At 39.8% G+C, this 288,358-nt stretch overlaps 5 protein-coding genes across 13 annotated transcripts; 2 read left to right on the top strand and 3 right to left on the bottom strand.

Moving 5' to 3' along the window:
• Positions 1-19,237: 19,237 nt before the first annotated feature.
• On the bottom strand, positions 19,238-60,829 carry LOC128524085 (R3H domain-containing protein 1-like). 8 transcript variants are annotated; one of them, XM_053496401.1, is made up of 27 exons: positions 60,692-60,829; positions 42,048-42,241; positions 41,116-41,247; positions 37,887-37,922; positions 37,361-37,453; positions 35,839-35,974; positions 35,632-35,710; positions 35,432-35,491; positions 35,162-35,302; positions 34,840-34,948; positions 34,624-34,716; positions 34,460-34,488; positions 34,179-34,232; positions 33,869-34,092; positions 32,696-32,956; positions 31,299-31,477; positions 30,326-30,427; positions 29,026-29,286; positions 27,470-27,596; positions 24,379-24,533; positions 24,121-24,248; positions 23,029-23,132; positions 20,890-21,062; positions 20,610-20,754; positions 20,370-20,467; positions 20,211-20,282; positions 19,238-19,392 (listed from the first exon to the last, which is right to left on the bottom strand). In XM_053496401.1, exons 2-27 carry the CDS (start codon positions 42,165-42,167, stop codon positions 19,390-19,392), a joined length of 3,114 nt encoding a protein of 1,037 aa, XP_053352376.1. In that variant the 5' UTR covers positions 42,168-42,241; positions 60,692-60,829; the 3' UTR covers positions 19,238-19,389. The 8 variants fall into 8 exon arrangements, with proteins under 8 accessions (XP_053352376.1, XP_053352375.1, XP_053352377.1 ...); XM_053496400.1 differs by lacking the exon at positions 60,692-60,829 and adding an exon at positions 45,619-45,893; XM_053496402.1 differs by lacking the exon at positions 60,692-60,829 and adding an exon at positions 45,619-45,893 and having other exon boundaries at positions 35,162-35,299.
• A 95,261-nt stretch (positions 60,830-156,090) lies between these two features.
• Positions 156,091-230,162, bottom strand: rab3gap1 (RAB3 GTPase activating protein subunit 1). The gene is made up of 24 exons (XM_053496336.1): positions 230,074-230,162; positions 229,914-229,969; positions 224,041-224,116; positions 222,211-222,343; positions 221,930-222,008; positions 220,251-220,370; positions 209,416-209,581; positions 209,006-209,105; positions 204,417-204,498; positions 204,088-204,156; positions 199,641-199,714; positions 198,622-198,714; positions 197,623-197,792; positions 195,773-195,880; positions 194,266-194,438; positions 190,879-190,933; positions 187,875-188,168; positions 179,404-179,541; positions 168,242-168,469; positions 166,976-167,072; positions 166,745-166,848; positions 166,536-166,651; positions 163,867-163,969; positions 156,091-157,413 (listed from the first exon to the last, which is right to left on the bottom strand). Exons 1-24 carry the CDS (start codon positions 230,089-230,091, stop codon positions 157,171-157,173), a joined length of 2,895 nt encoding a protein of 964 aa, XP_053352311.1. The 5' UTR covers positions 230,092-230,162; the 3' UTR covers positions 156,091-157,170.
• Positions 230,163-231,261: 1,099 nt separating this feature from the next.
• ubxn4 (UBX domain protein 4) lies at positions 231,262-241,497 on the top strand. Its single transcript, XM_053497430.1, has 13 exons — positions 231,262-231,428; positions 233,719-233,821; positions 233,924-233,952; positions 234,268-234,386; positions 235,643-235,784; positions 235,956-236,088; positions 237,711-237,765; positions 237,885-238,049; positions 238,418-238,545; positions 239,103-239,205; positions 240,247-240,378; positions 240,493-240,707; positions 240,792-241,497. The coding sequence occupies exons 1-13, from the start codon at positions 231,347-231,349 to the stop codon at positions 240,928-240,930; spliced, it is 1,545 nt and encodes a 514-aa protein (XP_053353405.1). The 5' UTR covers positions 231,262-231,346; the 3' UTR covers positions 240,931-241,497.
• A 3,967-nt stretch (positions 241,498-245,464) lies between these two features.
• On the bottom strand, positions 245,465-264,666 carry parp14rs3 (poly(ADP-ribose) polymerase family member 14-related sequence 3). Of its 2 annotated transcripts, none has more exons than XM_053496281.1 (26): positions 264,396-264,666; positions 262,712-262,887; positions 262,378-262,399; positions 262,110-262,268; positions 261,772-262,008; positions 259,279-259,515; positions 257,034-259,102; positions 256,836-256,932; positions 256,627-256,731; positions 256,226-256,288; positions 254,676-254,852; positions 254,376-254,542; positions 254,226-254,256; positions 254,008-254,112; positions 253,322-253,384; positions 252,960-253,136; positions 252,702-252,874; positions 249,954-250,044; positions 249,756-249,863; positions 249,584-249,646; positions 249,303-249,479; positions 247,488-247,670; positions 246,747-247,373; positions 246,471-246,622; positions 246,203-246,377; positions 245,465-246,118 (listed from the first exon to the last, which is right to left on the bottom strand). In XM_053496281.1, exons 1-26 carry the CDS (start codon positions 264,565-264,567, stop codon positions 245,823-245,825), a joined length of 6,102 nt encoding a protein of 2,033 aa, XP_053352256.1. In that variant the 5' UTR covers positions 264,568-264,666; the 3' UTR covers positions 245,465-245,822. The 2 variants fall into 2 exon arrangements, with proteins under 2 accessions (XP_053352256.1, XP_053352257.1); XM_053496282.1 differs by having other exon boundaries at positions 262,378-262,396.
• A 50-nt stretch (positions 264,667-264,716) lies between these two features.
• Positions 264,717-272,073, top strand: nmi (N-myc (and STAT) interactor). The gene is made up of 9 exons (XM_053496283.1): positions 264,717-264,875; positions 266,719-266,766; positions 268,214-268,372; positions 268,932-269,048; positions 269,270-269,450; positions 270,174-270,280; positions 270,387-270,573; positions 271,224-271,327; positions 271,539-272,073. The coding sequence occupies exons 1-9, from the start codon at positions 264,849-264,851 to the stop codon at positions 271,743-271,745; spliced, it is 1,137 nt and encodes a 378-aa protein (XP_053352258.1). The 5' UTR covers positions 264,717-264,848; the 3' UTR covers positions 271,746-272,073.
• The last annotated feature ends 16,285 nt before the right edge of the window (positions 272,074-288,358 follow it).

Below are 288,358 nucleotides of genomic sequence, written 5' to 3'. Positions count from 1 at the left end.
AAAGTTGAACTAGTGCTGCGAAACAGAAGGTTCGTCATAGTAATTATAGAACTTACTGCATACTCCATTTGAACACAGCATAGTCTCAGGAGGAGAAATAATCAGGCCAAACCTAATGGACTTGTTGAGTAACCTATGAATGAGTCTGAATAAGCCTTTCACTACAAAACCTCAAGGCCCTTTGAGACAAAATGGGTTTTGAAGAGAACCGGAGTTTTCTTTTCATCTGAATCGTAGCCTTTTGTCACATTTACAGTACAGTCAGGTGCAAGACCTGTTACAGAACCGGAAAGCCCTGACCAATCTCATCAAGGATAGAACATAATCCAATATTATGACTCATGACGTGTGCCTTTTATTTTTCAATAGCTCATAATGGAGGTCTGAACTTAAGTTGACTCATTTCTGTTTTTGACCCGGTCTGATCAGCTGTTACACTCTCACCATAATTTACTATTGTTTCATTGACAAACAATAAATATGATTTTTTTTTTTTTTTTTTTTTTTTTTGTCACTTTATATCTTAAAAAAAGTTCAGGCAGGAAATCTTCCATGAATGCGTCTCCCAACCATGCGGCTCCAAATGAGCCTTTTTAAATGCTGAGACAAACGAGAATCAGCTGTACACACTAACGAGCTACAATCAAGAGAGAGAGAGAGAGAGAAAGAGAGACTTTTTATATATATATATATTCATGCACACACTCTTAACTCATTTATTCACTCCTGTCCTGTTACCACTGTGTATAAAAGTTGGTTTACCCTAGAGCTCAGCTTTCAAGATTATTCACTATTCACAAAATTGTGGTTGTTCTGTGAGTTACTGAAGCCGTTCTCTCAGCTTGAACCACTCTGGCTATTCCCCACTGACCTCTCTCTCATCAACAAAACATGTCTGTCTATCTGAAGCTCACTAGATGTTTTTTTTTCTCTTTATTGCACCATTCTGATTAACTCTAGTGACTGAAGTGTGTGAAAATCGCAGGGGATCAGCAGTTACAGAAATACAGAAACGAGTCCACCAACAATCATTACAGATCACTTTTTTTCCCCATAATGGTAGTTAAGGTAAAATTTTATTTGAAACTGGTAGCCTGTACCTCCATGATTTTTATATATATATATATATATATACATATATATATATATTTTATTTGTGAGTTGCACGAGCACCACATTGGGGGGTATTTTGGTCCATCCATGCACCATCAGATATTCCCATCCTGGAGATATATCAGTCATGTCTGTGGTAGTTACTTAAGGGGTTGGGTTGTCATTAACACAACAGGCAATTTAGGAATGCCAATTAACCTAATCGCCATGTCTTTGGACTGTGAGGAAACTGGAGTACCGAGAGAAAACCCGCCAACACAGGGAGGACATGCCAACTCCATGCACACAGACCCCGAGGCAGGAATCGAACCCTGACCCTGGAGGTGCAGGACTACAGTGCTAACCACTAAACCACCGTGCTGCTGTTTAGATCATTAGAATGTAAGGCTGTTGTTTTTTTTTATCCTTCTGAGAAATCTCAGTACATCCTGCAAAGCTGTTGTTGATCCAGACTCCATCCTGTAAGGTTGAGTCACAAATATACTCTGAATAGGACAGCAGTCAGACACATGGCCCCTATAAACACACATAAGGAGGAACACAAGAATGAACATGGAAAGCAAACACACGTTTATAAATTGACGGCGACCCGAGCTCAGGAAAATACTAAAATATTAATTTATATTGAAACGCCTTCAATATACTGCACAGTTTATGTTTCTTCATTATCTTTAAACAAAAGTTAAAAAGGTTTATGTTGAAGTATTAGTAGTAGAAATAAAGTGTCCATCTATTTGTGCCATTTGACATCTGGATTATTCTTAATAGATTATAGACGCACTGAGATCCAGGGACAGGGACAATCCAATCATTTTGATTGAACTTCCATAATTCTTATGATTGTGTTGACAATGACAATTGTTAAAAGCGCTATACAAATAAAACTTAATTGAAGATCCTCTGATTCTACAATCCTCTGATTCTCTGAGATCCCTATTAGACATCTGGAGACTGATAGGATCAAAGTAACATTTTTCCAAGTCGCCTCTGCTCCATGGTTTCCATTGAATTATCATCGGAGAAATTGTAAAAAATAAACGTCATTTCATCAGGCAAAGAGCATTTAAAAGTGGACGCAGAGGAGCAGGGCTCACATAACCAAAAGAGAAGTATAATAGTACAATACCGCACGCATCTTTTCACTTTTTCTATCCGGAGCAAATGTCTTTGTGCGATGCTGTGTGTTGAACCTCACAGTGAGAACCCCATGCTTGTGTTGCTGCAGGTTAGACAGAGCAGGGTTTGGACTGATGCCAGGGTCTCTGTGTGACAAGCCAGCCAACCGCAGCTGAAGAAGACTGTTTTGGGAAAAAGGAAGGTGAATTTTATTTGCCCTTTCTCTAAGTTAAGTGAACTTTTCCCTCGCTGTTGCCCAGAGCTGTGTTTAAGTGAGGTATTTTTGGTAATATTGACAGTTCTTCACTGTGTATCTGCAGGGAAAAGATTTAGCAACTAGTCAGCCCACTGGAAATGTCTGTTATTCACACATCCACATTTGTGCTGTTTGGATACTGATGCTGTTTTCTAATAGAGTTCTTTAAACAGGAAAAGGTTCGACAAAAGAAAAATAGCCAACGGTTATCTTTCGGGGCTTTTACGAGGATACACACTCATACGCAATCGTTTCACATGCATACAAAGGTAGTTGGGAGAAAATGTGATGTGCTCATATGTATAAAGACGGTGGAGTTTCAAGAACTTATGTTTGTGCCGACCGTGACATTCTGACCTGATATCAATGTTTAAAATTATAATTTGGTTGATATCGATGATTTATTTTGTTTTTATAGCTCTTGTGTATTTCATACTGGTCCGCACACAAGCCTGGCACAGGTTTTACGCCAGATGCCCTTCCTGACGCAACCCTCCCATTTAATCCAGGCTTGGGGTGGCACTGCATCCACTGGCTGGGGTTTGGGCACTGGCTGGGAATCGATGCCAGGTGAGAAACCTACCATGGAGCCACCAGTGCCCAGTAATGTGAATATATGGTAATGCCAAATAATTCCACAAGGTGTCATTGTTATGGTAAACTAGATTTGAATAAGATGAATGCTCCGGTGCTGTTCTTTTTAACCTCCACACCAAACTCTGCAATGAACAGTGTTGGGAATGATTGCTGTGTTCTATATTACAGTCATGTAAGGTTGGAGATCTCGTCACATGGATGCCCCGTGTGTCTGTTTGGGATGCGTCTGGTGTCTGGGGACGGTTTCACTCTACCATGAAGATTCTGAAGGTTCTGGCCTCGACTGATGTTAACAGCTGTTTCTCTGAGGACTTGACTTGGCTGCAGTCGCTCGATAGTTCAGGACTGGAATTTCCTACGAGTCTACCTGAGTCTCCAATAACTACCTGGACTCCATATTAACATCAATTAACATTAACTGTTATGCTGAACTGCCTGCCAACTAACACACAGTACGAATGCAGATCAATTCCTGCTCTCTGTTTCACCCAGATGAGGATGGGTTCCCTGTTGAGTCTGGTTCCTCTCAAGGTTTCTTCCTCTTACCATCTCAGGGAGTTTTTCCTTGCCACTGTCGCCCTCGGAAACTATACCCACCAGAAACTATCTGACCATTTTGATTTATACGCATTCAAATTCCATACAAACTTATGGATATAATTCTTTTGATTGTGTAAAGCTGCTTTGCGATAATGACAATTGTTAAAAGCACTATACAAATAAAATTAAATTGAATTGAATTGAATGTATGACATACAGCTAAAACATGATTATTTGGGATAAAAACTGTCTCACCTGCAGTAGGTAAAAAAGTGAATTTTCGGATAGGATCATAAAACACTATTTTGTATAATACTTAATGCTGCTTATCTTCCGATCCATGCCTACAAACCCATTTTCTAAATACAATTTCATGCCCTTTTATGTAGTGTCCGTAACCGTTTTGAATTCAAATCTTTCAATGATCTTAAGTGTCATTCAGAGGAAACTTGGCCAATTTAGACTCCGTCCACACGAAGCCGGTGCGTTCCCTATCCGATCATTTTTTTTCGTGAACACGACGTAGTCTCAAGAAATATCTGCGTACACACGAAACCACTGAAAACGGTGTAGTATATATGCCAGACCAGTATGGGGCGCTGTAATTCTGCCATAGAGATACACTATACATGGACAAGAAGACTTTGAGCATGCGCATAACCTTGCGCGCTGTATACGAACCAAGATGGTGTTGTCCAATCATTATCGCTTGTTGCTCATAACAGTTGCATAGAAGCAATAGATTTTGCTGTAATAAAGCTAGCAGGCTTTGTAGCAACACGAACACAATCATGTAGTCCGCCATTATTGTTGTTGCTGTTACGTGTGACGCAGCCGACACGTGATGTGATGACATCATCGTTTCACAAAATATACGGATTGGCCGTACACACGAAGAAGCAAGGGTGTCGTTTTCAGATTTATCCACTTTGGGACCCGGTTTAAAAAAATAGCGGTTTCAGTCTCCTAAAACGCCGGATCCGTGTGGACGAAACGCCAATACGATAAAAAAAAGGATTCGTATACAGCGAAACGCGCCTCCGTGTGGACAGGCCCTTAGATTCGACATGAAAAGACATAAACCTGAAAAAGAGTACTATTCTAAAATGCTAAATTGTTCAGATATTAAAACATGAATTTGACATGGTTACAGACACTACAGATGTCTTTTTTGTTGCTTTTTAAGCTTTTAACAAAAAACTATTTAAACAACATTTTTTTGCAGGTCATATGCTTCCACAGTAGAAGCCTATAATTTAAAATCATTACTGTTTGAAGCGAGACAGTATAATGCTAAAAAATTATAAAATTTTGGGAACCTCTTCAAAATGGCAAGTTATCAACTTGAAGTTTTTAGAGAAGCAAGATTGGTCCCTTCCATGATAAAAGTGTAGTGTGGAAATCTATACACGATTTATCAGCTCTTTGTGCTAATTGGCTATCCTAGGGCTATTAGAATACAATACAGGCTCCCAGCTCTTCCTTAGTCCCTGTCAAACCAAACCAAATGTTATAATATTGTGGCAAATGGGGCTGTGTTGGGTGGCATTACAAAGCCAGCTGTTAGATTTTTCCCGAAGCTGCAGCTGGGTGACTGTTGTGTATGTAACAAGCGCAAAACTGATGTGACGCAACACAAAAACATCAGCCACCGCCATCTGTGAATGCCAACTTATTTGCCAATAAGCCAATGGCAGTTAATGATACAGATGTACAGCAGATAAATGACTGCGATATTAGTATTCAAATCAGAGCTCTTACTCACTCACTCACTATACAGGCTTGTATGAGGAGGATCCTGAGGACTTAGTGTACTGAAGGACCTGAAGGAAACCCACAAGAGAACATGCAAACACCACACACACAGACCTGAGATGGAAATCGAACCCTCGGCCCTGGAAATGCGAGGCCACAGTGATGACGCCCCCTTCCTGCCCAATGCTGAACTCTTTGGAACGAAATACATAGTATAAATAGAAGTCTTTGGCAATAATTCAGCTTACAATGTTTAAAAAAAGAAAAGATGTGTTTATTATCCCAAGAACACTATACCCAGTGTGAAGCATGGTGGTGGGTGCATCATATTATATAGCTGCTTCTCTACAACAGTGTTACACATCATCACCTTTGTCATCATTACAGAAGAAAACATAATTGTATTGATGCACCAGGATTAGAGAAGAAATGAATCTCAGTCAATAATCTGGGGGGAGAAGATGGACATTTCAACAGGACAATGATAACAAACATACAGCCTCAGTGACTTCATGACTTGTCTCTAAAACAGAAGGTGAAGATGGCATGGCCTTGGCAATCTTCTGAATCCCACTGAAAATGTATTGGGACACTGAAATTGCCAATACATCATCAGGACTCTTATAACATCTGAGAATTGTTGACAGTTTGTTAAGAAGAAAGGACCAGGACTGCTGCAGAAAAGTGAAGTACTTCTAACTGGATGCATCTGAGCAAATACTTTGTTTATGCTTAAGAATAAAAAACTTATTCTTTTGTCAAAAATCAATAAACATTATGCACTGGAAGTAAATTAAATAAGAACAATTTGAATAGCTGTTTTCCTTACTGTAGATGCCATTTGTTCTATATTGAATCTGACATCTTTTATTGGATCATAATATGACAAAATCCTCAATTTCTGCTGGCTGGGTGGCAGTATTTTTTTTAAAACACTTTTTAAATATCAAACAAGCATCAGCTGTGCATCTTAACAAGCTCCAATCACTCAGCACTGTCGCCTAGCACCTGTGCGGTCCGGGTTCGATTCCCACCTGGGGGTCGGTGTGTGTGGAGTCAGCATGTTCTCCCTGTGCTTGGTGGGTTTCCTCCCACAGTTCAAAGACATGCAGATTGGGCAGTGGCGTTCCCAAATTGCCTGTAGTGTGTGGGGTAGAAAAAGGTGACAGTCCCTTGATGATGAAAATTAAACACTGGGACCACACATACACATGTTGGTATTGATACATGGTTCAAGATTGAGTCTCTACAGAAAAACGATTGACCAGTTAGTCTGCTCAGCGCAAATGTTTATTTGTTGTTATTGATTTAAATATTGATGCCTATTGGTGCAATTTTGGAATTTGGAATTAGCCTAATCTCCATATCTTTGGACTGTGGGAGGAAACCGGAGAACCCAGAGGAAACCCACCATGCACAGGGAGAACATGCAAACTCCATGCACACAGAGCCAAGGCGGGAATTGAACCCGGACCATGGAGGTGCAAGGAGACATCATTACCACTAAGCATGATATGATGAAGTAAAGATAGGGCTGATTTCTATCTAGCCAAAACTGTAAATTCATGCGGCTCCTCACTTGCAACGATGGAACGACTTGGAAGCAGCTACTAAGAAAATCAAATGTTTTGATAACCTTATCAAATGTATATTTCTTTGCTAAAAGTGCTTCTGTGACTGGGTTTGTAAGTGGATTTTAGCACTTGCATCTAACGAATTATTGTCCCGTTTTTGCTATCCAGAAATGCGCAACCATGGCGGAAAGAGGTAATGACATCACATGCAAAAGGTCAACATGTTTTGGTCTTTTCTCCACAAGCAAAGTGTTTTTACCGTGTTTCGAAATTTGTGGTTTAAGTGTTGAGAAAACAGTAGGAGCATTCACTTGATGCACCATATCCCCTGTGTTTGACGTTAATGGTGGGTCGTTCATGAACGATTCGTTCTTTTAACGTGACTCAGAAGAACGAGTAGTCTCAGAGAGTGATTCGTTCATTTTCTACTGGGCTACTCATCGCCCGTAACGTAACATAGGTTATGTACAGGAAACAGAAACGAGCGATTCTTTCTCAATGACTCTTCTACTCCGAGTCGGTCGTTCTTTTGTCACGTGACTCCCAAAGACGCTATGCAGTGCAGTACATAGGAAACAGAATTGAACGATTATCTTCAATGAGTCTTCAAGTCCCGAGTCGTTCGTTCCTTTGCCACGTGGCTTCCATAGTAGACGCTATGCGGTGCAATAGATTCAAAAGAACGAACGACTCAGACTGGAAGATATGAGAGGTGAGCTACTCATTCTGTTTATTATAATATGTCCTTGGTTGCATTGTAATATTTTTATTACTGGATCTATAGCCAAAATTTGTGTATGTAGACACATTGGTGGTCTTTTTATTGAAAACGCAACATTTTACTTTATTTCTGATCAAAAGAACGAAATGAACTAAATGACTCATTCATTTTAATGAACGAGATTCAAAGAACCGAGTCACTAAAATGATCCAAACGTCCCATCATTTGATGTCTTCAGTGTAATGAATGCAGACATTGTAGACTCTTCTCCCTAAAACTTCTCATTCAATCCAAAAACATTGTTCAATCCAAGTGCACAAAAGGATAGATAGCAAAACTGTCCTCTCTGTCCTAGTATGTGTCATACTGTCCTACTTGTCTTTATGTGGGTGGATGTGTGTAATACTGTATCACTGATGAGTCCTTGTGATATAAAGCCCTCCCTCGTTGCTGTGATATGGACAGACTTTAGCTCAGCTCTAACATCATGACTAGCTGTCAGGACGGTCAAGACTGACTCTGGGGTGCACACCTGACCGGTAATTTCCATCTAACTTCTGAAGGATGTTTAATGTAACAGATGTTTTGATCCACATCTGAGAGGCTCATTTTAATTAGCCTGGATAATATTTTCACCGCGGATGAACCTGCAGAAAAGTGGCTTGCTTGTGGTATCACAGGTCACATTTCCTTTTGGATTATTCTGTTTTTAATTGCTCTCACCTAGAAAAGTATGGTCTAGGTGGTCACTAAATTGTGAATCTGCTTTTTAGAGATGTTTTAATTTAAGCTGAAAATCTAAGCAGTTCAAGATACAGATCTCTGGCTCGCTGACAGTACTGGGATTTGACCTGGCGACATTCAGGTCACTGGCACCGAAACATTCACAGCTGAGCCACCGCTGAGACTCCACTGTCCCTGCTTCGAGACAAATTGTGAATAATGGGCCGGGACGAGAACAGAAGCAGGGCTTTCGGCAAAAAAAGGGGGCAGAGCAGTCCCATGAGGCCGTGTGAAACAAAAGCATTTGTCACAGGGTGACAGCTGGGGAGAATAGGTTGCACACTGTACTGCTTCAAGTTTCGATCAAATTTCTCAAACCCCAGTGAAATACAGCAAGTTGAAACTCTAGTCGTAGACAGGATGCAATAGTGCTGCAGTAATGAATGCGGATTTGTCAATAACAATAAACAAAAGTGAGGTTTAATTACAGGAAAGATGTTCTGTGTTCGGATAAAGCTGCAACAAATCAAATCAACTCAGTGGACATATAGTTTCGCCTGTCTTTACCTTCAAACGGTTAAAACTACTGAGTTATAATTTTGTTAGCCGTCCTATGAATAGTCCATCCATCCATCGAGGAACCTCTGTAGTCCAATTAGGGACCGTAGAGCCCATGGTGGTTTACCATTGTATTGTATTTGTTCCCATTTTTACAACCATGATAGCCCCTTCAGTGAACACTCACACACACACATACACACACAACAGGCAATTTGGGACCGCCAGTTAGGAGGGAACCCACCAAGCACAGGAAGAACATGCACACAGACCCCAAGGCGGGAATCGAACCCAGACCCTGGAGGTGTGAGGATAAGCGACTGTGTCAACACGAATAGTGATACTGTTAATTTTATGATGATAAAGTGAGACCTACTTAAATTGCAATCTTTCTGCATCATCATATATTGGAATCAAATCCTAGTCTTAAAAAAACAAAAAACTACTTTCATGAACTGCATCTTTGTGTCACATACATATCAAGTCCAGTAAAGCTGTTTCCAAAACTGCTGATTTGTTTTTTATTGATGTAAATATCTCACATTGAACTAATGTCATTCCAAAGATCAGGGTATCGATCCCCAGCTGTCTGGACCTCCTATGTATAATGAAATTATTAGCGACTTTAACTAGATCACACGTATGGAAATGGCACAGAGATCTTTAAGAATAAAATAAAGATGTGCTCAGGTGTTTGGTCCTAACTGAGTGCAATAATGCAGCACCAATGCTTTAACATCTGGGGAAGTCATAGCGGTGTACAGTATCTCATCAGGTTCTACATCACCATACTTGCTATGTACAGTACTCTAATGTTCAAAAATATGACGCGAATCAATACCGTATAATATATACTATACTAGCATTTAGTGCAATATTTACATTTTATTAACTAATAGTTGTGTGTTTAAGTAGACATATGGTTTATTTTATATAAATTGGTTTGTGAGATTCAAAGATGAGATTCGAACCCCAACCCTGGAGGTGTAAGGTGACAATGCTACCTGATGCCACGATGCCACCTGATTAGAATAATACAATATGAAATATATTTTTTTTTAACTGTATTTTAATTTGACCATGGTCAGTATTCTTTAGTAGCTATGCTCCAGTGTGGCTACCACTATAAAAGCAGATCTTTTGACAGGTTTGTGTTCTGGAACACACACACAGGTGCGAGTCTACATCACGCCAGGAGGAAAAAAAAAAAAAGACATGAGATTCTCAGGGAAGCAACTGTTACTGCTCATCAAGTTGGCAAGGGTTGCAAGGCCATCTCCAAACAACATGAAATTCCCCATTCTCAAGTGAGAAGGATTGTTTACAAATGGAGCGCCTTCAAGACACTCGTCAGCCTTCTGAGGCTTTCAAGCGAATTCAGTCCAAGATCAAAGCGCTATAAAGGAAATCCTATGTCCTGTGATTCTCAGGCTTCTGTACCCACATTAAAGGGTTTTATGTTTACAATAAAAAAAAGGACTTTACACTTTCATGGCTTTCATGAAGGAGTGGGGGAAAATTATTTTAAAAAGAATACGGCTCACGAGTTTGGTTTGCAAAACTACATCTAAGCAAAAAGTTTCTGAAGAATAGCCTTTGGACTGATCTTTGAGAATTATGTGCATCGCAAAGTTTGGCAAAACCCGAAAATGTATTATGACACGAATCTTATTATATTGTAAATGAGAAGCATGGAGGTGGAGGAGTCATGATTTGGGTTTTTGATTATTGCAACTCGCCAGCAAATTGATATTTGAATGGCTGACAATAAATAAATAAATAAATAAATAAATATATTAATTAATTAATTAATTAATTAATGAAAGTCCAGAGATATTAACCCCACTGGAATGCTGTGGCAGGTTCTTAAGAGAGCCATACACCTCAAATACCAATATTTGTATTATATTCTACAATTATATTGTTAAACAAACAAAAAAAAAGTGTGAGAATTAATTTAATAATGATCTAATAGGCTAATAAACACTTACAGAACGTTTACTTTAAACGATGATCAAACATGTTACTGAATTATAGGGTGCACTTATTTTTGCTTCACTTTTCATTAAAATCTGTCGTGTTTTTGTTCTAACCTGAGGTTATTGAGGAGCAGTTGGTGAGGATCACGCAGATATTATTAAGCCTTAATAAATAAAAACCAGGAGTGGAAGAAGGGTGTACTTTCTTTTTCACAATGACTGTACATTCATATCTTACACTTTTCTCAAAGTGTTTCCAACCGCATTTATAAATCAAAGCACTGAAATTAGCATGTTTTGTGAGAAGAAAGCATTAAAGAAATTTTCAGCATTTAAAAGATTTTTAAAGAAGTAAAGCAGTCAAGCTGTTTAAATTAATAAATAAGGGAACGTTTGATTAGTGAACAATTATGTCAATTAAACGTCTTAATTAATCTTTAATGTGTTATTCAAAGCAGATCAAATAATGATTAAATATACAGTATTACTGTTTTTCTTTGTTATATAGAAAATAGATTCATAATTCTTGCAGATGAGGTTCAAATAAAGCCTAAGAAAGTAATAAAGAAAGTGTTTCTTCCCCACCAGTGTAAAATAATAAAATATAAATAATTTAAATTAAATAATCAGGATTCATTAATTCATAGGGTTAACAGTTAAGGCTGTAGGGTACTGGGTTTCTGATCGGAAGGTCGGGGGTTCGAGCCCCGGCATCGCCAGGTTGCTTCTGTTGAGGCCTCGAGCATGACCCTTAACCCTACCTACTCCGGGGCGCTGTATCCCGGCTGACCCCGGCTTCTTAACTGGGATATGCACAAGTTACAACTTCCCTTAAAGGATTAATAAAGTCCTTTTTCATGTGCTTACTATGTTGAATAATATATTGTGATTATGATATTCTCTCTAAAGCCAAAAAGAGTCCGGTGTTACAAATGCACCAGAAAAGCAAAAGTACCATGTCCAAGTACGTGGACATATATCTATCCAATAACATATCATATAACCATCCAAAATACTTTCCTGATAATAAATGAAATGAAATGATGTAAAACAAATTAAAGAAATGGGAAAAAAAAATGCAAAGTGCCTAAAGATATCATTTCAAAATTGCTTGTTTACGTAAAACCTCAGCCCCAACCTCTTTTCCCCTCTCGTCTGTACTGATACTAATCACCGTCCGGATCATCTGTCATCATCTGCTCCTGGTTCTCACTGGTTTTTTTTTTTTGGTTTTTTAAATGCTGGAATGATTCATAGGTCACTGTGTGGTTTAACAAACCAAAGGAACATCCCTCTGAACCTGCTCGGGTACAGGGACTGGACTGAAAATAATGAGACACCAAAAAGTCCTTTAGGAACCTGGAGTCCTTCAGGAGACCGCATTACAAATACCAAAAAAAGTACAGCTCATGACTTTTACAGAGTACTGTACCATTGAGTGTGGCCTGCAAATGGCTAAGTACTTTATAAAGATCATTCGATGTCTGTTATGTACATGCACAGAGTGAATTCATCTTTACAAAGGTGGAAATCAGCATCTGCACACTTGCGTTTGCATGATTGCAACGTTCTAATAATTCACCTATAGGGAGCACAATTTGATATAATCAGAATCAAAAGGAGTCCCGGATCAAAATGCAAGCAGGAGTCTGAATGCGTGGGTGTGTGAAAGTGTAGCGTACATGCTCAGAACATCTTGGTGGTACGTCTCGACAGGTAGGACAATTTGCCACAACACTTGCCTTAAGGCTGTTTTATATTTGACATGTTGCCTCGATCCGAATGGTTATACTTGTCACAACACACATACACACTACGGATGGCATAAGAGAGCGGCTATCTGATCGGCTGGTCAAATTTTGAAGAGAACCCAAGGGACATAGATGTATAGCAAATTAAAGACTCTATAATGGCAATGAGTGACATTTACAGGAAAGTTATCTGTCTTTTTTTCATGTCGTGGTCAAACACACTGTCTCTTAAACAAGTACAAGTGGAAATGCTGGAATACACTGTCGTGAATCTGGCAGCAATGTTTATATTAATCAGACAGAAACACAAGTTTATAAGAAACCAGTCTCAGTAAAACCGTCTGTCTGTCTGTCTGTCTGTCTGTCTAAGACTTCAGACAGAATTTAATGAAACTTTTGCAGTTTTTCGAGATCTGCCTGAAGTTTAAGCTGCACCATAAATGAAATCAAAATGTTGAGTTAAAGCGGTGTTATGAACAGTTATGTCACAGATTTAATAATCTTCTTCTACAAAATAAGCTACTAATAAGCTACAGTATTTGCTCAATGTAAACAAACACCTGCAACAATAGATATTCATTAGAAAAGCTAAACTGAATCGTTTTACTGATTACTTCATATTTTCACTGTTATAAGTGAATGATTAACACTTCATCTTTATCGGATCAACTTTTTCCATTTCTCATCTGTGATTCACTCTCCTGATTTAATTTCTTTACATTGATTAATAAGTTAGACAGACATGTGCTGTACGTGGGCTGAAATAATAATATCACTGATTGTTAAAGCTGATCAGATTATTTTTAGCTTTAACCTTTTACAAACTCTTTTGCCGTTAACGACGCATACTTACGCTAGGTATTAATATATTTACATCATACTGTATATGTATTAGATATGTACATTACTAATACATAAGTTATATACCTTATATATCTTATACGTTCCTTTATATTTGTTTAAGTGTGACAATGAATAAAGTTTCTTTTGTTTACTAACAATGCTTTGCAAGTATTCTTACATACACTACAAATACTGTAAGGCCATTAAGGTTGTACACACCTCAGCATCACACATTTGTCCTTGTCCGTTTCCACTGTTATAATAGGCGCCACTCTTCTTGGAAGTCTTTCCACTAGTTTGTTCAGCTACGAGAGCACTAGTGAGGTCAGGGTGCTGGTGCTGGGTCTGGAGGCCTGGGGTGCAGTTGGTGTTCCAGTTCACCCCAAAGCTGTTCAGAAGGGGTTGAGGTCAGGGATCCGTACAGGGCACTCCAGTTCTCCCGCTCCAGCCTCGGCACACCATGTCTTCATAGCGCTCGGTAAAAAAAGGGGAAGTGTTTAGGAACACTTCTTACCACTTTTATTCTAAGTAACACCAGCATCAAGAGCTGTAGTTAAAGATAGTGTTCAGCAAACATTGTAGTTTATCTTCCCTAAGGACAATACTACAGTAATAAACCTTGGATATATTTTAGAGCAGTCATCATGCAGTTTGTATAACAGTATAGATTTGCTTTCCCTTGAAAATAACGCAGCATACAGCCATTATTGTCAAAATAGCTGGCAACAAAAGTAAGTACACCCTAAGTGATAACAGCTGTACATCTTTAACCATGATTGCAAAGTCACATGACCTACTCATCATGTTCATGACTCCAGACCTGAACCCTATTGAGCACCTGTGGGACTGTGCTGTCCTCAAGCAGAAGGTGGAGAAGCGCCGTGTGTCTGAGATCCAGCAGCTCCGTGATATCATTATAGAGGAGTGGAAGAGGATCCCAGGAATAACATGTGCAGCTCCTGTCACTTTGGATAGGGTTTTGACATGTTCACTTAGGTTGGACTCATTTTCGTTGCCACGATAAAGTACTGTACTGTACTTTATCCTGTATTCAGGGTCACGGGACCTGGAACCTAAGGGCACGAGGCATGGTACACCCTAGACAGGGTGCCAATCCATTGCAGGGCACAATCACACACTATGGGCAATTTGGGAACGCCAATTAGTCTAACCTGCATAGCTTTGGACTGTGGGAGGAAACCAGAGTACCCGGAGGAAACCCACCCAGCACGGGGAGAACATGCAAACTCCATGCACACAGAGACGGGAATCGAACCCGGACCCTGGAGGTGCAAGGCGACAGTGCTAACCTTTACACAACCTTTAGCCTGATCTCACTCTTTACATTCTGTAAATTTTCAAAAAAAATTTTTTTTTTCAATTTTAATTGTCAATTTACGTTCAAGTTTAGAATTAATTTTATTGCAAATTCTAATTGTATATTTTTAGTGTACATTTTGTGCTTTGTATTTAATGTCCAATTCTAATGTCTGTATTCTCTTTTCAGACATTCACACGAGCTTTCCTCTTCATGTCGTACGGTGTACAGATGTGTATGTGACAAATAAATCATTTGTATTTCATTGTGAATATACTGTACACCCATCAGCCATAACATTATAACCGCCGACAGATAAAGTGAATAACAGTGATTACTTCATTCCAACGGAGGGATTTATTAGGCAGCAAGTGAACCATTTTGTGACTGAAGTTGATGTGTTGAAAGCAGAAAAGAGAGGGCAAGCATAAGGATTTGAGCCACTCAGAGAACGGCCAAACAGCGACGACTAGACGACTGGGTCTGAGCGAGTCAGATGCTGCAGCGGTCCCCAGTCCCCAGTGGTCCAAGGAAGGAAAACCAGCGAAGCGACGACAGGGTCATGGACGGCCAAAGCTCATTGATGTGCTGTACTTATTTTAGGCAGGCGGTCGTACTGTTATGGCTGACCAGTGTATATACATTTATCATCATTATATGACATAAGATAATCATTATATACCTTAGAGTATTATTTAAAAGAACTGTCTCTATTTTGCTACTTTGTTTCTTTTCGACATACAGTACAAAGTGAAAAGCAAAAATGTCAACATTTACGATGAACATTTTTATAATACTGACTATCATTATTAATATTATTATTATTATTATTATTATATGTGTGATAAAAAGGCATTTGCCTTAAGAGCAAAGAACAAAATCTTACAGCGCCCTTGAGTGTCTTTCCGTCCTTCTTGTTGATTCACAGCTTAAGGTTTTAACCTTTGTTTAATCCGACTTTACAGTATCTGTATAGAAATGCTTGCATTTACAGTATTTATCCCGGCATAACCGTGTGTGTGTAAAGCGAAATCAAGTTAAACACGACCCCTCTGACATGCTTACATTAAAAGTGAATAAAACCTATTATTGTATGATGGAGCACAGGCGTGAGCTTTTGATACAGATTAGACGTGACACTCTAGAAAAAGCAGAGCATCATCTTGAGCGTACCCACAGTGTTATAAAATACAATAAAGCTGTTCTTTTCCCTCCGGCTATAGTTGTACCGTCTTTTATAGATTAGTAGTATGGATTATATTACACCCATAAAAAATAATCTCAGGCACATAATTGGACCCGACTCGGCACTAAATTTAATTCATGCATGCGAAAGGTATAAAATATGTATTGCTGATGAAAGCACTCCAGTGACAGGTTGGTACCTTTAGGTTTGACGGAGTACCAGCTGGGGGCAGTGTAACTCTGTGAGCGCAGGATGGAGACAGCAGGACACAACAATGAGCTCCTGAGCTAAATTAAATTACACAATGATTCATGAGCTTTAGAGGACCGTAGAGGCAGATCATCCTTCAGAGAACACTATATATATTTATTTATTCGTTCATTCTTTTTTTTTTTTTTTTTTAAATATATATTTTCTAATAATTGACAACACACCATGTAGGACACCCTGGCAAGGGAAACAATTAATAGGTCCCTAAATCTGGATAAATATGTACTCGAGTCCAAAAACACTCCAATAATAAAATCACTCAATTAGTGGGAATCTTCTCAAAGCTATTAGAGATGCATTTCAATATTATTTCTAGCAGACGTCATGCTGCTGTGGTTATATCTGTGGATGTCATGTTTTATAGTTGCTTCAGTAGGATGTCAAAAAGAAGTGTGCAAATTTTAATAATGTAATGTGTGCTATATATAAATGGCAAAACAGATAAAGGGTCAGTGAGGATGCAGTTTGAGCTTGAAGTCAAAGTTTAAAAAAAAATAAAAAAACCCTGATGTATGTAAGGTTATTTTGCATTGTTCATAGAGGAAGCCTTATTAATCTGCCTCATAAAACTGCGAGGGTGTTACCATGGGTCAATAGATACTACCGCCAAATAATAGTCATCCATTAAAGCAGAGTTATATGGCACCCGTAGGGTTTAATTGGAAATTCATGGAGACGCTGACAGTAGCAATATGACAGCTGAGGGTGAAGAGTTGACACGGAGGCCTAATTTAATTCCGAGTCGATCTGTAACTGCAGCACTTTAAGCAGAGGCGAGTGTGGAAACGTCTGCCGAGAAAATGTCTTTCGGGAAAATAAGTGTAAGGGAAAATGACAACATTTGTCTCCCTAGGCTTTCTACACACTCTGCTTGACTGGATTGTACATCATCTCATATTTGACTGAGTAACCATAAGTATCTGGAAAAGCATTACCGCGCTTCAAGAAAGCAATAAAAACAATTACTATCGCCTAAGCAGAGGAATTTGAAGCTCGGTAAACAGGCAGGTAATATTGAGCGGACTATTTCACCAGGCACACCGTCCTGCAGCTGCTGTTTGACTTAATTACACATTAATAAGCTCAATGACATTGTGATGAAGATCTCTGAAATAAAAAATGGAAAAAAAAAAAAAAAAAAAAAAGGCATCCTGGCACGGGTGCACTCCCTCTGGCTGATATGAAATGCAACCAGGTGGGCAGGATTCGTCTTGCGCTAAATTGCTTCGACGTTATTAAGGAAAGGTGGCATGAAAAACAGCGAGGAGGGGGTGGAGGGGGGTAGAAAGAGGAAAATCTAGATAAACTGTAGGGCAGTTTGGAAAGATGAGGTTGGAAGAAGGTTAATGTAGCAGACAAATGGGCCAATAAAGAGAATATTGAGATGAATAGCAGCCGGCAGAGGAGCAGATGACAAGCCCAGGGAGCCGTGCTAACAAAGCCACGAACTGATAAATGTGGCCTAATAGACACAGCAACCTGCTCCGTCGAGAGATTAGATCTTTAAGAAATACATTATGAATGTAACAGCCAATGAATCAGAGGGGGGAAATAAATAAATAAAAAGAAGAACTCATTCATTTTCCTCTGGCATAAAAGACGTCATTTGGTGTAAACATTTATTGTTTTTTTTTTTTCAAACTGAAATAAAAATGACAACAGTAAACATTAAACAGCTTTTCAGAATCCAGACATTTTTCTCTGAGAAATAAAAGGAAAAAAATATATTTATTTATATATATTTTATTTATTTATATATATTTATAGCGAATTGTATAAATGTGCAAATTGTGTTTTTTTTTGTATTATTTTTTTTTCCAGTGACCCAAGTATATATAATAATTTTTTTCTTTAAAAGATTTTCAAAAACCAGAAGTTCTGACAAGGTTTACCTCGGCCCACCCAAAAAAAAAACAAAAAAAACAATCGTTTCTGCATGAGGATTATTAAAATAGCAGTGAGGGGTGAATGATTTGCTGTGGCATCTTAAATAAAGTTAAAATCAGAGGGATCTCCAAAAAAACCAAAATCATTTATTTATTTAAAAAAAAAAAAAAAAAACAACATTCAGAGAAAGGGGGAAAAACAATTGAATTATTTAGCTACTATATAAATTATTTACAAAACAATGCGTGGGTCGTCATTTTACACTAGACACCGAGACGTCTTCGTTTTTCTTGGTCGGAGAAACGCGAAGACGGCCTCTGATTGAAAGGCACGACATGAGACCCACTGCGTAGCACACAGGTGACTCCATGATTTGACCACACAGAGAGGGGGGTAGGTGGGATTTAGGGTGGGGGGGGATGATGGCTGCAGCAAACGAAGAGGCGACAAGAGGGCCTCAGACAGGGGTAAAATGTGATCTGGAGTGGGGGGAGGGGGGGGGCATTGTTCGACAAATAAAATGTAAAAAAAAAAAAAAAAAGGGAGAGAGAAATTTTAAAAAATTGTAAAAAGAGACAAACAAGGACAAGTTGCCCTTTGATATGTTCCAGTCAATTAAATATAGAGGAGACGCTTTGTGTTTGAACCGTCACGGTAGTTTGTCTAAACTTAAGTTCCCCCCCAAAAACCTTAAAACATCACTAAGACAACACTTTCACCCCCTACAAGTGTCTTTAACTCGAGTGTGGAGAGAAGAGGGAGGAAAAAGCACAGCCTTAAATAAGAGGAAGAAAAAAGAAAAAATTCTAAACATAACCGGGCAACTCAGAGTCAGAAAAGAGAAGGATGATGGAGGGGTGCTGGTGCTTTAGGGGTCATGGTAGGGGTCAGTTACAAGTTAACACTCTCACTGAGAGTTGGCCCGCTTCACTTCAGGCTGGGCCGCTCGCTGTGGTTTCTGCTGAAGGCTGTAATGAAGGTGCCAGGCAGGCACTGTGGCATGTCATTTGCCCCCTGTGACGCCGTGCCTGGTGGGGACCGTGGACAGGATGGTGTAGGTGGGACGGGCTGGCTGAGAGGACGAGAAAGAAGCAAGGGGTGGGCGGCGTACTTTTGGGAGGGGCCCCCCTGCACAGTTTCCCCTGCAGGTGGTCAGCCTGTGCATGGCTGAAACCCTCAGGCAGCTCCGTCACCACCTGGACTCACTGAAAGAGAGAGAGAGAGAGAGAGAGAGAGATAGAGAGAGAGAGAGAGAGAGAGAGAGTTCAGCTTGATGAATTACTCATCATTAACTCAGTTCAGTTACCCAAGTATCCATCACTAAAACACCTTATTCTCATGCCATCCCCAAATAATTTACCATCAACACCAAACTCAAGTAGTAAAGCCTGATTCAACCGCTGTAAAAAAAAAAATAAACTTTTTTTTTTTTGTTTGTTTGTAGTTCAGAGCTTTTTGAATGTATTAATACTCTGGTGCTTTTGTAGCTTTGACGTCACCTTTAAGCAATCAGAATCAATCATGAGCAAGCCTGCAAAGTTTTGGTTTGTTCGTATGAAAAACAAAATAAATATATATGTTTTGACGTCTTTATCTTCTTACAAAGATAATTTAATCTGAAAAAATGTTCTCGGGCTGTGACATGTCAGTAGGTTAACTCGGGAATAGCAAAGCTATCTAATTTAATCTAATTTATTAACCCAGACATGATGTGGGTTCATGTGGCGCAGCAGCAAGACGTTTAGCAGATTTTGCTGTTTCTTGGATCTACCATTGATACCCGGTGTGCTTAAGGACACACAGATTAGTGTCTGAAGTCCTGCAGCCAGGGGCTTTTAATTATAACCCGAGACCTTTCGGTTAGATATACAGAGAATACACATATTCTATTTTTAAATTAGGTCTAAAGCTTTGGGAGGCAAAACCGGCTAAAACGGGACAGAGATATTTGATATTTAGGCCAATGTCACTGCTCCTGTCCTCTTTCTGCTTGCCCGTCCTCCCCTTATGCGCTTACACCTACACTGAGATCTGTAGAGAGCGCCTTCCTGGGCCCCTTCCTGCCCCGACCGCCGTGCCGGATTCCCATCGGGCCCTGAGTGAAAGAAAAAAGCAATGAGGACATGGACGCAAGTGAGTGTCTTTCTGTAAGTTGGTGTTGTGCGAGTTGAGGTGCGAGTACCTGGTGACTGGTAACCATTGAGGGGGCGTGGAGCAAAGGAGGACGAATCTGAGGGCTGTACTGAAGAGGCTGACCAAGGAGAGGGTAACGTGCGTCTCCTATACACCACAGAATCGACAAATAATAAATAAATTTTTTTTGTTTTGTTTCTTTGGTCAAATGTAGCATTAAAAAGATGTTTAGCTATTTTTATCACGTCCTAATAGCACATCTTGTCCTATGCGAGCAGCCGGGACTCACCTTGCCCGGGGACAGTGGATCTGGAGAACTGAGGCATGATGGGATGAGAGTTGAGACCGGGCCGGATGCTCTTGATGTTGGTCAGGTGGGAGGGAGCGGGTGACTGTGCGGGGGACGTGGACGGGCTGCCGAGCTGAGTGCTGCTCTGGGAGGCACAAAAGCATGCGCGGTTAAGAGTTGTGCTGGTCATGTTTTACGAAAATGCTGTTAACAAATACATTTAAAAAATCCCTGCGACTTAATCACCAGACACACACAAAACAGTGGATTTCAGATTTACTTGGGAACAGTCCAGAGTGCAGACGTCAGTGGATTTCTGGCTGCGTTGATGATCCAGGCTGTGGTACTTGTTGTGTTTCCACTGCGGAGGCGAGTGCGGCCGCGGCTGCTGGCCTGGAGGTAACGTGAGCTGCATCATCACCATGCCACTACCCGGGGGTGGAGGAGGGACGCCTGTACACAACCCACACACACACCCTATTCAACAACATGACTTAATAAACAAGACAAAGTGGATCTATTTATTACCAAAGGATTACTATTTGCTACGATGTAACAGATTCAGACAATCACATTTCCTCGTTCTCTCTCTCTTTCATGAATTGCAATAAATCTTCTCTCATTCCATCAGACTGTTTAACCTGTAACTGAAGGCAACCTGTTAAACGGTAAAAATTGAACAAGCGCCTAAAGTTTGAAAAACGGCGAAACCCATTAAAATATTTCCCTCAACAATTTCCTCTAATGAAAGGTTGGAGAATCTTAGAGAAAAAGGCTTGACCCCATTTAGAAAAGGCTTTTCACTGGGTAATTATTCTCTCTTTCTCTCTCCATTTTTTTCCCCCTCACTTGGCTCAAAGTAACCTATTTAATATCCTCTTCAGATTGAGATCAAAACAAGGTTGGATTCAATTAATGTGTGTTTGCCTTCTACCATCACACCCTTATTAATTTCGCTTCACATGAAATTGACTTGCGTGTGGTTTTTCTCCCTCCCCCCCCCTTTTCAACTGAATTACCAATTTCAGTCGTTAAAGACATCGCGCTTCACTCACAGACAGAACGTATAGTCATAAACTGCAGATAAGTCTAATTACATGCTGAAGGAAAACCAGGAAAGCAAAATAACGAGATAATGACTAGACAAGCTCATTATGGTCTCCTATTCAAAGGGGGGGGGAAAGAAACAAAAAAACAAAAAAAAGGAGGACTCCTAGAATCATTTGATCAAGAAATGCACACCAAAAAAAAAAAAAAGACGTTGAAATATTTAGGATTTGCCCTGACTGAGATTTACAAAGGGCATGTTCTTTCCACTTGGTAATCCCTCCATGAAATTAAACCATTTCGGCCAGTGGTTACTAAAAGGGGGCGGCGGGGAATCTAATTCCAGCGTTTGAAAAGCAGCTTTCCTCCCATCTTCCCATTTAATTAGTTGTAACGGGGCAGAAGAAGAGAAGCTCGATGGAGAGACAGAAGAGAAAGATCACGGGGGCACGGCGAGAGAAGCAATTTGCGTTAACGGCGTGCACATAAAGCGGCAAATTAGAATTAGAGGCCCCATGAAGGCCCTTGCCTAATTTTTTTTTTTTCTTTTTTAAGATTGCCATAACTGGGAACAAAGCGGCACAGGAATTACTTTTTAATTACCACCCCCGTATCTGTTCAATAATTGGATCGTTAGGGCTGGAGAACATAATTTCAATTATCACCTTAAAAGCTTGACGTGGAAATGAACCATGGGCGGGGCAGACTGACAAAGTCGGATTTGCCTCCGTCTTCACGCGACTTCCTTTCTTTCCGTCGCGGCTGAATTATACGGTCGCGGTCTCGACAATGAGAAAAAAGGACTACTTGGCTTTGAGCGGCTTCTCTATTGAATTCCGGGAACCTGCTCGAATCTGAGCGGGTAACTTCTCGAGTTGTGACCTTTTTGTTTTTGGAGACGCACCGTTTAATTTTGTAAGATCTGATGGCGTTGTGGGCGCGTGTGCACGTTATGACGCGGATTAGCGGTGGGGTGGGGGTGCGGCGGGAGCGATAAAAGGGTGGCACAGGGGATATTGATTTAATAGGGGCACGTGCGGGAGAGATTTTCGCAGCAGATTTTGTTGTAATTCTTGTCTCCGTAATATGAAACGTGACAGGGAAATGGGTTAGGTGACAGGAAAAATTTATAATATTTGACGGTATGTTTTAGGATGGACGTTATGTGTAAGGAATCACTGATTGTGTATCATCATCGGTGTGGGCGCGGAGCGTCAGGGAAGCCTATAGATTAAATCTTATCTAAAAATGGAGATTCTCGCGCATGAAATATTCATTGGATTCATTGGAAAAAATAAAAATAAAAAAAATCAAGGTGGCGGAGTGAAGGATGTTGACCGAGCGAGTTATAGGTCATCCTGGCCTTAAGTACCTGAGCACTGCTGGGCGGGAATCTGTTGGGAACTGCAGGGGGAGGACGTGCGAGGGAACGGCATCTGCTCCGTGCCTGGAGGGGGTAGGAATCCCACTGTGGAGCTGCAGAAACACACACACAAAATCTGATAAACAGGTCTCATCCACCAAGACTATAATAAAATTCCTCCAAATTGGGGCTACAGTTGACTTAATACAGCACAAATTTCAGCTGATTGCTTCGAAATTGGAGGGAAATTACTAATATAGGGCACTAAAGCACACGAGGGACCGGCACGGCTCCACATGCCAGCGCAAGTTAAAATATACCCTTCTCTGCAAAGCTACTGGGACGTGCCTCCACAGAAAAGAAACAAAAAAAAAAAAAAAAATAATAATAATTTCTGCCAATGTAATTTTCACAATAGCAAAATAGATGTGGCACCACAGACATTCATCATCCATCGGGCCAATTTTCCAGGGCGCTGTTCCCGTTCTCCTCTGCTCTAATAAGGATGTAAAGTGCTGGTCTAATGAGGATATAAGCAGCACGGAGAGTGATGTGCCAGTCAGAGTGAACACAGGCAGCTGCGAGAGTGAGCGCACGCCCTGAGGAATAAGACCAACTGCAGCACAGGCTGCGTCTTATGAAGGATGGTGGATGTGTACGTGTAAAAGTGAACGAGAGAGAGAGAGAGAGAGAGAGAGGGATCCTTTTGGGACCTGCTGTGTTATATTAAGAGTGGTCGGCTATCTGGGCGCATAAATCAGCGTCTAACATGGCCTAGTTATATTAAGAAAGGAAAAAAAAAAGAAAAAAGAAAGAAGTCACCTTTTCTTCTTTGCTGTGCCGATTGATTGATCCCGTGAGGTCTGACCTCTTTAGCGCAGGTGTGTTAAAAAATCATGTAGGAATTGTTCCTTTTTTTTTTTTTTTTCCAACAATGTGTTGGACTGGATTTATGACATCAGAGGCTAGTTAAAATATCTAACGCAAGCCCCCCCCCCAAAAAAAAAGAACCTACAGACAGATTTATGCGATACAGTTTATATTGACTTAAATACACGAGTGCCATTATTCATCCTTGCATTCCATTCCAGACAACATTACCTCATGGCGTTCTGTTGATTTGGTGGTATAACACTGTAGTAGACCTGAATGCTGGACGCATGGCTCGACTGGCTGGGAAGAATGACTGGCTGCTGATATGTCTGCTGGGATCCTTGAGGCATGGATACCTGACCAAAAATAAAAAAGGGCAAAGATTTCTTACTCGAGTAAAACCGTAAACTTGTCTCTGTACGCAAAGTGCAACCTGTTGAGAAACGCAGGTCTTTTCAAGGGCGAAGGTGCCGTGAAGAGTCTCACCTGATAAGGTGGCACTGAGGGATACTGGACCATCATGCCTTGCATTTGATTTCCCATATTGCTATGTTGGCCACTGACCAGGGTTTGACTCGGCGGCTGCTGCTGCACCACGCTCTGGTAGCTCGGCTGCTGATTTGGCATCACAGTTTGGTAACCTAACAAATAAAATAAATAAATAAATAAATAAAAAAGACGAAAGATCGTACAAGATCCTTATTGCTTGGTTCTGTGTGTTCACTCTACGCTTTCCTGATAATTGTGATGTTACATGGTGCGAATATCTTTTGTTGAGACTGCAATCTTGCAACATTTTTGCATAATCGAAACCTAAATTGACCTGAGGCACCGTGTTCATCCTCACCTTGCATTTCTTAGACTGTTAAAAAAAAAGAAAAAAAAAAAAAGAAAAAATCATTACATTGAAAAATGGGCTAAGCAACATAATCAGATAAAGAAGAAAAGAAAAAAAAACAATTCTGTATTCAGCACATCCGAGAAAGCAGAGCATAAAACGAGCCGATGTAAAGAGCGAAACTGGGACGACGCAGAAATGATTGCTAGGATGAAATTACGTTATATAACCCAAGGCTAAGGAGGAAGAAGTTTCTCAGGAACGTCGCGCCGAGCCTTCCTTACCGTCATGCCGATATTGGAATTAATTATTTAGAGCCAGAGAATGTCAATTAAATCAAATCCACCTAATTACTCCCTTGTTAGCTGGAGTACTTTACGATCACCCGGTGGCAGCACCTGCGAGTCTTTTGCCGTTTAATAGCTTTTCATTACGTTCGAGTAGGTCTACAAATACGCTATAATAAAAACGCCTTTCGATATGGCTGCTCAGCGCCTTTACTTGTTACATCTTTTAAAGATAACTGAGAACACGTTTGCAGAAACGGCGAGACGTGATAAAAGGGTCCGACGTGGTTTTATTTCTGACACCCGTTAGAGAGAAGTCTAATTTGCATCGGTGTCAAGGTTATTGGGAAGAGGAAGAGGAGAAAAGGAGGAGGGGAGCGTACGACCAGACGACGCTATTGAAAAAGCCCTCGTCGGAGGAGGCGCCCGGTGGGAAGGCTCAACGGGAGGCCTGTGTGGGAGTTGAAGGAGGTGGAGAGGCGAGCGGGGATGGGGTGGGGGAGAGACAATTTTCAATTTCTCCTGGCTTTTGGCCAAAGCGACAGCAATCAATTTAGCCCTGATGAGAGAGAGAGAAAGAAAAAAAAAAAAAAAAAAGAAGTGGGACAAAAGGAATGGATGGCCCACGGCGAGGAGCCGAAGAGAAGCCGGCTATTTTTGGTTCGATTCACTCACCTCCACTTAGGAAGCCAGCGTGGAGGGAAATGTATTATTAAACATTCTCTGTGCTGGCTGACTGAGCAAAGAAGCGGAAAAAGAAAAAGCGATAGCGAGAGAAAAGGGGGAAACAAGTTATTTCGTTAAACTCCCCTCTTTCAAAGGCGTTCTTACTAACACGCCGCTTGCTTGGGGTGGAAAGGGAAAAAAATAAAAAATAAATAAAATGCACGGCCAGGTGCTTATGATTAAGATGTAAGACTCTGGGGGAAAATAGAAAAGAAAAGGAAAAACAAAAAAAACAAAAAAAAACTTGTCTTTCTTCTTTCGAGGGCAGATGTTTTGTTTCCTCTGGCGCTCTTATTTTTCATTCCCCCCCACCTTTTTACTGACTGTGAAGTTGATCCTGCTCATCCATCACTACTGATCTGATCATGTGTTTCGTTTCGTGCATCAAGGCAAAAAGGGGATAGAAGAAAAAAAAAATTATGTTCCCCTATGTCTACACTAAACTAGGTTAGAAAACATTATTTTCTTTTTCGTATTTTATTCAGGAATGCGGGCACCCGAGAGATTATTTTTAGTCGCGCTTCCCGAGGATCCGTTTACTACTGTAAGGTTTCGCCTCTTCTCGAACTGGGTTTAGATTTGCAATTTCAATTCGCACCCACTGTTAGTGAAGTACTAGGAAACATAGAGAAGAAAGATATTTAGGTTCCGGTGTAGAAGCACATTTCCACATTGTGCTGTTTTGGAATGATAACGTAATGAAGTCTCCTGCTGAAGGCACCTCCTGAACTCCTGATCGCTCTCTACAGGATGAGACGAGATGAGACGAATGCTTTGAGGAGGAGTGAGGGGCTGGAAAAGAGACCGGTTCACTGTGAGAATCTTAGCGCCTCTCAGACAGTGTCCCGGCCCCGCATTCAGCCGCTCTGAGTCAGAGCTGACGGCCCGGTCACGTTAGCCGAAGGGAAGAAAAAAATTAATAAAAAAAAAAAAAGAAGTACACGCCGTATTTGTGTTTGGCACGCCGAGACCTTTGAACCCATGAGGACTATTCTATATCCAAACCTCCAAGCAATTCGTTTTTTTTTTTTAAGGACCGTGCCTTCTCTCCATGTTCTGACTGCACCATGAAACAGCTTTTAAGCCTTGTTAACGAGGACGGTTCAAGGTGCCAAGAGGCAAACTCATGCCTTAAAGAATCTAATGTCTCCTAAGGTTCTCAAAGGATCGAGCTCAAAGCTATAAAACACATTTTCGCTGCTGCTTTTTTTCCAGCACTTTTTACACTTCAGTTGAACAAAACATCCATCAAAGCTTGCGGGGTAACAAAGAGAAGCAAATTTACATGACAGCGAGAGGGAGGGGAAGAGAGGAAGAGAGACCAAGAGAGACAGACAACACCAATTGTGCATTTGATTGGAAATGCTTATTGTATCTGTTTATTAAAAAAAAAAAAAAAAAAAAAAAAAAAAAAAGGAGAGAGAGAGCGCGCGCATGACAACGCGAGTACTAAAGCACCGGGCTCTGTGTAATTAGCTTTCAGCGCCGCTCCTCTGCCCCTGGGGTGCTTCCTCATTTCCAATCATTCGTATGAAAACTACAACCGCTAGGAAACAAAAACAATAAAAGTACTGGGGGGAAAAAGAAAAAAGAGTGGCATGATGCAACAAAATCAGGGGAGAAATTTAAGCTCGCATTTAAAGTGCTGAAAGAAACACATTTTTTTTGATTGGGTTAATCCTAGTCGTCTCAGCGGTTTGACTAACGGGGCCTTTGGGTGGGTTACCTGGCTGTTGGGTAGGAGCGGGAGGGGGCATCGGCTGGCTCTGGGGGCTGCTGTACTGCACCGTGCCAACTGACCGATACTGCTGGCTGGACAGAGGGTACTGGCCTGGTGCGCAGTAACACGGCATCTGCAACAACAACAAAAAAAATTTATAAATCATAGCATAATCCAGAAACGCTGGAGTTGAAATGCAATCATCCGATAAATGCTTAACTGGCCATTAAAGGAGTTTATATCTCTGAAAGTTGAGGATGAACTCAGTCGCGATCAATAACGGTTCCTCTTTAGACTCCACCTTCTGCTCCTCTCTCTCACACACGATCTCAACTCACCTCAAAGATAAAATGCTTTCCAAAACCAAAACTCTCGCCTCGTTTAAATAAAACCTATTAAATTACGTATTAATTAACGTACTTACTGTAAGGATAAATATACACTTAAGCATTTTTTTTTATTATTATTGTGATCTAATGAAACATCTGAACATGTACAAAATCCTAAGGAAAGACGATACAGGGTGTCCCAAAAGAATTTACTCATTTGAAACATGAATATGAGTAACTACACGTCCTAGGCATTTCAACGAAATTGAATAGGCTTCATGTTAAAAAAATAAAAGATTTATTTATCAAAATTCCAACAACACACTCAGACAAAGATTTTTATAACCGATTTCACATAGCTTCACAAATGTTGAATAGGCGCACCGCTCCTGCAGAACACGCTGTAGTGTAACTATCTCCAGCGTATCAATGATTTTTTTGCTCGAGTTCCTCTAGGCTTGTAAGAAGAGAGGGGATAAAGACCAGTTCTTTCACATACAGAAGCTCTATAGAGGGGAATTTTTTTATTTTTATAAATGAATTCACAAGGTGTCGAGTTAGGTGAACATGTTAGCCGTTTCAACAGCATGCTGTCCACATCACTGGCACATCCAATCCATCGCTGTCATTAAACTTCCTTCCTAAACATCCTTGTTTTTATGTTCATTTGAGCTGGAATGGGCGATGTTGTTAGACTAAAAAATTATTTGAGACACCCTGCATTATATATATTTTAAACGTGCTTTTTTATTTTAAAGCACGTTTAATGAAAGCTCATGAAAGCAAAAAAATTTTGCAAATATTTTATGTCGAAGCTGCTCTCCGCTCACGAAGCACGACAGGCCTTCTAGGATCTCAAATGGGATCTCTGCACCATCCATAATTCATGTTTATCCTTGCAGTACTGTATTATTTCACCCATATTTATTCTGTACATACCATATTGTACAGAAACCCATATTTACAAATGTACTGTAAAGCTTCATCTGCTACACATGTCTTCTTCACTGCACATTTGTTGCAGAGTTATACTGTTAGTTACAATAAATACACCTTATTAGTTACTTATCTTTTGCACATTAATCACCATATCCTCATTTAACACATTGTTATTTATTGTAAATAGGCTTGTCTAGTTAGATGCTAACTGCACCTCATTGGGTGTGTACTTGTACTCCAATCTATCTTAATCACTCTAAAGACACTTTTCTATAAGCATAACCTTGAGTGTACCTGCTGCATAGTCTGCTGCATGTAGCCCTGCTGCTGCATCACCGGCTGGTTTACCGGCACCGGGCCTGGCGCGGGAGCCGAGTAGGCTTGGGTTGGCATGCTCTGCCCTGGCGTGGGCACCATGTAGCCGGCCTGCTGAGGAGGAGGAGGAGCCTGGAGCACCATGGAGGACGGATACATGGCAGTGTGCGCATCACGGGCCTCGCCTGACGCCTGTCGCGCCAGGCTCATGTGGCCGAATTGGGTGCTCAGGTTATCTTGCTAGCACACGCGCACACAAACAGGAAAAAAAAGGGGTCAACATTTTTTTTACTTTTATCCCGCCGTATGTGTATCCACTACTTTCTTTTTCTTCCTCGTTCTACAAACAAGCCACTGGATCAGTAAAGTGACTAAGAGAAATATTTTGTCCAGTCATGAGGTGCGAACAAAAAGCGGGCTTCCCTAATGGGATTTAAACAGGGGTTTAATCGCCAATCCATACCAATTTGTTTTCTTTTTGCCAATTAGACGTACACAGGGGCTGTGCTGCGTTTCTATTCGGGTAAAATTTGCTTCGACATCTGTTCCCTGGATTAATTATTCAAAGCACGCCTTTCTCCCTTTTTAATTAGTAATTCAGGGATACTTACTCTTCGAGGGAGGCCAAAAAAAAAAGTTTAAAACGGAAAAAAAACAAAAAAAAAAACAAGATAGGCTGTCACTGAACGGTACAGAAATGAAATTTACTGAACTGTGCAAGAGAATCTCCTTGTGCTGATGTGAAGCCGATGTGTAAACAATGACTAGAGAATATCAACTTCAGAAGATCGGATTAATCTACAACGGGCACAAGAGCAATGAGAGTCATTAGGGGCGGTGGCGTTCTGCCATCCGTTCTACAGGAGAGCTTCTCTATAATTTATTAAGCAGAACGATTCATCAAGAAAGCCGGCTTTAAATTATTACGTTATACTCAAATTCACGACAAAGGAATTCATCATAAAGAAAAAGACGACGACCCCCCCAAAAAAACTTCCTGAATATGTATGTATATATTATACAGCTTAATATGATCTGATGAGGATGGGAAAAAAGTTGTAGATACACATGTTGAAATAGTACACCAGAAACAAACGTGTGAAGTCTTTACTTAGCAAAAAAAAACCCAAACAAATAATAAATAGCATGTGCAATAAAACAAACAAAAGAATAATAATAATTAAAAAAAAAAGTGGGAAGGTTCTGTGTAACAATGCAGAAGATACTACATGACCTCGTTAGGGGAAAAAATGAGAAGGAGAAAAAGAAAGAGTGGTACCACAGTGTACTGTTGGTTAGGGGAGACGGACAGGAGCTGTGGTGGGTAAGACACCGTCGAGTACTGCACAGGCTGAGCAGAGGGCTGGACAGGCCAGAGGGGCTGAGGAAGCAACAGACGATGAGAAGACGAGGGTTTAATCAAAGACGGAGAGAAAAGATGTAAAGATGTCAGAGGAGAAAAATAGCACAGGCGGCTGGATATTCACAAAAAAAAGAAAGAAAGGATTTTAACCTGCAGGGCGTTTAAGTTTAGTGGCTTAGTAGAGGGAATAAAGGGAAAGAAAATCAACACAGAGTAAAGAAGTTAATTGAGCCAATTAGGCGGCTCAATAGGACGACGACGATAAATGTACAGTGATGGGGTTAATTAGAGGTGTGTGTGTGTGTGCGCGTGTTATCTGGGAATCTGACTTGGAGATCAATTTCATTTCAGAGCTCGGCACTCTAAAGATCGATGGGAGAGCTCTGATAGGGGTCGAATTAATTTTACATCTCAGCAATTGATGAGCCTCGAGTTCCCTTCGTCCTCTACCTCGAAGGTCACCCTGGCATTGGGCTTGACGACAGGCATCCGACGTCTGAGCCCATCTAATTTACTAAAATGACCCGTGTGACCTCTGAAGGCTGCTGTTTGGAAACTGAAGTGAGCCGTGGCAGTCGTTGGCCCTGACGGTGACGTGACTGCAGGTTTAATCTCTCCCTAATAGCCAGTAAAATACCCGGGCCAAGCAATTAACGGCTCATCCAGCTGTACGACTTACTGGGTAATCGGTACGTTTTGTCGGCACCGCCCATCATATCTGATTGATGTACCGAAAAAAAGTGTGCACTATCGGTTTACTCTGCTTTTTTTTGCACCAGACAGTAAAAAGATAAGAAAAAAATCCTGCTTAGCTTGTGGGAAGTAAAGAAGGAGCAATGAAACTATTAACTATGCATTTATTAGTCTGAGAGAGACGTCACGATCGTACCTGGGACATGACGTGATTGGTGGTTTGATGTTGGTGGGGGCCGGAAGGTAGGGATGGAGGAGGGGGAGGAGGAGGCGGAGGAGGAGGCGGAGCCAAAGGCTGCTGCGGCCTGGAAGCCTGAGGAGCCACGCCAGGGCTGTAGACCATGGCGCTGCCTTCCTGGTTCACAAAAGGCTGACCTGCAAACATAGGAGGAGAGATTTCTCTCAATCTGGCGTATACATCATATTAAGACTTATGACTGCAATTATCTAACCATTTACATTATATATCCACGCACTTTCTTTTTCCTTACACCTCAATCTCAATACATTTCTGTGTAAAGGATAAATTGTATTGCTTCTAGGATGGACAGCAGATCTTGGATTATAAACTAGCACTTCACATCATAGTGTAAAAAATATGAAAAAATTTATAATGTGTGTAAACATAAAGCTTTTTTTTTTAACAGGTAAACCAGGAAACTATTTTGAACTGAAGTGAAGAGTTGCCGCTTAGGCTTCACTTATTTTATTTCTCGAGATCCAAAATGTCGTTCGATTTCAAATTAAAGTGTGCAGATTTGACTATTTTTTAAACGTTTAATACAGGAACACTTGCATACTTTTTTTTCTTTTTTTTTTTCAGCATTTCAAACCCTCAACCCTTTGAAGTTATCTGGGTCTCCGTGGGCTTTGAATGTTTGCATCGGGATCAATTCTGAAACTCTCGCAGTAAAGGAAAAAAAATTTTCCCGTCTGCCGATTGCTACTTAAAGGGGCAATAAGCAATTACACACCTGGGCTGCTTGTCAAAAAATTTATATATATTAGTGGTGGCGGCGTACAGTCTTGTCGGTCGCATGCATATTTAAAGACGAAATAAGAGTGAGCAGAGCGGACAGGGAATATTTTATGCAGCCGAGTTAACGGGATCCATCACCTCGGCTCGTTTTCAATAACGCACGGAATGGCTTCATTATCCGTTTCGCTGTAACACTTTGGAGGATTTGTTCTGACCAGAGATGTGTCTGGCGGTGGGTTCGGAGGGATTTTAATGGCGTATGAGCTGCCTCATTAGGCAGAGATTCTTAGCAATTTGGGGATGTGCCTTTCATCAGCACTGAATTTACTTACCAAAGGACAAGCGCAAAAAAAAAAAAAAAAAAACTAATAAGAGAATTTTTTTTTTGTGTGTGCAAAAAGTAAAGCATGACTCTACATTTATACCTTCCCTTTAAATCATCCAAATACAGATGGTTAAGACAGTATGTGTGTAAGTAGGGTTAGTTTAGGATACAGACAGACAGACAGACAGACAGACAGACAGACAGACCGACCTTCCTCCTTTAATTGAAACCTCACAAGTAGAGAGAGAGAAATAAACCTTTTTTCACCGATGCCCATGTGAGTACCAACCTGTGTGCGGGTTGAGCAGAATGCTCCCCGGCGGTATTCCCGCCGCTTCCAGGGGAAGCAAATAGTAGCTAGAGTTAGCTGCGGTTGCTGGCGCCACGCTCCTGCCACCCTCACAGGACACACTGCTACTAGTGCTGACGGAAGGATAGACCAAGGGCGCGGGGTGGCCCGTCTGGATTAGGGACGAGGCCGCGGGAGGGGGAGGCAGAGAGCGAGAGAGCGAGCCCGTGGATGAACCTACGCTACTAGAAGAGTCAGAACCTAGGGTAGAAGAAGGGAAGGAGGGAGGAAGGGAAGGAGGTAGCAATGACAGGAAGCCTTAAGCGACAGGTACAGCAGAAATACACCGTGCCAATCATGCTGGAGTTAGAAATAAATTAGAGGCCTTAAGCTTGTGGAATTCACCCGGGAGTTTTGGGTATATTGGACGTCTATTTTTAAGATCCAGTTTGCAAACTATAGATTCCCTATAGATAGTAGGAGCGGTATAATATTCCAAACATGTACGATACGTTTTCTATACTAATTACCTCAGAGACCAGAGCAATGTTAAAAAGGGGGAATTTTTTTAAAAATATTTTAATAGCAGTGAATGACAAGCTAATTAATTTTCTCGGGTCAATTCAGTTTTTAAAATGCTTTATTTTGATAATCTGTCTTAACTCGGGTACAGGATACAGTTACAGAGGGTTCAAATGAACCCGTGTACGCGTTTTTATCTTCTAACGCTTGAGCTCGTTCTGAAACACAGAACAATACGAGCTGAAATTAAACTCGCCGTTGAATTCCTACGGGTAAAAAACAGGCCGACATCCAATACATGAACTCGAGCAACGTGGAGTGAAGAAAAGGTTTTTAAAAGAGAGAATACAGAGTTAGTTGGAGAAAATGCTAATGAAACGCATGCATTAAAACTTTTTACGGCTTTCGCTAAAGACATTTTAATGTGTCTCGTGAGAGGCATGCTGTGAGAATAACGACAGGGAACGAAAGGGGTTGCCCGGTAAACAATTTAGAAAACATATTAAGTAAAAACCTTTGGAAATAATGAAGAGCCATTTTGGATATTTTTGCACATGCCCTTAAGACCAACAAGCTGATCGCAGGAAACTATTTTAAGAGCTTGCTGTGTTTTTGTCGGACCGTGATTGGTGTCGATGGGGCGTCGCTCACCCGTTTTAGAGAGGCGCGAGGCGCTCTTGCCGCTGCTGGAGCTGTCTCCGCGGATGAGCAGCGAGATGCCGCTGAAGCTGCTCGCCTTGGTCATGGCCGGCTTCAGGTTGCGGTTCGAGCTGTCCGAGTCGGTGCTGCTCCACGGCCGGGGCTCCGACGACCGAGCCTCGGTCTCCGAGCTGCTCTGGCGGCTGGTCCCGTTCCCCGAGCGGCCATGTTTCAGCCTGGGACAAAGACGATAACGGAGGGTCTTAAACCAGAGTGGCAAAGTGATGGCGGTATGTTTCGTCGTTAATAACGAACCGGATACCTGAAAATCTGCCGCCTCTGCTGAGTGGTGCTGCAAGCGTCGTCCTCGTGGATCCTGCCAAAGTTAGAAAGCTAGCCTTAATTTCCCCTGAGGCCGGGTCTTAAACAGATCTCAGAGACTTTACGTTAGCAGCTGACGTTTGTGTATGTGGAGCAGAACACATGCACTGGCCACCTGCGCAGCTCTCACAAATCTAGCATCAACGTTATCCCAAAAATAAATAAATAATATATATATTTTTTAATAAATCCATCATCTTGACTATCCATAAACACACTTACCTTTTATCAAGCGGGAAGGTATCCAAACCCTGCAACACAAATCCGCAGTGGTTTTAACGTTCCTATGCATCACCCCAAACTTCTCAAGACAGGTTTATGTTAAGAAGAAAATAAATAAATAAATAAAAAATTGACTGGAATAGGAAAGAAATGATGAATCTCACGTCAGCAAATATTCTCTCTCGTGCTCGTTGGTACTCCTCTTCGCGCTCTTCTATTGATTTACTCCTCCTGTCATCCTTTAACCTCATTCGCATCTGAAAAAAACACAAGCACCTGCTTTTTGATTGTTTATTTATTAATGTATTGAAAAAGAACTGTCATTATTTAATAACCATCACACAAAGATTTCAACAATTCTTTTTTTTCAATGAGCTTACCAAGTTGTCATCTTTGTCCATGCTGGAGTTGTCCCTTTTTAAAATGTAACGTTTCTGGAAATCGTCCGTCTTGTCGTCTTTGATGTGTTCAGAGAACTTCTGATCCGGTCTTAATCAGCAAAAAAAACAAAAACAAATAAAGAAAGAAAGAAGCGCCGGAGCGTTATTCAGATGTATATTCGATATCAGCATCCCCTCAGGCTAAAAATAATCAAATTGCACACCGTTCGATTGTTTCCCTAAAAATGCAATAAAAATAAATAAATAAATACAAATCCAGCATCCGATGTTTGGATCGGAGATGAACAACTCTCACACTCACATTCTTGTATTGCTAGTTTTGTTGATGATCACGCATTTCCCCGTTTGGTCGACGTTGTGGTCTAAGCCGAAGTAAGCAGCTACTCGGTGCAGGAGCATTCTGTGGTACGAGGTCATGGGGGGAAACTTTCTTCTCTGGCTACTAGAACGGAATAAATAATAAAGATTCCCTATAACCATCATTAGGTGTTCAATTTATCTATTCCCTCCCTTTAAAAAAAAAAACAGTCACTTGCAAAACAATGGCTGCCCAAGGGTGCCATTAACTCACTCGTTGTTACTGATGAAGTCGAGGATGTCCTGTTCCAGCTTCAGCAGCATCATTCTGTCCCTGGATTACACAAATTTCAAAGTTACTACTATAACAGGTTTTTTTTGCCCTCAAGAGGTGAATAAAATGACGCCTGAATTCCTTACAGAGACACACACAAAAAAAAAAGGTTCACTGCAGAAAATCAAGGATTTACAAACCTGGGGTTGTTTTTCAGTGTGTTAACCAAGAACTCATGCAGATCAATGCCAGTGGAGTCTGTGTATTCTTGACTGGAATCTTTAAAAAAGAGAGTGCACAGGTCTGAGAGACAGGTCTTGTGCACTTTCACAATATCAAAAGATTGATCATCGCAAACAAAATGTAAAAAAATAAATAAATTATAATTTAAACATATGCATGCACACCTCTCGACAGCATTTTGCGTTGCATGTTCTCCAATTTTTCCAACTTGTCCAGATTTTTCTCTCGTTCATCCTCGTTTTTACTGGCTGGAGTGTCGTCTCTGTCGAATGACCGAGAGAGCTTGATCTGAATCTCATCCTGTAAAATGAAAAAAAAAATAAATAAAAAAAAAAAAAAAAAAAAAAAATATATATATATATATATATATATATATATATATTATAATAATAATAACTGGGATAGGATAAACTCGCAGGTTTTACTTTTGACGATCAAGCAAAAAATAATAATGTTCGTCCATGACGCATCGGGTCATCTAGGATACTTTTGCAAACATCACCATAATTCAAGCCAAAAAAAAAAAAAGAAAAAAAAAAAAAAACCACTTCAGCAATTTCGCTGTGCCTTTCGACCACCAAAGGAAAACCGGACATTTACAAGCCGATATCTTTACGCGCTGTTTGTTTAAATACACCATGTTGAAATTCAAGCCTCAAAAACTGATTACATTTTACTCATTGATTTATTTATTATTTTTGCGACTTGCAAAAAAAAGAAAAAAAAAAAAACCCTGACAAAGCCCAGGCACCCTGACGAGAGGCTTTTGGTTCGAGTCTTTTCTTCTTCCTCAGGCTCACTGCCTTCGCCTCCTTTGGAGTGGCTTGGGCTAACACCCTCCCAGGCACAAACACACACACATCGCTTCCCCCTCTCTCTACCACTTCCCTTCCCAATTTCCTTTGATTAACAGCACGGCAAATAAAGGAGTCCATTTCGCTTTTCAAAACCCAGCACAAAAGTAAAAACAAAAGAGGGCAGACGCGCGACGTGACGCCCAGAGAGGCGTGGAGGGGTTTCTAAGGCGCTTTCTTTAACAGGGAAACGGGAGACCGGGAGTGTTTTCGCGCTGAGAATAGGAAAGAGTTGAGAGTTTTGGCCTCATGGAATTGAAATAATAAAAAAAAAAGCCTAGAGAAACTATAGCTAAAACTAACACAGCTTCAAGGAAACCCACTGCTTTAAAGTCAGCCTCGGTGATTAATTATTGAGCGCGCCCCTCAGATGTAAAGTGAGGAGCTTGCTTTTTTTTTTTTTAACTGCCTTTAAGAATTTTATGGAAATCCTTGAATTTTGTCATTTTATGCATTTTGAAAAGCTTAGCTGTAAAAACCAAAATCTTTAAGAAAAAAAAAAAAAAAAAACCACACACACCGCTTTAGTAAATAACAGATTGACAGCATAACATTCTGCTTGGGTGAAATGTGTTTAAAAATCATGATAAATTGTTCTGTTAAAATCGCATTTGATCCATAAGCATTTCCAAATACACAGGGTGAGGAGAGGGGGAACAAAAAAAAAAAAAAAAAAAATTTGTTTGTTCCCACCAAATAAATCTTAAGTGGTTTCAGGAGAAAAAGAAGAAGAAAAAAAAAAAAAGAATTACAAAATAAGACGAGCATGCACTCGGTGAGATGAGCCTGTAAAAGTGCGAGAGGCGTTTCCGCAGCCCTATAAAAGGTTTACCTGATGTTCTGGAGGCAGTTCAGAGGTAATTGGGGGAGGAGAGGGTTCTTCACAAATGGCCAGGCTCCGAACTAACTTTAACTTTGCATTAGACTGGGGGAGAGTAGTGAGGGTTAGAGAGAGAGAGAGAGAGAGATAGACAGGTCAGGATGTACACAAAACCACTGCAGGTTTCATTTCCACAAACGGATGCAGATGAACTCCTGGGAAATAAACTACAGGATGTGTTATTACTTCTTTTTTTTTTTAGTAGGATGGAATGAAAAAAAAAAACAAGACTGGTGTGATTTTCAGTTCTCAAGGACGACACCTTGTCCGGGCACACACAGTTTAAGTAGTGGCTCCTGAGCCTTTGAAAATCATGCAGGTATTCATGCAGGTGATCTTGCTTTTTACACACGTTCACAGAAAGGATTAAAAAAAAAAACGAGCGGTGCTTCACGATGCACAGGAAAAAAATGCAAAAAAATTACATTTAATGATGCGGACTCATTTACAGCAAAACGCATGCCTCTTGCCACTGTACCTTGGGCCGTTTTGCGTTCTGTCCAGGTATTTGCCGCTGTACGGTAGGCAATGAGACAGACAGACAAACAAACAAATAAATAAATGGGGCACATGAATAGTGCTGCTGAACCGTCCCCATCTGTCACATCATCATACTGAATGAGATGCTACACAGAGACAAATTCAAGGCTGTACGTTACATCCTGCTCAAAACCATTCTTTACTAAAAACTTACATTTTTAGAAATAAATGGTTTGAAGGTTCCCTTTTATTAAAAGTTTAGTAACACAACGTGAAAACCGGTGCACACGTTATGGATGAAAGTTTGTGTACACCAAAAGCAGCTGGTTGGACATGCCTTCCAGATCCTATCTGCCTTTAGGTGTATTAATAACCTCAGCTAAATTTTTTGGCTTGTTTTACTTCAGCTAAAAGCACGTTAGCGAGGTCGGGTACGTATTCCTGAGTTGGATCGGTGCTCCAGTTCATCCCGGAGGTGTTGGTGGAACCAGGGCACTTGGAGTTCTTTCAGAGCATGATTTGTGTGTGCCGTTATGTTGGAACAGGTTTGAGCCTTATTTCACAAAGTGACTGTATTAAACCTGTAAGACTACCGCGCACAAAAATATGTTTTAGACAAATCGCATGCTTCTAGCTATGTGGACACCATATGGTTTTAGGGAAGGAAGGACATAGGGGTAGTGCGATTAATCACAATTGAAAGAATGTTTAAACTCTATTATTATTACTGTTATTATAAATAAATCAATATTTATTTTTTTTTAATTGGGCTTTCTGGGACAGTCTTTCCTAATTAAAGATTCCACCACCTTGTTGCGTCTGTTAGACGGGCCAAAGTCATGTGACTACACACGCAAAAGTATGGTTTAAAAAAAAAAAAAAAAAAAAAAAAAGGATCAGAATTCAAAATTAATAAATAAATAAATTGACATGAGCATTATTATATTGACTACATTTACATTTTGACATTTGGCAGGCGCCCCCTTATCCAAAGTGGGTGAGGGTTAAAGGCCTTGCTCAAGGACCCAAGATTTGTAACTTGGTAGTTGTGGCATTTTGAACTGTAGTCCAATGCCTTAAACATGGGCCAACCCTGACACGATTAGAGGCTCTGGAGGTTAGATTTGATTAATTTTTTATTTAATTGCCCAGCTACACTAAATATGGGTGTGACGATCAGGTGTGAACAAAGTTCCGGGATAAGAAGTGTCTCATCTCAAGTGCAGAACCTTTTTAGATTTTGGGAGTCTCGATCACGTTAATATTAAATGTATTTCAGGTACAATTTCACAGAGTCATATTACAACAGGTTTCGTATCTCAGCGATGGAAACTTAGGAACTGACCCACGAGTACGTTGTGGTGACGCACCAGGGCACAAACTGCTTACTACACTGGTACTTCTGCCGTGTTCACTCATACACACACGACTATAAAAAATGAAGTAACTATCCAGAACTGAATAAATCAAATATTTTGGCCTGAGTCGACCAATTAGGGTAATTTATACATAAATATATAAGTTTATATAATATATAACAAACTGTACACCACCACTGTGAAACCCGCAGGTCATAAACATTTTACTCAGCCACCTTTGAATTCGTCTGCATTCAAGCACTTTCGCTTGAACGTGAAACCCAAATACATACGAATAACTGAAGAAAAAAAAAACAAGGGAATGAAAAAGAGGGAGGGTGTTACTTCTCTATATAAAGAACAGTTATTTGCACAAATGTGTGTGAAATACAAAAGACTCGTTCTTCAAAATTCCACCTGGAGATGTGTGAGAAAATGTGTGTGAATTGTTTAAACTCCCATGTGGAGCTGAGAGAGACGGCGGCTCACGCTGCCTGTCCTCTGTTCTGCTTCTCCTCCATCGCGCCGTTGTTCAGACAGCGGCCCTACGAAATTATGACGGATGCTTATGCGGCTTTAATTGGGTATCGGACGTCTCCTGGTCCCTGGCGCTGGCGTCGAGCCACGTGAAGAACTCGGGTGAAAAATCGCCATGGGAACACAGATGTTGTGCGAATCTGCCGAGAGTGAGTGGGGGCGGGGCGGCATCGGAAAAAAAAAAAAAAAAAAAAAAAAGTGTGCATGCTGCAAGAAAAAAGGAGCAGGTAGTGCTGCTTTGTGCACACCGAGGGAGCAAAGACTTGTAAGAGAGGGGGAAAAAAAAAGCAAAGGGAGAAAGGAGGGTGGGAGAGAAAGAGACAGATGGCCATAAAGCCACTTGCTGTGATTTCCCCCTCCCCAGCTCTGAGGGTAAGACAGAGGAAGCGTGAGGATAAGCTCGAACTGGCTGGTCAGACGCTCCTTTGCTTCTGATGCTGCTTGAATTCTGGGCGAGTGTCTCTGTTCGAGGGAGACGATTTGGGCGGCGGAATGAAAAGAGGACAACATGAGCAAAATGTCAGCACACAAAAAAAAAAAAAAAAAGAGAGAAAATATAAATATATCAAGCTGTCAGTCAGCTGACAGATAAATTTATAAATATATAATGAAAATAAAAGACAGTTGTGTAACCTTCAAAAGTGTGAACCCTTCAAACCCGCACTGGGCTGAGGTGGATCCATTTCAGCTGGTTCTCATAACACAATTACATTACGATTGATTGCCCCCACCCCCTCGTGCACCCGGGCTTGTATCAGAACAATCGTTTGCACCGATTTCGTTTCTCTGACCTCTCTACTTCAGAAGATTCGTTCCATACGAAGCTCCAGGCGCGATTCCTTTGTTCGAGGTACGGCGATAATCATGACGGTCGATACGTGATTGATCATGGGGTGAAAAGAACCTGAGAATATTGCTTGAGTTTTTTTTCTCTCTCTCTCTGTACAGCAGAATCAAATTGTGGAGTGTGTGTGCAATCGCTCAACGGGAATTCAATAAGGTGTCTTATCGGGGGGTGGTACAGAAGGCTGGTACCGGCTGCGAAGAACGTGATCTCGTGTACGGTTTGATGTCGTGTAATTATTCACGCTCGGGCCAGTGTGCAAAAGGCAGCTCGACTCCTCATGGGATTATAAGCACATCAGTAATGTTTAAGTTTAAACAGGAAGGAGAAAATAGGAAAAAAAAAGAAAAAAAAAGCGCTTTGTATTAATTCGACATTGCTTATCCTTTGGATCTATCCCATTCCTAACCGTTATATCTGAAACGTTCTGCGCTGCAGGAAATGAAAGTCACCTCTTTGACAGCGGTGGACTTTTATTACGACTTTACCTGAGTTTCGCTCTTATCCTCGCAGCAGTTCTCGTCCCCGTCGGGCTCCACGGGCTCTCTGCTCGGGCCGTCGCCCCCTGGCGCGGAGCCGGTTTCCTTCACCTCCAGACCTCTCATGGCTTCGTTCGTCTCCTTTACAGTGACAGGATCAGACATCCTCATTAGAGAAGGCTACGTGGAGCGTTTACCGGGAGCTTGGGACCTGCGGGATATTAGATATTAGATGTCTGGACGTCAGACTGATTTAAGACTGATCGCGGCTTTCAACATGGGAAATGGTTTTAAAATCTGAAAAAAAGAAAGAAAAGAAAATCTGCTTTCGTTAAAGCCTCCAACTGCGCAAACGACGTGGAATAAACATCTGAAAGCGCAAAACTGTAACAACGTTAAATCGCGTTGTTTCTAGAACTCTAACGAGGAGAAAACTCTGCCTCAAAAGGTAAGCATTTTTTTAATACACTCGTCAGTGTGTCGCCGAAAGCGAAACTTCCAAGAGCAGTGACCTCTACGACAAGGGCAATTGCAGGGTTTACACGACCCCTAGGTCACCTTCATTTATTACCCCATAAATCACCTCCCGCCACTTCAGGCAGAGAAAAAAAAAAAAAAAGAAAAAAAGAATAAAAAAAAAAACTAATTTGTATTCTGTCAATCTCAGACTTCCATTAGCACATTTGAGGCGTGTGAGGTTCAAACCCACGTGACGCGCCGCGTCCCACTGAGACTTTTGGAGCACTGACAGATCGCGCAGATGGTCTTCGAAGCCACGAGCTGTTTTCTGTTCGCTCTACCTTTGCAAAAATTAAATAACTAAATAAATAAATAAAATTATAAATTCCGCTCTACTGCTCCCTGTCCTGTCCGCACGCCTGACCTGAGATTCACAATGCTTGATTGCATTAATTTATGAATTTATTAATTATTATTTTTACCCAATGTTCTGGTGCGTGCTGGGCCTGTGGTGGCGCCGCCCTGGCGTCCCTTTCAGTGGCGCTGTGGACCAGGTCGTCGCTTGTGCTGAGCGTACTGGAAGCCCTGAGGAAGAGGCCCATGTCCCTGTCACCAGCACTGGCTCCAGATCAGAACAGCGCTGGCCGCAGACAAGGCGCTCATGCCCTTCAGGAACCTGCAGACCAAGAAGAAAAAAAAAAAAAAAAAAAAAGGAGACAAAACATAAGCCGGGGATTGCTCTGGATTCTAAAGTCAGATGGACCTCATTTCCTTTATAGAGACCACACTGTGTAAAGCTAAAAACTGAAAAGATGTCTCTGCCCCCAAAGGCCGGACTCCAGCAGGTGGCCAGGCGCGTATCCGCTTTCTTTCATAACCCGCTGAGATACCGGACGGCGAGACACTACGTGATGATTTCTATAACAATTATCGGTAAACATTGCGGCGTGGTCTGTGGACATGCGGGTTGGGGGGGGCGCGGCTATCGTTTGAAATCGCTGTACTTTATTCCTGAGGAGACCAGAGATCAAAAGGGACGTGTTTGGAATCGGAGGGCACGGCATCGGCGAGGCCCGAGCGCTACGGCGTCGCGCATTTATCACGCTAATGTGGCTTAGGCGTCTGCTCCTGCATTATTTAAGAGGCTGATGGACCTGGCTGATTGGGATTCATGAGATCTGGAGCCTGAGGGTGGGAGAGCCAGCGTGTGCTCGAAAGGAGCGGAGGGGAGGGGGTTTGATTTTGTCATTGCAAAAAGGACAGGTGCAAAAAATAAATAAATAAAATAAGAGAGCATGGCCACCCACTCACACATCTTTATGCACACAACTCCCTGGGAAAACGAGGATAATAAAAAAATGGAGAAAAATAAATAAATAGAAAAAAAAAAAAAATAAATCACCGGGCGCAAGATAGCCGTCAAACCCGGAGCTCTGCAGAGTGCTCTCCACCCCTCCTGAGTTCTTTTCTTTTCCTCCCTTTTTCCTTACTTTTTTCTCAAAGACATGTCCATCTGGACACACGAAAAAACCAGAGAGTGACAGCTCGCTCGCTCGGCTCTCGGAACTCGTTTTCAAGGATGCAGATGAGAGAAGTGAGAGAGAGAGAGAGAGAGAGAGAGAAAGAAACAACTGCTGCAAAACCATGCAGGTCAACATAGGGAAAGGGGGGGGCTGCCGCCGACATCTCCCTGAGAGCCAGGCTGCATATTTTCACTCTGTACTTCCCTTTCAAAAAAAAAAAAAAAAAAAAAAAAAAAGAATCCATTTAACGTATTCATGCTGTGAATGTGAGTCGAGCAAAGGTGTTCAGGCACAGAGTTTAGCACGTAACCTGGATTTCTTGACTCTAACCTCAGAGAGCACTCCCAGGCTTATAAAGACTAGGAAAAAAGAAAAAGAAAAAAAGATAAAAAAAAAAGGAAGGAAGGGCGGTTTTGCAGATATAACAAAAAAGTGTCGAAGTACAGAAATAATCCTTCACCTTGAATGGAAAAGGAAGCACCAATCAAATTGATATAAATTTACAAATAAAACACTAATTTTAATAAACAATTTAATAACGTCCAAGAGGAGATCGATACTAACGTAATTAAGATTAAGTGTTTGTCTGAAAATCATCATGAGGACAATCATATTTAGTGTTAAAAAAATGGATAGCCTTTTAAGAAAGAAGGTAAGGAAAAGGATTTTTAGTTTTTTTTTTTTTTTAAATCAAAGTATATAATGTTTTGTAAAAGCTGGAGGAACAACCGCAGAGCCGTGTCCAAATCGAGAGCTAATTGGCCGCCGCGTGTCATTCGAATCGACACGCCGGTTGCGTCTGAAAACAGACTTGTAGCTCATTTAGGTGCTTGTAAAAAAAAAAAAAAAAAAAAGGGGAAAGAAAGGAAGAAAGAAGCACGCCGTTTCGAGTGGTGAAATGGAGATGAACCGAAATCGGTGTCTATGACTGACTATGAGAGAGAATGCGAATGTGAGACAGAGAGAGAGAGAGAGAGAGAGAGAGAGAATCTGTGCGTGTGTCTGTGTGCGAGAGAGAGAGAAAAAAAAAAAAAAAAAAGAGTGCACGTGTGTATGCTTGACTGCTTGTGAATTCCGTCTGCTTTACGAGGGTTGAATCAATCTTTGGTGATGTGAATGAAACGGAGACGGTGTTGCGGCGACCTGCCGTATGTAAAGCGAGACGAGTGTTAGCCTGTTACCGCGGCACCTGACTATTGTCGTCTTGCGGCGGTTTTGAGTGAGCGCTATTCGAGCACTCTTACAAAAGTGAAGAACAGAATGGAGTAAATTATAAACAGGAAACTCCTAAGCAGAAAAAAGAAAAGAAAAAAAAGATCTTCCTTTTTTTTTTTTTGTTTAACACATTTACATGTCATGGCTGTAGGAGCCACAATCCTAAGATCGCTCCTGGGCTTCACCAACATAAACCCTTGTCTGATTATTATTTTCGCAGACAATTATATTTCTCGTGAGTGGCAGCAGAGCTAGGCAAAAAAAGGGGAAGAAAAATAGCAAAAAAGGAAACTGCTCGAGAGTGTTGTCGTAGATTAGTTTCTGAAGTGCGACAATAACGCGGTTTGAGAGTCGAAGGTGAGAAACGGCGTGCGTTTAAGAGCACGGGTTGTAAAGAAATGAGAATGACAGATTTCAGAGATTTAATTTTTTTTTTTTTAGGAAAGACTGTAGGTCTGCATTTAAATAAATAAATAAAAATCAGTACTGAAGATGTCACTTGCTGCCACCTTCTGTGAGAAAACGCTGCCATCTGTTTCCTGACTTACTGAGGGGCGAAGCGCAAAGAGGACGCTTTTTTACCCAAACACTAATTTAATGAAATTGCTTAAAGGTAGAAACCTCTCAGAGTACCATCATTCCCTCCTTCATTATTTGCACGCACACACACTCCAAAATTGAAATTCATTCATTCATTCATCTTTGAAACCAAGGACCATTGTCGTTAGTCAGCTCATGAACACACACTGATCATCGTACTGCTCGCTCAGATCATTTCAACAATTTAAAAAAAGAAAAAAAAAAAAAAATACTGATAATTCACAAGAGCTTGTGCGCCCTGGACTGAAAATCACGCTGTGGATGTACACCCTGCTATGAAAGCCACCAACTCCGCGCTACCTCTCCAGTGTAAACGTCTTGAACCGTTTCACACACACATCAAATGTACAACTATTGCAGCAGCATGGCACGGCGTGCCGAATGCTCAAATAACAGTGTTTTAAAAAAATGAATAAAGGATCTCGACATGGGAGAAAATAAAGCGCTGTGAAACATGTAAGCTGCAGAGACGAAAAGACAATGAAAGTCCAAACAACAAATTATTCTAGCAAAAAAAAAAAAAAAAAAAAGCAAAAAATGTTTGCTCTAAAAACATGCCGCGTTAAACAGGCGTTAATTCTCATTGCAGACATCGCAGACATAACATCATGGAGCAAGTGAATAAGTTCGTTTTGACTTTGTCTCCAGCATTACCTGCAGTCTCCAGCACCCGTACGATATGGATGCACACGCGTGCGTGCGCGTACACACTCACCTGCCACATCGTAGCCTCCATTATTTCCACTGGTCAGAGGTTTAGTTTCCATAGTACCACAGGATGCATTGGCTGTGCCGGCTGCCGCGTCGAGCGAGCTCCCCAAAAGCAGCCCCCCTTTCGCTCGCACGCAAGCTCGGTCGGTCTCCCTCTCTGTCTTCTACTTGCTTGCACTCAACTCTCGCGCTTTCTCTTGCTATCTCTCTCTTTCTCTCTCGGTCTCTGTCTCTCTTTGCGGCGCTAGCTCCGTCTGTGCCTAAGTGCAGGAGCCCATGGTTGAGCCTCTCGCCCCGGAGCCTCGGAGACAGCGGCAAATCAACGGCCGGACGGCGTGATGTCAGCAACGCGCTCAGCCAGTCAGAGCGCATGGCTCGGCTCGGAGGCACGTCACTGGCTAAATTGAGCTCTTCATTAGCGAAACAGCCGCAGCCTCGGGGTGTCGGGAGGAGCAGTGGGTGGTTTACTCTCCCACCAACCCCCACCTACCCCCCTCTTTTTTTTTGGAAGACAGAGAGAGAGGGGGGAATAAAAAAAAAAAAAACCCTCACCATATCCTGACTTGGTGTGTGTGTATGCGTATGTGTCAGAAAAAGTGCACCTCAGCAGAGGTTGGGTCATACACCATCATACAGACGGGAGGGGTAGGATTGAGGGGGGTGAGAGGAGGAAAAAAAACAAAAAAAAAACTGTGAATTACGGTGTTCAGAAATCTGGAAGGGGGGAGGGGGGGGGGGGGCGTCGAGTGGTCCACTCAGCGCGTGAATAAAATAAGTTCATTAAAAAAAAAAAAAAATCTAATAATGATGAAGTTGCTCTCATTCTGGAAATCAGGTGCAGCCTGAAGGTCTACACTGAACCATTCAAAAATACAATTTTACTTCTTATTCTTTTTAGCAAAATAAAATGCAAAGAAAAAAAGAGAAGAAAGAAAAATCCTGGATTGAGGGCGTTAATGAGCGACCGAAGCCACAGCAACCATTCAGAAATAAAAAACTCCAGGCTCTTATTCGTTGTCGTGAACATGGCGATAAAGCAAAAATCAGCCCAGTCCTGGTCCTGATGCAACTTACTCATGTTTTCCCCTCTGACTGGTACCATTGAGCAACATACAGCTCGCACGCCAACGCCCCCCCCCCCTTCTCCGACTGAAGCCGTTTCGACTGTAAACAAGCGCGACACGCGAGCGAGCGGCCTCCCTGCATTCCTCTCACTTCTTTGATGTACGGCGCGTTTTTCTCCACGGGAGGTCAGGACAGCGGGTCCTGAGATGGCTACGGAGGTGCGCCTGGGAGACAAACGCGCGTTCCTTTGGCTGCACCTCCGCTGATGACATCCGTCCGCAATAAACCCTTGGAGCCCTGACACGGAGGAACGGGGGGGGAAAAAAATGAAAAGAAAAAGCGGCAGTGTTCATTAAATTTGTTTACGTTATCCTGCGATGGTGCCACAAACTCAGCAGAGATTCCGTCTGTCAATAACGGATTCGCTGGTAATAACGAGATGATGAGAAAGTTCTGGGACTTGATTGAATGACAGGGGAAAGAAACGACAGCAGGGAGGGGGAGAGGTGGTATAAGATGCATTTGTTCTGCCCCTCTTCCATGTAATTTTATTGGTGAATTAGTCCCGGCAGGCCTGAGCCGCTGATTAATTCTACTTGTTCGCTTTGCTCAAGCTTGGGATTTAATCACATGATGCCGCTCAGGTAACGCCCCCACGACCCCCTAAAAAAAAAAAAATTACAGTATTCCTAATCTTTAAGGGAAAGAGATACAAGCTGGACCTATAAGAGTTCGGGTAAAGAGAGAGAGAGAGAGAGAGAGAGAGAGAGCGCAGACTGACAGGCACGCACAGAGGCATGAACGATACACGGGTGGTCAAGAGACGTCAACGCATCAGCACACTGCCGACAACTGTTGTGTAACCTTCTTGAAAAAAAATTAAACAAAACAGATGAAAAGGAAAGAACGAATCGGGGAGTCTCATGAGGACAGTCGTGGTCTGTGTCAGCATGGTTTCACACTCACGTTAGGTTACTCGCAAGCAAGGTGCTGAAGAAAAAAAAAACTGATTTAAGACGCTTAGGAAACGATCACGTGTAGACCTTTTTCTATTTATGACGTAGGTTGCGTCACGTCAACAAATCCTCCACAGAACTCCGCGTAGTAAATTCCATCACCGTATTGATTGTGGTACGGATCGGTTATAGAGGCTACAGATCACGGAATCGAAGTATGTTTTTACAAAGAAAACATGCTCGTCACCTAGGATACGTCCTCGCACCTCCATGGTAAAGGGATCGAATCCCTCACACGGTCTGTGTTTGTGTGTGCGAGGGGGCTAGTTTGCATGTCCGCCTTGTGCTTAGCGGGTTTCGTCCTATAGTCCAGTAACAGGTGGTGACTGGCGTTTCCAAGTGTATGACTTGGAGTGAGCCACAAGTCAGGACGGTGCATCATGGGTCAATGGATGTTTTTCTCTACTCGACATTTACAACATCAATAATCGTTTAAATCAGAACGAGGCAGAATAAACAGAACGCTTAAAGTACAGTTGTGTAAAAAGTCTAGACATAAGACCTGACACCACTTACAATATGTACCTGATGTCTGCGTAACCAGCAGGTTTTATTCTTATTGCAATACGCTTAAATAACATACACCTTTGTTATTCAAGGGGAAAAAAAAAAAAATGAATAAATAAATAAACAAACAAACATTCGCCCTTGCTGTGACCCTGTCTGTGTCGCTTGCAAAATCCAATCTGGTCGTCTCCCGGTTACAGTGATAATACCACACAAATCATACAAACATGTCAAGAAGAAGTGGTCAAAAACACAACGTGAATATACAAAGTGTAAAAATAAAAAAACAACAGAAAAGCCTTCTCCAGTCTCTGAAACATGGACAGATCCATCACTATTTATCTCAAAGCTCTGACGTCCTGCCCAGGATTCTGTTTAGCTTTATATCTACTCGAGCTGCCTACAAAGTAGAAGCTGATCTAATGTGAGAACGTTAAAGTAGTTCGGAAACAAAAGGAGGCGTGTGTATGACTTCTTGAGAAGTTTGGACAAGTGAAAAGTTAGTTTTTTTATTTCTTTTCACACGACACAAGGAAGATGTATTACTCTAGATCAGGGTGGCATCTCTGGATATCCGGTTATATGTTTTAGTGAGAGGTTATTGCACAGAGGAAGGACGAGAGAGATGTAACAGTTATTGCTGAGCACTAGAGACGGGACTCACCACAGATGATCCGATGCAATCTTGTCACCTATACCTAAGTTTCTTTTCAGATTATATCTGTTTTGCAATATTACATGGATCATGATTTTGTAAAAAAAAAATATATATATATATTTTTTTAAGATTTACATTTTTCTAAACAAACAATGCAAATAATTAGCTCATACCACACAGGACTGGAAACCAGTTCCATCACAAACCCAGCTGCATGAAGGCACAGTGTGACGAGGATAAACAAGTAGAACTGGTCATCATTAACTTCTAATGATAAACAGGTTATTGATTGATAACATGTTCAACTATCATTTAATTAAATTTAAATCGGTGGCGTGCCCAGGCTGAATGTTGGCTTGGCATTTAGAGCTTATAACATCAAGCAGACTTGGTCCAAGTCCTGATCAAATGATGCACGTTTTTCTTCAGTTTCCTTTAAAAGGTCCTTTATATTACTACAGGTAGTCCCCGACTTATGAACGATAGCATGTTCATAAGTCGGGTTTGTTCTCAAGTCTGACAAAGTGAGGCTGGTATGCATTTGACACGAATATACAATGTTAAGCATACCAACCCAGTTAACCACAGGTAATCTCTGTAGTTATCTCTGTTTTCTTTCGCCACACTGCCATCATGTGGCCAAAAAACATAATCAAGCCTAACAAAATAATTCTCACAGTAAAATCTAACAGTGTTGTCTCTGCGCCTTTAAATTGCGAGGGGAATCCCGGATCCCATTTCGTCTCAGACTTGTTTTCCACTGTATTGGACTGTGAACTTTGTTTTGTTAAGGATCTTCCAAAATGAAGATTATTCACCATCAGGACAGATTCACAGGACATTTTCTATCATGCTCCGTAAAAAAAAAAATATTGGAATTGAATCACTTCAGGCTGGTAATGTGAACCTAGCCTTTATCTCCATACAGTACTCGTACTAAATCACAACAACGCCACGATCTGGATGTGGAACATTGGCCTCGTCACTCACTGGACCACTGGATTGCACAGAATTTCTGAATTATGATATCTACATTTATTTTGGCAGAATTATGATAATGTAATAAACAGAATTATGATAATTTGATGTAAATTATGTTTTCACAGCTGCAGTTTACTGTCTTTACAACTTTCTACGATTGGCATGAGGGTTACCTTTTGCATCTCAAATTAAATGCCCTAACCGTATGGTATATAATAACGAATTTCTGAATAATGAAGAAGTTATGATGTAAAAGAAAACCTGTTAGTGCTAGCTACTTCTCGGTTCCAGTCTGGAGTAGGCACGAGTTTGCGATTTTGAGACATGACATTTAGTTCGTTTCTTCGGTTGAGGACACGGTGTCACATGGTACCACGCCGCCTCTGCTATTTACACTGGTATTACACCAGATGGAAGTATTGCATAAATTTCAGAGAATATGCATAAATGGCATGCCGGCAGACTGCGGAGAATACCTCGCAAAGAGCTTGTGAATCACAGGTACAGTATCGTCTTAATATTTAGATGCTGCGTTTCTTTCTTTTTTTTTCAGTTTAATTGGTTCAACAGGAACAAGAGCGTTAAAATCTCTCTTAGAAAGAAAATAAGGGAATCCCAGAGACCATACGATATACCCAGGTGCCAATCCATACAATTCAATTTGTATTGCGATTCTTTTACTATCAGGATTTTATATTCGTCCACCTTAGTGCTAGGCGATATGACGATATATATCGTGGGGACGATAGAAAAGGGTCTATCGTCCTATTTCTCTTCTATCGTTTCTAATCTAACTTTATCAATTACTAAAGAAAATATTGCATTAAATAGGCTATGACAAATGTATGATAATGTCTTGTCGCTAAGCAATTCATACTCTACCCTTGTGATAAGTGATAATCAAGAATAAAAATGAACTTTTTTGCAAAGAAACTCTGTCTTGTGGTTTTGCAACTAGTGAAGGCAGCATGAGTTGAGTTTCCCCATCGGTGGCCAGGCTCGCCAAGAAGTACTAATGCATTCCCGCTACTAGTTCTTTATCTGAAAGGGCCTTCAGTGCGAGTGGGAACATCACCACATGTAAGAGGTCCTGTCTTAAGCCAAACATAGTTGACCAACTTGTCTTCTTTGCACTCAACCTATAAATTTGACAGACATTTTTTCTACTTTTACAAAGTAGCCTTTTATGTTTGCACTTTTATTCATGGCTAATGCCTTAAACAGTGTTATGTTCTACTCTGAAATTTACTTTTGATACTTTATTTTGGTTTGCAAACTTTGCACTACAAGGTTGAAAAATGTTGTGTTTATTTTTTATAATTCAGTGCTTTTGTGTTCAGAAACTTGAAATGGTTGTGCACTTTAAATTTTTTTTAAAATAAATTTTATTTTGATAATACTATTTAAATAACTATGATGTGGATAAAAAAAAATGTGAAGGCTACTGTAGCTCTACCTCCACCACATCTGTTGTCAGTTGATACATTTATATTGCTAAACTAAAATGTATTTTTCTCATTTGTGACAGTTCAGTTAAATGTCACTTCAAAATAAAGTTGCAAAAAAAGTATGCAATGATATTTTTGTCAAACTTTCAGAGAATAACTAAAAACTTTCTTTATTGTGGGTGGTATATCGTGGTATATATTATTATCGTGATATAAAATAATCCATATCGTGATATATGATTTTTCCATATCGCCCAGCACTACGCCACCTGTAAGACTTTAGAGAAACTGATAATGTCTTAAGTGAATTTTATTCACTTAAATGCAACCTTGGAGAAATTTTAATAAAAAAAAAAAAAAATTATATATATATAATGATTTTGGAGTTAGGGTCGATTTTCCAGTAATCGCTACACTAAATTTTGCTCTAAGTTGAAGTATTAAAAACTATCCAAAGAGACAGTGTTACTTGTGTTGCTGATTGTTGTGTTGTGTTCTTGTTTGTATGATGTACAAGGCAATAAGCTTTTTATTTTTACCCCATGAAGAGGCTCCGCTTTACACTCCGCAAGGTGTGATATATTAAAGGAATTTAAAAAGTATGAATTGATTCATTGCGGTTTATCGAGTTGACTGAAAAAAATATCAATTTCACTGAATAATCACAAGTTTGTTTAAAAAAAAAAACAACAACTGATTTTTCAAGAGTCTAACAAAAACTACTTGTCTCCGATCCCCCCCCCCCCCCCCAAGACCGAATAACTGACAAATGCAGTTTCGATTATCGCATTGTGTTTTGTTGAGTTCTCACACCAAACATTGTGTTCAATCAGTGCATCCTCTGCAATCTGAAACATTTTTAATCAAATCATGGCGAGTCGTACGAGTCGTCTTTAGCCTTGCATTCCTAATAGAGATGTTGAAGGATGTGGGGGTGGGAGGGGACAGGGGGGTCGATTCAGTTATAAACTGTTATTCTTTTCTGTTGAAATTGCTGTTTGATTTTTTATTTATTTAAATGTTTGCATTTGAAGTGGTAACATGTTGCCTTTGCTCTATATTCGTACAGGTGGAGCTCTGTAAGCTATTCACACAGCAGAGCATGCTATGCGCTAGAAGTAAATAATTTGCCACGTTCGCTTTGGAGTTCTAACAAAATCTGAATAACATTTATCAAATCGGGATTTTAGCAAAATCGTGATACTTACCAAACAATAATACAAATCCAGTTGCCACAATTTAAACGTTCACGTTACACTCTAAATTATTCCGCTTTAATTTAAATAAAACCATCGTCTTAGAATTTTTTACTGGACGAAAGGAGGTGGTAAAGCTGAGGGCTGCCACTAGGGTTCCTTGTATATGCTCAGTTTCCAAGTGCACTTCACTCTGAGTGTGTTCGCTTTTAACAAGGTTACAACATCCAGAGCTGATCTTTTTGCACGACGCCTTACTGAGCAACTTTCGTACAGCACAAAGAAGAATAAAGGTCAATGCAGTGTCTCGTATTGTTACAACATTCCAGAACACACAAGACGTGTTCGCTCTATCTGCAGCAGTAGAGGGGGGGGAAGAGAGAGAGAAAGGTGGAGCAGAAAAAAAAACCTGCAGCTCGCCTAATAAAACCACCATGACCTGTTAACCCGCCTCCAAAGAACATGACGATAGTTTTCCTCCAATATTAAATCAGCCACTAACCCCCTAAAAAAAAAAAAAAGTTGCCCGAACCCAAAAAAAGCCCTCACATTCTTTGTCTTTTGCCCCCCTCCCAGAGAAGGTTCCCTAGAAAGGATAAGCAGCAGCACGGTCCCTGCGCTTGACAGGAGCTGCATTCTGCAAACCGTCAAGCCACTTTCTCTGCTAAGCCGTAACAAAGGAAATCAATGAGGTCCCGTCACTCACGTCACTCCGACACTAAAGCTGCAGATTGGAGGGGAGGAGGGGTGAGAAAAACAAAAATCATCCGTCAAATAATTATAGCTTGTCCTGCAATTTCACAGTACAGTTGTCTTTTTCTTTAGGAGGCGACAGAAAGGGAGGGAAGAAGAAGAAGGAAAAAAAAAATCCCTTGCCCGGCATTCAGTCAGGAAACACCTGGCACAAAGCTTGTGAGACAACACTTCCAAGTACTCGACCGATTCATTTACATAATAAAGAAAGCGTAATGCCAGTGCTTACTAATTAAGCCTCGCGATGCGATTTTTCTTCGAGAAAGCAAAAAATAAATAAAAAAATTTTAGGAAGTGGGATGGGGAGAGAATGGTGGAGGATGTAAGTGACAAATGCGTTTATTTACATTTTTCCCTAAGGACGCGCCGATTCCTACACAGGCTGGGAAAGAAAAATCCTAATGAGGTCCCTTGGGGAGGGGGGGGGAGAGAGAGAGAGAAAGACGGAGAAAGAGAGAGAGTGTGTGAGAGAGAAGAGGAGGCTTCTTCAATGTGCGGTGAGGAACGTGACAGAGCTCCTGTGGACACTGTTCCATCCTCATTAGAGCAGGGGAAGGATGCTGTTCCACAGAGCCAGGATCTGGTTCAAGATGTCACCGCACTGCAAAACCGTTACTCTTCATTGTGTGACACTCCTGTGGTGGTGAAGGACAGGCAGGAATGCGAGAGAGAGAGACAGAGAGAAGGAAAACGAAATCGCTGGCAATGCGACTGGTTAATGCATGCTGCTGGACGTTTTTTTTTCCCTTTTTCCATTTTTCCCCTCGTTCATTTGCAGCATAAGCTGGTTCAACAGATGCGTCGTGATCAAAATCAGACTTCGAACTCCTCAGTGTCCGAGAAGCACCGACTCACAGATGTTAAAAAGTAAGACAGATATCAAATCAATGTGTACAGCAATAAATAAATAATTCATACAAAAAAAAGAATAAATAAGTAATAAAAAAAAAAAAATCACATCTGTGGTTTAACCCGGTGTTTTTTTTTTTAGCACTATTTATCAGATAAGACAAGTTGTTAAACAGTATATATCTCACCGAATAATAAATCATTTTGTCTTTTGCGTATGGAAATCACAATACAAGGCAATTACAGCGAACGAGTGGGGTCAACCCCCTCCCCCCCCACTTCTAATGGTCTGAATTGACCACTGAGCCGTTTCATCAAAGCACGTGATAAAGACGTGACATTTTCCATATCGAGCGCAAGTCAGGCCTGAACGTCCACTCGTCTAAAGAGCCGCGAAAATTTCTACGTTTTCCACACAGCAAGCCGTCCTAATGGGTCGCTTTGGCATCCGGCAGACGGTGGTGTGGTCGTGGCTGCTTCTCTGCGGATGCCGGAGACCTGAGGGCAACTACGTCCTGAGCTTATTATGTGCTCAGGCATTCATCGAGCCCTTTTTTCTCCCCCCCGCCACCTGAAAGAAAAATAAATAAGCCACCACCGACTCTGTGAACAAACATGAACGAACGACGCGCTGGCTCTGGGTTCATCTTAAGGAACTGAACGAGATTGAGACTTTGGGCGTTAGTCAGATAACCCCGGCCCCCCCGGCCCACCTCAATGCTGCGTGTAAAATACCCACCCACCCCCACCCTTCAAGTGACTGACCTTTCCTTGGTGGGATATGAAAAGCTCAGTGTTTTCACTCATGGAGAGAAAGGGCAACGGTGTTTGAAGTGCGTTATTGAACCATGCTCGCTTTCACCTCCATATGTAAATCTGTACACGAGCGAGCGCACATACGCGCTTTAGAGAGATCTCTCGCAGTAAAACAGGAGTTCATCACAAATTCTTCAGCTGCACACAGATACCTAAAACGCTGCGTAACGTATGTAAATGAAGCACAGGAAGGTTTACCGCGGAGTGCGTGTACAGTACGTGTGTGAAACGGATCTGAGATTCTTGCCTGCGCTTATTCTAATCAGGTCAACTCTCGTTCATAGCTGTCGACCTCTACCTTGACTTGACACAAGACCCCCTGCCACTCTCCAGGGCTGCGCTGAGACATCAGACTGCCGAGCGAATCCAGAACGCAGGCAAGGATTCGGATTAGCTCGCCAGGGGTCTCGGCTCGTGTTGCTAAACTCTCTCGCGCGCAGACACACACATACACACACACACAACTTCACTCGTGGTTAGAAGCTGCTTTCTTTCAGTGCTGGGAGGAAAATCTGATCGACACCGTGACCCGCCATCCTAGAGACGCAGGAGATGGATGGGACTCAGGCGGTAATGCTTTTAAACCTGCGGTGCGATCCGAGTAGTTTGTGGATGGACAAAGTGTTAAAGGAAAAGCTGGACAAATCTGGGGTGTCAGATATTTTTATAGAGACAGATGAAGCATGGGTAAAGCGTTCGGTCGGGATGAAGAAGAAGAGGAAGCAGATGAATTCTTCGGTTCACGAAGAGAGGTCGAGAAAGGTTAGAAGCTAAAGAACAAAGTAAGACAGGATGTTGGAATTGCGTCCTACTGTCCTGGCCAGGTGTGAAAGAATCAAGAAGATAATAGAGACTGCGCAGACAGATGCGCAGGTCCGTGATTGAACCTTCACAAGCTTTATGGAAGGCCTATGATGAAGCAGCATCGAGCTATGCTCCTCCCACATGTGTTAATTGCTCATGTGCACGAGTGCAACATGTACACCGCGACTCGGCCGGAACCGCCTCGACAGCGCACTGCTAAAATTATCTGAAACGAACGTGAAAACATGTGGCGCTGTTTTACCACGAGGTCTCCTGGGGCTTGTTACTCTCAGGTGAGAACTTCCTAAGGGGATGACGTACACCTACTCTTCACCAGAGCTCATACATCACCCCGGCGCTATGAATATTCCCTGTGACAGATACAGGCCAGAAACACGCAAAGCCTGCAGAATATCGTGCGGTTAAAATGCGATCGCAATAAAACCTGACTTGTTTTTTTTCCTCTCTCTCATTGGGTCAGCACAGCTTAGTTAACTTTCTCTTTACTACAAAAACTGTGTTTTGTACTTAGAAGGACTTTCACAAGTTGTTTAATCTGGTGTCGATTGTAGCGGGAATCTTGGTTTAACACCCAGCATTGGTGGAGCGTCTTGCAAATTAGCTTAAAGCCCTCGAGTAGACGGATGTCGTGAGGCATTAGTGTTTACTTCCTTGGCGCGAGAGGCGAAAGAGAGTAACGTAACAGCTCGAGTACACAAACTGCTCTCATCATTAAGGGGACTTGACAGTAATAGCAGCTCAGCGCTCAAGTAGGCCTAATCCTCAACAAGTGGCAGGGAAAAACACTGCACTTCTTTTACGTCCTCGCCCAAACAGTACAAAGAGTAGCGTCCCTGCGATGGCCGGAAATAAGTCGTACTCTTCACTCGAGATAAATATATCTCTAACTGAACAAAGGGACATTTATAACTGATACAGCACCAGAGCAGTATATTCACTCCGTCCTGCAGTGGCTCTCTGCTTGGAGACAGACATTATGATTAAGCCAGTGTCAATCCTCATCACAATTACTCAATTAATTCATTACGAACAGCGTTTCCCACAGTATACTTTGGTAGTAGCCAGCTGAACGGGCCGGCGTTATCTGCCAACACTAAAGTGCTCCATTAAATACAATAAACAAATAACCTTTAACACAATATTTTGATTTATATGACATTTCTATTAATTTCACATTTCAGAGATCCAACCTACCAACCCTTCACTCCATACACTTGTATTTGAGTTAGATGAAGTAAAAAAATTTTTTTTAAACTAAACACTCTTTAGTGCACAAACATGGCACTGTTTCCCAGAGCATATATCCCTAAATTTTAATTACTATGTTTTAATAAATATGCTATATATATATATATAAGGGTCAGGATTGTGCAATATAGAGTGATATATCCTTTCTTCCAGTACAGCCTAGGCAATATAATGAATTGATTTTTTTATTTTTATTTTAACTGTACAACCATAAATAAGCAAAAAATAAAAACAGGTCTCACAGGTAAAGAAGTGCACAGAGATCAAACAAATATGTACGGGACATATCTTGCGTTAGCGGAATAAACAGGTCCAGGAGTGAAATCATGGGAAGGAACCACCGGCTACTAGTTAATCGATCGTTCTCCAGGACAGTTTTTTATCAAAATGGTGAGCAAACATACTTGAGCGGCCATCAATGTATTTGGGCGGCCGGCCTAAGCACATCAGCAAGAAAATGGCTGTCAATACCCTTGACTTCACATAAAGATCAAATAATATTTTATGATAAATTAACGCAGAAAACAATAAAAATTTAAAAAGGTTCACTTACTGTTTCTTGCCACTGTATACTCTGTGTGTGGGAAAACACTAAAAAGACAATCGAATCTCCTACAGACGATCGGTCATTATTTTACCAGCAGCGTTTTTTTTCTGCACTTGACATGATTTGTCATGTCGTGCTGCTTTTCAGTTCAACATGGTTGTAGAGAACTTGGCAAACTAGTAAATGGTCTGACAATCTTCTTAATAATATATCACAGCTTTTGCAAGTAACAACGCTTCTGCAAATACTCCTGTTTTCTAAGGCTACATTTACACTGCAGGTCTCGATGCCCAATTCTGATTTGTTGCCTATATCTGATTTTTTTGACCGTCTGTTTACACTTGCCATACCATTTGAAACAACCTTAAAAGGAGGTTCTTGCGCTACACACTAGCCAAGATAGATGGTGGTGAAGTAAGCTTGACGATCTGCGATATATGCGCAGTTCGCGAAATGTCACCATGGTTTTAAAATAAAGGAGAAAAAAAAAACGGCATAATTGCAGCCTGCTGCTTCATTCACCAAACACTGATTTCTTAACGTTATTTAGCCCAAATAAGCATTAAAAAGGAGGGGGGGCTGGGTGCTTTTTCTTTTCCATGTCACCTGCGATGGTATAATTCCACACGCGCTTTCACCGGAAAATAACATTACGTCATTAAACCGTGAAGAAGTCGCAATTTTAATGATGTACAGAACACAATGCCTCAGGAAATCCGATCTGTCTGTTTACACGACAATCACATTAGCACATATCTGATTTATTTCCACATAAGAAGGAGGCCGGAAACTGATCTCGACATATCGGGATGCATGCGTTTTTTTTCCTGTTTACACAGACAGAGAACATATACGATATGTGTCACATATGAGCATAAAATCGGAATTGGGTCACATTTACCTGACGGTGTAAACGTAGCTTAAGACTATTACTACTTCTTCTTTTGAGTTTATAAGCACTCGGTGCAATACCGCCACCTGCTGGACTTTAGCGTGGACAAGAAAAGAGATAAACATCTTAGTGCGGGTTACACGTCATTTTAGTTTTTAATAAATAATTTAAGGATATTTTTAATCCTTTAAAAACTGTAAAAAAAATATATATATATATATAGCTAGGTAGATACCGCTGCCTTCACACACACTCACACCATATCCCTAACATATAGTGTGATGTTTCTCTTGGAAATGTGTATATAAAAAGCACTCTGAGCCTGAGACATCACATCTGCAACACTGGACCCATCCACGTGATGACTGACAGACAGAGAAAGGGGAACATCTCTCAGAAAATCAATCGTAGTGACAGCACTAACGTATCGTGCCAGCATCAAACACAGAGATAAGCAGATAAGGTGATGAGTTCTGTGTTACATTCGCACAGATCAGATTACTTTCCTGGTCTGGTGTTGAGTTTTCTACACAGCAGCTCTAACAGTTCCCGCGTTAGCAAGTAAATTCTTATTGTTTCAGCGCATACAGATTTTAATTGCAAAATATTCAAATATATCCACTCTTTAAACAAATAGACCTAAAATGCAGGTTAAAATTAAGATGTGTGCTGCGATTCCTGTAAGTCACACTCGCATCTAATCCAGAAGCACACTGCGAGTTGTGCAGGCAGCGGCATAACCATGAGCAATGAAGAGTGAAAAAAAACAAAAATAAATAAATAATAAAATCACCAGTAGAAGTAATGATGACATTCATCTGATATTGGGCCTTAAAATTTAAGACACAACCTGCTTGAACACCTTTCCATGTTAGTGGTGATGCCATAAAATATGTTTTTAAAAACTTAAAATAATACGTCAATATTATGATAAATTAACACTTTACATTATTATATTTGATATATGATCGCCTCGGCCTGCCCCACGGACCAACCACCGATCGCCTCGGCCTGCCCCACGGACCAACCACCGATCGCCTCGGCCTGCCCCACGGACCAACCACCGATCGCCTCGGCCTGCCCCACGGACCAAATCACCGATCGCCTCGGCCTGCCCCACGGACCAAATCACTGATCGCCTCGGCCTGCCCCACGGACCAAATCACTGATCGCCTCGGCCTGCCCCACGGACCAACTCACTGATCGCCTCGGCCTGCCCCACGGACCAACTCACTGATCGCCTCGGCCTGCCCCACGGACCAAATCACTGATCGCCTCGGCCTGCCCCACGGACCAACTCACTGATCGCCTCGGCCTGCCCCACGGACCAATCACTTAATAAATTTTTACTTTGACCAGTGTATTTTGGAAAGATAAACATATTTAATTTAAAAATTTTTTATAGTTTGATCATTTTATTATTTGGCCATTAAAATATTTATGTATTAATTGTGATTCTTTGAAGGAAGTTTTAATATTAATAATAATGATCGTAATGATAAACAACCTTGTGATGATTAGAGATATCTGATTATACTGTATAATTAATTAAGAAGCCAAATTTCTATAATGACTTCACTGTAACACAAAATAGACTGAGTCTTAAAAATCTTTAAATGATTATTTATTTAACGTTCCGTTTGTTCTTAATATCTAAACAAATTGAAATTAAGACACTAGAGAATTAATAATAATAATAATAATTATTATTATTATTATTATTAGCAAACGACCTATCAAGTCTGACAAACGTTGGCAAATGTCTTTAAATCTAAGTTTAACATGAGAGAGAATGTTCCAGAAGTGAGTGTGGTTAAGGGTTTTATTTCAGTATTAAAATCCGGTGTGTCGAGTTGAAAGCGAATTATGATAAATGACATCAAGTGGTGTTTACAAGCTCAGGCCTGCTAGAGATGAACCTAGCAGCCTTAGCATGCTAGCAAGGAACGGACTCGATGCTAGCAGCCGGTACCAGTCAGCTAACTGAACCAGGTTACGCTAACCGGTTTAAACAGGCATGAATCAATTAACGCCGCTCGAGCGCGCTGGTAACATTAACGGAGCCGTTGAGGGCCTGAGGGTCTGACCGTTTCTCCGGCTCGAGCGTCATTTCATTCAACACATGAACGCACGCGCCCCTAAGACAGTGTTAGCATTAGCCGGTGTTTGGCTAACTAGGCTAACAGTAAAGTCCAGCCCCTGCAACTGTCTGACTTCACACACATATATACACACACATCGAGAGAGAAAAAAATATTCCCCAAATCCATTCTTACCTGTTCCTTAACCGTGAATAAATTCTGATTTTCTTCGGTTTCTTGTCAAAGCTCTATATTTACTGTACGCTCATTTAGCATGGATCAATAACCTGCCCAAGCCAAAGACACACACAGTCCTCGGGTAGCTAGTTATTCTTTTCGCACCCACATTCCGACACGTCCCACCTTCCTTCCTTTGATTGGCTTGTCGAGTTGATTCCTGCCCTCCGATTGGTCAGTCCTATTAACGTGTACCTGAAGCTTACCAATACTAGGTCGAGAGGCGGAACTCGTTCCAATACAGGTGAGGAAAAGGTAGATTGAGAGAAAAAAGTTGATTGACAGTTCGTCTCGACAAATCACAGCTGGGAGCTCAGTGACGCATACGCCCATTGGTTTTTAACTGTACTATGCAAAAAAAAAAAAAAATCATTATTGTTATTTTTCTTTAATTTTTTATTTCTTTAATTTTATTTTTTTCCTTGTCTAATCTTATTTTTTCCTTTCTTCCTGATAAATTAATCAAAGCCACTGTATAACCGAGACAAAGTAATTTCCCTCTGGGATTAATAACGTTCTTTGATTCTTTTAAATCTAGGAACCTCTGTAATCCATCTAGGGACTGTAGATGCTAATTTTGATTACTATTGAATTCATTCCCATTTTATGACCATGGTAGAAATCATTCACACACTCCAGGCAATTTGGAAACTTTGCAACAATTATCCTAACCTGGGAGAAAACCCACCAAGCACGGGAAGAGCATGCGAACTCCATGCACACAGACCCTGAGGCAGAAATCAAACCCAGATCCTGGACATGCAGGGCGACATCGACATGTGATGAGGATTGAGTTCTTTAGGTCAAGACTTAGTTTGCGAAGGCTCATAAAGACTAGAGCAATTAAAAAAAAAAAAGATAATAATGTTGTCTGATGAGGTCGGATTGAACCAACTGATTGGGATGGGCGCATAAGGGTATGAAGGCATGCACGTGAAGAGATGCACTCATTATGCATAGTGCACACTGCACAAGCATCTGGACGCAGTGCTATGATCTGGGTTTGCTTCAGTAGCTCAGGTCTAGACTCAGCAGCATTATGTGGCAATAAGATAAAGTCAGCTGACACCCTGAATGTACTGAATGATACATATACATGATACTATATATATATATATATATATATATATATATATATATTTTTTTTTTTTTTGCCTGCATTGCAGACATACCTATTATAGATTAAAAGATACTGATCGGATTATCAGGTATATGATTTCTATACAGTATGTCATTTTGGCTTTATTGTAATTTAAAACCAAACTTTAAATGAGCGCTGCATATTTAGGTATATTACTCAAACTTGAAAATTGTGTAATATGATCTTTCATTATCCAAATGATCATTCCAAAACTACAAATGCGTGAAAAATAAAACCTAAAGTAACCTGGCCAACTTTTTCAACCTGCGAGAGGCTATGATTCCCAACCCATGTTCTACATGTACATTAATAGCTCAAATGCGAGCTTCTACAATGAAGCTTATTCCCATGGTGCATTGCTCATGTTTATGGGTAACAATTATAACAACAGATTTTTCTAGATGCCTCTGATCCTCAGAGTGTGTAGCTGTGCCTGTGTTGTTGGTGTGCTTCAGAGCATCCACCAGTCTTTGAGGCCAGATTTTGACATGCAGTTAGCACTCAGATCTGCTTTCCTTCGCACATCTGAAAAGTTTCTGATCTAAAGAAGAAAACAGAGCGAGAAAAGAGGATTGTGCGGAGGAAATGAAACGTTTCCATTTCTGTCTGAGTCGGCTTTAGACGCAAATGTGCGGCGGCCTGGGTAAACCCTTCACCTGGTGAAATTTCAGCTTTCTTAAATAGTTCCTGAACTGACTATATACTTACTTTTCTGAACTGAAATCCTTATTTCTTTTTATGATTTTGCAGTTCAATCAGAGCAACGTGATGGCGTAGCGGTTAGCACTGTGACCTCGCACCTCTAGGGCCGAGTCCCAGATTTGTATGAGTGGAGTTTGCATGTTCTCCGGTTTCTATCCCACAGTCCAAAGACATGCAGAGTAGGCTAATTGGTCGTTTCCAAATTGGCTGATCTATTATTTTTAATTTTATTTAAAAATCACTAGTCACTCAAGAGAGGTTAATATGGTTACCATATGTGAACACCTTGCCATCACACCTATACTGTATTTGCTTCTTCCCCAAAATGTAACTGTATATAATGTCTTTGCTTGCTGTAGGATTACAATTTCTCTTCACTGTAACTGAGAATCCCAAACCTGTTCCAGTGCCCCAAAGCAATTTCCGTAAAGGAATATAAAGGTGAGATAAAAACTATCAACACTATGATTATATTAAAACTTCTGTTGGCCGTTGGTCTCATCAGTCTTCCCAGTCACTGCTGTGCAGGTGTGAACGTGTTACATTAGTTCATTTGTAACACGTGTAAAATGCTGAGGCCTTAATTTCGGATTAAACACAGACGACTGCTATCCAAGGGCGTCGTGTTCTTGCATGACGAGGCGCGTCCACACACTTCTGCCCACACGGTTGACACGGTTTTGAGGTGTTAAAGCCTTCTACTGAAAGGAAGACAGCGGTGCATCCACAGCTTAGCCTAAAACATTTTTAATGAGAGAATATGAAAGCTTGTTGACAAACAGACAAAGTGTATTGAAAAGTAGGGAGATTATACCGAAAAATGATGTATTTGTGGATGGAGTTGAATGGGATGAGGTATATATATAAAAACATTTGAATGAAGCAAGCATAATAAAGAAGGCTGTACAGTATGTTGTACGTGAAGGACGGTTCTGGTTGAGGTGGTTCAGAGCCGATTGCAGTTTTTCCTCCCAGCATTCAGCGGAAATACCTACTTGTGTAAGAGCTGCATCTGTCTGTGGGAACTTTACACACAATCATTAGCAAACACCACTTGCACATTACAGGAACTCAGCTAATAGTTATTGCTACACCCGCCGTACAGTCATCACCTCGCTTCTAACCATTTCCACATGTTTGCGTCATTAAAGGAGTTCCTGGGAGGCCAGCATTTTAGACATCAAGCAGAAAGATCATAGCTCCGATGTACTGAGAAAACTCTTTACCTTAATGGTCTCCAAGCACTAGAGAAACACTGTGTAATAAGTGCATTAGTGTAACAGAGAATTATATTGAGAAATAAAAGCAGTTTTTAATTTCATAAATGAGATTGTATTCTGCACATTTAAAAGTCCCTGTTTGAATCGAATGTCCCTCAATTGTGAAGCCACATTGATATACACCAAGAGAAACCATCATACCACTACACAAATGTCCCAACCAGTTTAAACATACACACCTGGCAGCCCTGTGAACGAATATCTTAAAAAGTTACCAAAAAAAATATCCTAAAAGATACTAAAATGTAAATATATATTTTTTGGACATTTAGGCCATTCAGGATTTTTAAACTAGGCCACTCGTACAGATATACTGTATTATATTCTTTAAGTTTATCTGAATGCAGACATACCTAAAGACACAGAATCTCTTAGACAGGCTTGAGGTCATAGTGGTTAGCATTAAATTCCCGCCTCGGGGTCTGCGTGCATGGAGAGATGCTTGGTGCGTTCCCTTTTTTTTTTGAAAAGGTACTCCGTTTTCCTCCCACAGACATGCAGATTAGGCTAACTGCCGATAGATTGGCACCCGGTTCAGGGTGTACCCTGTCTGTCCAGTGCCCAAAGTCTCCTGAGATAGGCTCCAGGCCCCCACGACCCTGTACAGGATAAGCGAGGTAGAAGATGTGTCTCAGACACAAAATAATACAATACACTTAAACATATCGATTGGATTTTATTGAAAGCAGGCTACAATTAATGCTAAGTTGAAATACACTATATTTTTTTTTGCGTAACAAATGAACAAGTAAAGTTTTTTCACAGGGAGTTCAACAATGTCATTGCTGTTGAATGAAGAACATCCTCACACAAAAATGTTTCATATTTATGCCTGCTCTCGCAAGATGATTTAAAATTCTGATCATTCCATCTACTTAGTTTATTTGACTATATATTAAAATGTTAAATTTACTGTTTTTTTTTTGTTTAAAATAGTTTATGCTGAAAGTGAACACAAATGAGAAGAAAAAGGTCTCAGAAATGGGGCTCAAACAACGAGCTAGATGTTGTGGTTTCTTGCAAAGAAACTGAACGAGGCTTCTCTCCCCAGTCCTCTGTGATCCTGCATTCACTGTAGCCTCAGATCCCGGTTCTTGGCAGACAGGAGCCGAACTCCACCTGGTCTTCTGCTGCTGTAGTCCATTCACTTCAAGGCTTTATGTTCTGTGTATGCTGAGATGCTTTTCTGCGTACCAGTAGACTCTAATCTCTCACATGAACAACGTCTTAATCTCAGAACAGGACATTTATTGCACCATCCTGTGTAAACTCTAGAGACTGATGTGTGTCAAAACCACTGGAGGCCAACAGTTTCAAAAAAGCACAAGACTGGCACAGGCATCCATGCCAAGGAGGAACACTTAAACAATTATCCTGGTGTTCCTATTAAAGTGGACAGTGAGTATATGAACTGTTTTGTCATTGTTAATATGTATAATAGGAGTTAAAAGTATTATGACATGCTTGACAATGAAAATCATTGATGTTAAATTATTAAAGCAGGGGGGTATCTTCTTATATGATGTCACAATAGGAGAAAAATAGAAAAGGACAACTTTTTTGATGGAGATGAATAAAAGTGAATGTTATAACAGGTCACCTTTAAATCTGAAAACAGGATCTCATATTTAAAAGCAATGTAAGTAAATATGTGACAAATACAATGACTTCTAAACTGATCTTTTTTTTTTTTTGCTCTGCCTTGAACCATGGCCTACAAAGATCATGAGCCAATTAAAAGAAAAAAAAAAGTCACATCGAATTAACTGTCCATCACTTAAAATTCATGTCTGTGGCCGCTGATTGATTCAATTTGCTGTACAAGTAACCCACCTGTGCACAATGACTATCATTATCTTATCAGGATGTAGAGGAACAGTTTTGGCATGTGGTTCATGGATTCAAATTAAAGATACAGGTGAAGCCTGTTGCAAAAATTTTTGAGAATGATGCTTATAAAGGAAAGAAAAAATGTTTCAAAAGAAACCTCAGTGATTAGGAATTCTAAAAAAAAAAAAATCCAAAGCTTACAAGATGCTTTAAAGCTGTAAATAAGAAGGAATGAGCGGCAACCTAATCAGCACGCCGAGGCAGAGCGATAAATAGCGGTGCCAGCTGGAGATGGACAGACAGGAGGACCATTACCTGAGGTTTATGTGTGTGAGTGTGCGCGTGTGTGTGCATGATTCACCGGCCCCGCCAGGGCGAAAGAAGCGGCTATTACTTTGATTTGTTGTTTACATGCTGTAATTATTAGCGTTCCTGCAGACGGGTCTTCTTTTGGTAATAGAGACTGGAATCAAACCCTCACACATCTTGGTTTCATAATCACCCAGTCCACTCTTTCGCTTTAAAAGCATTGAAAAAGGAATGAACTTTCGTAAGTGGTTAAAGGTTTAGCGTGGTGTTATAACCATCCATAAGCAAGGTATGATGTCGAGTGAAAAAACTAAAACCCTGTTGGAAATCACTCCTGCGGTCATTGTATAGATAAATGTACTGACTCAAAACGCAATCAAATATATATCAACTGAAACCATAACCATAATTTGATTTTCCTGTATGCATGGGTTTCTTCTGGCTTGTTCAGTTTAGTCCAGGGAATTGCTTGAAAAATGAAGCCAATTGCCAAAATATGCAGTTCCTCGAATGTCCACTAGGGGCAGGGCTGGCTCCAAAAGCAAGTCAATCCCATTCCATGTTAAAATAAATGTTTCTCATTAATAACAAATGCATGCAGTGAAAATTATATAGCTCATCAGTTAATTAAAATTACATTAAGCCATAAAATTACACATAATTAGGTGTGTGGCCAATTTGTGTGACAGCTGGAATGCAGGTGTTAAACCGCTAGCTCTCTTCTGTGCATCGCTTAGCTGCTAACCAGCTAACTGGAGTCATTGTAGTATTCACACTATCATCTATATACTGTAGATAAAAGTAAGGGTTTGTCTGTACTCGCAATTTAAATAATAACTTTACATTTCATACATTGAAAGACCTGAAACCGTTCTTAGAATTTTTTTGTCTGTCTTTATGTCTGTCCAGACAGAATTTGTCACAGCATCACACAAAACTGTCTAGTCAGAATTAAATGAAACTTTGGTGGTAGTTGGTTGTTTGTCTGAAGTCAAATGTGTGCCATAAATGAAATAAAAATGTTGATTAGAAGCAAAGTTATGAGCAGTTACGTGGCAGATTAGGTCACAGCATCTAACGTTTCTTCCATCAGTGTGGGTGTGGCTATACGCATCACTCAACAGAGCCAATCAACACGATTGTTTACCATGTACAGTATAAACAGAGTATGTGGAAGACAACGGTAAAGCACCTACAAGCCGCCACAGGTCTCACGAAACACAGACGAAAACGCGACACAGCATGGCTTAATAATATATATTTTTTTTAAAAAAGGAAACTATTAAACTGAACCTTCAAAGATGAACGGACAGATCAATGTATGTTTATTTTTCCTTTGGGAAGTTTTAAATCCATACTTTGGTGTTTGCCTGAAGTTAAGCCTACATAAATGTCTCTTAGGCTGTTTATTGAGTGTGTGTGTGTGTGTGTGTTTCTGTTAAGTTCTGCTTCAGTCTAGGTTTGTTAATCAGCATTCTGTACCTCCTAACGCTGAAGGTGAGTCACACATGGGAAACACAAGCCCTTTGTATTTTACCCATGGACTGACTCATACAGTAGTTTGATATTTCTGCACTGAAATCAGAAAATTGGTGACACGGCAAAACATGAGTTTAGTGAAAGACTCGGCATTACTCAGAACTATTGTAGAGCTCAATATAACATCAGCACAAATGGATAGTAAACTAGCCTGCATTCTAGGACAAAATGACAACCATGAAACTTTTAGAACATATCACAGCACCCAGGATATTTTTTAGCACATGATATTACGTCCACTGCGTTTAGGAAGTGATTTTTTTACTCTTGAACTAGAGCACTATACAAGCTCTCAAAAATGCATAGCGTTTGTGTATTTATGTCCACACGGAGCTTTTATCATCACATGTTCTCGGTGATGGGAATAACTGGTTTGAACACGAGACCAACCGCACATAGCAGCAAAAACTGACCCCGGAGGAAAAGTTATATATTTTGCACACTTCATCTGTGTGCGCACCAGCAATAGATTTAAAGCAGCTATAAGCATCACCACCAACACTTTTATCACGATTAACAGCTAGACAAAAGACAGGCAAACCTGAGTGTAAACCAACCTTTAAGATGATTGACAGCTCAATCTGCCAATCACAGCACCATGTAAAGAGCCAGGCATAAATAAGCAACACTGCATGCAATCCGGTAAAGATAACATGCATGTCTGTCAGTTCAGTTGTAATATTGCTCCTTTTCATAAGATAAGGATCACGTACGAGATATTTAGTGATCTTTTGTGCGGCTCCGGGAATATTGTCTAAACTAGCATAATAAAAACTTTCCCCCAAGATTCAAGAATTTTATTTGTCACATACAAGGTTGTACAAGTACAACAGTAGTAAAATGCAATGCAATAAACTCCAGACTGTGCAAATTGAATAAAAAAAAGTACGTATGCAATGATATTCAATAAAGTGACTATATTAGATTAAGTGACTAATCTCTAACATTTTCACTTCCTGCTTAACAAACGGATGACGATAGTCATGTGATTGCAAACATCCTATGTGTCACAGGCGTTAGCGTGCTAGTCAAAGGTCTGATTTCATAAGTAACTGCTAACACTTGTCATATTTCCCGGTTTCCATGTCATTACTCGCTCGTGGTCGCTATATTTAGCATAACGCAATTACAAACCTGAATTTCTACTAAGAACCTAGAGATGAAGTTGAAATCATATACAGTCTTGGCCAAAAGTATTGGGCCAAAAGTGAATTCAATGTTTCAGTGACACTCTCATATTTTATGAAATAATAGTCATAATAAATAAACAAATAAATAAATAATATTCAATTAATTGGCACATGTACCTTACAGCACAGTGAAATTATTTTTCACATATCCCAGTTAGGAAGCTGGGGTCAGAGCGCCAGTTCAGGCAAGTTACAGCACCCCTGGTTCAGGTAGGGTAAAGGGCCTTGCTCAAGGGCTAAACAATGGCACCTTGGCTGTGCTCAGACTTGAACCCCCGTCCTTCTGATCAGTAAACCAAAGTCTTTACTGTTTGAGCCGTCACATTCCCAATATGGCAGCATAAGCAACAAGTCTTCTCAAACCAGGGTCCAAAAAAAAGTAAACGAAAAAAAAAAAGGTTTTGGTCTCTGTAGCTGGATTTCCGATTTATGACAACTGTACAGGTGAAAATTAATTTACCTCATCAGTTAAAACTATACCAGGTTCAATACCCGCGTTTTTGCATGTTGTTCCCGTGCTTGGTGGGTTTCCTCCCACAGTCCAAAGACATGCAGATTAGGTTAAGTGGCGTTCCAAAATTGCCCATAGTGTACAGGATAAGTGTTATAGATGATAAAGATAAAATAAAATAATAAGAAAAAATCATTGAAGAAATAATGCGTTATTGAAATGACTATACAAAAGTCAAAAAGACATCTGCGGGACTTTGGTGTCACTTTCTCAATCCACACTTGCTTTATTGCTTCCTGAAGATCATGTACAGACATTTTCCACGTAAGTTCACTTGAGAGTTCCCTCTCAAACCTATAAATGTAATATACTTAATACATGCCATATACTTAAATACTGTACTTGATATAATATATACTTAATATGGCAAAAATGTAGACCTACCCAGGCATGATAGAGTCAAAAGTGTGCATATTTTTCCCATGTAAGAGCAAAAAAAGATTCTCTTTTCCATTTATTTATTTACAACAAGAAGTTGTCTGAAATAGGATTAGGTCCAAAAGGCTACTTTATACAATTTATACATTTACACATGAATCTTCCTGAGAAGGTTTTTTAAATATTTTTTTAGCTGCTGTGCAAGTGCACTTTCAATTTTTCGGCTGTATTAAGCAGCTAAAAGGGCCTTTAAAGTATTGCCATGTTGCAAGCAATTTCTGCAACAGAAAATTAAAATCATATCTTGGTCAGTCACTTGCATAACTCCGCTGCAACTAATTATTCCACCGAGCAGGGAAATTGGGAGAGCAGAAGGCCTATTAACCAGCAAACCGTATAGTCAGGATTTGTTTTTAAATTATTCATTGGACAGATCAATCTACTGTATGTTTGCTGTCTAATATCAGTACTGGTGGTTATTTGCTTCTGGGGGACACAGACGCTCTGCTATGGGTAAAGAAATTCTCTGTTTTGAGTGAACCTGTAGTTAATAGGTACTACGTCCTATATAATATTTATTAATAATCATGATGTTTTATGTGCAGGGAGTAAAGCATTTTTATGATGAGACATTTAAAAAAAAATCTACAATGTGATATTACGTACTCGGATAAAACAGAGTTATTCTTATCACCCTGAAGTGTATCCTTGCACTTATACAGTGTCGCAGTGATTTGACACCACTTATAATTTCTGATGATGTGCTTTTAACCTGTTCATTGTTCCAGTTTTGTAATATGTTGTGCAACTTCTGTGAAATAAGAAGTTTTCTCTTATCACTAATTTTATATCAGGCATTTTCATCCTTCTATGGACCTCTGTAATCCAACTAGGAACCCTGGAGTCCAGTGGTGACTATTGTATTTATTTCCATTTTTTACATCCGTGGTACGACCGCCAGTCAACATCCATACAATACAGACAATTTGGGAACGGCAATTAGACAAATCTGCATGTCTCTGGACTGTGGGAGGAAACTTCGGAGTACCCAGAGGAAACCCACCAAGCAAGAACATGCATACTCCATGCACACACCCGAGGTGGGAATTGAACCCAGAACCTGGACGTGCAAGGCGACAGCACTAACCACCCAACTGACTCAATTCCAATTTTTTTGCTCATATGTGACACATATCGGATATGATCTATGTCCGTGTAAACAGGAAAAAAACGCATGCATTCCGATATTTCGAGATCGGTTTCAGGCCTCCTTCATATGTGGAAATAAATCAGATATAAATCAGATATGTTCTAATGTGATTGGCGTGTAAACAGACATCGGATTTCCTGAGTCATTGTGTTCTGTATGTCATTAAAACTGCGACTTCTTTGTGGTTTAATGACGTAATGTTATTCTCCGGTGGAAGCGCGTGTGAATTAATAACCCCCCATCATTGTAAATTATACATATAATATAATATAATTATAAATTATATGTAAACATAACCAAATGCTTCCTCGTATCTGGATTTTTTTTGTGAAAGCATGTTATGTTTATATTTAGTTATAGATTGTGTAAATTATTTTCTTTAACGGTTCCCATGAATGTGCTGTTACTAAAGAAACGATGTGATTTGATTTGATCCCCTATCCAAGCTCCTGTTATACAGTACATGCTTGAGACATAAAGCAAATGTCACGTAACAGCGAAATCCTAGGATCCGTCTCCCTGACTAGCCACTGACTTCTGAATATTTTAGAAGGTTCTGGGGTCTCAAACATAATTATATTGATTATCACTATAAACACTCACTGAACCAATAACACCACCCTAGAGATGGTCTCTGGGGTTTGGGGAAGAATCCTGAATCAATAGCCAGGGCCAGAGCAATCGCTGCCCTGCTGAGATGGGGTCAGCTGGTCAATTGAGAGAGAAGGTAAAAGAGCATCCAGAACACGGAACCGGGTGACCGAGGACCGAAAAGCTCATCCAATCAGACGTCAGGAGACATTAAGCAAGCTGGAATGTCTACAGAAAGCTATTGATCAAAGAACTTACACGGGTACTGTGCAAGCTGTGCCTTTTAGTCAACTGTCTCGCCACATTCGGGATCTTTTATTTCCCTCCGAAGCTGCATTCCTTCCGTTTATTTGTTGAGCCTCCGATCTGCTGGTTTATGAAAAGCGCATATAACACAAATTGCCCTCGATTTCTGGACAGGCCACTAAAAGCAAAGCAATCATCGGCGACCTGTCTCACCTAGTGTTACCACAATTCCATTAGCCTTTCACAGCTCGAAATGCCCATCATTTAGAAGCGTGAACCCGAGGCACATCGGTTTCTGTGAAAAAAAAGAGCTCGCTCTCCGGCTCACGTTGCCCCCTCGGCTGCCCTCACTTATCTGCGTTCCACAGTATCTAGGGCAAACCAAGTTCTGGTTCAGACCAGGCTTTTCTTTCTCTCCCCTCTCCCTAAATTGATTGATACCTTTGAGAAGTCACTTGCTGACGTGCGCTGCGTGAAGAGATGGCCGATCTGCCGCCCTGGTGGTTTTATATAACGTCTGTGTGGGAGGCCGGTGACGATCGAGAAGGGGGCTGCAGCCCATCCACTGGATACGGCTCTGAGATGCGTGGGCAGCCGCTTTTAACAAATGGATACTGGCTCGCACTCAGGATTATGGGGGTGTGCAGAAATGAAATTATGTAAATACCCATCTGAGTAGCGACGTACACTGGATATGGATGCATGCTCCAAGAGAAATGGCTATTGATTGAAAAAGATGGCAGATATTCATGTGTTGATCCCGTTTAATTTCGGAAATCTGTCTTCCGAAAAACGTATCAGGTCCTAATCTGAAGTAAAAGATCCTTCGAGATGAAAATTGGCCTCCGTAAGAATCGCACATCAATCAGAAAAGATGAAAAAAAAAAAAAAGCATGAAACAGACAATCAAGAAATAGTAAGATAATGTAGATATTTTTATTTATTTTTTTTTTTTTTTAAATCCAGGTATTGGAGATGGACTGCATCCATCAGTTTGCAGATATAGCATACGAGATAAAATACACCTGGCACACACCAGACAAAATCCTACATCTCTTTCTGCTCAATATGTCGGGTGGGTTTCTTATTTCCACATTGAGCCTGAGGATATTACACACATAGGAAATGCACAGTTGTTCGGGTGACCATTCCCTTGTGACTACTCGTGTGTAGCCTAGACTCACTCGAATGCTACCGTGATACTGCGTTTCTATTCCCTACACTTATTGTTCAAGGTTGAAAATAACCAGAGGGTTCAGAATTGTAAAAAAAGGGCAAAGGAAATAGAAAGCAAAAGAACGCCACTTCAAAGCTCATGCTGAGTAAAGACCATACTGTAGATCTGGACTCATATAGAACCAAAACAGTGATTTATACTCCAATTAACATTATTACATTTTATTAAAATTACTTTATATATATATATATACACATTATTCAGAGTGAATGCATAATATGTTCTTTACGGATACACATACAGATATGAGTCTTCTTTTCACTTTAGCTTGTCGAAAATAATCACAGAACATCAAATAGTCCGATGAGTTAAAATTTTAAATAGATTTATAAAGCTCATATGACAAAGACAGATGGTTATACTATATACAGAAGTGTGCAAAAGTCTGGAGCCACCCCTTATTTCCTCATATTGAATTTAATTAAATGATGTAGATTAAATAAAATAAATGTGGTAAAAAGGTTTAAACGCGACAGACTGCCTAAATTTTAAAATTAGTTGTTTATGGAGCGACCTCAGCAGCGACCTCATTTCCCCTCTTGTCTGTTCCACCCACTCAGCATTCAGCATCACCAGTATACTAATCACCGTCCTGATCATCTGTCATCATCTGCACCTGTTCCTCACTGGGTCATGCCTTTAGTTGAATGTTTTAAGGCTTGAATGATTCATAGTGTCACTGTCCGGTTTAACAAACAAAAAACAGATTTATCCTAAACAGATTTCTTAAAAATATTATCCAAAAATATCCAAAGTCTTTCAAGAAGTCTGGAGAAATTTGCCTTAAGATGACATAAAAAATACAAGAAGGTCTGTCTCTTTGGAGGCAAATATGAAGACATAAGGGGTGGCTCAAGACTTTTGCACAGTACTGTATTTACAGTACCATATTGGAATTTATTCATTTGTTGTTGTTTTTAGTTGGTTCCTGTTCAGAGTTTAAAATACTAAAACAAACCACAACACAAAATTCTTTAGAAAATAACCCCCTCACTCATCTTCTATACCGCTTTATCCTGTATTCAGGGTCGCAGGGACCTGAAGCCTATCCCAGAAGGCTTAGGGCACGAGGCAGGGTACACCCTGGACAGGGTGCCAATCCATCTCAGGGCACACACACACACACACATTATGGGCAATTTGGGAACGCCAATTAGCCTAACCTGGATATCTTTGGACTGTGGGAGGAAACCTGAGTACCTGGAGGAAACCCGCCAAGCACGGGGAGAACATGCAAACTCCATGCACACAGAGACGGGAATCGAGCCTGGTCTGGGAATCGAACCCGGACCCTGGAGGTGCAAGGCGACAGTGCTAACCACTACACCACCGTGACGCCTTAGAAAATAACTAATAAGCAAAAAAAAAAAAAGGAAAAAATTGAACATGTGATTAAAAAAACAGACGAGAACAGGACAGAATTCCCAGATCATGATGACGATGTTGGCATTTCTACCTATTCATTTTTTTTATTTATTTACCTCATAAATAGAAAGGACTGCCCACTCAGGGTTTAACTTTAAAAATAGATACTGTACATATATTTGACACTTCATTCATTGCGTTACACTTCTAGTTTTTATACGATAGTCATTATCAGAAAGAATTCTGGACAAAGAAGTCAAGAGAAAAAAGAAATCCTTGGTCATGGCATGAGGACCAAACTTTGAGGGGGGGAAAAATAGTAAAAGAGGAAATTGAAACTGACAAAAATAATTGAATATTGTAGTGATGTAGAGTAATACACACCTCGAGCTATTGATTACTGCAATAAATTATTTGCCCTGGCACCAGTCACGTTTGATATCGCAGTACTTTTAGACAAAATGGGTCTCATATTGATCCAGGGCATATCTGGTGCTGCTTTAATGTATCTCTACCAAGCCAAGCCAATATCATAATTATAATTTAGGTATTGTTCTACTCTGTGCTGAAAGGTTGCCATGGTATGAACCCTATCCATTCAAGGAGACATCCCTTTTGCCCAGAACAATACAACAATCAATGGGACTTGACAGCTTTTGGCTTATCTCTCTGGGCCATGTTGGTCAGCCAGCCAGCTTTACCGCCTCAGTCCAATAGACTGCAACCGTACGCGCCATTATTTCCCCTGATCCTCAAATGACAGTGCAAATCCGCGCGGCGTCCAGCACCGGGGCTTCTCCCGGGTGCCTGCAATATACCCCGATCCAGCGTATTTCACACCTTCCATCGCGACACGTGATCATCTTTCAGGGTTGTGCACGTGTCCAGGTCATATATCTTCCATACGCATCATGCATCTATACCTATCTATATCTACTAAATTCATTTTACACTTTGCCTGCTTGTTTATCTGTATATTAGTGTGCAGGGAGGTAGCTGCCAGATTTCTCCTGGTAACACTAAAAACCAGCTCAATTTGGCTTTAGATTTAGTGGAACAATCTGTTTCGCTTATGATCCCCTCTCCCCTTCTCCAAACCACAGATGGCTTTTGTGGTGTTTTTTTTTTTCCATCACCTTCGAAAAAATTCCAACTTTATTGGTCCCCTGAAGCCACATTTCACTAGGCAATTGACCCTCATCATTCACATTCATCCAAGCGTCTGCTTGCACCTATGGCTTTAAATACTGCCTGCGGGGGGTTTATGTGTTTTCAGCACTGACCCCTTTCGCGCTCGTGTCAGGGCCTCATCCACATAACATTCTGCCGAGGCAAATCATTTCATTTAGAGCCGAGAGGAGCCACTCGGACCGCTTAAAAAATATGAGCTCGGACACGTCTAGAAAGCATACGAGTATTTAGTTCTGCCTGCTGGCACACTATATTTAACTTTGATCATTAGACCCTATGAAATAATAATGGAATAATATGTAACACCACGGTAAAGGACATTTTTAGGAGAGGGTTATTAACGAGGCCCAGGAAGTGAGGAAGACGAACGAGACATACTGGGCACGTCATAGAAAATTACAAAAGAGCATCAGAAGGATAGAGAACTGGAAAGATACACTGGCATGTATGTATGTATTTTTATCACCGTGTTAGCCTTTTGTATGCGTGCAAAGGGGAAGATGATGCTGGATGGAGTTGGGTGGCTGAGCTGCATGATGTGTGGGCGAGAGAAGGAGCAGGGAGCTTTATACGCCGAGCCCTGCACTGACTCACCCCGGTGGGCGCACAATCACACAACAGCAGGACACCCACATCCTGGGCCTGACTACAGCTCTTTCTTGCCCCAGAGAGAAACCATACAGAGAGAAAATCAAGACAGAAAGAACAAGAACGAGAACAAGGAGATGAGAAACAATCGTTCTTATGGCTGGGTATAACCAGATCTCTGCTGGTAACTGGTTCGGATACAGTATGCGAAGAGCTCCGAAGGTTTTTTTGAAGGATGCCGTGTAGACGTGATATTGATTGCCGCCAGAGTTAGGGCTCTGACAGAATGCAGCTTTTGCAGTTCGAATGATACCTTCTCCTATTGAATGATGGTGAGATAGCAGGGAATTAGAATTGATTTTATTTTTCCTTGTATAGTATTCCTGGGATGATGCGATGCCGTGTTCAGCTGTGGAACTGGAAATGAGAATCTTCTTCAATTTTCTCTTCGTAACGCACAACTCAAACAGATCAGCCTTACATCCGATACAGGCCATCATTAAACAAGAGGCATGCAATATCAGCAAATTTAAGGACTCGAGAAGCAGGGTGATAATGGATCGGTTAATGGTTTTCTCCTGTCCTTCTCGCAGACTGTGCTAGTTTCTAGCCTCTTTCTTGGCACTGACAACAGCAAACTGATAATAAACTGGTCCAGTGACAGAGGGGAGGAGGTGCTGGAGGGGGAGATGCAGCTGCATTCAGAGGCAGACAGCAGAGCAAACACTAAACTGACAGCACATTTGTGGAAGCCAAGCAAGGCAGAAACCCGAGCTACACAGTGGCATTCATCAGGAAGCACATCACCCCTTACAAAAACCGGCCCACCAGGTAAGGAAAACAGCAAATGGACCCATGCTTCGGGCCGACAAAATCATCCTCCCTGGCAGCCAAGCGCACGAGTCCCATCCCGATGGGTCAGTAACAATTAAGGGAGATAATTACCCTCACATCATGAGCGAGATGTTAGCATGGCATCGCTGGCCATCTTTTGTTACGAGGCTAATGGATTGCAACACTTCACGTTAAGATGTCAAAATGAGCTCATAATGGTATCTGGCAGAAATCGGCCCGTGTCAAATTGTTTGTTTATCTGGTGTCTGCGTTTAAATACTGTCAGATGTGTCAACAATATGGCACCTGATCCTTTGTGAAACGTTACGGAGTGGGATCGAGTTCAACACCAAGAGTACGCCGGGCCGGGTGTCACTTTTAATTTAGCGTCATTAAAGCCTTCGGTGCCATTCTCAGACACGCTCCGGCATATAAAATGAGACCATTTTCACCCATTAATTACATGGCTACATTCTTTCGGAGCCAAGCGGAATACTCAGCAAACAAAACAGCAGCCTGCTACTGAGTCATCCAGCAATTGATCTGACCGCTCGGCTTTACTCACGTACAGCCAAAGAGAAACAACACAATGAACGCCCCAGGTGAATAAACAAGGAAATTATTGCTCTCAGTTATGAATTTATCCCCTCAGGAGGAGAGGCTAGATTATCAGGTTTAGCTGGCTAGGCTAGCTTCACCAGAAGGGACCTCTCCTCCTGTCAGGTGGCTGGTGTGTCGGGGAGATAACATTTGGAAGTCCTGCATGCTGTTGTCAAGCAACCTCGACCCCAGATCCTGGCTGTCTCAGCGGCTCCTGCAGACAGAGATGATTAATGCTTGGGGAGTCAGCCCTGCACCAGCCTCCGTCTCATCCATTGTATGCACACGGGCCGACGGGGAAAAAGGGAATCTGAGCAATTAAAAAGGGACACCGCTGGCAAGGATCACATTACTCAAAGCCTTCAGTGTGTGTAGAGCAATGAGCAGAGGGGGGTGTTTGGAGTCTGCTGCCGTAACGGTATCAAAAGGTTGTTGTTTTTTTCCCCCTGCTAGCGTTACATCCAGTTGTCGAAGTAGCATCGGAAGTCACAAATAAAGCAGTGTGTCTTGGTAGGATTAGAATGAAAATGGTCAAGGTTATAAGCCAGGCAATGAAAGCCAATAAAACCTTCAGGTTTGATTTGCGTGGCCCTGCCAGACACGTAATTGCAGAGCGGTAAGATGAGAAACGGGCTGAGGGAAGCGGTGCTGACAGCATTCGAGGCATGTCAAGTGTAAAGAAACCTGCTTGCACTTTGTTGATGTTGACTGTAGCAAACTTGGGTCAGGTTTCCGTCTTGAAAAAAACAACAAAAAAGGAAAATACGAGATGGTTTGCTTTCACAATGCATTCCAATTATCTGACTAGTGTGATAATGAGCCAGAAAAAAAAAAAAATCCAGATTATTCAACCTCGGCCACAAAGTGTAATTACATTCCATTACTTTTGAATCGCATTCCATTTTAAAGCAATATGTAGATGTATAATGAAGAAGCGTGGCAGGTTTTTCCATCCAGTGGGGAAAAAAAATCACTTAAGTCTAGGATAACAATCAGTTTTCGAAGATAAAAAAACATCACTTAAGGGATAAGGAATGCATTAATGTAATAAAACTGGAAAGACTGTCTGAGATCCTGTTTGTCTGCACTTGTACAGTACTTTCTTCTCGGTTCTGGTGCCTGTCCTCCATGCCTGCATTTTTGGTGTATTTAGAGAGGCCATGCTCAGGGTCCAAAAGTTACGTCAATATTTATGTGGAGATAGTTATGCGTCTTCATGCGTCGGCTACATAATTGCTTGAGCAGCATTCAGATTATGCAAATTGCCTGAGTGTATTCATGTCTAGACTCACTGGAGACTGGGGGTTTTCAATATCATCTACTGTAGACAACCATGTTTAAACACAAGCAAGTTTTATGTATTCAAACATTTTACTGCATTTGAAACATAGACGTTCTGCAGTATGAGGCTGTATATACCATCCTACTGTAGATTTAGGTCCAATTATAATAAGCTACATTCTTCTGGGAAGGCTTTCCACTAGACTTTGCAGCTTGACTATGGGGATTTTTGTTTATTCAGCCGCAAGAGCTTTAGTTATTCAGATCCTTCTCCCAATGAGCCAGACCTCCTCTGCCCTCTGGACCTGTCTGGTCCATCCTGGTTCCCCGCTTCTGGTTGGAGATCTCGTTGCACGGAGGCCTCGTGTGGTCTGATTGAAGACGGTCCTGGACTCGGCTGATGCAGACTCCTGTTCTCAGAGGTTGCTCAATAGTTCAGGACTGAAATTTCCTACAGTTTTGTACTTGAACCTCCAATAACAAACTCTTCTGCTATATACAACCTCCAGCCTCCTAACACACACTATGTCCAAAGTCCGATCCCTGCTATCACCGAAATGAGGTTGTGTAACCTGTTGAGTCTGGTTCCTCTTCAGGCATCTCCGGGATTTTTCCCTTGCCATCATTGTCCTCGGCTTGGTCATCAGGGACAAATCTGATCATTATGATTTATACACATTTCCCTACTTTTGATTTTGTGACAGAAAGAACTGATAATAAGCAAAGGAGGCCTGGGAAAGTTACATGTGGAGATCTACCACATACCAAACATACTTGAATACTTTCACTCCAACTTTGGCAAACCATGTTTTTATGGACCTCAGTTTGTGAACTGTGGACATCTTCAGGCTGGAGATTTGGGCTTCTTAGTTCCATTAAAGAAAAATTGTAATGCAAGGCCATACTGTACATAGACATTGTATACAGTTGTGCACTTTTAACCTCCAGCAACACACAAGAGAATAAAGGTTGGCTGTCCACATACTGTACTTTTGGTGATATAGTGCACATTTAGCCACCTGTGTCTTCTTTGTGTTGTGCAAGTCTTTACCCAAGAGCGGATAATAAGCGGATCACATAAGGTTCAAGGTTAGACCTGAAAATAGCACTGATCTTGGTCTGTTAAAATGACCCTCTGCCTTTCCTCAGACATCAACCGCCCCTTCTGTCTGAACCTGCTTATTCAGTGACACTCGCCCCAGTAAATATCATAGGGTCACCTCACCTCATCCAACTGTCCTTTAGTGTGGACTTCTCTAGTGTGGGGTTCACTTGGTTAGCTAATGGGAGAACTAACATTGATCAAGCACCCCTGGCATTCCTTGAGCATCTGCATCATTTTATGGGAGTCAAGCATCTTCAGGCTCTCCACCATGGCTTGACTGCCTCCACTTGTCCAGTGCTCAAGATCCAGCTCCCTTACACAAAGAAAACATATTTCTCTATATATTAACTGTCAATATATTCAATTATTTAGTGTTCTGATCTACTGGTAAATTGAAAAGATTTTATATCGTTAATATTCCTCATTGCTACACTAACTGATACTAACTAATAATTAACAGGATATTCATATTCAAAAATATATTCAGAATATATACAGAATAATATATTGTATAAATATACTACAATACATAGTGAAATATAGTAAAACATATTTAAATGTATATATTAAATGTAATTCTATGTAATGTAATGTAATTCTATATTCAGCCATATACTTCATAACATATTGAATTTTATTAAATATATATTCTATACATTTATTTTACAATATGCTTATATGTTAATGTAGTTTGAACAAAATGGACTTAATTCTTAAACATGCAAGTTTCAATAATGTTTCAATAAACAATTATAAGTATAAATATAATGGGTTTTGTCTTTATTAAAATATATATCCATACATGGTCCATTCATATATTGCAATAAGCACCAGTTTCTTATATATGGAAATGTATTATTTAATATATTGCATTATATTTTTACAATATATTGCCATATATTTTTTTCTCATAAGAGCTATAACAAATGCACTGAATATCTTTCATGTAAATGCCCATTGTACTGTATATCATGGCACAGTAACAAACCTACAGTCACACATTTTGTTCTTTCCAAATACAAATTCAGGACTTCAGGATCCCCAAATCCCATACTGAAATAAAATTGATTGGTCAAACGCAGTATTTAGATTAACAGTCATGAGTGATGATTAACAATCATTTGGATAATATTCTCAGTGACTACAATGGAAAACTTTCAGCACTCCATCCATTCCAGTATCTTTATCATGAATGCTGAGTCACTGAATATAAAGTCAAGAAATATTTTTTAATGATATTCAAAGATGTTCCCAGATATTATTATTATCATTATTTTTATTATTATTATTATTATTATTATTATTATTATTATTATTATTTGGGGCGTTCAAGCCAAACTGGGACTTGTAATTGCACAGAATAGCAGAAAGAGAGTAGAAAACTCACTTTATTTATCTATATAATCTCCTGCTACTTTAATGTACTTATCCCAGTGTTTCACTAGTGCTTGGACACCATCAAGGTAGAACGTTTTCTCAGTACGCCGGAGCCATGATCAGACTGCCTGCCTCACATCTGAAACGCTGGCCTCCCGGGAACTCATTTAATGGCCCAAACATGCGGAAATGACTTGGAGCGAGGTGATGACTGTAATGGGGATGTGGCAATAACACCGAGGCGAGTTCCTGTAATGTGGAAGTGGTGCTGGTAAATGATTGTGTGTGCAGTTTCTACAGACAGATGCGTCTCTTCTGCAAGTTGGTGACAAGTTATCTGTCGATTTTCAAGGCGTTGAATGTTCACGGGAACGACGGGAGTGGGCTCCGAGCCACCTCGGCCGAGATCGTCATTCATGTACGTACGGCCTTCGTTAAAACGTTTGCACCATTCAGAAGTTTTACTGTGGATAAGAATCTCATAACTGTACTGTGACTGTTGAAGTCTCATGAGTTTATGCCTTGATTCAAGAGAAATTAAAAATGTCAAATCCCGGTTGACTTGAACGCCTATTATTATTATTAATAATAATAATAATAAAATATTCATTTCTGCTAAATTTTGTAATTGTTGCCGACAATCAGTTTTATAAATCTATAAAAACAAGTCAACCTTTCACTACCATACACAAAGAGATTCATTAAAACATTAAAAATGCACAACAAAATCCCTTTTCGAGATTGCCTTCTCTCACACTTTCTGAAAAAAACAACAACAACAACAACAACAACCCTGCAACACCCTTAATCTGCAATTCCATTTCTGTCTTCTGCTGCGATAGTGAAAGAGAGACCAGAAGTAGGCAGTTAGCTGTCAGAAGCTAATCAGGGCTCATCCTCACGCACCCTCCCCATTCCTTTGTCCTGCTGTTGTTTATGTTTGATTAATTGCGGAGGCGTTCGAAGAAGTGGGAGGGGGGAAACATAGGCCTAGCGTCCCTAAAATAGCTTTCGCTAATGCAGCTTGGTGAAAGCTGTTCACTATCCAAACTGATTAATCACTCGGCCCATGGAGAAGTAGTTTTCCCCTCCCTCTCCCTCCTGTTATTAAGTTAAATCATTCATTAATGTTCAGCCGCTGTCGTGAAGTGATTTTCATGAAAGCGGACATGTTCAGCTGTCACAGCCTTCTACTTTGATTAGCGCTCCGTGATCACAGACAATGACTCCGGTTAATAACGCTCACACACTGAAGCTCTGAAGCTCATGGGTTTAAATATAGAAACTTCTCGAGTGTGTCCAGAGGTGTTTGTGAAGAATAAAGAAAATAACGTCTGCTTTTTCTTTTTCTTTTTTTATGTGTGGCTGGATAAATCGCTCACATGATAATTACTAGCTAAATTCCTTTTCTTTATCTTCTTCCTTCATTTTCTATTTCTTTCCTTTCTTTTTCATTTTCTTTCATTCTTTTCTTTTTTCTTTTCTTTTCTTTTTTCCCTTAATTATCCCTTTCTCTTTCTTTCTTCTCCCCCTTCCCTTCCTTCCTTCCCTACCTTCTTTCCTTTCTTTCTTTCCTTCCTTTTTTTCTTGTTTCTTGCTTTCCCTTCTTTTTTCCTTTCCTTCCTTTCATTCTTTTCTTCCTTCCTTAGATTTTTCCTTTTTTTCTTTATTTGACTTTCTTTGACTTCCTTTCTTTTTTTGACTTCCTTTATTTAGTTTACTTCCTGCCTTCCTCCTTTCCTTCCCTTTCTTCCTTTCCATCTGCTCTTCAGAATTTATCCTGGTTTCTCTAGACTTCCAAAGAAATGTAGGTGGTTCAGATGTGCAGTTTCCTGTAAGTCCTGTGCGTGATACAGTATTTAAAAAGCCAAATTACACAGCAAAGACACGCCTTTATGTCTTTAACCTGATCTGTTTCTTTCTGTACCGTCAGTGCATATTAAAATGAGAAACACTTTGTTAAATCCACACGTCGCTGAGAAGGAACACCACAAGCCTCCACTTCAAAAAGACAAAGTTCAACGTTTGATGTTTGTTTTAAACCCAGATAAAGAACATTAATGAGAAGCTGAAATGTCGAGGACAAATGAGCAAGGTGACATTTATTCTCCCTGGTTCAAGAGCTCCGCGACGGAGCCGTTCTTGACACGGACTCTCCCTGTCATTTGATTAGCCTTGATTAAAATGTTATCCGCTGTTATTTGAGAGACATGGAGAGTGATGGAATGATTCGCCGTTTGCTAAGATGTCAGAGAGTGAGGTGGGCCTTTGCCATCATGGCACATTAGGATAATATACTTTGATAGCTGGAGAAATTCTAAAGAAAAAAAACAAGAAGAAGAAGCATGAAATAGGAGCTAAACTGGTTGTCTTTTCTTTCCCGTAACTCAGGTTTTAACACCAGCCAAAAGGTTAATCCTTAGGATTGAAGGAAATGCGAAAGCTGCCGATCTCAAGACTCAGTCGCTCTCTTTGTCTCTCTGTGTGAGTCTGTGGGGATCAAGTACAACACCCATGGCACGTGAAATGAAACGAGGATTCAGGGTGATGTGAAGGGAAGGGAATCTGAAATCTGTCAGTAATTGGACAAGAATTGGTTAACCAAACTGGACAGGAAGATTTGCCAACAGCTTGGAAAAGGCAAGAAAGAAATCAGTGTTGTACAGTGGAAAAAGTGTTAACAAACTCAAACCAACAATATGATAGCAAACTTAGAAACACACCAACTTTCCCTCGGAATGGAAACAGTAAGTCTTTACTGAACCAACTTTACCAGCGCGTGCGGGTTGCTGTGTGTTACAGCACGCATCGGTCTGAGACACCAGAGGAACCTGGAGGATGCTTACAGTAAGAGATAATGAGAAACCTGTTAACATTTTATTTGTGGTTTATTAATCCAAATGATTAATACCAATTAACATTAATACAATATCAACACTAAAAACCCATCCAACAGAGACTCTTCTAGGCTTAATAACTATATTACAGAATGACAGTGCGAGTCATAAGCACTTTACTTTTATTTTTGTTAGTTTTATTGCTTTTTTTTTTTTTAAGATTTGCTCTTTTCCCCCCATTTAGTTATATAATTTGAGATTTGTTATTTTTATCATTTGGTTTTGTTTTTGATTTGCTGCTGTATTCTAATTTTTGTTGTGATTCTTTTTTTTTTTTTTGGTAAATTTTCTTGTGTTTTCTAATTTGCTGTTTTTTTTTTCTCTGTCAGGTTGTTTTTATTTGGTCGTGTTGGCTTTTGGTTCGCTTTGTTGTTTGTATGAATGTTTTGTTGTGCTTTTTAAATTGTTGTTTATTAGGTCTTGTGTTTGTTGTTTTTGTTATGATTTTTTTTTCTAATTTGGTTTTATTAGTTTATTGCTTTTTTTATTTTTTATTTTGCTCTATTTTCCTGTTTGGGTATGTGGTGTATTTTTCGCTTTGTAACTTGGTTTTGTTGTTTCAGATGTTTTTGCTGTTTGGTTGTGTTTTCTGATTTGCTATTGTGTTCTCAGTTTTGTTATCTTGTTAGTTTTGCAGTGTTCGCTGCTATGGTTTTTGTTGGTTTTATCGCATTTGCGGTTGTGTTTTCTTTGTCAGGTCATTTTATTTGGTTTAGATCTGCTGTTTTTTTTTTTTTTTTTTTGGTCTTACACTTTTGCCGTCAGGTTTGTTGGTTTTGTGTTTTCCAATTTGTGTTTTTTTGGTTTTGTTGTGTTTTCCGCTATGTTTTTTTTTTTGTTTGTTTGTTTGTTTGTTTCATTTTGTTGTTTTCTGAATTGCTGTTGTGTGTTTCTTTGTCGGGTTGTTTTTGTTCGGTTTTGCTGTCTTTATTGTATTTGTAATGGCTTTGTTGTGTTTTTAAATTGATGTTGCGGTATTGATGTTTGTAGTGTTTTTACATTTGTTGTTTTCTGACTTGTTTTTGTTGTTGAGTTTTTCTGTTTTTTTTTTTGCACTTCTTGAGTTGATTTTGTTGTTTTCTGTCTTGTTTGTTTCTAAACGTCTTCTCGTTGTGTTTTTGGTTTTACTGCATTTTTGGTGTTTGTTGCATTTTTTTATTTATTTTATTTGTCGTGGTCTCTTGTGTTTTGGACTTGTTAGCGTGTTTCCCAAACCTCTGTACTGATTCAACTGCAGCACGTTAGGTAATGTTCAGTAAATGCAAAACCTGACTGGTTCTGAGCACCGCTGAAATCTCTAAAAAATCTCCACCTACCTGTGATACGAGTCCATATTGTTAAACAGTATACATATAGCTAAATAATTTCACCAACTTTAGAAGCTGCTCCTACTTCACAACTTTTTGTTCTGTCTCAGGGTGTTATGTCCCCTCTTCACTTCTTATGTGTCTGGAGTAGTCCTTATTATTAAGCACAAGTCCTAAGTGCATTGTGTTGAGTGCGAGAATACAGCATGTGCTGACTGCAGTGTGGGAGGACGCACCTGGAGGCATTTGCTGTGTGCTCCACATAGAGCCACCGAGGTGCTGCGTAAGCGGGAACACAACATCTATTTTATCTGGGGCTGAAAGCAAAGGCGAGTATTTGGGGGGCTGACCGGCGAGGTAGTGCAAAGTCAGACACTCTGCTCTCTGTTCTATGAGAACTGCAAGGGCAGGATGCACTTTTGCTTCATACAACTTGGGAAATTAAGGACAACTTCAATTACAAGTTCAACACAATAAGGGGATTATATTTGATTACACGACTAGGAGAAAAATCTGCCAGGTACACACATACCTGCTGTATCAAGTAAGGAATAAACCACTTACATTTACATTTACATTTAGGCATTTGGCAGATGCTCTTATCCAGAGCGACTTACAAAAGTGCTTAAGTTTCCATTATTGGATAGATTTAGGTAAATGCTGTTAGGGAAATTGTGTGATAGGAAAATAATTCAAGATTAATGATGGGGTGGACACGCATGCTTAAATAAAACTGTTACCATTCAGAAGTGCTTAGTCCTCATATATACAGCAGTTTGCTAATCATCCATTCATTTGATCATTTATTCATTTATTCGTTCATCATCTGTACCGCTTTATCCTGTATACTGGTTTTTGGAGGGCTTGGAGCTTTGGACTGTGTGAGGAAACCAGAGTACCGGGAGGAACACTTCTCCACCTAGCACGGGGAGAACATGCAAACCCCATGCACCCAGACCATAAGGTGGGAATCGAACCCCCAACCCTGGAGGTGGTAGATTTGTTATTTATAAGACAAGAACACTACAATTGAACAATATTAAAACGTCCACAATACAGGTTAGTTCCTGTTATCCTTTATATTATCATCATCATCACCTTCACATCACGTTCTTTTCCCTTATTTAGTCAGGGCCAATTCCCAGCTACCAAACACCTCCTCCCTATCTACCAACCAGCAAAGGTCAAGGATTGTTCGTTCTTCAAACCCAAAACAACTTTTCAAACTGCCGCTCATGCAACCTCAAGGGGCGGCATAACATGCTTGGAAGAATCTGTCCATTTCCACCTGCGTGAGCTTACAGACGACCATGATGGGCTTTTATCTGTGATTGATGGGGGAAAGAGAGCATGACACCCGTCCTCCCATCCTCGATGACAGTATGTTCAATTTAGCTCCTTGGACCCCCCAGCCATGGATGACTTTTTTATTCTATGGGAGGTAACAGACAGAAAAAGGCAGTTTGTCGTTTGTCCTGAAAACCGTCACCCAGTGGGAAACTAACTGACCATTTTCTAACATATACACTGATTAAACATCTTTGTAAATAACAACACATCTTTAAGATCAAATAGACTGCAGAATGTTTGTAACATGTGTAATACACTTCATAACACAACAGTTAATTCTGCCTAAATAATCTGATTAGAAGAGAGCCACTCCACGATTGGTGATATACAGTACAGTAGTGGATAACAGCACTGGGATGTTTATCTACAGTATATGAATCACTCAGGTGTTCTAACAATATTAATTATATTCATTGCAATAACTGTCAGGCACATCATGGGTGAAAGTGGGTAGGTTGGTCTGCAGTACTGGAAAGAGGAGAGAGCAACTGCCTGCCAAAAACCCACATTTAAACCCAGTCAGAGAAGCACTTTCAGCAAGAAAACACATCTGATAGCGTTACGTCATCTTAAACAACACTTTGTATGCTACAGTAACTTTGAAGTCGTTCTGAATTGCCTCTGAACTATTGTTTCCCCCATTGTAAATCCCAAATCCCTCCCTAACCTGATATAGGGGACTACTTAGTGTGTGAAACAAGGGTTTGTTCAACCTACCCAAGGTTTCCATTTACAGCTATTTGGGATTCAACCCTGGACCCCAAAAAAGTTAGCTGATGTTCTAAATTGAAATAAGTTAAAATATTAAATAAATTGTAAAAGTTTCTCAAGACTAACAACCACCATGGTTTAATCTTCTCACCTTTTGGCTACAGAGTACCAGTAAGAATTTAAAACTACTTCCACACTAATTACACTAAATGTAGGTCACCAGCTCTGCTAGCTAGTCAGTTTCGCCGGCTGCAGAAGAAAAAATGTTGGTAAATCAAAATATCCAATCAAGCACAGGGATGCCATGGTAAATCTAATACCTTAAACCAGGTATTGGTACTTTTAGCAGTGTGGGCTGGTGCTAAGTCCTGTTGGAAAATTAAATCAGCATTTCCATAAAGTCAACAAAAGAAAACATAAGGTGCTCTAAAACCTCCTGGAGGATGCCTGCGCTGACCTTGGACTTTGAAAAACACCAGCAGATGACATCACTCCCCAAACCACCACTGACCGTGAACTTTACACTGGACCTCAAGCAGCTTGGAGTCTGTGCCTCTCCTCTCTTCCTCCAGACTCTGGGACCTTGATTTCCAAATAAAATGCAAAATTGACTTTCATCTGAAAAAAGGACTTCGCAACGGGGACTGAGCAACGGTGTCTCTGTTTCAACAGTGGCTTAACACAAGGAATGCGACAGTTGTAACTCGTGTCCTGGATACAGTACGTTTGTGTGGTGGTGGCTCTTGAAGCACTGACTCCAGCTGTAGTTCACACTCCTTGTGGATTTGTTGAACGGGCTTCGTTTCACAATCATCTCAAGGCTGTGGTTATCCCTGTTGTTTGTGCAGCTTTTTCTACCACCTTTCATTCAATCTTTTGTGTCTTACCCTCCATGTGCAGGGTGTCAATGATCGTCTCCTAGACAAATGTCAAGTCAGCAGTTTTCCCCATTATTGTGTAGCCCTACTGAACCAGACTGAGAGACCATTTAAAAGCTCGGGAAACCTTTCCAGGTGTTTTGAGTTAATTAGGTGATTAGAGTGTCACACCATGAGTCTCTGAACTTTTTAAGCATATTTTTGGAGATGCTGAATTTTGGGGTCTTTATTAGCGGTAAGCCGTAATCATCAAAATCAAAAGGAATAAACACGTAAAATATATCGTATTATATAATTGATTTTATAGCTATATTTTAGGATGGGCAGTGTACTGTATGTATTGTGGTCACTCCAAACACAGCCATTGTACACACTGGTGCCGGATATTAAAGCAGACATCTCGGGTTTTTATGTACCTCATTGTCTCCCACCTGCAGCCCCAGCGCCAATAATTTTCCACCGTCGAGAGACAAACAGAGCAGCATTGTCCAAAAAACTGCTGACACGTGAGGGTATGAAAGATTGATGCGCTGCGTCCCAAGCCTGGCCACTTCTCGAGCTGTTTGCCCGCTCCTGAACGAACAGGTACAATCCCCTGTGTGCTCGCTGGCATCCACTGAATGTTTTATGACTCTGGAGCGCCGGGGGATCGAGGTGTGGCACCGTTCGGTTTCTCTGTGGAGGCCCTCCTGGGGAAGAGAGAAAGAGAGAGAGAGAGAGGGAGAGAGAGAGAGAGGGAGAGAGATATAGATAGACACCATATTCGAGAAGGAGGAGAAAGAAGATTAGGAAGAGGGAGGAATGCTCAGGCTCTCTTAAATAATTCAGCACTTTTTACTGTAACCTTTTAAACACAGAGTAAATGCGATCGAGCGTTGTAAGATCGCTTAAAAAAAAAAAAAAACCAACATTTGAAAAAAAGAAAACAAAATGCGCTACGGCTCAGGATAGAAATCCGAGTTACACAAAAGCGTGAGAACTTATTGTTTCAGAGAAGTCGGAACGAGTTTGAGACACGTATTGGAGACGTTTTTAAGAACGAAATCTAATGAGTTCTTGTTGTTATTGCAGAAAAGAAAGAAAAAAAGAAAAAAGAAAACGCTCCCTCTCGCTGAGGATTTCAGCAGCAGGCTAAGTTGACCTGTCTGTCGCTGCCATGGTAACATCGGAACAGATCTCTGATGTTGCCTGCCAAGCACTGATATTTATAACAATCCCGAGTTTTATGTTAAATCATAAACAGGATGGCGTCGTCCTCCTATAGAAGGTCAGATTCCAGCTTATGAAGTTCACAGAGGTTACGAAGAACGAGAAGACTTTCCACGAGAAGGAGAAACAAACATTTCTCCACAGCAGCGCTGGCACAAATTGAGAGGCCATGGATTTATAACAAAGAGATCAAACATAGTGTTAGGGAAAAGTTTATTTGTTCTGTCGAACCAATCGGTTCAGGAGCCGAGAGTACGGCAGGAAGATGCGGCGGCGTAGAAGTGGGCTTAGCTCCAAAATGTCACGGGGCTTATTGGAAGATTGCGAGAGATTTTTTTCAATTTCAGTCATCGGTAGTGCTTTTTTTTTCTTTTTTTCTTTTTCTCTCTCTCTAGTTAACGAGTTTGGTTGTAGGTTTGACAGTTATGTAATTAAAGCCACCCGAGAGCACATTATTACAAAATAAATTGGCATAACAATACTCATTTTACCGTCGAAATGAGGCACGGTTTGCACGGACACTGAATACAGGAGGAATCTGTTTAATTAAACATACGACACATAATGTTATATCATATCAGAAGTCATTTCCAACCTTGACTTGTTTATTTATTTATTTTTCAAAATGTCCTTTGTGACTTAATTGCTTTATAATTCGCATTAACAGCACATATTGTCTGGCTTTAATTGCACCACGACTATGTAGAAGCACACGTCTTCATCAAGGATAACAACATCATTTCTGTAAATAGTCATCGCGTGGGTGGAACAAGCAGGTGAAAAAAATAAAAGTCTTTTCACCCTCGTCGAGACGCGTCAAAAGAGACCACGCTATCTCTAAATCCAAACAGACAAAATACTCTGTTTACAACAGTCGCCCGTCAGTGTTCACATCCGAACCTTGGGCTGTGAACACAGTCCGTGACGAATCCTGTACGGACTGCAGGTGCGTCTTTTACAAATTCCTTCAAATTGTCTTTGGGATGGAAGCAATCCGTGGCTCGTTTATATACATTAATGGGAAAAAAAAAAACAACAGCAAACATTTAGATCATTACCCATGTAAATATCACGTGTGTGTATGTGTGAGGCGTACGTCGTCGCCAGGCTGAATTTAGATGTCGTGCTATGTTGCAGGCTTTGATGAGAGCAATCAGGCGTCTCAGAAAAAATACACGTGGGCAGCACAAAAGCAGCCTTGCAGTAATTGCTAGTTATTAAAGCTCGTAATCACCCCCAGCGCGCGACGAGCTGTAATGAACTTCACTGATGGACCTATCTCGGAGGATCTGAACGTATTGTACATGCAAAAGCAGCAGAACAGAGACAGACAGACAGACAGAGAGACAGAGAGACAGACAGACTGAAAAAAAGAGGGAGGGTGCATCTTAATTTGTGGATCTTAACTCTCTCTTTCTTGTTCTCCTTCTCTCTCTCTCTCTCTCTTTCTGCCTGTTAAGGTCCTTCAGGGAAGTAATCAGCTTGTAACCCCAGAAGTGCCTTTCCTCTGATTGGCACTCGAAGGGAATCAAGACTTCATTGGGTTTGAAACGCGGCCGCCCCACGCGCAAGACGCCCGCGCACGTCCACCCACAAGTGCCTTCCTAAACCTTGAAACAGCCCCCGAACACCTATTTGCTCACAATGAGTCGAGAGGTCTCACTGCCATTATTTCCATAGGAGAACTTTTAAAGTGGGGGGAGAAGCCGGAGTTTACGGAGAACAATGTGCGCCGTGTTCATTACCACGAACAAAGGAGCCGTTAATAGCGAGCAGGAAGCAGATGTCAAAAGATAAAAATTATAAGCGATTCACAAAACGCACCCCGCAAAAGGGGGGGAGGAGGAGGAGGAGGAGGAAGAAGTCGCACATTAAAGTGACCCGAGTGTCAGCGGTCGCATTAATGAACTTGATTTGTCATTCCAGATTTAATTAAGGCTGTCTTAATTCATCAGCATTTTCTTCCCTTTATGATTTTGTCCAGGGAATTTGAGAATGGCTCGAGAATGTCGAAGCCATTTTAATTGCGAGGTGAGTGAGCGAGCAACACGGCAGCGCTCTCACACATGCGTCAGCGGTTTTTTTTTCCTCCCTTTATTTTTTCCCTCCCCACCGCTACTATTTACCGAGATTCATAAATGCTGATGCGTTCAATATTACCCCCCGCTGTTCCTCTTCTCACTTTTAATTCTCAGACGGCGACGGCAGTCGTTCACGAGACGCAATAACGGCCCCCTAATCGATCACGCGTATAATTCGACTTTGCAAAGACACGACGCGAGGCAGATTTATACAAATTCTTATTCATCAGGACGAGGACTCATCTGCATCTGAAAGCACGTTCGACTGCGAAACGGCAGCGATTTTTTCCCCATGAAGTGTTTTTCTTTTTCGGGATTCAGCAGCGCACACTCCATTTAACAAGGCCCTCCATCCAATCACGGGGTGCCTCGGCGTACGGAACACAAGATGGCCGTCGACGTCAACACGCCATCAAAACATCACACCTTCTGTGTGGAGGCTCAAACCGCTCGTAGTGAAAAGGAAGCGGCTCTTTGAAATGATAATACGCGCCAGGAACAAATGAAACACGGCCCCATTCAGCGCCAGATCTAAAGCTAGCTTTGTCACGACGTGACGTGCCTTTTTCTTTCTTTTTTTGCTCAGTACACCTGTATTCACGCAAGGGCTATTATTTATTTTTTATTTTTTTCGAAACCTCAGACTTCTAAGGGCCCAAATATGGCGTGTGAATATGCAACATGGAACCATGTCGATATCAGAACACTTTCCACTTTGGACAAGACAGCTGAGGTATATCTTGTTCTCTCTCTTTCTCTCTCTCTCTCTCGTCCAGAGGAGAGAAGGCAAAGGAGGGAGGAGGCGGAAAGAAAGCGAGGATAAAAATAGAATCCATTACTCCTTTATTACAGCCTATGGTCTGTTGCTAGGCAATGGTATCAGATTAACACTAATTATCATTTTATCACACTTTCTCCCCCCTCCCTGACATTCTCTCTCTCTCTCTCTCTCTCTCTTTCTCTCTCCTTCACTTTCTTTAGAGCTGTCTTTCTTTGGCAGAAGCCTGAATTGTCAATTTGGCCCCGCTGAATCGAGTTCACTTATTAAAATATCTACATTCATAAGCATTTCATTCTCAGACACCGTGAGAGAAGAGTTAATGAAACGAGACAACACGTACTGTAGCGTCAGGTTAACACCTTCCGTCCCTTTCGAATCAGATTCAACAATAACATTTTTGGAGAGGAAACACAAATTATAAGCGTTACTTGTACATATCTAGCACGCATGCGATAAAAGCAAGTACGGAAAAGCGAAAAAAAAAGAGTTCTTTTACTTCTTAGGGAAACGAGTCTCGGCGCTAATTAAAGAGAAGTTGGAGGTGGCATTTAGGAGGCGTCCTGTATTCAGTGTGTGAAGGGAAGAGAGGATGCTGTAGCGAGCCTCCTCCTCCTCCTCCTCCTCCTCCTTCTGCGATCTGTGTGATTTATTCCTGTGGAACTCTGTGGCACCGGAGTAGGCCACAGCTCGAGGGCACACGCGCACATTGTTCCGATCCTGCCCATTGTTTCTCAGCACAGGCCAGTAATGAGAGTGTGCTGAGGAGCCGAGCGCAGCGCTGCTGTCAGCGTAAAGAATGCAGGCGCAGCAAGACACACACACACGCACGCACACACACACACAAGCGCAGGGGTGCTTTTGTGCTCACACTGACATACAGAGAGACACACACCCACAAAATGTGCACAATTGTACAAGAGTCTAGACACTGTTTTTTAAGAACAATTACCGCATTGAGGGTTTTGTGCACACAACTGTACACACTTATTTGATCTATCTATCTATCTATCTATCTATCTATCTAGAGCCGTGAAAAAGTATGATTTCTTTTTGTTTTTACACTTTATTGATTGAGATCATCAAACCAATTTTAATACTACTGTACACAAAGATAACCCGAGTGAACACTTTTTCAATGATGAATTCCATTAATTAAGGAGAGAAAAAGCTGCCCAAATCTGCCTGTCTGCCCCCTGATGCCCGTTAAATCATGAATGAAATGTAATTAACCACTTTTTTTTTTCTTTTTGGAAAGCTGAGTTAAATTCCGTTTGCCAATTCCACAGCCAGGCGTAATTACTCCCAGCCATGTTGAATCAAGAAATCACATGAATTGAAACATGGTAATTAACATGAATCAGTCCGGAAATCATTTCAAAGGCATTGGGTAATTAAAGGTGAATTATTATCTACTAATGAAGAAAACCTGGAACAGCAGTGAACCTTTCAAGGAGTGGAAGACTTTACATACAGTATCTGATGTCGGATGTACAGTAGGCATTGATAGATACTTTATACTCCTCTCTCTCTCTCTCTCTCTCCTCTCCCTCTTTTTCCCTCTACCTGTCCCTCTGTCGAGCTACGGTATACATGTTCTTCCTTATCTGCCAGTGATCTAGACCCCCTCTGCCCTCTGGACCTGTCCGACTCGTCCTGGTGTCCTGTTTCTGGTTGGAGATCTCGTCGCATGGTTGCCCCGTGCGGTCTGTCTGGGATACGTGTGGTGACTGGGGACGGTTCCACCTTTCCATGAAGACGGTCCTGTCCTCAGCTGATGCAGACAGCTGTTCTCTGAGGACTTGTGACTTCATTTTTTTGATAGTTCATGACTGGAGTTACCTACAGTCCACAAGAGCCTCCAATAATGAACTGGACTCAATTTTAGCTTAAACACATCTCCTGTTCTACTGAACTTCCAGTCTCACACAGTATGATGCAGATCAATCCCTGCTATCTGTTATCACCCAGATGAGGATGGGTTCCCTGTTGAGTCTGGTTCCTCTCAAGGTTTCTTCCTATTACCATCTCAGGGAGTTTTTTCCCTCAGCACTATCGCTCTCGGCTTGCTCATCAGGGACAATCTTATCATTGTGATTCATACACGTTCACATCTCATACAAACTTAAATAATTCTTTTAATTGTGTAAAGCTGCTTTGCGACAATGTTAATTGTTAAAAGCGCTATACCTGTACAAATATACACACACACTACCAAAAAAATCAATAATTTGGACACATCTTCTACCTGTAACTCCATGGTCTTTTCTCATGTTTATTTCTTTCTACACTGTAAAACAATATTGAAGCCATCTAAACAAATACATCTCCTTTGAACAGTTGATACTGAGATGTGTCTGTTACTTACAATATCATCTGTGAAGCCTTCATAACGGCTCTAATCTGAGGTGCTGGTTGTTAATTGGTAATTTCTGAGGCTGGTGACTCTAAATGAACTTCTTCTCTGCAGCAGAGCTACGTTTTAGTCTTGCTTTCCTGGGAAGATCTTCATGAGAGACAGTTTCATCATGGATGAACCCTTGATGGGTTTCACAAATACACTTGACACAATACTGTTCTTGCAAGAACTATATGCAATTTTTTTTTTTTTAGAGGGATATTTTGTTAAACGCTTGGCTTCACCACCGAATATAGCGTCTATACGCTCACATACACATATATGTACTGGGTTGACCATTGATTATATCGTCCACACGGACAAGACGGAAGAGGAGTAAAATAGCCAAGCATTCAGATCATGCAGTTCTTTCTTTTCCCAGCTTCTTTTCCCAAACATTAAAAACGTCCTCTCCCACAGATTCTGTCTGTATTAACAAATCCGCCACTATGATCAATGTCTACATCCGACAGCAGATACCTGCTTGACGTTGCGACAGATCACTGATTTGCTGTACAGCGCTTCCGCTCAACCAATTATGTTTCTGAAAGCAGAAACTTTACCAAACCCGGCTAACTGAATGTCATGTTTAATGTTTAACAAGCCGTCACAAGTTTTCTCCAGGATGTGTTTTACATAACATGGAGATGTAAGATACAGAGATATAAACACTTGCACACACACACAATCACACAATCACAAAAGCTCCAGTGAGATTCACATGCTGGGCGACGTTAAATCATACAGTCATTCCGCTGTGAGCTTCCTTTAACTCTTAGTCCAATTAGGTGCTGGGGAATGCATCACGGACCCACTAATATGCACGAGTGTTATTAAAACGGTAGCCAGCCGAGATGATTCAATACTCCGTGGCTATTCCTTTGGTTTTCGTTTAGATGATGGATTAAAGAAAACCTGCAGAGTGCAAGCGGACAAATGAGTACTTCTTTAAAACGCAGCTCTAATAGCCGGACCTGGACCTGCGTACTGTGCTGTGGTGTTAGGGTGGTGTGGGGTGGGGTGTAAATTTAGCATTATGATGTTTTATTTAGTGCGAGAGAGAACAAATGAGAACGCCATCATCCCGCCATGTACAGTATAGATCTTAATTTATTTAACTACATTCACCATTTGTTAACAAATTTGCGTAAAAGTTGATTACTGCGGAAACCGTCCTCTGAAGGTCCTCAATGGCCCAGTTCCTACTTCCTCGCAGCGAATCCCGCATTCTCCACCTCCCACCCCTCTAAACGAAAAAAAAAAAAAAAACTGGGATGGTGCTCACCTTGAAAATGAGCCATTCATCTTTGATTTATTGCATCTGAGCCGAGAATTTCCATCTTCGCCCCCTGCAGGTTGTCACAGTTCTATAATTGGCCCAAGCCGCCTGACCGACCTAGCCGGTATTTTGGGCGCCCATGTTTGGGAATCTTTCCTTCACATCGCCTCGATACGGTGCGGTATCTGAGAGAAAAAGAAACTAGGACACCGTTCACGTCGTCATTAATTGTCTTACCCTTTCTGGCATCCAAATGGTAGATGAGAGAAAGAGAGAGAGAGGAAATTGGGGGGAAAAATAGAGAGCATCAAACGAGAGCCTGGCCTGGAAGAGGAGCTACTCGATCCCCTCGTCCTCGGAGGATAGCACAGGTATCAGATTTCACATTGAGAAAGGTGAGCGAACGGGGAAGGCGCGGAACGAGGCGAATGCTGCGAACACTTTGGAGAATACTGTACGGTTCCTGACACTACTGGCCTCAAAGTGTCACTTGACCGTGCGCCGATTCTTTTATCTTTTTCCCCTCTCCGCCTCATTGTGTCACCTCCCCGGGTTGCTCTGAAAGAATGAAAGAAAGAGGCAAATGTCATCCAGGTCTGAGAAGGGAAAGGCACGTTTGCGCGAAGCAGTCCATCTTTATAAAAGGATAATAAAAAAAAAACATGAATGAATGAAACAATGGTGGAATTGTTAGATCAAGGTAAGGAGGTTAAAACCTCTCTCAAGACGAGAACAGGTCGGCATACATCGCGAGAGAGCTTCTCACATCTTCTACATTCTTTAATCTTAGATTTGGTTTATTGACTCTGCCTCTCCGCATCAATATTTCTGCTTCTCTCCGGCAGTGTTACTCATTAGTACAGTTGTTGCCTTGTTCAAATGTTCATTCGGTCACTGCAGGGTGCCTCTGGTTCCCAGGGGAAGAAGAAACCAATTAGTTGTGGAGAAATACTGAGTATTTCGCGTTAATTAGTCTCACTTTCTGCGATTCGCACTTCTTCTCCTACATGTTTGTTCGAAGTAATATATACTCGTAGTGTAGACGTAGTGCTAAACCACGTGCACGGGATATGATCGTATAGCTCCTGTCGTAGCTCGCTGTAAGGAATAGATCATGTTGTAATCATGTCATACGATCGTTCAATACTTTTACGTTAAATTCGGTCGCAAGGAACGACGCAGCACACAATTTTAATTCTAGAAAAAGAAAAAAAAACAGCATAATCCAATCATTCCAACATCACGCTTTATACTGAAACCCGAACAACAATATTTTGCCTATTGATTGCAGCAAGTGAGCTGTTTATTCCTGAAACGTCCATACATTCATGATTCACAGGCGTCCTTATGAGTCACTGAGCTTTGGATGAACCTCAAACAGGCTTTCAACTATAAAAAATCCTTTTTTTACCTTTTAAAAATGCAAATCGAAATCACAGGCTTTCTGTCTAAGCTTCGCAGGATCATCACGAGCGTTCCCGGACAAACCCGGACGATAGGATTTTAAAGTCGAGTGAACCTTTTTTTTTTTTTTTTTTCTTCATGGAAAACTCTTTTATGATTTAATTTAAAGTGGATCAGTTCATCTTTTTTTCTTGTTGAATCTGCGCATATACTGCGTTGTACTGTACTGTATATATTAAGAGGTAGTAATGCTGCTTCATATGGTGGAGAAGAACAGGATTTAAGTTATAAGCAGTTGAGTTGAGTTTATGAATGTTCTTCCTGTTGGGAAAAAAAAAAGAATTAATCACCTTGGCAGAGACAAAGTCACACAGCTCACCAACACGACTGCTATATATAAAGAGGAAAACCTGGTAGCGGAGAGGTGTAGTGCACGAGTACAGCACCCGATAACCTAACTCACTGCAAACTTTCTCTTCCCTGATGCAGAACTTTTTTTTTTTTTTTTCTTCCACTTTCCCCCACGAGCCTCTGAAGTGGTTACCAAGGCAACCTGGGGAGCTGAACATTTCCAGTTTGGTCTTTTTGAAAACAAAGTTAAACGAAACAAATTTCTCTGGGGTTCAGTGGGAAGTAGAGAGGGGATTTAGCTACAGGTAATCGCGATATCTCACCTAAACAAGCACCCTTAAACAAACAGCCGAATCGGCCTACTGCGAAGGAATTAGCAGGGGCGAGAGGGAGGTGCGGCGTGACATACATCTCGGCTAAAAAGCAGGCGAGCGTGATAAGCCGAGTTAAGGCGAAATAAAGGAAAATAAAAAACTGTTTGACCGAACCTTGTCCATTTCTCAGTCCACAGGAGGTTAATGGAAATTTCACCCCCAGACACACTTATCGGCGTTCGCTGCTTTCGTCTGTTTTCTGCTCGGCGCCCAGCTGGCGTCCGCGTCTCCTCAGACTTCTCCGGTAAAGAATCGAGCAGCACGGGGAAGGGGAAAAAAAAAGCATGTGGGGGCCAACAGTCAACATTTCCTGCACAAGCAGATGCACACAATGTCAAATTCCCTCGCTTGTCAGTCAGGGTGCGAACACAGAGCCGCCGTGTCGAGACACATGTCACTTCACCTCAGCACCAGCTGCCTGCAATCACTCCAGACCGAAACACCCAGACACACAGCTTAGCTTTACTCGAGGTGATGTCATGTGAAGCTTGAAAAGGTGTAGGCCGCGGCGAGAGCCGGAGAAGCAACTTTGAAAACTTCTTTACGGATTATGTAGCAGAGCGCGCGGCTGTAAGGATTCTGTAAGAGAAGCTCTGAAGGTAGTGCGGGTTCTAGCGTCGATCATACAGTATGGGTCCGTACTGTTTCTATAGTAACGGCCCATTCACAATGATTCATATACTGAGTGTATATGATCTAAAGCTTGCAAGAAAAAGAGAAAAAAAAAACATGATTCTTTCGTTTTGAGGTTTCTCAACAAACATGATCTTTTGTTGTCGTTTGTCGAATTGACATGGGTGACGTTACAGCTGCTATAGCATTAGTGATAACCAGAACTTAGAGCATTAAATGCAACACTGAATTATTAAAACCTGTCTCTTACAAAAACTGTAGATTCCCCTAGTGCACACACACACACACACACACACACATTATATCCGCTCTAATCCCACCGGGAGAACAAGTAGGTTGACTGCTGATTCCTGTTGTACCATATAGAGCTTATAGCTGCCACCTGCACCTGCAAGTGTTAAAGCTTGCCTCGATGATCACGTCAGTCTCACATCTGCCTGTCAGCATCAGGCCGCTTGACGGGAGCAGCAGGCAATGCTTCGGGCGCGCATCTTACAAGCGTGTGCGCGTGCGTGCTTGCGCGTTTCGGAAAAACGGAGAGTTGAAATGCACCGCTGGTTTCTTGTCGCTCTTCTCAAACTCCTGTGCGAGCGGCTCGTGAAAGGCGAGCCGCATATGGCATTATCACTTTTGATTAATTTACACCCTCCCACGCTATGAAGGTAGACGTGAGGTTATCTTTAAAAAAAAAAAAAAAAAAAAAAAGTGCCAGCACAGGCGTTATGTTTTTTTTTTTTCCCCCTCTTCCTTCCCTTCCTGTGCCAGCAGAACGAGTTCATTATCAAACAAGATGGCGTGTGATATTTCATGGGAGCACTTGGGGCACACAATGGTTTCAATCTGAGAGATATGCCAAATGCATTCTGGGTTTTCTTTTCTTTCTTTCATTTTTTTTTTCAATTAAAATTCGCAAAAGATGTGAGAACTGCAGCACAACATGTACTGTGTACTGTCAGAATGAGAGTTGTCTCATAACAACCCACACTAGTGTCACTGGAGTTAAAAGCGGTAGAAGTGATAATATAGCGCTGTATTCACTTTATTGCAGCACGTGGCTTTAAAACACATCATCAGGTCTTGGAATTGAGGGCAACTTTGAAAAGGGAGAGAATCACAAAGCAGAGGAGTGCATTAAAATCGGTGAAAAGATCGTTAAATGATATGAAAGACAATAGAACGGTCGTTCACGTCTGCTAAATGAGACTGTCGTGGATGAGCGGGTCGCCCACGGAAGCTGTATAGAATGATGCGTCTTTCGGTTTTTAAAATGATTTTATTCGTAAAGAATTGAATTAGTTCGGTACCATGAAAAAAATACGGAGCAATTACTGTTAGTAGTAAAAGTTCTTCACTTGTTGCTCATAAGCTGTCACAAGGGCCAGCGGCAATCATTGCTGTCTACAATTACCACCACCTGCAATTACTGCCACCTTGCCCGCTGTCTCAGACTCGGCGATGCACTGATTAACGAAGCTGAGGTGGGGGAGGTTCGAGCGAGCCTCAAACCGCGGCTGGTTATGAAGCGCGGCCGACGCTTGTCAAGCGTGTCAGGACCTCGCTCGGTTCTCGGGGAAAGAACTTGGCAATTACGGCTTAGTCGAGCGACCTGCATTAAAGCTCATTCGCACGGACAACGACAAACAGAGGCTGCTGAATTCATGAACTCAACTGTAAAGAAAAGACAGAAAAGGGGTAAAAAAAAAAAACGTGTGTGAACTAAATAAAGATAGACGGGATCTAAACAGAAGGTCTTAACTTCATCAATCTTAAATAGATTTTTTTTTTTGCGTATTCCAGATCTCGTCAAACGCATCGTGCTTAACATCTTAGAATTTCTTAAATGTCGACAAAACGTCCGTACTATCTGTACCCGCCTCCGATTCATCCCGCGCTCTACAACCAGCGATGCAAGAATCCGATGTCTGATATCTTTCTCAAGGCAGGTCTTGTAAATTTTTACACAAAGAGTTCCATCGTTCCCCACTGCTCCAGTTGTCATGTGACACGTTTAATTCGTGTCACAACACCCACCATCATGCACACCTCTTGTTTTGTCTCAGGAGGTGAAAAGTGATGGCGGAAAAGTCGAGCCTTCAAACGGGAGAGGAATGAGACTTGTGTTATTAGCACCGTGCGCACGAGCCTCCCTCCGCAAGGTCTGCTTTCCTCAACTCAGGAAACTAATCTTCTCAACACGCCGTTAATGGCATGCCAGAAAGGTGTGAAAAAAAAACCCAGAAGAAGTAGGAAGAAGAAGAAGAAGAAGAAGGGTGGTGGTGGTGGGAAAAAAAAGGTGTCTGCGGCTATGTGCGCAATCACACCTCCCCATGCGAACGTTGTCACACTCTCGCATTCCTCACCTCCAATTAGTGGGAAGAGGGGCCTAAATATAGCGTCCCCGGCGCTCTTCCAATCAGGTCGGACCGCGTGGCGAGAAACTCGAGTGCTAAGCAGCTTGATTAGTCGCGAACGAGTGAATAGACCGACCCAGGAAAGGTTAGGAAGTTACTTGGCTGAGATTGATTCCTTCCGGAGTTAACTGTGTCCATCAATCGATGGAGGGTTTTTGAGCTCTCTGCACAGCAATTCATTGACCTGATTATCAATTGTAGTATCGACCGCGGCCGCGGCTGAGGCCTTGTGGTGACAGCTGAATCACAAAGTCCCTGGTCAGGACCCCTGGGGTAACACCTGGGTCTCTATTATGAGTGCGACCATGTGTGAAACATCTCGAACAATGTGAAACACGGTCCGCTTGGTTTAAGGCATTGTACCGATGCCGCGAGTATCCATGCCGACGGAAAGTGTCCTTCATCCCTAGCAACGATGTCCATCTGACCTTAAGGATGTCCAATGCTCACTCGAGCTTTCAACGTCAGATGGCTTTCTCGCATCGATTCCGAAGCAAGAATGCATCAAGCCATTCACCCGAGTCTAACATCACCTCGGCGAGAATGTTGCTATAGGCAACGTCATTCATCAGAGCTTCCATCCACCCCAAATTGGATGAAAAAAAAAAGTGTGTGGGAACACAGTTAAACAACTCTCGCCTTGTCTTCCAAGCAAAAAGGTTTTCATCTAATCATGGACCTTCCACTTGTACACCTGGCTGTTTTAAAATAAGGGCTCTGAAGACGAGTTTCCTGGCTGCTCATCAGAGCTCCTTATTAGCGGAGCCTGAAGGTTCGGACGTCCTTAGCCCTGACTCAAACTCGCAGAAAGACAGTCAAGTTCACAAATGCAGGTTGCCAGGTCCTCTCTGGAACAGTCACCGTGTAGAAATGGAGACTGGAGATTTATTTCTGCAGTTTGCATTCAACCCAGGAAATTCTGGCAATGAAGCAATGTGTAATAATCGGCCAAAACACAGGGATGATTTTATTATTATAATTTTTTTACATTGTACATATAATACAGAAAATGTGTGCGGTTAAAGAAGTTACTTCTGAAGTTCTTGCAACATGGAAGTGACCAATCTTGCTTCCCTAAAAATTTCAAGTTGCTACTGTAACTTCAGCCGTTGTGGAGAGATGATTTTATACTGTATGTGCCCCAAATGGCCATTTTTTAGCGCTATACTGTCCCGCTTTAAACAATAATCATCTTAAATGAAATGAAATTGGTGTAAGCTTCTAGAAGTATATGACCTGTAAAAATTGTTGCTTAAATTTTAATTCAAAACCAAGTTTACATTAAAAAAAAAAAAAAATCTGTAGTGTCCGTAACCATGTCACATTTATGTTGTAATATATTAATAATTTTGCGTTTTACACTTTTTCAGGTTTATGTCTTTTCACGTGAAATCAAAATTGGCCAAGTTTTATCTGAATGACAGTTAAGATCATTAAAAGATTTTAATTCAAAAAAGTTACAGACACTACAGACATAAAAGGGCATGAACATTTTTTTGAGCAAATTCTTTTTTGATAAATATATAAATGTGTATGTACATTTACAAAAAAACGAAGCATGGATCAGGAGATTAAAAGCATTAAGTGTTATACAAAATGGTGGTTTATGATCCTATCTGAAACTTCTTTTTTTTTTACCTGGGTGAGACATGTTTTAGCACCGACACCATAAATACATTTCATCCCACTGCGATACGAAATTCTCTGATTGGTCAGATGGTGTCAATTAATATACAAGAACCAGCAGCTCTGACTGTAACTGAAACGATCGGTTTATATTAATGTAGTTCTCCTAATAAATTGCACCATATGGCTAAACATATGTACTGTAGATACCTGATCATCAGAACTATGTGTTCCTTATGCAAACTCTTGCCACAAAGTTGGAAGCACATGATTCGTCAGGAATCGTCTAGAACGCTGTGGAATGTGAATCTTTTTAACTGGAACTAAAAGGCCCAAACCAGTTCCAGCATTACAAAGCGAGCTCCATGAAGGCTTTCTAAGAACGAACTGGAAAAACTTCAACCCTACTGAACGTCTTTGGGGTGAACCGGATCTCCTGACCGAACCCCGGCATCAGTACGTGACCCCACTAACGCTCCTTTTTGCTGTGGAAAGCCTTTCCAGGAATATGGAGGCTTGTTTATAATAGCCGGCTAAATCTTAAACTGGATCTCTAACAAGCACATATGGATGTAGTGATAAGGTGTTCGCGAAGTTTTGGCCATAATGTGTTATTTCTAAAGTAACAGCGAGCCGATATCATGGCTCTGTAACAGTCAGTTCTTTTTCCACTGTGGGACAGCGTTCAGGCAAGAGGATTTCACGCTTTCCTGTTTCCTGGCAACATGACGAGCTGTGTTTTTGTACTGGTAATTTTAAGGGCTAGAGGCTGGCAGAAGAATGACTGTATATAGCTGCCATGAAGTTATTAATAACAGGAACTAACGTGTCTAGCAAACAAAACATTCCACAACATTACATATAACAATAAACACTTAACGGTTCATGTCATTTATGATCACTGGAAAATCGCTGTAATTTAAAACCCTTGGTCTAAAAACAAAAACTAATCTCATATCATTATTATTTTCTAATAATTAAAATATTTTAGCTTCACTCGAAAAGATCTGTTAAGACAGAAAAAGCTCAAATATTATATGTAGGTATAAAACGTGTTACTTGTAAATAAGAAACATGGATTTGGCTAGAAAGAACAACGTTTTGGGATGTGCTATATTTCAAAACGAAACCACGCTGCAAGATGGAGAGCGTATCACATCAGTGTGTTGTGGATTGTTTCCCTTTAACAGTGTGCGTCGATTCCAATCAAGGTGGGGAAAGTGGCGTATCGGTTGGCATTGTCACCTTGCACCTCCAGGGTCTGGGTTCGATTCCCACCAGTGGTGTGGATGGAGTTTGCATGTTCTCCAACTGCCTGCACAGTCCTCAGTTGGAATACAGAGGTTCCTAGATGGATGGATGGATTGATGGAGTACCAATCAAAAGTTTGTATATTTTATTGTTGTTTTTTTTGTTTAGTGATTTATTTTCTACATTCTAAAACAATACAGATTTTTTTTATTTTACTGAAATTAGTTAATTAAGTAACACCAAGAGCAAACTGTTATTTTAAGGTTATTTCAAGACACGAAGGTCAGCTGTTCTGGAACAGTTCTTGCAAGAACAGTATTGTGTCAAGTGCATTCGCCAAACCCATCAAGCCCCATGATGGTGAAACTGTCTCTCATGAAGACCTTCCCAGAAAAATGAGACTAAAACTGAGCTCTGCTGCAGAGGAGAACTTCATTTAGTCTCACCAGCCTCAGAAATCACCAATTAACAAACAGCACCTCGGATTAGAGCCGTTATGAAGCTTTGCAGAGCAGATACAAGTAGCAGATACATCTCAATATCAACGGTTCAGATGAGATTATTGTATATTTTGGACGCCTTCAGTCTTGTGTAACAGTGTAGAAAGAAAAACGGAAATCAGGAAAGACCATGGAGTTAGAAGGCGTGTCCAAACTTTTGACTGGTAGTGTATAACAGCCACTGTAATTCTACATCTCTTAATCTAAATTTAACAAGATCATAATCGACAGCCTGGCAGCTTAATACAAAAGAGTCAGCGAAATGAACAAAGGGAACGTCAGGTTCCCTCAGCAAGGACATCTTTATCGGCCTTAATGTATAGACCGAGGTACGGTACAGTATGTGCATGCTTTATCCAGTCAAGTGTTACTACACACACACACACACACACACACAGCACTCAATGAAGCATGAAATGAATGACATGTCAGGGTTAGGCTTGGGCAGAGGCTTTGTGTCATTAGAAATACAGAAAAATGTCCGTCTGCCAAGTTAGAGGTCGTGATGTTATCAGTGATGGATTTTTTTTTTTTTAATTGCACACTAGGTTAAATTCCCCGGATCGATTTTTTTACTGAGTTTATTGGAATTTGGGAAACTAATAGGGTTAAAGAATAACAGAGCAATCCTGTTGATAGTGTAAGTCACCTATTTATTATAAAAGAACAAAGTGATTATAAAAGAAACAAAAGTTTAACAATCTGGGGATCACGTTTAAAACATACCACAGTGTGTTATAGTCTGATATCTTTAATCCTTCTACTATTTGTTCCTTCTTTATATGTTTATTCTACTTTTGTTATCTTTCCTTTTTCTCCTTTGCACAAAAAAAAAAACCACACACTTATAATACTGGTACCAATGGCAAATAAAACCTCTTGAAATCTTAAATCTTTTCACCTCTGCACCCACTGACTCAGAGATCAGTCCTCAAGTCTGAAGGTGTGAGGGACGTGTAAATGTCTCGCCCTCGTCCTCTGTCCCTCACCTGAACGAGCGTGCCAGCACCACACCGCTCCGTCCTGCCATGGTGAGAGGACATCTGTTTGTCCTGCTAGACTCTAGGCTACCTGCCAGTCAGTCAAAGGCAGCTATGGTGACCAGGCTGCAGCCCAGGATATGTGCACACGCACACACACACACACACACACACACACACACACACACACATGCACATACACATGCACACACTCCATTTTCAAAACAGACTCATAGCCATGACATTATGCCTTTATATTTATGGATATTAAGACCCAATTTTTATGACTCCTTAAGTGCTTTTTCTTTAAATTAATAATTTCTGTTTCTTCATATAACAAATCTTCATTAATAATTTTCCACCCTTATACGGCAAACACGCATGTTTTTAAAGAGATCCAAATCTCATGTTGTTGGACACATCCACCCTGAAATATACTCAAAAGGAAGGAGAAGAGCACCTATCGCAAGCTGCTGTCGCCACATGGTCCACTTTCTCCCTCTTGTAAATGACAATCACACCTTTTTCATAAGCAGAGAGGCTCTGATTAATTCTATGCCAGAGAAGCAGCTAATTAATTATCGTCAGGTAAAGCCGCCTTCTTTTCTTCCTGTCATAAAAACAGAAAAAGAAAGAAAGAAGGAAAAAAAACCTGAATCTTGCTATGGCCTTTTCATACCTTTTCATAGTTCAGAAAATGAACAAAGCCCAGACAGCCGGGTTGGACACGCGTCTGGATTGTTATTCGCATGATTATATATATATTTTTTAAAAACATGGGACATGTCGTAAATAATTAACTCAGACATCAGGTTACAGTTAACGACTGGTAAAATAACCCGGAAAATTTAAAATGCGAATGCAACATGCATATGATTTCAGTTTACAAAAAAAAAAAAAAAAAAGGTGCTTAAGTGTGTCATACCGCAGTGCGGATGAAAATCTCAAATCTGATTGGTCACCAGGGGTTGATTAATTCTCTATAACAGCAGCTCTGACAGCAGCGTCGGCTGAAACGCAAACCACATGCTGGTTCTAACACGTCGTTTCTATAGTAACAGCTCATTCACAGGGACTTGATTTAGGTGCTTCACATAATACAAGACTAAAAATATATATGGATTTTAAAACTAATTATTTAATAATTAATAGTTTACACTAATGTATTATAAAAAAAAACTCAATAAAGCTTAATAAAAAGAAAAACGCATTATAATAATAATAATAATGTTCATCATTTAAGGGAGGGGACTCGGGGGTTAGCACTTACCTTTTTATTAATGTTAAGTAAAAGTAGGAAAAAGAAGCTGGTAAGGGAACGACGGTTTATAGCTTTTATAACGTGCAGTATGTGAGAGCAGAAGCTTAATTGTTTTGCATAAATGTAAAATGTTAACTTAACTGGGTGACAGACAGACAGAAAGATAGGGACTTTATTAATCCCGAAGGAACTTCCAGATATCCAGCAGTAATAGAGACCGTAACACAAGGACAGGCTGTAGATGTGATTGAACAATGTATATCTTACATATAGTCTGCAGACACAGGGTAACGCCAGAGCTGAACAAAGCCACCAGTGTAATGCACAGAAGGAAATACTATAAATATAGATACATATAAATAATATAAATAAAAAATATAAAACACAAGTAATAAAAATTCTGTGTAAAATTTAGTGCAACCTTGAAGTGCGATTGTATTTATGACAATGTGATAGTAGTAATTGTGAAAAGTAACACTGACCGAGTCTGTGCATAACGGCATAATATGTAACACATATCATGTAATAATTTATTTAATAAATACGACATTGTCATTAGTTGATTATTAAAAATGCTACAGCGTAAGAAGAATAATAGACTAGGGGAAAGTATGGCAGTTATTAAGAGTTAAGAGTAACAGAGTTTTTTCAACTCATCATCATCATCATCATCAATTATTTTTCTTTAAAGGAAAATAAGGAAATTATTATACATATGGTGTCAGAAATATAAGATTTTATTCACAGGCCATAAACACACTCTGTTCTTATTTTAAAAAATGATATATATATATATATTTATATATATATATATATATATGCGCTCAATGATCACACTGCAGACACAGTGGCCTTCAGTAAGACGAAACAGGCCGTCCTCTTTTGATATTACAGGCCTCTTGATTTCCCACTGGACGTGCCAGCACAGTTATAGTATCATAAAAATGCAGATTCTGACATTCTCTGTGTCTGTAGGATAGTGAAGAAGTGAGTACACACAGGCTGCGGTCCTGCGTCTCACTCGCTCGCTGTAATTAACAGCCAGAATTTATTATTTGTAACCAATAAAAGGGTGCTAATTAGTTTCTTTCGGAATGAGACAAACTACTTGGCTCATCTAGACCTATAATAAATGCATGTAAACTGTTTAGAATAATGACATAATGGCTGATTTTATATACAAGATAAACAACAATGTGGCAATAAAATGCTATTACTGGTAAATTGACACATTTAAAGCAGCTGGCTTCAAATATAGCTCTTTTCAGCTGAAAGATTTTTATCAGTTAGGTAACTGAGTCGAACTATACGGGATACTCTTGTTATGTTAGATAAGTTAAAGACAAATTGGTAGATTGTAGATATTTTATATTATACAACAGTTAATACTATACAATAATTGAAAAACTGAGAAACCTAATTGGATGAGATGCATTTTACAAGTGATGATATTAGAGCATAACAGCACTGGGGATTTAACGTACGATATGCATCACTCCATATCACAGGTGTTCTAACAATTGTTAATTACAATAATCTGCTACTTCTACTGTAGCTTTTAACAAAAGGCCCAAATCCAACAACTTGGTACGTAAAACAAGGGATTGTTCACCCTACTTAGCGCACTACCTTTCTACTTAACGCTATTTGGGATCCAACCATGTAAATCTGAAAAGTCAAAAGCAGAACAAGTGGAAATATAAAGTAAATCTCATACCTTTCTCAGGACTGTCAGCCACCTCCATGGTTTATTCCTCTCACTTTTTGGCTACACAGTGATAGTAAGGACTTAAAATTGTTTTTACCTCGTTAATTATACTAACTGTCGGTCGCCAGCTCCACCAGTCGCGGTTAGTTAGTTCCGCCAGCCGTTAAATAAAGAAGCAAATCATGATCTGTTGATAATAAATGATGTTTGTAGAACTGTTTTTGTATAAAAGCAATATCACACTCAAGGCCGTGCTGTTGTGTTCAATATCAGCACAGCTGGTGGCATAATATACTCCGTACAACAGCATTCATGTGATATTGAGCTCAAATCATGGATGAAGCACAAAAATCTGTACAAGATTAGGAAATGGAAATACCGCATTCAGGGGCAGTTGCAACCTTCTAAAAAATAGTCCAGAATGTTTTAAGAATGTTTTAAACTTGCACTTACAGTAAGGAGAAGTTTAATAATAGTCACCTCTGTGAAATCGTATTTAAAGAACCTTTTTTATTTTTTATGAGCTTTGATGGCGTTAAAATAAAAATAAAAAAATTTCAAGGAGCCATGTCTTTTTAAAAATTTGCAAATTGGAAATGTCCAAAGGATGGAAATGATGCCATATCGCAAAGTACAACATCCCAGGCACGGATGCAGCATGACGCTAGATGCCAGGAAGGGGGCGGGGAAACTGGGATGTCAGTTAACATCGGAATCTTTTGTGTAAATGTCAATCAATCCTGTATCAAAATGAAGTCTTCTCTTTTTTGTGCATTTTTGACGAACGAGTCGCAGCAGCGTCCTCGAGTACTCGTGCTCAAAAGGTGTAAATGACGGCAAGTCCATTTTTTTCAACATTTATCCTCATTTATCAAATTTCCTGAAATGTTACAGTAACTGCATAAAAAAGGGTATTAAGTGTCTTTTTAAAACCCATTTTGATTTTGTCTTCTCAAGGCTACTTTTTATTGGAAACTTTTATTTCTGACTTTCGTCTCATGTCTCTGACTTTGCTTCCTCTTTCTCTGTGAAAAGGAAACATTTCAGCGCCTCGTAGTAAAGACCTCTTCACCTGCGCAGCTGATGGAGCCTTACATCAGATTGCTCGAACCTGTTACAGTCCAAAAGTGGTGTTTGTTCACCAATGCCACAATCAGACATCTGAACCTTAGACTCGGCTAAATCAATCCCCCGTGCACCCAAGGCACGCTGGGAACAGACTGTGTGGCTTGTTACCTCCTCCTTACTATAGTGTTTTCAATAACTGCACTGCAGCACAACCATTTCATAACTCTGAGGCATGGAAGGGAAGCGAGAGGATGGGGAACGTGCAAGAAAAGCGCAAGTTTTATTTGTTTTTTGGGTTTTTTTTTTGCTTCGGAAATGTTTCATACCTCAGCATTATCTCATCACATCCTACCGCAAACCCAATATGTCCACATGCTAACTAATCATTCTTGCTTTTTGCAAAACGTCATAAAAGTTTCTGGACGAATTCAAAATTGGAGAAAAAAAAAAAGTGAGATAGGTGATATATATATATATATAAAAAAAAGCTTAGCTTTTCACAAGCCAGTCTGGATGACATGCCCAGAGCAGCAGAAAGGCACTACGAACTTGAAGTATCTCACATGTTCCTTAACAACCTGGCAGCTGGAAGACTGAATCTGATTGGAAACCCATATTGCCGTGGCGACATCACTGCGGTGTTATATTTTTAACCCGCAAAAAGACAACGGAGCAGGGGTTTGGTGTCAATCACAAAGTTTCGCTGGGAGTGCTGATGAGGCCTCGGAGTTTTAGAGCCGTGACACATCGGCGCCTCATAGCTGAGTCGAAAGCAAAGTTTCCACCCCAGATTAAGTCACTAAACTTCCTAATGGTTTCCTACTTCCAAGCTTGCTCCGGGAGAAAGAATCACACTGCTTCATCTCGTCTGGAAATACGTCAGAAACACGTACAAACCACACAACGTTAAGTATTACATAAAAAAAAGGCTTTATTGATTATTTATTCTTTTTTTATTTCCCTGCTAATCATTTTAAATCATGTTATAATTTTTTTTTTTTTTTTTTGGATGGGATGATGTTTTTGTTCCTTAGCAACTAACGAGCAGTATCGGTCCCCATTTAGTAAACGAAAAGCTAACTGGCATCAGTGACTGTATATACATGTGAGAGTTTTATTTGACCATTTTTTTTAAATACACAAAAAAAAAAACAAGGCATGTTTTCTTTCTATATTCCAACAATTAACATTTGATAAAGAATACCTCCAGTATACTCACACTTCAATTTATTCAACCTAGAATGAAAATGTAAATGTTCTAACCTTTTTAACCATCATGATGGTGATTAATAAATGTTGTATTACTTAGGTATTTTTATATCTATTAACTGGGTTGTGAAGGTTTGTTTTGTTATAGATGATAAAAGATGTACAGTACAGATGTACAGATCAGCCATGACATTATAACCCTGTAAGTTATGGGTTCACTTTGTGCCACCTGGATAGCTCTGTCCCCTCGGGGTGTGAGTCCACAGGTCCTCTGGGGGTGGGCTGTGGTCTCTGGCACCTGGTGGGTTGTGGGTTGTGGGGCGTGGCCTCCGTGGATTAGACGTGTTTGTCTTGGGTGCTCGATTGGATTAGGATCTGGAGAGGCTCAGCAGCCATGGTGATTTGTTCTGCATTGGTTTCTCTGTGGGATTGGAATGGACAGACTGGACCTGGATCGCCACAGGGCACGGGTGAGCCTAAGGCTGATGTATACAATGACTGTTATACAATGCCAGTCAAAAGTTTGGACACACCTTCTAATTCAATGTTTTGCTTATTTTCTCCATTCTAGAACCAAAACTAGAAGCAAAACTATGAAACAACGCATATGGCATTAGGTCATTAAATAACAACAATAACAACAGACAGTTGTTATGTTAAGACAAGGTTCTGGAATAGTTCTTGCAAGAACAATATTGTCGAGTGCATTTGCAAAACCCATCAAGCACCATGATGAAACTGAGACCAAAACATCAAGTTTATTTAACCAGCCTTAGTAATCAAGAATTAATAAACAGCATCTTAGATTTGCTGTAAAGATTTGCTTGACAGTGTAGAAAGATATAAAAATGAGAAAAGACCATGGAGTTACAGTATGGGATGTTAAGGACATAGTCAAAGACAACACTATACTGTAGTACAAGACAAAAAAAAAGGCAAGGATGAGAATTTGCTTGTGTTTCACATTTTCCATTTTCCATACTGTAGTTCTAAAAACTGCAAACTTTTCTGAACTGATATACTCTATCGTTCTATTGTTGTAAAATATGGTTATTTTTCTTCCTGATCTTTCACATTTCCGACTGACAGCCGGTATTTGAGTTGAACTGATTGGGCTCAAGTCCATGGTACTGCAGAATGTACAGTAGCCAACAAGTTGATCAAAGTGTGACTCACATTGTGTCAGAAAATCATTGCGCTAGCAAGGTATCTGATTTCTTTAAGCAGACGGAGTGCCCATTCAGTGGAAATAAGAATGTGATATAGCAACAACATTCAAATGAACATGAAAAAGAGAAGGATTTAGAGAAAAAAAGAACTTGTACAAGTATATACATTTCTCAACTAACAATATGTTACCTTTCTCTTGCAATACAGCACAGCTTGACTGCACTCCAACCATTGATCTTCCTCTTCTGGAGCCATTCCTTTGTTTTTTGGGTTGTTATTGTGCTGAAAAAGTAAAATACAGTACTCATTTATCTTCAGATGTCTAACATATGCTTTCGGATATTGTGCTAAAGTACAGTAGGTTGGTCTCACCTATTATATATCTTGACTAGAGCCCAAGTCCCAGGTGAAAAGAAACACATCCGCAGCCTGATGCTGCCACCACCATGTTCTGTTCTGACTATAACACATTTTGCCACATGGTTTTGAAGTGAATTCACCAGGATTGGAAGGTTTTGTCATGAGAAAGAGTTCCTGTCTAGCCAATCTACCCCAATGTAGCCCAGATATATGATGAATATTAGAGCTTTTTGTAACATGCAGAAGCTGACCAGCGCTTGACAGGTGATCCTGCACCTACGTTATTGATGCTGCAGTTTTCATTCTATTCTTCATTTTCTTTTTGAGGGACATCCTGTTCTATCCCTGTTCTATAGTGTGGAAAGGAGGTGAAGAGGCAGGTACAGGCAGGTTGGAATGGGTGGAGAAAAGTTTCAGGTGTGTTTTCCGATAAAAGAGTATCAGCGAGAATGAAAGGAAAGGTGTACAGGACAGTGGTGAGACCAGCGATGCTCTACGGCTTAGAGACAGCGGCGCTGAAGAAAAGACAGGAGGCAGAGTTGGAGGTAGCAGAACTGAAGATGTTGAGGTTCTCCTTGGGAGTGACAAGGATGGATAGGATCAAGAATGAGTTCATCAGAGGGACAACCCATGTTAGATGTTTTGGAGATAAAGTCAGAGAGGCCAGATTGAGGTGGTTTGGGCATGTTCAGAGGAGAGATGGTGAATATATCGGTAAAAGGATGCTGAGGCTGGAACTGCCAGGCTGGAGGTCTAGAGGAAGACCAAAGAGGAGATTTATGGATGCAGTGAGAGAGGACATGAAGTTAGTTGGTGTGAGAGAAGAGGATGCAGAGGATAGGGTTAGATGGAGGCAGATGATTCGCTGTGGCGACCCCTGAAAGAGAACAGCCGAAAGACGAAGAAGAAGATCCTTTTCTATCCCTGGTTTGATCTTCATTGGCCTTCTCTTTCCATCATGGTACATCTAATGCCTTGGAAATTCTACTTTGCTTCTCTCTTGATCAATAAGATGCTGTGAAGGTTCGGCTGTGTAGGTTCTTTGTAAACCATGGCTTTAGCATTTGAATGAATCCAGAGGTGATGCCACCAGAAAGAGCTCATCTTTATTTGACTTTGGTCGAAATCACGTATTTGATAACATGTGTACGAGTTCGAATGTAATTGTTTAATTCTGAGCACAGTCAGTTCTGGCCTTATATTAAAGAGTGTACAAACGTACAGTATGCAACCAGATTATTAAAGTTTTTTTGTTGAGTTTTTTTTTCTTAAAACCTTCATTTGTTTTTTTTACTTGGATTGTGTTGGTTTGTATTTTAAATTAAAGGTAAATAATATACAGTTTAAGATATTTGATGACCGCTGTATGGTATGTATCTATGGCACAATGTCTTCGATTTAGCACTGTTGTCTTGCACCTCCAGGTCCTGGGTTCGATTCTTCCCGTGTTCTCCCCGTGCCTGGTGGGTTTCCTCCTCCCACAGTCCAAAGACATGCAGATTAGGCTAATTGGTGTTCCCAAATTGATTGAATGTTGACTGAAGATGGGAATAAATACAGCGGTCACCACTGGCCTCCACTGTCCCTAGTAGGACTACAAAGGTTTCTAGATGGATGGATTTATGATATGGCACATCATCAATTATGCTTTGGAAGTTGTTTAATGGTCTTATATCTTACTATTTCCTTCACAAGTTAACACAGGTGTCAGAAAGGAAACCGGGGTTGACACAGGGGTCAGAGTTCAGGGTCAGCCAGGATACAGCGCCCCTGGAGCAGGACATGTTAATGGCCTTGCTCAAGAGCCCAACAGATACAGCTTTAGCAGTGTAGTGCTGCATCTTAACCACCCAACCATCCGAAAAAGAAACCCAGAGGCGTCCCAAGGTGTGTGTTCACACCCCAGCTGAAATACACCTCCGATAATGTATTTATTTTATACCTCAAACTCGCTTTATTTCGCTTCTCCTCCAAAATGTGCCTTTTTATGAGCTACGCCCTGAGAAAAATGGGAAAAACAGAACAAAAACAGCCAAAAGTGTTGTTTTTTTTCCCCCTTACAGGAGACGAATGTAAATGGCTAAAAACGACTGTGTCACGACTGTGAAAGTGAATCTTGCTTAATTCATTTATATCATCATTTTTCCCTCATTATTCAGGAGTCAGCTGTTGAAGAGCAGAGAAATGACCTTACAAGCGAATACTTTGTGTGTGTGTGTGTTTCTTTTTTTGTAAAAGAAATGACGGGTCATGTGCAGAACTGTGATACTCTGCTGAAAGGCTCGGCATGAATATACAACAGTAGCCGGTTTCGCTTAGAATATTTGGATTGAGTGATAAATAAATTAATAAATAAACAAACAAACTGAGCGCTTGTCGTTATCTTTATCGGAGGTTGTTAGAAGTTACAAGGTCAGCAGCTTAAACGGATATAATCTGCGATCAGAGAGCCTTAGACGTTGTATCACAGATGTGATTCTGCTTTGTAGTCTTAAACACATGGCCACACATCAGAAGGAAGGGCGGGTAGAGCTGTTTGCATCTCTTTATTATTACAGGTATGGTAACTTTAATGCACAAGGAATATTTGGGATTGGGTTCATACGCAAAGCTTAATAACGACCGTCTTAGTCGGATTTTTTTTTCTTTTTCAGCAAAATAAAAAGGGGAATTGTATTTTATGCTCAGTTTTGCAATATCCTCAGACTGATCTACTGGGATTATCAGTCACATTTTCTAGCAATAAGAGCATGAAGGGCAATTGCATTAGAATGCAAATGTCACGGCTTGGATCGTCTATAAGCCCGGTCTATCCTGTTTGCAAATTACAAATCTTTGATATAATGTTTAGTTTTTTTTTTTTTTTTTCAAACTTCAAAATTGAAGGATTTTTTTTTTTTTACAACTTTTTGCATCACCATGAAAATGAAAAGCACAGTTATTATGTGCATATTACGCGCAACCTCAGAAATGTGGTTTAGGTGTACTTTCTATCCATTTGCATAATTGACAGTGGTTACTTTCACCCTAGACACTACACCGAACCTGAACTCATATATCAGTGCGAAAATGGCCGTAAGTGAGAATCACAGATGGAAAATAGCATTCCTAATATAGAACTAGGATGAGGCATGTACTCTTTCTCTTCCTGACATATTACTCATCGGCAGGCAAAAACTAGGTTATAGGAGACGCGCTATATGCTCAGACGTAAAGCCGAAAGTCACCTTGGATTAAGTGCCGCTGCCCTGAAGATGAAGAACACCACAGAGGAATTGTGCTCTTCAGCACTGTAAGGAAAATGAGCACTGGAATTCAGACGTGGAGTGCGAGGGAGCCCCAGTTTTGCATTTTTTTCCCCCCCTCTTTGTACGATCTCATTATCGAATGAAGCCACACAAATACTCTCAACTTAAAACGCACGTGCGCGGATCTCATTCAGAGCAATCTGGGCGAGACCTCTACGCACGCAATTCATTCCATCACTCATCAATATCATCCTCTGAGTACCATGATAACCTGTCATTATGCGCTGTGTGGGCTCAATAGTGCTCATAAATTAGACCAGGCTGCTTCTCTTCTACAGTGGGGGGATGGGACGTGTTCAGCTGTTCTGCACCACCGTGTACGCGTTTCTGACTACACGAGGAGGAAAAAGGTAAGAGTATAATGATTACAAATGTCTCAAACGCATATCTCATGCTCATGGTCTTGAAACATCTCACATTAGGATTTTCTCTAGTACAACATTTTCAATACAAATTAACTGAAATTTTAAAATAATAATAATAATAATAATAATAATAATTATTATTATTATTACGAATTATTACAAAATAAATAAACATCTTTGAAATATTCTTTGTATCAATTTCTGTTATGGAAAAATAAAAAAAACAAGCCCATTTAAAGAATAATAATAATAATAATTATTATTATTATTATTATTATTAAGAAGACTGACATTCTTGGAATGATAAAGTATTTAATCCTATTATTTTACAACTATTAAAAGCCGTTTTTAACGTACAGTACAAGCATGACGATGTACAACTTGCATGCACCGTCCTGCCTTCCCCAATCCAATCCAATTCAATCTGTGGTTATATTTCCAACAGTTTAATAACGAGGTCTAAGTACCTCCCATCATTTAATTGGTCCAACGATCAAGTATCCCCAAAACGCATTACACACAACTACCTCATCCTCATGTGATCAGCGTCAGGTTACCCGTAATGTTTCGACACTGCCATGCTTTCAGCAATAACAAGCACACAAGTCCAGCAAAATGCCATCTAATGTCAAGTGGCTAAATATCTATTACCTAATGTACTATAGTCAGAAGCTCATTTATTCCATAGCTGCAGGCCTACACATTATAGCTGATCCATTTTATTTATAGGAGCTTATTTCTAGCCTGGCGAAATCAGTCTTCTGCTGTTTCCGTCTAATGAATCACACCGTATGTAACAGAGCCACGAGTCAAAATGTGATGAGGCAGTAGGCTCAGGTATCCGCTCAAGTGAGAACATATCAGATTCCACTCCTTAACATTCCTCTGTATGATCAAAAAAATAAATCAATTATATAGGCACTAATTCACATTATTTCATGTAAAGGAGTTAAATTTAAATACTTGTTGTTGAGTGTCCTCTGTGTCTTTGAGACAAGTTTTGTCTCAACTTCCTGACCTGGTATAAAAGTTTTCTTTTACTTCATTACGGGGGGGGGGGGGGGGGGGGGGGGGGGGAAGTAAAGTTAGGACATGCCATGTCAAACACTGTTATTTTTAAGGCGTTTTTCTAAATTGAGAACTTTGCAGTAATCACAAATTCACATTACTGTCACGACCTTTCAACATCCTGTTCAACAACATTCAACCGTAATTTATTCACAACATATTGGATGCTTTCTTTTAAATCATTACCTTCGTCTCATTTGGATTCTAACATATTACTGAAAATTGGATGTTTATTAATGCCTTTTTCTTTTATACTACATTTTACCTTATTTTTTTTTTTTAATCCTTTACCCAACTTAAACCAAAGTAGTTATTAGAAACGAGGTTACTGTATCACACATACACTCACCAGCCACTTCATGACATACACCTTGCTGGTACTGGGCTGAACTGCCTTTTTTTCTTTAGAACTGCCTTAATTATTCAAGGCTTGGGTTCATCAAGGTGCTGGAAACACTGCTTAGTGATGTTGGTCCATAGTGACGTAACAGCATCATGGAGTTGCTGCAGATTTTTCAGCTATACATCCATGATGCGAATCTCCTGTTTTATCACATCCCATTGGTGGAACGACTCTACTGAATTGAGATGATGGTGACGATGGAGGCCACTGTGAGTCCAGTGAGTCCAGTGATCAGTTTCTTAGAATGACCAGCCTCAGAGACTGATCCTCTCTCTGATCCTCTCGCTCTTTGTTTCCCAGGCGAGCAAGTTTCATTAAAGCATTTGATGGTTTTAGGTATACATTTAAAGTTTTTAAGACTTTTGGTATTGACTGACCTTAACAATCATTTGTCACATGTACTGTACTTTACAGCACAGTGAAATTATTTTTCGCATATTCCAGTTTAGCGCCCATATAGCAGATAGGGTTAAGAGCTCAAGGGCTCAATAATGGCAACTTGGCGGAACTGGGACTCGAACCCCCGACCTTCCGATAAGTAACCCAGTAACCCACAGCCTTAACCGATTGAGCCACCACTGCCCTGAGTGTTTCCTGACTTCTGTACACATCAATCCCCTCTGCGCAAGACAACTGATGGTCTGAAGCACATTAAGAAGGCAAGAAATGTCACAAATGATCTCATGACAATGCACACCTGTCCGTGAATTGAAAACCAGAGACTATGCGGTGAATCTGACGAGAGAATGCCATGAGTGTGCCAAAAGTGTACATATTTTGAGTTGTTTGACACTTTTTTTTGTTTACTACATAATACCATAAATGTTCTTTTATAGTTTATGTTTTCAATATTAAAAGGAAAAACACTGAAGGAGAAGATGTGCCCAAACATTTGACTGGTAGTGACACACGCACACGCACACACACACACACACACACACACACACACAGATAAGCGTACTGTATATATATAAAGTAATATATTATTGCTAAGGGACTTGTGTCAATATGTACTGCTGCAGATGAGATATACAAAGTAATTAAAACTGCATACAATAGACAAGCATTATTAATATCAGCCACTTATGAGTACTTAATAATAGGTGGAATAAAGGACAATAGGCAATGGCCCGATATAACGCTGAGCTAGCTACTACTTAGAATAAAATCATTTTCCTATAAACCATATCCTGAAGTGTTCCTCTTACACCACAGCAATGTGCCACTCTATATAATTTTTTATTAACAAAGCATTACACATTTAATTCCTTTATAGTTGCATTAATGCTGTAAAATGTCCACGGGTTCATGAGTCAGTCACAAAAGACTCAGTTTTACTGAGAAAGTGACAGTTTTACCTCTGATTAACAAAGTGCTAACACTGGAGACTCCTTCTGAAAATATTGGGGGAAAAAAAGACATCTTTTATAAAGGGTGTTCAAGTCAAACTGGGATTTGTGATGAAATTTCTTGTTGGTGTAAAACTGAATGAAATGTACTAAAGACTTCAGGCACAGTACAGTAACATAGTAAGACCTAGTAAAACATTACACAGACATAGTGTAAAAAAAAAAAAAAACCTGGTGGTTCCGAGTCCACTGTCCTGACCTCTCTCTATGATGTCATTTCCACATGTTCGGCCAATTAAAGGAGTTCCTTGGAGGACAGGGTTTCAGATGTGAAGCTCCAGTGTACTGGGGAAAACGTTTGACCTTAAAACACTGGGATAAGTGTATTAGTGTAGCTGGAGGTTATACTGCATAGAGAAATAAAGGGAGGTTTTTACGCTCATTACTGTGTTCTGTTATTCTGCACAATCAAAAGTCCCGGTTTGACTCGAACACCCTTCTCAGAAAACAGAAACACTTTCTTTGAAAGGCACACACATATAGGCTTTATAACACACTCATAGCAGTGTGAAACAGTATTAGGAGAGGCTTAGGTTAAAACACATGAGGTGGCTTTATAGGTTTTATGCAGATGCTTTATAAAGCACTTATGCCGACATTATGAATAATTTAAAGGCATCAAAAGCAAAGTGATGGAACTTTTTTTTTTTAACATTTATTACTCTGCCATGAATCACTGATCCCATGTAATATAGAAATAGGTCGTCAAGTAATGTTGCGTCCAAAACAGAATGGAGGATTTAATAGCACCGTGGTCGAAAGTGAATTAGGAGTATGTGGCACAAAAGAGATTTATTGAATGTAATTTGGATTAATATCTAAATCTTTAAATTTCTTCTTGCTGGGTCACTGTCGGTGGTGTCTTGTTTTACCTTTTATAAATCAGCACTTTTAATACCAGCAGTTAGCCAGCGAGGACGTGTTGTAAATAAAGGCGTTTAATGAGCAAGTTAACGTCCAAGTAGCAAGTAACGGGCTCCTCTGTTATAGCAGTATGTAATAAAATACAGGCTCATTGTTTAAGATAGAGGAGGAAATCTACTTCCCAGCCTCTTCTTCCCTCTAGGCTTGATGATTGAATGCATCTGACATTAACTTAGTGTGCCGCGCTTCAGCATCGGACAGGATGTACAGTATTTCTATATTGGAATGTTTGAACAGCAGGTGGAAAGCGCTACCATCCTATAAAAAATGTCCACGTTCTCTAATAATTGGCCTTAATCTTTCAGTCCAATAAGTGGACCTGATGACTGTCACCATGGTTAATAGGTTCCTGGTGGGTTGAACTTATCTTTTCGGATTTTGCCAAATATAAAAATGTCCAGAAGCAGGAGAAAGGGGTGATTTAAGCTCCCTGTCAGCGAGCACACTCGGTACTGCAATACCTAGCGAGAGACTTTCTCTGTCTCCCGCATGAAACAACGGGAACTTTTCCCGAACTTTATGGAGAAGTTCCCTGCGAGGGAAAAATTGATAACTCTAGCCGTGACAACGTTGTCAGCTGCGTAAATAAAAAGTGAACAAACTTGCGAAGGCCAAGAGAAACTTGCATTCACCTCATCAAGAGAAATATCTTTACACTTTTGTATGTGTTTTTTTTTTTCTTTTAAAGCAATTAAGAGGCTTGTCCATAAATATGCAAGCAAAAGTCAGTTGTTATTCTGTGCACAAAGTGTATGAAATGAGAAAACATACCAACATGCAAAATACCAACAAAAAAAAAGTAATTGGACAAATAACTCATATTCCATATATTCCATGATCTTAACATCTAAACACAACTAAGTTGTTACACATTCACACTTTCTCACACTCTTGAATATGAATCAGCTTTGACTATGTTTAAAAATTTAAACTGTAGTTACCAACACCACCAAAACAATATGCGTAGGTGGTTTGTGCCTGTTTTTAGTCGATCATAGATTTAAAAATGAATGCAATTTTTTTGAGCTGTCATTAATGGAGGACTCATTTCATACAGGAGATGGAGCAAATCCCACCCTGGACTCGTAGGAAATTACATTAAAATTGTAGGTAATGTACATCGTCCCATTTAATCTATTCAAAGTTGAGTTGATCACAATCAATAACTCTAGAATTTCCATTTAGGCTAGTTGGACTTGCTCTAACAAACAATTCCAGAAGATCAGAAAGGACTTCCAGCCCAAATCTAATTTTTGGCATATCCAGATCGAAACCAGTTTGGAATCAGATTGCTTAAATTTACTGTAGTCTGAACAGTAAAAACCACTTACACTGAAATAGATTTTTGCTAATTAGACTTGAACCACATCCAGATGTGTATTACATCAGTGTCATTACATCATTACAGATGTGTACAAATATTCTATGCATATTTATAATACAGTATAATTCTATTTTTTTGTACATCATATTTCTATTTTTATTTTTAGTTCTATTTTTCCTAGTTTAATTTAATTCTTCGATTTAATTTTTCTATCGTATTTCTTTTATTCATATTTATTTCTTATTTGTAAACTTTAATTCTCTTTTAGGGGTCAATGGCAGTCGTATAAGCATTTCACTACATTTCATACTGTGTATGACTGTGTATGTTACAAATAAAATTTGAATTTGAGGGATTTTGATCAGGATCTGATTTCAAATTGTCCATAACGTCACTTGCACCTCAACGTGGAACTTCAAGTCCTCACGATCACATGATATGGGACTGGGATCCATGATTAAAAAATGATCATGGAGATGATGGGGGGAAAAAATGGAAATAATTATATAAATAAATATAATTTTGTAGAAAGTTAAGATCCCGTGCTTCAAGAGGTCATGGAGGGACTTCATTCTGCTTTTGCTGCTATTACTGCTAAGTGTTTAAAAACCCCCCGTTGAATCTTCCATGTGGTTAAATTAACCGTGCTTTCAGGGTGAGCGGCTGGCTTAACCTCAGTAAGGAAATAGAGAACAATAGTCCGATGTGAAATGTCTGATAGCTCTCCGTGGGGAATGCATCAGTACAGGCAAAGCTAGAGGAAATGCACAAAAAGATGGAAGTATATTTGGAAATATCATGCTGCGTCGTTACCGCAGCAACCATTGCAGATAGGTACTGTACAGTATGAGTGTCGGATTTGGGCTGCCAATCTGAACAGTCAGTCAGATTTGTGAAAGGAATCGGATTTGCCTGCAGTCTGAACAAAGTGGCCTAACAAAGTGAAAAATATGAATCTGGGAACCTAGTGTTTTATGATGCTGTATAGGCAGAATTAACCTTCAATATACAGTGAAATCCAATAGATGTTTATAAAAAAACATGAAAGAATTAAAAGAAGAAAGTGAACTGAATAACAAGAATAAAGAGCGATTAAAAGAGGGCTACAGGTGTGAGACACAAACAAGTCATTTGTATTAGTATTCAGAACATCCACAGCAATTTTGGTGGTTTTATCTTGACACGTGCCAAATTAGGAGCAGTTTGAAAAGCTGCCAATAAAGTGGGAAAAAGAGAAATGCTAATTATCTAATTGCGCAAAACACGAGCAGTGTAAGCACTGGATTAAGGTTCCTAGAACATTTGGATATGAAAAGAAAATAGAAATATGTAAGAAGTCATAGACGTAGGTCTATTTTTATTTGACTTCATTTTTAAAGACAGTCCCCAATTTATTAGAAATTAAAGAATTTCTAAACAAATACCTTTTTTTTAAAACAAAAAAAAACCCAACGAGAAAAAAAAAAATTCTCCAATACTAAGTACCCCCCATGATTCAATAGCTTGTAGAGCCGCCTTAAGCAGCAATAACTGGAAGTAATAATTTTCTGCATGACTGTCAGTGTTTTACAGCGTTGTGGAGGAATTCAGGCCCATTCTTCTTTACAACATCATTTCTTAAGGTCCTGCCACAGCATTTCAATTGGGTTGAGGTGTGGACTTCCAAGACTACACCATTTCAAAACCTTAATTCTTTGCATGACCAAGTTTTAGCTGTTAGACAGATGGCCCATCATTTGCCTCTAGAATACTCTGCTATACAGAGAAGTTCATGGAGCTCTATGACTGCAGGGTGCCCAGGTCCCACGGCTGCAAAATAAATGCCAAATCATCCAAATGCCAAATCATCACTCCTCCCCCGCCGTGCCTAACAGTGGGTATGAGGTGTTTCTGCTAAAAGGATGTTTGGTTTTCCCCAACTGGACATAAGGGCCAAACAACTCCATTTAGGCCTCATCGCTCCATAGAGCATTGTTTCAGAAGTCTTGTGCTTTGTTCAGATCAAGTTTTCGACCCTCGGCTGTGCTTACGGTACATGTTCTTATTAGATGGAAGACGGTTCTTCTGGCAAGTCTTCCAAATAAACCATTCTTGTTTAGTGTTCTTCTCCTTGGGGTGAATGTGCTGGAAAGTCCACTCCTAAGAAGACACACACCAGAATTCTCCAGACCAGCAAACTTCTGCTTTTATAGAAGTCTGCACACCTGCTTATTCTTCTGATCAATTAATCAAGTGCTGATGATTAGTAGCACCTGGCTGCAACTTCTTCTTGTCCTGTGGAAGTAGTACAAGGGGAAATAGTATTGCCTGCAGGATTTTTTTCTTTTTTGTTGTTAATTGCACCATGAAAAAGGTTATATGTTGCTCGTCTGAGGTTGTATTTGAATATCAATTTGAAATCTGAATATCAAGAAGAACATCTTGAAGATCAAGAAATCTAATTCTAAACTCATTTCAATCTGGATATGCCGGATTTGAGCGGCCAGTCTGAACAAGGCTTTAGAAGAAACCAGAGACCTTTGAGAAAACCCATACAGACAACAGAAGACAACAAAAACTCCATATAGAGAGGAACCCAAGCTCAGTACTGAATATAGGACCCTGGAGGGATGGTATATGCCTAATAGCTTTCTAAACCTATTATTTTATTATATTAGGCATAAACATAGCTTATGTAACAGTAGCGAATGTAGCTGTATTTTTAATTTTGTTGTAACTGCTTTAGGTACCTTACATTGGGGTTGAAATGCAAGAATAAAATCATCACAATACTGGTTTTGCTCAGAGCACAACAATTCTTTTTATTTCGTTTCTGAGTCCTGAGTTCTCAAGTGTCATAGATGTGAATTGTGATATCTAGTTCCAGCTTAATACCTCCTTGGTGGGAGGAAAGAGCATGAAATTGAAGCCGACGAGCTCCCTGGTTGCTTGCAGGAGAACTAGGTTGTCGTTCTAGTTCAGTAGCTTGAAGATTGCGCTTCCCGTCTCATTACCTCTCAATTCCGCACACCTCTCTATTTTTCTGTACTTGTGTTGTCGAGCCACTTTCATAACCGTCCTTGCGGAACCGGTCACTAAGACCCATTAGGCACAGTGACTGAGTCCCTCCATGTGGCTCTCTCACTCGTACTCCTCTACCTCTGAAGCGCTGCTTGGTATCAAATTCTCATAGGTTCATCGTGTCGCATTTGATCAGTTACTATGTCTGACTCGAAGTTATTTCCCAGTGTTAGATCCTCCTCACCCTTGAGCACCAATGAATAATGAACACGTATTGTGACTGCTCTCAGGTAAATTGATGTGCTCTGGATCTCCAACGGCACACCTGTGGTGCAGCAAAGCAACCTATGGGTTTCTGGGCTCTGACACGATCTAACTTAATTAAGTGTAGGCATAGTTAAGTAGCTTTCGGGTAGCTTTAAAAATCATTAAGATTGTTGCTAGGTCCAGGTGCTCACTGCTACTTACATACAGTACAAAATACACGCAGAACATGCAGCTTTGGAAAAGAATTTCAGCTTCTCTCAAGGCAGGTGCAAATGTGTCATGTTACGCACTGTATGTTTCATGCAAAACTACACTTAATTGGCGTGGGGAGACAGATAAATGTCTAATATTGAAAGAGATGTCCATTCACCACTGTCTGTTGATATGGCAAGAACAAAAGGTTTTCGCTAAGCGAGTGGGGGGGGCGCCAAAACTTTGGTGACATTTTACAAAATCCATATACGTTCTGGCCTTTTGAGAGTCAGACTCTTGGGGAGCTAAAGACAATTAGCAGCAATTCTGCAGTGCAGTGAAGGAAAAAAAAATGAAGCCAGTGTGAGCCTTTTGTTCCTCTTCCACCACCATGTGAAGCCTTGAGAGAAAAAAAGCATTCACAGCTTGATGTGTAAGCTTAGCATTGGAAGAAAACCCAGAGATGATTAAATTTGCATTAAACATTAATGCCACAGCTAGTTACGTGAAAAACTGGTGGCTATCCTGGATTCATAGTTATATACACAACTAGTGCTCAATTTCACCCAGGGGATAAAAACCGGGATAACATACTGGATGCCAGTAATGTCATATGGAGCGTTACTTTAACACTTAACAACTATGATGAAATGTGCTTAATAGCAGTCATGCCATAGCTGGTGCTGGGAATCCATCTTGTCAATAGACTATGATGATGAAGTCCACTATGTCCTAGGCCAGTCTCTGTTTAGTCAAAGAAACCCATGTGGTGGATAAGCAGCTCATCTGACACTTGGATGAACACCATCCAGTCCAAATAATGCCATATGGTGTGTACCAGGCACAGCAAGGAACAAGCTCTGCGGGTTCACCACCATCGAAGCCTGCAAGAACAATCAACCCATTTACAACATTAAGTTATAGGACAATGAACAGAAATCCTGGATTCAACCAGTGCATGCGAGGGACGTTTTTTTACTTCAGCAAGATGGGCTAACTGCAGTATGAGAACTAGCTCTATAGCTGAAGTGATCAAGAGCAAAACATGCATTTGTCTTTTCCCAAAGACATGTCACGTCTACATTTTGCATAAGCCCAGAAGTAGGGTGCTTTAGGGCAACTGTGGTCCTGTCCCTTTCTCGAATGTGCATATTTTTCCTGCTCCGTCACACCAATTCCATTTCAGAGCACTCCTGGCACTAGCCTTAGTTCCCTGGCTTCATCCATAAAACCCTTTGTAAGAAACACGGGAGTTATACTTGATAGCAAGATTACACTTGAGAAACAGATAAACTCAGTCATAAAAACAGTTTCTTTCAACATGGATTAATATCCAAGGGAAAGCCTTTTCTGTCCTTTTTAGATTCTGGAAAGGCTACACAAGCACTTCGGATTCTTTTCACAGTTGATTTTAAAGTTCTTACATTTCTCTATATGGTTTTAAATGACTTAGCTCCCAACTACATTACTGATTTATTGCAAATCACTCACTTAGATCCTCCAAGCAGCTTTTACACTTACTGCTGGGCAAAAAGAAAAAGAGTCACCGCCTGGATTTAACTAAACAAATAGTTAAGAGGCTTCCATTGGATAATTGCTGGAGTGATTAATATGTCTCAGTTGGTAACAAGTTATTTATTTAAACCTAACTGATGCAGTGAGTAGCATTTTATCGGCATGCTGTATCCTGTGGTCGTGGCAAACAAAAAATAATAATTTAAAAGATTGAAACTACTAAAATTGGGTTAAGAACTGTATAATGAATTACTTAAACCTCTGGAAGAATAAGTGGTGAATCATCATTTGATAGGAGGTTACTTAAACATTTGGTGAAATTCTAGGTTCATCACTTGTATAAGCCCAAAAAAATGAGATCAGTTGACTACCTGAATAGCAGGCTTTTCCATCAATGGATTTTTTCTTTTTTCTTGATGTTGCCTGGATTCATCAGGCTCGAACTGTTAAAGAGTGGTTCAGGGAGCACGAGACATCATTTTCACACATTGATTGGCCACCACAGTGGCCAATACAAGATGTTGGAGAAAAATGAATGTGATTTTGGATTGAAGTAAATGTTGTATAAAAGATGGCACAGCAAAATATTAAATGTTTTTTTTTGTTGGGCCGGGCAGTGTACAGTACATAGTTCGATATAAGACCTACACTAAGCACTATAAGAATTAAACAAAATTTAAGGACAGAGGTAATTGTGTTTCTGCTGTACAGTAGTTGCACCAAGGTAATAGGAACCTTCCTGCAGTGTGTGAATGAGTGTGTATGCCCAGGGATGGACTAGCACCCTTTCCAGGGTGTACCCTGCCTCGTGCCCTATGTAAGTCTCCTGGGATAGGCCCTAGGCCCCCCACAACCCTGAATACAGGATAAAGTGGTAGAGACGATGAGTAAATGAGTGAGAAAGTTTTTAGATTGGTACTGAATGGTAATTTCCTGTTGAACTGTTTTATTGTTGCTTTTAAGGGTACTTTTTTGTTGTAAAGCACTTCAGCATTTTGTTATAGAAGGTAATATTAGCTTATATAAATTACAGTAACTTTTGATTTAAGTAAGATTGTTGGCTGGTTGGCTGATTTAAATCAGGTGTGCTGGGAGTTGAGAAAACACTTAAAATTGATTGGCAGGGTTGAGAACCACTACTTAGGGCAAGGCCTCACACTGGGATCCTGGAGGGAGGTGGCAGAACTGGGGTAAAGTTTCAGACCCAAAAACTAAAGAGTGAGTCGAAACTTACTGTCCTTTAGGGATAGCAAATCAGCTTGAAAGGAAGTAGGAACTAGAGTACAGTAGTGAATAAAAAGGTCTTGGAATTCATAAGAAGAACTCTATGGCATAGTTTGGGAAAGTGTGTATAGTTTCAGTCCTGAAGCTGCATAAAAACCAACAACATCCTCATCATCATCTTGAGGAACTGTTTCATTCTTTTTCCCATCCATCTTAAGTTACAGCACTTTCCTGGTCAGGAATTGGAGCTAAACCCAATAATACGTGGTGTGAGACAGGAGTACACCCTGAACGGGACCCCAGAACTGAATCAACCTTCTCAAATTTACACTTGGATGAATTTTTCTTCTTCTAAACGAGGATGTAAGTTGAACAGAAATCCCTGTACCAAGCACCAACTTTGTTGGGGTCTACCAATAATGTATTGGCACGGAAAAGCCAACAGAGGAACTGCAGCTTATACTGTATCAGTTTGACAATGTCATAAAACTCCATCCAAAGAGAGACTTTAAGAAACTTTTGTGTTAAGAGTGAACATATGGAAAAGAGGCATTTGGATGCCTACCAGCGCTTGCAATGTGAAACTCACCCTGCCTGAACGTTTGTACAAACTAGTTGGGTCTCTTGTGCTTTGTGGGTATTGATGTTCAGCCCGACATCCTGGCCTATGTACTGCACTGCTAGGAGTAAGGTATTGATCAGCTTTCTGTTAGAGGGATCAACGTTTGTAGATTGAAGAGCTACTAGGGCATGTCGCACACAATGCGACTCATCAGTGCATCTGCATTCAGCACTTAGGCAGAGCACATCTGGACACTCTATCTTGTAAGGCCATCCACAAATGTCACCCGGGCATCAACTGCAAACAGCCTGGCATGCTTGATTTGTGAGTCATTCTCTTTGTTTGAACATGCATCACAGAGTTCAGACATGCAAGAGCCGTTTGTCTAAACTCTCATTAATACCTTAACAAATTTGTGCAAAGATTCTTTAAGATGCAGGGATTTTGTTATGTTATCATTAGCATTTCCATCCAGTAACTGTAAAAGATCTATCTGTAAAGGATGCTATGCTCCATATTATGTGCATTTAGTTAAATAAACAAGCATTCTCAAAAGAAGCAGGAATGATGGCTGAATGATGGTAGTATTTAATGCAAATACATGTTAATACAAGGTCTTAGCCAGTCTGGGCACACATGTGAAGGTGCCTCTTATTGCCCTTGGTGGTTAGCAGGGGTGAAATGGAACCATCATTCATCTCTCCAGGAAACTGTTTTCAATTTCTTTTCATTAATAACAACAAAAAGGAACTGTTCAAGTCTGTCTCATTGATTGATCAACTTGTTTACTTTTTGGTATTAAAATTGTAATTATGGTAAAATAAATGTTTACACAAGTCTGTCGTATCCTATTGTGCTTCACAGGTTGCCAGATGTAAACACCTGTTCCGTTCGTGGGAGAGGCCGTTCCAGATGCGGGCCAAACTCGAAACACTCTCAAAGCACTTTGTCTTTAAAGGGAACCTAATATGCTAAATATCCTTATGTGACCTCATATAAGAAGATACCCTTTCCCTGGTTTGTTGCTCAGCTCAGCCCTCAGCTCTCTGGCATGGTGGAGCTCGGCACCAGACACTAAAACAGTGTGTTTGAAACAGGAGTGAAACAGAGGAATATTTTGGTTTTGAAAGAAAGAAAGAAAGAAAGAAAGAAAGAAAGAAAGAAAGAAAGAAAGAAAGAAAGAAAGAAAGAAGCATTAACAAGACACACTCTGGGGATTTTTGGTTGTTTTGGTAAGACCGTTATTTGGATAGGTGAGGGTTTTTAACTTCTAACAGACATTCTAGACCACTTTTTTATTTGTATATGTTTAGGTTTTTATTTATTCACAATGGATTTATGTACAGTATATGTACATTATAATCATATACACTGATTTGTCACAATACTAACACCTCCACACAACATCAACTATTAATTATACACCAGTAAACCGGTGACAGAATAATGGGCATGAAAGGCTCACCCAAAGGTGACCCTGTTTGGTTCCATCCCATAGAGAAGGCAATGCTGCACAATCCACAATTCTTTGTTGTCTAAGAAAGAAAGGGACCAGAACACCCAGTGTATCACAAACCACCATGCATGAGAGTCCAAGGCCATGACCCAGCCTCCAAACTCCACAGATCCCAATTCAATCAAGCACCCATGGGGTGCCCTGGATAAACAAGTCCAAGCAGCGGAGGCCACACCCCCAACCCACAGCACCCAAAGGATCCACTGGTTTCAGACACCACGACACACCTCCAGAAGTATTGTGGATTCAGGCTCAAAGGGGTCAGAGCCACCCTGGTGGCACAAGGGGAACCCAAATCCTAGGTGGTTTTAATGTTACGGCTGATCAGTGTAAAGTGGAATGGTTCTTTCAAGGGTTCTCCAAATGGACAAACAAACATACATTAAGGTTACAGATTTAGCTTCAGATAAAAACAGCACAGGGAAATGATTTCTTCCCCCGCATATCTCAGTTAGGAAGCTTGGGTCAGAGTACAGGGTCAGCCAGGATACAGCGCCCCCTGGAGCAGATAGGGTTAAGGGCCTTGCTCAGTGGCAATTCGGCTGTGCAGGACGTTGCAAAGCAGATTTAAAGAATTAAAAATGAATGGAAATAGCCTAGAGCATGTACTGAAAAATGTACAACTATCAGCTTGTCCCTGAACAAGCCGAAGGTGACGGTGGCCAAGGAAAACTCCCTGAGATAACCAGAGTAAACAGGGAACCCATCCTCATTTGAGTGATCCAAGATAATATAACCATAAATCAGTCCCTTGTATTTCTAATATAATAAGTCAACACATTTTAATTGTTAAACATTGCTGTACAACCTTGTGAGTTGGGTTTACCATAAACGGACCCAGTCCTAGCTTTCAGATCTTTAACCTGTCATGTAGTACTGAACTTCAAAGCCAGATGGAGCCACGTCACACGTCTGTTAGTCTTGTTTTTCAGCATAGCGTACCTGTACAAACGAGGGTGCTTTTGCTACCTTGACCCTGAACGAGACTCTTTAACAGTAAAGAGAGTGTCTGGTTCTCAGCTCGGATCTCAGCTTCTCATTACGCCGTCTGCTGCCAAGTTTCTCAGAACTCGCACGTTAATAAAGACACTTTCAACTAGCTCTGAATCATGCCTGCAGTCATCTAAAGTTAATTATTGTGCAAGCTTACAAAGAATAGTCATAACGCTGTGATGAATGAAAACTGGAAGCATATGTGGAACAGCGGACAGAATCAACTGGCTTATAAAGTTTTTCTGCAAACAAGAGATAATTGATGCCAAAAAAAAAAAAGATTTGCAATCATTATTTTCATGCGTTATTTGAAATTTAAATGCTTGTTTTTCTGCACAAGCTCATGATAACGGACTGTCCGTAATTAAGTCTGAATTAGCAGATGGCATCATGAAGGGCTATTGGTTATTTTCCATATTGGTCACAGTGCTCAAAATCCTTGATAGATTACGTACCCGAAATCAGCTTTACTGCAACGGTTTGTGTTTATAGTTACAAATTGGTTTTAACATGCGTCTCATTCTGTTGCTTCCTAAGGAGTAAAGTGTTATAATATATACGGAAGAGAGCGGCTCACCAGAACAGCAGGTTTCTTCCATTTATCCAGGTAAATACCCGTTTCTTCTAATCCCTAATGCTTTGTTACTACCAGAGTTGTAACATGGAACAAAATTCTTAATGAGATCCACATTGCAGAAATTGCCGCTTTATACACGGGGGCGTTCAGGTCAAACCGGGACTTTTCATTGTGTAGAATGACAATACATTTATGAGAGTAAAAACTCCCTTTATTTCTCTATACCTGTATGATCTCCTGCTACACTAATGCACTGATCCCAGTGTTTCACTAGTGCTTGGACACCATCAAGATAGAAACCACTGTTCATTCTGCCTGAGCTGTGGTCCACGTCTGAAACCCCGGCCCCCCAGGAACTCCTTAAATGACCCAAAAACAAGGGAATGTCTTGGAATGTCTTGAACTCTTCCCAGCAGAATTCCTCTAATGTGCAAGTGGTGTTGGAGAATGATTGTGTGTACAGTCCCTACAGACGGTTGCGTGTCTTCCACAAGATCGCAATGCTGATTTTCCGTCGACGTTATCCACCGATTTTGAAGGTTCAGACGTTCTACTCGCTGAATGTTCACAAGGACAATTGCAGTGGACTATGAGCCACCTCGGCCATACGGTCTTCTTGAGACGTTTGCACAATGCAGATGTTGTACTGTGGAGAGACTATCCTTGAAGTCTTTCATTCAAGAGAAATTTCAGCACAAGTCCCAGTTTGACTCGAACATCCCTCGTATTTAATATACCACATGCTTTAATCAGTAGAAGTACATAATCTTTAATAATCTTTTCCAGACTGGTTTTCCAGGCAGTTATTACACTTATGCTAAGGCCATGCCGAATGTTTTTTTCTTTTTTCTTTTTAATAATGTTTTTCTGGTTATAGGGATAAACAAAATTAGCTACAGAACATTTAATTTTATGTGTAAATTTTCCTCTAAAACCTGTTCTGTGGGCAGTTCGTTACTAACTATAACTAGCATTAAAATGCCTCCCCCACGCATACAGGACTGTGTGCCACTATGTTATCGAGACAGAATTGCTTTTTATCTTTTTATTAGTATTATTATTACATTTGACAACTGCATACCGTATGCTGCATAGGAGGTAAAAATAAAACCAAGTCCTAATGGCTATTAAATGATAATTAGTTACTATGGAAAGGCAATTTGACGATGCACAAACCCATGGATTAACCTACTGTACACACTGCATGTTTTATCAACTGGATAACAAAGCTGCATTTCCTACAGTACAGTACCTCTCACCCAGTCCTGTTTTAGCACATGGCGGTAAATGAGGCGAGAAATATGACCCGAAGTGTAGCGCAGGATTTATGCACTCGTCCTGTTAAAATTTCACAAAACGCAAAAAAAAACAGAGGTTTTTCTTTCAACGATAAAATGCATTGTCTACTGTATAACACAGACCACAGAACTGATGTTCGATAAAACAATTCACCCTGTGCTACAAAAGAGATCGATTAGTCCCAACGCATGCTGAATGATTCTGTTGGTGTAAATGCTTTAACGATATTTCTGCACCAGGCACGTTGTTTTCGAGGCATGATCTACAACGTGTGAGCGAAAGAAGGCGTTCAGACTTTGCTTCTTGATTGATCGGAATCCGTATGGATTTATTTATTCAGGACAAGTGTTCACCATTACCATAATTGCACACGAGCTGAAGATGTCTTATTACATTCACGTTTGATTGATTTTCCCTCTAACTAGGTTTGCCATCATCATCATCAGCGGCATATCCAATATCACGATCACCGTTACAGCCAGCTCTCTACCATAGTGGGTGGATGTGAGAGATGTTGTGATGAAATATTACAACGTTTAAGCAAAACAACTCTCTGGGGTTCGTTTAGCCGTGTTGGGTAGACGGAGTGAAGAAAACAAACTCATCCTTTTCTGATCAGTCTGCGGCGTATGCTCACCAAAGCGCGGTAAGCTCGAGGTCGCGCAAGGTTGTGCTCTAACGAGCTGGCGCTGACCCACAGAGTCAGTCTCGTCTTCACACTGAAGCCAGCAAAGGGTTGGTGTCAGTTCACACCCTGCAGGGACACAGTGAGAGTGAGAGAATGACCGTGGCAGAATGACATCCGAATCCGACGACTCTGAATGGAAGCGGAAATAGAAAAACGAGCAAACGGATTCGGGACTCGAACGAGTTACTAGAGGTCAGTGAAGTGGATAAACAGCGATAGAGCGAGCAGGTAAATAGAAACGTCCAGCAGGACGCTGAAAGGACGAGTCGCCGTGCGTGGGAGGACGCGGCAGGTCACGTCGAATGAATGAGAGTGTCCTTTGCAGCATGTAAAGCACCAGCCGCACAGCCATCAACACTCCAATTAACACCTCCAACTCCCTGCAGATGTCCTCCAACGTGTCGAGGTTCACTCCTCTTTCTAAAAGAAGACAGGACATGCAGAATATACAGGAGGAGGGAGTGAGGGAAGGAGGGAAAAAAAAAATGGCACGGCGTCTATTTTTCCCCTGGCCTGCCCGTCACTCGCCTCCGCAGTCACAGAGGAAGCCGACGAGCATTCAGCAGACGGCTCTTAATGGCCACTAATGGCTCGACTGGACTCTTAAATTACCGTGCCTACTTCCTGCTTGTTTTTTTTTTTTTTTATATATATATAAAAAAAAAGCGAAAGGATCTTTTCTATACAGAATGCAGGGTTAATCTATGTGCTACTTTAGCAAGTGCAAGGGTCGGAAAAAGAGATAGAAGAGAAAGAAGGAGAGAGAGAGAGCAGTCTGGAAAGAAAAAAAACAACAAAATGGACAACTTGAAAGGCGGAGGTACGGAGGAGTCGAACAGTCATGGCAAGCAAACCGACGTACAGAGATTACACCTGCCGTGCACCTTCTTAGGAATCCCCCGTACACCTGCAGATTTGTTCAAGTATCTCGTCAGTCAATTGAAAGAAAAAAAAATCTTGCAAGTGAAGATCCTCATTTGATTTTCATATTAAACACTAAAGTGAAGGAAAGGCAAATCTTAGTGGCAGTTATCTGTAATCTTAGTGATGTTGATTGTGGCATGAGGTTGGTGACAGATGGGATGGGTTTGAGTGTTTCAGAAACTGTCGGTCTCCTGGGATTTTCTTTCTTGAGCAACAGAATTGGTGTGGAAAAACAAAAAACATCGACAGAGCAGGAATTCTGTGGGAGAAAACACCTTATTGATATGAGAGCTCGGGGGAAAACTGATCGGCTTGAACTCCCAGAAAGGATATAGGAGAAGGGGATAGGGTCTGTTTACATGGCACTACGGTAGGTAACCGGGTGACAGATGCTTCACAACCTGGAGGTTTATCCATCGTTACTTACAGGCTTGAGTTCCCAGATTGACGCAGGATTGTATCTGAATGCTTGGGATGAAGAACCATGCTCCAAGGGTCCAACAGTGGCAGTTTGATGATGTCAGGCTTGAACAAGGAACCTCCTGATCAGAAGTCCAATAGCCTAAGGGTGTTTTCTCACTGGGGTCCGGTAACCGTTCCTTGGACACTTGGCCCTGGGACCGGTTGATTTTTGTCTGTGAGCATGCAATCGTCCTGAGCTCGGGAACCAAGCTTATCAACAATGTGATTCCTCTGACTGGAGTTAATGAAAAATAACAGCCTTAACATAAAACAGGAGATCGTTCTTGATGATAAATCACTATCTGTTATTGACTACAAGGCATTCTGACACTAACAAATGTAGCCAGCTAGGGCACTTTATTTAACGTCAAATAGCTAACAGTATAAAGAATGAGTCCAGCAATCCACAATACACTTACAGCATTGTCTCTAATCCTTTTTCTTCCCAAAACAGTAAGACAAAAACATTACATCAAGCATTAAATAACTAATGAGACCCAGATAAATAAAAATGTGATCGTATGCATAAGAGTTAGTGTTCTTCACTGCTCATGCAACTGCGTGCTTGGGATTTGGACCTGCTAATACAGCTTAAATATTCAACAACAACAATAACAAAGGCTATCTTGTAGTTTCACTGATGATGATATATTAATATCGCAAACAAGGCATAAACGTAGTGTACAATAGCGGTGTAGAATACCATATCTATCTAATAGAACGCTCTTGAGCAAACAATACATTCGACTTAATGAATTGAGCTATTTGTGGTTAAATAATGTAAATATTATGGTTATTATTCATCACTTGTCCTCCATTATCTAAAAACGAATTTCCTGTTTATATCTTGAAACAAAAAAAAAGCCTACAAGGTTGAAACAATACAGTAGCTGCTTCCCTAAGCACGATATTTAATTAGCTACGGTTCATTTGGTTACATTGCGAGCACGGCTTCCGTGTCGTTAAATGCTGCTAGGAGTCTGAACAGATGACATAAACATCATGTCATCATTAAGTTTTAGGGCAGTTCTAGCATTATGGATGTGATAATTGGACTCATATTGGCAAACGACAAGCCTCAGAGCACGGACATGCTTAGTATCATGGGAAAAAAAACGAACAAAAACATCATCAATTTCTATATATACAGTACGTATAGACACGATATACAGCATGTATACAACAATCAGCCATAAGATTATGAGCAGATTATGAGAAGGATCTGCTCAATATTCATAATGTTATAGCTGATCAAAATACAGTATGCCTGATCAATTAATGTACTTAAATCAATATGTGAAATTTGCTGACCTAGCCACCCGTAAAGCCACCACAAGTGGACTGTTACCCAGAGACACACCTGAACACTCCACATGTGGCTGTTAGCCGCTGATTCACCTCCTGGACAACCTCAGGAAGCACAGGTGCCTTTTACCCTTCGGATTTCGGCGTTCCAATTGCAATCTAAAGCAGCTAATACTTTTCTGACCCGCGTGCGACTCCTTCTGAGGCTCAGAAAGCCAACGGCAAGCTCTTTTTGTCTTATTGATATTCAACACAGGGTGTGGTTACAGCTCCATTTAGTACGCATTCAACTGGAGCAGAGGTGAACACGCTTTGCATAGGAAGAATGTTCAATCATCTCGGTGATCTGCAATAAAAAAAAAAAGAAAGAGACATTTCCCACCGTGCATCTGGGAAAAAAAAAAACACTAAATCTTGGTTCGAGTTCACAGCTGAGGCAAAATGCCAGACACCTGACCTGAATGTCAGAGTGCCTCAGATGTTCCACACGCACAAACTGCCTGCTAATGAGATCCTCCTTTTTAATAACTCAGCTTTATTCTTTACTTGAATTTTTCTTTCTGTTTTTTAAACAAACAAAACATTTTTGACAATAAAATTATGCAAGACTAAACAGCCAAAACATGGTATCAGTGCTAAAAAGTGTCTCATCTAGGTGAAAAAGTGAATTTGATAACTAAAATAGATTAGATAACACCTTTTTTCATAATACTTAATGCTTCATATCTCCTAAACCATGTTTCTTATTTTGTAAATATGCATATGCATTTATATTTTAATCAGATAAAAACAAACACATTTGCTAAATACAGCGTCATGCCCTTAAATGTCTGTAGTGTCCGTAACTTTTTAAATTCAAAGTATTTTATTATTTTAACTGTCATTTAGATGAAACTTGACCAATTTAGAATTCACAAAGACATTAAACAAAAAAAGTTTTTTTTTTTCCTACAATGCAAAATTGTTAACTAATTACAACATTAACTTGGTTACGGACACTACAGATTTTTTGCTTTTTAAGCTTTTATCAAATTCTTATCAATATTTAAACAAAACTGTTTTTTTGTGGGAAAATCTGTAATTTTTTTTACCAAATGCTTTAATTTAAGCAACAATTTTGAAGGTCCTTTAAAGTTTACACCAATTTAGAATCAATAGTCATTAATTTGTATTTTAAATGATTACTGTTTAAAGTAATGCAGTATAACGCTGATAAAATGGCCTTTATAAGTATATGTGTGAGGCATATATAAAATCATCTGAAATTTTTAGGGAAGATCATTCACTTCCATGTTGAATAAACTTCAGAAGTATCTTCTTTGGCCACTCACATTTTCTGTATTATATGTATAACTCAGATGTACAACCGAGTTATAATGTTTTGGTGGGGGGAAAAATCACTTATTTAAAATATGAAGGAACAGGAAATTTCTGTATGCAGTATAAAAAAAAAATTGACCACTAGGCATGTATAAAAGACGTAGTACAGCGCCGGCAATAAAGACACAGCAGGTAGAGAACACACCTGTACCCTGAATTCCTAGAAAAGCCATTAGGACGCGAGAGCTGGGTTTTTCCAAGAACTCAGAAGAATGAAAGCTCTGACTGTTAAGTACACCTTCTTGTTAATTCCTATTCTTCGTGCCCATGAGATCACAAACGTATGCTTTTGCAAGTCATACAGAACTGCACTATGTCCGCGAGAAACGTGGGTGTCTCACATGATACACTTGCACTAAATATATATGAAATATGACATGAGCACAGACTGACGCATCTTAAAAGCAATCCAAAATAGCCTCGTGTGAAAATTTCATAGAAACTGCACTGGAACGTCAGACGGCGACGCTTTTAGACATCTGGGTAATAATGGCGCGCATTATCTTAGTAAAATTCCAGCTAAACATATGCAAACGGCACCATTCGAGAGGCAGCTAATGAGAAAAGCGCGCCAATTCGTATCCCAGAGCTTAGAAAACAACCCAACTTAAGACAACTTAATGCTCAGACTACAACCCTTTCATTATCTGTACCGAATGCTGATAACTTCCAGACTATTTAACTTGCTCTTATAGATAAAGACCGTGCCTTCAGTGTGCCAACTGTGCCGTTTAAAACACCACATGTTTATTTAAACTACATGTGATCCACAGAGAACAACAGACAATGCAAGTGATGAAGAAATCTATCTATGCGATGTGATTAGAAAAAAAAAAAGAAAAGAGTGGGAAATAATTTTACAAAGATACTCAGCAAGAAAATAATCTGCAGTGTCGAGGAGCTGAAACTCCGAGGCGCTACCCTTATGTGACCCAAGCCTTCATTTTTTTTTTCCCTTTTTCCCTCTCCCCCTTGAGAAATTTCATTATTTTCCCACAGTGTCAAACGTGTCCTCGTGTTTCACAGCAGGTACGCAGCAGAGCAAAGTCACTGCTGCCTATGGACATTCCTGACACAGAGGTTAGACTTAATGACCAGAGGAGATGGACATATGGGGAGACATGAAGGCGTGATCTGCCATGGCTCAGAGCTTCTGAACAGCGCGTTAATGAACAACAGTGCCTTCGTTTGGCACAGCTCAGCTCATGTCTGCCGTGACAGCCAGCGCGCTTCGTTCTGCTGATGCCATGCATCTCCCACGCCCAAAAGTTTCTATAGCAGCTGAGACACTGACAATATCTGTCTCCAAAATAAAAAAAAGAAAAAAAAAAAAGTGCCAGAAAAAGCTAGGCGTCACAGCACATTCCTGTCCTTTCTCCTTCCTGTTTTTCTCGGTTTTCACCTCCTTTCTCTCTCGCTCGCTCGTAGATAACGGGCAAGATTTCAGGTTCTTGAGTGGGCTTCAACTTTCTGGTGAACTTCTTGGAAGAAAACGGAAAAACACACGGTTTAAACGAATTAGACGCCCAAGAACGGAAAAGCACATGTTTTTTGGCTAATTTAATTTGGACGGATATGTTTTGATTTATTTCAGGAGGTGTTACAGAGCCCTTAATAGCGTATTGTCAAAATCTACACACTGTACTGTTTAATCTGCCTTCGGGCGGAAATCTGTTTTAGACGAATCGCGATTCGGATGAGGTTGGCCTGCTTGCGAGATGTCTAAAATTTCATGATGGTGCTGAATAAAGACAAACGGCTCAATCCTAGATAGCGCCCTTATCAGCTTAACCACAAGAGATGGAGCGTTGCCCTTCCATGAAGCGCCTACCAAAAGAGGAGCACAAGATACACCGTGGGATTATACTAATCCAATAGGCATTCGACATGTTCCTCTTCCTCTCCTCTGGTGTCGGATCTTTTCAAAGAAGGGCCATTCATGTTCTTAATGGGATTACGAGAGATGCAATGGAATCGAGCATTACCAAAAAAAAAAAAAAAAAAAAAAAAAACGAGGAGGTATCATCATATGGCTTACTCGTTCATTTTCACCAGTTGTCATTTCCATCGATCTGGTGGGCCTGACAGTATTCAAAAAAAGCCTTACTTAATCTCCTTCATATGACTTCAGCAGTAGGGAAAAGAGTAAAGGGGGGGGTTTGAACAAAAATAATCGAAGCACGAGGGTCAGCGAGGCAGCGGACAGTATCGACCAGCAATTTATATGCGATGGAACGTAGAGCGGCTGTTATTTTTGTCAGAGTAAAATTGGGTTTAGTGTGTGTGTGTGGGTGTTAGTGTGTCATTAAGGGGCTCGCTGTTGCTCTCTCTCAGCTGCCTACTCGCTATGATATAGTTCTCTGAAGAATGGCGTAATCCTCCTGGGCTAAGCAGAAAAAGGACGAAATGGTGGGAGGATGGATTGAGGAAACTGGGGATGGGATTCGAGAACGCAGAGAGCAGTATGGTTTCGCCATGCTTTCTGTGGGAGAAGGTTGCTTGCGTACTTGTAGGTGGAGGATGCAACTTCGCAAACAAGCTTCTTTCCTCACACCGCCGAGTATTCCACTAGGCACAATGCTTTACTCCAAGCAGTCACAACACTAGAGAACGTGGCTAACCAAGCACAGAAATAGCATGCGGATAAATAGTGAGCTAAACAATGACCAAATAATGCTTAGGTCTTGGCGATTTTGGATTCCTTAGCCTGATTGGTCTAGGTCTAAGACCAAGATAAATTTTCTATAACTGTAGCTCGGCAGCAATTGTAGTTGTAATTTAAATGATGTAAAATGATTATTTAACTGGGGACAAATATAAGATCGTTGATTTGAGGTGAGTCGCTAGCACTGTCACCAGGTTTGGACGTTCAAATTGAAGTCTGTATGTTCTCCCCAGGCTTGGTTTGTTTTATCCTGGTACTCTTTTCTCACAGGCCAAAGACTTGCATTCTATGCTCACTGACAATTCCTAGTTGTCCACAGTATCCAATTGGGTGTGTGAATACTTGTAGGGATTCAGAGTCTGGGGTTGATGTCAATGTGACTTCACCTTGCAGCAACGCCAGCTGGTGTGAAGTCATAGGTCATCGCGACCAAGCAAGGCTTCATGTTGACGGCTTGGATGTGTGGATGGGTGATGTGGTGAAGCTTTCTATAAGGATATGTTTAAAGTTAATGAAAGGTATCTCTAGTGTCAGCGCTTTGTAACGGTCAGTTTTCCACCTTGAGAAAATCTTCAGGACAGAAGAGTTTTGAATCCGTTCTGAGAGCTCGTTCCTAAGTCCAATTTGTTCGTAAGTCAAACAAACATTGTCTAGGTACTAGGATACTAACATACAGTAATTGGCTAAACATGTTCTGATCTTGTCCTTGTTCTTTTTAATTGTGCTTATAGTTGAACAGTTCATGTTAAAAGAACCAGTAATGTCTGCCATCATTCCATTCTTGTAATTATTTTCACTTTTGTCCCCATTATTTTTGCTTGGCACTTTTTAGCGGCACCAGCTTTATCGCCGCACATTTATGCTTCTTCCCGGACAACCTGGGATGCACACTGCACGAACATGACAATGTACGCCGTGTGACCTAATTTCCGCGATTGAACATGCACGGATGCATTTTTGTATCTTCGTAAGTTCGTAAGACAAATATTTGGATGTACCAACTGTACAGTTTTACGGTTTGACATTTTTACTGTTTTTTAATAATTACAAAAAACACACAGATTATAAATAAAATCTGATATAAACACCATTTTTACGTTTTTATTCCAATAATGCAAAAATGATACTGGTGAAGAAAGAAGGAACGTCCACAGTATTGCTTTGTGATTTTGTTATTTTATCAATCCCCTTTTAGTAGAAAAACATTTTAATTGGTATTTTGGGGGAAAAAAAGGGATGTCCATCAAACCATTAGCTCATTCTGAGGAGCTGCTTGATCCTGGTCTAGAAAGTTCCAAACCCGAAGTCTGTTCCGGAATTGTTAAAATGAAGAAGAAATACAACATGGATGGATCACCAGTCCAATGTAAGACAATCACAAAAGTATAACATACACTATGCCTACTATCTTGCTTGTTATTGAATTAGGCTATATAATGAGTACTGTATATTTTATGCATGTGTATATATAAGTATATTGGTTTAGATCTCTAAGAACCCGGGATTAACAAGAGTTCAGTGGAGAGAGTGGACAGCTTTAGATACCTCGGTGTTCACATCACGCAGGACCTGTCATGGTCCTGTCACATCATCACTGTGGTGAAAAAGGCCCGGCAGATGCTTGAGAGACTTTTGACTGCCCTCTAAGGTGCCCAGGAACTTTAACTCCTGCACCATAGAGAGCATCCTGACGGGAAACATCACAACCTGGTTTGGGAACAGCAGGACAGACGAGCTCTTCAGAGGCACTTCCGAGCAAAGCTCCCTGATCTGCACTCAATCTACAACAAGTGGTGCTGGACCAAGGCCTGGAAGGTCGTGAAGGTCCTCATCCACCCGAATCATGGACTGTTCTCTCCGTTGCGGTTGGGAATCGTTTTTGCTCCCTAAAGGCCAACACAGAGAGACTGAGGAGGAGCTTCTTCCCGCAGGCAATACAAACGACACCACATAGGACTAAACACTCTGGTCCTTCTTGTATACCACTCAGCACATTGCACATCAATGTACATTTGCACATTGACATAATTTGCACGTACATAGCACAGTGTTAGGCTGCTATGCTCATGACTGGACATTTCCATTTCATCTGAATTCCATTTTTATTGTTATTACATTTTTATTGGGTCTGATGAGGCCTGGAACACAAAGAAGGGAAACACCCATGGCAGGGCAGAACTGTGGGAGGAAACTGGAGTGCCCGGAGGAAACCCTGCAAGCAGCGGGAGAACATGCAAACTCAATGCACACAAATCCGAAGTGGGACTCAAACCCTCGACCCTGGAGTCCAGGGTCAGTTCAGTGTTAATCACTATGCAATGATTTTAATGTTATAAAATGCTAATAAATACAGTAGGAACCTACAAGAAGGCACCTAATACAAAGCTCAATGAACTACCAAATAGAGGTAGTGTGTGTGGAATTGTTTTTCAGGAGTTGGGCTTTGTCCCTTACTTCCAGTAAAAGGAACTCTTAATGCTTCAGCATACCAAAACTTTTTGGACAACTTCATGCTCCCAACTTTGAGGGAACAGTTTGGGGACGGCCTCTTCCTGTTCCAACATGCCTGAATGTAAATGTAAATGTGCCTCGGGTCTGTGTGTAAAGATGTTCTCCCCGTGCCTGGTGGGTTTCCTTCCACAGTCTAAAGACATGTGGATTAGACTAATTGGCATTTGCAAAGTGCCTGGAGTTTGGCTTTGACATTTTGGCTGAAGTTTCAGTGTCATTATAATGATCAAGATTTGCACACCTTCAGCATCAGCTTTATTAGGAAAAGTAGCACCTGTTCTCCATAGCGCCTTTTTTCCAGTCGTCAACTGTCCAGTCCAGTGTGTGCCTGTGAAGGTCAGCGATTCTTGTCCTTTGGTGATAATACTGAAAATCCTTGTTTTTCTGCTTATCATGTTTGCAAAGAGTGTTTTTTTCTTCTTGGTGCAAATCAGAAATGAGTCTGGAAATCATCTTCGGACCTTTCTCATTAACAAGCTGTTTCCATGCACAGAACGGCCGTGTAGTAAGAAATAATGTGTCTCAACAACAGGGACGTAAAACACAACCACTGATACAACAGCACTGCTTATGGAAACCTACAGTAAAACATCTGCTAACAAAAAATAAAATAAAAAAAGTGAGATTCTCCATAAAGGAACCGACCTCCAGAACCTATTTGAAAGCTTAGGTTTTTGATAAAAAATCATAGCCATTCAATTTGCACGTTATCCGTGTCCTGGCCAGTACATACCCCTGACCCTAGCAACGTGTTACCCCATGCCAGAGTAAAAGCAATTCTGGCCTTTCATGTATTTCTCTTCATCCTCGCAGCACGTCAATGCTCCATGCCCTTTGAAGAGCGAGCTTCTCCCTTTCATGAGGTTGCTCTGGAAAAAAGCGAAACCAAACAGGCAGGCGGTCATCCGCTTTGATGAACTCCTTCTTTTCCTTTCTCCCCCTCGCTGCTTCCCCTCTCTCCTAACCAAACATTTCCCAAAGTTCCTCCCATCATTCACAAAATGGTAAAATGGTGCACATCTCTGTAACAGCTGTGTGAAAAAGTTTCCAGATGTTTTGTCTGCTGAGCGAACAATTTATCAAACTGATTGAAACTTTACCCTAAGTTGGACAGAAATGAGACGCGCGTTTAAAAAAACAATTGTCAAGCCATCAACGCAGGAACAAAGCTGTCACGTTAGCCACAATTAGTCAGTTGATGTAGTACAAGCTAATGTCGTAAAACCTCTAAAAGGAGAAGAAAAAACAAGACAAACAAAACAATTGCCATATCTCACAGTGCATCGGCACATCAGGAGCTGACAGACAGGTGGCAAAAGAGTTAATGGAACAGCAAGGCAAGACCAACACATTTTTTTTTTCTTTTTCTTCCCTTTTCCTGGCTTGCCATTCAAAAGAGAGCGGCGCACAATCCGGAGCCGGTGGAGGTTACTGAGAGATGAACTTCACCTTGACAGACACCGGCTCGAAATAATAACGGACATAATATGCCTCTCTCAATATGCTCTTCCTACATATAGGAGTAGCTACACTGCAATAACCAGTCTGGGATGATCTTCAATATAGAGGTATTTGACGAACAGTTCTCGTCTCTCGACGGACAGTTCAATATTAAACAATAATATACTAGAGGGAATGGGAGAAACTAACATCGCCCGTATTCTGTTTGCTCTTTCAAGGCTCCGCTGTCACAAAGGATCACATCAAGGTTAAATTAAATTTGAAATAAAACACAACACGGCCGGCGTTGGAAAATAATCAACAATGAGTTGGTGTGATTGGAATCAATGTGAAGTGCAGAAACATAACCCAGTCGAAAGGTATTGCTTTTTCAATGTGTTTAATTTCTCTAATGCAACACTAATGTACCATAAATGACACTTTTTATCATCAGGTTCTAGCTATAGAAAATAAATACATAAATAAACAATAACACAAATAATAATAACACTAATAATAATAATAATAATAATAAAGTTGTGGAACGTCCATGAGACAAGTTAGTTTATTACACACGTTATATCAATCATTTCCTCACCTTTCCATTGCTCTCTTTTGAAGACAAGAAACTGTGATGTCATCCTTGTTTAAGATTGCTGACATTGGAGACTCCAACTAAAACTGGTAAGTTACAGAAGCGATAACACATAAGAAGGAATGCATTAATGCACTGCCTGGACAAAAGAAAAAAAAATTACCCACCTTTTCAGAAGCGCATTTTATCACACTCAAACACACTTCCATACATTTTCTTTTGATTTTGTGGACCTGCTTTGAGACAATGTCCGTTGTTATAAGTGCTATATATATATATACAGTGGTGTGAAAAACTATTTGCCCCCTTCCTGATTTCTTATTCTTTTGCATGTTTGTCACACTTAAATGTTTCTGATCATCAAACACATTTAACTATTAGTCAAAGATAACACAAGTAAACACAAAATGCAGTTTTTAAATGATGGTTTTTATTATTTAGGGAGAAAAAAAATCCAAACTTACATGGCCCTGTGTGAAAAAGTAATTGCCCCCTGAACCTAATAACTGATTGGGCCACCCTTAGCAGCAATAACTGCAATCAAGCGTTTGCGATAACTTGCAACGAGTCTTTTACAGAGCTCTGGAGGAATTTTGGCCCACTCATCTTTGCAGAATTGTTGTAATTCAGCTTTATTTGAGAGTTTTCTAGCATGAACCGCCTTTTTAAGGTCATGCCACAACATCTCAATAGGATTCAGGTCAGGACTTTGACTAGGCCTCTCCAAAGTCTTCATTTTGTTTTTCTTCAGCCATTCAGAGGTGGATTTGCTGGTGTGTTTTGGGTCATTGTCCTGCTGCAGCACCCAAGATCGCTTCAGCTTGAGTTGACGAACAGATGGCCGGACATTCTCCTTCAGGATTTTTTGGTAGACAGTAGAATTCATGGTTCCATCTATCACAGCAAGCCATCCAGGTCCTGAAGCAGCAAAACAACCCCAGACCATCACACTACCACCCCCATATTTTACTGTTGGTATGGTGTTCTTTTTCTGAAATGCTGTGTTACTTTTACGCCAGATGTAACGGGACACGCACCTTCCAAAAAGTTAAACTTTAGTCTCGTCGGTCCACAAGGTATTTTCCCAAAAGTCTTGGCAATCATTGAGATGTTTTTTAGCAAAATTGAGACGAGCCTTGATGTTCTTTTTGCTTAAGTGGTTTGCGCCTTGGAAATCTGCCATGCAGGCCGTTTTTGCCCAGTCTCTTTCTTTTGGTGGAGTCGTGAACACTGACCTTAATTGAGGCAAGTGAGGCCTGCAGTTCTTTAGATGTTGTCCTGGGGTCTTTTGTGGCCTCTCGGATGAGTTGTCTCTGCGCTCTTGGGGTAATTTTGGTCGGCTGGCCACTCCTGGGAAGGTTCACCACTGTTCCATGTTTTTGCCATTTGTGGATGATGGCTCTCACTGTGGTTCGCTGGAGTCCCAAGGCTTTGGAAATGGCTTTATAACCTTTACCAGCCGGATAGATCTCAATTACTTTTGTTCTCATTTTTTTCTGAATTTCTTTGGATCTTGGCATAATGTCTAGCTTTTGAGGTGCTTTTGGTCTACTTCTCTGTGTCAGGTAGCTCCTATTTAAGTGATTTTTTGATTGAAACAGGTGTGGCAGTAATCAGGCCTGGGGGTGACTACAGAAATTGAACTCAGGTATGATAAACTACAGTTAAGTTATTTTTTAACAAGGGGGGGCAATTACTTTTTCACACAGGGCCATGTAGATTTGGAGGTTTTTTTTCTCCCTTAATAACATAATCTTCATTTAAAAACTGCATTTTGTGTTCAATTATGTTATCTTTGACTAATAGTTAACGGTTTTTGATGAGCAGAAACATTTAAGTGTGACAAACATGCAAAAGAATAAGAAATCAGGAAGGGGGCAAATAGTTTTTCACACCACTGTATATATATATATATATATTCAATAATTTATATATATATATATATATATATATATATATATATATATATATAAAAAAATTATTGAATTAAAGTTGCACACACAATGTGATGAGAACTCTCAGGATTGGGCCTAAACAGCTTTGTGGCCATAAGAAAACCCCTTGTTAGTGAGATTCTTTAGAAAAAGAAAGGCTTCAATTTGGTAAGGTTTATTATTTTTATTTACCTTTATTTAACCAGGCAAGACAGATTAAGAACAGGTTTCTTATTTACTGTGGCCTGGCAAAGGCTGAGCCTTTAAAGAAGCATAAACATACACATAAAACAAAAGGAAAAAAGGCTGATGTGGTCTGATGAGTCCAGATTGACTCTATTCCAGAGTGATGGGTGCGTCAGGGTAAGAAAGGAAGTGCATGAACAGGGAACTAAATTGTGCGCTATAATTAAAGCTAAACATAATTGAATGGAAGCTTAGTGTGTGCAACTTCTTTGGCCGTAAAGTAACAGAAACTAATTAAACACCATCTGACCAATCAGCTTCAACGATGAAATTAAACACACGTGTATTCAGTACTGGGCAGAAGTCTTGAGTTAATCTACATCATTTAATCAATTAAATGATGTAGATTAAAGAAATGGGAACAAATGTTTTACTGAAACAGCTGGTAAGTGCCTGAAGATACAACTTAAATTCAAATGTGGTTGTTTATGTAACGACCTCAGCAGCGACCTCATTTCCCCTCTCGTCTGTTCCGACCACTCGGCGTTCAGCATCAGCAGTATACTAATCACCGTCCTGATCATCTGTCATCATCTGCACCTGTTCCTCACTGGTTCATGCCTTTAGTTAGATGTTTTTTTATTATGCTGGAATGATTCATACAGTAGGTCACTGTGTGGTTTAACTAAATCAAAAAACAAGCTCAGGGGCTGGACTGAAAATAAGAGACAAAAAAAAAAAAACCTCTTTAGAAAGCCTGGAGAACTTTTTCTCATGACCACACGCAAAAAATAGAAGAATGTCTGTCTCTTTGGATGCAATGGATAAAGACAAGAGGGGTGGCTCAAGACTTTTGCACAGTACTGTATAATCAGTGGACTACTGGAGGTTTATAAGGGAAAAAACATACTGTATCCTTTTGAGCTTCAAGCTTTTTCAACTGAAAAAAAAAAAAAGATAGTTTGGTTTCTGCACTGGAATGGTGTTAAATTATTAAGAATATGGTGCAGTTTCCAAATTGCACCATATTCAAATTGCTGTCTAATTACAGGTCAATACTCAGTCCAGTGAGTTCGATTTCCAGCTGTGCCACGGCCGTCCATGACCAAGGAACCAGATGAGCAAAATTGTCCATGCTTTTTAAACACCCTGACAATCACATGGATGTCTGTGATGTCTCATGTATGCAAAAGAGGGTGGGATAGCACCTTGGTCTGAACGTGTTGCACAGATGTGAAGTTTGGCAGGCTTTATGTGTCTTGGAGAGAAAGGCAACATGTTCTTCTTCACCTTCATGGATTGTAGCTCTTTTATTATGAAGGAAATTATGGAGAAAATGGAGGATAGAAAAATAAAAACCAATAATATTCTCCAAATAGAAGAAACAAGCCTCCATTTGATTTCCAACTGCGTTTTAAGTAAATAATATAGAAACTACTGAAATAATGTTAACGATAAAGGGTAATGCTTTGCTTCCTTCAAGAGGAGAAAGCCTCAAATGGGTGAGAATCATCAATCGTCTTGTGTGGAAGACTAAAACCAGTGGAAATGCAGCTCTTAACCAGTTTAGTGTTTAGGTGGTAAATGGCAAGTGATTGTTCTTCTGGGAAAATGGTGAAACAATAAGAGGAGCCAGCAGGGGCTTTTGAGAAAGCTGGAAACTCTCAGCACCAAAGCAGGTCAGCATGCTCTCACCAGCGAGAAAATGGGTCTATCCTAAGAGAAAAGCTAAGTGAGGCTGCTGGAACACAAAGTGCTTTTCAAACAATTCCAAACTAACTTTTAGACATTGTTTAAATCTTAAAAAAAAAAAAAAAAAAAAAAAAAAACAGTTCAGGAGTAGAGCATTGGTGCTGGAGTGGGGAGAAGAAAATGAGAAATGGAGGCTGTAAGCGCATTTCCTGTTGCTGTGAATGTTCTTTTTTCATATGCATATGCAGGGGGAAGAAATGCATCCCAAAATATTATTTAGTAATTTAGTTTTTTAAAGCAATGTGTAGGTGAAAGGATGCAAGAGAAATGCAAGAATGGCCCTATCTCAAGTTGTGTCGTTTATTTTTTTAGTTCTCTTATAAGGACAAAAAATATATATATATATATACACAGATAGACAAATAAACCAGACGGACATATAATTTTCCTTATATTAATTACATAAATTAACTATGACCCCTAGGGCCATGCTTCTTTGACCCAACTCTGTTCTCATTCAAAGACTTCCTCATCATAAATCAGGACTGGAGGACCAAGTCGAAGACTTGACGAACAGTGTTCTGGGAGTGCTGCTTAGACGGTGTCTTTAAAAACACACACTCTGCTTGCAAATCATAATGGTCGAGTTAAATTTTTTTGCAGACGTGCTAGAAAATGTACTAGAATGCGGGCAGGGATAAAATCTGAAATCGGGATATCAAATTGAAATATGAAACGTACCCAGGAATCAAGTATAAAAAAAATAAAAAATGCTGTTATGAAGAAAAATAAAGCCGTATTCCAACAGAAATACATCTGCGGTCCGGGGTATTAGATTGCTGCCAAGACGTTGGAGAGAAGCTCGGCATGAATCAAAGCGGTGATATATCTGACATTTCACGCGAGGTACAAAATGCTTTACTGCTGAAACGTTTACAAATACCCAATGTGAACAAGGGTATAGGAGAAAGAGCACGGAGCCGGAAAGCTGGCAAACAGAGACAGACAGATGGGAGCAAAGAAACATCACCACAGCCTCTCTCTTTCTTCTCCCATGATGTGCGGCTTTGTGTTGGGAAAAGATAAACGATTTGGAGCGGCGTGGAACATATTCCCTCAAGAAAACTGGCGACAATACCAAGACAACCAATGAAGAGTGCTGAAGCACAGTATTCATTGTGTGACAGCAAGGCAAATTTGTAAGATCCCTTAAAGGAACAGTGTTTTAAAAGATTGAAAGAGAGACGAGAAGAGAGAAAGAGATTGCAGAGGATAAACCAGCGGTGTGAGCCGTTTGGAAAGAAATAGGATCCCAGGGTCCAGTGCGAACCCGGATTGATTTTTTGCCCCTCCTTCTCCCCTTGCAGTGATTATGACTCCTTCTGTGCAACTGTTTGCCATTTTACTGCAGAGCCTGCAGGAGAAACACTCTCGAAAATCAATGGCTAAGAGGTCTTGATATCTTTAGGGGAAACAACTACATAATAAATACTATTTGTACAGATCATGACTAAGATCCGTGCACTCAAGGTTCCCTGGTATCCCACCAGCCGACTGCGAAAGTTTTCACGGTCTGCGTTCGGGGAGGGAAGTTCGGAAGTGTGCGTTATTGTGTACTCGGGGTGATTGTCACTCCCACTCAGAGCCACTTTATGGTCTGCGGTGTCCCTCAACCCGTCTCCGGCGGAGCGCCAACCAATTACCAGTGCTGCGCTCTGAAACGAGGATCGATTTCACCTCTCTCAGGGGCGTCTGTGTCTAAAGAGGTGAATTGGCCCACTGGGTTGGATCCGCGCCTCGAAATGTCAACGTTTACACCCGCATGACCCTCTCTGGGATTTCCAAGCACTCACCCCTGTGGCTGTCTGTATTCGACAGAAATAGGAGCGCGCTCTGTACACTTGTAACGATATGGATGGAGGTCGTAAACAAACCTTTCCACGATACATTCCTTTAATATTATCCCATGAGCACTTGGTCCTTTTTCTAAACCGGAGCATCCTGCATGTACTGCATGTAGCTCTTAATCTTCGGTAGTTCTTCATCGATTCCTTAAGTGTTTTATCAGGGAAATTAAATACAGGTGGCATAGGATTACAGAAATTATACTGGGCTTAAAAATATGAGTCTGTTCTTGTTTTTCAGCAGTGCTCTTCCGCTGTTGTGATCCATCCGCTGTTTTGAGATGCTCTCCCATTCACTTTGTTTGTAATGAGTGACTATTTAAGCTATTACAACTCGAACCAGCCTGGCTGTTCACATATCCGAATGCTCTCATCATCAACACCACAGCACCAGCACTTAAAGGACGTTCTTCCTTTAGAAACCGTTGTGTCTGGAGATCGTAGGAGATCAACAACTTCGGCAATATTCGAAAATACAAATCTGGCAATGACCATATTGCCATAATCAGTAAGATCAAGTGAAGTACTTGACCAGGGGCGTCGTATCGGGGTTGAAGGTGAAACTGATTACGCAGGGCCCCGATGGTGGGAGGGCCCTTGCAAACCAGGAATGAAAATATGGATCAAGAAAGAAAAGAAGGAACCCCTTAAAGTAAAAAGTGGAGATCCTCTAGGCCAAATATTACTCAAGTATAAGTAGAAGTCCTCCACTTGCTTGTGTATTTGAGTAAAAGTACAGAAGAATTCACCTTGAAGTATCAAAAGTACAGGGCTTGTATTAGCTTGCAGTAACCTTTTACATATTAGTGGAATAATTTTAGTGACTCGGTTCTCACTTTAAAATGAACAATTTTTTTTTTTTTGGATTGATTTAGTTCATTTCGTACTTTTGATCAGAAATAAAATGACATGTTACATTTTCCATACACAGACCCCCAACACGTTTACATACATAAATTGTGGCTATAGCTCCAGTAATGAAAATATTACAATGCAGGTAAGGACATATCATAATAAACAGAATGAGTAGCTCACCTCTTATATCTTCTGGTCCAAGTCATTCGTTCTTTTGAAGCTATTGCACTGCACCTATAGCGAATACGTGACAAAAGAACGATTCGGACCAAAAGACTCAAACAAATATATCCACTTATTTCTGTTTCCTGTATATAACCTACGTGGGTTTTGTGATGCTTTGCACATACGCGCCCAGTAGAAAAAGAACGAATCACCGTCCGAGACTACTCGTTCTTCTGAGTCATGTTAAAGACTCGTTCGAAAAGAACGAATCGTTTATGAATGACCCATCACTATTACGTACTCAGCGTAAATCTCGCTCAGCTTCCGGATTGTAAACATGCTGTTTTCGTCGCTGTCTGCAACCAGCTCCACTTTTGATTTCTAACACCCATTGCGTTATTAGCTGTGTCTCAAAGGAAAGGTGTGTCAAGCAATTACCTATAATAGCAAGCAGATGGTTCAAATTCCCAAGAGTGATGTAGTTGGGTATCGCGGATCCATGCACAATCGTGATTACGTAAAGGTACAGATTACTTGCTGGACTTTCGAGTGGAGTCAAAGTATACTCTAATAACACTCCTGAAGTACAGCACATATGCATTGATATATGTAGTAGTAGTACAGATATATGTAGTACGTGATGATGTCTGAAGAAGAGGTTAGCTGATAAGGATAAGGAGATGATGCCCTTTCTGTGTAAGCTGTTGTCTGCTTACTCTAAAAGGCAAGCAAGAGCCCATTAGCTCTCCACCATCAATTAATCAAAACGTCAGTACTTTTAATTCAGCTCTAACCGTTCCCTGAAGCAGAGGAAAATCAATTTTCAACATCTTAAAAGATCAGGAAGGAACATCGGCAAACTTGGAACTCACACGGAGGGTTGCGTTCAGCAAGCACAGCCCTTTTGTCCACATTTCCTGGATGAGCTCGGTTGTATAATCGCTCCCCCACACCATGCGTTGCTTATATAATGGTGAAAGTTTGCTTCGCGCAATGCCCCTGAGGTGTAGCGCTGCGAAATCCATAGCGTCGCTAACCAGAGGGAGCACGCGCCACCCACGCAGTCCTATCTGGCTCCATTCAGGAATCATTTAATCCTGACACTAATCTGTGCGTTTGCCTTTCACAGAGAGCATTAGGCAGGAGCCGAGCCATTTAAGAGTCAAAACCAGCAGCAAGGGCCTTGTGTGGATCTGCCATCACCAAATTAGGTCTAAAATTACCCAATTTGTTGCTGTGCAGAAATCACCATCCCATGAACAAAACAAATAAATAAATAAAATAAAAGTTTCTTTTCCTGATGCTTTCTTCCCCCCACACAGGTCAAAAGCTCTGCTGCCTAAAGAAGAGGCACTCTTCCAAGTTAGGACGTCCACAAGTTTGCTTAAAAACGAGCGCTTGCTGAAAGCTTGGCAGTTTCAGGACCTTGTGCAATCATATTTCACGTGGGAGTTACGCCTTTCAAGCACATTTAGCTCGAAAGAACTTCAGCGAAAGTTAGCCCTTGTGTTCGTGGAGGTCAAGACTGACCCAATGCTTGCCTCATTTGAGTCGGTCAGGTAAATAAAAAAAATAAGAAGAAAATCAGGCTGGTGCCGTGATCATAATGAGCCAATATGTCACTTTGCACCTGAGGTGGATCCACACGCCTCCAATGTCAGGTCAGGGAAATGTCCGCAAGGGCTGTACTGTGTGCGATCAAAGACTAAAAATAGATCTCTATTCGTGGAATTAGAGTTATTTTCGTACAGCGTGCCTGACAAATCTAGACAGGGGGAGAAAGCAGGGCTTCTGGAATGGCAAACAAATTTAACATACTGTACATTACTGTACCAGTCAAAAGTTTGTACACGCCTTCTAATTTAACGCTTTTTGATTTGTGATAATATGTTTCATCCTTTATTCTAGAACAATACTGGAGATTTATTTCAAACTATGAAATAACACACATCGAATTAAATAATTAGGTAAAGCACTTACAGCATTTGCAAAACCCATCAAGCTCCATGATGAAACTCAAGTCTCTCATGAAGACCTTTCCTAGGGAGACAAGACCAAAACTTACCTCTGCTGCAGAGTTGCAAGTTTTATTTTCGTATAAACTTGCCACAAATGCCCAAGTGAGGATTGAACTCACAGGACCAGGGCTCCAGGGCTCTGGGGCTCTAACCACGGAGCTTTGGAGCCTTCAAATAGACGAGAAGTTCATTTAGAGTCACCAGCCTCAGAAATCACCAATTTAACAAACAACACCCTTATGAAGGATTTACAGAGCTTAAGTAGCAGATCCATCTCAATATCAACTGCTCAAAGGAGATTATTGCAGATTTTGGATGTTTATTTTGGGGAAATAATACAAATCAGGAAATTCCACGCTATTGGAAGATCTGTCTAGTATTTGACTTGTATTGTAAAAAAAAATGTAAACGTTAAATAAATGCAGAAAAAAACACACTACATTTTACTTATGAGGATTATTAATTTATTTAATTTATGTATTTTTATTTTAATCATTATTACATGTAATAATAATAATTACTTGTATAATAATAATTACTATTACTTGTCTTATATGCATTTTAAAATATTCTTTATATCTCTTTTTTACATATATCTATATATCTATATATATATATATATACATACAGTATATGACATAATGTACTGAACAGTATGCAATAACATTTAACTGTCTTTGTATTATTGTCTCAATAAAGTGTCTGTCTGTCTGTCTGTCTGTCTGTCTATCTATCTATCTGTCTATCTATCTATCCATCTATCTATCTATCTATGAGCAGGCTTTTTTTCCTATTATTATTCCATCCACTTTAACCTAAATCCCAAGACTGAAAGTAGTCAAAGTGTGTGTCCATCGAACGTGCCATCTCTGGCCTAATATCCACCTGTAACTCTGACCACAGTTGGAAAGATTTGTCCGAGTTAAAGCCGCGAGGCTGACAGTTACCGCAGTGCTCAATCACCGCGGAGCGACAAGCGCTAGCAAGCGTGTAATCTGCCGTTATCCGGCCCGCATCTGTCTTCCTCCCTGAACTTATTTCAGCACAACTGAGTCAGATGTGATTTATGACAAGCCTATCTGGCTTTCAGGGTGGGTTGGTAGAGGATGGGTGGGTGTGGGGGGGGGGGAGGGTGTACGAGCGCTCATGTTGGTGGAGAAGATTAGGGGGGGAGAAAAGCAGAGCAGTCTGAAGAGCCATCCCTTTCGAAAGTGGAGCAAAACTCTGGCGCTTATTTGCAAACCCATATATATCACAAAGTTATCGAAGCAACTTGTTTGGCTTGGAAGCAGCACTAAAGAGGAGAAGAAGGCTTTCAAACTAGAACAAAGAAAGCAAAAAAAAAAAAAAAAAAGGAAAAAAGTTCTTGTTATTTTATATCGCTGCATTCTTGATTCCTCAATATTGCGCTCCACATTGCTGGAGTGTTTGATTTTGGACAGCAGTCGACACTCGAAAAAGGGAATTGAAAATAACAAGGCCTCTTGTGAAAAATCTGTCCATCGTCTCCGAGCCATCGGTGGGCGTGTGTATGCAATGCCACCCACACCGTTCCGTTCTCTGTTAGCAACTTCGCACGAGTGCGTGTGCCAGTATAAAATCGGAAGGAGACATTGGAAAAAAAAAAAAAAAAAAAAAGTCAAAAGGTTGGAAACCGAGGAGGGGTGGAGAGAGAAGTGCTGAGCGCTGCCATGGCAACAGGAGCTGGTGAGTGATAAGCGGCACTCGGAGTGTTAAAGCGTTTCGCAGCCATATCTCTGTTTAGGGAAACGCTACGGGACCAGCCAGCAGCCACCGATTCAAGCTGTGAACCCGCTCTCCCACGGCACTGATCTCATTGTGCCAAGCCAGTGATATCTCAAGCTGTCTCGCGTTCACAATTGTGGCAGAAGAAAATGAGGAGGCAGAGGAGAGAGGGAAAGAGAGAGGGAGAGGGAGAATAATCTCTCAAAGAAGTGCTGAAAAAGAAAGTTTCTGGGGTGTCCGAATCAGGTGCTGAGTGTCTTTTTGTCATAATGCATGAGCAGAGGAGGGTGAGGGAAGTGTCAAAGGTGTCATTATTCTTGACATTTGGAGAATTATTTATTATTTTATATCAGCTTTGGGAGCAAAAAGCAGTCAAACCCAGCAACTGTTCAATGAGGTGACAGTTTTGTCAGTCTGTACTACCAGTGTGACACGTCTTAAGTAATTTCTTATACATTACTTCCTGCCTTACAGTCTATCTATCTATCTACTGTATCTATCTATCTATATCCAACTATCTATTCAAATTAAAATTTTATTTGTCACATACACAGTAGAATATACAGTGAAATGCTTATACGACCATCCGTGACCTTAAAAATAAAAGATCATCAATAGGAAATAAATATGAAAAAAAAAAAAATACAACAGAAAATAAATTTAGCTAGGATTATAAGAAAAATATAAGAAATCTAAGCTGTACAAATATGGAAAAGAAAAGATTCTGTACAATATAGAACTATATGGAAAAATATAGTAACATTTTAGTGTAAATAAAAACAATCTATTTATCTATCTACTGTATCTATCTATCTGTTTATCTGTCTATCCATCTATTAATGTTCCTGTGCATCTCTCTATCTGCCTGTCTGTCTGTCTGTCTATTTGCTTATCTATCCGTCTATCTGTCGACATATCTGTCCATTGGCCTATATATCTTCCTGTCCATCCATCCATCCATCCATCCATCCATCTATCTATCCATCTATCTGTGCACCTTGTTCTCTGTCTGTGTTCATATCTGTCTGTTTCCCTGCCTGTCTATCTGTCTAATTATTTATTTGTCTGTCTAGTGTCTATTTGTTTCCCTGTCTCTCTTGATATCTAACCTGTCTGTCTGGTACACATGTAAGAAAAATGCACACAGAAAAACTCATCATTAAAAACATGCTTTAAAACCATAGTTGACATCCAGACCATGCATTAATTGCTCTAAATGAGTCGAGGCCACACACAAGGTGATTTTGGGACATTATACAATATTTTATTTCATTCTGGAGAACAGCAATAAACTAAGGATGATTTACATGAAAGACTGACAGCTAGGCTTTACACGAACACGCTCTGGCCAGTTTCACTCTCTCTCTAAACAGACTTTGCGCAGGATAAGTTGATAAAATGTTGTGCAGTTTGACAATCAATACCAGTTACAACTTCCTGAAATTCGTAAAGCTACAAAACCAGATGGAATCTACTGTATAATTGCACTTTAAACCTGGTTTATTTTATCATCTACTTTTTCTAAAAGATAACTGATACTATGACTGTACTGGGTCACGAGATACACACACACACACACACACTGTAGCATGTTCTTGGTCCTGTAAAACAGCACAGAGAGAGAGAGAGAGAGAGAGAGAGAGAGACACGAACACCTAGAATCATTTTGGAAAAATAGTGATCATATATCTGCTCAATGTTTATGTGTTACAAGGCGACGGTTAGCAAAAATCTAACATTGTGTGTTATTCTTCTAGTTACTCCATAATATCCATGTTATTTCTGGGAACACTGATTTACATAAATGTACATTTCTTTTTCTGAGTACACACAATCCTCATGTTTAATCCCAGGTATAATGCTAAACTTTTCTTATTTCAGTTTGCACAAGGCATGCCCATGTAGATTTAAATTTTTTAACTAATAAAAAAAAAAAAAAGAGAAATATTTACCCCACATTACCACCTGAATATCTTTTCCATAAACATAATTTAAGTAAGTGCGTCCTGTGAATATGTGGGGGAAACTTGACAGGCTACTATTACCGAGGTGTTTGGCGACCCAACTGGACAGCTTCATAAGTGATTGAACAGAACAGAATTCGAGGGCGAAGTTACCCAAAGGACCTGATCTAGAAACAAGACGCCCCAAAAATAAAACATCCGAATCGGTTTTAACCCCATGATAACTTTGTTTCTTTATTAGTTCTTAGAGGAGGCCCTGTCCGGGAACTTCAGCCAGCGAGACCTCAAGATTCCCACGTGTTAAATCAGATCCACCGCGTCCTTAACCATTCACCTCCGGTTCCTCGAGCGGTTCTCCTCAGAAGAACGAGGTGTCGGATGAGAACGCTCCGGCTAGCCGGAAGTCTTCCCTCATGAGGACGCAGAAGAGGCGCTGGGGCAGGGATTTGGAATACGGCGCCGGCCGCGGAACACACGTACGCAGCAGGATCTCCCGTCCGGCTGGGGGTGGGAAATATGGAACTCCGCCTCCTGCCGGTTTGCGGTCGTCGGGCCCGCCCACTCGGCCTGCTTCTTCGTCTAACGGTGCCAGCAGGGCAGCCTGCGAGGATGGAGAGAGATGATTCTCGTTACACAACGGCACTGCGGAGCTCGAGTGTTAGGTTTTTGTTGCGATTGATTTTAATGAAAGACGACTTCACTGAACCCGACATCATGTTTCCAGGATAAACTTTAATTAGTTGAACGTGCTTGAAGTCGTACATGAGTGTCAAAGTGACATCATTTGCACAAAATAAATAAATAAATAAAAATCTGAATCTCACACGCCCTGAGAGTTTTTTTTTTTTTTTTTTTAGAGCTGGGGAAAAAAAAAACTAGCAAATAGTTTGTTTCTTTCTTTCTCCTTTTTTTTTTTATTTCGTGAAGGAACAAATCTCACTAATTAGCAGGCTGATTGCAAATTAGCAAGTGTCGTATCACATCCAGAAGATGTCACAAGATAATGAAGGAGAGGAGGGGAGTGGAGGGGGGGGTTGCTGGTAAGAAAGGAAGCGCCGGCGTCTAAGGGCTGCTGAGAGAAAGGTGGCCATCCATTCTGGTGAAAAGGCCAAGCAGGACGGAGACAGAAATACCAGGAGTCAAACGACAAACTGCACTTTCGTCCTAATAGCGGAGAGGTTGGGAAGAAGAAGAAAAGGAAAAAAAAGGGGGGGGGTATAAAGGTAGAAGCAAATGAGCCCTTTGACGACACTGACCTCCACGTCCAAGAGAAAACCCTTGTTATTAGACGGCACCGGTGAGGAGATGAATACCCGGGTGGCAAAGAAATAACTGATTAGTGCGAGACAGAGCTTATAAAAGGTTGAGAAATGAAAGGAAACAGTTCAAAAGCCAACTGTGAACACGCAACACTTTGCTCTGACTCACTGAAGCAACGATTACTGACATCCTACACCTCTGCAGCTTGTTCATTAGAGGACTGATAACTTATTACCCGGATAAACTTCAATACATCAGTGTCATTCTTTTTTTTTTTGCTTCTCAGTTGGCAAGGAGAGAGAAAGTTAGTGAGCCGAAACAAGACAAAACCAACCAGGAAGAAAGAGGAAGAGGAAGAGGAAGAGGAAGAGGGAGATGAGACAGGATGTTGCTTGTGGTTACCTCATCATTGGAATCAGCCAGCTTGGCAAGGGTGAGAGGCAAGCCGTGTTAGGAGAGAGAGAGAGAGAGAGAGAGAGAGAGAGAGACGGGGAAATAAATAAAGAAAACAAACAAATAAGCAAAGAAAATCATATGCAGGAAAATGATAAATAACTAAATAAAACATCACGCCAACTTTTTTTTCTCCGAATTACGCAAGTCTAAAGATTTCATACCAGACTGTGTTAATTAAAACACACGACGGTAGCGTGTAGTTAAAGTATATTTCAGAAATGTTCACACATGCCATGCTCTCTTTAGTGCCAGCTAAAGCAAGCGGCGTATCCAACTCCTGCATACAAGTTCGATGCAGATGCATGCACACACGCCCACACACACACACACACGCCCGAGAGCATGCAGCTCCGTGTCAGCCCGTCGGCTCGTCCCCGCAGCGCACTGGTCAAATTTTAATGACGGCGTTTAACGCGTGCGACGTTTCTCCACCTCTTCTCTTTTGTTCCCCTCTTCTTTTTTCCTCGCACTCCTCCCTTTTTTCCCCCCATTTCTTTTTCTTTTTTTTTTCTCTTCCTCCCATGTTTATCTCGCTTTCTTTTCCAAGAAAGCTCACCTCATTTAAATCCCCTGATTTCACATGATTTACATGAGGATGCTTGGGATAATTATTGCCTTTCTATTTCCAGCTTGGCAACACACAGGGTATAATTTAACACTCACACATACATCTTCCAGATGGAAAAAAAAAGAGAAAGAGAGTGAAAGAAAAAAAAAGACTGATTGAGAAAGAGAAAGAGTTGGGGCAAACAAACTTGAATTCTTACTTAAAAGAAAAAAAAGAAAAGAAAATAATAATAATAATCAGCAGTGTCTTTATTGGCGTTTCTCAAACACACTTGTGCAAAATAATACACTTGACATTTTACCGCTGCTGGAATATTCTTAGCCTATTTACCGAGGAGATGAATAACTTAAGCTCGAAGAACAAACACTCCGAGTGAAACACTCCGGTTTCGAACCCAGACGAGACGTGTCACGCCGGCGTCAGATAGCCGCGCTTTCATCTTCCACATCCGTACCGCTTCGAGAGCAAACTTTATTTCAACTTAGTTTAACTACGAGCCCCAATTCGCCACGCTTTAAATTCTTTTGCTTTTTACAGCACCGCAGAACCTTCCATAAACTCCACTAATCTAATAAACGATTACCGGTTAATTCAAACTGCTCGAGGCGTATTAGTGCCACAGAGCGCTTATTAATGATGCTCCTGCAGCATTGCGGCATCGCACGACGCGCTCCTATGTTTTGTGTTGTTGTTGTTGTTGTTGTTGTATCTCTCGGGCTTGTTTTCTATTAAAGTTTCACAATTCGGTGTTGAGGTAACGTAATTATTTAAACGCCTGGGTGAGCCATAAATTTGGTCAGTGGATTGGATCGGCACAAAAAAAAAAAAAACCTTAAAAAGTTTACTGTTGAATGTAGCGCACACTGAATGGTCGTGTGTTTAAGAGGTGAAAAGTCGTTACATCATAAAACTTACATTACATCAAGCAAACGTTAATCCGTTCGGCTCATTTTAACCCGATGTAAACCTTCCTCATTTGCGCTTGCGGTTGGGGAGTTTTGTATAATTGATAAGGGATGCCAGGTCTCTGACGAAGACAAAACCGAAACCTATTAACACTCCTGAGGCTTCTGTGTCTCATAACCTCTCTAAAAAACCAACCCTTTCTCTGAGCAGAGGGAAACTAAGTGGTTAAGGCTCAAGGGCCCGACACCTAGTCGCCAGTGTCGGGCCCTTGAGCCAGGCCCTAAAGGGATTAAATCTGTCACTCTGCGTAAGGGTCGTCTTTTGTAAACAAAAGTAATCGAGACACAACCACCAGGAAGTACTGGAGATCTGGACCAAGCCACAGTATAAAGATTTTCTTCCTAAGATTATTCTATATCTTGTTTTATTTCGGACAGAGATCCCAGAGACCCAGAAGAGACCCGAACATGTGATTATGATGATGTAATGTGAAACCCTGCACCAGAGCTCAGCGACAAACCCAGGCCTATTTATATTTTACCGGAGTATCACTTAAAATTTTATACAAGCTCATATTATATAGTTTATATAATATATAATGCATGCCATAATAATCTTGAAATGGCAGTTTGTTGTAAAATAATGGTAAAAACCTTACCCGAGGGGCGTTCTAGTCAAACCAGGTCTTTCGTCGGGAGATGTTACCAGAATGAAGCCGTAAAAACCAATTGACATTTACAGAAGACTTCGAATACAGTACGGTAATGAGACTCTTAAATAGAACAGTGCAGACGTTTTGAAAAAGGCTGTACGATAGCATCCGAGGCGGCTCAGAGCCCACTGGAGTCGTTGACTGTAAACACTGAGCGAGTGGAACGCCTGATCTTTAAAAATCCACAGATATCTTGTCACTAAATTGTGGAAGAGACGCATTCGTTCAGTGAGCGTACCTGTACTCGCTCCAAGACATTTATACATGTTCGGCTGTTTAAAGGATTCCTGGGAGGCCAGCGTTTCAGATTTCCGATCACGGCTCCGGTGTACTGAGAAGACTTTTTACCGTTGATGGTGTCGAAGCACTAGTGACACACTGGGATAAGTGCATTAATGTAGCAGGGGATTAAATAGAGAAATAAAGGGAGTTTAACAATCAAAAGTCCCTGTTTGACTTGAACGCCCTTTCTGATCTATGAATATATATATATTTTCCTGTTGCCTGGCTACCAACCTAAACACTCATGTCTGTGTTTTATAACTGTATTAATTCATTTTAATTGAAAGATCCCCCAGACTGTAGTGTTGTAACAAGGACTGTCTGTCTGTTCGTCTCCCACAATAAAATCACTTTAATTAAGAAAAAAATCGCGATGACTGGCAGAGGCTATGAATAAATTAGTGAAGCTTAAACAAATAAATAATACGAACTCAAAGCAAAACTAAAAAGGTTTTAATTTAACTTTATCTGATTTCTTAAACATAAGTTTAACAAACAAAATGATCACGGTTCCTGTTTTTTATATATATATATATATATATATATATATATATATATATATATATATATATTTTATATTTATTTATTTATTTATTTTTATTTTACATAATAATCCAATTTAAACACATTTCTCATAACTGGTTTTAGTTGTAGCCTGTCTGATTGATTTATGAGATATTTACTTTAATTTTAAATGAACCTGACTTTATAGCAAAAAGTAAAAGAATAGCAAAGCCGTCTGTTTCTGTTACTCCAAGCTCAAGTGACAGCTATGTCCAATTTTATTCAGGGCTATATTGATTTTTATATATTTTTTTTATTTCACTCCGATTTTATTCATTTTATAAAATGCCCTGTTGAAAATGCCACTCATGTCGGATGTACAAAAGCAAATTCTGTCGACTCATTTCATTCAAGCGGAACCCATGTTCGCATTTTAATTAACAAGCTTTTAAAAATTAACAAGCTTTATTTATATTTCAGTGAACCACATCACATTACCACATGACCTGAGAGACAGTTTGTGTTTGTGTAGAGAACAGGAGAAGTTCCAGGAGCACTGGACTTTTAATCACGGCCTGAAAAGCAGCCAAGATCTGTAAATCATGCCTCGTCCATCAGACAACAATTACAGAAGGGATTTATTTATTTATGGCCACGCTGGCCGGTGTCACCCAGATGAGGACGAGTTCCTGTTTGAGTTTGGTTGCTCTCATTCCTCATTTTATGGAATAAAAAACAAAGTGATAAAACTTAGAAATACCAAGCCTATCTTAAAAATGTACACTACACCTTTATCCAGAATTTTTTATTTCTATAAAGCTGCTTTACTACAATGTCTTTGATTAAAAACGCTTTACAAATAAACTAAAATCGAATCAAAGGGCACAAACGTATGACGCATCATGTGCTCAGGGAACAATACGTTTAATCAAAAAAAAGTTTATACATTACATATTGATCTTTTTCGAATAAATTAGTGGTAGAGGTAGAGAAGTTTGGACATACGGTAATACGTTGATTATAAAAAAGTAACCGTAACCATTAGAGGCATCTAATGATCTGAGCTAGACGGCAAAGAATTTAGTAAAAATAGAAATAATATTTTTTTTTAATGCTGTCGCAATTAGAGGAAAAAAAAAATCAGACTGAATTATATATATATATTTTTTTAATCAGACTGAATTTCTTGTCACTTTTAAATAATATATTCTCCTATATATAAAAATATGTTTTTTGATTTCACTAAACTGACTTTTTTTTCCCCCTCTCCACATAAATATCCCAAATTTAATCCCAAGTTTGGGTCAGAGCTCAGGATCATCTCCTGACACAACTAAGAATGAATGATCTTGCTCAAAGCCCATAACAGAAGAGCAAATTTCACTTCGTAATCTTAATCTATAGTCATCAGAAAGCCCTGCTTTTGGTTTATCTGAGAACATCTGAGTTCTGCTATCATTAGGTTACGAGCTGTGAATTTAATTTTTAGACAGACAGAGGTGTGCGGTCAAGGGTTCGAGAGGACCCGATGGCCAAAGTGTTACAACGGCGTGCTTGGAAGAAAATACAAAACCAATTATCGCTGGTTTTGATCATCAGATTTTGAGGTCTGATGTCAAAATCAATTGGACGCTTTTACTCTTGAACGTTCGGCCATCAAGTCATTTTTATTTTCTACTACTACTTTTTTCTTTATAAAAAAAAGATAAAAATTCCTTTTAAACAAGTAGCTTGACCAACATGTTCAATTACCTCTGTGTCACATTAAAGCACTCTAAATGAAACCCAGATATCTGCTTCATTTAATTAATTTAGTTAATTATCATGAATGGCTAAAAACAGCTCGCGTATGCCGGTGAGAGTACGCTTTTTTTTCTTTTTTTCTTAACAGTCTATTATTACAAAATAATCCACATGCTACGAATGATGGTTCTTTACAATTACCTTCCATTCCGTTTGATTTAACGCTGTTATCTTTGTGTCAGGCGCCCACATGAAATGTCGAAGGGCCATCAATTATACTTTAGATCGTAATGTTTCACTAATGAATGCAGATGTAATGCAAAGAGAATCGTAAGTGATGAGCTTTTTCTTTAGACACGTCTTCAAACCATCCATACTGTATAAAACCTTGTGCGACACATGCAACATGACACAACGTGTGAGCTCTAAAGGAAAACAGGCACTGGATTAGAACAAGGTGCAGTGATTTCCCCTGGTTGGTCATGCTTATAAGCCACGCCCCCTACAGGCTGCCGATCGACAGGCGGATATATTTTTTTTCCCGACCTGCTGTGGCCCATGCGACACAAGGACTTAGGAAAGGGTCTCTGGTGGCAGTGTGTGTAAGCGGAGGGAGTGTTTACCCGCTGAGCGCTGACAAACAGTTTGTGGATGATGCTGCCTGCCGGACCCCGCCCCGCGCCAATCACGGCCACCTCCGGCTCTTCTAGCAGAGAGCTCACGAACCTGAGAGGGAGGAAAAGCGACGTATTATACATGACGTATTTGCACCGTCTATTCAATTTCAAAAATATATATAATAATAATATAAATAATCTAAAAAAATAAACAGCGTGTCGTCTGTAGGTTTATTGTTTTTTTTTTATTTTTAATTTTTATTTTTTTTATTTTTTTATCGTACAGCCAACCCTGTTTAAAAGCTGTGCACAGTACCCATTTCCCTTTCTTCAAGCGCTCAGTCATATTCTTTATTATTCTCACTCTCATTGCAGCTTCGTTTGCTGAGGTTGCCTGGGTTTGTTTATCCACTCTCCCTGCCTCTCATATACATCATCCACCATAACTCGCTCTCTCATACGCTCATCCCCTCCTCCTCCTCATCTTCCTCCTCTAAAGGAGCCGTGAGCTTCTCCTTAATGAGGCCGGCGAGCTTCTCCTCTTCTACCCCATGCTAACCTTCAACCGACCCCTGGGAACTAACGAGGCCCGCGAGCCTTTTGTGTGACATGACCCGGGCTGAACCCGTCAAAGCCGCGTGCCGCTCTCCGACGGCCTCCGCGGCTCCAGCAGGTCGCTGGACGTGACGCTTCCTTACATACACGTCTAAGCGGAATCTATTTCGGGGCTAGAACAAACACGCACGGCGCTGACACATGCTAAGACGCGGATCCGGTCATCTATAACGATATCCTCCTAGCAGTTGGTCATCCCTTTAATACAGGGTGATCTATTAAATGGATTTAGCTTTACTTCAGGGATCTATTAAGGAAGTTTTCTCTAATAGCTCTAGTGTACTCAGTAGGGGCTCTTGAAACAAAATTGCCCTTCTTTTTTTTTTTTTTTTTTTTGAAGAGAGTTATTGTTGTTTCAGGACTCCTGAGTAAACTGTTGATTATCAGCTCAGTTTTTTATTTTGACTCTGAAAAATAGAGGCCATACAATCTTACACAACAACTAGGCTTCCACACAGCAGTTGCTAATAACCACACGCAACAAGACCTCTTTTTAAGAGCTCGCACTTGACTTGAACTAATGACTTCTATAAGTTTTATGTAGTTCAACTAAGTAGTAAGGTTTTTGAGTTATGCCACGATCGAAGGATCAGTAACTTTCAGCTTGTTTTGTGTTGTTTAAAACATATACTATATTGTCCAAAGTATTCACTCGTCTGCCTTTACATGCATATGAACTTGAGTGACATCTTAGTCTTAATCCATATGGCATCTGCCCTCTTTGCAGCGATACCAGGATCAACTCTTCTGTAAAGCCTTTCCACAAGGTTGGGGAGTGTGTTTATGGGAATTTTTTATAAATGTTGGACGGGGAGTCCATATTTGAGGTTGTTTTTCAGGAGTTGGGCTCGGCTCCTTAGCTACAGTAAAATACACTCTCAACACTTCAGCATACCAAGACATTTTGGATAATTTCATGCTCCCAACTTTGTGGGAACATTTCCATTCCTCCCCGTCACTTCCACATAAGGGGGCTACTACTACCACTCAGTCGGGAAAGCCGAAGACTATCACGCGCTTCGTCCGAAATTTTGTGACGATAGCCGATCCCATCTATTCTAACTGCTTGCTCAGGCACCATTGGGGGCGGCGTAACACACTCTGAGGACAGCGCTATCCACTCCTTCCACTCGCGTGAGCTCACAGACGCCCCTGATTGGCTGTAGAGCCGTGATTAATGTGGGAGCACCAAGTACCTGTCATCCCTCCCCTCTAAAAGAGCTCGACCAATCAGCTCTCTCTCTAGACCTTCGGCTGTGAGAGGTTACAGCATCACCCGGGAATCGAACTCGCGATATCCGAATAATAGGGCGGGCACTTTGCTCCACTCAGAGGCCAGCTAAAAGATGTTTAAGAATATTGGCTGTAAATTTTCAGAAAGTCTTTTGTTTAGCTTGTATTTTACAAATACCTGCTTAGGTGCAAATGTTTAGAATGTGTTAAATATGTATGTAAAGCATGTCCAGTGGATGGTGTTTGCTAATGTATCAGGTGTAAATGTTTGAGATGCACTACATGGTTTAAAGCCCATCAACAGATATTTGTCCAGCCTAATGCGCATCAACAAATACACAAACAAATATATACACACTTTCACAATTCTTATCTATGGCTTTGAATTATGGCAGCAGTGTGTACTATGATCTTTGCTCTAAAAATGTCAGTTGTATCACCATCATTGATGCTGACATGTCGCCTACAGAAAAGAGGAGGAGGATATTTTTCATGTTGAAATGTGCATAAACACTTTTCTTTAGTCTGACCCTTTTGAAATGTGTATCTTGGTGTACAAATGCGAACTCTATCATTAACAATCCCGTCTGGTGCTCCATCTCTACCGAAAACGGTGATAGAAAGCAAGTCTGTTCGAGTGCTCCGTTGTAGCTTGGACATAAATTTAGCCCTACAATTTTGACAGGGACTAAATGAATAGAATATACAGTAGACGTGTGTCAAACGGACCGTAAGTGGATATGCTATCTAAGAATGAACCGACACTTTAAAAAAACTTTTTGCGTCAAGTTAACGTATAAAACAAACGCATGAAGCAGGACATGTACAGCTCGAGATCCTCGGTGTCCTCTCCTCTGTCTCCTTTCCCGAGGCCGAACTTGGCTCTGAGAGAGCGAGCTCGGGCGACGGTAGCCTCCAGCATCGTGATCTGGTTAATAGTGTCCTGGGAATGAAGCCAAAGCACAGAAATATTAGCCATTATATTCAAAGTCTGTATAATTTAAAAGAGCTTATACGGCTGACGTTTAGACCTCACCTCAAGTTTCTTAAGATCAGGATTGGGGTGGCGCAGAAGCTTACTGGCATGTGAGACGACCTGCGGAACGATCTTACGCACCGAGGCGATGTCCTCGACCGCCTCTGCGTGTGTGTGATGGTAAAAGAAACAAGAACTTTCAACAACAAAAAGCCTTTACATACATACCATGACAGTCACACGAACACTTCAGCCGGGCTTTAAAAAGTGAGTAACCTTGAGTGCACTTACCTTCCTCCTTCACTTTGAGTATAGCGGCATGGACGATGCAGGGCAGCAGGTGTCGTGTGAGGTCAGAGGGTTTCTGCACTGCCAGATAGTGCAGCACCTACACACACACACACACACACACACACACACACACACACACACACACATATATATTACATGTCTATAATTTGACATTAATCCATTCCTTACCCTTGAAGCAAATACTAGGTAGAGTTAATTGCTACAATACAACGCTTTTGTCTCAAGCGTCTCATGAAGGTTTTTTCCGTTTCAATCACTTATGTGCCTAAATTAAAAAGACAAAAAGAAGCAATGCATCTCAGTGACCTGCTAGAGGCTACTCTCTTTACTAGACCAAAGTAAAATGCGTCATTGGCTAGGACGAGTTACTGGAGCGGTGTTAAAAAAAAAAAAAAAAAAAAAAAGTAAAAGGAAGGCAAAATTAAATCCGTAAATGAATTCATACTAAACCCTTCGCTTCGTGTTTCCCCAAAAGAGCTTAACAGACTGCTGAAGGACACGCACCGGCGACGACCTTCACGCTGGCAGCGGTTCTCCTGAACTCCCCTTCAACTCGGCGCGTGGGAAAGGACACCTTGTCCGCGCTTTGCGTTCTGACCCATTTTACCGCTCTTGCAGGCGTGCAACCACTCGGGACTCGCTCAAGCCTGCATTTGATTGCTGCAGCGGCAACGGATTATTTATTTATTTATTTATTTACCCCCCTAAAAACATCACGCAGGTGGCATGCAGATGGGACCGGACTTCAAAGAGTCCTTGAGACTGGAGAAGCTTTTGCAGCGTACGTAAAAAGAGAAACTGCGTTAATTGTTGGCGCTTTCGCACAACGGAGTCCTTGAAGGAACCGGGGACACCGCGAGAATTTAGACTGTTTAAAATGAACGTTCTTAAACCCTGCTCAGCTGTACGCCTAAAGTGTCTTACTTTTAGTCAAAACACCATCTGTCGAATAAACGTCTTTTCAAATTACCTCGGCCCAGATATTTTATTCTGAAATCTTATCTTTTCCTGATGTTCGACGGTAATGCGGTGAGACGTTGACACGGTACAGTATACTGCAGGCTCTGAAATGCCTTGGTTGTCACTTGATCAGTCAGAAAATATCAATCTTTTACTGTCTGTTTAAAAAATGCTAAGACAACGTGTTTAATGCTTTTTTTTTTTCCCCATCTCCTTTTTTTATTTATAAATAAACACCAGCTCCTACCAGGTCAGGAGCAACAACAATGCAGTGAAGAAGCGTACCCTCTCGGCCTCTTTGGTGTCGTCGAACAGCCGCCTCTGCCTGCGTGCTGGCGTGGCCTTGGCGCTCTCCCATGCTTCCACCCACATGTTACCCGGGATCTTCATCCTGGCACTCAGTGATCCCTGAACCACCGTCGCGCCCGCCTCATCGTTCACCTCCTCCTCCACGTAGTCCCTTGGCGAGTACCAGCGCACAAAATCCTCGAGGGAACATCCAGGATTGGCCGCCTGAGGGAGTTTCACACACATACACACACAAACAGAAATTGAAAAATGTCTGTCCAAACACACTCATATCTTTGACTTTGTTTTTTTTTTTTTTTTTTTTTTGTGGATCGTTTAATGGGAAGAGAAATCTGCCTGGTACAAAAAGGCAACGCTGCATTATCCTTCCACACGATACTCTTCCGTTATTAATTTTGTTAAGAATCATTAAACATCGGATCCTCAGGCACAGTCTGTTGTTCACTGCTCAGTAAAGTCCATATGATTTGGAAATTGTTCTTTTTTAATCCTCCCAGTTTCCATTCTAATGCTCATCATAATAATATGTTACATCATCATATTGAAGTTACATGTTTAAGGTTTTTAAATTAGATTTAAAACACAATGCTGGACTGTAAATATGATCTAGAATATAAATACTTCCTACTTTTGAATCATTATGTATAATCGCTGCACCGCTCTGTAATAATAAATGAATAGTAAGGAAATAGTTAACGGCTTACATATTAACAAACAATGTTTTCTCTCTCACTACATTCTCCATACCATTTATCCATTTATACCATTTATTTGTACAAGGTACATCCTGGTAGTATCTATCACAATTTGCCTATCCTGGGGAAACCCACTAAGCACAGGGTGAATAACAACGCGATCATACCCAAAGCAGAATTCAAACCCCAACCCTGAAGGAACAAGACCAAGACTGACTACGGTTCAGAAGGCCCAGGTTCAAACCCCATGACCACTAAGTTGCCACTGTTGTGCCACTGAGCAAAGCCCTTAACCCTCAATCTGTCTTGTCCCAGCTAGACATCTAATTAGGTCTCCAAGTTAGCTAGTTATGTTTTTTGTTAGTTTCTATAAATTTCTGTTGTATGCATCACCTTGGTCCTGGAGGATCGTTGTTTTGATTCACTGTGTACTAACTGTATATGGTTAAAGTGACAATAAATGTGATTAAAAAATTTTACTTGAAGTCGCTCTGGATAAGCGGCGTCTGCCAAATGCCGTGATGTAAATGTAAAAGTAAAAGACGACCATACGAAATAACCTGCAGCATGAAACCTGGCTATTACACAGACTTAACTAAAAGTATTGCAACAGCCAGGTCTTTCAGGTTTTGCTATACACACACAAGACACTGGACTGCTGTACTGGCTAAGCCCAATGCTTGTATGATGGTTCCGTTTGATTTTCCATCATTTTCCAGCTTCATGATGATTCGCTTTTCTCCCAAACACAGATCTCTACGATCACAGGCCTTTATGTTGGTTTATCCTTTTTATGAATATAGGTGAAACCCAGGGCTCAAACCAAGAGCAGATATTCAGAGCTGTTACTGGTTTAAAACAGTCAAGCTACTCTGATTAGTTATAACATTACAATGCAAGACAGTATGTCCAGTATGGTGTAGGTTGCCCTTGTGCCACCTGGAATGCTCTGTGCCCTCGGGTTGTGGAACCAGGGCTGTGTTGTCTGGCACCAGGAAATTGGCAGCGGATCCTTTGGGTGCTTGTGGGTTGCAGGGTGAGACCTGAGTAAATGTCTGGCGCATCCCAAGGGTACTCGATCAGATTGGACCCTCTCTGTCCTCTGGACCTGTCTGACTCATCCTGGGCCTCCGCTTCTGGTTGGAGATCTTGTCACATGGATGTCGTGTCTCTTTGGGATGCAACTGGTGTCTGGGGACGGTTTCACTCTACCATGAAAACGGTTCTGGCCTCAACTTGGCTGCAGTCGCTCGATAGTACAGGACTGAAATTTCTTATGAGTCTACCTGATCCAGGAGATCAATCAACATCAACTGTTATGCTGAACTGCCTGCCATGTGCCGTGCTTTATGTTTCACCCAAATGAGGATGGGTTTCCTGTTGAGTCTGGTTTCTCTTAAGGTCCCAATTGCCATCTCGGAGAGTTTTTCCTTGCCACTGTCGCCCTCGGCTTGGTCATCAGGGACTATCTGACCATTTTGATTTATACACATTCCATACAAACTTAAATAATTCTTTTGATTGTGTAAAGCTGCTTTGCGACAATGACAATTGTTAAAAGTGATATACAAATTAAATTGAAATGGTGAAATGGTATCTGGGGAGTTTAGAGGCTGGGGTACTTTGCCTGCCGAGCCCCGTGTGCAGCGGGCTGTGGTGCAGTGGGTGTTCTGGTGCCTTTCCATTGTGGCCAGCATTGACTTTTTTAGAGATTTGTGCTGCACTGGCTTTTCCATGGGATTGCACCGGACAGCCTGTTTTTTTTTTTTTCTCCGTGGGCAAGGGTTAATGTTTTAATGGTAATAGATGTTAATGTTATGGCTGATCGGTGTAACAGGACACATCCAGGCAACAAGAAACACCTGTCAATCACATGGCTCTATGACTTTTTTGATCATTTGAAAAATGAGAGCGTTCAAACCAAAAGGTGCCATGTTCCAAGTTGTGGAAGTAAATTACAGGAAATGAAAGCTGATACTTTAAACCCAAATGTCTTCAGGGTACAGCAAAAAAGAACAAAAAACTGGGCCTGCTTTTTAATACTGTCAGAGGGCATGTATCTACTATGGAACCTAACTATGACTTTAAGCAGTCAAGAGGAATCTACCCAAAAACCAGCCCAACTAATGCAAATCACACCGTCAACAAATATGAAAATGGCAAAAAAAAAAAAAATCTATTAGAAGCTGTCCTAAAAATTTGATTGTTTGCTTACAATGGTTTTCAAGGAAGCATTTAAGAAAATGATGCAAAACACTAAGCTTTTGCATCCTGAAAACTTAAAGGTCCCATATTGTACTAATTCTGTATCAAGGTCATAAAGGGCTTAGAGCTCCAGCAAAATGTGTGTGTTAATGCTTCCGCTGAAATTGCCCTCAGGTAATGCATTTTTAATACCTGAAATGCAAATGAGCTGCTGTCGAGGCGAGGCAAGCCGAGCCCCGCCCCACCAGAAAACTTAAGTGCTGAGCAGAACTGTGCAACAAGTCGGGCGGGGGAGGGGTTTATGTTATATGAGGTCACATTAGGGGGAATTACGATTGGCTTGTTTAGACCTCGGCCGACATAAACGATAAGCCTAAAGGAAATTCTTACGTTTTTGGTTTGTTCACAAACTTTTCATGATGAGGGGGTCCTTTAAATTTACAGCTTTACTATCTGACTGATACTGGAGACTCCTTCGAAACGTGCCGAATAAACATCCTAGCCATTTACACCAGCTTACAATTACTTCAAAAAGTGGCAGCTAAACCTTTCCCGAAGTATCAGACTGAACTCGCAGTGATAAATACGTACTAGTGTGATTTAATGATCTAAGCATCTCCACATGAAATTACACCGCCACGGCATTCAGTGATGTCTACTGTGATTAGGATTAATTGTATTATAATTTGAAAGTGATTAAATCCGCTGTAGTCTACCTTCTGGATGATTTAATCCTATTTTACGATTAAAGTCTTTATTTAAAAAAGCGTAAATCACAAATGATGAAAAATCAATAATGCGCAACCTTACAGTGTCATAAATCCTATTAAAATCGCTTCGTCGTAAAAACAAACGGAGCTGGTGAACGCATCTCCCAACCGCGCTTATGAATTACAGACGGGATCAATGCTAGTATGCCTTAACAGTGAATGAACAGCTACAAAACTTGAATGTTGGGTTAAATAGAAATCAATGTTTAATTCATAAAAAGCACACGTCCCCTGATTCCACCCTTAAGCGAGTGCTTAACTAGTAACAAGGCATGATCCTGTAAAGCAGGCATGGAAATTCAGGGAAGAAGAAGAAGAAAAAAAATTAAGCCTTGTCCTCTATTATGCTTTTTTATTTCTTTATTGGCAAAGAGATATTCGAGCACGAATAATCCCAGCGGTGAGCAATGAGCGCGCAGGCTTGTCAGCCGCTGCCTTTGTAAATGAGCCGGCTGACAAATTCCAGCGGCGAACTTTCTCGGCATGACCTTTCCGCCTGTCTGCGGAAGTCCTGTGCACTTGCATGGTCGATAATTACTAGGAGACGGCGCAACAAGACATAATGATCCAAGTTTTACAGAAATGAGGCAGCTCGGAGACTTAAGGGAGCGAGGCGAGGGGGAGGAGGAGAAGGAGGAGGAGGAGGAGGAAGATTTCTACAAGCTGATCTGATCACGTTTCATCATCACAGGGTGTTTACCGAGACGTTTGTGATACGGCGAAGACCTCAATCAGACGTGAAGTTAGGCTTGCACCTGTTTGTACAAGAGTGCTTGCGTAAGCGTGGCGTCGTGGTGCTGCATTCTAAATTCAGGAAACCATGATGTTATGACAAGTCTACGGATATTGCGATATTTCACTTCACTAATTATTCAGTGCTAATTGGGCGGATCTTCGCGGCTCGACGTCAAAGCCGCTTCGAGGTGTCAGGAACGGCGTCCTTACGAGCTGGAACGGAGGCCAGGTCAGGTACAAATAGCGCGGCGATGCAAATTGATGTCTGTTGATCCAGCTCATATTGCAGGACCTCGAGTGATGATGGAAGCGGCGGCGGTATTGAACGCGCAGGGGGTGCTTGGAGGGTTCAAAGCGCTGTCGTATTTTTAAGTCACCCCATTCATCATATCTGTGAGTCCTCCCGTCTTCACACAGAGGGAGACGGCAATTAAAGCCAAAATGCCAAATTATGCTTGACTAAGCACAATTAAAGACAGTGCCGGCGCTAAATTTAGAGGCCAGCTTCAGCTAAGGGGGCCATTTAGTGCGATAGCCGAGCTCTCAGCAGTCATCCGCGGCAGCCTCGGAGAGTTCAGGGAAAGAAAGAAAGAAAAAAAAAAAAAAACACTGGTGCGAGAGAAATTAGAGCATTTTGTAGGACAGCGGTAAAAGCAGGCAGAACGCATCACCTTTCCTCATCAGCTTCGCCCCCTGCAGTTAAACACAAGCAGTTCACACAGGCGATACATAAACTAGATTCGGAAACAAGGGTGCTCTTGCTGTGCTTACGACACTCTCTTCTTTTCTCTCTTTCTTTAAAAAAAAACAAAAACCCTCGGTTCCTAATCTCTCGGGACGGTCTGGAGAAAAAGCGCCGTAGGATGATTCCTGCGTTATCCGACGCACGAGGATGTCGAGGGGCGGAATAAGGAGCTTATGAAGATGAATAGGTGTCCGTGAACGACAGATGAACAGCCTTTACACCTCTCGCGACGCCAACCTTAAATTTCGTTTTCGGCTTTGTAAAGGTGAAAGCTATGAATGGGTTGACAAATTCCGCCTCGAAGAGATTAAGACAGAGACACGAGGATGTGGGATATTTGATCTCCTGCGCGTGAGAATGCGGTGCTCAGCCTTTACAGTCATGTCACCGTTAAGTTAAAGATATGGAGCGATATCTCGCGGCGGCTGCGCACCTGCTGACATTTCGCTGACGTTGACGAATGTGTTAGGCGGGTCGGGACTGGAAATCGTCAAGGCCTTTAGCACCGGAACGATGAAAATCATAAACGTGACTGAAAAAAAAAAAGAAAAAAGAGAGACTTGAATATTTCAGCAATACATCTTTATTGCTGAAATTACACAAGAAAGGCAGAACACTTTACTTAATGTAGCTTAATCAGCTTAATGTCTTACCTCGAATCACCTCGGCATCCGCCACGCTAATTCATTAGGCCAACTCCCTGATCCAATTCAAACGTTCAAGTCTTTACTAATTAGCTGAATCCTCAGCGGTGACAGAGATATCACAGACGATTAAATTAAGCGCACAAAAGCGGTATCTACATTTCTCGCTGTGAAAACCGGATTGCGGAGACAGTCGGCGGAGAAAGATCGCAGGCTGGGAGGATTACACGGCTTTGCAACTTTCATCAGCCGTGCTCATTTATGTAGCATTACGCCGACCTCCCGCGTTCCGCCATTACGTGTGCCTCGCAGCATGACTCGCACGGGCCGAAGAGGACGAGAGCGGCAATTACTGGAAGACAGAGACGGCTGCTCTGTTGCCAAGATACAAGCTTCATCCGGCCGAATGGCCAGACCATATCGACCTTGGAAAGGTAGTAGAGGTCTGCGCTTGCTTCAAACTGTAACACTGGATTAACTTAAACCTAGAAAGCCTAACATCAACTCAAACTTGACAGAACGAGGTCCCTACACGTGTACGTTTTTCACTACACTTTTCCTGACTTGCCTTCTTTAAAAAAAAAAAAAACTAGCTAAAGTACACCAATTCAAATAAATTTTTTTTAGAAAATAACACTAAAAAACCCTCTAGTGTCTGTTTTTGGGTTAATAAATAGGCGAAGTTTCCTTCCAGAAGCCAAATTTGCACATAAACACACACGCATGTGTATATTAATCGCTCAGTGGGGACTAAATCAAAGCTACTCGTGGTACATTCTCCCTGACACGTCTAAAATGCCCAGAATAATGCTATTCCCATTTTTAGATTTGTCTTATTCACACCCTGTAATTTAGCCTTGCTGAAATATCACTTGCTTTGTTTGCATGGTTTGCCTTTTTTTTTGTACATTTGCCAGACTGTGAAAAATAACGGTTGTGTTAATATTTTATCTGTAGAACACTCCTGATTTATTTCACACTGTCGTCTTTTTTTTCCTCCTCCAAGACCATACTGCTGTGACGTTTTATCTTTCCTTTCGTAACGCAAATAAGATCTAAAGGTCTTTTTCTGCCTACAGAAACGCACTCGGGGGAGGACGCTGTGCTGTGCGAAAAATCTTGGAAATGTTTTGCTGACGCGCGTGTATAATATTGAAGATCTGTTTTTATTTACCAACATCATTTAAATGACAAAAACACACAGTAAGCCATTAAACCGAGTTTACTGTACTGACTGAATTTTACAGTACGGACAACATTTTTTTTAAAGATTTAATTTTACTTCGAGGAAATGGTATGGAAACAGACTGCGCCGTGAGGCGTGCTATTCCTCAAATGTCCACTTGGGGTGTTTCTGAGCAACTCTGAGTTAAGGTCAAATGAGTTCTACTGTATATATAAATTTTAACATTAGATTAATAAACAGACACACTACAAACTACACACACACTATGTTGCTAAAAGTATTCGCTTGCCTTCCTCCACATGCATATGAACCTGAGTAACATCCACTTCTTAATCCATAGGGTTTAATATGATGTTGGCCCCGCCTCCCTTTGCAGCTATAATAACTTTAACTCTTCTGAGACGGCTTTCCACAAGGTTTAGGCGTGTGTTTATGGGAATTTTGACCATCATTCCAGTGGGACATTTGTGATGTCAGACGCTGATGTTGGATGAGAAGACCTGGCTCACATTCTCCACTCTAATAGGAGGTGATGAGGTCAATCAAGTTCTTCCACACCAAAGGCGCTCATCCATGTCTTTATGGTCCTTGCTTTGTGCACTGGTGTTGAAACAGAAAGGGGCCGTCCCCAAACTGTTCCTACGAACTTGGGAGGATGAAATTTTCCAAATTGTCTTGGTATGCTGCAGCATTAAGAGTTCCTGTTACTGGAAGATTTTATTCAATTCAATTCAATTTTATTTATATAGCGCTTTTAACAATGGTCATTGTCTTACAAAATGAAAGAACTTTTTAGAAAAGAAAATATTTGGAAGTGTGTGTGTGAGAGAAAAGGGGTAGGGCCAGGGGTAGCTCAGTGGTTAAGGCATTCAGAAGATCTCAGGTTCAAACCCCAAAAACCACCAAGTTGCCACTGTTGGGCCTTTGAGCAAGGCCCTTAACCCTCAATTGCTCAGATGTACAATGAGATAAAAAATGTAAGTCGCTCTGGATAAGGGCGTCTGCCAAATGCTTAGATGTAGATGAATGTGTCTAGATGATAATGAGATGAATGAATGATGAATGAAATGTCTCTGATGAGCAAGCCAAGGGTGACGGCGACGGTGGCAAGGAAAAGCTCCCTGAGATGGCAATAGGAAGAAACCTTGAGAGGATCCAGACTCAATCAGGGAACCCATCCTTATTTGGGGTCTTTGCCAGTTCTCCTGGCAGTTCACCGTTCTCCTGGCAACCGCCAAACCCAAACTTGTCTATCGGATTGCCAGACACAGAAGAGTGATTTATCACACCAGAGAACATCTGTCCAGTCCAGTGGTGGCATGCTTTTTTAGCACTGCATCCAAAGCTTTGCATTGCACTTGGTGATGTAAGGCTTGGATACATCTGCTCAAAACCCATTCCATGAAGCTCTCTACAATAAAACCATTCACGTTAAACCCGCCTAGGTTTTAGGTTCCCCTAGTGTAAATAAAAACAGCTCTGACTGGTTCCACCAGACCTCATGGGGTGTACTGGGGTACTGTGGAGACTCAATCAGCCTGAGACCTGGGGAATTTGGAGAACCTTCCAAGTCCTACAGCGAGCTGTGATTTAATGAGTGTTCTGATACCTTTCTATCACAGTCAGCATTGACATTTTTCAGCAATTTATGCTACATTGACTTTTCTGTGGGCCCGGCTTTTGCTCACCACAGGCACAGACGAGCCTTTTTGGCCTTTCTCCAGTTTTTTTTTGTACAATTAATAATGTTACAGCTGATCGATCTGTGTAGATGAACATGTACAATCTTGATTAGAACATTTTGAAACTTGTGTTAAAATATTAAACCATATTAAACTAATTAATTGAAAGAATCGCCCAGCACTAATTAAAGCTCGAATCACAACACGCACCGAAGAGTACAGTATGACTATCAGCGAAAAGTGTGTGTAGAGAAACTGTTCTATGTAACATCAGTTCACTTCCACAAGCACTAAACCTTTTAAAAGGAAAAGGGCCGCTCCCGAATCCTTTCACTGGCTACACTTTGCCTGCGAGCCACGGCACCTGGACTCGTTTTTAATGACCTCTCTCTCTGCTTTCTGTTAAAGATATTACAGGTCTTAAGTGGAACAATGAGGGTCCCTGACAGGGGGTTTGGGGTGTGAAAAGTCAGTACATGCTCAATACAGTCTTTCCAAAAAAATGCTTGCATGAGGCAGAAAAACGAGACCAGGTAAAAAGGTTAGTTTTTGTACTTTAATTGGTACTGTTTGAACCTGGCTGTGTGGAAAAAACTTCTTGCAAATGAAGCCATAAAACTGACATTTACAAAAGACTTCAACCACAGTACAGTGATGAGACTCTTGAACGGTTCAAACGTTTTAAAGACAGCCATGCGTCCGTGAATGACGATCTAGGCTTAGATGGTTTGGAGTTTATTGAAGTAGTTCCCGTAAAAATTCAGAGAGTGGAACACCTGATGTTTAAAAATCGACTGACAACTTGTGGAAGAGACGCATCTGTCTGTGGGAACTGTACACACAATCATTCACCAACACTGCTTGCTCATTACAGTGACTCGGCTGGGAGTTATCGCCACATCCCAACGTACAGTCCTGACCTCGCTCCAACCCATGTCCACATGTTTGGGCTATTACAGGAGTTCCTGGGAGGCCAGCGTTTTAGGCCTAAAGCGGGCAGTCCGATCGTGGCTTCAGTGGATTGAGAAAACGTTCATACCATGATGGTGTCCACACACTAGTGAAACACTAGGATAAGTGCATTAGTGTAGCAGGAGATTATACAGAGAAATGAAGGGAGTTTTTACTCTTACTAATAAAAAGTCCCGGAATGCCCATCGCATATACAGAGTTAGCCCAAAAAAATGTATATGCACTTTATAAAAAATGTATTTCTATACATTAGATATGCATAATATCACTGATAATATATTATGCATCATACTTTTCCTGTTTCCCAATTTTTCTTTTCCTGAAGTGTGTACGGTTTTTTAACTCACTGTGTATCCTCGTCTTACATTAGCCAAGTCAAATGTATATTGTCAGATTTGATTTGATATTATTAATTGCTAAATTTTTAAGCGAGTTAATTTTTCGTTGGGAGCAAAAAAACAAACCCAAAACAAGCGATTTTGCTCGCCTATTTCTGATGATAACATGTAACACAATATTCTAATGTTAAAATACAGATTCTAAGCGCAGGTCGCGACATCAGATCATCTTAAACATAAATCTCAGCAAAGGAGTTCTATCGTAGCAGCACACAGCAGCGTTAAACAATAACATCCCTGTTCCAGAAGACTCGGTCGCTTACTTATTTTGGTATCAAGGTGTACTTAAAACATGCCAACAGTCTGACAGCAAAATGAGCGAGCTCCATTTTGGGAGCTTTGAGAATTTGAGAATTTTTTTTTTTTTTTCCCTTAAAAGAAACATTATAAGCTGGTAAAAATAGTTTGTGCATTTATTGTCTTTGAGTCTGGAGACACAAATGCCAAAGTTTTACAGCAAAATTGTTTGGCTTATATCAGTATGAATTTTGTGTGATTTTGCTAAATGCTACAACTCCACCTGCTGTTGGTTTGTCACAATGTATAAAATCAGACTGTAGTTGTGTTCACGGCTGTGTAACCATGTAAGTGGTGACTGGATTTTTATTTTAGGCAAACAAACAAACAAGCAAATAAACATGCCCACAGGGACTGAAGGCCAGCATGTCTGGTCTGGCTGAAAAAAAAAAGTCAATGGCAGAAAAGCGCCAGAACATCAAATGCACCACGGCACACTGCACACAGGGCCCAGCAGACAAAGAGCCCAAGGTCACCGACCCGGCCTCCAGACTCCCCAGATCACAACACGATCGAGCCTCTAAACAAGCAAGTCTGAAAAAAATGAAGTTCCTCATCGAGCAACCCAAGGCACCCAAATGCCAGCATCCTGGTGCCAAACACACCAGTACCACGCATTAAAAGGTGGCAGGAGGGGAACCCAAAATCTATGTTGTTTTAACATTAATCTTTTTAATGATGCGTATGTATGTAATGTTCATGTTATGCCATCTACCAAACCTATTCAGCTTAGATCATCTTCAAAACACATCTTTACAATAATAGTAAATAGTGAAATGATCAATGTTATCTGTTCTCCCAGTGGTTACCTTGAAGGACTCCATGTCGGAGAGCAGGCAGGCACTTTGCATGCGAGCACGGAGATGGGCGCCCTCGGCCGAAGTACCCAGTTTGGCCAGCACCTCCGACTGCTCCTCTAGTACGTCCTCAGTCATGGGAGCTGGCTCCTAGAGAAGAAAGTAAATAGGAATAAAAATAAATAAATACATTGTTGTGCACCATTGACATTCCACTGTGATACTATTCACAGCCAAATTTAAAAATAACTTGTAAAACTTGCTGCAGAACTTGGCAGTCAGTATAGATCTTCTGGAGAGAGCCAGGCCTCCAAGGTCACACAGGATCTCTTGTTTCTCCAGGAAGAAAAAAAAAGGGAACACTTGATTGGACTGTCAGTCATCGGACGCGGAGCTGAAGACAGCTGACAGCTTTACAGATTCATTAGTGTGCTCATGCTGTCCCTCAGCAGTCAAAACCTCCAGATTCAAGCATGCGGCCAACTAATGACCCCTGAGCTTCACTAACAAGTGCGTTACAGCAAGACTGCGAGGAAACCAGACTGGCCACCATGAACGCTCTCAGTCTCACCAAAAACCTGAGTTTATGTAACATATCATCACACAAATACTTTGTGAGTCTGATTTCGCAACACAGGTATTTCCTCTGCACAAGGAGGCCTTGAGTGGGGTTGTGTACAGTTACAGCATTATCAATGTGTTTAAGTCGCAAAATTAGCACACGCTCACTTTGTCAAGTTCATTGACACGATTGTGGAAATCAAGCGTGTGTTAGTGTTCTGTATGTGGAAGAGGGCGGATAGCACGTTCCTTCAAGTGCAGCACATCATTATACCTTGATGAAGCACAACGTTGAGCATGACCAATGTTGCATATGACACAAATAATCAAAGTGACAATGCATGTCTTATTGTAAATATATAACACTCAATAAAAATTTGGAAGTAAAGTTGTTTTTCCCATGCAGAGACTAGAAGATAAATGAAAGGTAGTAAAAGTCTATTTCACTGAAAGTGGAATGAAATCTTTTAATGCAGTTCTTGTATCTGGCAGGTCAGAAGGTTGATTAATGTTCTTGTTCTACTGCGGCTCTGACAGATCCAGCTGTAATTCAACTGACAGGTTTATGTTAATGTGGACTTCCAATAGGTTAGCGTTTCTATGGTAATAAATCATTTACATGGCCCTGTATGATGGATGCACAATATTAACCTTAGATAATACATTACTAATAATTAAAAATTTTAAATGGTGCTGGTACTTATTAAAGAAAGACAAACAATTTTTTTTTTCCCCTAAGGAGAAGTTGCCATTTAATAATTTACTTTTTGATTGTCAGCATGTCAACATGGTTGGTATGTTTTCTGCCACCTCGTGAAGGTATGATGCTACAACATAAGTGAAAACAGAAAGTAACATGGGTTGTGGATGATCTGATGTACACAGGAATTTCATCACTCAATAACACACATTATTTACATAATCTCTCACCACATTTCTCAGTCTATTCTTCACCACAATGCTTACTCCACACCTCCCTCCAGACCACACATCATTCTTCACCCCTTCTCTGATGCCATTTCTCATCTCATTTCCTGGCCTTCTTCAACAAATCCTCCACATTATTCTTAGTATTATTACTTACTTCAACCTTTACTTCATCCTCCATCCCATTCTTATCATCATTACTCCAAACTTACTACAGTATTGCTACTCATGCCAACCTTTACATTATTCTTTACCCAATTCTATGGGTATCATATGAGTATCATTACTCACTCCAATATTTACGCAATTCTCCACCCCATTCTTAGTATCATTACTCACTCCAATATTTACTCAATTCTCCATCCCATTCTTAGTATCATTACTCACTCCAATATTTACTCAATTCTCCATCCCATTCTTAGTATCATTACTCACTCCAATATTTACTCAATTCTCCATCCCATTCTTAGTATCATTACTCATTTACTCAATTCTCCATCCCATTCTTAGTATCATTACCTACTCCAATGTTTACTCCATCCCATTCTTAGTATCGTTACTCACTCCAACATTTACTCAATTCTTCATCCCATTCTTAGTATCATTACTAACTTCAATATTTACTCAAGTCTCCATCCCATTCTTAGTATCATTACTCACTTCAATATTTACTCAATTCTCCATCCCATTCTTAGTATCATTACTGACTTCAATATTTACTCAATTCTCCATCCCATTCTTAGTATCATTACTCACTCCAATATTTACTCCATTCCATTCTTAGTATCATTATTCATTCCAATCTTTACTCAATTCTCCATCCTATTTTACTATCATTACTCACACCAATACTTACTCTATTAACCACTTCATGAACACAATTTCTACTTCAATCTTTTACCACATTTCTCACTTTATACCTCACTCCACTTCTCACCCTGTTCTTTAAACGTTTCTTCACCCTTTATCCCAATCTATGCATCACCCCATTAGTCACTCCATTTCTTGCTTCATTCCTCACTTTATACTTCACTTCAGTCCTTCCAACAATTCTCCACCTCTTTTCCCAAACTATGCTTCACACGACTGCTCACTCCATTTATCACCCAATTCCTTTCCTTATTCTTCACGCCATTCTTCGCCCCCTGTTCTTCACTCTGTTCCTCACTCCATTTTCACCTCATTCCTCAGTCCCTTTTTTTTTAACTCTATTCCTTAATGTATTCCTCACCCAATTATGCACTCTGCACAATCAATTGCAAATTCTTTGCATTATCACAGGAATGGCTTTCCTGGCAAAGTATCCTTAGTAGCCGCACACATCACTGCTTTTCCTTTTAGATAAATTAAAATCAAATTAAAATTAAAGACTTGTATCTTTTACTTTTTATTAAATGTGCTGTTGAAACTACATAATTTAATGTACTACATCACAATTATTAGTTTTAGGGCATTCACTATACACATTTTTTCACAGTGTGTTGAAAAAGAGTGCTGTGCATTAGTCCACCCTCAGCATGCTAACCTGTATGTACACCTTAGTAACCAAGATCACAGTAATTCAGGTCTGTCACACCAATCAACCCATTCAAAAAGGGTTTGCTGAATGACGGTGGTAATTTAGCTGTTTGGTCATAACTGGTTCGGTTTGTGAACGCAGATATACAATGCAGCCTTAGGAGAGAACATGGGAAGGACACAGCTGGCAGCACAACTTAATGAATCGAAGTGACATGCTAGCTCTTTGAGAAGTATTCTTAGAAAATAGAAAAAAAGAGAAAGAAGCACAGTCTGATATTACTGGCCTAGCTGGCTTTAAAAATAGTGTGGAACAAATAAACACCTGTTTAATGTGCATCACATTTTAAAAGTAAAGGAAGAATTTTAAAAAGTGAAAATTAAGACATCGAGTTAAATAATGCATAAAAAACAAGTTTTTTAAAAAAAATTCATTTTTGCAAAAACAGAATTTTTAACATGCTTAAAATGCTTAAATCCTACACGTGAGGGAAGCCATTACGAAAACCGTTTGTCTTTTTTCATGTTCTTTCTTTCATCGCTTTTTCCTCCTACACTTCCTCCAAACTATCCCCGAATTACGAGCCCTTTCTCAGACTCAAAGCAAAGGAAAGGACGGTGAGAATGCCAGCAAACGAAAGCAGGAGACAAAATCAATGGCGGCGCGCAGGAACGCACGCGACGTTGACAAATATGAGGCAATGAGATGAGCGGAGGGCCTTAAAAGCAAAGCGAAACGAGAGATTATTAAAGGAAAAGGGGACGCGCTTCAGATGTAATAAAGGGGGAGCCGGGGGAAAAGAGAAAGGCTGTTGAGAGAGTGAGTGAGAAAATTATAGCAATAATGAGAGAGAGGTAGAGTGAAAGCGAGGGAATAGGCAGGAACGTGACAGACGGCAAACAAGATGCAAACGGAAAAAGAGAGCCGAGTTTTGGAAAAAAAAAAACATCAGAAAACAAAAAGAAGTGCTACAGCTGCATAGAAGATGGAGTGCTGCATCTCGAGCTAAACAAACCAATAAAAAATATGCTGACACTTTTTTTCCCCCCTCCTGTCCCAGCTTTTCTTTTCTCCTCCTTTCTCAGGTGCCCTCTAAAAAGCAGCCAGACACAGACAAGCACGGGGAAAAAAAAAAAAAGTAGCCCTAAAGGCCCCGAGGCGATATCATGAGCTCGGACTCATCCGAGTGTGTATGCAGATGCTGGATTGTGAGGGGTGCATGTCGAGAGACCTCTCCAGCAGTATATTTTTGTGAAGCTTCACATTTCAAGGCTCGATATTATAAGCTGCAAAAAAACGGCCAACGAGGTGCTGGCAAAAACCACCGTTACCCATCTGTGCCCTACTTTTGCATGCTGATTAACTGCAGAAGACACTTTTTACATGCTGCGCTAGAGCTCATTTACGTCACCGCGCTAACATTTGATCGAAAACTTTCTTGTTTTGGATCCTGGCAGGGCCGGATACCGTGTACCTGAGCAGATGTTCCCCCAAAAAACAAAAAACAAACAAACAAAAAAAAAAACACACACTTTGAAAAACTAAAAACGAAAAAAGCCATAGACTGGACAAATGCAACTTCCTAAATATAGGAGAAATATCTATTGCACAACAACAACTAGGATGATATATAAAACAAGAACTAATGACCCAGCTGATTTTTATTATTCATGAATACGCCGTCTAAAGACTAGGACAAGTTTATGGTATTAGAAGGCATAAAAATATATATATGAAATTGAAATGTATTATTATATAGAGAGCTTTTTTTCATATGATTTAAAATTTTATTTATATGGTAACAAATGTGCATGCACAGTGTGACAGTCACAATGTTATCGCTGATTCTATGTTCCTGTGAGTGTTTGGCAGTCAATAAACACATACAACAAAAAAATCTTATTAGAAAAAACTGGACTGTATGAAGGACTGTATGATTTTTTTTTTCCAGAAAGATGAAAAAAATTACTTATGCTAAGAGGACAAAATTATGATCAAGCTGAAGCAAGAAAGCAGAAATAGTCTTGCCTTGCATGCCAAACGTTTTTAAACATGCTGTAAGATTTTTTACTTTGGCAGAAACCCAGCTGCCATTTCAAACACCAGTGTGGGGCTAAAGCTGAGGTTCGCAAACGTTTACCTTTTAAAGCAATTCCACAAACCCTCTTCAGCACAGATATTTTATTAAACACGATCCAAGCATTTGACTATTTTTTTCAGCTTATTCTAATGCTTACAATCACGTGTTCATTTTCTTTTAGGAACTATAATTCCTTTGAATCCTAATTCTCATAAAAACTTAAAATGTCAATAACTGATATTAGAGATAACCGTTCACTTAGGTATCGTGGCATTACATGCATCACCCCACCGATTCCAAAATCCTTTTTTTTAATGAAATTTTTATTTACGAGGGTGAGTCAAAAATTATCCGCACTAAAAACTCATCAGCGCTTTTCGTACAAGACTACAGTCTCCCCGGTCACTGCAGGTGTTACGTCAGTTCATTTGTAACCGCGGTGCCAGCAAAAATGGACGACTTGCAACTCGCATTCAAAACGAGCAACATGTAGGGATTCTTTTTTGTGGTCTGAGGGTGTACCCCATGCTGAAACAACGTCTGGATATCTACGAACAATATTTGGACTCTAAGGAAACTGGAAGTTTCTTAAAGTGAATTATTACTGGTGACGAGACACAGATTCATCACTATGAGCCTGAGAGCAAACGGGCCGAGTATGGAACTGAAACATCCCCAATCGCCAACCGAGAAAAAGTTCAAAGGTCAAAACTCAGCAAAAAAAATTCATCAATGTTTACAGTTTTCTGGGATGTTTATGGGCCATAAGTATTGGAACACTTTAGGAGAAAACAGGTTCAACAATCGACAGTGCTCGATACAGTGAGACGCTGAAGAGCTGAAGCCTAAACTTTGTATTAAATACGGAGGACTGTTATCCGAGGTCTGCACACTGCCCACACGGTCAACTCTTTATGTTGAGTGTGGTGTTAAAGCATAACGTACCTATAGTCCTGATCTTCTTCCATCATTCATCTTTCACCTGGTGCTTTTGTGGCTCACGGCTCAGCCTAAAACATTTTTAATGACGTAATACGAGAGCTGGTTGAAAGATAATTAAAGTGTACTGAAAAAGATGCGGTCGGCTGGTGTCACGCGGTTTGGAGAAAGCACATTATACTCTTTGAGCCTCCCTGACTGGTAGTGTGAGCGCCCTAGTGACCGGTGGGAATTTAATACGACCAAATGAGGGAGAAAAAAAATTCTACAGGCAGAGTGTAAATGATTTGTACAGGTAAACCTTGGATTGCGAGCATAAATTGTTACAGAAGTATGCTTGTACATCAAATTTCCTTCTTTAAAAATAATGGAATCTCACAAGATTCGTTCCACAACCCAAAAATGTTTAGATGATAAAAGATTAATATAAAATATAAAGTAAAAAAAAAAAAAAATAACCAGCACTTTACGTTTGAAAGGAACCAAGACCTCGCTTGTTTATCAAGTTAAAATCTATTTAAAAATTTAGCTCATCCTGCAAAACGTTTGTAGACCAAGTTACTCGCAATCTAAGGTTCCACTGTACATACAAATTATACATTTATGAATAAAAAGCATACCATGTTTGCTTTTGTCAAAAAACATTGCAATTCTTCTATAATCTTACAGGTGGTGCTCTCTTATCCAGGCAGGAAGGAGTTTTATCCGGAATAAAAAAAGAAATAAAAAAAATATATATAGGGATGAAACTTTAGACCACAATAATTCATTAGTATGGGGTAGGGCCTACTTTTTGCAAGCAATACAGCATCAGTTCGTCTTGGGAATGACAGATACAAATCCTGCACAGTGGCCAGAGGGATTTTAAACCATTCTTCTTGTAGAATAGTGGCCAGGTCACTTTTTTGACTCGCTCCTTCAAAACATCCCAAAGTGGCTCAATAATATTTAGATCTGGTGACTGTGCAGGCCATGAGAGATGCTCAACTTCACTTTCATGTTCATTAAACCACTTTGCCACCAGTCTTGCTGTGTGTACTGGTGCATTATCATCCTGATACACGGCAACACCTTCAGGATACAATGTTTGAACCACTGGGAGCACATGGTCCTCCAGAATGGTTAGGTAGTCCTTGGCAGTGACGGGAAAGACAGTGACGGTGGACTCATCAGCGAACAATACATGTTTCACATTGACCACAGCCCAAGATATTCGCTGCTGGCACCATTGAAACCGACAGTCGGCATTGGCACGAGTAATCAAAGGTTTGGCTATAGCAGCCCGGCCATGTATACTCACCCGGTGGAGCTCCTGGTGAACAGTTTTGGTGGAAACAGGAGAGTTGAGTTGCACATTTAACTCTGCAGTGAGTTGGGCAGCTGTGGTTTTATGTTTTAGCACCCAGACAGCTTTCTCTTGCGTCCACAGTTACTCCTGCCTAAAGTGGTTCGTCCTTCTTGGTGGTATGCTGACATTACCCTGCTCTTGATAAATCATAAAAGACTTGCTGTCTTGGAATCCCAAACCCTGGAGGTGTGAGGACTAAGCCAAAGCGCATTCGGCTGTTCATACATTTTTTTCAGCTATGAATCGAAAAAGATGTATAAATTAAGCAACAAGCATAATGTGATGGTTCACGCTGCCATGTTGCTATATTTTTCTTTCCTCCCTCTGGTATTTTCATTGTTCTAAACCCCTGAGCTGGAGTGGATGGTGGAATTGTGCAACACATTGTGGCATTTAAAATCTGCCAGCGTGTTGAAATTTTCAAGCCCTTTGGTCGGTCCTCGGAGACGCATTCTTGGAGCAGACACAAAGCCAAAATGATATTTACGTGCAGCATCCTTAAGTGCAGTCCTGTCCCATTTACAAAAAAAAAAAAAAAAAAAAAAAAAAACAGCTCAAAAAGGAAAAAGCATTTTTTTTAGCACTGGAAAAGAGTTTAAAAATACATCTAGTTAGTTTTTCTGTGCTAATTTTGCACCGTTTTTCCCCACATGACCTACCATCTCTTAAACAACGATCTCATCCTCATGTACGGGATGTAAAAATATGAACAGCGCATTTATATAATCACCTTTGTGTAGTGGGTGTAGTGATGAGTAAGGATGTTCCATTAAAAAAAAAAAAAAAAAAAAAAGAAGAAGAAGAATATTGTCAAATATTTCATGCTTGCTGCCAAAAGGGATACATTTACATTTAGGCATTTGGTCGACCCACGTATCCAGAGTGACTTTCATTTTTATCTCATTATACGTCTAAGCAGTTTAGGGGCTTTGCTCAAGAGCCCAACAGGGACAACTTGGTGGTCGTGGGATTTAAACCTGGGACCTTCCAAACTGTAGTTCATTGCCTTGACCACTGGGCTAAATGTACAGTATACATCTTTTCTTTTCCTAGGGAACACGAGAGGAAGTGAACGGTCGACGGTAAGAGGTCTCGTCCGCACGACTCACCTGCGTTACTGGTATATACAGCGGCTCGCTCGAGTTGAGCAGGGTGAGCTTTCCATGAGGCTGCAGTCGACCCTCTGGCTTCGTTTTGGCTCCGGCTCCTTTAGCTCCATCCGCCGGCGGCTCCTTCACGTCCTCGGCGTCGCTCAGACACTCGAAGAACTCGTCCTCGCTGTCACTCCACGAGTCCCAGGACTTCCCCGGTGACACCTGAGGCACCGGGAGTCCGTTTTCACCTGCTGCGTCTTTCCGGGCGTTGTCCCTCGCTTTCTTGTGCTCGATGCAGCAGTTGAGCATCTGCGTACCAAAGAGGACATATATGAGGCAGAATTATATCGAATGCAACCTTCCTGTCCATATCTGACATCTGCTATGCTCCTGATTAGCGCACTTAACTGTACTTCGGAAGCAGACAAAAAAAAAAAAAAAAAAAAAGGAGTCACAGTGGAGTTGAAGCATTTGTAAGAAGAGTATAAACCCAGGGTATGAAAGAGGATGAAATAAATAAAGAAAGGAATAAAGTCAAGTGGCATGAAGTGTATTCGGAGTACAGTGGGAATTTTAATGCATATTCTCACCTGCCTTTGACATTGACTTCCCAGACGCCGCATAATAGCACTGACGCATTTAATATGCACCTCTAAAACGACCGCCTGAACATTCGTTTGAAAAATGTCAAGTCGAAATGACTTTCAGATAAAAACTCCCCTCTGCTTCTATACCCGTGTCAAATTCAAACCAGGAAGTGTTTAATAAAGAAGGACAAGCTTCATGGCTGGCGGACTACAGCGCTCTCGTTCAAGAATGTTCGGAACGTTTTTTTGTTGTTCGACAAATAAATAAAATGTAACAAACCCAAAATTTGAAGGCAATCAGGACACGCATAAGTAAATATTACCGGATTCCTTCTTTAAACTACTGTACGTACGCCATTTTTAGATTTTGGGAATAAATGCTTATTTCAAAAGATCCCCATCATATTAGAAAAAAAAAAAAAACTTTCCAGAAAGTTACAGGTTATAAACTCTAGTGATGTAGCAGAGTTCGAAAAACCGTAGAAGTTCAAGTCAAACTCCAGACTTGTGCCAACATTTCTTGTGAATGAAGGCGTAAAACCGTTTGACGGAGCCCACGGCAGTCGTTTCTGTGAACGTTCAGCGAGTGGAACGCCTGATCCTTGTCGCCAACTTGCAGAAAAGACGCATTTGTGCCTGTGTGAACTGTACACACAATCGATTCCCAACACCGCTTGCACATTACAAGAGCTCAGCGGGAAGTTACTGCCAAATCCCTCATACAGTCCTGACCTCGCTCAAAACCGTTTCATATGTTTTGTTGCATTAATAGAGTTCCTGGGAGGCCAGTGTTTCAGACGGGAATGAAGCAGTGCAACACTGGGATAAGTGCAGCAGTGTAGCAGGGGATTATATAGAGAAATGAAGGGAGTTTTCACTCTCATACCCTTCGCATTTTAATCCACACCCACTATGGGTCTAAACCCAAATACAGACGTGCAAAGTAAACAGAGTAGGTAGAGACGGTAGAACTGTATTTCATCCCTAATCTGTAAAACATGCAAAGACAAATACATACTGAATCCATAGAAAACGTGTTTTACCTGTATTCACTCCTAATCTGCATTCGTGTACATTTATTTCCTTAATCCATGACATCGCTTAGCTTTTCTCTCCCTCTTAGAGGAGTTATGAAAGAAACAAACATTTATTAGCCAGAAGAAAGATTTAAGGCGGGTACATGCAGTGCAGTGTGAGGTGAGTGATTTCATCCAGGCACTGCAGCAAATAAACCAAAAAAAGTGCCTGTGTGTTTATCTGCTCTGCATATCACTGTATAGAGTTGTACAGTAGCTCTTATATCCTTATAATAACTTACATCGTATACATACACACACATATATATATTAAGCGAGAGAGAAAGAGAGAGCATTTCCATGAAGTAATAACTGCAAAGAGCTACTGCGAGAGCATTTTAACCATAGCATGGCTGTTGGAACTAGACGATACGACCACTTGAACCATATAAACCACACAGTCCACTTTATTAGGCACACCTTTCCGTTTCAAACAGGCTCACATGTTATCAAGTCACACAGAACACTTTTTTTTCCCTCTCTCCCAATTTTCATGTTTTGATGTGAATATTAAGGAAATCTCTTGCATGATTTTACGCACCGCACTGCAGTGGAATGAACGACGGCGTAGACGAGCAGGTGTTCCTATTAAAGCGGCCATAAACATAGCTCAGCTTGCCATCGTGACACAGCTAGGCAGAAATCAGAGTATCAAGTTTCCACTAACTTTAGATGCATATAGATAAATATTGTGTGCTGATACTGCAGATAAAGTAAGAGATGGAAAGATGGAGAATGAGAGTGAGAGAGAGAGAGAGAGAGAGAGAGAGAGAGAGAGAGGCAGTGAGGGGTAATGGTGGCTTGCCACTTACGGTATGACCATGGGTCCCATGGTGCCCCATTTTATTGAGGAGATTGCAGATAAAGAGACTCTCTGCTTCAGCTACCCAGACTGATATTACTACTCTCTCTCTCTCTCGACTTTCTTCTCTCCCTGGATGGCTTTATTACAGCCTCCTCTCCTCTCCGCGTTCCTGCTATGTGTCTGACTCAGACGATTGCAATGAAATAGCTGTGAAATGGTCATCAGGGGCCACATTGCACTTCAAATTTAAATAAGGGCGTCGGTATTAAACGCTCGGGTGTCGCATCCAATGCCGAAAGAAAAATCCAGTTTAAAGCCATCGTGGCGCTGTAATGCTATCGAGGGCCGCGACGCAAAAGATATGCGTGCTATCGAGACCCATCGAGGTACTTTTAGGCTTCGTTGACATTTAATGAGGCAGATATACCGCACCGAGTGGCTCGGAGAACGCAGTCCAGATTTCCATTAAGCGACTCAACAGACCTGAATGCATGACGCAGAAGAAGAAGAAGAAAAAAAAAAAATGAGCGGCAACTGGGAAAGCAGGTTACCTGGAGTTTCTGGTGGAGTAAGCAGCATCGCAGATCAGGAGGGCCTGCGGGCAACCTGGAAACACCACAAGGGAGGAAAGGAAAAGGAATTCAAGAGCGACACAAACTGCTGATAAACTAATAATACAAGGACAATGTGTGATCCTAACAATGGATCAGTTTCCATACTTCCACCGACGCGTTCTATTTTCACTCTCATTTGCACACAATGATGTGGCAGGATGGCGAGCCACAGGGACGGTTATTGTTCCTCCGTCCGCTTCATCAACAAGCATGATAGATAAGACTCTCCCCCTCAGTCTCTTCACAGTGTTAATCACCCAGCGTGCACAAAAAAATACATGAAAACATGAACATGGCACGGCACAGCCCCAAAAGACTGGACCAAACCAATGCAGCTCAACCTTAAAAAAAAAAAAAAAAAAAAAAAAAGTAAAACGTGGACTCGTTTTCGAGGTATCTACTTCGGGTGCCATCTGTCTTGTTAGTATGAGGATATTTGTGTTATGCTTTACTTTTTATCGATAAGTTAAAAAAATGTTCCACGTGCATATCGCAAAGAGTTCTCAGAGACTTTATTCCTCCTCCAAAAGGTCCTAAACCGCTTCAAATCGAGAAGATCAAGATGTAAATTTCTCCTCATTGATGTTCGTGACAGATGGTCTGCATGGGTCTAGGGAGCAATTAGCAACAAGCATCAGCACACAGGCGGAATGTGTGATATGACAAATCTCATGTCTAACGATGTCCAAATGATCAAGTATGACAAATCTGTTCATAAACAAACAAAAACACAAATCAATAAATAAATAAATAAATATAAACCCTAAACTGTAAAACTCTTTACTTTAAAGCATCAGCACACAGGCAGAGAGAAAATCTGATACGACGACTCTGAAGGCTGATGGTCTTGATCGTGCTGCACACTTTCAAGAATTTCATAGTCAAATTAAATAGAGAAGAATTGAATATTGTAGTTTTTTTTCCTAGTTAAAAGGAATTCAATGGTACACAATACATGCCTTGAGTTTATTAGCAATTAGCAAAACAATTAGTCTACCTGAATTTTATTAAATAGTTCACATCGATAAATGCTGATAAAAGATGGTTTAATATACGGACATACACGGCAAGTAAAGCGAATTTTCTACTTGAGTGCTAGTTACTGTAGCAAGACTAAAACTAACATTTGTCAGTGGAATCAGATGCGTCAAAAAAAACCAGAACAAAAATTAATAGATTAAAAGTGATTTTAAAAACTGTAATCCAAAATTAACCAAAAAAAAAAAAAATTTAATTAAATAATTACAAATATTGTTCACTTTTTCTTCTCATCTTGATTTTTAAGGTGGCCTGGTTCTCACAGTCCAGCTGTTTTTATGCAGATGTTACAGGTCTCTGATCCTCACTGGCCAGCTGTTTTTGGGCGGATATTACTGTACAGGACTGCATTCTAATTGGACAGTTGTTTTTTTGCTGATGCTACAGGATCGTTCCTCATAGAACAACTGTTTTTTTTTTCCTTATTTGCCAGCTGTTTTTAGGCGGATGTTACAAGATTTCGTTCTTATTGGCAGATTCCACAGGATCCTCACAGGACAGCTGTTTTTCTCCTTATTGGCCATCTGTTTTTGGCCGAATGTTACAGGACAGCATCCTCATAGGGCAGCTGTTTTTCTGCAGATGTAATAGGACTCTGCATCCTCATAGGACAGCTGTTTTGGGTGGACAGTACAAGATTTCGTTCTTATTGGCAGATGCTACAGGATTGGGTCCTCATAGGACAGCTTTTTACTCCTCATTGGCCAGCTGTTTTTACGCAGATGTTACAGGACAGCGTCCTTATAGGCCAGCTGTTTTTACGCAGATGTTACAGGACTGCGTCCTCATAGGCCAGCTGTTGTTGTTCGGTTGTTACAGGACTGCCTCCTGATTGGCCAGCTGCTGTTAAATCCTTTTAATTTACCCAGATAACAGGGGAAGCTGTGGTTGTTCTGTATGTTTTAATTAATTGTCTTTTTAAATTTAAGGCAGTTGAGGTTAGGCTTTGAGGATTTTGAGGTTGGATTAGGCCTAAATTTGGGGAGTAAATGGCAAACAAGCCCCTTTCATGTACTTGTACAAAAACACCCTGATTTTAACCGAACTTGGTATTTTTAATCAGATGAACGATGTCAGTCTGATGTTAACTCGGACTGTTTTGTAAACACCTGACATCACTCACTAACGCTCTTGGAGCTGAATCATCACAATTCCCACAGCCACGCCTCAAAAAAAAATTCTACTACTGTCCATTTAATGTACAAGTACGCTATTAGCTTTGCAAATCTAGTGGGAAAATTTCGATTCCATCATTCAGTCAGTCTAAAGTGAGAAGTGTTATTTAGATGAGACAGCACAGTCCTGCTTCAATAACACAAAACTGTGTGCTTCAACATGGGAATAATGAACATCAGTTGTACATTAAGTCATCTGTAATGCATTATCATCTTAAACCATCCTGGGTAATATGCGAATAGATTAGAATAATGTGGAAGGTTAATAATCTCAGACGTCTGAATGCTCAGGCTGGTACTCACACTGCCCCTGCACCATGGTATTACTGCAGTGTGAATCTGTAATTATATTCCCCCTTTCTTTTTCCTTTTTAAAGAGAAAGCAGACTGAGTTTTGCCTAAAAAAAGCCACCCAATGTACATTGCATAGTAACCTATAACAAACGACATATTCAGCTTGATGATGTCTAATTTTTTTTATTTTTATGAAATCTCGGCAGACGTTGCTAAATGACATGAACGAGTAGGTCAGGCTCAATCGATTATTGTCCACAGACTTCGAGAGGTCACCTCAACATCACATCACCATAGCAACAAAGAAAATCCTATAAAAGTACAGCCTGCTACCAATAACTCGCTATTTTATTTACTCATTATTCCTCCTACTGAGAAATGTTTGATATATGGAGGGGAAAAAAAAGTTTATTTTTTTATTTTTAAGAAATTAAAGTAAAAGCAGCTCTTGGGTTCTGAAAAGAAAAATCAGCTAAAAAAGTTTTTATTCCAACTTAAATTACCTCTCAAAATATTTTCTTTATTACACATTAACGCTTAAATGAATCATGAATCATAAAATTTAGAATAGCATTAAAATGAGGTAATCCGTTCCTGCATTGCTAAGATCTGACAAGGCACACCGTTATATCTGTTCATTAACGTGTAATGAATTTTAGGTAAGGCAATCTGATGTGCAGCAAATTTCTCAAGTTTTACTTTTCCATAAAATCCATCAGAATACCTTGCCCATGTGCTCGGTCTCCGATATGACAGAACTCACATCTAGCCAAGTACATTACAGAGACGCGCATAACGTGGGGTGACATCACTTTACCCGTAGATGAGGTAATTGTTCTCCCAGCGATAGCGCATCTCCAGGACGAACTCCTGCCAAAGATGGGCCACCGCTCTTACACCGCCGTGGTAGAAATTCACCAAACACACACACAGCGCCAGCCTGTAGGTCAGACAGTCCCACGGAGAGGACTTCAGGACGTTAAACAGATTCTGTCCAAGAGAGACACAGGACACACAAAAGGGTAGAAAAATCTATGTAAAACATACTGTACATGTGTTTAGAATTTTTATTTTTATCATTTTTTTATTATACATCATATTTATATATTTAATTATATAACATCTAATCTAAAATCTAATATTTAATTATAATTCTTTTTACCGTATTTATTTTGCATAATAAATAATAAAGGTTAGACAAAAAGATCAATTATCATATGGGGATGATGAGAGAGAACTATGAGCGGGCCCAAGCACCTTGCGTCATAGCCCCTCCGTGGGCACCAGAAAGACAGTGGGCAGACTGGGCACATGGGTTAAAAGGGTACATACCAATTCCAATATGACATAATTTTAGAAAAGGCGGAATTATATGTTTAGACCCAGATGCTGGAAAAAAAAGCATAACACTATGACGTCACTCAGCCTAATATAATTTTTTTTTTGTATTAAATTGTATAAAAAAAAAACAAGCGGGCCCTTCACACACTATGATGACATCAGGCTAATGTCATACTGCTTGACCCCAAGACAATGTCTTGTACATGTGCTGACTATAGGTATATGTGTATCTTTGTATCTGTACGATGTTACGTCTGAACCATTGAATGTTCAGTCTGATCTAAAAGTGATCAAAAGAAACATGTTTACAAACTTAGACAAGCCTCTATTTAGAGTTGATTTTTCTTTGGTTCCATTTCATTTCTGGTTTTATTGATAAAACTCGTAATATGTATCACTCCACAGTCTATACTGTAGGCTCAGTAATATCGCAGCACATATTACAACAAGAAGCTGGTGCTTAAAAAAAAAAAAAAAAAAAGGGACACACTTCATTAGTTTAATTGACCGCGTCACTTAATTTCAGTCGTACAGTAAAACCCAAATGGCCACCGCCATTAACTGTTGTAGTTACATCATTAATCAAAATTGCGTTCAGTCGATTCGTGAAGCTGATTTGCTTTTCAAAATCCTATTAAATTTAAATCTATCTGAACATCCTGTTTACAGACCATTTGCTACATTTAATGGTAACACAACAGTACGCTCTTAACACCCTGCGTTAATAGTTATCGTCCCCGCGTTTGGGACACACTCTTTCGATTTTTATTAGTGAAGAATAATGGAATCTTATTTCAGAAAAAAATTAAATAAATAAATAAATAATCATAATAAACCCTGTCTGTGGTAATGGATGATTTATTACTTAATTGGAACCCGAATCAGATTTCACGAATCCATTCAATACCTTATTAGTCCGAGGCTCGCGTAGAAAGACGACGGAAGGGTGCGAGACATAAACTGTGACGTAGCGCTGCACTTACCGCGTCCTCCGTTTCTTTATCTTGATCGCTCTTTCCTCCAGCGTTGACCTGAGGCGCTTTGGGTTCGTTGGAGTCCGATTTGTCCAGCGCCGAATCTGGGAAAAGATACTAAGAGAAACACCCGCAATCAGCAAGCCTTATTTAAAATGAAAATCAGTGATCAGTGTAATAAATAACGTTTCTTCTGACAGATTGTAATCCTTTTACATCTCATCTACAAGCACGGGTGCCAAAACCCCAAACCGATTGATTGTTAATTGGTTCAAGACCCTCATTTTACCCCCCACAACCCCAAAGAAAAAGTAAAACTTGCAAACGTAAAACTTGCAAACGTGACTCACCAGTTTAATTGTAAGCTTCATTATGACAAAGTACAAACACCACACGCTAATCGTAGCGATGTTTTATTTACCAATGAGTCACTGCTGAGGCTCAGAGCCAATAAAATCAAGGCAATGGGAGAACATTAAAAAGTATAATTCATAGATTATAGACTTCATGATATGAAAAGTCGCAAAACAAACTTATAAAGATAATTAAAAACAATAAACAAAAATATGAATTTTGTTCAAGCGAAATAAAAGCAAAGAAATTATCTAGTCTTAATTACTTTTTTTTGTTGGTATGATTAGAATGAATTTTGGATTAGAAGTGGATTTTTTTTTGGCGGCCGGGGGGGCTTGGGGGGGGGGGGTTATTCACCCTTACACAACAGCGCTGGACTCCTGATTCTGATGGGAGTTTCCTCTTTAAATAGAAGACACACAGACGGAGCCACCGAATAGGCTGCTACTCGTGCCGGCGCCCGGAAGTCCTTATATAATGTGACCTCACACATAAAAAGGAAAAGAAAAAAGTCCAAGAGACAGGAAGCTCCTGCTCTCATTCATGTGATAATATTTCCGATTGGGATGAGTGGCGTTCCACCAGTGATGACAATAGACGCCAACAGCATTGGGACATTTAACAATACCCATCATTCCGTTCTAATAATCATTAATTACACTAACTGTCGGTCGCAGCGTGAGTGAAAGTAGGTCAGTACCGAGGAGAGAGCAGCTGCCTGCCAAAACAAAACTCCTTCCATAACGATTTACCTCAAAAATGCCAACATTTATTAAAAATAGGTTGATGTGGAGAATCTGCTGTACCAGTCCATGTGTTTGAGCCATTACCACAAAAACTAATATAAATATTTTCTCCATGTTTGACCATGACCTATTTTACAAACGATGATCACGACACTCCATTACAGAATAGACAAATAGACCCCGAGATAACTCTGTTATATGGAGACGTGACCACACATGGGTGCTTTATTTGGTTTATTCTCAGTGATCGACCTTGACAGGTTAGTTCGGTAGGTTATTTCGCCTTAAACAGAGAAACAAAAAAACATCCATCATCAGTTTATTGAATTTATCTCGTTACATTTACGTCGGTTTATTAATGTCAGTCCTACATACTGAAAATGTCAGAAATAAATAAATAAAAACCTCAGGTTGGGTTTCATTCCAAGTGAACTATAAAACCAGTGACATATTTATAGCTGCCATTTCAGGCTTCCAACACATAAGATGAATAAGATTAACCTTAAGCTCATCATAATGATGTCATCCAAAAAGATAATAACAGTCCCTACCCTAAGTTTCTGTCTGAGTGAGGAAGTTCATATTGAGGATTTATTGCTGCTCATCTCTATCACATTTGTTGAGATGGAAATGGCATTGGGAGGTTACTTTTAACATGTGTTACCGGGCACGTCCAGGGCTGGACAGGGAAGCTATGAGTCCTGGCGACTGACTTCACTTCGCAACACTGTATTTTCATGTCGTGTGTGTGTGTCTCACCAGTAGTATGGAGTTTAGGACGTCGCTATTAAGCGGAGACTGATCGTTACGGCGGTGCCGGCGAATGCGTTTGCGGGCGCTGTGCATCATGTTTGAGACGGACAACTTAGGGATGGGCACCGCCGAGGGCTCCGTCAGCTTCGACAACGCTTGAGTGATGTCGCTGTTTTCTGAAAAATCAAGACAGGTTGAATAAAAATGAACCATAATCATTTCTACATATTTAATTTGTGTTTTTCTCTCTTTTCCAAGAGCACGCTCTCTTGTGTGGGTGTACACTGTGGTGTTGCCAGGGAAAAAGAATCCAGTGTTTCTGATCTGTAATGACTTATTAACACTACTTCTGATATTAATGTAATTAAGTTTGATTTACAGCTTTAGCTAAAAACTCTTAATTCCTTCCTTTATTTATTACAAGCTTTATAGGCATTTAATTACAAACTATGTTAACTTATGTTAAATTCCACTATAGTAGGTGTGTGGGGGAAAGAAAAAAAAAACAGCAGGTAGCTGTAAAATAAAAACTAAACCAAAATAGGTCTAAGCATCTGTAAAATCACCCCGAACCTTGTGGAAAAATCTGATAAGAGTAAGGCAGAACAGTATAACTTATCACCCAAATCCAGGGTGAAGCACGGTGGTGGCAGCATCAAAAGCTTTGGAGCTCTAGAGCTCTAGTCAAGAAAGATGGTTAAGCTTTAAATAATTTTTTTTTTAACACAAACCCTGCAGGTAACTATTAAACATACCATTTTTGCATTCAAACATAATTACTTAATCTAAAAGCAAAAAAAAAAAAAAAAAAAAGCCCCTGGAAAATCTCATTAAAAGGATATGTTCTGAAATTTATTGATTATCTCAATGGCAGCAGCATTTTACCCCCTTAAATGCAAACATACATAAAACAACCACGATATACAGTAGATCCAAATCCCTTTTTATTATTATTTTTTTTTTCCGCTGATGTCGATCCCAGAGCAAAAATCTCCCAGAACTGACCTTTACTTTCCTCCTCGGCCGAACTCTTTCCCAGTATCTCATCCGTGGACTCCTTCCTGCTGCACAGCTTGAGGAACTCGGTGACAAAGTCACCTGGGGTTCAAAATGGTGGCAATTAAGGATTGTGTCATGCAACCCGTTCAATCTCTTTTACTATTTCACTTTTAAACACTTTTTCTGACATCCGAGTTACAAACCACGAGCCTCTCTATTCCAACCAAATTTTTATTTTTTTGCAATGATCACCAACATCAATCCATTCTACATTTTAATATAAAAGCCTACTTTCTTTCTCCTAAGACCAAGGAGATCTGAAGAAAATAAAAATCCTTTTTAAAGCCTTTTTCAGGGCTTAATTTTGCACACTCAGCTCTACAAAGCTGCAGGTTTCCACAGGGAGCAATCAGACAGATGGATGGGGATTCAGAGCTCCCTGCTATAATATCCACAGCACTGTGGGTACTATTGTGAAGACAAAGGTACCACTGTGAAATATCGCAAGGTGAATGTTAAAAAGTGGGACATCTTATTGGCGGTGAACCTTGACTGTACCAACAAAGTCCTAGTCGCCGCTTGTACAAGAGGCTCCACGTGACCAGAGCAGTCCTGCACAAACATCAGACGGAACCCTTATGAACTCTCGTTACATTATTAAACGTGATTAAGAAACACTTTCACGTTCTCTTCAGTCATTAGCTGCATTTTACTCTTCACAGGCGACACAAAACCGTCCCAGCCAACTCGGAGTCGTCATCAGAGCATGATTAAATCGCAAGATCTACGGTTAGACTTTGCTCAAAACTCTCTCATGCACAGCCCAGAAAAAGCTGGCAGGACAACGTGACGCATGTTCACACGTCCACTCTTTCTAATCACACCTTTTTCTCCATCCCTGCTGTGATGTTTACTCAAATAAAAACACTCATCCTAAGAAAAACGAGTGATTATTTTAATAAGCTGCATTTCGGATGACATGGTTTAAGAGTTACTGTACAAGTACATGCACAATGTTTCCTTACCCAGCAGACACTGCGGATTGTCCGCTTTCCGCACCCTGACGGACCACTGAGGAGCTTGGATGGGGTCCAAATCACTAAGTGAGCAGAAAGGAGACACACAACGTGTCAGATCAAATGATATACAGTGCAGTTTTTAAACTAGAAACCATTCTTAAAATTTGTACTCGATAGCTAATCAGAGCTTTCTCTACTCAACAATTTGGTTTTTTTTTTAAGCAAAATACCATGATTTCTTTGTGAAACTTTGAGTATAAGCCCATAACATCAATCAATCAATTCTTATTTTGTTTTCCGTACTAAAAAAAACTGCTAAAACTTTAAAACGTATGCATTTATAACTTAGAAAATCACCGCTAAAAATTATTGTAAATAAAAGAAAACAAGTAGAATACTGTACATAACCATTATATCCATCATGTCATTTACTTTCACTACCTTGACTCACTACCACAGTATATTGCATTGTGTCGTGTTGCTCTTGTTCATTTTATTTATTTATTTTTTTTACATTTTAACTTATAAAGCACTTAAATAGTTTTGTTAATTTATGTTAATCTTAGCTATGCAGCTAATTAGATGTCTTAGAAACTAATTGTTAGTTCTGTTCATTTATGTTGTAAATAAATAAAAGGGAATTGTGGGTAATCATCTCTCCTGCTGGGTCTTAACGCGCGTCTCTCACTGGTATAATCGACATCCGTGCGTGTGTGTACTGTTTACTATAACACTGTGACCACATTTGTGTGCGTCAAACATATTGTATTTTGGGTGTGTGTACAGTGCGCGTGTAAAGCAAAAGAAAGTCTCATTAGAGAGGTTAAAGATCCATTTCTCTCTCTCTCTCTCTCTCTCTCTCTCTCTCTGTATCAGCTTGCAGTCATACAGTATGTGTGCGCGCACGCGTCATTGGACACCGTGTCCCTTCACACACGTTCTCGCCTTTACAATGAGGCAATCCGAGGCTTACAGTAACTGTACCTGGTTTAAGGACCGTGGAATCCCTGTTTTTGAATTTTGGGGTTTTTATTAGCTGTAAGCCATAATAATTAAAATTAAAAGAAATGAAAACTTGAAATATATCAGTCTGTGTTCAATGAACCTGTACAATATATGAATTGAACACTTTTTAAATTAAATTATTGATGTAAATTAACTTTTTGATGATATTCTAATTTAATGAGATGCACCTCTGTGTGTGTGTGTGTGTGTTTATATTATATATACACAAACGTTTCATTTGTACCAGTGTTCATGGAATTTAAATTCTGTATAAAATCACTGTCACCAGGTAAATTCTTAAAAATAATACTAAAAAAATAATACTAAAAAAATAAACTTTATATTTTTTGAGATGATAAGATGCTGATTAGCATTTAAACAGCCCAAACAATGATGATCACAAGCTTTTATACTCCAAATCACCGCTAACTGGCACATCTTTTGCTGATAATAGAGGAACTGCATTAGTCGTGGTTCTGGGCGATACACTCGAATGTGCAAATCACAAAGGGACCCAAAAAAAAGTGTTACTCAAAGAGAGCTATTTTGTTGTTGTTGTGTGTGACAGAGGAGAATAACGCTCACACACTCGACACACCTAAACATCACTTTTTTCCATGATACTGTTATATATGACAACTTAATCTATTCAATTTGTTACGAGAGAAAGACACACCTGTTTCTCACAAGCTTTTAAATAAATCAAGAAATCTGTAAATACCATTTTAATGATGAGTAAATAATAAAAAAATATGTTTTGCCTAATTTATTAAAAACTGTATATAAACCTCTTGTATGGCAATTCCTTAAATTCGGCGCAAAAATTTAGGTATACAAAGACTAACTGATGGAAACCTTGGCTCGATTGATGTCAGGCACCAGATACAGACAGAGCATCAGTTACACAAAAACTTTACTTATTAAATTTACAGACAGATCCATAAAGTGTGACAAAAACAAGGTCAGAGATGTACGATCAGCGCAACCAGAGCAAAAATTGTGAAAAGCAGAAAGAAAATAAAAACCAGAACCAGACTACGACTCAACACCAGCCTTGAAAACAACTGGTACGAGAACACAGAGCGTATGATTATGTCATGTCCTTATATAGTGACGTGTAAAAGTATCCTGGTGTTTTTTTGGTAATACACTTAAAACATATTTTAATATTTCACAAAGATAACATGAGTAAATAAAAAAAATGATTTTTTTTATTATGATTTTATTTATCAAGCAGTGGTTCCCGCCAAGGGTGGCACAACCAGGTATTAGGTTTAGGGGGCAATTACTTTTTCACATAAGGCCAGGCTGGTTTGGACAGCATTTCTACATCTGTTGTTTTTATCCATCGTTAAGCAAATTGTTTCTAACCAGCATGACGGTGGGTTCAAGTCCACAACCTAATCTTCATAACCCTGGGTCCAGGTCGGAAGAAATGAAAGACAGCTGGTGATCCTGATCTTCTGCACTGATTGGGATGGGAGGTGTGGCCTATGCACGCTTCTCCGTCAATCACAGAGGCACGAGGCCAATCATGAGTGTTTGAGTAGAGGATGGTGGCATAGTGGTTAGCACTGTCGCCTTGCACCTTCAGGTCCTGGATTCGATTTTGTTGGGTCTGCATGTACATGGAGTTTGCATGTTCTCCCAGTGCTTGGAGGGTTTCCTCAGGGTACTCCGGTTTCCTCCCACAGTCCAAAGACATGCGGATTAGGCTAATTGGCGTTCCCAGGTTGCCCATAGTGTGTGCGAGTTTGTTACACGGTCGTACAAAATGGGAATAACCACAACATTCACCATTGGCCTTCACGGTCCCTGATTGGACTACAGAGTTTACTGGATGGATGGATGCAGAGGATAGAGCTCTACATCCACAGACATGCGTGTTGCTGGCTTTACAAGAAAATAAAAGATTTGTGGAAGTATTGGGCATACACGAATTGGGAAAACCACTTGTTACCCCCTGACAAGTAGGAACTTGAACAACTTGGCAGGAACAAGGTAGAAACCAGTAAGGATGTCATATTGTCCTCCTTGACATACTACAAGGCACTTTTCTGGCGCAGACGGGAAAGATTTGACGGGGTTCTGACCGAGTTGTCATTGTGATGTCACTGCGTTGTTTGCCATGCTCTCACCATGACACTCTTCAGGCTTATGCGATGGCCATGGTCGGGTCCTTGTCATGTTGTAGAAGAACACATTAGGTTATTGTTCTTCTGGTGCTTATAGCAGGTTTATGGCTCGCACGTCGATGTCACGCTTAGAGTTTATCTCATCGGAGCGTGTGACTATGTGCCTGATCAGAGACTTGTGACTTCATAGACATGGAGGACCTTGACAGGGAAGTGACTAGGTAGTAGTATGAACTTGATGAATGGAAAAATGTCAATTTTAACCCATTGCTGTTGTGTAATTGGACACTTTTCGGATTAATTTGGCTTAATAAATAAATAAGGAAAGGCGGGAAAAGAGATAGAGCGGCGCTAGGCTTGAAAACACAGAACAGCCGATGGCTCGATCGTTTTTCCTGGATCATTAACAAGACATGATTAAACGCTTAAAATTTTTTAAAAAATAAATATAATAACGCTTCACCAAAATCAAGAGGTCATCTAAGGCAAGGACAATGCCAGAAGAATCCCAACAGCCGTCAGCGTCAGAGGAAGGCCGATCGACGCCCCCCGTCTCAGCCTCGAACCGACAGGAACGATTCGCTGCCTCAAAGAGCATGGAGAGGATTTTCCATGGAAAAATCCTTTTGCCATTGTTTGCTCGAGCACCCTTCATTGTTCTCTCGTTTCTTATCTGCAGGTGAGAGTATTTGTTCTGCTACTTCAAAAAATGAAAAAAACAAAAAACAAAAACAGGCCCCCACCCAAAAAATAAACAAAAACTTCAGAAGTGAGAGCCTCCATCAGACAGGCGCTGCTGAATTTCTGACAGGAGGAAGAGGAAAAGCGAAAAAAAAACGGCGTTAACGCCGCGCAACGGCTCACTGAGCAGCACTACAGCACCGTATTAAAAAAAAAAAATGCGTTAAATCATTCGCCGCCAATTAATTGCAGCTCAGACGCCGTCCGGTGCTGGTGTCAAGGTACAAGCCTCAAATCTAGCACACACACACATTCTCTCTCCCGTTATTTCACCCCCAACACCGTGCTCGAGCTGCGAAAAATTATTATGGGTAACAGGTTCTTCGAGAGGTGAGAAAAAAATTAATTTGGCACCCGACATCATCGGGGTGTTTTGTATTTTCGCACCTGCTGCATATTCATGCGTCAGATACCCCGCCACCCCACCCCCCCGACACCATGCACACGCGCACACACACACACACCCTACACCTCTGATTACCTCATTGCTCACATCTCCTTTTTCTTTTTTTTTGCTCTGAGTTAATTTCCTAAAGCTGCTGTGTGTGATTTTACAACATCTGGGTACTCACGAGTATACGTCATTGTCCACAACTATGCCTTCGGTCAGGTGAGGCCAGGTTGTCGCCAGGTGCAGCTCACTACAGGGGGGAGAAACAAACAAACACACAAACAAAAAGAGAAAGAAAAAAAAAAAACCACACACACGCAACATATCAGAACCCTTATTGAGATTTCATGTCTCTAGATGTAATATTTATGCGGTCTTGAACATTTATTCCAGGATGTCTGCGGGCGTTTTAAATCGAAATCATTACCAGTGTGTTTTCTGTTCACAGTGATTTAATCAAGTGTGATATTTTGAAATATGGAAATGTTGTGCGACGTTGTGCCAAAAAACCTTATTGGATCTTCGCAAGCGCCGAACGGAAGTTTGCCGAACTCGACGCCTCCGACTTCTCCGGCAAGCAGTGCGTCGAAGTCTGCAATAACAAGGGAAGAAAGAAAATCATGAAATGTATGACTTTTTGGTGTAATTTCAGATTTGATTTCCACGGTTTATCCGGCTGTGATGATACGCCGCACGTGTCCCTTCGCGCTTCTCCCACATTAATCCATTAAGGTATAATTGGAAGAATATCATTAGGCTGAATAAATATCTCAAGTGCACCTTAATACAGAGGTAAACATTCATGCCTTGATGAATCCACTGAGTAAACATCATCTTAAGGCGCTTCTATTCGGCGCTGCGGGAGAAATATGACTCCATGGCAACAATGAAAAAGCTTTGGGGTGTAATAAAATAAATAAATAAATAAAAATACAGCTTCTATGGCTCTGATGCAGCGAGTAAAATGGGCTGGTTAGTAGTTTAGGAGCGTAACCTACAGCTGAGGTTCGGGTTTAGAGGGCGAAAAAGGAAATAAATACATTTTTTTAAAGCTCCACTGAGGCTGTCTGATGGTTTATAAGGGCTGGATTTATATCTAAAGCTCTTGGCATGTACAGTACAGCACTAACATAAAAAAATGACCCTAAGTGCAAAACCAAGAAAAAAAAAACAAGCAATTACACATCAAATAACCGAAGGGGATCACACAAACATACGTTTATTCATTCATTCGTTCATTCATTTATGCGCTGAATAATTATCCATTATCACTTGAAAGCAACTTTCAAGTGAGAGAGAGAATCTAAACGGAGCAGGTGATGATTAAGGGTCTCGCTCACAGGTCCAGCGGGCGGCTCACGGCGGCGTCACGATTTAAACTGGCAGCCTTATGATCACTGATGAAGCGACGACGCTCACCCGCTGATTTGGCACGGCATGACAGACAAAGGTCTCCGATGGCGTTTTTACCTCCACCGCATTTCTAGTGTTGAGCAAAATCGACATGTTTATCGCCAGACGCTCGGCCATGTGCGAGAGAAAAATGTTGTGGGAGAATTTATTTTTTTTTTAAATGACCTCATGAGAGGATGTTTATAATGAAGAGAGTAAGTAAGGATGTCCGGGAAACTGAGCAGGACATGTCGGGGTGAAGCGAGTTGTGGACGGAACGGCATGGAAAAGAGGGAAAGAAAGGTAAAAGGTAAAAGAAAGGAAAATAAGACGGGAAGGAAAGAAAAAGAAAAGAAATTTTAAAAAAGGGACAGACGAATGGAAATGGTAAAGAAGAAAGGAAAAACAGGTTATAAAAGGCAAAGGAAAGTAAAGGGGAAAAGAAAATGGACAGGATATTAAAGTAAAAAAAAAAGGAAAGGAAACAAAAAGAATAAAAAATGGATATTGAATGGTGAGGCAAATACGAATTACACGAATAAAACCTGTAACAGAGAACTTTTTTGTCTCTTTATTTAACCAAATTTGAAGCCAAAAAGAAAAGAAAAAAAAAATGGGCAATACCAAGTACCCTTACAGCTTCCACAGAATTTAGGAGGAAAAGTTGAAGCCAGGTGCTGTTAATTATCAGCCCTTGATTAGTTGATCATCAGCAGGTGTGCAGACCTCCTATAAAAGCGGAAGTTTTGGCAGTTTGCTGGTCTGGAGCATCCAAGTGTGTGTTAACACAACGATCTTAAAGAAGCAATTGTTTCTGCACATCAAACTGGAAAAGGTAATAAAACTATTTCCAAAGAAATTGGAGTTATATAGTGAGAGAGATAATTCACAAGCATTCAAGACAGTTGGCTGTCTTCCCGGGAGTGGACGTCCCAGGAGTGGACGTCCCAGCACATTCACCCCAAGGTCAGATGGTGCAATGCTCAGAGAAATACAAAGAATAATAATAATAAATAACTAAATAAATTGGTAAGAGCTACATCTCGGAACCGACAGGCCTCATTGAGAATGTTAAATGTTAGTCCGCGTGAGCACAATTAGAAGAAGACTGAATAAGTGCGGTTTGGTTGGAGATGTGGCCAGGAAAAATCATCGGGTTGAAAAGAACACGGAAGCCGACCGAGGTTCACAAAACTGCATCTGAACAAACCACAACAATGTCTTGTGGACAGCTGAGACGAAAGTGGAGTTCTTCAGCCTTAATGCATGTTTGGGGAAAAACCATTTCAGCAGAAACACCTCATATCCACTGTGAAGCATGGTGGTGAAAAGGGTGATGATTTGGGCTCGTTTTTGCAGCCACAAGACCTGGGCACCTCGCAGTCATCGAGTCAAGCTGAAGACTCTAGAGGCAGATGTGAGACCATCTGTACATCAGCTAAAGTTCGGTTGAAATCGGGTCATACAACAGGACAATGATAACCAAAGAACACCAGTAAATCTACATCAAAATGTCTGAAAAATAAAAGAAAAAAGGTTTTGGATTGGACTAGTTAAAGTCTAGACCTCAACCCAACTGAAATGCTGTGGTGGGGCCTTAAGAGAGCTGAGAATGAGCGAATGCACAAAATCCTTAATAAACTGAAGCACTGCAGGATAGAAGAATAGATCAAAATTTCTCCACAACAATGCGAGACACTAATTAAGTCATTTCGGAAACAATTACTTCAAACTGTGGCTGCCAAAGTTGGATCTATAAGCTATTCAATCATGGGGGGTACTTAGTATTAGTCACATTTTTTTCTTTTCTTTTTGGCTTCATTTTAGTTAAACGAATAATGTCACAGTGATAAAAATGTTATATGATGTTTGTTTGAAGTTTAATTTGCCGAATACTACTGTACTTCCTGCTATGATCAGATTGTTTTTATTATGTGTAAAATAAAATTTATAAATAAACATTACATTAAAAGAGGGGGCACTAACTTTTATAAATAAAATAAAAGAAAATAGAAAATAAAATGACAGTAAAGTAAAGAGACAAAAAAAGAAAAAGGAAATAGAAAGGAAAGGGAAGGAAGCAAAAAAAGACAGACAGAAAAGAGGAAATTAAAGAAAAGGGAAATGTATAGGAAATGAAAAACAAGTAGGAAGATAAACAGGAAGCTACTGTAGATACAAAGAATTAAAGAAAGCTCATGAGCTGCCTACCTACAGCATGTACGGGGGAAAAAAAAGAGAAAAGAAAACCTATTCGCTTTCTCTCTCTCTGTTAGGACTCTGGGCACAGAAGGATCTGCCATAATATAGCACCCTGAAACAGAAAGTGGTACGAGCTTGATCAAGAGCCGAACACGACCGTCTCAAGCGCCAGCACTGCCAAACTGCCACTGTTAGGCCCTCCTTGCTTGATGATCACTGAATCATGTCCAACACTGTGCTCTGTGTGCAGATCTCAACTTCTTACCTAGCTGTGATTTGTAAAGACTGAGAATGAGATTGAACTGAACCGGATACAGACAAAGAAGACAAAAAAAAAAAAAAGGTTGGGAGAAAAAAAAACTAAACAACAAATCTGATGAGCTTATGATTTCTAGCAGCATGAAAAGAAAGCACTGCAAGTCAGAAAAAAAAGTAAATCAGAGTAGAATAAATATGGAATGAAGCAAAACCTTTTTTTCTCTAGTATAATGTTTATAATAGAGATGAACCGGTCGCTCGGTCAGTGAGCAGAATTGTCTGGTTTTCAGTTTGATTGGTGATCAGCTGATCAGTCTCAGATATAACCGATTGCATTTTTATACAGAAAAATAATTAACACAAAATATAAAGTGTGTGTGTGTCTGTGAAGGCAAAAGTAGGGGGGTCTGTATGTGTGTGTGGGGTTACACGTGCGCTGTACACAAATGCATACAGACACAAAATAAAAGATGTTTTACGAACACACACGTGGTGAGTGTTATAATAAAGATGCGCACTAAGACCCAGCAGGGGAGATGATTACCCACAATTCCACAGCACAAGAGCGAGAAAAAACACTGTCTCTGTTGTGATCACGTGACGCTCTGCGGCCAAACAAGAAGCGCATGCGTGATACATGATTCTCGGTACTCGTAAACCAAGACTTGTTCGTTTTCCAAGTCAAATTTTTATAAAAAATCTTTGCTCGTCTTGCGGAACACTCGCAAACCGCGTTACTCGCAATCTGAGGTTTTACTGTATTTCGTTCCTCTTCTACCACAGCCGTTCGCCAAACCTCAGTTTTATTATTAATTGCAGGATGACACGTCCTATGATGTATTTAACAATGTGGAGCATCTGCAAAAAAAATTTCCTGTTATGACTTACTTTATTTCTCTCTTGAAGACAGACAAACAGACAGACGAATGAATGAATAAATGAATAAATGTTTGTCATGTTCTTGAGACTATTCATATGTCGGAGAACTCCTTCCAAAATGCTAGACAGCTCCATCCAGTAAGCTTCAGCATATCACTGATTACAATGTGTTTGTGTGTGTGTTTATGTGGAACATCTGGCATAAGATTCCCTGTGTATGTCGTTACTATAGAAACAGGCTCATTTGATTGCAGCTGGAACTGCTGTCAGAGCTGCAATCAAAAATGAGAATAACAAACAATATACACACACAATACTGTATATATGTAAATACAGATATAGATGTATATATTTCCATAAACACTTACCAGGAGGCTGCTGGGGCCAGGAGTACTGCTGCCAGTCTTGGAGGACGTAGGTGAAGCGGATGGCGATGTTGATGGGTGGTAGCGGTGTCAGAGGGCAGCCCTGTGAGATACAAACAGAGATCGGAAACAGGGAAAAAAGAGAAAGGAACAGGATTAAACCAAAAAATAAAAAATAAATAAAATACGGCTCGTCTGCACCGTATGAACCGGACGAACATCTGAGAACAGGCAGAAAACTTGGGCGCCAACACCTAGAGGCTTTAATCCGACTATAAGCAGCTTACATATCTTAATTAACAGATACGCCTTTATTTGGCTGCACTTTTCTCCCCACTGCCCTTCAGAGAAACGAAAGATTTATTACCTTTTTTTTCCACTTCTATACAAACCCCCTTATCGTTCTTACTCACTATTTTGGCTTTGAAGATATCCAGCAGGCCTGAGAGGTGGTTGTATTGGCTGGGAACCTTACGCAGATGCACCATCTCGAAGTCGGTACGAACCCCGGGGCCCTGGCACTCGCCCGCGTACATCTTCCTCCACTTCTGCTGGATCTGCACGAACAGCGGCACCTGGCTACAGACACGCACACACAAACACACGTGCACATACACACAGAGCGGAGTCAGGAGCTGTGAGAAGGCCATATGTTAAATCAAAAGTAAACATGAAGTTGTGTCACAAAAGCAGACAGCACAGAAGTTCGCTCAGCGGAAACAGTCGTCCTATTGTACTTATCTCCTACTATGGGCTTATTAACGGCTCAAGCATATGGAGACGATATCCATGTGTATGTGTGAGTGCACACACACACACAGCGTGGGGAAAGGCACAAGCTCTGTCTTGTTCATGATGCTACAGCGCAGGAGACTTATGGACGTCTTCATCAGAGATGTTTACCGCGGGAAATCGCGCTTAGCTAGGAAGATTTCAGGGATCTTTTTACGGAAATACGGCTGACTGCAGGCAACGTCAGACATTTTTACACATTGTTTTCCCCCAAAAATCAGCCGTAGTGACATCGGACTTGTTTTTCCGTGCCGCCTGGTGCACAAGTACAGACGAGTAATGGTCCAACATGTTCAAAGTACGCAAAAAAAAAATAAACATTTTAAAAATCCTTATGCTCACATACAGTAGAAGGATGTTTGCTTACACAGCGTTATTTTCTGCACGAGCCCAGATCACACTACATGACACAAACAGGATGACATTTATTTATTTATTTTTTAAATCAGGCCTCTCCTTAGCAGATCTTCATCACGTTGTACAGAATGGAATGGATGGATACAGAATTGACAACATGCAATAAAAAAAAATAAACAGTGTTTAAGAAAAAACAGAAGAAAAAAAAAAGATTTTTTTATTTTATTGCACCCCAGCTGTCGCATATTTGTCCTGTATAAATCATAATTGAACTCAATTTTCTCTGCTTCTTTGATCATATTGCACGTATGAATCGAATTTGCATTCATTTGTATTTCTGAGCGCGATCCGGTCCTCCCAGTGAGCGGCTTCGACCAGGAAACTGCCGCGCAAAGCACTTTTATCTTAATGAAGCCCATTTTATTAGTCCTATCATCCTCCTGTTCGTGTAGCGTGACCGTGTTGGCTGAACTGCAATAAGCAAGCTCTGTTATCATCACAGCTGAACAGTTCATCATAACACAAATGATGGAGAGGGAAGAGAGAGAGAGAGAGAGAGAGAGAGAGAAAAAAAAGTTACGATCATTACTTTCTTTCTTCAACATCGCTCCAGAGGAGCAGATAACAGAGGATATCAGGAGAAAGAAGGGAAAAAAAAAAACAGAAAGAAGGAAGGAACGAAAAGTACTCTGGAAGTGCGAGTGCCGATCTTCGAACCGTGTCTCAACAGAGCCACCTGGTGGCACAGCGGAGTCATTGACGTTACAGAGGTGATGCTTATTCTTTTGGAAAGAACACCTGAGCACCTGGAATCCATCATACTCCGCACGTGCCTGAGATGAAGGATTTAAATGTTAACTCGTGCACCCGTGTTGTTCATCACGAGCACGTCCTGGTTCTGCATACACCTAAATGATGAGGATGATGATGAGGGTGATGATGATGATGCTTGTGCTGTGCGGCGCTGCACTTTTATCAGTGCTACAGTATCGATATTGTTTTGTTCGCAAGCGCCTAAAAAAGGCAACAATCGCCTCCAGGAATGCGGTGACCCCGTGAACTACAAGCATGTGAAAGAGATGGAAAGCGAGTTGCCGGGGGCGACGCGTTCATCCTCTTGCATCTCAGCGGGATGTGTGCTGTAACCTATTGTAGAGCGTTGCTCTTGGAAACCGGTCGCCCACACACACACACACACATTCTATGTTTCACAGAAAACAGCTTAGGACAATGCAATGATTGAAAATGAGCCCATGTAACCGAGCGTTACGAACGTACAGTACAGCGTCCATGTGGAGGCAATTAACTTAAAATCTCTGCATTAGGACAGCAGCGATGACTCCAAGGCGTGTGTGTGTGTATTCTCGAAGATCTCAAATTTAGAGCTCTTGGCAGACTGAGAACAATTAAACTGTTGTTCTTTTTTTTTTTACACACTATAAAGCAAAGCTACACACACACACACACTACAAAGGCTGACTAATACAAGTCTGATCCTAGCATTTGGGTGAAAATCTTAATTACTTTTTTTTTTCTAAGTAATGATGTTTATTATGAGGACACATTTCGAGCTGAAGACCCAAGTTTATGAAACAGCACAGCAACAGTAGGCAGAATAAAAAAAAAAAAAAATAAAAACACACACACACACACACACACACACACACACACACACACACACACACACACACACACACACAATGTTAAACTAATAAGAGGGTTTGAGTTGCTGTTTTGGAGGCAGTAATGCATTATGTAAAACAGATCTCTTGGTATATTAGTCTACCAAACATTTATTTTATAAAAACCAAAAGACGTGGCATTTATCTTCACACCAAACTTGGATGTGTAGGCAATTTGTACCTTGATCTCTGTCTCTCTTCTCTCTCTTTCCATTTCATGCGTGTAGGGGGAAAACTTTTCAACACCCAAAGCACAGCAAACATTCAGCTCCATTAAATGTGCACTTGATACTCTTCTGTGATTCTCCTTATTATTATTATATTTCCTCAATTCGAAAAAGAAAATGGAAGTTTTTACAAAATAAACCATGTTAGCTAAAAATACTCCATTCATTTTAAACTAATGATCTGACATTTGAAAAACAAAAAGTATTTAATTTTGAAAATGGTATAATTTACAGCATAAGTTAAGACCCCTTAACCCTTTAAATTAACCCTATGAGTCCCTGTATGATTATAAAAAGTTGACCTGATTGAGCCTTCTCTACCATTCGGTTAAGGTGCAGTACTTTACCACCTTTAAGTCTTAAGCCGCCCCTCAGATCTTCATATTTTGCTTCCAAAGAGCCAAACCTTCTTGTATTCTACCTGTATCCTGTACCTTCTTGAGTATATATGCTGAGTGGTTAGAATAGACGAGAGGGGAAATGAGGTTGCTGCTGAGGTTGGTATATAAACAAACAATTTTTAAATTGTATCTTTAAACTCTTGTTGCAGTACAACATTTGTTCACATTTGCACACTGCTGTATGATGTGTCCCTTAATAGTATGCCTTTTAAATTGTTTTATACCATACCATGTGAAATAAAATGTATCAAATCATTTTTTATTTGACATATACTGATACTTTAACCTTGAAGCAACATCTCAACCGTTTGGGAGAGGTCTTTAGTAGAGTCTGTTACAGAAAAGCAAAATTAATTGTTATTATTGACCCAACTGTGATTTTTTTTTTGGTAGAGACATTAAGCATATAAACTGCAGAATAAATGCAAAGTTAAGGAGTTTTGTTATTCCTAAACTTTGGAACAACAGAACGCTTAATATTATATATTAACCAATAATCATGGGTTGTTTAAACTACTGTTGTTAATCATAAGGCTTGAGGCTCCAGAGGCTAAAATAAGTAATAATAAAAATTAGTGTGAAAAAGTGAAAGTTTTATCATAGTGCCAGCATTAAGGGCTATGTTCATGGCAAAGTAGGATAAAAAAAAAAATAGATAAACAGTGATAAATAAATACCATAAACAATAAATAAGTAAACATACGAATATACATTTAAACCCTGTTAAAAAAAAAGTCTTAAAAAATAAACTAAGATTTATAAGTATTCAATAGTCCATATCAAGCAAGTTAAATATCTCCATGCAAGATTTCAATTGAAAACAAAACCAAAAAGTCTTCTGGTTAATTATTATTAAAGGCCACCCATAAAGCTTGAATAACAGTGTTGTCTGAAGACATTAAAGGCAGCACACTTCAATAAAATGCGCTCAACACTCAAAGGATGCCTGACAAAATGGTGCTTCGTTCCCCATGAATAAAATGATTGTGTGAGACTTTGGGAACAAACAGTCCAATTCCAGTGACTTATCAGACTTACGGCAATAACAGGATTGTTTTTATTGTGAGTTCTGCTCACATTCATATGATTTCACCCTCCTGTCAGGAAAACCAACATTTCTACTGTTTCATGTTTAAGCAGAGAACGGGAGAGGCATAACATCATCAGCTCGGCAGTCAGGAATGACTTGCTGCAAGAACTGAATTTTATTGGATGATGATTTGGGGTTTATTCTGCAGTAAACAATACATACACATACACACTAGATGTACCCACAACTAACAATACTGTACAAACGCCATCTGGTTGAATTTCGGGATGAACTAAAATTTTTACACGTTAACGTGAAGTGTCGCGGAATTAAGGTATAAGATCACGTTTATTAAGTAGATTATATTCACACGCTCATAAGTGTGTATTAAAAACTGTACAGGGTCGTCTATTGAATTTTGAGATGAACTAATGATTTTTAACGTTTTCCTTTTTAATTTCAAAGTAGCATATCTTCTGTTCACGTGGGCTGATTGTAATGAAACAAAATCTCGACCAAATGCATCCGTGAAAACTCCATTAAAATACGTTCAGTCGTTTTTACATGATGTGTGCACAATCAAACAGACAAAAAGAAAAAAATCCAAAAACATCTGGATGTGTTCTAACACTCTTTTTACCCCGGCCTCCCCCCCTCCCAAATTCTTTTTCACAAATATCTTCAAATGTACAAACACACCAACTTTACAGTTTTATTATTTGTATAGACATACTGTATATGTAAATGATTTTATTCCACATTCCTGAACTTTAAACATTGTCCATTTGAGTCCAGCGAGGTTATTTAAGGGGACTTCTCTATTGGTATTCTTTTGAGTAATATCAGAAATGTTAACGATTGATCACTTAATCATTAAAGTGAATTTAGTTAATTAAAGATGTATTAGCCGTAAATCTTTTGTATAGGATATTTCTCTAGCTCACGTATCTATTAACTTGTACACCACAAGAGTTCGCACTTGCAGTCCTGCAGGACTTGGAAAGCCATATTGTTTATTAAATTTAAACTTAACATTAATTTGTTGGGACTGTGCCACTATAACCGGTTAAATGAAAGTAAACCTGAAAAAAAAAATTTATCTTGATTAATTATTAATGATTAACCAATCATTAATTGTTAACTTGATCAACTATGGAAGTTAACATGTGGCAAGTCTGGAGTAGTTACTGTTGTACTAACATTCTCAGAATTTATACCAAATGTGTAAAAGTTGTAAAGGCTGGTATGTCATGGCATATATCTGAAGGTTTTAAAATAGATCTCTTGATGTATTTCCTCCCTCAACCAGACGCCCCAGCCTGGAGTGATCAGACCCTGGCTTGTGCCCAAGTAGTGTATTTTCTCCAGCTCTTCAACCTTACCAAAAATAACCAAAAGCATACAGGCCTCCCCAGTGACTACAGTAGCTTTACCAGGGCAAACTGGTACCATTAATGACATGCTCAGTGCTACTGGATCTATAAAGAGTGCATCCGTGGATATCATGCCAGTCTAAAACCGTGTCCAAATGTCTAAGGCCACACTAAACCTCTTCCATACTGGATCGCTCAGTGATTGCTACATGCAGCAATATATATAAATAAAAAGAAATGTTTTGTCTCTATGTTAGTCCGAACTCGCTCGTTCAATTATATCTTTACATTTTATACATTAGAGGATACAAAGTCTAAAAAAAAAAAAATTCTGTCTTTTGATGCAAAACTGGCTGGACAGAATTTAATGAAACTTTTGCAGTATTTAGATATCTGTCTCAAGTTTAACCTGCACCATAAGTAAAATCAAACTGTCGAGTAAAAGCGATGTTATGAACAGTTATGTGCTGGATTTATTAATCTACTATGAAATAAGATACTTATAAACTATTTGCTCAATGTAAACAAACACATGCACCGATAGATTAGATTAGAAAAGCTAAACTGAATAGTTTTACTGAGATTAATTTATATTTTCAGCACTGAAATAACAGCGCTGAAGTAGTACAAGTGAATTTTATACCAGTCGTTTTGATACAAAACTTCATCTTTATCTGATCTACTTTTTCGATTTCTCGTCTGTGATTCACTCTCTGATTACCGGAGAGGGAGTGTATTTGGCTGACGATGAAAGAAGTACAACTTGGTGTGAACAAGGCACAAGATTACAACCTCAACCTTACAAAATTGTATTTCTTTGTATTAATAAGTCAGACAGAGAGTTTTGCTGTACAGAAAGACAGACGTGAGCTTTAACCAGAAATATACGCGAGCTTTCACCAGAAATAATAATATCACCGATTACATTAAAGATTATTTTTATCTAACTATTTCTACAAATTGTTTCCCGCCAACGACACGTACTCACACGAGTCTACTATACAGATGTGATATTTTATCTAAACAATAAGGTCATTTCTCTATTTTCTTTAAACCAGTCCCCAAAACTTTGGTCTAGTAGAATGTTAAGTATATTCCTAAATATTTTTTTTTTTTTTTGGTTGACTTTATTTCAAAGAAAATAAATTAAATGGATCAAAAATGGATTTAAAATGTTAATCGAAAGAAACATGATGATATGTAGGTAACGAGAGAGTGAGAGGTGATACAGATACAGATTCAATATTCTATTATTTAATGTCAGTAAGAACAGTAACCAATTCTCCCAAAAATATATATATACACCTTTAAATTAACACGGAATAACAAAAAAAAAAAATGTGAAGAGTACACAAGGTTTCTTGAGAAAGAGGATGCTTAATAAATAACTCCTGCAGCAGCACACAGAGGTAATGGCAGATAATGGCTATGATAAGTCTTAAACCACATCTTGTGCTCGTTTCCTTTATTTTCTTAACTACAGACTATCACGATTTAGGGCTGACGTGACTTGCTTTACTACGTAAATGTAGTTACATATGGGATAGGGCACTATTGGTATCGCTATCGTCATTGTTTCATAACCAAATCATTATCTCAGAAAAAAAAAATGTCTGTAAAAACAAACCTTTTATTGCAGTAAATACATTAATCTGCTTAGGTTTGTTTAACAACTGAGAAATTGGTTTATACAAAGATAAAAGAAAAGAGATCATTTTACGGCATTATCTTCAAAGTCAGACTAAACTATTAATGTGTTTTAATCGGATACAAACAGAAAAAGAAAAAAAAAAAGGTTATTTATTATAATTTTTTTTAAAAAGACTTTCTTTTAAAGGATCTTCTTAAGAGAAGATTCCATAAAATCTTTTCCATAAAACCAAAGTGCACCTTTACTTTATTCATTCAACCAAACCAACTCAACTCATTTGGGAGCTTCGAACATTGCTGAAATAAGATCTGCATGAACACCCAGGATTTTTTTTTTTTTTTTTTTCAGCAATCCCACATATATCTCCTCTAAAAAACCAATGGGCGTCTTGCACCCGCGGCTGTGATGTATTTCCACTTTAAAGCAGAGCGAACCTCACCGTTACCTCTGTTTATATCCGGCAGTACAGAGAGACAGCGACATCTAACACTTGCATCTTTCAGTCTTGCAATAAAGTCATAGTGCTGGGCTTACGTCGGTTTGTGTGTTTCTTTCTATGAATAGGTATTTTCTTACCTTTGTAGTTGTTTACATTGAAAAATCATACACCCAAACGCATTTCTGCAGCTTATTACAAGCAACATTGCAGGCAAGTAGTCTTTGACACCCACGTGTGTATGATAAAATGTTTGCACTAAAACTTATACATTATGACCACAGTGGGTTACGATTTATGGAGCTGTATTGTAATTCTCACATTAGACACGAGACTTTTTTTTCAGGGAGCGTTAGTCTGAAAGTGCGATGTCCCCGGGACAAAAAACTAAAAAGAAATATTGAAATTCCCCCCTTTCTACTGTTAACAGAATTATAGTACTGTATAATTTAAAACAAAGGGTAAACCATCCTCACAGTCATGACCTGGTTGACCTGGACCTTCTGAAAAACGTCTCGAAGAGCTGTTGAGAAGAACAATGCTCTCGCTCAATGCCTAGGCAAGTCTCTGCCCTTAAAGCCGCTGAAGGAAAGTCAGTAAATGTATTAAGACAAAAAAAAAAAAACACCACTTCCAAAAGGTCAAGTTAGTGGGCTGCACCAAGCAAAGAGAACAACTAAGGAGATTTGAAATTACAGGAAATGGGTTGAGAACCCTTTAAACACAGGATACTGCTGAACCCTCAACTTTGTAGAAGAAATGCTCAGAAAAAAAAAAAAAAATCACTGAAACACTTTGTGAATTGGCATGGTAGAAAATAAATCAACGGTAAAAGAAAAAAAATCAGAGTTGTGTTTAATAGTGAAGGTTAGAGTAAGAGTAAAAGTAATCAGTTACATTACAGCGTTACGTTCTGATGAGAGTAACTAGTTCGAGTACTTTTCCATTGTGGAAAATGAAAACTCCTTTGTGATTCCTCATGCATGTTGTTTTAGTCGAGACCTTTATAATTATTCTACCATCATCACTCAGCGAAGTTTGGCCCATAATCTGTTAACTACTAATACCGCTATCTCACCTACGCGGTTTCACGCGGTGGCCGCAAGTACGGTTCGTCATGATTCACCGCGAGTTTTGGCGCTGTGATTAGGTTTCCATCTTTCCGCGTGTCGGTCCTCGCATAGTCAAACCGCATAGGTAGGATAGGGGTATAACAACAGGAATAACAGAGGGGGCAGGGTATTGGGGCGGGGCTTGTAGGACGACACACACACATACACACACACCCACTAAGGATTGGGAATGACTGCTGTCTGGCTCACGGATTACAGAAATTGTCAGAATAACTGATTACATTTTTGAAAAAATAACTAAATAACTGAGTACTTAAATAGAGGACCTTACGCGTTAGATTACTCGTTACATCCATAAAGTAATCCAAAAAACTCTGTACTTTGTAACGCGTTACACCCAACACTGTTTGAGACTCATCAGAAAAAAAAGCTTCAGTTTACTAGCGAGCATAAAGATTGGATTTTGAAGCAATAGAAAAAAGGTCATGTGGTCTGATCGGGGTAAGAAGAGAAGCACAAAAAGTGAAACTGTACATCCATCATGCATAGCGTCCACAGCATAAACCCCTGGAGACAGTGTTATGATCTGGGGTTGCTTCAGTAGCTCAGATCTCGACTCTTCAACATTATGCGGCAATAAAATGAAGTCAGCTGACGACCTGAATGTACTGAATGACCAGGTTATCACATCTATGGATTTTCTCTTTCTTGATGTCACGGGCGTAGTCCAAGACACAAGTGGTTCTGGTAGCACGAGGAATCATTTCCACACGACCTGACCACCACAGTGTGTGCTGTAATCAGAGCTGAAGGGGACTGAATAAAATCCGAATGTGTGTGTGTGTGTGTGTGTGTGTGTGTGTGTGTGTGTGTGTGTGTGGCTAAACTTTACCTTCTCAAAAATGCAACACATTTTGGCATGTTATCAATCTACTGGTGTCCATTTCCTTCTTGAATGTCTGTGTGTGATGACGCGGACACTGGTTTTTCTGGAGCTCCGGCAGACACCGGGTCTGAAATAGCACCGGTGCCATTATAGTTGATGAGCCGGAAACAGAAATGCCATTTTGGTTATAACTCAGAAGCGCTTGTGCAAGTCGCCCATTATGCACTGATGTAACTGGTGTTGGGAAACTTTTGGCAGACATGCTGACAGCGCTGGCATTTCTACCTCTGGGTTTTTATTTTCTCCAATCTTTCCTCAGGCACACGGTTCATTTTCAAGTCCAGCTCCTGACACGAATAGTCAGAACCCTAACGCGATTAGGATACAAGATAGGTTCACTGCGTCACGATCCGAATGCTAACCGGCTCACAAATAAGTGAATGAGGCCAAAACCTCATTTATTTAGAAGACTGCAGTGCAAATACTTTTTTAAACCTAATTCAGGCAAACAACTATGCATGAGGTGTCAAATTAAAAAACGAGCACCAAAAGGTATAAAATTCACAGCCAGATCATATGTTGCCAAAAAATAACCACCATGTGACTCAGAATTAGTGCTGTCAATATTAACGTGTTAACGCATGTGATTAATTAAGACATTTTAATGCGTTACAATTTTTTTATATTTTTTTTTGCAAATGAATCATATGACCATGTTTGATTCTAATGGCATCCCATAATGGCAGCGCTGTTACCGTGTGTGATGATAAAACGTTTAATGCAGATAATAAGATGACTGAGAAAACATCACCAGGTGTGCTGAATGGCAAGTTTCATTATAAAAAGATTTTGGATGCAAGTTGGGATAAAACCAAAATACCTTCAAGGGGAACTGTTTTTACAAGAGCACGTTAAATGTAAGACGTGGAAGTGATGGTTTAGGGGACTAAAGTTGTAGATTGTTGGTTATCAGACCTAAGGATCCGGGTTCGAGCCCCGCCACTGATGGGTTGCGACACCCATTCGCCCCTCCCCATTTGTTAAATGTTAATGTTTTGAATTATATTATAAAGCTTATTATAAATCTGTTTCCTCTAAACGGTTTGTCATGCATTTCTTTATTCCAACACTGCACGCTTATAATCAAAGTAAATCTGAGTATTTTAAAATTGGGATTAATCGTGATTAATCACTGACTATGACTGCGATTAACTAGAGTAAAAGATTTAAACGATCGACAACACTACTCAAGATATAAAGAATAAACATACCATAACAATCCAGGGCCCTGATTTTGACATTTCTTTATATATTCCTGTAAATTCCTGCCTATTACTCACCAGCCAGTGTTTCCCAAAGCGATCGAGACGGAGCTGAGCAGCAGGTTGCACTTGGACTCGCTGATAATGGCTTCACAGTTCGCTCCAGGTGAGATGACCACAAATTCCCGCACTCCGTACCTGCAGACCAGAGCAAAGAGAATTTACAAGCATATTCTCATCACTTTTACCGACAATGTGTTAACTAACCAAGCAGAAAGGGGTAAAACTGTCAAGATTTATTTGCACACCAGTATAAGCTCCTCCATTTGTAAAGCTACGAATCTTACTTTTCACTGTTACAGTAACAGAATGATGATATTAGTGTGTATCCTGATATGAAGGTCCATGTATAAAACATATCTTTTGTTTCCACTATACACTCAGGATATTCGGGAACCAGTTCGTACCAGAAAACAGGTCAAAATTTTCAGCTTTTGATTTCCTGATTGTTATATCTTGATCGGTTTGAATAGCCGATTCTTTTGAGTGGTCAAAAATATTGGAACATGGCCTTTGTCATGTTGGATTAACTCTTAAACAAGTAATAGCTCCGATTTACCCCTTTTCCACCAAAGTAAACAAGGTGCTAGTTTATGTCTGGTGCTAGTGCCGGTTCAGAGCTGGTTCAATAGCAAACCTCCTAAGGATTGGCTTAGCTTTTCCCATTCACATCATTAAATGAATTCTTTTTTTTTTTTTGTCTGAGGGCAGTGCTTTGGCTGTCTGAAAACAAAGAACCAGTTTAAAATTGGGCACCGGTTCCAAACTAGCTCCAGAACCACCTTGGTGGAAAAAGGGGGGAAAACTGTCTACTCCTGGTTTATGCCCTGGATTTCACCTGTAAAAGCTGCATTTGGTTGTAAACCAAATGCAGACAGGAGATTTTAAAAGCTGAGAAAACTAAGTCGTTTGGTTATGCCGCCCCAAGCACTTTAGTACAGTAAGTCGCTTTGGATAAGAGCGCCTGCCAAATGCCTAAATGTAAATGTACAACCAAAAAGGTCTCATAATCAAAGGCTTTAAGAGCAGAAATATAGAGGCTAAACCACTCATCATCAGTGAGAATCAGAAGGTCAGATTGGAATTCGCAAAGTTCTGGAACCGATAATAACCGACTCTACCAAAGTGATGGAAAGGCCAAAGCAGGAAGAAAGAAAAGATCCGGTCACGATCCAGCACATAAAAGGTCATGGCTTGGGCTTGCACGACTGCCTCACTAAAACTCATTGATGACGAAACTCATGACGGTAGCAGCAGAATTTATTCAAGAAGTCAGAAACACTGTCCGCCATTTTATAATCAGGATTCACATTAAACAGGGAGGAACTGCATCACGAAGCAAGACAACAGCCCAAAACAATCCAAAAAAGAAATTTTTCGAACCTAAACTAAAGAGATTTGCAACTAAACATCAAGTGTTATTCACTTTAAGCCTGTTCCAATACTTTTGCTCACACCAAATTGGGTGGATTTAAACCAAAAGCTGAGATATTCTAAATGAAATAAATATAATCTTTACAATTCATCATCCATCAGCAAGGAGTCAGGAGGAAGAAGGAAGCTGAAGGGTTTACTACAAAGCTGCGAATTGGGACAAATGTCCTGTATGGGGTTAAGAAAAATGTAAGCGTTTAGGTCAGTGCAATAACCTGGAAAAGTGTATACTTTCAGAATGAAAGCCCTGTGGTGTTACTAACCATCTGACAAGGCAGTGAGCTCTTGGAGGAAAGTCATTGTTCATGCACAGCAGGTCCTGCATGGCCAGAGGAAAGGCATCTGAGGAAAAAAAAAAAAAAAATTTAGGAAAAGGCTTAGAGGCTGGCACTCCTGAAATAAAGCCCAATTTGTAAGACAGCAGCAGAACAAATGTTTGCCAGACTAAGAACAAACTAGACTTCAGTTCTCCATGGTAGTTTTTCTGGCACGCAACATTAACCGTGTAAACCATCATGAATAACCATCACTGCAACAGGTGTACCTTCCTCGCCGTCCTCCTTCCCCTCGCCCTCAGCACAGTCCTGTTTCAGGTAATGGTGCGTGATGGAAAACTTGAAATCGGCGAAGTTGATCTCACGTGACTCCTCCTCCCACGTGCCCGTGGTGTACTCTCCCTGAGCCGGAAAAATAAAAATCATCACTTCTGATATATTATTTAGCGTTACCTTTTAAAGGCATTTTTTTTCCAATGTACTGGATTTGTCTGCTGTCCCTTAGCCATTTTCTCGCTCTATCAATCAAGTTCTTTTCTTCACTCTATTTCTCCAATCCCTGTCGACCTTTTTTTTTCTTTTACCCATCACTCAATCTCCGCTCTACCGCTCTCTTCTGATAAATGGCTTCAAGGCTTGTTTCAATAGAAGTGTGAATTCAAGTACGCCTCTAAAACCAACCAATATGGTACGAAACTTCTAACCTTCAATTTATACTTTGAATATATAAATATATATTGAAATCGGCATTGAAGCTTAGGAAAAGTCCAGGCAAATGTTTTTGTTTTTTTACTCATTTACTTGACAGCAACCTCAGATTGCTAAATCAATCACACGGAAAATAACGATTGATTGTCATACGACTCAATTTCTTCCGTCATCTCTGCGTTAACTCTCTGACCTAGCTAAACTAGTCGGTCGGTATGCCCATTTAATTGGGCCAAAAACTCTGTGTTTTGGCGATTTTATTTCCGCTGGCTTAAACTCTTACTTGCGTGTGCTCAAATGATTTTTCCACTCACTCAAACTTTATTTCTACTCTGTTTCTGCTGCGCACACTCAATATCATGATACTGTGCTTACTCAATTCCAGGCAATCAGATACTAAGGGAGGGACAACACCAGCCGGGTAGGGGAGGGGGCATCATCGCATACGTTAGTTATTTTTAATAAGCGTAGGGTAAATGTCTTAGACATGCACAAAAAGCTAAAAATATATACTATTGCCCAAATAGAAACTTACACGTACATGAGATATAACTTATAACTTATTGGATGTCATGAACTAGTGTTTATAAAAATCCTCTGTAATAATAACAACAATAATAATAATAATAAAAATAATAATGCATTTTTTAAAATGGAGACATTTAAATAAAGAGCGCAGCCATACATCACGTCGGACAAGCGCTTCTGAATAAATCGGACTTAAGATGGGAAGTGAATTTGGTTGGAGGATCTACAATATGTCGTGGATGTTTTTCAAAGAGAAAATTCCAAAGACGTGGATCAGTACAGCTAAAGGCTTTAGAGCCCATGGTGGACAAGCGGGAAGTGGGTGTACAGTAACTAGGAGCCTTGATGAAGAAGAGCAAAGAATATTCCGATCAGACCAGATCATCTAACATGAACAACAGTTAAAGTCACTGAGATAACATTTTCCCTTATTCTCCGTATTATCAGAAACCTCATCATCTATCCATCCATCTAGAGACCTCTGCAGTCCAACCAGGGACCGTGGGGGTCAATTAACCTAATCTGCATGTCTTTGATCTCTGTGGGAGGAAACCAGAGTACCCGGAGGAAACTCAATAAGCACGGAGAGACCATGCTCGAGCCCAGGACCTGGAGGTGCAAGGCGACAGTAGTAATCACTACGCCACCGTCCCACCGTCATTACCACTGCAATTCTGATGTCATGTCAATCAACGTCTTTATTATTGGCTCATGATATAGTAGGATCCTGATCATCGGTCAAGGCGTTAAGGTGGCCTTGCTCCTGCTGAATGACTAGCTGACTGAATAAACCAAGAGGTGTACAAGTGTTCCTAATAATGTGGTCAGTGACAGGACAATTGGAGAAATCTGTCAGAATTCACCTTTTCAGGAGGCTTTCCAACATTACTGCTGATCAGTTTCCAGTCGTTGAGCACTTCCTCGACTCTGGACACGAACCTGAACACATCACACAGTAAACATTGCACAACAGGAACACAAATTCATCAGCATTTTTTTTAAGGAAAATAATACACAAAAAAAAAAATGCTTAAATTGTTCTAGATGTAACTTTTCTTGCTTACCCAGAACTCTGCTTGTTTTATTTTATACTGAGAGTGCAGTCTGGCTTTAAATTTTATTCCTATTTCAATCTGACGTCCTATTCAGACAGCATTAGTGTTCCATTTTCAGCAAACTCGCTCATTATAGTCCAGTTAAAGGACTGACATTTCAGATTATACAGGCGGCTGGTATTGCGATATTGTTTTTTGGACCACTAACAGTCGCAGCGTTTAGCTGTTTAAGTGGAAATATTTCACGAATGTAACTTAAGTTTCTACAAAGTTGCATCACTTTGCCTATGCAAAAACACAAACCACCAAAATGAAGGCAATCAAAGGAAAGTGCGCAAGTCTGCAGGCCATAACTAAGTGACAGCCTCGTTTTATATTCGCAAACACTACATCATCATGATCGCTGTCTTCTGATCCAATAATGTGAACACATCACTATGTATGAAGCGAACATCGTTTATCACAAAGATGTTCGAATGTTTCGCTAAACACATCACGCTAGGAGGAAGAAAAAAAAAAAGAAAAAAGAAATCAATCCCAGCCAAATAAGGTTTTAGTTTGTTCTTAAATCTGATTAAGTTGTCTCATACAACACTGAACCAGGCAATTTCTGTCACGGCCACACAGGAGTCTATCAGATACGCCATGATGAGAAAGGAAAAAAAAAAATTTCATAAAAAAAAACCTGCCCATCCATAATGTCAGATCTTCCTAATTAATGTATCAGGTATTATTCATCACTTCCAGACTGACGCATGGAAATGAGAAACTATATTGTTTACTATATTACGTTTCTAAATCAGAAACATTTTTGAACAAAAGTTGAGCAGTTCTGTTTATGCCAACAACGATAAGAATGCACTCAGGTCCGTAAATATTTAATCAACAACAGAATTGTCATATTTTTGCATCCATACACCATTTAAAGAGGATTATTATAACTAAATTGAATCATTGAACATTGAATTGAACATGTAATTTATGTAATTACAAAATGAATAAATCGCATATCTAATTACATTTTGTAATTACAAAAACCTCCATTTCCACAGGCTCAAAAGTAACTGAACAACCCAGCGATAAGCAGTTCAATGGTCAGTTATGGCTCGTTTCTGCTCTGATGTATCTTTGCTAAACTGCTGATTCAATTAGATTTTGGCCATTTAGATTTTCTACTCGATTTTATTCAACAGCACTAATGCATACTGTCTGATTTTAAAGCATTAAAAACTACTAGAAGTAACTAATAAACATTGAAATGCTGTATGGCCTTGTTGTTGTTGTTGTTGACAGTATTTTGGCTGCCAAAGCGGACCATCTGATCAGCACAACAACTTGGCACAGGTTTAACACCGAATGCCCTTCCTGACACAAACATCCAAATTTATCCGGGCTTGGAACCGGTCTGGGGTTTGAGCTTTGGGTGGAAATCGAACCCGGTCCTTCTCCATGGCAGGCGAGAAACCTACCACTGCCCATCCTCTGTTGTTGATCGTTTAAATTATTATTTTTTTCTGCCAATCTTGTGCTGTATCAACATCACTGATTCTTAGTGTAAAATAAACTATTACAGTGATTTATAGTCACAAAACAACGGGATCACGAACAGTTAGTTTTGTAGAATTAACGGACAGATCTTTTAGGGAACTTCTTTAAATCTCTAACATGAAATGATAAATAAATTAAAATATCATTGATGTCATCATGTACATTTGAACTGCTAATCATTTACACTTTGTTTATTTGTGAGCATTTAGTCATGTACACTAGATATTTAAAGATTTGGTCACGTGGTGCTTTTAAAAAAAAATTACAGTTTGTACGGTAGGTACGGCTGCACAAATTAATCGAAACCAAAAACCACAACCTTTATTCAACCTGATCTTGCACACGACAATTGAAATTAAACCTGTGTTAATATCGTCCCCTTAAAAACATAGTACCGCGTGTGTAGTCACATGACTCCAACCTATCCACCTATCCAGTCCGCGACATGGAAGCAACATGGAGGAGCAACTCGTTCATTATAAGATGGAAAAAAAAAAAATGTAAAACTTCCAGCCTTAATGGTTGAGCATATTTACAGTATAAACTTGGGGATGTGAAAAAGATAGAGATGGGGCGAGGGGATTTAGTTAAAGGTTTTGCACGGATTCCATTATTGCAAATCAAGGCTAGCCGAAAAATTTTCTGATGTTGAGGATAGATGTGACAGGTGCCACGCCTCTCCCTGTAATTTCTTTTTTTGCCCGAACTTGCACAACCTTTGGACAGGTTTTTTCAATCTCATGTCCACTATACTTGGGGTACAGTTGACGCTATGTCCATTAACTGCAACATTTGACATTACAGATGATTCAGTTCCATCGAGTTCTGCACATAAAGATGTTATTGCCTTCTCATCTTTGTTGGCAAGACGTTCCATACTCTTACAGTGAAAGCCCGTTAAAGCCCAATCCCAATTCTATTTTCTACCCCTTCCCCTACCCCTCGCCCCTTCCCCTTGTCCCTTGAAACGAAGTGGAAAGGGGAAGGGTTAAAATATTTCCCCTAAGAAATAGGACACCACTACAACACTGTTATACGTCATCATACGTATCCGTTAATTAACATGTACACATACAGTATGGCCGTAAGCAAAACAAACAGTGCGTTATCAAATGCTCGGCAAACTGCCGTGCTACTGAACTTTCATGTTTGTAGCATGCAGTAAAGTGTATATGACATAAAAATATATTTTTGTAATATCGTGCTATCCGCTAGCAATCTTTAGCGATTTTTTTGCAAACGTTTCTTTACAGAACATCACCATAAACACGAGACTAAAGGTAATATACATATAATGAAAACTTGTCTTAAAAATCCTTATTAATGGACAAATCCTTCGTTTGAGGTGAGGTCACGGAAAATCTTCGTTTGGAGGGCTATCTGGCCCTTCCCCTTACCCCTACCCCTCCAACCAAAAGAGAAATGGGACACCCCTACACCTTCACGTGAACGCGCCAAACGGAGGGGTAGGGCTAAGTGTAGGGGTAAGGGGTAGAATTGGGATTGGGCTTAAGTGTCCCTCTATCTCTCAGTGGATTACTCACTCTCACTCACTCATCTTCTTTACCGCTGTATCCTGTATTCAGGGTCGCGGGGACCTGGAGCCTATCCCAGGAGACTTAGGGCACAAGACAGGGTACACCCTGAACAGGGAGCCAATCCATCACAGGGCACACACACATACACACATACACACACCCTGTCACACACTACGGGCAATTTGGGAACGCCAATTAGCCTAACCTGGATATCTTTTGACTGTGGGAGGAAACCGGAGTACTCTGAGAAAACCCACCAAGCACGGGGAGAACATGCACACAGAGACTGGAATCGAGCCTGGCCGGGAAACGAACCCAGACCCTGGAGGTGCAAGGAGACAATGCTAACCACTACACCACCGTGCTGCCCTCAGTGGATTAAAAACATTTTTTTTTCTTAAGATAGAGAAGATAAAATACACACAGAGGTTCTACTAATAGGTTCTTTCACAAATGGAAACCACTTATTTATTATTTTGCAAATTTACAGGTACTGCCTGAATGATTATCTAAAAATCTAAATCTGGGTCATGCATGAGCATTTTCCAATTCACACAGATTTGTTTGAGCTGAAGGATGCAGGTATGTGTGTGTGTGTGTGTGTGTGTGTGTGTGTGTGTGTGTGTGTGTTATTTGATCTACAATAGTAATAATAATACATTTAATTCCTTTTTTTGATATGTTTGTGTCTGATAATTGTTCAATAATAAAATTGAGGAAAAAAAACTGTCTATAGCATGAATGTTTTATTATAAATAAAATAGTTAATATTACTTAGTATTCAGTTTAAGTTTTATAGTAAAAACCAAAGCACAGTTATTACAGACTGATTTGCCCGATTACACGGCTTTAACTTTTGAGTTTCCATTGCCACATGAAATGATGAAATGAAATATAAATCTATATCCAGCAAGGTAAGTTAACTTAAGTGTTATACTAACCTATTTTTCTGCGTACATATTATTATAAATATATAACAGCTGCATACTGTAATCTTTCCCTGCTTCTCTTTTTCTCTTAGCTGTGACCTGAATAGGTTTGACCTTTTGACATTACACGCTCCCAATTAAGAGTCAAGACTACATCTACCATTTCCCTTCGGAGGTGTGTAGACTGGTTATATATTGTTCTTAACGATTATTAATGTCGTCCCGAGTTGTGAGATTCTCAGTTCTGGTTGAGACCGTGACAGACAGGCCAAGGGAGACGAGGGGTTTCCTTGTATCTACTGACTGACTGTGTCTCACACAAAATCATTAGAGATGGTGGGAAATCAATTCAGTTATGAATTGCATTTTCTTTTGTGTAGTGATTAACGTATCGCCAGACTAACTGCAATTTTTTTTATGACTTTTTATTGAAAATTCAATTATGAAAACAATCAAATGCAATGCCAGAGTTGGGGGAAAAAGAAAAAAAAATGTAAGGGGGAGGAACACAGAATGAATAATAAGCGAATCACAGATTAAAGAAATGTAAACACACAAAAAAAGGGGCTTAAATTTACATAAAACTAATTACGCTGTCGATTCTTTAACAAAGTCTATAGCAGCAGTCCAAGCATGCATTGTTCGAAGTGTAGCTTCATGGAATCTGGCTGTGGCACGTTCCAAAATTAAAATGTCTAAAAGATAGGAATGTCATACAGCAGGCAAGTGGGTGTCAGCTTCAAACCAACTTTTCAAAATAGCTAAATCTATTTTTTTTTTTTTACTATTTTAGATTTATTTTGAATTTGATGTGTTGGAAGCAGAAAAAAATGGGCAAGTGTAAGTTTAAGTGACTTTAACATGAGCCTGATAGTGATGGCTAGAGGACTGCTGGGCCAGAACAAGTCCAAAACTGCAGCTCTAGTGGGACGTTCCTGGCCTGCAGTGGTGAAGAACTACAAAAAGTGTTGATACTTAATCTAACTAGGACTGGACACTACTGTGGTGTAAACTGCAATTTCTCCTCACAGTTTTCTCTTTATTAGCACCTATTTTAATCTTAATCAATGTTTTCAAGCAGGAAAAAGTTTGGCAAACGAGCTATAGCTAATGGTTCTAGGTACGGTATATCGTCTAACCATTACAGTTTGGTTCTTCTCACGATATCTACATTTCAATATCTCGTTAGGGTGGTGCCTGAAAGTGGGTGGGATATATTAGGCACTACTCTTTTCCTGAACTTGGTGTGTTGGAAGCAGGAAAAAAAAAACAGGCAGGTGTAAAGATTTGAGTGGCTTTGACAAGGACCAGTCCAAAACTGCAGCTCTTGTGGGGTGTTGCTCATCTGCAGTGGTCAGGACTGACCAAAAAAAGTGATCCAATGAAGGAAAAAAACAGACTTTTCCTTCCCCCTGCTAGCTGCCCTGCTGCACTGTGTGGAGCTTTACATTAGCACGGATAGTAGCATCATGACGTGTACACTACTCTGAGTTCTGCATCAGCACATTCGCGTCATGGCCTTCTATATGTTTATTGAAAATAATAATAACAAAATGAAGACCCTAACAGTCTTGAAAGTTGTTTAAACCATTTCACAACAACAAAACCCCGATGTGTGTTCAGTCAGTTAGCTCACTCTATGTAGCAGAAAGTGTTTAAGCTTTACCTCTCCCACTCGGACGCTGTGGTGAAATCCGTGATCTCAAACACCTCACACTCGGGCTGCAACAAGAAGACAATAAACAGCGTTAAACCGCTGAAACATGACACAGCTGTAAGACGGAGTGAGGTCAGAAAATATGTTCAGGCTAAGAGCTGGCACTCACATCACTGTCAGCCGCCATGATCCGCTCTGTTTATTAACGCTGCCTTCTGCTCCGAGTGCATTATGGGAAATGTAGTCTCGGAGGAAGTAACAAGAAATACACACAATATGTAATTAAACGATACAGTGACAAACTGTTACACAGTAAACTAGGTGCAATCAACCAAAATCTGTCATTATTTATTATTTAGATGCCCATAATGATATTTGGTCAAACTGGAGAGGAACACAAGTCACTTAAAGCCTATGAAAGCTTCACTTTCTCTTCGTCTATACAACTTTATTCTTTACAAGCAATAGTACATGTCATTGACTGTGAAAGAGTCTTTCTGTATGGCATAATTCTCTAACTTATTAATACAAAGCAATTACATTTTGTAAGGTTGAGTATGTTACGCCTGATTTACGCTAAATTATACTTTGATCGTCAGCCAAAATACTGCTCACACAAAGGTCTAATTAAATCCTGTCCAGCAATAGATTTAAGATATGCCCATAGTTTGATGCACGCACAAAACGCTGTTAAAACTGTCGCAGTCATTTTATAATCTGTACAGAAAGGCAGGCACACATGTACATGAGCTTTAACCTGAAATTCTTATGATGAGCTTTAATTCATAATTCTTATGATTGTGTAAAGCTGCTTGGCGACAATGACAATTGTTAAAAGCGCTATACAAATAAAATTGAATTGAAATAATAATATCACTGATTACATTAAAGCCGATCAGATTATTTTTAGCTTTAACATTTTAACTCTTTCTACAAACTAACTCCAGTCGACCCACTGAGAAGTCGCGGTTCAGACAACAGTTGTTCACAGATTTTTCCTTAAAACCTTACTAATAATGAAATAAAAACCCCTTAAATTTGAACGTAAATCGCAAATATCCTCAAACAAAAAAAAATTTTCATTGCAATATCATTTTTTTATGCATTTTAACACCAAACTATTAAAAACAATATAATTTACTAATCTTGTAACATAAATATTAACACAAATGCAACTAAATTTTCCTATAAAATATAACATTATATATATATACATATATATATATATATATATATATATATATATATATATATATATACTGTCAGACTAGCCATAACTAGCTAATCCCTGCAACCTCCCTATAAGACTACATCTCCCCGTGTCGCTTAGTCATGACGTCACTTCCGTGATGAGATTACAGGTTTCTGGTGGATCTGACAGCATAGATTCGAAGCGACAACTGTCACCCAGAAAGCGTCCGAAGCAGCTAGTTAGGGAGAAGATGCGCTGGTTTGAGGGCTCCATCCCGGCGGCCATCGCCACCTCCAAGCAGCACGGCTCTGTTTTTGTCGTCGTCATTGCAGGTAAAATGTGAACCACAAACTCGTGACGCGTTAACAGCAACAAAAAAAGAGCTAGCATGCTAAGGCGAAGGAAGGCCTGGGAAATGTAAATAAAGCTAAGCTAAGATAAACTAGCTAAACTAATCCAGTAGTGATGACATTTATAATATAAATATGTAATGAATAACATGTGTCTGTATATAAACATACATCCGTGTTAAATCTAAGTCTTCTAGTCTGAAAGCTCTAACGTTATGTCTGTACAGTCCGGAGTGATTTGGGACACAGCCACAGCTATTGCTATCCTCTGGATTGGAATAAAATTAATAAATCATGTCGACAAAGTGAATTAAAATTAAGAGGTTTAAAACAGTACGAAAATTATATTCATTTGCTGTTAAAAAAAATCAAGGTATCATAAAATGTTTCCATGGTGCACAAAAAAAAAAAAAAAAGAAGTACAACCTGCCTGTAATTTGACTTTCTCTAGGTGGCGCACTACATGTGCAGTAGGTGTGGGAATTCTCAGGGATTGCTCGATACCATATTATCATGATGCTTCTAATGCTGATATGATTGATATCACGATTCTGTCGGTATAAATGTCTCGATTTATTATGATTCAATAAATTTTTTTATTTCTGGCACTATTAACAGTGGCCATTGTCGCAAAGTAGATTAAAAAAAAAATTAAGGAAATGAGAGAGAAAATAAATAAAGTATAAATCAGTATGATCAGATTGTCCCTGATGAGCAAGCTGAGGGCGACAGTGATGAGGGGAAATGACATTGTATCCTAGCAATTTTACGAGAATTTTTTTTAAATCATCATAACCCAAGTTTTAAAACCCTTAGTTTTAATCAGCTGCTTCACACCTGAATCAAACATGATTAATTAAATGTAGCCCGTTCCTTATAATATTAGTTTTCTCACTTAAAAACCAAGTGCAGCATTTAAACAATACAGAATTTGTATTCTTTAAGTCCAAACTTTAAGTCCAAGAGTTCATCATTCATTCATTTATCATCTATACTGCTCATTGTAATGGGGAGGGGGGGGGGGTCTTGGGGAATAAGGCAGGGTTCCACTCCATCGCATGACACACAGACACATACAAACACATAATGGGCAATTTATGATGAACACATTAACCTAGTCTTTAGACTATGACAGTAAACCGGAGCACCTGGAGGAAACCCACCAAGCACAGGGAGAGCATGCAAACTCTACACACACAGACCTGAGGTGGGATTTAAACCCTCGACCCTGGAGGTGTAAGGCCACAGTGAAAAAAACAGAAAAAGTTAAAAAAAGTCGATTTTGCTGTTAATGTGGCAACACGTGAATCAGCAAAAAAAATACTCCCCCTTCTTCTATAAAACAGGAAGTCATTCAGGATTAGACATTTACCCTTTGTCGAGTCTCTGAAAGCTTCTGCTGTAGGGAGAGAGGGCCTGTAGTGTCAGACATGTGGTCGTGAAGTGCATCAGAATTATTTGTGTCTTTTAATCCATACTAAATACTGTTTGGTGCACAAACATGTGTGACAAGAATGTCAAAGCTTATACTGTAATTAAGTAAAAATAAATAAATAAATAAATAAATAAATAAGAGTCACATGGGCAAATAAGTAGCGCAGATTTATAAGATTAAACTTTTTTTGTGTTTACTGTATGTTGTTTCTGTTAACGAAAAATAATAATAATATGCACATTTTTCAGAGTTTGACATTTTTGCGACGTCATTCCATATTTTAGTAGTAGTACAGTTTCTGCATTTTTAAAAGTAATGATAACTTCTAGTTTTCTACACGACACGTCAGAAAAGCCAAATGCACAGTTTGATGTCTGAAGGCTCCCAAAGCCCCAAATGTTGACACACATCCGGTGGATTTATTGCCTCTCAGTACACCACTTTTATGGTAGTAATAGTGTAAACAGGTACAGGAGCAGTAGTGCAAGAGGAAACTGTCAGCTACTAGTTAATCGATCTCGGATCACATCGTTCTCCCGGACATATTTTTTAAAAAGCGCCAAATATACTTGGGCAGCCGTCAATATACTTGTCATACTCAAATGTATGGGTCCATGACCAGGACAACACACCTAAGCAGTAGTAATGTGAATAATGACTGAACAATCACACATTAACCATCATCACCCGGAAGAGTCCGGATTTTTTTTTTTCAAATCTAGTAGTAGTAGTATCTTCACTTCATCTTTATTAGGGGCAAATCCCTATATTTCCAGATTTCCAACAGATGTCAAAAATTGCAATTGAATGATTAAATATTGTTTTTTTCACCCCTAGGAGACGATGAGCAGTCCAAACAGATGCTGTCCAGCTGGGAAGATGAGCAGGTAGCCGAGCTTACAAACAACTGCTTCGTCGCCATTAAAGTGGACGCTAAAAGGTGACGACCTCCAGACTGTGCTCAGAGACATTATTTTATATCAGATCTACACCAGGAGGTTTTTTCATTATGTAACATGAAATCTCTCTCTCTCTCTCACAGTGAGACGTGTGTCCAGTTTTCACAGATCTGTATCCTTTCTATTCCTCCTTCCAAATTTGGCATGCTGGTGTTGAGGATTAGTATCGGTCCTAAATCCAGTCTAAAAAAGAGAGGGTTCTCATTGGCAGTCCCACACACACATTTAGATGTTCTCCCTGCTTTATCACATCTACTTAAATAAAAAAAAAAGGCTGTTCATTAGCTGATTAGATTCACGACCCACTTTGATTATGATCCTGACACATACTGTACTGTATCACTGGTTTGTCCAGTTAACAAGATGGCCGTAATGAGAAGGTAAAAGCAGAGGTTATTTATAGTTCCCTTGACACGAGTTCCTGTAGATCCTGTGGTGTGTATTCCATCCAGCTTCTTCATAGGCGACAATGGAATTCCACTGGAGATCATCGCTGGTGGAGTCTCTGCCGAGGAGCTGATGAACAGGATAAGGAAAGTCAAGCAGGTACACACACAAACCAACACCATAAACAAGAACTGTGTGCGTGTATATATTTTTTTCAGTTTCTCAGCAACATGATGCGCTGCATACAGTATGTTTAGTAAAAATTTTACGTGTTACCATAAAGTGTGCAGAATGAAGGTGTGAGATCTTGCTTATTAAATAGACTTGAATTATACACTTAAACATTTTTTTTTAAATATACAGCGTCATCTGTTAAATTTTGAGATGAACTAAATTTTTTTCAAGGTTTTTACATGATGTGCGCACAGACAAAAATTTCAAAAACCCTCTTGATGTGTTCTGTTACTCATCTGACGTCTCTCCCAAAATATTTTATTCACAATTATCTTCAATATACACATACACAGACTTTACAGTTATATAATAGAGAGAGAGAGAGAGAGTGAGGTATATATACTGTATATACGTACATATACTGGTAAAACTTGAAAAATTTGATAAATTTCACATCATGTGCGCACAGACAAAAATTTTGAAATTTTTGAATAAATTTGAAAGTTCATTTATTTCAGTAATGCAATTTAAAAGGTGAAACTAATGTTTGAGAGAGTTCATGAGCTGTAAGCCATAATTATCTCAATTAAGACAAATCACGGCTTGAACTATCTTGCTTTGCATGTAATCTATTAGTTTCACCTTTTAATTTGCATTACTTAAAATAAATGAACTTTTGCACAATATTCTAATTTTTCAAATTTCACCCGAATACACAGTACTTTTAGCATGTCTCCACTACTGCATAATCATTGTTTCTACAGACATACAGTATATTACCACATACCTCCTGTACATTAGACATTTATTCCCATGTACTGTGCTAACTCCATTTCACTGGCTTTGTACATGTTCGTTGCACAATGGCAATAAAGTTGAATCTAATCTAATTTAATCTAATGTAATTAAAGATAATCTATTAAAATCCCTGCTTTATTGCTTTGACACACCAGAGGTGTGAAATCCTCTCCAGAAAGTGGCCAGGGTTGGTGCAAATTTTTCATTCCAACCAAACAGAAGCCACAGCTGATTGTCTAGTGAAAGCCAAGAAGAACTAATTAAAAACACATGGAATCAGGTGTGGCTTCAGCTTGGTTGGAATGAAAAATCTGCAACTACAACAAATTTCTTTCTGGAGAACATTTCACACACCTGCTCATTCAGTCTGAGTTATGTATCATTATTTCATACTGATCTCCATCTGATCTCCTTACACCCGTCTTCCCATGCTGCCCGTATAGGTACACTCTCAGCAGACAGCTGCTGCGGCTCAGTCAAACCCAGAGACATCAGTCCAGGCTGCAAATCCCTCGACTTTTGAAAGCCAATCTGTAAACTCGGATATCACAACGGGAAACGCCTCCACCGTTGCTGCATCTAAAGGTGACTAAGCTCGTTTGAGTCACAGACGTTTGCATAACATGGTTTCGGTTCATTCGAGGCAGGGCTGCATGTCAGAAGCATCAGGACGTTTTTTCATATTCTCAGATAAAAAAAAATCTTGATAAACTTAACTGGCTTTATTGGTTTTGGCATTTTATTTGATCTTTATAGAATCTCTGTCCAAGCCCATGGAAGACGCAGGGGCTTCAGGTCATGTAACTCCAGGTGAGGAGAGGAGCCAATCATTAGACGACACATCACAGGCGTCTCAGACTGAGGAGCCCCTGGACGCAAATGTCGAGAGGTAAACATTGTTTGTGTAACAAGGACAAAAGTACGGATATAACGTATGAGGAAATCTGATATGAATCAGAACTCTGTATTTGTATGTCAGGGTGTGTGATTTATAATATAATCAAAGGATTATATTATATTATACTTTATAATATAATGCACCACCTTATAATAGCAAGTAAGACTTTAATTTCTCCAGAATTAATTTTTATTATTTACCTCATTATTATTATTATTATTATTATATTAAATAGTTTGGACTACTTAATAACGACAGCATGATTCTCATTAAAAGCAGTGTTCACACATACACATGGTGCTTTCGATCTATCCAGGAAGTAAACCCAGTAAGCTGTGAAGTTTTGGTTTCAGGCAGCATCCTAACCGCCCCAAATAATATGTGAGCAGATAAATTGACCTCAGGCATAAAGTGAGCCAACGAACAGTGGCTTAAAGATGTTACCTCAAAGATTCACAATAAACGAAGGATAATTTCAATGACGATGTTGAAACGATTAAAATCTATTTGTATAATTAAACCTATTAGCATAAAACACAAGTTCCTCAGAGTAGAAGTTAATATGGAAAAGTTTTTGTGAACGTTTCCAAAAACCGAACATAGTCATGTGACACGGGCCTTGTTATAATACCTGAAGTATGAGAAATATAATAACGTGACACTAAATACTTTTAAATAAAAGTTTATATTCGACAGCAGACTAAAAGATGCAGATCGTGTGATTTTTACGCATAAAATAATTGCATTTCTCAGACAATACTAGGGACGGGATGGTAATCACCAAGAACCAGCCAATACGATACTATCATGATACCTAGATTCTGATTCGATTTGTATTGCCATTCTGATAGTATCACGATTCTAGAAAAATCCTAATAATATAGCTCCTATTATACAGGATGCTTTGCCTGCCAATGTGCGAATAATTAATAGTTTAGTGTGCGCCACTTGCAGGGTTTTACTAACCCAATATCAAACTTTTGCAAGCATAATTCGTTCCAGGAGCGTACTTGTAATTCAAAGCACTCGTGTATCAAATTTCCTCATAAGAAATAATGGAAACTCAGATGATTCGTTCCACAAACAAAAAAAAAAATTCATCTAAGAATAATTAAAACAAAATATAAAGCAAAAATAAAACAAATTAATCTGCACGTTACCTTTGAAAAGATTCTGGTTGGTGTAAGATAATAGAGGAGAGGGAAAAGGGGGGGTTGATTCTGTGTGGAACAACTTACACACACACTAACAGAATCAGTGCTCTCTGACAGAGACTCTCTGTTGGCAAACTGGAATCTTTGCCTCTCTTACTTTTGCCTTTTTTTTTGAGGATTTCGTGGAAATGTGACGTATGTTGTCGCTATCGGTGTAAGATAATAAGCCTGCAAGATAATACAAGTGATGCTTTGCAAGAACCACTAATAATACTAATAAAAATAATCAATAACATGAGCCAAATACATTTGCACAAATAAAATGAAAGGTATCTAGATTGAAGATTAAACTTGGTCTGTGTGATGTATCTACTGCAATTAGTATTAAAATAGTATTAAATAGTATTAGATAATAATATTTATCAGTCATGTCATTTTCATGCATTTCCTGTTTTTTAGGTTAACAAAGAAACTGGAAGATCGAAGAGAACAGAAACGGAAGGGAGAAGAGGAGGCAAGTCTTACGGTTTATAAAAGTTGTACATCTCACTGTGTATATTTCTCGATTTGTCCTCATGAATGCTCTCGCATGAAATTAAGCCAGTCTAAAGCCGAGTCCCTTCTCCCAACCAGAACGTGATAAAGAAGGAGATCGAGCGGCGGAAGATGGGCAAGGACATGCTGGACTTCAAGCGGAAACAGGAGGAGGAGAAAACGAAGCGCATACTGGAGGAGAGAAACCGAGAGAAAGCGGAGGAGAAGGCGGCTAGAGAGAGGGTCAAACAGCAGATCGCTCAGGTCTGCAACTACACACTTCAGTGTTTTTTCACAGCATGGCACCAACACATGCTAGAAAGGCTAAAAAAAAAAAGTGGACACAGAATCTCAAAGTTTTAAAAAGAGATACAAAATTTAAAGGAGAGTAGGTCTAGATGAGATGAAAATTCTAGCATGTTTGCATAACAGTAAGCAATAAATATGGATCTCTTTTTACATAAATGGTTCAGGCTTTTTGTATTATTATTATTTAATTACATTTATTGAGCACAATGTCCTATGCATTTAAGCACAAACATAGACAATGGTAAATTTTATCTTGCATAATAAAGATGATACAAACCCCAGATTGCAGAGAGTGAGCACGCAGAATCGTTGTTTTGTTACAGGACCGAGCAGAACGGGCAGCTCGATACGCCAAAACCCAGGAGGAAGCCGACGCAGCCAGAGCGGCAGCACTACAAACCAGACAGGCTGAGCAGGAGATGAAGAAAGAGGCTGCGCAGAGAGAAAGAAGGTCTTGTATACAGTATCTCTGTTTAAAGGGAAAGCTTATTTATATCATGTAATGAACCTTTTGACATGAACAGACCGCATTTTTTTTGTCCACTACAATCACTAAAGTAGCTCACGTGCATTGGCCTCACCGGTTTCAATGAATCAGTCCGGGAACACGATAATAGAAAATTTCTGTCCTGTAAAGCTGTTCTGATGGTGAATAATTTTAAGTCACGGAGTTCACAGTCCAATACAGTGGAAAACAGCTTTGAGACTAAATGGCGGACAGATTTAGTCAAGTGGATTGGTATGCTTTACATTGTTTATCCGTGTCAAAGGCATATAAGATTTACTTTGTCAGACTTAAGAACAAATCGAACTTACGAACATGCTCCCGGAACATACTCGTTCGTAAGTCGGGGACAACCTGTTGTGGAATGGATCTTACCAATATTGAGTTAATCTGCATAGAAATGTGTTTCAATTTTGTTTTTAATATATATGATTCATCAGGACTAATCAGATTTCTGTGCCACATGTAAATAATTAGTAATAATAGTCCTTCTTTTCTCACAGTGCGATTGCCAGGATACAGTTCCGCCTCCCTGATGGCTCCTCATTGACCAATCAGTTTCCCTCAGAGGCGAAGCTGCAGGAGGCCCGGCAGTTTGCAGCCCAGGTCAGTCAAAACATCACCTCTAACTAACCTTGTGTTCATGCAGAGTTTAGTGAGTATTTTTTAAATTATTATTAATAAACCTGAGACCTGTTTGAATAGGACTTGTATAGGAAGAAATTTCGAGCATTAAAGAACAGTCTGGAGACATGGTACATGGAACACACAGTTCTTAACAGAGTTAAATTAGTTTGTGTTCAACTGAGAGGATATTAGATTTAGTTTTAGTATACCCTTTACAAAAAAATAAATTAAGAATGGTTGAAAATTACAAGAATGGCTGCATTTTTATTCTGAACTTTATTTCTATTTGCTGTGAGGCTTGCCTCTGCTGTGCTTTACTTGACTGCTTTGTACATCTACAGATATTGACTCTTATACACATTCTCTGAGCTCTCATCTATCGCTTTCATCAGTAGTCCCAGACCAATATATTTTGATGCATGTCCATCACGTACAGCAGGGTTGGATTTCAGAACTTTTTTTAAATTACAGTATTATTAGCCCAAGTGGAATTTCAATCTCGACATTTAATTTTTAAATAATATGAATTCAATAGACATATTCATATACTGAGTCAGCCAAAAGTGTATACACACTTTAGAAAAGGATAACTTTGTAAAAATATTCTAACACTACATTTATTTTTATAAGTTATATATTGATATACAGTAGGTCCCCGAATTACAAACGAGTTCTGTTCCGGAAGCACGTTTGTAAGTCTGATTTGTTCTTTAGTCTGACAAAGTGAATCTTTTGACATGAATATACAACGTAAAGCATACCAATGCACTTGGCTAAATCTAAGCGGTGCAGATTTTTTTTTTTTATTACTGATTAATCAAGCGGCTTGACCAAAAAGATCTACAAACATTTAGGGATACCAGAACAATTTTAATACTGCAGAGCTGATTAGATTGATGTTTAGATAAAATGTGTTGCATAAAAGCTGTGACAGGAATCTTACAGTTGCATTAAAAAGGTTATAGCATGTAAGCATCGAGTTGAACTTGTACTTTCTGTCTGCTCACTCTGTCCACACAGGAGGTGGGTAACAGGTTCGGCCACTTCTCTCTGGCCACCATGTTCCCAAGACGCGAGTTCACAGTTGAAGATCTGGAGAAGACCTTGCTGGAGCTCGAGCTTGCCCCCAGTGCCTCCATCGTCCTGCTGCCAGTGAGTCACTTCCCCAAACAAATAGGGCAAATCACAGTATATATACATATACAAACGCACTATATTTATATGCAGCATATAATCTAAAATAGATTTTTCTTGTCATTCCTACAGCAGACTGGAAGGCCCACTAACACAGTAGTTCAGTCCTCTAGCACAGGTGGCATCTGGTCTATTCTGGGCACCATCCTGTACCCTCTGCTGGCAGTCTGGAGGTTCCTGAGCTGCTTCCTCTTCAGCAGCCCTCCTCCTGCAGCCGCAGAAGCTTCACGTAACCAGCCTCCGCGCCCTTCAACCTCCACAAACACCAACTCTGAAGAACCAAAAAGGTAAGCCACATTTTTACATTTTCCTAAATGTAATTGTTGGTCATTTTCTCGAGCTTTTTAAAAAAAAAATCTTATCGTTTTCAGAGAAACGATCCGAAAGCGGGTCCTAGAGAAGAGACCGGAAGACTTTAAAAAAGACGGCAAAATCTACCGGTTAAGGACCGAAGAGGACAACAAGGACGACAACAACACATGGAACGGCAACTCCACCCAGCAAATGTAGTGCAATAACATCTTTAATAATAATAACTTTTTTTTCGTCTCTCTCTCTCTCTCTCTCTCTCTCTCTCTCTCTCTTTGCCCAGTCGTCTCCTGTGTTCTGACACTACTCTGAGTTGGTTTGAGTTTGCGCGTGTCATACAGTGGATCATAAATGATTTAGAGCTCTGATTTTCATTCTTTCCGACCCTTAACCTCCTCCTTGCATGGGTAGATAAAAACCAAGTTAAATCTCTCATGTAAGCTTAAACAGATATCCACTGTGTGCAGACTTCTTGATTTTTGCTTTCCAGCAGTCTAACGGTAAGGCCTTGCGTGCTAAAACAGGCTAAATTAGGGGCTTGGAAGCTCGAATCCAGATGCCTTTTTATTGAAACTTTAACCTGGATGACACAAAAAAGTTTCCAGCAAAACTGTACGATTGATTTTGCGGCACTAGGCTCCGGGCAACGAGTTTGTTTTATACACAAGCTTGGAATCCCTCGGCAGATAAATGTTTCTACTGCTTGAAAGTGGAAGTTACTTTAACACTGTCATTTAACAAAATAATAAAGGAGATTTTTCAATTACATCTTTAATGTGTTTTCCTTTTTTTGAGCAAATAAAAGAACAGTCAAGTTTACAGAATTGCATTAAGTTGTTCAGGAGTCTCAGTTAGACCTTGCGAGATCTAGAGCGTGGACGAAAGCATCTTGCATCAGTAAAAGCATCATCTTTCTCCTTGTTAAAGCACTCTTAAGACTTAAAAAGTTTTTCAGTGGTATATTTATGATAAATCAAAAATAAGACATGATTCAAATGGTAATGTATACTTACTGTACAGTACAGTACCCTCAGCTTCCATCAGTCCAGTGTCATGCCAACAGTAAAGCATCCTGAGACTGTTGCCTAAGCACACAGCCATGAATAATGAATGGTACCTCCGAGAGCGACTTTTCCCAACCATCCAAGAACAATTTGGTGACAAACACAGACTTTTCCAGCATGATGGAGCTCCTCGCCATGAGGCAAAAGTGATAATTAAGTGGCTCAGGAAACAAAACATCAACATTTTGGATCCATGGCCAGAAAACTCCCCAGACTTTAATCCCATTGACAAACTCCAAGCACTAAATATGAGGTTGGTAACTCTAAATGAACGTCCCTGTTGTGGATGTGAGTTCTAATCTTGCTTCCCTAGGATGGTCTCTATGAGAGCTCTATGTTTCATCATGGTGCTTAATGGGTTTTGCAAATGCACTCGACACAATACAGTTCTTGCAAGGACTGTTACAGAACAGCTGACCTTTGTATCTTAGAATAACCGACTGTTGCTTTTTCTTCTTTGTTGCTTTGTGTATTTGTACAGTAGATCTAGAGAAAGCGTATGACAGGGTGCCCAGAGATGAACTGTGGGTTTGCATGCAGAAGTCAGAAGTGGCACAGAAGTAGGTGAAGGTGTGCCGTAGGTACAGTACGACTGACTGGAGTGCACCAGGGATCTGCTCTTAGTCCCTTCCTGTTTGCAGTGTTGGACAGGTTGATGGCTTAAAGGTTTCATTTTACATTCACATTTCATACGAACTTAATTCTTTTGATTGTGTAAAGCTGCTTTGTGAATAAATAAAAATAAACCGTTAAAAGCGCTATACAAATAAAATTGAATTTAATTGAATTTAATTTACTGCAATACAGACTAATTTAAATTCAGTCTTAATTCAAGCACCAAATAACAAAATATCTGGTGAATGGTGCCTTTGCATTTAAATAGATATTTGCAGATTTATATGAAAATGTATGTGCCTTTTTTTCTTAATATTATAAAAATCTTTACCACTAGACCACTAGATGGAGACATTTACTGATTCATAGAAGCCTATCCTTTTCTGATATTTGCTTGATTTATTCAGTAGTGAGCTTACTTTTTGGGTTGGTTATTGTATTTTCCTCTGCTAATGAATCTCTGGAACAAGTAGAAATGTTAAAAAGTTCATAATGTACACATATCTGGAGTGGACTTTTACTTCTTTCCCATCAAAAAAAGCTCACACACCCGCATTTTTCTTAATGTACAATAAAAGCCTGGTCTGATATTCCAGATATTTTTTTAATGTAGTTTGATGAACTTTACTGTAAGTCACAAGTTTTGAGCCCAGAACAATAAAGAAGGAAAAATCATCCTGCTCTACTCCGAGTTTACCCATGACTCCAACATGATCAAGTATGCAGATGATACCATGGTGGTAGGTCACTTCACAAACAGTGATGAGTCTGCCTATCAGCATGGTGTTTCTCCAACAACTTCACCCTAAATGGCAAGAAAACAAGAGAGCTTATTGAGGATTTCCAAAAAATTTAAAATCAGCAGACACTCTCCCATCTACATCAAAGGAACTGCAGTGGGACGCATGTCTGGCTTTAGGTTCATCTCGAAGGATTTGCCAAGGCACCATAACACTTCGCTTCTCTAAAAGCTCATTTGAGTCAGACAATCTGATTATAGAAAAGTGGTTGTACAGTGCGTGTGGTCTGAAGCATCAACCTTCAAACCCCCCTCCCCAAAAAAAGCATCACTTCTACCTTTACTTTAGAAGAAACCACACTGTGTTAACTAGATAAACAATATAAAGACGGTTTCTCCAGATTGCTACAAGGCAGATACTTTGCTGTTTTTTATTTTTTAATCAAAACCATTTAATTCACCGAAAAACAGTTTAAATGCTTTTTGTCTGCAGTTTGCTAGTCATGTCCTTTTGTCCTTTTATTCTTTCATTCCTGACACTAAGAGCTCGGAGTACACTAGATCAGCCTCTACACAGTCGTTACACAAACCCAGTTGGTACAAACTGGGCCACTTGAACAACACTTCTCTTAAACACTGCCACTGATCACCATCAGCTGGACGCACTAATGAGCTCCAGCTCAGCCTGGCTTTTAGAGCGAGTCACTAAAAGGAATTAATCAATATCAGACACTTTTAGTCTTTCTTATAAAATTCAAGCATATGATCTTCATGATTTGCAAATATGGAGTTTATTAAGTTTTAATTATTGATAGAGTTGTAAGTCAAATTTGCACCTACAGTAGGGTTAGTGTTAGCAGGCATGGAGGCCGACCTGGCCCACAAACTCCTTAAGGACAATACCTATTTTCATGCAGGATTAGACCCCAGGACTTTTACATGGCAGGCGGGAAAGCTCCCACTGGGCCACTGATGTGTTTAAAGATACGATTAAAAAGATTTGTTTATGTAACAACCTCAGCAGCAACCTCATTTCCCCTCTCGTCTGTTCCAACCACTCAGCACCAGCAGTTTCTTACTGGTTCATGTCATTAATTAGACGTTTTTATGCCTGAATGATTCATGGGTTATTGTGCGGCTTAAATCAAATAAAAACATTCCACTGAAATTGCTCAGGTAGAGGCACTGGACTGAAAATGAGAGCCAGAAAGTTATCCTGGACGCCTGGGGAACTATTCCTCAAGACTACGTTACAAGAAATAAATACAAGAAAATCTGACTTTTTGGAAGCAAAATATGAAGAAATAAGGAGGCTCAAGACTTAAAGATGGAAAGGATCAAGAAGGAGTTCATCAGAGGGACAACCCATGTTGATGTTTCGGTGATAAGGTCAGAGAGGCCAGATTGAGGTGGTTTGGACATGTTCAGAGGAGAGATGGTGAATATATCGGTAGAAGGATGCTGAGGTTGGAACTGCCAGGCAGGAGGTCTAGAGGAAGACCAAAGAGGAGATTTATGGATGCAGTGAGAGAGACCATGAAGTTATTTGGTATGAGAGAAGAGGATGCAGAGGATAGGGTTAGATAGGGGCAGATGATTCACTGTGGAGACCCCTGAATGGGAACAGCCGAAAGACAAAGAAGAAGAAGGAGGCTCAAGACTTTTGCACAATACTGTAGTTGGGAGTAAAATTCCCAGTTCTTATTTTTGGACATTCAGGTTTCAAAAGGGTTAAAAAATCCAACTATCTCTGGAATACTTAACTTTTTTCCCTCTAGTTAGGTGGTTTTAATTTTCTTTTACCCTGTAATATAAAAATTTAAAAACTGCCCTTTGTCCATAAGCAGGTGCACTTTTTTTGTCACAATTATATAAATAACATTTTGATTTTGCAAAAATAAATTACTACATATAACAATATAAATATTTTGTTTAAAAATAAATGTCAGCAACAACACAATCCTGGTCAGTTGAGTTTTAATTCCAAGGGATTAAAAAATTATTCAACATCGATTCAAAATTCAAATATTAAAAAATTTTATTCAATATTTCTTGCTAAATTCAAACTTGGAATCACTCCCAAAATACTTATATTTAATATCTGCCGTATTCCTTATGCTATCCCTTCAGGAGTCTTGACACATAATTTTTTTTTTTCGTTTAATCCAACTGACGCCAGTGTAGGCCACATCCATTTTGTGAGAACGACTTGAAGATCAAATATAGATATACTGCACAGAACTTTATTTTAGGAGGATATTGTTCGTGGCAGCGTGGTGGCTTAGCGGTTAACTCCGTTGCATCAGACTTCCAGGACTGGAGCTTAGAATCTCACCGCTGGTCTGGTGTGTGGAGGTTGTATGTTCTCCTCCCGTGGTTAGCGGGTTTCCTTCATGTACTCTGGTTTCCTCCCACGGTCAAGTGCATTTATTTACTTTTATCTACAAATCCTAGTGTTGCAAAGACTAACCAACAGAACCTGAACATTTGGCCTGAGACAACTGTTAAGGCACAACATGGTTTCATGATTTCAACATCAAAGTAAACAATCTGAACTATTACTTAAAATTGATGTGCATTATTGCTCAATGTTATTCAAGTTATGCTAGTCACGCATTATTTCCGGATAAAGGTTACAGTATATTCGTTAGGTAAAAATGACATCCTTTGTACCGTCAGACACTTTTAAAGCTGATGAGATAGTCGGGGTAGGCCCCCGCATCACAGAAAACCACAAAAATGAACGGATTTTTCAAATTGTCCACGGCGCAGTCAAACAGCCCAGCACTGGGATCATTTGGGTTTAGAGGATCTGGCTCCTTCATTCCTCGTTGACTTTTACATGGTTTCCCGGTAACAACTCTAGCTCTGTAGATATACTTCAGTCCATTGGCATCTGGGTTGGAATACTGGTCATGGCAGGAATACCAAGCCTCTTTGGCGAAGTATGTACCGTCGCCGTGAACGACCGCTTAAAAAGAAAGGAGAATATGATTAACTTACCAAATACTACAAAGAGTATTTTGAACGTAGAGCAATTTACAGTACGACATACCGTTTCTGCCACAGAAGCTCCTGTTGAAGCCGTTCCTATTGATTTTCTGACAAATCTCATTGGTCGTGCCGTGATAGAGGAACCGCTCGTTAGTCTGCTTGGGGTATTTCTTGTCCACTGCTTGCTTCCACACACAGTATCTCTGCCACTGGGGCTGACTCTGAATTCTGCGAATCTAAGGATCAGCACACTTATTGAGAATCATTCACAACAATACAAGTGTCCCTATATGGTGACAAATCTTATCAAAATGGCCTTCATACAGTACCTCCACCACTTGGACAGGAGCTACGTCTTTGTGTTGGCTTGAGCGTAAAAAGTCCTTCTCGATTTTCTTGTATTCATCTGAATCGGGTAACAACACTATTTCAAGGTCACTTCCAGTCATTTTCGTCCAGGTTGGTGGAGGGTCAATGATAGCTAAAAAAAATAATAATAATAACAGTGGTGGGATACCGTAGCGTGTTAATTAGTGCCTTATGCTAATGTTGCAGCATCACAAACTTACAGTTGATTATATAAAATAAAAATGTAAGATTATTACCTGTTTCTGAGTCAGCAAACAGTTTTCGCTTAATTTTACAAGACTTCCCCTTTGCGTTTACTCGTTTCATCTCCTTGAAATCCACGGTAAATGTTTCACCTTTGTCCGTGTAGCTATATTTCTGCTCTTTATGAAAGGCTAACTCCAGTTCATAGCTAATACTGGAACTCAGTGGCACCCAAGTCTCCTGTTCTGCGACCTCCCAGCACAACGTTTTGCTCAGCCTCTTTTCTTCACTTTCTCGGGATTCCCTTTCTTGTGCTGCTTGGATGAATCCCTTGATGTGTAGAAGGGTGTCTAAAACATCCTCCTTCCTTCCTGACACTGTCAGTTTGTCTTTTGCAGCCACAAGGACACGCACTTGTTTGCTTTTGCTGAGCTCCACAATCGCCTTGTTGTTAGCTTCGGTAATGTTGGCCAAATGGCTGGACTGAAGATCTGTGCTATGGCATTCTTCTGAAACTAGATCATCCAGGAACTTTTTCACCTTGGCGATGTTAGCAGTGGACATTCCATAGATCTCTACGTTTGCGACTGGGAAAGTCACTGCGGCTGTCTCAGTAACAAGACACACTTTACGATTGGTGGAAGATGTCGCTGTTTGCTGGGTTAATGTTGGGATGGTTACTATAAAGAGTACACAAAAATATTAAATTGTTGCTTAAAAAACTTTTAAATATTGCATAGTGTTACATATGCATGAAGTGTCTGGACGGTAGGACTATCAAATTTAGAGTTTACCTGAAGATGGTGTTCGAGAAGTCTTTTTGAACTTCTTCATAGCTTCCTCAAACTCTGACAACATTGTACTTTGGAAAATCACAATCTGAACCGTTTTTAAAAATGCTGGTGAGTCGATAACGAAATTCGCCACCGCGTCCATCATAGCTTTAGCTACTTGAGCTGCTGCCAGATTTCCTGCTCCTGTGGAAAGACACAAAGCATGTTTAATAAACTTTACTTGAATTTAAAGTAATTGTTTAAGTTAATATTAAGAATCACATTCTAATATGTTATCATTTCCTTAGCAAAAAGGTTCCTCTCAAGGTTTCCTCCTATTGCTATCTAAGAGAGTTTTTCCTTTCCACTGTTCCCCTTTAGCTTGCTCATCAGAGACAGTCTGATCATTTACATTTATATATACAACGATATCTCGGGACACAAATTTATTGTACTTAGGGTGAACATTTTGTATTGCGAAATGCATTTTCTCATAGGAAATAATGTAAATGCAGATAATCCGTTCCAGCCACCCAAAAATATTACCAATATTACTAATTTCCAAAACTATAATTATAATACTCCATATAAAAACAATAAAATAATTTAGAAAAGACAAGTAAATGAAGTAAAATCTGAAATTAATACACATTAACCTCTCACTTAAGCTTAATTTATAAATCCTCTTGGAACCGGCTGCTTTACAAAGGAAACTGGAAGTGGTTCCCTTTTTTTTTTATTATCGTCCTTGGTAACATTCTTGGGATCCATGGTGCTCTTCACTAAATCTTGCACAAAATGCAAAAAAGACGCCACAAAAAAAATATATGAACGTGTCTTTGTATGGCAAAAATGCTAGGTACGCCGAGGCAAATTTCCTGCCCAATTTTCGGTTCTCAAGGCCACTATATTTCCTCACATTTTAAACTCTCACTTACTCATCGTCTATACTGCTTTATCCTGTATTCAGAAGATTTAGGGCACGAGGCGGGGTACACCCTGGACAGAGTGCCAATCCATCGCATGGCACACACACACACATACACACATTAAGGGCAATTTGGAAACGCCAATTAGCCTAATCTGCAGGTTTTTGGACTGTGGGAGGAAACCCACCAAGCAAACTCAATGCACACAGAGATGGAAATCGAACCTGGCTGGGACTCGAACCCGGACCTCGTAGATGCAAGGCAACTGTAAACCCCGTGCCACCCATTTTAAACTCATTATGCTAATATTTTTTCGTTGATTTCATAAAGCTGCTTTGTGACAACGATCATTATTTGAAGTCCTTTATAAATTAAAGGTAATTAGATTAAATTGAACTTGAACAATGCAGATGTTCTACAGTGAGACTAACAACATATAGATTACAAAAAAGAGAGAATGTGTACTTATTAAAATGGTTCTATTAAGAGACATCTATTTAACTTTATAAAATTAAATTATTTTGGATTTTATGTAAAAAAAAAAATAAAATAATATATATATATATATATATATATATATATATATATATATATATATATATCTTTGGAATTCACGTTCACATTATTCCCTAAATAGTTCAAATGTTTAATGTTTTGTTCATTAATGAATAAAATTTTTTAATCATTTGCAATCCACTATGGTAAGAGGAATAACGCCGGTTGTACTGTGTTGTTGTTAGAAACAGTTCATGCTGATTCATGTCGCACTGCGTCACACACCACATCCTGTTGTGGATTACTGTCCCATTTAACATGTCCACAGCTAGGCATGTTAAACATAGGCAAAACCATAAACATTTGAACTATTTAGGGAATAATGTGAACGTGAGTTATATACAGCACTTACCAGTTCCAAGAGCTGGGAATGAAACAGACTCAATCTTGTTCTCTTCACACTTCTTCAGAACTTTATACATGGAGTTTGTGATGTCTTTCTCTTTGGTCTGCCCAACCATATGGATAATGTGCTTAACTGGAAGATTTCCAGCTGATGTGAGGACCACACCATCACCCGGTTGAACACCTTTATTCAGGGAGAACACCTTTATTCAGGGAGAATGCTGGCAGAGGTAAAGCTACAGTATGCTGTGTGTCTGAATAAACAGGATTACACTTCCTAATACATACCTAATTTGGTACACTCATCCACAACGGTCTGTCCGGCTGCTTTGAGGATAGCTCCTGATACACCTGAAAACAAATACAGGACTGTGATACACTACTGTATGTATGAAACGTAAGGTCATTGAAAAAGAATTGTACGAACTGATATGTACAGTAGATATGTACTGTAGGTTACCTGTGCTTAGATTAAGGTTGATATTAGTGCTGCTGACTATTGCGTCTGTCGTCTCCTTAGTGATGTCGCCACAAAGCACTTTAACTCTGATTTGGCCAATGTTTAATTCTGTGATGTATAAAAAGTTGAGGTCAGAGTCTTTTACAGTAAAATGTGAAATGTTTTCTCTGAATTTCTTGTTTGTGATACAAGTCTTACCACTAGAGTCACCCTCTTCTTCTGAAGATAAACTCTCATCATTTGAGCCAGAACAACTTTCATCATCTTCATCTTCGGATTGTTCAGCAACCTGCAAATATTATTAAAATTCCTAAATTTAAGATGGGCATCTCGCTATAGATTCAATATGTGAATACTGCGGAACCTTGGATTAGGAGCATAATTTGTTCCGAATGAAGAGCTTGAAGAGCGTGAAGCCGATCAGCACCACTGGTGATACCCTAGATTGACGTGCTGTAAGGGGACGGTCATTCATTATAGCTTCCACCTCACACAAGCTCTTATCGTTTAGTGTTTGTTCTTTTAGTACAGACCTCAAGATTTTTTTAACTGATCTTATCTGCCTTTCCCATATTCCACCGAAGTGAGACCCAGCAGGAGGATTAAATATCCATTGTATCCCCTTTTGCATGAGGACGCCTTCAATTTTTGACTGATTCCACTGTTGGATAGCTTTACGCAATTCAGTCTCAGCGCCTATGAAGTTTGTTCCATTATCACTTCTCATAACTGACACCTGGCCTCTTCTGCACATGAAGCGTCGAATAGCATTTAAGCAGGAGTCTGTATCTAATGACTGCGCGACTTCAATGTGCACGGCTCTTGTTGTTACATACATTTACATACATACATTTAGTCATTTGGCAGACGCTCTTATCCAGAGCGACTTACATTTTTTTTTTTTTTTTATCTCATTACACATCTGAGCAGTTGAGGGTTAAGGGCCTTGCTCAAGGGCCCAACAGTGGCAACTTGGTGGTTGTGAGGTTTGAACCTGGGATCTTCCGAACCGTAGTCCAATGCCTTAACCACTGAGCTACCCCTGACCCCGTTGTCAGACAGGTAAACAATACGCCATATCTTTTAACATTACTTCTACCTCGTTTAACCTCGAAGGGTCCAAAATAGTCTACCCCTACGTTAGTGAACGGTGGGTGATCTGGTGTTATTCTATCACGTGGCAGTTCTGACATTTTTGGTTCACTAGTCTTTGCTCTGATCTTTCTACATGTCACACAACTGGACAGAAACTTTCTCACAAGGGAATTTGCTGTCGGAATCCAGTGTTTCTGCCGCAATTTTGAAAGCATATAATTCCTTCCACAATGTCCGACCTGTTCGTGAATGTCTCTTAAGATTGAAGTTAAGTAATTAAAGTGAGTCTTTGGGTATAATGACTGGGTGTTTTACATGCTCAGGCATTGCAGACCTACCAAGACGTCCTCTGACTCTTAGCACTCCATCCTGCAGTACTGGGTCTAGTTTGGAGAGACAACTGTTTCTTTGTACGGATGCATTACCCTTTTGTAACATGAAAATTACGTCTTTGAATTCCTTGTTAAGTCCTTAATTGTTAGAGACTTATGGTTTTCTGTTATTGAGTTATTTGCCTGTCCCTTAATCCTTTTTGTTTTCTGTTTAAGCATGTCCTTAACGCAAAGAATTCAGGCAACGGAACTCAATAACAGAAAACCATAAGTCTCTAACAATTAAGGACTTAACATATAGTATAAAATGGTCGTTCATTTGTTTGGTGCAAAGAGTGCAGAGTTTCCATTAGAGAGAGAAAGAGTGTGTGTGTGTGTGTGTGTGTGGGTGTGTGTGTGTGTGTGTGTGTGTGTGTAAAGGCAAGAGTGTGTGTGTGAAGAGGCACAGTGTACATTACATGTGCGCACATACATAATGACAGGCTGATACAGAGAGGGAGAAAATGGATCTTTAACCTCTCTAATGAGACTTTCTTTTGCTTTACACACACGCACACACGTGTTATAATAAACAGTACACACGTGTTTTACGCATATACACGTGGTCACAGTGTTATAGTAAACAGTACACGTGTGCACGGATGTTGATCATACCAGTAAGAGACGCGCACTAAGACCCAGCAGGGGAGATGATTACCCACAATTCCGCAGCACAAGAGAGAGAAAAACCGTTGGCTCAGCTGTGATCACGTGACGCTCAGCATCAAAACAAGAAGCGCATGTGTGATACATGATACTCGGTACTCGTAAACCAAGACCGAGGTTCCACTCTAGTGACATAGTGTGGTCAAAACTTTGTGGACACCTGACCATACTTGTTGAACATATTGTACCCTTCCACATTAAGGATCCCTCTGCTGTCATAATAACCTCCATTCTTCTGGAAAGGCTATGCACTAGATTTTGGACTGTGGCTTTTGGGATTTGTGATAATGCAGCTACAAGAGTATTAGGTATTGATGTTGAGGTTCAGATGGTGTTCCAGTTCATCCCAATGGTGTTGGGGCTGAGGTCAGCACTCTCGCTCTGTGCAGGACACTCACATTTTTCCAGTCCACCCTTTCCAAGCCATGTTTTCATGAAGCTTGTGTTGTGGGTAGAATCATTGTCATACTAAAACTGGCCTAAAAATCCATCCATCCATCCATCCATCCATTCATGAACCTCTGTAGTTTAGCTAGAGACCGTGGAGGCCAATGGTGACCATTGTATCAACCGTGGTAGTCAATGTTCACACACGCATTCACACACTACGAGCAATTTTTGGAAATGCCAATTAGCATAATCTGCATGTCTTTCGAATCCAGACCCTGGAGGTGCAATGCGACGGTGATAACGATGCTACAACATACAAAGACATCCTATAAAGTTGTGCGTCCAAGTTTACTGGAACAGTTTTGGAAAGATCAGGTGTCCACATACTTTTGGCCACGCAGTGCATATAGACGTTCGACTCTACCTGAGGGTTTGCAGTCCACTGATTCAGTCCCTGTAGGAACGCTTTCAGGACTTCATCTCGGTCCACGACGATGTAAATAAGTTTAAGGGCAGAGGAGGAACGTTGAGACAAGTGGTCATGAAAGCCTTGTAGCATAGCTGTGATGGCATCCACACTATTAACACCACCTCCACCTTTAGAAGAAGGAAAACAGCTGAGAAATGTATCTATGATTATATGCAAAAAAAACAAAACAGACCTTAACATTTAAACGCATACCGGTGCCGACAGCGGGAAAGGAAATGGTGCTGATCTGTTTCTCCTCACACCTCTCCAGTACTTTCTTTACTCGTGATCTTGCCTCCTTAGTAGAGTGGGGTCCTATCATATGAATGATGAAATCACATTGCAAATTCCCACCGCTGGTCACTGCAGCTGTATCGCCCACGAGGGGACCTTAAAGGACAATTAGTCAGACACAGTAATGACACGCATAACATTGGACCTTAAATATTTCAATACGTTGCATATGTATGAAAATACCTAGTGGTTTTAAATTGTGTTCATGAATATTGTTAACCGATTGTGTGGGATACTGGTAAACTTGTGTACACAGTTGGTTGGGATCATAAGGAGCTTACCATGATTTAGACACTCCTGTTGAACAGAGGGTCCCGCAGCTTTAAAAATGGCTCCTGAGACTCCTGTATGAACAGTGACATTTTAAAACCACATAAAAATAACAGCAAGCAGCAGATGTACAGATGTTACAGATGTCAGAACGTAATTACTGTATGTATAAGAGTCTCGAGAACATTACACATATCTGAACATAAGCTTTTACATAAACCAGTAGCCTGTACAAGGTTCCTGTTCAATGGTTCCACTTTTTTAATGTCTTTAATATTTAGACTGTGGAAGGTAAGGACAGGAATCCTGAGGAATCCAATCACGGGTAGAACATGCTGAGTGCCCCGGAGAATATGAGTATATAGTATACAGCAGTAACTTTGTCCTGCTCCTGTCTATTTTCATGCAAAAACAAGCGCCTACTGTATATAAGTCTACATTTTTTTCTGTTTCCATCTAAAAACTGGTCTGTCGTGTAATATGTTACTTTCTTTAAAATCACAAAGTTACTTAGTTCTTCTAAATTTTGAGTTATGTTTGGAAATAGTGAATGATTTTGTACTGGACATAATAATGCAGGCATGATAAACATATATAGCAAAATCTTTTACCAAATAAAATATGGCGCGTCATTATGCACAATACAGAGAAAATAAATAAATAATCATAGTTATCATGAGTAATCGTAAGAACACACCTCCTGTCAGGTTCATTTGGTTGTTGGTGGTGTTGACGATGCCACGGACAGTTTCGATGGTAATGTTCCCCTTCTTTATTTCAATCCATACATCCCCGATTTTAACTATTGAGAGCATAAAGATCAAATAATTGTAAAACTATTATCTACTAAAGACAATAAATCAAATTACTAAGAATCCTTGATTTTTTAGGAGTGTTAAGGACGCTGATCCGTACCTTTATTCGCAGGCATATTGGTACGTGCAGTCTAAAACAAAAAACAAATAAACAAACAAACTCAATGATTTACATAATCAGGTATATAAACTTATAATATTAAAACCACAAACTGACTATACTGTAAATCGCTGTACTGTAAGTCCTAACCTTGCTGTTCCTCTCCTTAAAATAGCTGCAGTATGCATCCAAAACCATCTGGTCGAATGCCACCACAGTTACTTTCTGAAGACTGGATGATGCCGACTGCGTCAAATGGTTTTCCACTCCAGCTAGAATAGCTTTGATGGAGTCATTTGCTCCGATACCGCCTCTCCCTGTGAAAAGTTCATATTGAACATTTATTTGATAGACCTGTCACTTCTGGATGGATGGATGGATGGATACTGAGATACAGCAGAGATATTGTAAAGTCTAACTGCAGTCGGCACAAAATGATCGCGGTCTCACCTGTGCCGATTGCAGGAACGGCTACCGTGGCGGCGACTGTAGTTTCACAGAGCTTTAGAGCATTCTCCACAGTAGAAGTTATATCAGCAGCATTATTGGGCCCAACCATATGAGCAATATGTTTACATGAGAGATTGCCTCCGCTTGTCAATACCACTCCATTCTCTTTTTGTGGACCTGCCAATGATAGATCACATAGTTTAGTATGAAGAACAACACACATACTGTACAGTATAGACTTTGCTATGGAAGTTGAGCAGGAAATGCAACTCTCTTTTTCACACACATACTGTACTGTATACATACATACAATATTATCACGATACCTACAGTAGGTGTCGATTCGATTAAACTTTTATAAATTTTATGAATATCTTGATCCAATATTTTTTTTTCCATGTTTTCATAACCATTTAAAACCTTTGAAAAAGTTTCATGATTAGTTATATGTAGCCTATTTCGTATAACATTGGTTTTAGATTGGAAGCAACAATGAGCGGACCCAAATTTAAAGGGGACATACAGTACCAAGATCACTATGACATCATTTTTAAAAAGGGAGAATTTTATGTTTAGACCTCCAAAATGCCCCAGATGCGGGAAAAAAGCATCACTCAATGTTATTTCTCTCAATGTGATGTCACACAAAGTTATTAACCGCTTTCACACGCGGAGTACATCAGAATCCACTGGGTGTGTTCTGCAAACGACCAAAAATAACTGACATCCTGTTGAGTCCAGCCCATGACATGCAATGTGAAAGGTGTATGTGTATGGAAGTGTGTATATAAAATAAGTAGTGTGTGTGTGTGTGTTTGGGATGTGTAGTACGTGTGTGTGTAGTATGTGTGTGTGTACTGTGTGTGCGTGTAGTAAACAGTGTGAATTTAATAGTTCTGATGTCATACAGTAAATGTGCGTTTTGACTCAAAATATCTGACTTCGAGTTGAGTTGAGCTCATGACATCCATAGTGAAAATTGTTCAGCTCAATGAGATCTAGAAGTGATCACAAGAGTCTGAATGGCAGCAGATTCCAACCTGGACATATGGACATCAATACCTTTGACTGTGTGCCGATTTACATGAGTTTTTAAGCATGTTAAGACGCCCAAAAGGGCCCGGATGATTAAAAAAATGTATCATTATTAATTGCGATTGGAGAAATAGTTCAGAGTGTAGCATCTGTAGGATCATAAATTTTTTTTTTATGATTTTGAGACTTGTGTAAGCGTGTGTACTGAGTGGGTTTAGGACTAATTCACACTCATAAAGTTGGAAGAAACAGGCAGATCAGAGACTTTTAATGCATGCAAAGTTTTATACCTGAGCCTCAAATAATGGAACTGAACTCCATATTAACGTAAACAAATCTCCTGTTATATTTTCAGTTGCCTAACATACAGTATGACTGCCATTACAATTTGGTCCAATTTTGGTCAAAGTCACTGAAATCCTTATACTTGCCCATTGGTTTTGCTTCCAACACATTAACATTAGGGGGGGAAATATTAGGCCTATATATATACAGTATGTTCATATTTAAATTACCATGCTTTTTGCATTCGTCCACAACTGATTGTCCGGCGGCCTGCAAAATTGCACCAGACACACCTAAACAAATAAAAAAGACATGCATAAGAGATGTGAAAGACATACTATTAAGAGTACCCAGTTATCCACTACTTAGTACTACTACTATAGTGTTTTTGAAGATTAACACTAGTATTAAAAATACCATAACATATACTACAGTTTAGTAAAAGTAAATTATAGTGAACTACGATATTTTTCTTATGGATTCCCAATTACAAGTCATCTCCAGACCACATTCCTGCAAAGTGGAATCCATAATGCACAAATTAACATGAATTTTAATTCTCCTTACACCTCATTCTAACTTTTTACAAAATGCAATACAGTAACATATTAAGAAAAGAGTGTGACCGTACCCGTGTTAAGATCCAATGCTTTATTGCTGGAATTGACGATGACGTCCACTATCTCTTTGGTGATATCTCCTTGTTTAAGGGACACCATTACTCCATGAACATGAACTGTTTATAACCATATGTGTGAAGATATACCACAGTTAAACAACAAGGTTGGACAAAGTCTCTGGTGAAGAGACACATTCAATATTGTAATAACAAAACGGTACCTTCTGTGTCAGATGTTTGTTTAAAATGTACAAATTTGGGTTGTTTTTTAGAGGTAGTCTTTGTTGGCTTTGTAGACGCTTTTACATTAGAGAAACCCTGGTGACAGGAGAGGTAATTACTGTAAGACAGCTGGATCTGGGTAACTATGATGTTCAAGTAAGACAAATGGTGGCAAAAAAAAAAAAAAGCTCACATACCAGTTTAGCAATGATGTCATTGAACTCCTCCAGGACCTTCACATTAGAATCAACAACAAATATGTTCTTTATATTCCTCTGCGAATTTTGTTGTGCGTTGTTGAACTGAAGCACTGCGTCTCTGATTGCCAAGCAGCTTTCTTTGGTGGAGAACCCAAAAGTTTCACAGCCTATTACTGGCATTGCGATAGAAGTATCATTTTGAGACTCTGCTTTCTGGAGGCTTTTAAGAACGGCTTCCTGTAGGTAGTGAGAGCCAGTAACAGAAGTTAACTGTTGACCGCTTTGAGGTAACACAGTAAAAATGAGACTGTTGGCACTGAGATTTCCTGAGTTGCTTAGGACCACATCTCCAGCAAGTAACGTTTGCTTTTCCTTTTGAAGTCTGTTGCAGACTACCTGAATATCTGAACCTGCGAGCTGTAGGAACTTTTGCGCAATGGGGTTGTCAAAAGCTAGTTTGCTGTTCATAGGACAAATCAAGGCGTCAGCTGGAAAGTGCTGCAGATCTCCCTCTGTAACTGTTAAAGTCATGTGGCTGTTTATTTTATGGGTGTATTGTTTTGATGGGCCGCTTTCCTCATTTGAAATGTAAGCCTTGCAATGGCACTCTTTGGCTTTGGCCTGAATCTTGGCTTCATGCTTAAGTATGACTTTAGATTCTCCTGCTTTAGAAAAAGTCTGCTTCTCAGTATGAATGCGGGATACATGTTTTTTCACAACAGTAATTACATCCTGGATTTTTTCTTTGGATGCTGTAACTTTGAGACATGGAGAACTTGCTGTTCTGCATGACTTAACGATTATACCAAGGTTTCGAATTTCTGGATTTTTGGACAAGTTCATGCACGAGTCAATAAACTCCAATTCATGCAGAGATTTCAGATTGACATATTCAGTTGCTGGAGTCTTGTTCTCTAGATAAGCTTGAACCTTTTTCGTAACATTCGCCACCACGTCAGCAAATCCGCAAATCACAACCTGTGCCTCTGAGGATATGATGGTAACATTCTGTGAAATACGATTTGATTCGATTTTTAATTCATTCAAGAACTTCAGCCATTTGTCAGAGTTAATTCCTTTGTTTACATCTGGAGTAAGTTGGATGATCTCCTCTTGAAGAATCTTTTTCAGTTTGTCTTCGGCTGCTTCGAGGTATTTTTTCTCTGCAACGAGCCCAAGAAGCTCTCCATCTTTACGAAATAAGGCTGTTATATGGCTTTTTACAAAATGGTTTTGCTCAAATTTCTTTAGATCTAAGGACTTCAGAAACTGAAGCAAGTGACCCGACAGGTTCAGTCCTTGGAAGATGACCTCCTCCTGTGCTTGCTTGATGATCCTTTCAGCAGTACTTACACGGTCCCTCAAACCTTGCAAGTGAAAAGTCAGGTTAGTTTCATTTTTTGTAAGCGTTACTTTTTGAAGTTTGCCATATACACAATGTTCTACCAGCTGTAGTGCCTCTTTTGAGTCAAACTGAATCACTTTTTCAACAGTGTTCCTTTCCACTTCAAGTTCTGCAGTTGCATCCTCACAAAGATTCAGAATCTTGTCCCGGTTAGTAGAGACTTCTGTTTTTAGGCCAACTATTGCGATTTTGGTTTCCTTGTAGGTGACCTCAACATCAGAATTGACAAATTCAAGGCACTTATGCTCTATTCTTTTCCAGATCTCGACCTCAGCTTGCTGCTCAGCTGTGCTATACCTGCTCAGAAAGGCTTGTGCTTCTCTTTGGGCTTTACTTTCCCAGGTTGGTCCTAGTCGAAGTGCACCTAAAGACTCTTTGTCTACAGCCATCTCAAGTGCAATTTCTCTAGGGGATGTGGTCTTGTCAAAAACTACATTGGCACGAACTACCATTAGTTGACTCTCAAAATCATTTTTGTGCTTTTCGTTTTTTTCAATGAAACTGCGGACTGCCTCCTCAACGGGAATAATCGTACTCGTGGATATGCTGGAACACCTTGGCGTTTCTCCTGTCAAAGCCTTCTGAAGACTTGAATAAAAAAGCGAAGTGCCAAGGTTTGTGCCACAAAGTTGATGTTTTTTGTCCACCACTTCTTGTGCAACTATTGTAAAAGGAAAGGAATACAGAACCATATTAAATGTCCGCAACAAATAAACTGATTTCAAATGTCTCGATAAAGTACAAAAATAAATAACTGCACAGTAAGTTCGCAGTGTCAAAATAAATATGAGTTAAGTATGCATGTATGATATATGAATATTTAAAATAAAAAATTACCATGACAATCTTGAAAGGATATCACCGCACTCTTTTGTTTGTTGACCCAAATGAAAGACCTGATGTTGCCTCCACCACTCCTTTTGCTGTTGCTAAAATAGAGGGTCAGCATGTCTTCTGTAAGTGTGCTCATATCCCCCAGTACCAGAACTGAGTCTGTTAATTCTAAATGAGAGGCTTCAATTTCCATGCCCTGCAGGTTTCTGGCAGCACATTTCTCAATGAACGATTTTGAATCTAGAAAAAAAAAAAAAAAAAAAAAAGAAATATTATATTAACTTCTTTCTTAATTCAACTGGATTGTAATGTGCAAGGGATTTTGTTGCATTTCTCAACCTTCTGAGACCATACTGTATATCTTCATAGTCCGTTCATACGTAGATGACATTAGAGAGCATATCCACCGTATCCACCTATAAACAAGCAATATTTCTGGCTCTCACAGACCTGTAACTTCTTCTTTAGGAGGCTCCACTGTCCTGCACTTGTTACCTGATTAATAACATCTGTTATCAGTATAAAAGACACCTATCCACAACCTTAAACAGTCACACTCTAAACTACACTATGGCCAAGACCAAATAGCCGTCAAAGGACACCAGGAATAAAATTGTAGACCAGCACCAGGCTACTGATAATCTCCCTCGATCTGGGGCTCCACGCAAGATCTCATCCCATGGGGTCAAAAGAACTGTAAACAAAAATCCCAGAACCACACGGAGGGACCTAGTGAAGTAACAAAGGCTACCTTCAGTAACACACTGCGCCGCCAGGGACTCAAATCCTGCAGTGCCAGATGTGTCCCCCTGCTTAAGCCAGTACATGTCCAGGCCCGTGTGAAGTTTGCTAGAAAGCATTTGGATGATCCAGAAGAGGATTGGGAGAATGTCATATGGTCAGATGAAACCAAAATAGAACGTTGTGTTTGGAGGAGAAAGAATGCTGAGTTGTAATGAATGGGGCCATGTATCGTGAGATTTTGAGTGAAAACCTCCTTCTATCAGCAAGAGCATTGAAGATGATACATGGCTGGGTCTTTCAGCATGAAAATTATCCCAAACACACCGCAACGAAGAAGTGGCTTCGTAAGAAGTATTTCAAGGTCCTGGACTGGCCTAGCCAGGTGTCAGATCTCAACCCCATAGAAAATCGTTGAAGGGAGTTGAAAGTGTGTGTTGCCCAGCGACAGCCCCAAAACATCAACAGGAATGGGCCAAAATAGCAGCAACAGTGTTTGAAAACCTTGTGAAGACTTACAGAAAATGTTTGACCTCTGTCATTGCCAACAAAGGGTATATAATAAAGTATAGACATGAAATTTTGTTATTCCCAAATACTTATTTCCCACCATAATTTGCAAATAAATTCTTTCAAAATTCTACAATTTTGTCTCTCATAGTTGAGGTATACCTATAATGAAAATTACAGGCCTCTCTTATCTTTTTAAGTGGGAGAACATGCACAACTGGTGGCTGACTAAATACTTTCTGCCCCACTGTAAATTCACAAGGTGCATTCAAATCAAATGAGGACTTGTGATGGAATTACTTGGTGAACTGACATTTACAAAAGACTTCAACCACAGTATGGTGATGAGACTCTTAGTTGCAGTAAAATATTTAAATGGTGCCAAAGTTTTAAAGAAAGCCTGTACGTCCTCGACTGATGATCCTACCCGAGGTGGCTCCGAGCCTACTGCAGTCGTTCCCATGAACATTTAGTGAGTGAAAGCCTGATCCTTGAAAATCGACTGATAACGTGTTGGCAACTTGTGGGGGAGAGATGCATCTGTCTGTGGGAACTGTACACGCAATCATTCAAACACATGTTTGGACCATTAAAGGTGTTCCTGGGAGGCCAGTGTTTCAGACATGATGCAGGTAATACGAACAAGGCTTATTATGAAAATCAGAACTAGCGTCTTTTAACACGCCAATATTGTCTTGCCAGCAAAATCCCCTCTTGAGTCAAAGAAAGTAAACCTCTGTAAACTTGTACAGTATAATTAAAAAATAGGAAGCTCCACAGTAAGCCATAGTAAACCTCGTATTTCACTCCAAAGATACCACCCTAGATTTCCATGCAACGTTAAAAGCACATTTACCATACAACTCTACTTCATTAAGTGACTTAAAACAAGGTTTCTTCTGCCATAACTTGAACACAAAATAGATCTCTGGAAGTGCCTCATGAAGGGTTAAAGTTGAAGTTCTCCCTTTACCTACTGTATACTGTACATTTTCCCCTGACAGTCTTCTAGCTACAGGTCCTTGCAGGTGCCTCTATAATTAGGTATTACAAGCTTTAGATTTAAGGTGAGTCTCTTCAGATATTATTTAATAAATTGCCAATTTTAAAATCAGTATTAAAAAAAAAAAACGACCGCAAAAGAAAACGAAAGTCTTTTAAAATACCGTATTGTGTCCGTTCATAAATCCCTTAATTATTAGTCAGTTTGAAGCAATGCAGAAGAATTTTGGCTGGAGAACTCACCGATGTCTTCCTTGAAGGTGACCACAATTCTCTCATCATCAACTATCTCCCAAGTATGTACTGGCTGTTGACTGCAGCTCCCAATATACATGGTAATTAATTTGCATTGACAGCTGTCTTCGAATCCAGTCAGGATGAAGCGTCGAGGGTCGCACTGCTTTTCATCATCTGCTTCTTTATACACCTTCACTTCCAGACCAAAGTCATGTTCCTTTTTGTCCAGAATAGTCAACACATCTAAAGATCAACAGCAACAGTTTTAGGGGTTCTGGTTTACTACTGTGTTATATTGCAAGTATTGGGTGGCTCAGTTCAGGATCTAAAGAGCTAAAACTTACCACACGAATTGGCGACTTTTAGGATCCACTTGTTTTTTCCATGTTTTATAATTTCAGCCTTCTCTGTAAACTGTTCAAAGTACATTGCAAGAATCTCTTTATCAACTGTCTCCTCTGTGCTGATAAGAAGATCCCTGGGTTTTGAGTTCTCTTCATTTCCTGAGACAAAGAACACATGTGTTGTCAGACTTACTCGGCAGCCTACTTTTCTCACCTTTACTGGATGTGTATCATTAAACAGTACATGCTGTGAAGTGTTTTTCTGTACCTTTCTGAACTCCTCGATACTTCTTTTATTACATGTAAAATACAAAAAAGATACACAAAACAAATAGATTAGGCCTCCTTAACCTTATCACCAGCCTAATTAGGATATGGGCCTGACCAGTTACATAATAATGTAATATACAAAAGAACTTCCTCAATTTTTTTAACATTTACTGGCAGCCATTCGTCCCTTCAAGTCATGCAGGGATATATAAACACTGGTCTAACTGGAATAACAAGCTAAAAGAAATATTTCTAAAGCTCATGACGTGAAACACATTTTTGTGCTGACATAGGAAGCAAAGCAATTATAAACAAATAAACAAACCACTCACCTGTTGAGGTGGAGGGCGCTGCGCAGATCTGTTGTGTTCAAGAGTTTCTATCTTTGGTTTTGGTAAAACAGGCGGCTTAATTTTCGTCACATTTAATGGTTTGACATTCAGTTCAACAGTTCCGTGGCCTTTAAATTCAATTTTGTGCATGCCTTGTTTAAGGACATTGTTTAAATCTAAGGTAAAGATAAAAGACAGGTATTTACCTTCAAAGTAATTTAACAAGAGACAAACAAAGATTTATGCATGGGCAGGATAATTACAGACAGAATTATTTGCAGCTTCAGCATTTCTTACTTTCTCATTCTATACATATGTATAATCATCTATTCCACTTTATCCTGTATACAGGGTCGCAGGGGCCCTGGAGCCTATCCCAGGAGACTTAAGGCATGAGGGTGCCAATCCACTGCACACACACACACATGCTCATTCACACTCACATGCTCATTCACACACTACAGGCAATTTGGAAACGCCAATTTACCTAATCTGCATGTTTTTGGACTGTAAAAGGAATCCGGAGAACCTGGAGGGAACCCACCAAGCATGGGGACAACATGCAAACTCATTGACCCTAAGGCAGGAATTGAACCCGGACCCTGGAGGTACAGTACAAGGTGACAGTGCTAACCACTACACCACCCCTCCAGCATTTCTATGTATTCATTCATATACACATTTATTGAATATAAGTAACTATCTGTAAAATATTAACTGATGTTCGTTCAAATGTAATTTTAAACAACTAGATATAAGTATAAATCTATGTATGGGATCACATACATACTTTAGACAAGCTTACAGTATGGGCTCTTACTGTATTATACCATGTGTAGAAAACATAGCTTTTAGATTTCTTTATGAACGGTGGTTATAAACTGAACTGTGGTTATTAAGTTTTTATTAAGTGTCTATTCCGTTCATGACTAAAAATAAACCTACAGGCTGGATCATCACCAGTGACTTAAAATGAGATAATATTATCACCATACCCAGGTGCTGATTCAAGTTTTATTGTGATTCTATAAGTATTACAGTTTTGTAAGCAGTATCCTGGTTCAATACTATTATTATTATTATTATTACGTTAGATTTTGTTACAGGCCTAAAAAAAAAAAACCGTAGCAAATAATTCACTTTAACCACACAAAAAGCTGTGTGAGTAGTTAATCATGTGTGATTATAGAGGTACTGTATAGCAACAGGTTACCACCTTAAAAACAAACATAAACAAAAATATATATAAATTCTGGAGTCCGTGTGGCAATAAATGAATTTTGAAAAAAAAAAAAAATACAAAAAAATACAAAACAGCACTCAATCAATATAACCTCTAAAGGACCTCTACTGAAGAATCTTTATAGACTGAACTCCTGGGTGTGTAATTCTTTACATTTACTTCATATTGTTGATCACTGATGGAGTACATACTGATTGGTAAAAACAGGAACATTAATTGATTTACACAACTGGTTTTGTTGTGTTGGTTTGTTTTCCATGATTTAAATCAGGAAGTGTTAGTCAAGTCCAGGTGTTCATGCACACTACAGTACACTACAGTACACTACACTACAGTGCAGTACACTACACTACACTACAGTACACTACACTACAGTACACTACACCACAGTGCAGTCAGTCACTAACTATATATACTGATCTGATCTGATCTGATCTGTACCTGAGTCCAGTTGGTAGATGAGCAGGGCTTTCCTCTTGTCCTCCGGATGCTCTCGGATCTGTAAGACTTCTCCACCAGATTTCCGTTTGTTTTTGAAATGAAGCTCTAGTTTGGTCCTGAGCTGCTCGAGATCCCCCGGCAGACCCTCCAGAAGTAAACTTTTCTCCTCCATTCCTGTGGCTTTAGCGCTGGGACGGAGCTCCGCTGCTGCACATTGTTAGTCGAGCCGTAAACTAATAAAGGACTCGAACTGAAGGGGGTTTCTACACACAACTTTCACTGCTTTCACTTTCGCTTCAGTCTGGGAGGGAGAGCCTGACTTCCTCGAAATTCTCCTCCCGTGTGTGTGTGTGTGTTTGTGTGGACGGACAGCGACGCGAATATTACTAAGCGTTTTTTTTTTTTCAGTTAACGTTTGTGTTTTCGGAGGGTTTTGTATTTTTTTTTTTCATCATGTCGGGGAAAGAGCTGAACGGAGAGGTACGGTACAGTACGGGACAGGACGGGACAGACTCACACAGTTAGCGTCAGAACACACAGTTAGCATCAGAACTTAGCAACCAGGCGACACCAATCCTCATATTTGTGCCTGTAATTAGTTCATATAGGATTCTTTACCTATCAGACACTCAATTTCATCGATAAAATGTCTGTATTTCACTTATAGAAAGTGAGTGGAGCATGTTTGAATTAGTTCATGTATAGTAGCTGTTTGAATACATTACACCTCACTGTTCTTTTACTGTACATTGTGCTTCCTTGTCAAAACATGCTACCATACAGTAGCTCAGACTGATACTGTAGATTTGTCATTATCCTATCGAACAATGCTTAATCTACTATAACAGTGAGAAGAGCATGATTTAATATTTTATTATAACATGGATCATGTATTGGAGTTTTTACAGGTAGCGTATTTTAATAGATAAACATCCCTATCTAATGATGCTCCTAGTAGATAATAAACAAAATGAATGAAACTAAATGGTCGCAAATGTTTTGGCCTTTTCATGTACAGATCTAAAAAAATTATCTTATTCATTCATCATTTACTGTATACCACTTTATCCTGTATACATGATTGTGGGGGGCTTAGACCCTATCCCAGGAGACTTACTGTAGGGTACGACATTACACCTCATATGTTGTTTACTTTCTGACCCATTATGCTTCCTTGTCGAAACATGCTACCATAGCACGAACTGATACTGTAGATTTGTCACTATCCTATCGAACAATGCTGAGAGGTAAATCTACTATAACAGTGAGAAGAGCATGTTTTAATATTTTATTATAACATGGATCATGTATTGGAGTTTTTACAGGTAGCATATTTTAATAGATAAACATCCCTATCTAATGATGCTCCTAGTAGATAATAAACAAAATGAATGAAACTAAGTGGTCGCAAATGTTTTGGCCTTTTCATGTACAGATCTAAAAAAATTATCTTATTCATTCATCATTTACTGTATACCACTTTATCCTGTATACATGATTGGGGAGGGCTTAGAGCCTATCCCAGGAGACTTACTGTAGGGTACGACATTACACCTCACATCTTCTTTACTTTCTGACCCATTATGCTTCCTTGTCGAAACATGCTACCATAGCACGAACTGATACTGTAGATTTGTCACTATCCTATCGAACAATGCTGAGAGGTAAATTTACTATAACAGTGAGAAGAGCATGATTTAATATTTTATTATAACATGGATCATGTATTGGAGTTTTTACAGGTAGCGTATTATAATAGATAAACATCCCTATCTAATAATGCTCCTAGTAGATAATAAACAAAATAAATGAAACTAAATGTTCGCAAATGTTTTGGCCTTTTCATGTGCAGATCTAAAAAAAAATTTTAAAAAAATAAAAAATGCAAACACTGGGTAATTTAGGGTGTTTTTATTGTCCTAAAACATCACAATGGGCCAGCATTTAACAGTTTTTCACCTGCTGAAATATTCTCTTAGTCTCTCATATATTTTCCAACAAGTGCTGCTAGGAAAAGTTTCTGGACCAATGCAATTGCAGTCTAGTTTTAAGGAAAATAGCACAACAGCAAGGCAGTTAAATATATACAGTATATATTTATTTATTAATCAAATAATCAGGAAGCTAAAAAATACCCCTTAAACTGCAGAAGGTGTTTATAGCCCATACTTCTTTTAGCTCATCCTCAAGACGACTTAGTTATGCAGACTTCTGGGGTGTTAACATGATTTGGTGGCTTAAGTTACATCATATAACTTTAGCCTAACTGTTTTCTTTATATATCAACCTTTATGTAACTTTTTACTATTTGTTTTCCAAACAGCTATCAAAAGAGATAAGTGACGCCATGGATGAGCTGGAGAAATGGAAAGTATGTTTAAATCTATATCTTTTTTCACCAATCTTTATATTTTGTCATTTTTGAACAAAGAGAAAACTGATTTTGATAGGTTATATGGTAATTTAATCTATTTTCACATTCAGGTTTAATTATGTTTATTAATATTTTTTTGTATTCTTACACTCTTAATGTTGAATAATGTGGGTCTCGTTATATCACAATCATTTACCTGTCACATAATCTTTTTTTATAGTAATAATGCAGTCTTGTCACATACATGAAGGATGTCAAAATACATAGTGTACAAGGAGTCTATAAGCTGCCAACAAATGAAAAATATAAATAGTGAAAAACATACTTTGGTCACAATTGCAGTAATGTATGCATTTACTGCTGCACAAGTGGAAATTAAAAATACTTTTATATAAACACAAAATTGAATAATTTTTTTGAGGGGGACATTTTATTGCGGTCATAAAGGTGATGCACACTTCAGTAAATATCAGTCATACATGTATGGCTGCTTTAATTTCTGCAAACCACCAGATGTCGCTGTGCCTCCTAAAATAAACCATTCAAAGGTCAATAATTTTTGACACAAGTGTAAAAATGCTTTCTACTAGGCATGGGAATCACCAGACACCTCCTGATATCATCTAATCATGGATCGTATTATGATACCTAGGGGTTGATTCAATTAAAATTGTAATTCTATAAGTATTACGATTTTATAAATATCCAATCCAAAAATCAGACCCCCTCCTCATTTTGTCACAATTTTAAGAGCTTGAACCTTGAAAAAATAATTGTCAACTGCGAGCACAGCGCAGTCACTGTGTGCAGCCTCTTACACGCGCATGCACAACTTCTAGTGCATGTGTTTCAAGACCAAATAGTGGCCGTGGTGATTTGAGACTGGTGTAAAAGTGTTTAATGACACCACAGCTTCTGATAGTGTAACACCTTAAAAATACATTCCTGTCGCTCCATTTAGAAGCTCATCATTTAGGACTTATCTTCAATGAAGACGTTTTAATAGATAACATTAAAACATATAAACCAATGTTTAGAATCAAACACCAGTTAACCTAAAAATAAAACAAAACAGGAGTGAAGATGAGAAAGAGAAAAAGAAAAAACCAAGAGCTTAAATAACAGGACTAATCAAATTAACACCTGTGACTGAACAGAGAAACTACGGACACCCATGTCTAAATACAAAGTCTAAAACCATAAAGGTTGAGTGTGAGGTTCCAAGGGATCGCCCTGATAAGTGTACATCAGATAACTGATAACCTGCTGAGAACTGAGTTACGTTATAGAGTAATGACAATATACACGATACAAATATATTAAGCTATTCACTAGTTTTCATTATTTTTGCTTTTATTTAATTGTTTTGTAGAAATTTTAAATTTAATCATTACAAGGGTTGTTATTATTATTATTTTTATTATTATTATTCATTCTCTTTTAGAAATTAGTGGAGGTTGCAGATACAGAAAAATCCAGATTGCTTCTTGAGAAAATGGACTCAGATGATAAAAAGAAAAAAGCCATGCAGGAGACTACAGACTTGATGCATGCTGAAGAGCAGATGGCAGAGAGCTTCAACAAAACAAAAATGAATATACAGGTATACTGGATACATTAACACCACATATAAATGAATGTTTAAAACGTTTCAGAAAGGTGATGCTTTCCCTCCTTAAAAGGATTTTTCCCCTAACCCTTAAAAATGCGTTTCTGTTGCGCCACTCGGAAATTTCTGTGCTCGGTACAAAATCGCTTATATCGGTTATATATCGGTTCATCGCTAATAGAAATGCAAAAAATATTTTTGATTTTGGAGTCAGTGTGGCGATTCGTGAATCAACAAACAGAAGAATCGCCCTTTATAACTGAACAGAATTTTTTCCCCATGTCTAGTTTTAATAGTTTAAAGCCTGTAAGGAACTTAACTGCTTCAGATAAATCAAACAGAAAACATAAGTGCTATTGTATTGGATCTAAGATGTATCAAACTATTTGTTTATTAATAATATTCATGTTAATAGTGTAAATACTACATCTTGCTGAAATTTGGCTAATTTATGCAATAATGCAGATTTAACTACAGGACTAAAATCTTATTTAGAAACCTACTAGCAGTGTTTTGCTTTTACTCGATATTAAGACATTTGTTTCTCTTTTAGGTGGAAATAGATAATATGACAAGAGCTAACCAGGACCTGGAGAGAACACTAGAGTCCTATAAGGAGCAGCTGAGAGCTAAACAGGCTGAAACAGACAATCTGCAACGGAGATTTAAGGTACTGCCTGGCTGTGGATCTGTGCTTGGGATTATATGATGGAATTAACTAAAACAGCACAAGAGGGCAGTACAGACCATTGTTCTGTAATTATAGCCAATTTTGTTATCACTTCATGAAAGATGAGAATACAAAAGTCAAGTTTAACAACTAAAATTGAAAAAGTGAGCATTACGATAGAATCGGATTGAGATCACTGTGTTGTAAATATATTTTCTCAGATCAAAGCTCAGATCCCTGAGAAAAGAATGAAATTTACTCGCGTCGAACAAAACGAGGTAGATGAGCATGAGGATCAAGAGGAAGCTGATCAGGAGATTAAGGCAGTGTTCACCATCATCCAGAGACCCTCCGTCCTGTTGAAAGGTGGCGAAGCTCTCATCACGTTTGAGGAAGAGAAAGGTAAAGTCTGAAACAGCATCTTGTCTATACGTAGAAATGTTGAACATGATAGAACAGATTTTTAGACACATCGCTGCAATGGACTATATGGATTGTGTTATTTCTAGCATTGCCGATTGTGTTGTGCTGTAGGGAAGAACCTTACCTTATCATGTGTAATGCCCCCAATAAAAGGGCCGTCCTGGGTTCTCTTAACAGAAATTTCAACGTAAAAAGTTATACTAATTAATTTCACTTCTAGATGTGACCATACATTTTAAACATAAAAATAACATAACCTGTATACGAGAATAACATACTTTACAAACAGTATACAGTATATATAAATACATGCCATTTACATAACACTGACTGTATACAGGGTCACGAGGGGCCTGGAGGCAATTCCAGGAGACTTAGGGCACGAGGCGGGGTACCAACACTTTGCAGGGCACATGCACATAAACACAGGCTGCGTTCCATTTTAAATGCAGACAGACCCAAGGCAGGAATCAAACCCAGACCCTGGAGGTGCGAGGCGACTACACTATCGTGCCTCTTCAGTTCAAACACATATCAGATAAAAGATTTTTACTTGAAGTATTGCACTCACATTGCACACATCTACACATCCAAACAGAAAATACAGAAGAAGCCAGAAAATCCCATGGTAGGACGTCTTAAATTTAATGTACATCCACTCATATAACCCGATGCTCACTTTTCACTCGTACTGTCTTTAAGTGGCGGATCAGATCCTCAGGCTGCCGAAGTGCACTGTGACCTGCGACACAACCAAGAGTGAAGTAAAACCAGGCACCTTAAATCTTGAGCCCTCTGCGAAGTTTGAGGTACAGCACGTTCCCGTCACATCTTTTCATCCTTTTTCGTATTTCAGTACAAGATAAATGCTCACTGAAGCCAGTGCTGTTTCTGATCTGTATCTCTTCTCTACAGGTTCACATTAATGTGTCCAAAAGGACCATCGAGTTCTCAAATGCTGATGCTTTTCTGTCTGAGGAAAGAATGAAAGACCGCTTGGAGCTCGGTTTCTCAAAACCAAGCCGTGGTGGAGGCGAGGTGGAGAGGATAGAATATGACATGAAGACCGGAGCGGGCCGTGTTACCTTCCTCAATACTGGAGGTCTGTATGTGGTACACATTACTCTTGTGTACATGTACGGTATGACATAATCCCTTTGCATAGTGGGATTTTTCAGCACTAGATGGCAGTAAAACATAGTTGATGGTAAAGTATTTCAAGTCCGTCGATATTATCGTGTTAACACATGATTATTTTAGAAATTTCAACATGTTGCTTTTTTTTACACGAATTAATCATATAACCAAGTTTGACCATAATGGCTTTCCATAATCCCAGCGTGGTTACCCGGCTGTGTGTGATAACGTCACGTTTATCACAGATAATAAGATGTCTGAGGAAACATCATCAGGTTTGCTGAACGGCAAGTTTCATTACAGTATTAAAACCTTCAAGATTGGTTTGGATAAAACCAAAGTTGTGTGATCGAACTTCCATCAAGGGGAACTACTTTTACAAGAATACATTAAATATAAGCCGGTTCAGGCTCAGGCAGCTAAAGCTCTAGGGTTATTGATTTTCAGATCTAAGGATCAGGGTTCGAGCCCCACTGTTGGTGGGTTGCCACACCCCGTACTACCCAACCACTGAATACAGTGCAAGTGCTATTTAAGAGACATTTTTGCTTGGGATATCATGTCTTAATATGATAATTCATTTATTTCTTTATTTATTCCCCCCCCCATTTATAGTTGCAGAGAATTTGGCGCTTAAGGGAGGTTTCTACATGGACTGCCTCAACGAGATGGAACTTAGCGTGGCACCAGTCTATGACTACCAGCTGAAGAAGTTTCAGGTGTGTTGATTAAAATATGTTTTAATCTGCAACTGGCCTCCAACTTTGCTTCGATTCTGAAGTATTTTGCCACTTTCTACCTTATCGGTCTACCTACCTCTGATTACGAAGCCTTTCGGTCGAGAAATTCTAAGCAATGTTGTGTAATGCTGCGGTCTTGATTAACCCATCTCCTGCTGTTATTTACCGGGTGACATGTGCTCCATTCTAGACCTTCTTAGGAGTACCGAAGCGTACAGTTCTGCTCAGAGGCATTCAGAATACGAGCGATGAAGAAGACATTCAGGACCATTTGGAGATCCATTTCCAGAAGCCCAGCAACTATGGTGGAGAAGTGGAGAGCATTAAATATGTCCCGCATGGCAAGAAAATGAAAGCGTTCTTCAGCGAAGACTGCAGTGAAGCGGAAGGCCAATAAGCTGAACATCTGCACACATCTGCACAGAGCTCTTAACAGCTGAGAAAAACAAGCCCTGTTATACAGTAGATCTTTTCCTATACAATACATAACGCAGGTATATCTAGTATCATCAGTTATATCTTTATTAAGGACTGGGGTATAATTTGTCCTTTCTTAAAACAGAGTAAACTCTATTAGCTTGAACAAATATTGATGGATTTCTAAACAATACTATGATTGGAGACAGGTCGTGCTAAGTGACACCATTTTTGACAATTAGTTTTTTCTTCTTTGCTTGTCTTTAAGCTTGATATGCTTCTTAAATCATTAAATAAATCTTGCTCTATTCTGGCTGCATTGTATCTGTTAAAACTGCATATGTACAGTACAGTACAGTATATGAAGACATGATGTGTCTTTCTGCATGACCGACGTGATCTCAGTGAAGGCCAATACGACACTGGCTTAAATTCTTCATGGGGATTTCCAAGCACTAGATGGCAGTGCTTAGCTTTAACCCACACCTTTAATTAAAAGGCTTAGATGATAATAAGCTGTATAAACAATCTCAATGCCCTGAAGAATCATCCTGTAGAGAACACATGCATTCGGCAGGAACAAACGCATCACTCTTGAAGATATAATATATATATACACAGTATATTCTATATTCTATAATACAAACATTAAGATGCATGACCATTTTGACGTTTCATGTAAATAACTAAATAAATACAATACGTCTTGTTTTTATCACTGAACCAAAAAGAAATAAATAAAGCAATAGAAAGGAGTAGGTGAATTCATAGCATTAAATATTTAACCTATTCAGGGTCACTTAAATAAGATTAACAGCCTGAGGTTGTAAATAATTAATGTTTTTACAGCGTCAATTCTAGCCCTGGAATAACAGAATCAGCTTTTTGTCCATTTGGTGCCTCTGCTTTCAGGATCTTACTGACCATTTCTGAAAAATAGATTAAATTATAATTAGAGCTCTTTCATTGTAATGGTTCATACTGGAAATAAGAGGTAGACATTCCTCGTTCTGGCGGTAAAGTACGGTATATACCAGACTAAGCCGCTGACTGATGCTAGACATAAAGACTTACGATGGGTTTGGAGATATAGGGCTGTTTAACACACACAAGAGGACTAAAATATGTAGTATGTAATGACTGGGTGTGATCAGATGTTACATCCACAGTATGAAAAAAAAAAATCCTCTTACACTTTAAACCTTCCAAACGCTGACAAGATAAGTGAATGAAAAATGAGGTTGCTTGTGTAGGACTACGGATCTGTCAGTATCAGCAAGTAGGAAAGCTCTCAGGTATCTTCACTAATAAATGTCATCTCTGCAAGATACTGTATATGCATGTGAGAGATGGAAACACATAATGCATTATTTGGATTGAATAGATTTTGAACAGATGCACAAGCAGGATATTTTTATCGCTTTAGTGCTTGAATTGGCGTGTCTACCTGAGATCCTCAAAAACAAGTGGCTAAATATTTGTATGATTTATAAAATAACGGTATTAAATATCAAATAGTCTTTAATAGCTTAAAAAAGTTTATATTAAGGTTATTTTTATGGTACTACAAAGTACAAAGTACTAACAAGAAGACTGGAAGCGTCTTTATCAGTGCAATTGATATCAGGGTATACATTTTCCTTTTATAAATAATGAAATTAAAATATATATATTAATTAAAACATATCGTGGCCAGGAACAAACAAAAAATAATAACTGCACCAGTAGGATTTAAAAATGTCCCAAACACATTACTAGTTGACACTAGGTTAAATAGGAATGACATCTGCTGACACTGCTGTCAGGTGGACTAAAGGAAGGAAGGAAGGATGGATGGATGGACAAATCAAAGGACCAGTGGGAGGAAGAAAGGATGGACTAACAGCAGAAAGTACAGACAGAAAAAATGATGGAAGGAAGAACAGAAAGAAGGAAGAAAGACCAACGGATGGAAAGGGAAAATGGAAGGGAGGATGGAAGGATGGACAGACACAAGGAAGAAAGGAAGGAAAGATTTACAGATTAACAAAAGTGTGGACTGTTGGACAGAAGAAAGGAGGGAAAGATGGATAGATGAACAAATGATGTAAGAAAGAACAGACAAAGAAGGAAGAAAGGAAAGAAAGCCAGATGGAAGTAAGAAAGTAAGGAAAGATGGATGGATAGGAGGAAGGGAGGATAGAGAAGAAAGAGAATTTAGGAAGGAGGGATGGACAGAAGGAAGGCATGAGGGATTGAATTCCTGTATAAATTCACTGATTGCATTTCTGCCCCTGGGTTTATTTGGATGGATTGATGGATGGATGGAAGGAAGGCCAGAAGAAAGAACAGATTGACTGGAGAAAAGAAGGATGGAGGGACAAATGGAAGGACCAAAGTGAGGAAGAAAGTAAGAAAAGAAAGAACGACTGAAAGAAGGAAAGAAAAAAGGATGGACAGACAGGGAAAGATGGACAAAATGAATAGAAGGATGCACTGATGGACAGAAGGATGGAAAGATGGAATGACATGAAGAAAATGATGGTCGTTTCATGTATCAGAGTTAGATCTACATCACTTCTCCATGGAACACAACATCCTCATAAAACCAGAAAGAAACTGCTTTAGGGAACCTGCCAAAAAAAAATCCCAGTGATTAATCCTCTCATGAGCCCCAAATGTGTTTTTTACTGCTTTTAAGATGAATATTCTGTTTATGTCACCAAGCAGTTAATAATTTTATGCACATTTCCCAGTAACCGCCGTGGTTTATTGAGAATGATTTTTGCTGTAAGGTATGGCAGTCCGAGGTTCAGCTATCGGCCCTAAAACACGTGTTGCTTTAAATTTTTCTTCACATCAATAAATAAATAAATAAATAAATAAATAAATTAAAAGGTGTTGCTTATTTATTAAGATCTACTTCATGACGCAGCTCCGTCAGCAAGTCAGCCATCTTCATCACGCAGGAGAATTGGCCTGGATGAACCTCTTCTGAATTATTCAGAGGTGCGGTTGTCACAGATGGGAGGTGCTGTGAAAACGGGTACATTATGAGACAGCAGATTTGGATTTCGGACACGAGGTGTCATTCATGCAACGGATCCTCGTTCTGCTGCCTCATTCAGTTTCCTACAGAATATACACACAAAGATCAAGCAAGAATGCAAATCCCAATGAATACTCTCTCACACTGCACTATATACAGTACAGCCGTACCTCCAATATTACCAATTTCCAACACTATAATAATATTTTCACATATAAAAATAATCAAAACATTTCGAAAAGACAAGTACATGTAATTAAAGTGAAATATGGAATAAACAGATATTAAACCTCACTTAACCTTCATTTATGATTCCTATTTTTTCTCCGCATTGTTGTTTTAAAAATCAAACTGAAAGTGGCTCCGTTTTCTTTCTGCTACCATCTTTGATAACATTCTTGGGACCCATGGTGCTGTCTTTACTAAATGTTGCACAAAATGCAAAAAAATAAAATAAAATAATAAACCCCACAAAAATCATGAGGCAGGGTGTTCATATGCTGTACTACATTATGCAACCTACAGTATAATGCCTTATACAGCATGCACCTGCATTCTCAGCAAATAAAATTCCTGACTGTGCTTGCTCTTCGAGGAAATTAATCAATGACAGGTTGGTATGATTGTTCTCACCACAACAAATTTTTTTTTATGCATTTTTAGCATGGTAATTTGCTAGGGCACAGGATCTTGAAGTGGTTCAATGGTATTGTAGGTTTCTCACCTGCCATGGAGAAGGCAGGTGAGAAACCTACATGGTGGGAGCAGCAGTGAGAAACCTTGATGGGAGCAGTTGAAAGAATAACAACAACTGCAAGAAAATGAGTTTCAAATCATCTCAAACGTATTCATCAAGGGGTAAGGTCAAACATCTTCTAAACACGTACTGTAGAGCGTGCTTTGTGCATGGTGGCATTGTCAGGCTGGAACAAATTTGGGCCACACATACTATAAGATCACAATGGTCAGGTGTGCACAGGTTGTGCAAAGTTTTGATCATATAATGTAGCGGCTACAAAGGAACCAGAAAGAATAATTCACTTTGTAACACATCGTCTTTCAGATGAGATCTTTTATATTGTTAAATAAGATATTCTAAATGTCTGTCTATTATTAGTATTATATTAAGAGGATTGTCTGCTATATATATATATATATAAGTCCCTGTGAGTTAGCTGTTACTATGGAAACACTAATAGAAAAGTCTTTACCTGATATGTTAATTGTGCAGGGTTGTGAAACTGAAATGCAGCAATACGTTAATTTACAGCCAAAAATGAAAAAAAAAAAAAAAAAGTACCCATGGAAATGTTAAGAGTTTGGCACCTGCCATAACAGCAGCAGCAGCAGGCGTCAAGTCAAGCAACACTCTGACTCAAGATCAGACTAAGATGTGATGTAACTTCTGCGAGGATGATTAATGATTAAGGCCATTTTGTGTTCTACGGAGAAATGCCATTTGTGGTGCTTCTAAGAGAAAGTATTCATTAGCACAGTTGGGAAAACTCTGTTCATATAAATAAAGCATAACCTTGTAGCATCTTTTTAAACCAGATATACTGTAGGAAGTGTCTGGTTAGATAAGTCTTAAAGAAAGAAATCACTGGAAGACGTCAATGGAAGACAAGCTTGATTTGAAACAAACGAAGAAAGGAAAAAAAAAAAACAGTCGTATACCCGCACCACCAGGAAATATTTTCTCTTTAAAAATTCATTCGGAGTTGAACAAATCAGTCCCTGGATCTCAAACTTCACTGGCAGTCTAGAGATATCCATCACTGTGTGGTTTCTCAAAGAGCCCACAGAAAAAAAAATCCCTTTGATTGTAGTTCACATGAAATTGGATTCCTAGTTCAAGTAATCCGGAGCTTATAGAGAGACTTGGCCCACACCCTCCTCCAGACGTTTATGGGTCCGCAGAGACAGCTCCGTCACTGGGAAGGGTGCTCATTATAAACGGGTTCCACTGGAGTGTTATTGCATGTGACTGCGCCTCCCTATTAAACCCAAGCTGAAGGCCTCAGAGCGCTCTCCAGTTGATTTTGGAATAACAGTGACTTCACCCAATGGGCCAGACAAACATGGTCTCTTCCAAGGAGAACCTTTCAAATATGATCAGGATTAATGGATGAATGTATGATGTGGGCGCCATTAGGATGGGCTTGCTAGGCTAGCATGGAATGGTTTACAAGTTAAACCCGCACAATAATCATTTTCTTGTTTTTTCCCTAAAGTTTGAACGATATATTGAATTTATCTTTCTATTTAACAATATACAAATAATTAGAGAGACAAGCTTTGAAAACACAACCCAGCTTTTTTTTCCATACCCATTATAGCTGGTCACATGCTAATGTAGACTGAGATTTTTATTTTTTTTTGTCTTGGCTTTGGGCTAATAAGGTTTCAGCCACTCTATGAGTCCATCATTAAAGTGCTCATTGACAGGGGATCAATCTGCCATGGCAACTGCAGGAAGACAGAATGGAAATGGAGTAATCTTTGCACCTGTCTGGCTGATAACGTGGCCTGCTCCACTTCCTGAGTGGCAGATGTATGGAAATCTGCTGTGTTGGAGATTGGAAATGCTAATGAGAATGTCTGCGAGGGAAATCGTCACTTTTGGCATGGGGCGAAGTGCTTATCATCTCTCTCTCTCTCTCAGTCAGGAGGAATTACTCAGTCATAAAGACAAAAGTTAAACCAAAAATTATACCATAATCAGTGCTGCACAATCCGCCCACATCTTACCTGTCTACAGCTTTAAAATACTAAATTACAAATGAGTTTTGCTTTGGCACTTTATCAGACTACACGTTGGATAAGCATCAGAACCGTGATCACTGGTTGAACACCAAGTTTGAAACGCTCGTCTGAGTAAAAGATCAATATACTTCTTATAATCTGTTGTTTTATTCTAGTCTTTAAGGCTGATAAAACAACTTTATGGAAATTCGAGATCATTGGGATTATTAAAGCAGCTGTAAGAGACATTGGCTGGATGTTGCTTGCTAATTTGGACCAGCTTTGGTCCCCTCACTCCATTCAGACCTCTTCTCTCCATTTAAACCTCTCAGAAATGTCTTGGATTTAAGTACCAGAGTGAATTCAGACTTTTGTTCCACATAGAGTGAGGAGTGGAGATTAAAAAAAAAAAAAAAGCAGTGCATTCACATAGAGAACTGATTATATTCCCAGACATACACTTTTAATCTGAAGTAACTTACTGAAAACGGATCTTTGCAATTCAGGGTTGCAATGGCCTTGTTTAAAAGTATGTTTATCATAGAGCTATTTTAACCTGCTAATCAACAGTCTAGGATACTAGGCACTTAATGAATTAATTAGCTACAGTGCCATGAAAAACGATTGTCCCCCTTTTTTTAATGTGTCCTTTTTATGAAATTCGGTATTTTACGCCAGGAAGCACACCTTCTAAAAAGTTCAACTTTTGTCTTATCAGTCTATGGAAAATTTGCCCAGAAGATTTGAGGATAATCAAGATTTTTTTAGGCAAATTTGAGACAAGGCTTTGTGTTCCTCTTGGCAAGCAATGGCTTTCACTTTGGGTCTCTGCCACTTTTGCCATTTTTGACTGTCCCAGTTTCTTTCCTATTGTTGAATCATGAACTTTCCAATCACCTTAACTGAGGCGAGCGATGCCTGCAGATCTTTAGATGTTGTTCTGGGTTCTTTTATGAGCTCGTGGGTGAGTCGCTGGAGTAATTATTTTGTAGGCCGGCCACTCCTGGTAAGATTCTCCAATGTTCCAAGTTTTCTTCATTTGTGGATAATAGCTGTTATCGTTTTCGGTTTGCTGGCGTCCATAAGACTTAGAAATGGCTTGGTTACTGTTTCCAGACTGATACATCTCAGACACTTTGTTTCTTACTGCTTTTGAATTTCTGTAGACCATGTTGATTTTTTAAAAATATTTTAGCATATTTCACTTGGTCAGACTTGTTCTATTTAAGTTATTTCTTTTTTCAACAAAGATCCGGCAGGAATCAGGCCTGGAAGGGGCAAGTGAAGTTTAACTCAGCTTTCCATAAATCACAGTTTTTTTTATGCAAGGGGCAATTACTTTTTCACTTAGAGCCAGGTAGGTTTGGATAGCTTTTTCCCTTAATATATACAGTATATAAAAACAGCATATTGTGTTTATTTAGGGTATCTTTATGTAATATTAAAATTTGTTTAATGATGTGAATTATTTAAGTGTAATAAATATGCAAAATAAAATAAAAAAAGCAAGGAGGCAAATACTTTTTCACAGCACTGTTAGTAAGAATCATGTATGACACATGAAGCCTTAGACGTCACGTAATATGCTGGCAGATGATTTTTTGGATTACTAAATCATTTATTTTATGTACACTTTTACATAAAATACTTGAACCAGATGTTAGTATGTGGCATATAGTTTGAAAAACGGTTTATTTATTGAAACAAAAAAAAAAAAAAATAATGAATGTTTAGAAGAAGTGTAATAGTCTGTCCTATATATTTAGATGTGAATTTAAACCAAACAGTTTGTTCTTTAGGAGTACAAACACACACATGGTTTCTGAGATACACCCTAACTTCCTGTTTGTTTGCTTCACCATCAGATGCGTTATGGGTGAACCATCCTGAAAATGAAAAATTAGAGAAACAAATGTTAATCGACTTGTTCTTACAAATGCTGCGTGCCAAAGTTTGGGGATGATCAGACAAAATTTCTAAAAACAACACAAAAAGGCAGACTTCCTGTTTGAGAAAACACAGATGAATTATATCACTGGCATCGGCACTTTCAAGGGAATTACCGGAATATAAATCTTGATTTGATGAGCTTACTCTAAACAATTTGACTGATACAAGAAATGATTCAGTATCGCGACTACAGTACGCAGTAATTATTGGAAAGTTCCTGGAGAGACAGGAACAAACGTCTGGGTCACCTGGAGACTCCTGAGGCCTAATCAAGGAGTCGAACGGTTTTTATATGCTTCCAATCAAAATCCAAAATCCGCCACATGTTCATCTGGTAATAAAAAAATCTGGACAATTTCGAACCTCCATCAAGTGTACGTAATCTCTTGTGTAATTATTATTATTATTAGTTATTATTTCTTAAAGTTCCAAAAGTTATGCATTACTTAAAGCTACCTCTTCTTATTTTTCCTGTTAATGTAGCTTAGAATTGAATGCAGGTTTCACTTTTAAGCCGGAAAAACTCTTTCTGGATGGAGAAAACAGAATGTGCTTCCTGTGTGCTTTTAAAAAGTCCCCCAAGATGTAAATGATCCAGAATCTGTAGATAAATCTCACTTGATCGCCCAGCTTTTTTGGCTCTGACGTGGAGGCATTCTGATAAAGCCCTGGGTAATCGTTAGCATGTGGGGGTACTACACCCATACTGCTTCCTGAGTCAAGTCTCGTGACACACACACACACACATACACATACACACACGCGTGCACGCGTGCACACCCTCCCTGAATTTCCTCTCTGAGCCATATAATGAGCTCCACATGGTGATTTGACACCATTTCTTTACAGCTGATGTAGGCCGAACCATGCCATTAGGTTTGTTTATTTGAACGTTTGCAATCTTTGTAGTTTTTTTTTTTTTAATTTATGCATACAGTGACTCATGTTCCCAGGAGGGTCAGAGAGCTAGGTTGATTTATTTATGTTGCAATCATGTTGGTTGGTAAAATAAACTGGACATTGAACATCCCTTACCACCCCGGCTTGAAAATCAGCGCATTTAAATCTCTCTTTACGCAGTGTCAAACTCTTTCACTTTTAAAGATATGCAAAAAAAACAAGACAGTAATTTTGCCAATATTAGTTTAAATGACTGATGCAAGCTCTGGTCTGGCTAAAACATCTTGCTTGTTGGGAGAAATGGAGTCTATTTCTCTTACACATACAAACCCTGGTGTGGGGGAGTGATGGATCGATTCACGTGATGTAAATGGACGGAAGTGATGAAGCTTGGTGCTTGTACAGGTTTAAGTATGGATGCCTTTGGCTAGATTGTCCATCAATGCCAAATCTCTGGCTTTAGGCTCCATTAGCCAAAGCTGTTAAGACCAGGTGAGTAGGCCACTGTTGGATCTGGCATTACTTTTTTTTTTTTTTCCTCAAACAACTTGGTGGCTGGGCAGGTGGTAAATGATGACATTGGTGCTCAGAGATATATTGCACATTAACTCTTTATTGCGGCGTAGTCCTTACCAACAGGCAGTCTGCGAACTGGACAATTGCGATGATGGATTTTGCAGAACAGAGACAATATCCAGCGCGTGACAAAGCGCGTGCCAACAGTGATTCACCGTTTTGCTATGGGCTACATTGGGGTGAAGTACTGCTACAGAAGAGGAAATATCTTCCCCAGTACCAACGCGCTCATGTCGGCTCTGTTCTGGAAATGAATATGCAGTGTATATACACTAAATGCTTAAAATGTATTTATTTAATACAAAAGTTTTAATTGCATTGATGATATTATTGACAACATCTTGAGTGAACCAGAATTTAACCTGGTTTAACATATAACTATTATATATTCAACATATTTAACCTTTAATGTCTTTGTTTTAGATTTTGTAGCTTAAGTAAGCACAACTGACTTAAAGTTATAATTTTGCCATTTATACAATTTAAATTAATGTGATCATGTGAGACAGTGATAGATTTTTCATATAAAGTTGTGATTCTTTTATATTCACTGAGGGTTGCAGCTATCCTTAAAATTTCTCCAACATCCACCCAACAAAGGAACATAAGAACCCCTCAACGTTTCTGAAAGTGCAAACACAAAATGAACTAAGGCCCACTACACAGGTACATGGGTTCTTTAAAAAATAGCTTTTTTCTTGTTTTACGCATTAAAACACAAAACATGTCAAGAGCAGGCCAAACCAACAGGCAGAACTATAACCCTAAGTGTAAAGCCATGTTGGCTGAACAAAGGCCTGAAAGTAAAGTTCTCAATGCAAAACAGTCTATCCAAATACAGTATAGGTTGAGACAATGACCATTATTAAATAAAATTTAATTGTATTGAATTGAATATGGTACAGCCATCATGTCAAGACTAAAAAATGGACTTTCCGAACATCTTCACTTTGGAAAAAGGGGCTTTCCTTTCACTAGGAACGTCCATTAAACTAAATTTATTAGGATATAAGTGAGAAAATCTTGGTTATTTTTAAGCACAACTCAATTGACAGCAAGGATATTGGTTAAGGTTAACTGAAATGTTATGTAGGACGTGATCTCAATGCGTTACAGAATCCCTCAACATACAAATAAAAAAATGTATACATATCCCAAGAAAAGAAAACTTGTATAAATATTTAAATACAAACTGTATTGCTATTTGCTATATACTGCTATACCGTACAGAGTATGATAATATTAATAATATTATAATATATTGTACATCATACTATTTTCCTTTTCCTGAAGTTTGTACGAATTTTAGGGGGTTAACCTGTATATACAATATGTGTTTATATGGAAGCCTTGCTAGCTTCAGACTTTAAACAGTGCATTTGGGTTTCAGATATGTCAGGTAGAACAAAAGTTATTATTACTTTTATAAAGAGAACATTTTACCACTATAAGAACATAACAGCGACATCGTAGCAATTAGCATATTTTTAATTATCTTATTTATTGATTGATTATAGAAACTACCTAAAAACAACCATAAAACTTGTAATCATGTGCATCTGTGCTATTTCTTTGTCTATGTGCCAATTTGTTAATTTTTTGCTCAGTCATGTGTGTCTAGTTAGCTACTGTAAAATGGACTCAAATTTAATTTATCACATTACCTATTTTGTGCTAAAAAAAAGGATATGTCGCTCTATACTGCACAATCATAAGCATTACTTAGTTATTAACTTAGTTAACCCAGTGTAAGTATGTATCCAATGTTGTAAACATTAAAGCACTTTTTGTAAGTCGCTCTGGATAAGAGCGTCTGCCAAATGCCTAAATGTAAATGTAAATGTAAATGTATGCTTATAAAAAAAAATGGACGAAAATCTAAATGACGAACAGAACACAAACAGGGAAAAACAAGGAATAATAGTGGGAACAATTTTAAAAGGCTTTAGAAAGATGTGTGAATGGAGTGGTGTAAATAAATAAAGTAAATGAGAATGAACAGAAAGCATGTGCTCAGTAGGCAGGTTGGTGAGACTGAGCTAATGTCTGGACTGGACTGGATTGTTGATTTGTGTTGGCTTCTGGATTGCTGGTGAAATCAGACACATTCATTAACACAATTCATTTACTGTACCAACTAACATCAGCCAAAGAAATCTCCGTACAAAATACAGAATGAGATTGACTAGCAGACGCAGGCGTCGATAAATAAGCTTCTACCTTAACATTATGACTACAGTGATACTTATACACAAACATGGTGTATAGTGATAGATTTCCTTTCTGGAATTAAACTATATTTTATCTTTTCCCATAGTAATACACACCAGTTTAAAGTTTACTCCCCTTTACTAAAGAAAACCTGTACGGTACAGCATTTTTCACCCCAGAAAGCCTCCAGCTTCCCTGTAATTCATTTTCTTGAGAGAAGTCGGAAATGTGCTGAGCAAAGCACTAATGTTTTGGACAGGCTTAAATTTTCCTTCCTACAGTGGAAATCCAGCTTGCTTACAGTTTTGTTGGCTTAAAGAGGCCGGTGATTGTGTTTCATGGCTAGTGGCGTTGCAGCTGCAGCCCACATCTGTACAAACAGGCAGGTTGAATAGAAAGCTTTAAAAAAAAACAACAACAACAACAAATAAATAATTTAACAAAAAGAATTTTAAAAAGATAAAAAAACTTTTTTTTTTTTTTTTCTTTTAAAAAACAATGTTTTTGATGTTCTATTGTTAACTATCATTTTTGGTACATTATAAGGATATCACTATAAACTCCTAGGTATAAATCCAAATAATATGCAATCAGATCATGTCCAGTTTATTTTCTCAGAAATAAACTAACCCTTACATTTTCTCTTAACACAACAACACAACATATGCAAAAAGTCCCCTACATACGAACATTTGATTTACCAACTTTCAAAGACACAAACATGCGTTCACAAGCTTTTAAAATAAAACAGGCTTGTACGTAAGTAAAACAAGCTTGTAAGTTGGGGATTTAATGTATACAGTATATTATCTATCCATCCATCTCGAAACCAACTGGAGACCATGGAGGCCAGTTGTATTTTTTTGTATTGTATACCATCGAGTAGCTCTGTGGTTAAGGCATTGGACTATGGTTCGGAAGATCCCAGGTTCAAACCCCACAACCACCAAGTTGCCGCTGTTGGGCACCCTTAACCCTCAACTGCTTAGATGTGTAATGAGATAAAAATGTTAAATGTCTGCCAAATGCCTAAATGTGAATGTAGTAGGTCAAGATTCACACGCACATTCACACACTACGGGCGATTTGGGAATTCCAATTAGCCTAATCTGCACATCTGCCTGTATTTGTGGGAGGAAACCAGAAAACCTGGAGAAAACCCACCAAGCACAGAGAGAACATGCACACTCCATGCACACAGACCAGGACGGGAATCGAACCCGGACCCTGGAGGTGCACAGCGACAGTGCTAACCACTAAGCCCACTAAGCTGCTATTGTGTTTCAAAGTAGTTTATAACAACTGTTACATGCTTTCCAAGAGTTTCTGTCATTTCTTTTTTGTAGTTGTCATATTTGGGAAAAGTCAATTATCAGTCCTCAAAATGGGAGTGATCATACAGTGTAATGTCACACGAAACTCAGTGATACAGTACGTACTGTAAGCTTTGATTTACATTGTTTCTGTATCTAAGAATGAGAACTATTGGAATTTATGCGGAAAATACAGTCTGTGTCTCTCAGATACGTAAATTACAGTTGCCTAGTACTAATAAAATAGGTATGTTACTCTGTAGAGTCATTTGCTAGTAAAATAGCGCACCCTGGCTTGGCAAGCAAATGCTTATTTTAAATACAACAACTTCCAAAATAGTGAACAATTCTCTCTAACTTGCTCAAAGACATTTGATTTCCACTTGATTTGATTTCTGCACCAACCGCCGTAACCAAAATCAATATACCTCCAATCGAGCGGTGAGCAGAGGTAGACCATTCTGTGACATGTGAGGGGACAGAATTTGCAAGAGATTAAAAGCAGTTGGTGTCATATGCAAGACACAGACAAACTTTGACAGAACTTGGAAGGATTTAGGCTTGGAGATTGTCCAGGCCGATTGCATCAATTTCGAAGAGTGAAAGAGATTACGCCTCTTGTTTTGATTAGCAAGATCAGCCCTTGGATTTGGCAGCTCTCCTGTTCAACCAGGTGGCGCCAATTGCTGGACAGGAAAACATTAGAGCCTCCGCACCGGACGTCTGACAAGAAGGTCAAACCTTTAAACCAAACTTACAGTTCATAGTAAGTGTGGAATTTCCAGCACTGACGAGCTACAGAGGTCATTGTACTGATAAGGTTTGGCCTTGAGATAAGTAAGAGAGAGCTGTTATGGGAGAATCAATATGGCTTAAGGGGGGAAAAGCAGAGGACATGGGGGATTAGGCAGGGTCATGCTTATGAATAAGGTTAGTCCTCCAGTGTTTAGATATTATTAACATTCCTTACTTAGGACTGCACCTAACACATTTGGTGCTCTGGGTCACCTTCACCCCCTTGCCCTCCCTTCCTGACTCAAATGCTTTACACATGATGTGGAAAAACAAAGTTTTTGGGTGTCTGGTAATGAATGCACCTTTTATACAAAAATATTTTTTAAAAAAATACTTTTTTTCTTGGTTTAGAGACAATGCCCTTACTTGCATTATATGTTTTATCTGCATAACTGTTGTTTGAGGTATTATGAATATTAAAAAAGTTCTCAAAAAATATTTTATCCAGTGCAATAAAACACTGCATTTGTCATAAAACAGTAACTACAAAATATTTGATTTATTTTAAGGGGATTTAATTCTGTATTGGGGAATCATGTACTGTAAGGAGCTGCTAAATTTCTACACAGCTTCCTTCTATTTAATTTATTTTTTCATGTGGAAATAATTGGACAGGGCGCAGTGGTAGGTTTCTCGCCTGCCATGCAAAAGACCCGGGTTATATTCCAACCCAGTGCCCAAACCCCAGCCACTGGATGCCAAGCCTGGGTAAAATGGAAGGATTGCATCAGAAAGGGCATCTGGTGTAAAACCTGTGTCAACTTGTGTGCGGATCAGATGCTCGGCCGTGGCGACGCCTCGACAGGATCAGCCGAAAGCCCAACAACAACATGTGGAAATAATTGGACAAATGATAAATAATTTTTTAATTGTTAGCTACTTGGTTGTACAGCTTTTGTATACAATGATTTCAAGCTACAGTAGCCGCTAATCATTCTACTAATAGTTTCTGTTTCAGGTCCATGGACTAAAGAACATTTTGGTACATTAATTCTGAAATGCAAAATTAGAACTTGGGGTTACAGTATATAATTTTTAATCTGGGTGCCACTTTGTTCTTCTTTCATTAGCAACAGGCTAGCTAACTAGCTAACATTTGCCTTGACAACTGTCTAGAGATTGTGATAGGATTAACATACACATCTGTATGTTGATTGATCAAAGGCGAATATCAGTCTAGACAGTACAGAACTGTATTCTATAGTATTTAACTTATTTAAAAGTAAAGAAGTGCTACTTTGTTTACTTTGAACAGACGTCTTGATTTGATGTCACTTCCTGAACTTATTTATGAGGCGAACTTTCCTGAGAATTCTGAGTTAGGGGATTTTCTTTGTTAATTTTCCTGCTTGAAAGTTGGAAATTCTGAGTTTTAGTCTTTTCTAGCCAAGAACTTTAGGATTTGGCCCTCTGCACTTTTTTCTTTGGTGGCTTGCCTATTTTTAAGCTAAGAAACTCACTTTTAAATACTAGGACACAATGAGCTTTTTGAGCTGGACTGGAAAAAGTTTACAGAATCAGTCAGTAGCAAAATCTTATATGTTTGTCACTGGGCTATGGAAAAAATCAGTAGTGAGATGTTCATTTTTTTTTTTTTTTTGAAAGAAAGCCACATTTCTTGCCCATATGTTTTGGCAAAATGGACCAGACATCAAATACTACAGGTCTATTTTTACTGAGTCTCTAACAGAATGATATTCACTTCTTCTGTTTGTGGGATCTGTTTGGCTTTTCTGTCTGTCTTGTCTTTGATACTCATGTTGATGTTAAAGGACTCACATGGATGGTCAAAATGTGGCACTAAAAGCCCCACCATGGCTGGCAGGATGTTAAATTCTTGCCAAGGTAAAGATACGTCAAGCGCCGAGCTTGTTTAAGCTTCGTAATTCATCCAGATGGAGCTGTCGATAATAAGAACTAGGTCAGTTTCCTCTGCATTATGCCCAAGCCATGACTGTGCCATGTTCCAAAGCAGACTTCATACACCTTAGGATAAGACAGGTCCTCTTTCCATTAGTCAAGTATGAGCTTAAAAACTGTAACCACATATTTTTTTTTAAAACATTCAATTTCTATAGACATTACAAATCTATTCTGATTCTTTCTTATTTGGTCTGGTTGTTGGGAGACACTGCTATTATCACCATAATAACCATGCCATGGTTTACTTTTCAATTTAATTACGGTTCAACAACTCAGCTCTGCTTGGTGTATACAGTACATATGCCAATTACAATCCACTGAAAGCATTTTCTTCCAGATGGTCAGTCTTAGGCTCTATTACTTCTCTTCTACAGTATATTAAATAACACAGGTCGATAAACAAATGTCCAATCGGGTGTAGCTCAGCGAACAATAGGATCAATAGGGTCTTGGGAAAGAAAAAAAAAAAACACGTAAACTTTACAGTTAAGCATTTTTTAAGCACTGCATTTTTTTTTTCATAGGTATCGATTTCAAGTGAGCTGTTCCAAAGTGTTTATTTAAAAAAAATGTACTGTATCAGTACAATATGGACAAATGGGTGTGATACAAAATGACTTGGGATGACCAGTGTGTTTGGAAACAGGTGCTGTTGGATAGAAGTCACAAGACTGTGAACATGTTGGTGGAGCGCTGTCCTTGTTGGCCCTGTTAGTAGAGTGCAATTTGTCCTGGGAAGTAAAATATCTGGTTGAATTTGGCACTTATGCGACATAAGTAAAGGTTCTGGATATTTTTGTTATTATTGTTTTGTATTTCCTATTTATTTACACGCACGCGCACACCATGGGCAATTAGGGAACGCCAATTAATCTTCAGTGAGTCTTTTGATTATGGTAGGAAACCACAACTGCACTATATAATCAAAAAGTGACTTTTATGACTTATAGCAAACACCAGATTATTATCCATATACTACGTAAAGGTTAAAGATTTTAAGCATTCTTATCCCGAAGAGTATCAATGTCACATTATAGTCCAGAAATAATCAAAACCAATTAGAAATACACATCATACTCAAAGTTTGACAAGAGGACACAAAATCAACTGACAAGACAACACAGTCACTCAACACAATCAAAACTAGGGATA

The sequence above is a fragment of the Clarias gariepinus genome, chromosome 5, assembly GCF_024256425.1.
Source record: "Clarias gariepinus isolate MV-2021 ecotype Netherlands chromosome 5, CGAR_prim_01v2, whole genome shotgun sequence".
In the NCBI taxonomy this organism is placed as follows: domain Eukaryota; kingdom Metazoa; phylum Chordata; class Actinopteri; order Siluriformes; family Clariidae; genus Clarias; species Clarias gariepinus.
The sequence above is the reverse complement of the archived record's forward strand: the minus strand, read 5'-3'. Positions and strand labels throughout refer to the sequence as shown.

Bases quoted from the DNA above. Each gene is read 5' to 3' on its own strand.
- LOC128524085 (XM_053496401.1), bottom strand. From the start codon at position 42,167: ATGGGCCTCTTCCTCAGGGCTTCCAGTACGCTCAGCACAAGCGACGAC. The intron at 30,428-31,298 runs GTACGATCGTGA...TTGCTTCCTCAG, and splicing joins CCAATCACGTCATGTCCCAG to CCCCTCTGGCCTGTCCAGCC. The intron at 23,133-24,120 runs GTAATGTTGTCT...GTGTTTCTGCAG, and splicing joins AATCAACAGAACGCCATGAG to CTCCACAGTGGGATTCCTAC.
- rab3gap1 (XM_053496336.1), bottom strand. The intron at 204,499-209,005 runs GTAAGTGTTTAT...TTGTTATTGCAG, and splicing joins CTGGCCCCAGCAGCCTCCTG to ACTTCGACGCACTGCTTGCC. The intron at 188,169-190,878 runs GTAACCTGCTTT...TTTGGTACGCAG, and splicing joins TACTCCACCAGAAACTCCAG to ATGCTCAACTGCTGCATCGA.
- ubxn4 (XM_053497430.1), top strand. From the start codon at position 231,347: ATGCGCTGGTTTGAGGGCTCCATCCCGGCGGCCATCGCCACCTCCAAG. The intron at 234,387-235,642 runs GTACACACACAA...CTGCCCGTATAG, and splicing joins GGATAAGGAAAGTCAAGCAG to GTACACTCTCAGCAGACAGC. The intron at 235,785-235,955 runs GTGACTAAGCTC...TGATCTTTATAG, and splicing joins CACCGTTGCTGCATCTAAAG to AATCTCTGTCCAAGCCCATG.
- parp14rs3 (XM_053496281.1), bottom strand. From the start codon at position 264,567: ATGGAGGAGAAAAGTTTACTTCTGGAGGGTCTGCCGGGGGATCTCGAG. The intron at 253,137-253,321 runs GTAAGCTCCTTA...TTGTCCTTTAAG, and splicing joins ACAGGAGTGTCTAAATCATG to GTCCCCTCGTGGGCGATACA. The intron at 249,480-249,583 runs GTATGTATTAGG...CCCTGAATAAAG, and splicing joins GGATGAGTGTACCAAATTAG to GTGTTCAACCGGGTGATGGT.
- nmi (XM_053496283.1), top strand. From the start codon at position 264,849: ATGTCGGGGAAAGAGCTGAACGGAGAG. The intron at 264,876-266,718 runs GTACGGTACAGT...TTTTCCAAACAG, and splicing joins GGAAAGAGCTGAACGGAGAG to CTATCAAAAGAGATAAGTGA. The intron at 270,281-270,386 runs GTACAGCACGTT...TCTTCTCTACAG, and splicing joins AGCCCTCTGCGAAGTTTGAG to GTTCACATTAATGTGTCCAA.